The sequence below is a fragment of the Pipistrellus kuhlii genome, unplaced genomic scaffold (assembly GCF_014108245.1).
Source record: "Pipistrellus kuhlii isolate mPipKuh1 unplaced genomic scaffold, mPipKuh1.p scaffold_m20_p_16, whole genome shotgun sequence".
Classification (NCBI taxonomy): domain Eukaryota; kingdom Metazoa; phylum Chordata; class Mammalia; order Chiroptera; family Vespertilionidae; genus Pipistrellus; species Pipistrellus kuhlii.
The window spans coordinates 28189747-28442861 of record NW_023425471.1 but is presented as its reverse complement, the minus strand read 5'-3'; the positions used below and the strand labels follow the sequence as shown (position 1 = coordinate 28442861).

Here is a 253115-nt window from a genome sequence, read left to right as displayed (position 1 = left end):
CCTCTCCTGTTCCTCCCCTTAAAAAGACCCCCAGACCAGCCATGTGCTGCTGGTCCTCCATGTCCAGGTGGCAGCCCAGCCGGGTTCCTCTCCCTTTCCCCTCCCCCCTCCTTCAGTTCTGATTTCTCTATCTCCATAATGAGTTCTGCTCATTACTGAGGAATAAACTTTAAAATACCTTGGCGGTCAGTTTCCTGCGCCTCAAACCTTACAGTTACCAGAGAGAAAGGGAGGAGGAGAATGAAAAGGGACAAGTATATGGTTTGCAGGCCAGCCTGAAAATCACCCCCAAATGGCCCTTAGCCCCTGGCCCAGGCCCACCCTGCCCCCAGCAGGGACCCTCACCCTGATAGGGGCGTGGCCAGCCTGCAAAGGGCCATCAGCCCCTTGCCCAGGTTTCCACGCCTCCCCAGATACCCCTAACCCTGAAGGAGGTAAGGCCAGCCTGAAAACTGCCCTCAGCACCTCACCCAGGACAGCCATATCCCCCAGCGGGACCCCCACCCCAAAGTGTGTGTGGCCAGCCTGAATATGTCCCCCAGCCCCTTGCTCAGGTTGGCAATGCCCCCCAGCAGGGACCCCCACCCCATGGGTGCCTGGCCAGCCTGCAAACTGCCCTAACCCTTGCTCAGGCTGGCACCACCCTCAGTAGGAACCCCAACCCCAATGGGGGCGTGAAGACCTGCTAACCACTCCAGTCCAATCACCCAGGCCCACCACATCCCCTAAGGGGACTCCCCACCCTTATCTGGGGTCTCCTTCAGTGCAGACCAGCCAGCCCCCACCTGTGCACCTGGCCTCTATCTATACTAATAAAAGGGTAATAAGCTAATAAGATTGGAAGACCTTCCTGGACATCCTTCAGGACAAAGCCAGGGTGGTGGGGCCAAGGAGAGGCAGTTAGGGGCAATCAGGCCAGGAGGGTAAGGCAGTGGGGGCACCATTGGAGGCAAGCAGGCCGGCAGGGGGGATAATTGGGGAGAACAGGCTGGCAGAGAGGGAAGTTTGGGACAATCAGGTTGGCAGGGGGCCAGTTGGGGGTGGTCAGGCCAGCAGGGTGGGTAGTTGGTGGCAAGCAGGCTGATAGAAGAGGCAGTTGGGGATGAGCAGGCCAGTAGGCAGAGTGGTTAGGGGCAATCAAGCAGGCAGACAGGCAAGTGGTTAGCAGTCAGCTGTCCCACATTTTGAGAGGATGTTCTGACTGGGCCTAAATCAGCAGTCTGACATCCTGTAAGGGGTCCCAGATTGAAGAGAGTGCAGGCCGGGCTGAGGGACACTCCCCACCCCCATGCATGAATTTGCACACCAGGCCACTATTTTTTCATAATCGTTTGTATTTCTGTAAGATTGGTTGCTATTTCACCTCTTTCATTTCTGATTTTGTTTATTTGGGTCCACTTTGCTTCTTGGTGAGCCTGGCTAGAGGTTCATCAATCTTATTTATCCTTTGTATTTTTTGTTTTGTTTTGTTTCTATTTCGTTTATTTCCGCTCTGATCTTTATTATCTCCTTCCTTTTGCTTAAGCTGGGCATTTCTTATTGATCTCTTTAAAATTCTTTGCATTGTAAGGTTAGATAATTTATTACCATTTTTCTTGTTTTTGTGCTAGGCTTGTAGAGCTATGAACTTCCCTGTCAAGAGTGCTTTCACTGTGTCCCATAGATTTTGGATTGTTGTGTCTTCATTGTCATTTGTTGCAATGATGTTTTTTATTTTCTCTTTGATCTCTTTGGTAACCGAATCATTATTTAATAACATGCTATGTAGTGTCCATGTGCTTGATTTTTAAAATTGTTTTTATTTATTGTAGTTGATTTTCAGTTTTATGACACTGTGGTCTGAGAAGATGCTTGATATGATTTCTATCTTCTTGAATTTGAAGAAACTTTGCCTGTGACCCAATATATGGTCTATCTTTGAAAATGACCCATATGCACTTGAGGAGAATGTATATTCTGTTGTTTTTTTTGTTAAAATCAATCTTTATTGTTCATATTATTATAAAGGTTCTTCATTTTTCCCCCCCTCCACCAGGTTCCCACCAAACCCTCTGCCCTTTCCATAGGTGCACAGTTTATGTTCAGTCTCTACCCGCATCCACCACTCCCCTTTTCTCGAGAATTGCCAGTCCACTCCCCTCCCGTATTTCTGATTCTATTATAATCAAAAGTTAATATTGTTCATCAGGTTTTTAAATTTCCTTGTTTTTTTTTAATTAATAAACTTTTATATTTTTAAGAATAAATTTTAAAATCTAATAATTTTAAACCTTGTTTTTTCTGACCTGGGAACTGAGAAGCAAACTTGTTTACATGTAAACTTGCCCTTAGGCTATCAAAAAGCATAGCCATTCAAATGTAAATGAACACATTGTTTAAAGATAGCTGCTGGCTTGAATTGGATAACCTGTTCTGGGTGGGAAGGGTTTGTCCTCTCCTTTCTCCATTAAAATTAAGGTGTTAGCTTTAAAACCTCTTTTTGGTAAGAGACCTTAGACTTTCAGAACTTTAAATTTTTCGGGTAGTAAATCAATTACTTAGCATTTTCTCAAATCAATAATACCTCCCCATGCCCAAGGATACATTTCACACAAAAGACACTTCCAAATAGATCAACCAACCTCATCCAGACCCCACACAAGGCACTCACAGATCAACACCCCAGCGCTATAATATCTCAACACATCCAGATCTAAGCCTTCATCACTTGATTCAGCAGACCCTCAAGTTCCCCAAAAGTTTCCAGCCCTGTCTGAGAAGCAGCCCTGGGGCATGGGCAGGTGAGGAGCTTGCTGTTCTGGGCCTGGTAGCTCCCAGTCTGGCTGCTCCGGGCCTGGCTGCTGCTGCTCTGGGCCTGGCTACTCCCAACCCAGCCGCTCTGGGCCTGGATGCTCCGGGTCTGGCCGCTCCTGGCCTGGCTGCTGCTGCTCTGGGCCTGGCTGCTCCTAACCCAGCTGCTCTGGGACAGCTGCTCCAGGCCCAGCCGCTCTGGACCTGGCTGCTCCCGGCCTGGATGCTCTGGGCTTGGCTGCTGCTGCTCCAGGCCTGGCTGCTCCTGACCCTGATGCTCTGGGCCCAGCTGCTCCGGGTCTGGATGCTCCAGGCCTGGCCGCCCTAGGCTTGGCTGCCTCCACCCCAGGCCTGGCTGCCATTGCCCCAGGCCTGGCTGCTGTGGTTCTGGCTGCTGCTGCTCCGGGCCTGGCTGCCACTGCCCTGGGCCTGGCCACTCTGGGCCTGGCCGCTGCCGCTCCAACATTGTCTTTTTTTTTTTTTTTTTTTTTTTTTTTTTTTTTTTTTTTTTTTTTTTTTTTTAATGGATTTATGTTGCAGTGTTGGCTGCTGAGTTGAGTTCTGTCTTAATCTTTGATTTTTCAAGATTTTCTTTGTATTCTTTCTTAAGTAATTTTACTATCTTTTGCTATAACTTGATTTCTTCACATTGAAAACTTCTTAGGTTTCTTCCTCCTCGTCCTGGAAGCTCAGCAGGCTGGCCTGTGGCACCCCTTTGTTCTCCGCGGCCTCCTGCGCTGCTTTAGCCTATTGTCAGGGGTCGGCGCCACCCAGGAAGCCACCTCCGGCCTCGGCTCCATGGCCCATGATCAGAGGTAGAGGGCCCAGTGGCACCTCCTCCCTGGGCCGGCTCCTTGCCGGCGCCCGGCTTGCTTGTGCCAGGCATCAGCTCCCGCTCCTCATTGTGTTCTTCCCAGACTGGAGCTTTTGTCTCCTTCCCACCAGGGCAGTCTAGCATCAAAGTCAACAGACAGTCCTCTGTGCACAATGTGCGCGACTCTGGGGGCTCTACTTTTCGCAGCTCCCCTGGAATTCCGCCTCTCAGCCCCATCTCCCTCTGTTTGAGGCTGGGTCCCCAGGGACTGGCCTAGAACTGGGGTTCAGAGCAGTCGGAACTGGGGCTCAGCACATCCGGAGCTTTTGTTTCCTTCCCGCTAGAGAACACCAGCCAGGCACGCAGCCTCCGCCTCCTCTCTGGCTCCGTCCTCTCCGCGTGTGCAACGTGTCTCCATACCTTAGGCTTTTACAGCTCTGATTTTCCTTCTGGTTTTCTCTTTCCTTCTTGTAGAATTTTCAGTCAGTCGACTTCCTGTAGCTCTGGGCAATGTCCATTTTATATTTTAGTTGAATTTTATTGAAATTGTTGTGTGCGGCTGCAGTTAGGTATTTACCTGTGCAGCCATCTTTCTTGAGCCTTTTATTGATATGTTTGGGGCAGCCGCAGCTTGCTTGAAAGATTTTAGCAACATCTGAGAATGTATTGTATATTATGTGGCTTTGGGGTGAAATGTCCTGAAGATGTCAATTAATTCCATCTGATCTAGTGAGTCATTTAAGATTGATGTTTCACTGAAACTGGTTTGGCTCAATGGATAGAGCATCGGTCTGTGGACTGAAAGGTCCTAGGTTCAATTCCGGTCAAGGGCATGTACATTGGTTGCAGGCACATCTCCAGTAGGGGGTGTGCAGGAGGCAGCTGGTCGATGTTTCTCTCTCATCGATGTTTCTAGCTCTCTATACCTCTCCCTTCCTCTCTGTAAAAAAAAAAAAAAAAAAAAAAAAAAAAAAAAAAAAAAAAAAAATTGATGTTTCTTTGCGGATTTTTTTGTTTAGAGGATTTGTCCAATGGTGATAGTGGGGTATTAAAATCCCAAACTATAACTATATTGCTGTCAATCTCTCCCTTGATATTCTCCAGAAGTTTTTATTATGTATTTGTGTGCTCCTGTATTGGGTGTATATATATTTACCAGAGTTATTACTTCTTTTTGGGTTGCTCCCTTTAGTATTATGAAGTGTCCTTCCTTATCTCTTGTGATGTCCTTCACTTTGAGATCTAATTTGTCAGATATAAGTATTGCTACCCCAGATCTTTTTTCATTTCCATTCGACTGGAAAACCTTTCTGTATCCCTTCACCTTCAGTCTGTGTGCATCTTTTTTTCTGAGATGGGTTTCCTGTAGATAGCAGTTATATCAGTCATGTTTTACTATCCACTCAGCACCTTATGTCTTTTGATTGGGGCATTTAATCCATTTACATTTAAAGTTATTCTTGATAGGTACTTGTTTGTCACTATTTTTATTCTTCACACCTCTGTACCTTCTTCACTTTTCATTACTTACTTTTACAGTAAACCCTTTAGCATTTCTTGCATTGCTGGTTTGATGTTAATAAACTCTCTTAGTCCTTTTTTGTCTGTGAAGCTCCTGATTTCACCCTCATTTTTTTCACCCTCATTTTTGATTGTTATCTTTGCTATGTACAGTATTATTGGATTCAGACCCTTCCTTTGCATCATTTTTTATATTTCATTCCATTCCCTTCTGGCCTGATGTGTTTCTGTTGAGAAATCAGTCGCTAGTCTGATGTAGATAAAGTTAGCTTTGTAGGTAACTTTCTGTCTCTCTGGCCACTTTTAAGATTCTTACAGTCATTATTATTTGTTAATTTAATTATAATGTGCCTTGGCGTCAGTCTTTTGGGGATCATTTTATTTGGGACTCTGTGAGCTGCTTGAATTTCTGTTAGTTTTTCTTCCCTACATCAGGGAAGTTTTCTGTCATTATTTCCTCAAACAAGTTTTCTATTCCTTGCTCAGTTCCCTCTACTTCTGGCACCCATATTATGCAGATGCTGTTTCATTTTGTGTTTCCCAAAGTTCCCTTAGGCTCTCCTCCTATTTAAAAAAAAACATTTTTTCCCCCCTAGATGCTGCTCTGCTTGGGTATTTTTTCCTACCTTGTCTTCCAGCTCACTGATGTGGCACTCTGCTTCTAGTCTACTGTTGATGCTTTCTATTGAATTCTTCATAGCAGCAATGTCATTTTTCATTTCTTCTTGATTCTTCTTCATTTCCTCTTGGTTCTTACATATATTGTTGAATTTGTCTTCCATTCTTTTCAGCGACCTTATGACTCTTTCTCTTAATTCCTTCTCTGACATGTTGCTTGCCTCCATTTTGTGTACTTTCTTTTCTGGTGATGCCTCCTTTTCTTTCTTTCTTTTTTTTTTTTTTTTTAAATATGTATTTTATTTTTTTTTACAGAGAGGAAGAGAGAGGGATAGAGAGTTAGAAACATCGATGAGAGAGAATCATCGATCAACTGCCTCTTGCACATCCCCTACTGGGGATGTGCTCACAACCAAGGTACATGCCCTTGACCAGAATCGAACTCAGGACCTTTCAATCTGCAGGTCGAAGCTCTATCCACTGAGCCAAATCGGTCCCGGTGATGCCTCCTTTTCTTTCATATGTGGCTGTTTCTTTGTCTCCCCATGATTTCTTCTCTGGGTTTCTGGTTACTTAGTGATCTCTCTCCTTTCCCTACGTGAAATCTGACTTTTGGTGAGAATGTGCAGAGGTCATCTGAGTCCAGGCATTTGCACTGCTTGAGATTTGGTGTTCCTGTTTCACAGCTGGCCCCTGGCTGTTGTGGTTATAAAGTCCCAGGATGTATAGTCTTCTGATAACAGCCACTTTCCTTTCAAGATGGTGCGGTCTCCGTGGCAGAGTAAGTTGCTCAGTAGAGATTTCAGCAGCCGTGGAGGCTTCCTGGTCCTTCAGTCCCCAATAGTCCCTTTGATTATAGCTGTCTCTCACTCACAAATATACACTCCCCATATATCTGCACACTCCCCTTTCATTCTCTCACTTGCACACTATCTTGCAATCTGCCTTCCCATTGGCAGCCATCTCCCAATTCTCCTTTTTTTTTTTTTTAGTTTTTCCTCCTTTGACTTGACATCATTGAGAACTAAAACTGCTCTTTTTACTAAGGCCATGTAAGCTAAAGTGGGACAAATGATTAACCAAAGAACTTGCATGCATGCATAAACCAGGGATAGCCCAGGAATGCAGGCAATAGTGGCATGAAGGCCTTGTGGAGATAGGGGTGAAAGGGGGTGTGGGCTAGAAGGGATTAAATGGGGAAAAAGAGAACATCTGTAATACTTTCAAAAATGAAGATAAATTTTTTAAAAAGTGTGGCAAGTTGATGGAGGACATTAGAGAAATCATCACAAGGGTCACCTATGGACAGTAGTCATGCCTGTTACAGAAAGGTTGCCAGAGTCATTATTTGACTCTCTTCCACGCCCCACGTAGGGCGCCAGATATTGGAGTCTCTTTCACGACCGGCGTAGAAAGAGTTCCAATTCAGGGTTCAGCTTCTGGAGAAGGGCCGCACACAAATGAAGAGACTTAAAGAAATTTAATTTGGCGATTTGGGGGGCCAGGCGGTAGTCCAACTCTAGTGGGAGAACTACGACTGCTCTGGCCCTGCCATCCCCTTTTATTGAGGCTTAACAGCTGCTTCAACTTAACATAATCTCAACTAAAGGTTTAAAGCAATTGAGGTTGTTGACCAGCCTTCCTGGCTTCCTGTCAACATCTCTTTCCCAGCTGAATAAGATTTGGTTTCCAGCAGTCATTCATGGGGCAAGCAGAAGAACCTATCAGACTCTCTCTACCTACCTTAATTCCATGTGAAGTTGAATTAAGGAGGACTTCTACAGACTGTTAAGTGCCTGCTTTCAGGAACTCAGAAACTGGAATTTTAATCTCCTCTGCTCATTAATCTTTTTTTTTCCTTTTGTTCCATAGAGGAGATGCCTCTTTTTATATACCTGATTGCTTGCATCAGAGGCTTAACTTTGTATCACCACCTTCCAAGATGAGACACAAATTTAACTGAACTGAAGAACTTTTCTCAGGAGTGAGACTTTTATGTTTAATGATTGCATGATCTATCAGTCCAGCTTCTGGAGTGTGAAACTTCTAGGAAAGGTTCAGAGGATGGAACTGTGGGGACTCAAGACAAGTCACCTTAGGATGTGTGTCTGATATATGGATTGTTTTGAGCTAAAGGAAACTTTGGCCTTGGGTTCCAGAGAAACTTCTGTTCCTCCCTTTTACTACCTAGAAGAACTTGAATACGGGGGCCTGGCTCCTAAGAAGACACCATCAGTCACAATGTCTTTTTGACTCACTTATATGGCAGGCCAATTGTTTATGTACTAAATGTCTCTTCTTATCCTGCAATGACTCTTTCAAGATCCCAAAAGTGCATAACCTCATCTTCTCTAGCTCAGGATGTCTTATATACCTGGGTCCCTCTATCCATCTCTGGACCTCTTGTGCATGTGGGGTCTGTGAGACTTTCATGTATGCAGGTTCCCATACATATGTGTGTATTAAATTTGGTTAAGTTCTCTTGCTGATCTGTCTCATGTCATTTTGATGATTGGGACCTTGAGTGTAGAGGAAAGTTTCTTTGTCCCCCACAACATTAACTAGACTCATTGTTGTGGTCATTTTGCAATGTATGCAAATATTAAATCATGATGTTGTACACCTGAAATTGATGAGATATTTTATTTCAATTATATCTCAATGAGTAAATGATCTTTGAGAGAAAAAAAAAAAGGAATCAGCTAGACATTCATTTGATGAACAAAACAAAATTAAGTAGCTCCCCTACCTCTCCTCCCCCCATCCGCCCCTTCTCTCGAGACTTGACACCATGGTCTAAGTTAAAAAAAACCCACAAAGAAACAAACAAACAAACAATAGAGAGGGGGAAAATTGTCTGCCAAAAAGTATATAACCAGGCTGCTAATGAAAAACATTTAAGGAAAGGAGTGGGCGCTAAGCTGACTCCTAACACAGACCAGCCTCACCCTATCGGTGATTTGCGTTTTGATTCTGAGGGCCGCTTTTTTTTCTGAGCGCGGAGGGCGGGGGAGAGAAGGAAGCCGGGCATCGATGGAGTGTTGCTGCCATCCAGCGGCCACAAGTTCTCCGAGCCGCGAGCAGCCTCCGAGAGGCCTGTTCCTGCGGCCCAGCCAGTCCACGCGGGCGGGCGCCTGAGGAGACAGTGGAAAGGGAAGCTTTGGGGCTGGAGCTGGCAGCCCAGCCCGCGGGTAGTGCGGCTCGGAGGGAGCCGGGGGACGGGGTGCCCGGGGTTTCGGTTTGCAACTGAGACTCCGAGGGGCCTCCTCCTGAAGGCCAGTCTCTCCCGCCCTTAACCCCCCGCCCCCATATAGACCCCCCACACACACCCGGAAGCCACAGCCAGAGCAGCAGGAAGTTCCCGCCATCCAGCCAGGCTCTTCCGGGAGGCCACCGCCGTGGCTGATGGGAAGTGTGGCCATTTGTCTCGGGGCTGTGAGGCGCCAGGCCCCCTCCAGAGTCCCCAGGGCCTTAGTGTATCCTGTGGACAGTTTCTTAAGTCCTCGTGGTGGAGACACAGACTAAAGAAGGATGGTTACCAGAGAGAAAGGGAGGAGGGGAATGAAAAGGGTCAAATATATGATGTCAGAGGGAGACTAGATTTTGGGGTGGTGAGTGCATAGAATTGTTCTCTGGAAACTTATGTAATGTTATTAAGCCAATGTCAACTCAATAAATTAGAAAGAAAGCAAGAATGAATGAGTACTGGTGTGACAGACAGTTCACTACTGCTCATTTGTTTTCACTAGAAATTTAATCTTTTAAACGTTAAGAATTTTAATATGTGTAATTAAGACAATAGAAATGAAAAGTAATAGGAAAAACACCTGGGTATACAATAAAAGTAGAATATGTTTTGGTTAAGAACAACAACCACCAAAGTGGTATGAGAAATGGAGATGTATTTTTGAGGGAAATGAAATTAATTTTGTCCTTAAGTGAGGCTGGTTGTTTCAGAATGGGAAGGAGAAACAGGACAGAAATCCCTCTGTAGCCAGGACTGGTTTGGCTCAGTGGTAGAGCGTCGGCCTGCAGACTGAAAGGTCCCGGGTTCGATTCCAGTCAAGGGCATGTACTTTGGCTGCGGGCACATCCCCAGTGGAGGGTGTGCAGGAGGCGGCTGATTGTGTTTCTCTCTCATCAACGTTTCTAACTCTCTCTCCCTCTCAGTTCCTCTCTGGGTAAAATCAATAAAATATATTAAAAAAATTTTTAAAATGGCAACAATGCAGTCATGTTCATACAAGGGTCATTGTTGAAGACCTCACAGAAAGAAAAAAAATTTTTCAAACACAAATAGAGTAGTTTACTTAATTGTTAGCAACACAGTTCTTAGTATTGAGGAGATTCAGTGTGTTTGTTGTTGTTTTTAAGCAATGGAGGATCTGATTAAGACAGCGTGAATCACAGAAACTTATTTTGATAAAACAGAGAGTCTTTTCTTTCTAGGCAGAAAACCCTTACTAAGCATCAGTGACAGACCAATCTTTCTTAATAGCAGAGAGGGGGAAAAAAATCTATTTTGGGGCCAGTTTACTTTTGATATTTAAATACTCTTACTCAAATGAATTGATTTTATTCTTCCTCAGTTTGACCACATATAGAATTCCTTTTCTCAGGATCTCCTTTTCAAAACCTTCCATAACCATATTTTCTACAGACCGATGCTCTACCACTGAGCCAAACCGATTCCGGCTGTGTTTGAAATTTTTTTATCATCACTCTGGTTATGTGGATAATTAAGTATTGCTTCATAATTACTCATGATTCAGTTTAGTCAAATGTCTACACCTTTAGCGTATTTGATACGAGTTCCTGGAACACCTCAAATAGCTTTGTTTTCTCTCCGTTTTTAAAAATATATACTTTATTTATTTATTTTTATTTTTATTTTATTTTTTATTTACTTATTTTTTTTTTACAGAGAGGAAAGGAGAGGGAATAGAGAGAAACATTGATGAGAGAGAAATATTGCCGAAACCGGTTTGGCTCCATGGTAGAGCGTCGGTCTGCGGACTGAAGGGTCCTGGGTTTGATTCCGGTCAGGGCCATGTACATTGGTTGCAGGCACATCCCTGGTAGGGGGTGTGCAAGAGGCAGCTGGTCGATGTTTCTCTCTCATCGATGTTTCTAGCTCTCTATCTCTCTCCCTTCCTCTCTGTAAAAAAAAAAAATCAATAAAATATATTTTAAAAAAGTTAAAAAAAAATAAAGAAACATTGATCAGCTGCCTCCTGCACACTCCCTACTTGGTATGTGCCCGCAACCAAGGTACATGCCCTTGACCGGAATCAAACCTGGGACACTTGAAACTGCAGGTTGATGCTCTATCCATTGAGCCAAGCCAGTTAGGGCTGTTTTCTCTCTTTACATGAGACAAATATTAAACTAGTTAAGTTTATACCCATAATTTAACAAAGAAGTCCCCCTGTTCAACACAGATGCAGGCCTGAGAGACCTGCAAAAAAATATCTAAGGTGGGATTCCTGGAATAAGTGGGGAGATGAGAAGGAAGGGGAGCAGGGACAGGGATACAAGGCAGATAGTTCCTTCAGCTGCCAGGGAGAAACAGAGAGCTGGGGGGTATAGGCGGTGGGGCAATCTACAAGTGGTTAGCAGCAAATCCTGAAATGCCAGAGACAGTTAAAGACATTGAGTTGCATGGTGGTGCACACAAGGCGTGAGAGAGGGTAGTGTGCCCCGCCAGCACTGCCAAGGGTGAACCTGAGGAGGGGCGGTGAAGAATTGAAGAGAAGACAGACAAGAGAACACAGTTGGGGCTCATGCTTTGTTGTATAGTCTGATTAAAACAAGTGTAGATTAACATGTATACAAATGTTCTTGTTTTGGAAACACTTGCTGTACCTCCCACAGCTCATGAGCTACTTAGGAAGGAATTAGGGAGGGCTACAAGGCCAGGCTTGATTATGCTAGGAGCGCTCTGCCTTCCAGACTGGGACTTGTTTGTGGCCCTGCCACAGGTCAGCCCAAGGCTTGACTTTAGAGCTAGTCCCTACAGGGCAGTGTCTGAATTGCAGGCCCTCTGTGAATAGGGTCTGAGTCACTTGCATGAGCAGCAGAAGTGAAATTGCCAGCAATTGCCAGTCCTATAGAGCTGCTCCTCACTACTGAGCCTGGAGGTGGTCTTTCAGACAAATAAAGTAAATTACAGAGCCCTGCCACTGATTAGATTCCCAAAACTTGCCTCTCTTTGCCCTTGGAGTTGGCTCCAGAAATGTATTATCTGTAAACCAAGAGGTGTTGTAGTAGAATCACAGTTTCCTTCCATGACTGAACCCCTGGAGGGGTTCTTCTGCCGGACCTGTGGAGGTCAGAGGTCTCCATTAAAGAAAGGGAAAAACAAACCTCACCCCCAGGTAGCAGAAGGGGTACAATCCTGTGGAAGCCTCAGAGGCTCAAAACTGTGAGGCCACAGATGGTAAAAGTCTTGCAATTCAACCCCATCTACTGAAACAGAGTAGAAAGACCTCCTCAGAATTAAATGGGAAAGCAAAGGAGAATAGGAAACATCATAAACAACCATGGTAAAGACAATGACCAGAAAGAAAATGAAAAATCCCCAGAGAGGAGGCTGGAACATATGGAATTATGTGATATAAATGACAGAGATTTTAAGATTGCAGTTCTGAAAATACTCAATGAGATGTGAGAACATACTGACAGACAATTCAGTGCACTGAAAAAAACAAATCAATGAACAAAATGAGTATTTCTCCAAGGAAATTGAAAATTTAACAAAGAATCAATCAAAAATCCTGGAAAAGAAGCATTCAAGTAAGGAGATTAAGAGTGAGCCTGGCCCTAACTGGTTTGGACAAGTGGATAGAGCGTCCTTTCCTTTCTGTAAAAAATCAATAAAATATATATTAAAAAAAAAAAGAATGAGCCTGTTGAGCATAGAAAACAGAACCAACCAATTAGAGAAAGTAACAAGTGATAATGATATAGAAATCAAGAAGTGATGCAGAGGGAAGAAGATAGAGACCTAAAAATAAAAAAATATGAAAAAACTCTAGAAGACCTCTCTGATTCCATCAAAAAAAGTAACATCAGGCCCCAAGACGGTGACTAGCAAAAAGGCAGGGAGAGAGAGTGTGTGAGTGATAGGAAGTGTGTGGACTTGTGTGTGTGTGTGTGTGTGTGTGTGTGTGTGTGTGTGAGGGAGAGAGAGAGAGAGAGAGAGAGAGAGAGAGAGAGAGAGAGAGAGAGAGAGAGAGAGTTAGGGACAGTTAGATCCTGCAGGTGTTTCGGGGGCTGCCAGACTGGGCAGTCTTAGACTGCGAAACACTGCTGCCATCACAAACACTCTGGGTCTGCCAGCCCTGGCACGGAAACCACAGCATCCAGAAGAGCAGAACTGCTTGTGACTAGGATCCTAGCCTCACCACCACCCAATCTGGTCTCAGATACAAACCAGGACCCTACAGTCACTCAGGGCAAAAATCTGCTACCACATCTATAGATCCACAGACACAGAGACTTCAGACATCCTGACCACATATTTCTGTGTGTCACAGAGTCCATCCCCCTCCCCATTGGCCCACTGCAGTGGCAAAGGACCGGTTAGACCTGCTCCCCAAGAGCAGGCCTCCTGCTGGCACAGGGTGGCTGTGCAACCTGATTTGACTCTGGAAGTGCACACACTCAGAGTCTATTTCCTGTGGCACTTGACCAGCCTCCTGCCCTGTGTCAGCTGTGCTACCCGACTTTGATTCTGGGTGCATGCACACAGGAGTCTGTTTCCTGTGGCACAAGAGTGGGCCTCCAATTCACAGGGTGTCTGTGCTAACTGACTTTGTCTCTGGGTGCATGGACATGGAAAGTCTGTTTCCTGTGGTACAGTGGACCCTGATTCTCCACACGAGATGCCACACTGAGCACTAGTGACTTGATTCTTGGCATGCACACGTGGGGAATATGTTTTTCATTGCATACAAACAGGAACCATGATTCTCATGTGTGCACACTGAGCACCAGTGACTCTAATTCTTGGTGCATGTCCACACAGGGACACTGATTCTGGGCACAAGGTTCTGATACTTGATTCTCAGTTTGTGCACACAGGGACTCTGACTCCTGGCACATGCTAGGGGACTTTGATTTTCTGTGAATGCCTGCAGGGACTTTTTCTCAATGCAGCGCATGCAGGGACCATGATTCTAGGTGCTCTCACAAGGCCACACTGAGCACCAGTGACTCTGATTCTTGGCATGTGTGGCTCCCACTGACCCATGGAAACCACGTGTCTCAGTTTCAGAGCTCTTCAGTGACACTTGGGTGGCACAACAATCCCACTGCACATAGCTCAGACTCCTGCAACTCCGTGTTTGGACCTTCTGGTGATAGCTAGAATGGGGAGACAATGAAACAATCCCCAGAGGAAAGAAAAAGAGGAATCAACAACAACAGAAATAAGACATGCAATATGACAGAAAAAGAATACAGAGTAATGGCCATACCATTCATAAACTGGATGGGTGAGAAAATCAACAACCTATGCAAAATTCAGGAAGAAATCAAAAGTGAGATAGCTTCAATAAAAAATGCTATGAAAGGTTTCAACAATAGACCAGAAGAAGCAGAGGACTGAATTAGTGAGTTAGAAGATAAGGTAGAGAAACAAGCTCAATCTGAACAGCAAATGAAAACAAATTAAAAAGTAAGAGGAGAGCTTCAGGGAGCTTTGGGACAACTCAAAACGAAATAACATGCATATAATAGGAGTGCCAGAAGGACAAAAAGAGCAGCAAGAATTACAGAATCTATTTCAAGAAATAATTAGAAGGGGGTGGGCAATGGTAAAATATGTACACAGATAATAATTTAATAAAAAAGAAAAGAAAAGAAAAGAAATAATTACAGGAAACTTCCCTGATATAGGGGAGAAAAAAGTCACACAAGTACCGAGTTCCAAGTAAGATGAATCACAAAAGACCCACACCAAGACACATCATAATTACAATAGCAAATGTTAATGACAAAGAGAGAATCTTAAAGACTGCAAGAGAGAGACAGAGAATTACCTCAAAGGATCTCCCATCAGATTATCAAATGATTTCTCAACGGAAAAACATTAAGCTAAAAGTGAATGGAATGAAGTATACAAAGTGATGCAAAGCAAAGGACTGAATCCAAGAATAATCAGCAAGACTATCAATCATAATTGAAGGGAAAATCAGGAGCTATGCAGAAAAAAAAAAAAAAGGCGGCTAGGGAAGTTTATCACTACCAAGCCAGCAATGCAAGAAATGCTAAAGGGAATGCTATAGAAATAGAAAGGAAAGAAGGAACACAGGCATAAAGTACAGAAATTGCTACAAACAAGTACCTATCAATAATAACATGAAATGTAAATGGATTAAGTGCTCCAATCAAAAGACATCAAGTGACTTAATGGATAAGAAAACACGAGCTTGCCAAAACTGGTTTGGCTCAGTGGATAGAGCGTCGGCTTGCAGACTGAAAGGTCCCACGTTAGATTCCGGTCAAGGGCATGTACCTTGGTTGCGGCACATCCCCAGTAGGGAGTGTGCAAGAGGCATCTGGTCAATGTTTCTCTCTCATCGACATTTCTAACTCTCTATCTTTCTCCCTTCCTCTCTGTAAAAAATCAATAAAATATATTAAAAAAAAAAAAGAATACTGGAAGAAATAGTGAAAGAGAAAAGCAGGTAGATCTACCTGTAAGGAACACCCATATGATTGTCAGCTGATTTCTCAACAGAAACCATGCAGGCCAGACAGGAATGGCAAGAAATATTCAAGGTGATGAATAGCAAGAACCTACAGCCAAAAATACTCTACCCAGCAAAGCTATCACTCAGAATCGAAGGCCAGATAAAGAGCTTCACAAATAAAAAAAAAGCTAAAGGAGTTCACCGCCAAACCAGAGTTATATGAATTGCTGAAAGGGGTTCTTTAGGAAGAGGAAGAAGATATAGGTAAATATTATGATCAACAAACATGTAACTATCAACAAGAGAAACTAAAAGCCAAGGGAATTAAAAAAAAAACATGATTAGAGTCTTTCGGGGATCCAAAATGGCTGCGCCCAGGTAAACACCTAGCCGCAGCCGCACACAACAATTTCAATAAAATACAACTAAAATATAAAATGGACATTATCCAGAACTACAGGAAAGTCGACTGACTGGAAATTCTACAACGAGAAGCAAGGAGAAAACGAGAAGGAAGAGCGGAGGAGCTGCAAAAGCCCAAGGTAGGGAGACACGTGGCGCGCGGCGAGGACGGAGAGGACGGAGAGGACGGAGCGGACGGAGCCTGAGAGGAGGGAGGCCGAGTGCCTGGCTGGCGTTCCCTAGTGGGAAGGAGATAAAACTCCGACTGTGTTGGGCCCCATTTTGGTCATTTTATGATCAAAGCATGGTTCAGATAGATTATTTGTTGTCAGTAGCAATCAGTATTAATGGTTTCACCAGGTTTTAGAAGTTTATAATACACCATACCTTCCTGATTCCACCAAACACAGAACATTGTCTTCTTTCTGAAGCAATTTGGCTTTGCAGTTGATGTTGATGGTTGACCTGGATCAACCCATGATTTTGTGTATTGGGGATTCTCAAAAGAAATCCACTTTTCATTGCCAGTCACAATTTGATGCAAAAAAGACTTTCTTTTATGCCATTCAAGCAACATTTTACTGATGATTTTTTCGGTTTTCCATTTGTCTTTCATTCAGTTGATGTGGCACCCATTTTCATTCCTTTAAAATCATTTCCATTGCTTGTAAATGATCTAAAATTGTTTGCTGATCAAGGTTTGATCTTTCTGCAAGTTTGTGAGTTTGACATACATCTTCATCCAATAATGCTTGTAATTGTTAGTATTCAAACTTTTTTCAGTTGACCTGGACATTCTTTGTCTTTCTCATAAAAATTATCACTTTTAAAGCATTTAAACCAGCGTTCACAAGTATCTTGAGATGGATTATGCTCACTATAAGCTTCCCGAAGTATATGATAATTTTCAGCAGCACTTTTCTTCAAAATAATAAATTAAAACTTCCCGCAAAGCTCTTTTTTTGGCACAAAATTCAACATCTTTAATTGTAAAAATATCTAGGATGTTAACACCTTCAGAAAATTTGACATATGAAGTTTTGAAGCCTTCTGTCAATACAACAAAATAGCATACATATCAAATCACATATACTGTATATTAACATATGTGTAACTCCATCTATTGAAAAAAATCTGCATTATTAACTTGTACACCTGATAAATTCATGTGATCTAGTGAATCATTTAAGATTGCTGTTTTTTCACCTATTGTTTGTCTAGAGGATTTATCCAGTGATGTCAATGGGGTATTAAATTGTCCTACTTTGATTGTATTGCTGTCAATCTCTCCTTTGTTATCTTACAGAAGTTTTTTATGTATTTGGGTGCTTCTTAATTTGGTGCGTATATGTTTACCAGAGCTATTTTCTCTTGTTATATCTATCTTTTTAGTATCATGAAGTGGCCTCCTTATCTCTTGTTATTGCCTTCACTTTGAAGTTTATTTTGTCAGATATAAGTGTTGGTACCCAAGGTTTTTTTTTTTTCATTTCCATTTGCTTGAAAAATATTTTCCCATCCCTTCACTTTCAGTCTGTGTGAGTCCCTTGTCTGGGGTGTGTCTATTGTAGATAGCATATATATGGTTCATTTATTATTATCCATTTAGCCACTTTATGGGTTTTGCTTGGAGCATTTAGTCCATTCATGTTTAAGGTTATTATTGATAGGTACTTGTTTGTAGTCATTTCTGCTCTTCATGCCTGTGTTCCTTATTACCTTTTTTATTTTTTCTTTTCACAACATTCCCGTTAACATTTCTTGCATTGCTAGCTTGGTGGTAATAAACTCCCTTAGACCTTTTTTTTTGTCTGTGAAGCTCTTGATTTCCCTTTCAATTTTGAATGATAGCCTGACTGGATAGAATATTCTTGGAGTCACTTTGTATACCGTATTTTCTGGCGTATAAGACGACCCCCTAATTTTACAGTTAAAACATAGGTTTAGACCTATATTCGCTGTATAAGACTACCCCCCCACTTCCGAGGCAACACCAATTCTTTTTTTAATAGACCGCCTCTCTGACTCTGGCCAATCTGAGCAGGCTTTTTACTAGAACACAGTGTAGCTTCCGGTACAGAACATGTATAATTTGCATGCATAAAAAGCCTGCTTGGATTGGCTGAGTTAGAGAGGAGTTTCCTAAAAAAACTGAAAATGGAACTCCCATTTGACTCAGTAATCCCACTCCTAGGAATATATCCCAAGAAACTAGAAACACCAATTAGAAAGGATATATGCACCCCTATGTTCATAGCATCACAATCTATAATAGCTAGAATTTGGAAACAGCCTAGGTGCCCGTCAGCAGATGATTGGATCAAAAAACTATGGTACATCTATACAATGGAATACTATGCTGCCATAAAAAGAAGGAATTCTCATGATTTGCAGCAACCTGGATGGAATTGGAGAACATCATGCTGAGTGAAATAAGCCAGTCAATGAAAGAGAAACACCACATGACCTCACTCATTTATGGATAATAAAGAACATTATAAACTGATGAACCAAAAGATAGATATAGAGACAGTAAAGCAACAAGCAGACTGTCAAATTACAGTGGGGAGGGGAGGGAGATCTGGGGGAGATAATAGATCAACCGAAGGACTTGTATACATGCATATAAGTACAACTAATGAACATAAAACTCTGGGGAGGGAGGGTATGTGTGTGAGGGAGGGAGGGGGGGGCAAAAAAATCAATTAAAAAAAAAAAGAACTGGTGTTGCCTCGGAAGTGGGGGGGAGGTAGTCTTATACAGCGAATATAGGCCTAAACCTATCTTTTAACTGTAAAATTAGGGGGTCGTCTTATACGCCGGAAAATACGGTACTTCATTTCATTCTTTTCTGGCCTATCATGTTTCTGTTGAGATATAATTTGATAATCTAATGGGAGATCCTTTGTAGGTAACTCTATGTTTCTCTCTTTAACCTTTGAGGTTTTCTCTCTCTCTCTCTCTCTCTCTCTCTCTCTCTCTCTCTCTCTTTTAATTAATGTTTGCCATTGTAATTACAACATGTCTTGGTGTTTTTTTGTTTTTTTTTGTTTTTTTTGTTGTTGTTGTTGTTCACATTGTTTGGGACTCTCTGTGCTTGTATATCGTTTTTCTTCCCAAACCAGGGAAGTTTCCTGTCATTATTTCTTCAAAAAAGTTTTCTAATCCTTGCTCCTCTTCTTGTCCTTCTGGAACCCCTATTATATGTATACTAGATGCCCAATGCATGAAAATTCATGCAATAGAAGGGGGGTCCCTCATCCTTGCCTGTCCCCTTTCACAGTCTGGGAGCACTCAGGGGCAGGAGGTGACACAATGATCAGGAGAAGGTGATGCCCCCATCACACCTCTGTTGCTGCCACTGCCAGCAGTGCAAGCTTTGGCTGGCTCTGGTTATTTGAGTCTCGGGTGGCTCTTGGCAGCTGGGAAGTCACCATCTGAGGCTTGCCTGTGCCTTGAGCATCATCTGGGCAACCACCAACTGAGGCTTGACTGTGCCTTGTGCTGGCCCTGGGTGGCTGGAGGGCTGAGGGAACTGGGGAACTTCAGAAGCAGGTGTGTGGAGTGGCCAGGCCAGCCTGGGGCAGGCCCAGCCTTGCTGTGTGCCTGTAACCTTGGAATGGATAAGGGGACTAGGTGAAGCCATCTTGTAGCTGTGGGTACCACCATCTTTGAGGGCATGGAAGTCAATTAGCATATCCCCTCCTTATTGGCTTGATTGCCACCATCTTTGCAACAACATGAGGGTCAATTATCATATTTCCTTTTTATTAGATATTATTACTTCAGTTCATGTTGTACCAAAGCTCTGTTAGCCTCTCCTCCTGCCTTCTAATTTTTTTTCTCTCCAATTGCTGTGGAGGTTGGGTGTGTTTTTCTGCCCTATATTCTAACTCACTAATTTGGTCCTCTGCTTTCTCCTAATATACTGTTGGAACCTTCCATTGTGTTTTTTTATTGTAGCACTATCACTTTTGATTTCCTTTTGATTCTTACATAAGTTGATTTTCTCATCTAGCTGGTTTAAGAATGATATGACCCTTACTCTGAATTATTTTTCTGACTTATGACTTGCCTCTGTTTAATTTAGTTTCTTTTCTGACAATTCTTCCTTTCCTTTCTTTTGGGGTTTGTTTATTTTTCTTCCCATTTTTGCTCTTTCTTCTAGCCCCGGGCACACTGCTTATGGTTTGAGAGGTTGAATATCTCTCAGGGCAATGGTCCAGAAATCATTGGCCTATAGGCTGCATCTGCCTTGAATCTCACACCTCTATAGTCTCTTCTGCATTTTATTCCCTTTTCCCATACATCTGGTCCCTCAGTTGTCTACTTCAGATGCTCAGGGTGGTGGAAACAGATGCACAGTTCCTTTGATGTGTGACTCCCTGTGAGGTTCCAGAGCCCTCCGGCATGCATTTTGCTGTGCAGTCATGGCACCTGAGGCAGGGTGGTACCCCATGTCCCTCTGACAACACACTTGTGACAGGGTGCTGTGGCCCCTGCCTGGGCACACTAGCTTACTTGGGGTCATCCTGGCAATACTTTCCTATGGCCCGGAGTGTGGCATGTGCTAGATTTCTTTGGGTAGCCCCTACAGGACTCTCCCTGGTCCAGGGAGAAGCAGGTGCATGTTGCTCTGGGTCACACAGTCCTGGCTTTCTTGTAGCATGGTGTGAGACCTGTGCTAGTTGCTTCAATTCACCCCTCCTCAGCATAGAGCCTCTGTTGGTTGCCCTGTGTCACTCAAATCGTGCTCCCCTGTCATCCGGAGTGAGGTGAGCATTGGGTTGTTCTGAATGGCCCTGGCAGGACTGTCCCAGGTGCTTTGGTGGAGTGGGCATGGGTTGTTCTGGGTTGTACAGTCAGAGTTCCCCTGTGGTGTGTTCTGGGTTGCTCCGGGTAGCCTCAACAGCAGGTCCTCATGCTGGGGGTGGAGCAGGTGCAGGTGGCTCTGGGTCAGGCTAGCAGCATGGTTCTTGGGTCTGGGGTGGTGGTGAGGAACAGGATGCCTCCTGGCTTGCACTCACTGTGGGATCTTGGAGCCAGATCCCAGGATGCTATGTCTCAGAGGGCTGGTGAGGAGGCCTGGTGCAGGAGCTCACTCTTGCAGCACACACCCTGTAAATCTCTGGGAACTTACTGGGAGTTACTGCACCACTGACTGTGAGGGCACAGTGGTATTTCCATGAAGGTTATGGCTGGCATGCAGGGTTCTCTAGGAGTCTTCTGCCCTTCCTTGACAAAAACTGTCTCTTCAGCTATGTTTAACTTATTAATTCAGGGTGGATGTTCTCTGATTCAGTTGCTTTTCTGGCCTGGCCCTAAGTGGAGGTGCACGGCACTGCTGCCTATTTTGCTGCCATTTTCTATCCTTTTGTTCTTTATTTTAGTTTTAATTTTTACATGATTGTGGGAGGTTATAAGTACAGGTGTTTACCTATACTGTTATCTTGGTTATGCAATCAAAGTAATTTAAAAATCGTATAAAGTTTGGCTACATAAACAAACCTTGAATAAGATTGTGAAATATTTAAGACAAACTCAAGAGATTAAAAAACCATATTTGACAAAATTCAACACCCCTTCATGATAAGAACACTCTACAAATTTGGGATAGAAAATAACTTTCTCACCTGGTAGAGTATGTATATTTAAAAAACCATGGCTAGCATTATATTAATGATCTTAAAGCCTGAAAGCTTTTCTCCTAAGACCAGTAACAAGACAAGCATGCCTACTCTTATCACTTCTATTCAACATTTTATAGAACTTCTAGTGAGGGCAAGGGAATGAAATAAAATAAACCCAGAATGTCAAGGATGAATTTAAACTATCCCTACTTTCAGATGATATAGTCTTAAATACAGAAATTTCTAATCCTAAGGAATCCTCTAAAAAAACTATTGGGACTATTAAATCAGTTCAGGTTAGCAAGGCTGTAGGATTAAAGATCAACATATAACATTAATTATCTTTCTATATGCTAAAAATAACCCAAAAATGAAATCCGGAAAATAATTTTTATTTAAAACAGCATAAAAAAGATTGAAATCCTTAAAAAAAAATTTATAACAAAAGAGTCCAATCAGTTGGCTCAGTGAATAGAGCATCAGCCAGGCAGACTGAAGTGTTCCAGAATCAGTGATTCTGGTCAAGGGCTCATACCTCAGTTGAAGGATCAATTCCTGCCCCTAGTTGGAGCACTGGCTGGAGGCAACCAATTGATGTTTTTTTCACATCAATTTCTCTCTCTCTGTCTTTCCCTCTCCCTTCCACTGTGGAAAAAAATAATCAGTGGAAAATATTCTCGAGTGAACATTAACAACAAAAACTAACAAAAGATGTGTGAAACTTATACACTAAACACTTCATAGTGTTTTATAACATAGTAGAGGCCTGATGCATGAAATTCGTGCAAGGGGATCTGTAACTGCGAAATGCGACAACAAAATAGATCACAAACGAAAGAAATGGAGGACAAAAAGCGTCTGGATATAGAGTTCAAATCTACGCTTATAAGGTTTTTCAAGAATTTCCAAGAAAAGATGGATAAGGCCTATGAGGATATGAAAAGAGATCAACTAGAATTAATAAGGAGTCAACAAGAAATGATAAGAGATCAACAAGAAATAAAGAATACATTGTCTGAAATAAAAAATATCTTACAGAGTCCTAAAAACAGAAGGGAAGATCGCAAGAATCAAGTCAAAGATTTGGAACATAAAGAGCCAGAAGACACTCCTCCACAGAAGCTAGAAGGCAAGAGAATCCAGAAAATTGAAGATAATGTAAGAAACCTCTGGGACAACTTCAAGCGAACCAACATCAGAATTATGGGGGTCCCAGAAGATGAGAGAGAGCAAGATATCAAAAACATACTGAAAGAAATAGTGACAGAAAACTTCCCCCATCTGGTGAAAGAGTTAGACTTACAAGCCCAGGAAGCACACAGAACTCCAAACAAAAGGAATCCAAAGAGGACCACACCGAGACACATCATTATTAAAATTCCAAGAGCAAAAGACAAAGAGAGAATATTAAAAGAAGCAAGAGCAAAGAAGGTAGTAACCTATAAAGGAGCACCTATACGATTGTCAGCTGACTTCTCAACAGAAACCATGCAAGCCAGAAGGGAATGGCAAGAAATATTCAAGGTGATGAATAGCAAGAACCTACAGCCAAAAATAATCTACCCAGCAAAGCTATCACTCAGAATCGAAGGCCAGATAAAGAGCTTCACTAATAAAAAAAAGCTAAAGGAGTTCATCACCACTAAATCAGAATTATATGAATTGCTGAAGGGGGTTCTTTCAGAAGAGAAAGTAAACAAAGATAAAAATTATGAACAACAAATACGTAACTATCAACAAGTGAATCTAAAAACCAAGGAAATTAAAAAAATCTGATGAACAATATTAACTGTTGAACATAATAGAATCAGAGGTATGGAAGGGGAGTGAACTGACGATTCTTGGGGAAAAGGGAAGGGGGGCGTGGGAAGAGACTGAACATAAACTGTGCACCTATGGATGAGGACAATTGGGAGAGGGGAAAGGGCAGAGGGCGGGGTGGGAACCTGGGGGAGGAGAGCAATGGTGGGGGGGAACATTTGTAATAATATGAACAATAAAAACTTATTAAAAAAAATAAAAAAAAAAAAAAAAAAAAAAGGAAAAAAAAAAAAAAAAAAAAAAAAAAAAAAAAAAAAAAAAAAAAAAAAAAAAAAGAAATTCGTGCAAGGGGCTTGGCCCTTGTGGCCCTCGTCAGAAGGATGTCTGGAAGGTCATTTGGCTGTCTAGTCTAATTAGCATATTATGCTTTTACAATTATAGATTAAATGAAAATAAATAGAACAATATCCTGTGCTCATGTACTGGATGACTTAATATTGTTGGGGTAATATTCCCCAAATTGTTCTGCAGCTTCCATAATATACTAGTATATCAAAGGGGAAGAGAGAATGGATTTCTTACTTCATGTCTCAATTAAAACTGCTTGAAAGAGCAATGCTTTATATACTAATGACATGTATTACTTTAATAAAAATATAAACTTAAAGGAAGATTTAAACATTATAATTAATAAGGTTAATTATAAGCATATATCAAATTTTTAGCCACAGAATTTTTACCTCTTGAAATAATTCATGCAACAGCATTTAATAGTTTAGTAATAAGACTTATTTCATTACTCTATGTTGGGACTACTCATGCTCTTTGGCTATAAACTTTGATTTTTGAAAATGTTTTTCTTTATCATTGCATTTATGGAATCAGTTGCATATCGCAATCAAGTCATATTGAAAATAAAGATCAACTACTACATTCATTATTCTTTTGCCTGTGTTTTACCAAATATATTTGTACTGGCTATCTAAAAAAATTCATATACAAATCATATAGCTAAGTAGTAACTTAAAGAAAAAATATTTATTGTGAATTTAAAAAATTACACAACTCAAAATAATTTAAAAATTGTAAAGTACAAAGAAGAAAAATAAGGAGAAAAAAAAGTCATATTCAATAATATAACCCTCAAATAGCTTTTCTTGATTTTTTAGTGTCTAGTTCTCCATATTTATTTATCTATAAAAATGGAAAACACATTCACAAATCTTTATGACATTTGTATAAGATATAAACAATTTGGAAAACAGAAAGGAAATCTGTCCAATATGTAAATTATAGTTTTATATTTTATTTTCCCAGTAATAATGCATTCTTTATACTGAATGCTCCAATCATGTTATGTTTGATAACTTAAATGGTGGTGATTAGGTTGAAAATTAAGATTACTGCAATAAAACTGTATAAATTATGAGTAAATGTTCTCACTGCAGCATTTTACAGATTTTTTCCCCCCTATCTAATGTATCTCATCTTTATGGATACTTGTATTTTATTTTAAAATACATTTTATTGGTTTTTCTACAGAGAGAAAGGGACAGGGATAGAGAGCTAGAAATACCGGTCAGCTGCCTCCTGCACACTCCCCACTAGGGATGTGTCTGCAATCAAGGCACATGCCCTTGATAGGAATTGAACCTGAAACCCCTCAGTCCACAGGCCAACACTCTTTCCACTGAGCCAAACCAGCCAGGGCTGTATTTTATTTTTTAAAACAAAAATGTTGGGTTACTCTAATTGGTTACAATTTCTCTCTTTCATTTACTGATTAGATACATCTCACACATAGTTTCCTAAGTCCTTAGCACATACATAAAAACAAAGAAGGCTTAAGTCTTAATTATAAGAAGTCTTAATACTGAGCACATTTTCTAAACAGGGAAAGAATCAAACTTAAACTTAATGACCCAAGCTTTTATTTAAAAAAATAAAAAATGGAAAACAGTACTATGTTTTTGGCTTCAAAGACGAAGAAAATCAGGAGGGTATGGCAGTTGGAACTCCCGTGACACAAGAATGGGGCTGTGCGCAAGCCTTGTGTGACGTCATGGAAGCTCCTAGAGAAAATCAGCCTCCGCTTTCTAAGCCACACTAAGGGGCGCTGTGTGGGAACCTCTAGGGCAGTGGTACACCGGATCACTGGAAAATCCTCCTATAGCCATGAGCGGCAAGGAATATTTCAAGTATGTACGCTCTGGCCAATGGGTCCGGGGATGCCCTAGAGAAGGACAAACTCCAAGGCAAAGAACTGGAGGCCGTGGCAGAGGTTGTCAGTACAGTTCCGCCACTCCATCTGACATCTGTTACCGCTGCGGTGAATCTGGTCATTACGCTAAGAACTGTGAGCTAAATGAGGACATCTGTTACAACTGTGGGAGAAGTGGCCACATCGCCAAAGACTGTGTTGACAAGCCTAAGCGCTCAAGAGAGCAGTGCTGTTACATTTGTGGCAGATCAGGCCATCTGGCTCGTGATTGTGACCGTCAGGAAGAACAGAAGTGCTACTCTTGTGGTGAATATGGTCACATTCAGAAAGACTGCACCCAAATCAAGTGCTATCGTTGTGGCAAGACTGGCCATATAGCCATCAACTGTACCAAGAAAATGGAAGTCAACTGCTACAGCTGTGGAAAGTCCGGGCATTTAGCCCGGGATTGCCCCGTTGAAGATACCGCTTAAAATTCTCCTCTGTGCCCGCCCCCCTCCATTTTGCTGATAATTGTAGTATTTTCTCTGAAAACTCTTCATTAACCAAAAGTTGATAAATGGAGACTACTTCTAGGCCAGTTAACTTTAATCATCATCTCAAAGGAAGAAATGGCTTGTAGATATCTTATAATGAACGTTTCTGCACCACTAGTGAATCCGCCTATTGAACAGTTATTCTGAGCCTAAGGTAATTTCTAGGTCCTTTCGATGTATTATTTAAGCTTTAATTAAGGCCTACTGTGTGCCAGCTACTATTGGAGGAGTTTGGGATACATCAGTACATAAATCAGACTAAGTTTGAGAACACAGACCTAGAATCTATGAAGCAAAATATGTAGTGTCTCAGATGAAGATAAATAGCTACAGAGAAAAAGAACACCAGGTAAAAGGATAGAAATTATGTGTGTTGGCGGGGGGGGCCACATATGATTCTGTTTTAGATACAAAGGCACCCTGAGGAGGCGACATTTCCTCAGAGATTCATTGTACAAATAAAGCTGATTCTAGAAATGTCTGTGATCTTGACAAAGTAACTCTAATTTATTATGTATTTATTGCTTTTAATTATCTGACTTCATTACTTTTTGAGTAACATTAAAAGACACCTTTATCTGATCTTACCTAGTTTAATGAAACCAGAAAAATATGCAAAATGTGTATAAAGAGTTTACAGAGAGAGAGAGAGAGAGCAATGAAAAAAAAAAAAAAAACCCAATTAAAAAAAAAAAACCTAAGCAGAAAATTGTGGACATAAATATTTTGACTGCAAAATTTGAATTTCTATACTTTAAAAATCTAAGACCATAAAAATTAAGTAATTTCAAAATACTCATATTTATAGATACAATATTATATTTATATTTAGGAGTTTCTGGAAAAAATGTGTTTTAACAGATATGAAAATGTTCAGTTTCATATGCTGAAATCTATTTTAAAAAATAATATCTGAGCCGAGACCGGTTTGGCTCAGTGGATAGAGCGTCAGCCTGCGGACTGAAAGGTCCCGGGTTTGATTCCGGGCAAGGGCATGTACCTTGGTTGCGGGCACATCCCCAGTAGGGGGTGTGCAAGAGGCAGCTGATCGATGATTCTCTCTCATCGATGTTTCTAACTCTCTAATTCTCTCTTCCTCTCTGTGAAAATCAATAAAATATATTTAAAAAAATAATATCTGAAAAACAACTGAATTTCTATAAAATATAACAGGCACTATTTAAAAAAATATATTTTATTGATATTTTACAGAGAGGAAGGGAGAGAGAGAGCTAGAAACGTCGACGAGAGAGAAACATTGACCAGCTGCGTCCCACACCCCCCCCACCAGGGATGTGCCCGAAACCAATTCTGCCCTTGACCAGAATCGAACCCGGGACCCCTCAGTCCGCAGACTGATGCTCTACCACTGAGCCAAACCGGTTTCGGCATAACAGGCACTTTTAAACAGCAAATAAAACCTGGGATAGGAAGATGAAACTATTGTGCCAAGGAAGAATTGAAATTGTAATAAAAATAATTTAGAAAATAACAATAATGACAATACTACACATTAAACCTAGAATGAAATATAATTTTTAGCGGGAAGAATATTATAGAGGGTAAAATTTTTGGTCCATAAACTTAAGTGGTACAAGAAATGTAACTGAAGTCACATAAACATTTAAACCTGTAGATAATTTTTTTAAAAGTTTATTTGAACTAAACAATTACTGGGAAGCAAAATCTCAATGGATTGAGATTATACTTTAGGGAATGGCAGTTTTTTTTTTTTAAATATATACTTTTTATTAAATTATTATTTTTGTACATATACCAATGCCCCCCCTCCCATACATACCCACCCTCCCCAAAGTGTTGTGTCCATTAGTTGTACTTAGATGCATGCATACAAGTCCTTCAGTTGATCTCTTATCTCCTCCAGATCTCCCCAACCTCCCTGCTGTAACTTGACAGTCTGCTTGTTGCTTTACTGTCTCTATATCTATCTTTTGGATCTTCAGTTTATAATGTTCTTTATCATCCATATATAAGTGAGGTCATGTGGTGTCTCTCTTTCATTGACTGGCTTGTTTCACTCAGCATGATGTTCTCCAATTCCATCCAGGTTGCTGTAAACGATGAAAATTTTTTCTTTTTATGGCAGCATAATATTCCATTGTGTAAATGTACCATGGTTTTTGGATCCATTCATCTGCTGATGGGTATCTAGGCTGTTTCCAAATCCTAACTATTATAAATTGTGCTGCTATGAACAGAGGGGTGCATATATCCTTTCTGATTGATGTTTCTAGCTTCTTGGGATATATCCCTAGGAGTAGGATTACTGGGTCAAATGGGAGTTCCATTTTCAGTTTTTTGAGGAAGCTACATACTGTTCTCCACAGTGGTTGCACCAGTCTGCATTCCCACCAGCAGTGCACGAGGGTTCCATTTTCTCTACAACCTTGCCAACACTTGTCGTTTGTTGATTTGTTGATGTTGACCATTCTGACAGGTGTGAGATGGTACCGCATTGTTGTTTTGATTTGCATTTCTCCGATAATTAGCGACTTTTAGCATGTTTTCATGTGCCTCTTGGCCTTCCTTCTGTCTTCTTTTGAGAAGATTCTATTTAGATCCATTGCCCATTTTTTAATTGGGTCATTTAATTTCCTCTTATTAAGTTGAATAAGCTGTCTGTAGATGTTGGAGATTAAACCTTTATCAGTGATATCATTTGCAAATATGTTCTCCCATACAGAGGGATTTCTTGTTGTTTTGTTGATGGTTTCCTTTGCTGTAAAAAAGCTTTTTATTTTGATGTAGTCCCATTTGTTTATTTTCTCTTTAGCTTCCATTGCCCTAGGGGCAGTATCACTGAAGAAGTTCTTTTGGCATATGTCTGAGATTTTGCTGCTTGTGGATGCCTCTAGTATTTTTATTGTTTCCGGTCTTATGTTTAAGTCTTGTATCCATTTTGAGTTTATTTTTGTTTATGGTGTAAGTTGGTGATCCAGTTTCATTCTTTTGCATGTATCAGTCCAATTTTCCCAACACCATTTATTGAAGAGACTGTCTTGACTCCATTGTATATTTGTGCCTCCTTTGTCAAATATTAACTGAGCATAGTGATTTGGGTTGATATCTGGGTTCTCAATTCTATTCCATTGATCTATATGTCTGTTCTTCTGCCAGTAACAGGCTGTTTTGAGAACAGTGGCTTTGTAATAAAGCTTGAAATCTGGAATTGAGATCCCTCCTACTGTACTCTTCTTTCTCAGGATTGCTGTAGCTATTGGGGTCTTTTGTTGTTCCAAATGAACTTTTGAAGATTTTTTTCTAGGTCAGTGAAATATGCCGTTGGTATTTTAATTGGGAGTGCATTGAACTTATAGATTGCTTTGGGAAGTATGGACATTTTGATGATGTTGATTCTACCAATCCATGAACATGGTATGTTCTTCCATCTGTTTACATCTTCCTCTATCTCTTTTTTTCAAGTGTCGTGTAGTTTTCCGTGTATAGGTCTTTTACCTCCTTAGTTAAGTTTATTCCAAGGTAGCTTAGTTTTTTTGGTGCGATGGTAAATGGAATTGCTTTTAGTCTGTTTCTGTAGTTTCACTGTTGGTGTATAGAAATGCCATGAATTTCTTGGCATTAATTTTGTATCCTGCTACATTGCCAAATTCATTTATTAAGTCAATTAGTTTTTTAATGGAGTCTTTTGGGTTTTTTATGTACAATATCATGTCATCTGAAAATAAGGATAACTTTACTTCTTCTTTTTCAATTTGGATGCCTTTTATTTCCTCCTCTTGTCTAATTGAAATGGCTAGTACTTCCAGTACTATGTCAAACAGGAGTGGCGAGAGTGGGCATCCCTGTCTTGTTCCTGTTCTTAGAGGGAAAGGTTTTAGTTTTTGCCCATTGAGTATAATGTTGGCTGTGGGTTTATCATATATAGCTTTTATTATGTTGAGGTATGATCCTTGTACTCCCACCTTGTTAAGAGTTTTTATCAGGAAAGGGTGTTGGATTTTATCAAATGCTTTTTCTGCATCAATTGATATGACTATATGATTTTTATCTTTCAATTTGTTAATGTGATGTGTCCCGTTTATAGATTTGCGGATATTGTACCATCCTTGCATTCCTGGAATAAATCCTAGTTGGTCATGGTGTATGATCTTTGTGATGTTCTTCTTGAGTCGATTTGCTAGAATTTTGTTGAGGATTTTGGCATCTATGTTCATGAGAGATATTGGCCTGTAATTCTCTTTCATTGAGTTATCTTTATCTGCTTTTGGTATTAGGGTGATGCTGGCTTCATAGAAGGAGCTTGGAAGTGTTCCTTCCTCTTGAATTTTTTGGAATAGTCTGAGGAGGATAGGTTTTAGTTCTTCCTTGAATGTTTGCTAAAACTCTCCTTTGAAGCCATCTGGCACTGGGCTTTTGTTTGCTGGACGCTTTTTGATGACTGTTTCAATTTCTTACCAAGTCACTGGTCTATTGAGATTTTTAGATTCTTCCTGATTGAGTTTTGGAAGTTTGTATTTTTCTAGGAATATGTCCATTTCCTCCAGGTTATGTTGGAATAAATAGTTTGTAGTATTTAGGAACAATCTGTTGTATTTCGGTGGGATCTGTTGTTATTTCACCTCTTTTGTTTCTGATTTTGTTTATTTGGGTCCTCTCTCTTTGTTTCTTCATTAGCCTGGCTGGAGGTCCATCTATCTTGTTTATCCTTTCAAAGAACCAGCTCTTGGTTTTGTTGATCTTATGTATTGTTTCTTTGGTCTCTATGTCGTTTATCTGTGCTCTGATTTTTGTTATTTCCTTCCTTCTGCTTACACTGGGCTTTTCTTGTTGCTCTTTTTCTAACTCTTTGAGTTGTAGAGTTAGATCATCTGTTACCATTTTTTCTAGTTTTTTTGCAACAGGCTTGTAAGGATATGAACTTCCCTCTCAAAACTGCTTTTGCTGTGTCCCATAGATTTTGGATTGTTGTGTTTTCATTGTTATTTGTTTCCAGGATGTTTTTAATTTCTTCCTTGATTTCTCTGGTAACCCAGTCCTTGTTTAATAGCATGCTGTTTAGTTTCCATGTGTTTGATTTCTTTGGATTATTTTTATTGTAGTTAATTTCCAGTTTTATGCCATTATGATCTGAGAACATGCTTGATATGATTTCTATCTTCTTGAATTTGAAGAGACTTTGCCTATGTCCCAAAATGTGGTCTATCTTTGAGAATGTCCCATGTGCACTTGAGAAGAATGTATATTCTGTGGCTTTGGGGTGGAATGTTCTGAAAATGTCGACTAATTCCATCTGGTGTAGTGAGTCATTTAGGATTGATATTTCTTTGCTTATTTTTTGTTTAGATGATTTTTCGAAGAGTGACAGTGGGGTATTAAAATCTCCTACTATGATTGTATTGCTATTAATCTCTCCCTTAATGTCCTCCAGCAGTTTTTTTTATGTATTTGGGTGCTCCTGTATTTGGTTCATATATATTTACCAGGGATATTTCTTCTTGTTGGATTGTTCCCTTTAGTATTATGAAGTGGCCTTCATTATCTCTTGTTATGTCCTTCACTCTGAGATCTAATTTGTCAGATATAAGTATTGCTACCCCAGCTTTTTTTTCATTTCCATTTGCCTGGAAAACTTTTTCCATCCCTTCACCCTCAGTCTGTGTGCATCTTTTTTCTGAGGTGGGTTTCTTGTAGACAACAGATGTATGGGTCTTGTTTTCTTATCCAATATGACACCCTATGTCTTTTGATTGGAGCATTTAATCCATTTACATTTAAGGTTATTATTGATAGGTACTCACTTGACGCCATTTTTATTCTATACCCATGTTCCTTCTTCACCTCCTATTTCTTTATTTTTACAGTAGACCGTTTAGCATTTCTTGCATTGCCGGTTTGGTGGAGAAAAATTCCTTCAGTCTTTTTTTGTTTGTGAAACTCCTGATTTCCCCTTCAATTTTGATTGATAGCCTTGCTGGGTACAGTATTCTTGGATTCAGACCCTTCTTTTGCATGACTTTGTATATTTCATCCCATTCCCTTCTGGCCTGATATGTTTCGGTTGAGAAATCAGTTGCTAGTCTGATGGGGGTTCCTCTGTATGTAACTTTCTGTGTCTCTCTGGCTGCTTTTAAGATTCTTACCTTGTCGTTGTTGTTTGCCACTTTAATTATAATGTGCCTTAGCATCTGTCTTCTGGGATTCATTTTGCTTGGGACTCTGAGAGCATCTTGGATTTGTGTGGGTTTTTTCTTCTCTATCTCAGGAAAGTTTTATGTCATTATTTCTTGAAATACTTTTTCCATGTCTACCTCAGTTTCCTTTTCTTCTGGAACCCCTATTATTCGAATATTATTTTGTTTTGTATTGTCTCAAAGCTCCCGTAGGCTCTGCTCCTGCTTTTTAATCTTTTTTTTCTAGAAGCTGCTCTACTTGGGTATTTTTTTCCAACTTGTCTTCTAGCTCACTGATGCAGTCCTCTGCTTCATCTAGTCTACTCTTGATGCTTTCTATTGAGTTCTTCATGGTAGCGATGTAATTTTTCATTTCTTCTTGGTTCTTCTTCAATTCCTCATGGCTCTTATTCAATTCCTCATGGTTCTTCCTCATTTCTTCTTGGGTATTGTCAAATTTCTCTTCCATTCTTTTTAGCCATCCTATGATCATTATTCTGAACTCTTGCTCTGGTAGGCTGCTTGCCTCTGACTCATTTACTTCCTTTTCGGGTGATGCCTGCTTTTCTTTCATATGCGGGGTATTTTTTTGTCTTCCCATGGTATCTCTTTTCAGGATGTCTGGTTATGTGGTGTTCCTTGTCTTGCCTTGATTTAAAGGTACAAAATACAACACTATCAGGTACAACACAAGAGGCACTTAACAGGAATGTATTTACAATATTAATAACCTCTAATAAAGCTGACCAATAGAGAAATGCAAATTAGTGGATAGGAGAGAAGGAAGAAAGGTAAAAATAAAATAAAATAAGTAAATAAAAAAATAGGGATAAAGAGATAGAAAAAGAAGAAAAAAGTAATGACAAAATGAAGTTGGAAAAAAGGGAAAAAAGGAAAAGAGAGAGAGAGAGAGAAGAGAGAGAGAAGAGAGAGAGAGAAAGACAGAGAGAGAAGAAGCAAACTAAAAGAGAAATGGGAAACAAACTATATATATGTGGAGAAAATTGCCATAGAACAACCACTGATCCCAGCCAAAGCCCATAACAATACTTGGACATTAATACAAACTACAATATCCACTATTATTAAGTAAGGCTATGATATACAGAAGCAAAAGAAACAAACAAAAACATAGGATTTTTAAAAAAAAAAATACAAAGGAACAATAACAACACAGGAACAACCATAACAATTTCACTAAAAAGCATAAAAATTCACAATTATCAACCTTCACACAAACAATGAGAAAAGGATAGAGAGGAGAACAGTTTTTTTTTAAACTAGTTAATATAGTGCAGAGAGTGGTATTTATACACTTGGATCAGGGGTTGGAACTGAAGTCTATAAGTATAGTGAGAGCTTTAGCAGGGGATATACAGAAAGAATAGAGGAAAAACTAAAGCCAGAAAGGGATAGGATAAACCGGAGACTAAAAGGGTAAAGTTTAGTTAGAGAGTGATGGTGTAAAGGTCGAGTTGAGATAGGGTTGAATGATGCTATAGTAGAGATTAAAATAGAATGAAGGTTCCTCCCCATGTAAAATAAAGAAAAAAATAAAATAGTACTGGAGAGGAAAAAAAAAAGGAACAAAAATTGCAAAATAGCAGTAGTAATAGATAGTGGTGATAGAGATTGAAAAATGTAATAATTGAAAAGGTAAAATCAAGTAAGGAAAAAAGAAAAAAATTCGTTTCTTAAGTAAAAGATGTAAAAAATGAAAATTAAATAAAAGATGTAAAAAATGAAAATAAAATAAAGAATAGTAAAATTAGTGGTCATTCACTTCCTTTGTTATTGTATATGGCATGCCTGAATCTCGGACCAGAGAGTCTTGCAGTTCCCAGCATTCCACTGCACCTCAATTTTGTAAGGTAATCCTTAATTTTAAGTAGGCTATATCTTAGTTATTTGTGTCCATTTATTTTTGATTAATTAAAAGAAAAAGAAAAAGAAAAAGAAAAGGCAATTTGTAATTCAGCCCTTAGGTGTCAGTGTTACTGGTTTGACCTCCCAATCTTTTTGGTTGCTCTGGCCTTCTTTCTCTATGGCTCTATCTGGCAGAGTGCCAACTGGCTCCCAGACTATCTCTTCTGGCTCTGATCCCTCGTTTCCAGGAAGGCAATTTCCCCCTGCAATTTCCCCGGATATGCCCAACTGGGCAGTCTTTCCCTAGTATTCAGGAGCAAGGGGGTGAAGGGGATCAGGCGCCGAGGTGTCCAGATGTTCCGCCCTTGTCGGGACAGCCGCTATTCTTAACAATCTGTCCCGTGTCCCCTGGCATTCTAAAAAAGTCCCGCTTCTGGGGAAGATTACGCCAAACCCAGCCCTGGCTGTTGCGGGGCAGAATTCTCGCTGCAGCCTTCTTTGGGCGCAGCTCAGCGCATGCGGCAGCAAGGCGCTCCCGGCTACCATGGGGGCGGGGCCTCGCCAGAACTCCGTGGCTACCGTAGCTGCCTGCTCCACGGGACCCAGATCCCTCAAGCTATCTCGCAAACTCTGACCTTTCCGTGGGTGGTTGAAGAACTCCCTTGAATCCACGTGTTTGCGCCGATTGGGGTGTCACAGCTGCTCGATGGACTCCGCCGCTGTGGGTTTCCCAGGCCTCAGAGAAGATCCTCCTTTCCTGGTAGGATGGCGCAGCCTTCCCTTTGAGCCCGTAGCCCATAGCTCGCCGCTGCAGCAGCAGTGCTGGCCGCTTGGTGAGGAAATCCTGTCTAGCGACCCTTCCTTACATTCCTTGAGAGTTCCGCTGCCCCTTAGCTGCTAATCAATATTCCCTGAGCGACTCAGAGGCTGCTTTTATCTGTTCTGGGAATGGAGTCAGAACAAGTCCGTCTGTTTGGTTGCCATCTTCAAGCTCCGCCTTGGATCAATTTTTTTTAAAAAATCAATATTTATTGTTCATATTATTACAAAGGTTCCTCATTTCTTCCCCCCTCCACCAGGTTCCCACCCCACCCTTCGCCCCCTCCCCACCCCCCATTGTCCTCATCCATAGGTGCACAGTTTATTTTCAGTCTCTTCCCACATCCACCACTTCCCCTTTCCCGGAGAACTCAGTCCACTCCCCTCCCATATCGCCGACTCTACTACAATCAACAGCTAATATTGTTCATCAGGTTTTTCAATCTCCTTTTTTTTTGTTGTTGTTGTTTTTAATTAATAAACTTTTAAACTTCCATGAACAAATTTTAAAATCTAATAATTTTAAAACCTTGATTTTTCCTGCCCTGGGAATTGAGAAGCAAACTTGTTTACATGTAAACTTGCCCTTAGGCTATCAAAAGGCATAGCCGTTCAAGTGTAAATGAACACATTGTTTAAAGATAGCTGCTGGTTGGAATTGGATTAACTGTTCTGGGTGGAAAGGGCTTGTCCTCCCCTTTCTCCATTAAAATTAAGGTGTTAGCTTTAAAACCTCTTTTTGGCAAGAGACCTTAAATTTTCAGAACTTTAAATTTTTCTTATAGTAAATCAGTTATTTAGCATTTTCTCAAATCAATAATACCTCCATATGCCCAAGGATACACTTCACACAAAAGACATTTCCAAATAGATCAACCAACCTCATCCAGACCCCACATAAGGCACTCACAGATCAACACCCCAGCGCTATACTAACTCAACACATCCAGATCTAAGCCTACATCACTTGATTCAGCAGACCCTCAAGTTCCCCCAAAGTTTCCAGCCATGTCTGAGAGGCAGCCCTGGGGTGGGGGCAGGCGAGGAGCGAGCTGTTCTGGGCCTGGTTGCTCAGGGCCTGGCCACTCCCGACCTGGTTGCTCTGGTCCGCTCCACAACCAGCTTCTCCGGGCCTGGCCACTCCCGACCTGGCTGCTCTGGGCTTGGTTGTTGCTGCTCTGGGCCTGGCTGTTCCCGACCCGGCTAATCTGGGCCCAGCTGCTCCGGGCCTGGCCACTCACGGCCTGGCTTCTGCTGCTCCGGGACTGGCTGATCAGGGCCTGGCCGCTCCTGACCTGGCTGCTCTGGGTTTGGTTGCTGCTGCTCTGGGCCTGGCTGCTCCTGACCTGGATGCTCCAGGCCCGGCTACTCCGGGCCTGGGTGCTCCTGGCCTGGCCACCCTGGGCTTGGCCACCTCTGCCCCAGGCCTGGCTGCCACTGCCCCAGGTCTGGCTGCTCCAGGCCTGGCTGCTGCTGCTCTAGTTCTGGCTGCTGCTGCTCTGGGGCCTGGCTTCTGCTGCTCTGGGCCCGGCTGCCACTGCCTTGTGCCTGGCTACTCTGGGCCTGGCTGCTGCCATTCCAACATTCTGTCCTTTTTTTAAAAACACATTTATGTTGCAATGTTGGCTGGTGAGTTGAGTTCTGACTTAGTGTTTGATTTTTCAAGATCTTCTTTGTATTCTTTCTTAAGTACTTTTACTATCTTTTGCTATAACTTGATTTCTTCACATTGAAAACGTTCAGTTTCTTCCTCCTTGTCCTGGAAGCTCAGCAGGCTGGCCTGCGGCACCCCTTTGTTATCAGCAGCCTCCTGCATGGCTACAGCCTGTTGCCGGGGTTGGCGCCACCCAGGAAGCAGCCCCCAGCCTTGGCTCTAGCGGCACCCCATCCCTGGGGGCCCCGTCGCCTGGTTCCTTGCCGGCACCCGGCTGGCCGGTGTCCGGCAGCGGCTCCCGCTCCTCATCACGTTCTTCCCAGTCTGGAGGTTTTGTCTCCTTTCCGCTAGGGGAGTCTAGCATCAGAGTCAACAGACTGTCCTCTATGCGCAATGTGCGCGACTCTGGAGGCTCTGCCCCTCGCCGTTCCCCTGGGACTCCGCCTCACAGCCCCATCTCCCTCTGTTTGAGGCTGGGTTCCCAGGGACTGGCCTAGAACTGGGGTTCAGAGCAGTTGGAACTGGGGCTCAGCACATCCGGAGCTCTTGCATCCTTCCTGCCAGGGCAATCTAGCATCAGAGTCAACATTCCTTCCTTTGCGCGCAATGTGCGTGACTCAGGGGGCTCCGCCTTTCACCGCTCCCCTGGGATTCCGCCTCACAGCCCCGTCTCCCCCTGCCTGAGCCTGGGTCCCCAGGGTCTGACCCAGAACAAGAAAGTTTTGCAATTTCTTTTTATCAGTGAACTCTAATTTTATGTTCTAACATAAAACATCAGTTTAATGTTGTTCATTATATTCCACAAATGAGTGAGATCATGTTATATTTATCTTTCTCTGACTGATTTATTTCACTTAGCATAATGCTCTCCAGTTCCATCCATGCTGTTGCAAATGGTAAGAACTTTTTTTTTTTTTAATAGTAGCACAGTATACCATTGTGCAGATGTACCATTATATTCTAATTAACTCATCTGCTGATGGTCACTTAGGTTGTTTCCAAATCCTAGCTATGGTAAATTGTGCTGTTGTGAACATAGGGGTGCATCCTTTCTAATTGGTGTTTCTAGTTTCTTGGGATATATTCTTAGAATTGGGACCACTGGGTCAAATGGGAGTTTCATTTTTATTCTTTTGAGGAAACTCCATACTGATCTCCACAATGGCTGCAACAGCTTGCATTCACACCAGCAATGCACCAGGGTTTCTTTTTATCCACATCCTCACCAGCACTTGGCATTTGTTGATGACAGCCATTCTGACAGGTGTGAGATGTTACCTTATTATCATTTTGATTTGCATCATTCCCATCACTGTATCTACACAGCATTATTCTTTATGAAATTAAAGCTAATTAAAAAAACCCCACAAAACTAAGGAGCTGTCTGGATAAAAAAACATTTAACAGATTTAAATGTTTTATGTTAGAACATAAAATTAGAGTTCACTGATAAAAAGAAATTGCAAAACTTTCTTGTGATTTTGCTAATGTCAATATGTTCTATACATTCTGATTCTGTTTAAAATTCAAAGTGCTTTTGTAAAAACAGAATATTGTCAGTTTTTATTGTGTTGTCATGCCTTGTTTTAGAAGTAAGTCCTAAAGTTTGTTTTTATCCAGGTGTGTTTTTAAAAAAACGTATTTTATTGATTTTTTACACAGGCCAATGTCCTATCCAGTGAGCCAAACTGGTTAGGGCTATCCAGGTATGTTTTAACAAAAAAATACTGTGTTATTATAATAAACTAGAGGCCTGGTGCACAAAATTTGTGCATGGTGGTTGAATGTCCCTCAGCCCAGCCTGCACCCTCTCCAACCTGGAACCCCTTGAGGGATGTCTGACTGCCTGCTTAGGCACCATCCCACTGGTATCGGGCCTAAATGGGCAGTTCGGGCATCCCTCTCACAATCCAGGATGCTGGCTCCCAACTGTTCACCTGCATGCCTTCCTGATTGCCCCTAACTGCTTCTGCCTGCCAGCCTGATCACCTCCTAACCAATCTCCTGCCAGCCTGATTGATGCCGAACTGCTCCCCTTCAGTCCTGGTCACTCTAATTGCCCTACCCTGCAGGCCTGGTCACCCATAACTTACCTCCCCTGATGGTCTGATCCCCACAACTCCCCTCCTCTTCAGGCCTGGTCCTTCCAACTCTCCTCCCCTGACGACCCAGTCACCCCTAACTGCTATCCCCTGCTGGCTTGGTGATCTCCCCCCCCCCCCAACTGACCTCCCCTGCAGGTCTGGTCCCGTCAACTGTCCTCCTCTGCCAACCTCAATACCCCTAACTGCTCTCCCATGTTGGTCTGGTCTCCCCCTCAACTGCCTTCCCCTACAGCACTGGTACCTCCCAACTTCCTTCTGATACAGGCCTGGTCCCCACAAACTACTCTCCCCTGCAGGCCTGGGTTTCCCCCGACTGCCCTTCCTAGCAGGCTATGTCACCCCCAACTTCCCTCCTCTGCCAGCCTGGTCACCCCTAACTGCCCTCCCCTGCATGTTTGATCACCCCCAACTTCCCTCCCTTATAGGCCTGGTCCCCCCCCCCCAATTGCTCTCCCCTGCAGGCCTGGGTCCCCCCCCCCCCCCGTTGCCCTTGCCTGCATGCCCCGTTGCCCCCAACTGCCTTCCTCTGCCAGCCTGGTCATCCCTAACTGCCCTCCCCTGCAAGACTGATGGCCCCCAACCGCCCTCCCTTGCAGGCCTGATCCTTCTCAACTGCCCTCCCCTGCTGGCCATCTTGTGGTGGCCATCTTGTGTCCACATGGGGGCAGCCATCTTTGACCATATGGGGGCAGCCATCTTGTGTCTTGGAGTGACAGTCAATTTGCATATTACTATTTTATTAGATAGGATGTATGTATCTTTGAATAGTAAAATAGTAAAGAAACTTTTGATGCATATGACATTGTGGGGGGACTTATAGTGGGGCAATGCTTATATGTTTGTTCAGGAGGGTGCTCTTATATAGGAGGTTTTACCATGATAACCTTCAAGCAAAGACAAGTCAGAGGCTTGGAAATTGGGAACTTAGGTAAAGTAAGGAGAATCTGTTTTAGACCTCTCTCTCTCTCTCTCTCTCTCTCTCTCTCTCTCTCTCTCTCTCACACACACACACACACACACACACACACACACACACACACACACAAGTTAGGGTAGTAGCTGGAAACTATGGGATCTGAGATTGGGAATTTGTTAACATGTATTTATGCTTTTTTAGTTCATGTGTATTTCCCAATTGTTCTCCTTTAGCATATCCGATGGAAGCTTATAGTTTTCCAAAAGACTATCGAGGTTTTTTTTTTTAATTATTATTGTTTAAAGTATTACAAATAGTAGTACATATGTCTTCTTTTTCCCCCCCATTTGACCTTCCTTCAGCCTTCCCTACCCTCCCAGTACATGCCCTCACTCCCCTTTTAGTGTCTTGTGTCCATTGGTTATGCTTATATGCATGCATACAAGACCTTTGGTTGATCTCTTACCTGCCCCCTCAACCCTCCCCAGCCTTTCCACTGTAGTTTGAAAGTCTGTTTGATGCATTTCTGCCTCTGTATCTATTTTTGTTCATCAATTTATAATTTTTTTATTATTCATAAATGAGTAAAATCATGTGGTATTTTTCTTTCACTGACTGGCTTATTTAACTTAGCATAATGCTCTCCAGTTCCGTCCATGCTGTTGCAAATGGTAAGAATTCATTCGTTTTTATAGCAGCATAGTATTCCATTGAGTACATGTACAACAGTTTTCTAATCCACTCATTGGCTGATGGGCACTTAGGCTATTTCCAAATCTTAGCTATTGTAAATTATGGTGTTATGAACATAGGAGTGCACATATCCTTTCTGATTAGTGTTTCTGTTTTCTTCTGATATATTCCTAGAAGTGGGATCACTGGGTCAAATAGGAGTACTATTTTTACTTTTCTGAGAAAATGCCATACTGTTTTTCACAGTGGCTGCACCAGTCTGCATTCCCATCAGCAATGAAGGACAGTTCCTTTTTCTCCGCATCCTCCACAGCACTTGTCATTTGTTGATTTTTTAAAAAAAATTTAAATTGATTTTTTACAGAGAGGAAGGGAGAGAGCTAGAGAGCTAGAAACGTTGATGAGAGAGAAACACCGACCAGCTGCCTCTTGCACACCCCCCACCGGGGATGTGCCTACAACCAACGTACATGCCCCTGACCGGAATCGAACCTGGGACTTTTCAGTCCACAGACCAATGCTCTACCACTGAGCCAAACCGATTTTGGCCATTTGTTGATTTTTAAAAAAAATCAATCTTTATTGTTCATATTATTACAAAGGTTCCTCATTTCTTCCCCCCTCCACCAGGTTCCCACCCCACCCTCCGCCCCCTCCCCATCCCCCATTGTCCTCATCCATAGGTGCACAGTTTATGTTCAGTCTCTTCCTCCCTCCCTTTCCCTGATAGTAAATCCCTTTTCAGATAGTAAATCAGTTTCTTAGCATTTTTTCATATCAATAATACCTCCACATGCCCAATGATACACTTCACACAAAAGACATTTCCAAATAGGTCAACCAGCCTCATCCAGGCCCCACCCAAGGCACTCACAGATCAACACCCCAGCGCTATACTAACTCAACACATCCAGATCTAAGCCCTTATCACTTGATTCAGCAGACCCTCAAGATCCCGCAAAAGTTTCCAGCCATGTCTGAGAGGCAGCCATGGGGCAGGGGCAGGCAAGGAGCGAGCTGTTCTGGGCCTGGCTGCTCCGGGCCTGGCCTCTGTTGCTCTGGCTCATTCCACAACCAGCTGCTCCAGGTCTGGTCACTGCCGCTCCCGACCTAGTTGCTCTGGACTTGGCTGCTGCTGCTCCGGGCCTGGCCGCACCCGACCTGGCTGCTCTGGGCCCGGTTGCTCTGGGCCCGGCCGCTCTGGGCCTGGCTGCTCCCCGCCTGGCAGCTGTTGCTCCAGGCCTGGCCGCACCAGACTTGGCTGCTCCGGGCCTGGCCGCTCCCAGCCTGGCAGCTGCTGCTCCGGGCCTGGCTGCACCCGACCCGGCTGCTCCAGGCCTGGCCGCTCCCAGTCTGGCAGCTGCTTCTCTGGGCCTGGCCGCACCCGACCCGGCCTCTCCAGACCTGGCTGCTCCCAGCTTGGATGCTCTGGGCTTGGCTACTTCTGTTCTGGGCCTGGCCATACCAGACCCGGCTGCTCTGGGCCCGGCTTCTCCGGGCCTGGCCACTCCGGGTCTGGGTGTTCCTGGACTGGCCACCCTGGGCTTGGCCGCTTCCGCCTCAGGCCTGGCTGCCACTGCCCCAGATCTGGCTGCTCCAGTGCTGGCTGTTGATGCTCTGGTTCTGGCTGCTGCTGCTCTGGGGCCTGGCCGTTGCTGCTCTGGGCCCGGCTGCCACTGCCTTGTGCCTGGCCACTCTAGGCCTGGCCGCCACTGTTCCAACATTCTGTCCTTTTTTTTTTTTTTTTTTAAACGCATGTATGTTGCAATGTTGGCTGGTGAGTTGAGTTCTGACTTAGTCTTTGATTTTTCAAGATCTTCTTTGTATTCTTTCTTAAGTAATTTTACTATCTTTTGCTCTCACTTGATTTCTTCACATTGAGAACTTCTTTGGTTTCTTCCTCCTTGTCTTGGGAGCTCAGCAGGTTGGCCTGTGGCACCCCTTTGTTCTCCGTGGGCTCCTGCGCTGCTTCAGCCTGTTGCCGGGGTCGGCGCCGCCCAGGAAGCAGCCCCCGGCCTTGGCTCTGTTGCCCGTGCTCAGTGGTCGAAGGCTCAGGGGCACCCCCCCCCCCCGGGACCCCATCGCCCGGCTCCTTGCTGGTGCCCAACTGGCTGGTGTCCTGCAGGGGCTCCTGCTCCTCGTCGCGTTCCTCCAGTCTGGAGTTTTTTTTTCTTCTTCCCGCTAGGGTTGTCTAGGATCAGAGTCAACAGACTGTCCTCTGCGCGCAGTGTGCATGACCCCTGGGGCTCCGCTTTTCGCAGCTCCCCAAGGACTCCACCTCACAGCCCCGTCTCCCTCTGCTTGAGCCTGGGTCCCCAGGGATTGACCTAGAACTGGAGTTCAGGGCAGTCGGGTGTGGGGCTCAGCACCGCCGGAGATTTTGTTTCTTCCCGTCAGGGCTATACAGCATCAGAGTCAACATTCTGTCCTCTGCATGCATTGTGTGCGTCTGCGCGCAATGTGCGCGACTCTGGGGGCTCCACTTTACGTCACTCCCCAGGGATTCCACCTCACAGCCCTGTCTCCCCCTGCCTGAGCCTGAGTCCCCAGGGTCTGGCCTAGGACTGGGGTTCAGAGCAGTCGAAACTGGGGCCCAACACTGCCGGGGCTCCTGTTTCCTTCCCTCCAGGGCAATCCTGCATCAGAGTCAACATTCTTTCCCTTGCAAGCAATGTGCGCGACTCCGGGGGTTCGGCCTTTCGCCGCGCTCCCAGGACTCCACCTCATAGCCCCGTCTCCCTCTGCTTGAGCTTGGGTCCCCAGGGATTGGCCTAGAACTGGGGTTCAGAGCAGTCTGGACCGAGGCTCAGTGCCGCCGGAGGCTTTGTTTCTTCCGGCTAGGGTAATCCAGCATCAGAGTCAACATTCAGTCCTCTGCATGCAATGTGCGCGCCACTCCGGGGGCCCTGCTTTTTGCTGCTCCCCTGGGATTCCACCTCACAGCCCTGTCTCCCCCTGCAGGAGCCTGGGTACCCAGGGTCTGGTCCATAACTGGGGCTCAGCGCTGCCGTTTCGGGGGTTCAGCCCAGGCTGGGGGTTTTATTTCCTTCCTGCTAGGGAACTCCAGGCAGCACCCAGCCCTCTCCTCCTCTCTGGCTGTGACCTTTCCGCGCGCGTGTGCGTGCGGGCGCACAGCATGTCTCCGTACCTCAGGCTTTTTTTCAGCTCCTCTGATTTTCCTTCTGGTTTTCTCTTTCCTTCTTGTTGTAGAGTTTTCAGTCAGTCGACTACCTGTAGCTCTGGGCAATGTCCACTCTACATTTTAGTTGTATTCCATTGAAATTGTTGTGTGCTGCTGCGGTTAGATGTCTACCCGAGCAGCCATCTTGGATCCTCTCCATTTGTTGATTTTTTGATGATAGCCATTCTGACAGGTGTAAGGTGGTACCTCATTATTGTTTTGATTTGCTTCTCTCAGATGATTAGCGACTTGGAGCATGTTTTCATATGTCTGTTGGCTTTCTGAATGTCCTCTTTCAGAAACTGTCTATTTAGCTCATTTGCCCATTTTTTGGGGGGTTGTTTATCTTCCTTTTGTCTGCAAGCTGATGCTCTATCCACTGAGCCAATCTGGTTTCGTTAAGTTGTATGAGTTCCATGTAAATGTTGGAGATTAAACCCCTATTGGAGATAACATTGGCAAATATGTCCTCCCATGCAGTGGGCTTTCTTGTTGTTTAGTTGATGGTTTATTTTGCTGTGCAGAAGCTTTTTATTTTTATGTATTCCCATTTGTTTATTTTCTCCTTAGTTTCCATTGTCCTAGGAGCTGTATCATTAGTTTTAAAGAATCAGAACATACAAAGGGCATGGAGCACGTTTGTGGTTTAGGGATGATTATTGCAGTGATAATTCAAGCAAAAGATGCTTAAGGAATGGTACATTCAGGATGTTAAGCTCAATCCACTTGTTTAATACTCATCCCCATCTAGAAATTCTCTTACTGTGTTTAAATATTGGAATTCTGAGTTTTGATTTTATTGATGAGGCATCTTCATTGCTTTAGGCATTCTTGACTTGACCCCACCCATTTTTGGAGCCTGTTACTTTCCTACTGAAGTCCCAACATGCTTTTCTGGTTACTGTCCAGCAGGTAGAGATTTGACTCCTTAGTGTTTTCATGGGCAAACTGTCTCCTTTGCTAACCATGTAACTTTTCCAAAGAATAGTCCAAAGGGTTTGCTTCTACATGATATCTCTACTCCCACCCACTTCCACGTCAATATCCATATGGCTAGCACATAGAAAGTTTTCAATAGATGATAACTTATACCTTAAGGACTGAGAAGGGTTCCTAGTGGCTAAAACAAACAAACAAACAAACACCCCCCACAAAAAAACAAGAAGAACAAGAACAACAACAAAAAACAAACCCAGAGCCTAATGGTCATTTCCACACAGGAGCCACTCATGCAAACTATATTTCAGGGAGAAGCCTGCACTACCGGTGTGCCTGTGAACTGAACTTCCTGCCTGCACTGTGTTTCTGCCTTATGAGCCAGCCTTTATAATGTAGTTCCTGGAGTCCTAGTCCAACCAATAGGACTGGGATTTTCCATTCAATCAGAGCTGTGCAGCTCCGGCCAATCCGAGTGGCTGTACTCTGTCCAGTCAGGATGTGCCTTTAGGATCTATTGAACTTTGAGGATTTGGTGTCCTCATTTGCATGAGGATGAACCAATCTGGAACCAGGGACAGGGACTTCCCTTCATATAAGCCATCTCCCTTCTGGCTCTGAGAGCACACTTTCCACCGAAGACTGCATTTCCTCAGCTGAAACTGAAACATTGAAAATGGCTCACCAGAGTAGAGCAGACCAGTGTGGAGTAGACAGAGTGGAGCAGAGCTGCTTAGCTGGCCCCAGGTTCACCACACAGCCTGTTTTCACAGCTGTGCTGTAGCACTATTGAGCTGTTCCATAGTGGTGCTGTTTTCACAGCCATTCTTTATCAATATTTGCACTGAGTAAAGTTTTCTTCTTCACCATATCCCAAACTGGGGATTCCTGTTGATGTTGAACTGGCACCAGCAATAATCAATTGAAACTTATGGTAGGTACTGTGAATCATAAATACCCATTGATGTAAGCAGCACCTCAACCTGTGCCAACTAGATCTATTCATATGAGAAGAGCTTAGGGCCCTTGCTGGATAGTTCACTTGGTTAAAGTATCCTCCTAACATGCCAAGGTTGTAGATTTGATCCCCAATAAGTGCACATGTAGGAGTCAACCAATTAATGCATAAATAAGTGGAACAAAACATTCAATGTTTCTCTCTCTCTCTCTCTCTCTCTCTCTCTCTCTTTTTCTCTCTCTCTGTCTCTCTCTCTCAATAAAAAATAAAAACAAAAAGAAGAGCTTGGAAGTATTTTAAACAAGTATTTTTATTTACTATGTGAATACATATATATTCTAATCTACTCCCACTTCCCATGCTCCCACCCACTACACTACCCCTTACCCAAGGTGCCCTCCCCAACCCAACCCAGAATCCAAATTTAAACATTAAATGAGGGTACAGAGGAATAGGGACATTAGTAGAGCATATTTAAAGCACAGTAACAAGAAAATTAGTAACACAGATATCCCTGTTGGAATCACAAAATAATGTCCATTCTTCTATTGAACAAGGTGAGACTTCTCTCATTCTCCTTTGTCATGATGTCCCATTGCAATTTGTCAATATCTCTGCAGGGAGAATTATTTTCTGTGCCATTTAAACATTGCTATTGCAGCTTGCATACAGAAAATATGGCAAATCCACAGTATTCTTCCCTGGGAGTCTTCAGTCCCGCAGCCCACACTACAACTACATACACACCCTGCATCTAGTGTGAGATATAACTGTGCACATAGGATGTTTCCATCATTCCATAGATCTTGTGAGAAAGGACAGAGCAGTGCAAAAGGCTGAAATGCTGAAAGTCAGAAGTATCAAGTTCATTTTCATTTCATGGAAAGTCCAGTAAACACTGCTTAGGCAGGTGCTGGAGTAGACAATAAATTTCACTATCTAAAAGATAATTTTCTTTCCTTCTTTCTCTATGGGTTATTTAATATTTTTTATTTGTATTTAAATTTTTATTTTATTGAAGGATTTCTTAATACTAAACTTTCCTGTTTGAGTTCCAAGTTACAGGTACAAAGGTCTTCACAAACACAACCTCTTGGTTAAAGCAACAAAAAGAGTATTCAGTGTTTTCCAAATATTAATGAAGGCTTTACACTACCTTGAAATCAGTATTTTGAGTGGGGAAATCCTCTACAGCAAAGGCCTTGTCAGTCAGCTTGATCTGTGTATCTCTCCTGGATGTCATTTAGATCATTCCATAAAAATAAACCAATGATACCTTTATTTCTAGTAGGACCGAATCCCAAAATAATAGCTAGATTTATTTCTTAATTTTAAATTCTGCTATAACATTTTAACTTGTTTAGTTAACATATACCTATTTACATAAATCTAAATATGGGCACTTCCTTCAGAATCTGCATCTATTATGCCAAGAAATGCACTTCAAGCTAAAATCTATGCTTTTTCCTCAGTACCCACCTTGGGCATCCAGATCATGCTGTTTTTTTCAGCATCAAGCTTTCCATATGATATAAAAGGGCTCCTTTCCAGTGTTTTTCTGTTTTCAGAGTATCTACTCATTCACCAGCATATTTACAAATGAAACCTGCAGTCTTATCCAGACCCCCTAACAGTTTCTAGTTTTTCAATGTGGGGACGAACATTGACAACAAACACATTGAAAAACACCAAAAGGTCTTACTTTGATAATTACAAAGTTATCATCACATATAAAATAGTTCTATTGGCAAGAAGGTTGAACTAGACACAGAAAACTCTGAACAAGAGATATCAGAATAAACAACTTCATCCACACTCTCAAACTGTCCAGACTGGCTCCATCTCATTTCCTTCCTCACATGGCCTGAAGGATGACAGTGTCCCTCAATGAGGCTTTGTCTCATAATCTAGAGATGTTGACAGCCTTCAGCAATGACAAAGAATGAAGCAGATGGTCCAAATTTGTAATTATGATTCTTGGTAGTCACTTGATGATATTAAGGCATGTAAATTTCCTGAAGCATAGGTAACACCCAAGCTTAAAACGTTTCTCACAAATTAGGCAAAGGAATTTTAGCCTTCTGTTCTTCCTACGTTATATATGCTAACAAGGGTCTGAGTCCACAGATTTCAATGTCTTTATGAATTCCTCATTATTTTAGAAAATTACAATTTAGACATTTAACATTTTCTTTCCTGGCATGAATCAGAAAGATTCTTTTATGATAATGGTTTCTTAAGCTTCGTGTGTATCTTTCTGTGTCTGTGTATAGTGTATATTCTGTGAACATTTTTTCCATTTTTTTCTTTATTGATTAGTGCATAAATTGTTTATGCTCATGTGTATTCAAGTTCCTACTCCCAATTTAAAGTTTTGCTTTTATGTGTGTTTAAGAATAAAATTAAGTATATTTTCTTTTGAATAATAAATATCCAATTGGTATTATTATATGCTTTTGCTAGTAGGACACTTACCATGATATAAGGCTAGAAGTGTGAATGCTACACAGATTTTAATAACATAGTATCAGCATCTACAACAATGTACAAAATAGTAATCTGATCACCTAGAAAAATAATGATGGTTTTGAAAAGATTCCGGAGTTCATTTATTCAAACAGATAATTGACTAAGTGACTAAAAATTAAAATTTAGATTTGGAATATGCATTATGAAAAGACTTGGTCATATTTATTTTAAAATATAATAAATCTTTGTGTACATTTTTCTGTATGTATAAGCATGTATGTATTCTTATATATGTGGGAGTATATGTACATTCACATATGTGCATCTGTGTAGATATGTATAGGTGTATGTGTGTGTTTATGTATATGCGTGAATACATACATATGTGTGAGTGAATGTATGTGTGATAGCACACAAAGGTAAGTACAGGATGAGAGGGAATTTTCAATGAAAGAGGCCTTCAGTTGAGAACACCTAAAAGTGAATCTATGTTATACATTTATAAATTAATAATACTTAAAACTGACTACCAGCATCTCAGATATATGTGTCAGGAGATAAATTCCTCTAGTCCAAACATATCCAGTAAGGTGTGGTATTGGACCAGCTTCATATAGCTCTTAGTTTCATCAAAGCATTTCTTTAAATGTACTGGATTAGACCAATGTACAGTTTCATGGCATTGGACAAAGGCTTGTATATGCATTTGGATGTGTGAAAAAGGATAATTCGGCAACTTCTCCCATCTGCCATTGCTGTAATTCTCTCTGTTCAGCTATACATTTAAAAAATGGTATCCTTCTGACAAGAAGGTGACACTGTTAAAACACTATCAGTATTTAATATACTTTAAACTATTTCTCAGAAGTGAAAATGAATTTTTCAGGGCTATTCAAAGAATAGTTTTGTTGGGTCTTCCAGATGGCTGATAACCCATGTTCAGAAAAAGGCTGGCCAGGGTGAGTGGTGCAGTCTGTAAACAGACACAAATGGGGTTTTGAAACCACAATCCCATAGTTCTTTAGCACCATGCTGAAACCCACAAAGCTAAATGGCTGCACATGGGTTAGAGCCTACGACCTAGCACTCATTAGCACCATATTCCAATTAAATAAGTCCTCAGTCAGAAACTACTTATAATGGTAGCACCCCCAGACTTGGCTGGGTGTTGAGTTCAGATTAGTTGCTGCTGAAAAGAATCTAAGCAAACCCCACAAAAAATTCAAACTACCACGGGGCTCAATTCTTCAAGCATCCTGTCCATCACCAAAGCTGCAGCAAACACTGAAACTGGATCATCTGTCAAGCATGTAACATCCCAGATATTCAGCTTTACTGAGGTGTGTGTGGGGGCTGTCTGATTCTTTGGAGGATGAAAGTGGGAATAGGGAAGAGTGTTTCTAGGAAGAGGAACACTAAGTGAACATACAATAGCACAGTAGTCATTTAAATTACAATGACATCTCTTTCATCTGAACTTCTCTTAAGTCTAAGTAGGTAAAGGAACTTTATATCAGAGCAAGGTATAATTCCTTCAGGAAGCACTGGCTACCTCAGGACATTTTCACTCTGCTCTCTCCTCATGAGGAAGCAGTGTCTTAGACAATCAGCCTGATTGTCCTGGGATGTATCCATCCTGCCAAAAGGAGAATGAGAAAGACAAGTCTGTTCTTAGAAGAATGAGGATACATAATGAGAAAGAAAAAAATATCAGCAGAGCTCACCACTCACAAAGACTACCAATTTCAAAAATAGCTGAAGCTGAAAGGTGAATGTGCAATTACAATGATGCCACTAGCAGATGTGGTTATCTATTTAGTCCAGGACTTCTCTAAATATTTAGTCCTGTACTTAGTAAATATAGTTATTTTTAATATTTATAGTGTTTTGTTATTTTGGTGGTGAGAGTAGGAAGGAAAAAGAGATAAAAGGTTCATTCATGAAAATGAAAATAGAAAGAAGCAGAGATTAAACTACCCTTTCCCCCCTCAAATTGTTCTTGATCTAAAAAAGGGATGCAACACTTTAGCAAGTATGGAAAATTTACATAGATTCCTGGAGTTCTGACTTCAAATTAGCCAATTTCTGCTTTCACCAGGTAGGATGACTAGCTAGAATCTAAACTCCAGTTAATCTGTTTTGTGCCTCTGGCTTGACACTTTCCAGAGAAAACTGAAGAATTAAAAGGACTTTGAGTAACATGTCCTTGGTAAAAAGACAATGATTAAGATGAGAAGAAAGGGAAGATGATTGAAGATAATGAGATTGAAGCAGAAACACACATACACTCTAAAAAGATGATGATAACCTGTTCTCAGTACTGCTAAAACCAATGGGTTTGGCCAGTTACTATGAAGTTCACAGCAAATGGAGCAATAAAACTCTGAAGCCAGCCAGGTGGGCCTGGAACATCTAACAATCTCCAGGGTTATTTTGTGGTGATAAAAGTCTATTCTTATTGTTGTTATTGTTAGTAGCTATTTTATATTTTTAAAAAGTTATTTTGATTCTTTGCGGGTGGTGGTGAAATATAAAAAGGAGGTGGAGGAGGAAATGAACAAAGCTAAAATGCTGTACAGATCCCAAGACTTCCATTAAGGGTTAGAGAAGTCTGAATTCCGAAGATAAGAGAAGAGAGAAATATTGGAGAGAATTGATGAACAATAATTAAAATGCAAGGAGAAACCAGTAGTTTAAACTGTGCATCAGAGTTCAAAGAAGTGAATGATGAATAGATAGATAATAAAGGAGGGATGAAGAAAGAACAAATTAGAAAAGGGGTACCAAAGAAGGAAGAGACTAAGGAGGAATGAGGAAGCTGGAGATGGAGGAGGAGGGGCAATAAGAGGAGTAAGGAGAGAAGAAAATGAAAGATAATTAAGGGAAGAGGAAAGAACTGAAGAAGAGGGGAAAAGATGGGCAGAAGTAGGGAGAAGAGGGGAAAGAGGAGGAGAGGGGAACAAAGGAGACACGGAAAGAGGGTGAGAGGAAGGAAGGAAGGAATTTGTAGGAGGTGGAGGAGGAACAGAAGGAAAAGGAGAAGGGTGGAACAGAGAAAGTAGAAGAGGAGAAGGTGCCAGGGAGAGAAGATAGAGGGGGAGAAAAGGAAATGAAAAGGGGCAGACAAGGATATGAGTAGGGAGGGAATCGGGGGGAGGAGGAGAAAAAACACATCCTCATCATGGCATTTTCCTGACACACACAGTTATACCTTTCAAAGAGCCTTAATAACAATGTCTCCACATGAAAGGCGATGGCAGATAGTTACTTCCTCCTCATCTCTCTGGAGTTGAAATCCTCATAGGCTAGAGGGATGGAAACAAATCAACAGTGAACACATTACACTTTCTTTTTTTCCAGAAAAAGAGATGTATAAATTTACATTAGATAAGGTATGTTAAATGTGGAGTCAAGGAACAGGGAGAAGTTTTGGATTTTGCAGTGCTAACTTGAGCACTTGAATAGTCAATGGATTTAAAAGAAAGCTATCATCAAATTATTGTATTTGCATTCTGGAGAAATAACCCAGGTGATGTAGAGTGAACCATTTAACTGCCTTATCTTTTCCTGTAAAGTTTCTCATTCTCATTCTTCCATGAGGAGATAAGACTATTTGCACTTATAGGGAGCTCTAAGATCTTAAAGAACCCAATTAAAATTTAGAAACTGGATTTCTCTTCCATTACTTCTCTGGGAAAATTTTAGACACAATATGGACATTGACCTCTTGTTCATCTAAATAAATGTAAGTAATCTTTGGGGGCTCTGAGACAATGTCTAAGATGTCAGAACACAAGAGCCATGGCCAGGTGGGCACACAAAAATGGAGAAGGGAACAATCTCTAAATCAGAGATGAAATATAGGAGACCCAAGTCATAGTGTAACTTTCCTTTGAGTTATGTAAAAACATCTCTGATGAGTCTGAAGATCTAATATCTTCAGTTTACTTACGGTTGGGGGAAAGAAAATGTTGGAAAGGAAACAGGAGAGAAGACAGAAGAAAATGAAAAAGCAAGTAAGACACATATGGTGGCTCACATAGCTCCCATCCCTCAAATTCCAACCCCTCCCTCCATTCCCCCAAAATGTAAAATGAATGAAACTTATTATTTTGGTCCCACCCTATCTGAGTTTTTGAGGATGGATAATCTATCGCGGTCTGGGCAGCTTAAACTCTAGGCACTGTGGGGTGGAGAAAGGAGGTTTCCACCTCTGGGGATGAAGGAGGACTGGGTAGCTCATCAAAATCTTTGAATCGTGGGAATTTGGGCACCCCAGGATTGGGATCCATTCTAGGAGGGGGATGAGTGGGTGAGGTGGAGCTCAGTTGGCGGTGCTCCCCTCTCAGGCGGCTGATTCCATTTAGTAGCATCTTCTGTATATCCATGAAGACCTTCTGAACTTCAATATGGAAGCTATCACTGAGCCAGCAATAGATGTAAGGGTTGTAGCACGAGCTGCTAACTGCAAGCCAGCGGAGGAAGAAGTAGAGACCATTGTGGCTTGAGATGGATTCACTAGAGAGCAGCACCAGATAGATGTTGAGGGGAAGCCAACAGATAGTGTAGACAAGCACTACCATCATTAGCATCTTCAGACTTTGCTTCTTCTTCCCACGCTGGCAAATGTAGGTGTGGATATTGATGTCATCAACAGCATTATGGATCCACAATTTCTTGGCCACATGACCATAGACAACCATCAGCACCATCAATGGCAAGAGGAAGAAGAGCAAAAAGGTACTCAGGTCAAGATATTTCCAAGTGGATTTTGAAGTATAGGAGAAACTGGGGAGGCATACAGTTTCTTCAGTTTTGTTTCTAGGTTATAAGACAGAGAAAGAGAAACATTAACTTACAAAGCAGGGAGTTTTAGTGTTCATCAATTCCAGACATCTCATATGATATATACAGAAACAATGGACCCCAAACAGAAAGTGGTTTGCCTAACAACCCATTGTCATGAGAGTTCTTGAGTACTCTTAGTAAATTCCAGTTTAGAGAAATTTATTTTTGTATCCATGTTTTGAAATGTGCTATTCCAGCCCCTATCCCATTCCCCTTATTTCATGAGGCTTTCAAGGTCACAGGTTGCTCAAATCCAGACACTTGCCATTCTGTGTTCCTCTTACCCAATTTCCACTTGGTAAAGCTTTTGGTGAATGGCATGTGGCAAAGCAGCACAGGTGCTCACAATCCAGATGATAATGATGCAAACATTGCCTTGCATTGGAGTAATTCTGGATTTCAGGGGATATAGCATGACCTGGAAGAAAAGACCCCAGCCCAATTAAACAATCTATATTAAGGTTACTTACTAGTCACAATTCAACTGACCTTCTTTTGCAAAAGTGCAAAGACTTGGTAGGTGGGTGAGTAATGTGCTTTGGGTACTAGTTCTGTTGAGCAGTGAGTGGTATTTTGTTTTATGAAAGAACAAAGTTGGTTAGTGTAAGAGAGAATGTCAATGGGAAGACAGCAATCCAAGTGGACTGATTTCAAAGTTTCTATCTCCCAGTTAGTTCAGTGGAGAAGAGGGATGGATGTCCAAAAGTGTAATGTATTTTTTTTTAATCATATATCGATAGGTGAGTACCTCACATCCCTTTATTCTTTATCTCACTTGGTTCCCTTTATGTCTCTTTCCCTTATTCCCCCTTCCCCTCCCATCTTTATCCTTCATTGGTCAATTTTTCCTTCCTCCTTTTCCCTCTAGTCTCTTCCTCCATGCCTTCTCCCATCTTCCTTAATCTCCTATGACCTAGATTTCTCTATGGCTCCCTCCATCTGGTTCCAGCCACAACACCTTCAATTTTCCTCTGTGTTCTTCCCACTGCACTTGTTTCCTGGCTCCCTCTCAAATGATGAACAATATCTCATCCCTGGCCCTACCTCCTTCCTTTTAAGTCACTTCAATCCCTCCTCTTAACTATGTCTTCCTCAATCTCTCAATTTATTTCTATTTCATTTGCTCAGCTCTCACTGGAAGATTTCAAGCCCACCTCTCAGACTCAACCCATCACCAGCCCTGATGCCACATCCTGCTCTGACTCATTCTTCCCCTCTTTCTTCCCTTAGCCAGTCCTGCAATGCAGCAAATAAAAATGTTTTCCTTAACAGCAACAGAAAAAAAATGTTTTCCAAAGGAGAAGGAGGCCACTTAAAAAAAAATCATTTTATTGCTCCATCACCGTTTCCATAGCACCATATAAAAGATGATGGTATTTTTGTTACATAAGATTTGATATGGCAAAAGTCTAATTCACATATTGCAATCCTCCTAATATGTGTGTGTGTGTGTGTATGTGTGTGTGTGTGTGTGTGTTTTCTCTCTCTCTCTCTCTCTCTCTCTCTCTCTCTCTCTTTCTATATATATATTCACATAGATTGTCTCAATGAACTCAAACATTTTAAATTATTTATGTTCTTAGCTGCTTCTATTTAGAAGAAAAACCTACTCTTTGATAAGACCTGAAAAATCCTGGGAAAACCTACCCGATGTCGGTCCAGGGAAATAGCAGCCATGGTCATCACTGTTACATAGGCACAAGAGTACTGAGCAAAATGACTGAGGTGGCATGTCATCTTCCCAAACACCAAGGAATTACACAGATAGCGCACCTGTGGGAGAAAGGACATGGTGAGGCACCAGGACTCAGCGTTGCGTAATTCCCCTCTTACAAGCTCAAAATAGAAGTAGAAAAAGCTTCCTTGCTTTACAAATTGCTGGCATTATTGTCTCAGGAAGGAAATATTTTCACATTGTATCTGTCATACCCTCATCTATTTCCACAGAAACAGCCAGTTTGAAGACACAGACCTCATATTAACAAAAATTGTTAGCCATCTTCAATTCCAAGCACTGCATAAAAATAAATAAATAAATAAATAAATAAATAAATAAATAAATAATGAGGAAACGGAAGCTACGTCTTTGTGACAAAGCTCACCCAAAACAGATCTGCACCCCTCCCTTAAGCCACACACGTCACTCAATCTCTGACAAGGCAGGAGATTAATTCAGCAACGCAATCACAATCATGGCTGTAGCTCCCCTCCCCTCAAGTTCCAAACCGTTTACAACATCTCAGCCATTCCTGTCTCTACGCACTTTCTTAATTAACTGTACCCGCTTCAGTGCTCCTTCCCACTACGCAGCTCTCTCTGCTGCAAATGCAAAGCTGTGATTCTGCTCTCATGGCCTGAGCCCCGGGTTCCCTCTTCAGCACACAGCTTACCATGGTGAAGGGAGAGCTGAGAAAAGCCAGCATCATGTTGGTCACGGAGATATTGACGACAAAGAGGCCGGTGGCAGTGTGCATCTTCTTGTACTTCATAATCACATGATTTAAGACCCAGTTGCCTAGTATAGCAGCGAATACCACTATGGTGTACCCTATTACTAGCCAGAACTGTACCCGCTCATCCTGGGACACCATCTCTGAAGCTATAGTACCTGCTGTGTCATCCAGGATGCCGATGTTTGAGATATGGCCAGGTAACTTATGGATCATGGAGAGCACGCTATCCCGGCCTGAGCTAGTAACCGCGGATGCTGCATTAGAAATAGACTGCAGCACCTGGGAAGCGGTGGAGGTGATGAGATCATCAAACCCACTTGGCACACTCAGAGCTTCGGGGGTGAGCTCGTCCCCATAGCTCATAATGCTGGGGTTTGGGAAAGCCCCTTGGGGTGATTCTGTGGTCGGGGCGTCCAGCTTGACGCCTTTGGAAAATCTCAAAATCCTTAAACTACTGGGTCAGGGAGAGCCAAGGGAAGAGAGATGGAGGGGTAAGGGGTCTCCACAGAGCGCTGGGCAAGCGCTGCTCAGCGTGGCCCGGAGAGCTCTGAGTGGAAATGCACTCTCCAAGGTGTGGGAGGGGGTGGGTGGGTGGATAGCACGGAGGGGACCCGAAAGAAGGAAAAAAACAACCGCTGGACCTGACTCGGAGTGGGCTGAGCTGAGCTGGACAGTGGATCGCAGGGCTGGCGAATGCGGCTGGCTCCAAATGTTTCTCAGCTTGGGGTGCGCAGGCAGTGCAGGCTTCCGGACAGCAGCGCTAGGCTTCCACGAGCGCCCTTCCTCCTTCCCGCAGTTGGGGGTCGTTCAGACTAAATTTCTGTCCCCTTGAATCAGTCTGTCTTAGGCCTGCAGTCGCTGTGCTCTGAGCCAGTGAAGTCAGAGCCTTCTGCAACGCATTTTATAGAAAATCTAAGGGACTTGCGAGAGAGCCAATGGGAAGCCGCGGTTGAAGCTCCGCCCTGTCCATCCCCGCTGGGGAGCTAAAGGGATTGGCAAAGCCTTTGCTGCTCCAGTCTCAGGCCCCCTCCTCTCGCAGCTCTTCCCTGGCACCCCCTCCCTCTTCTTGCTGCAGCTGGAAGCCCAGACTTAGGGGATCGTTTCTGGGCAACCCCCATGATCAGCCTTCTTCACCTTCCTTTGCCCTTACTCTCTTATCTTCTGCAACAGTGCCCAAAATACCAGCTAGGAGCTGTGGCACAGGGGGGAATTGAGAGGGGCTGCGGTGTCCATGGTGACTACTGACAAACTGGAGACCTTATCGGTACCTGTCACCAGGAAGTGTCTGCACAAATTTTGGGGTCGTGCAGGATGAATGAGGCAGGGGACAGTTAGAGAATTGGGAGGGGGACATTGTAGAGTCTCTGGAACCGTGTGAACCCAGCATAATGCTGATGCTATGCTTTCTCCAACGTAAAGCCACCAGCTTCAGATTGATTGCATGCAATGTTCACCGGGTTTTGCGTCTAGCCGCCTAGGGGGACAGCACTTTTGTCCAACACTCAGGAAATACCAATTTGGGAAGTGGATGTGGCATGTTAGTGGGGAGACTGAAACAGTGTGCAAAGAGGGTTTAGGATTTGGGGAATTTTTGCAAATAGATTGATTTTCCCAGAGTCTGATGCTGCAGGGAGTGGGAGATGGAGTTCAGTCTTCAGAGTTGCAGTGGAAAAGAGACTGGGGTTGGGGGTTTCAAAACTGCTTTTTGTCTTTAGAGTTTCAAGTTGCCTCCTGGAGAAGGAATCTAGAGACATTTAAATAACAACTAGAGGGGAGAGTAGGGAGATCTGGGGAGATAAGAGATCAACCGAAGGACTTGTATACATGCATATAAGTACAACCAATGGACACAAAACTCTGGGGAGGGGGGTTACCTATGGGAGGGGGGGTAATGCTAAAATATGTACACAGATAATAATTTAATAAAGCCTTACCACAATTAAAAAAATAAATAACAACTAGAGTAGCTGAACTGCTTCCCTAGAAGTAGGGAACACAACAGTGCCCTGAGCCTTTCAGAGTTCAAGAGTATTTTTTATCTTTCAACTCCCCTCCCTCCACCACTAATTTACAAGTAGAAAAATGGAGGCTTGGGATAGAAGGAGCTTAAGGAAGTACATACAGATAATTATCTAAAGAACCAGGACTAGAAATAAGAAGTGTGGAACCTGACAGTCCAGGACATTTTGCTCTGTAGTAAGCTGTCACTGAGAAATCCTGGTGTTTCAACCATAGTGTCAAGGCTTCCTATCCATCACTTCCATCTCCCTGTCCTACTATTTAGAAGGGGCTGTGAAAAAAGCAAGTAAATGTACCCTTCTTTTCCTAAAGGAGTCATAAGGGAAAACCACATGTTATCAATAACTACTTATTGACATAAGCAGAAAGTCATGATCACTATCATCATCATCATCATCATCATCATCATCAACATCCAGGAGTCAGATTATAAATCAGCCACAAAGGAGGCTAGCAAACTTCTGCCGTGTGTGTGTGTGTGTGTGTGTGTGTGTGTGTGTGTGCGCGCGCGCGCGCGCGCGTGCGCGCACACGCGCGTGTGTCTGCCTTGGCCACATCCGGCTATTTATGGGTTAAAGCGCAGTTAAGGAAGAAATTAGAGAGTTTTTGCAATCTTTCTGGGGTATCCCCACTTGTGGGGAGAGGGTGGTTGACAGATTAACACAGAATGACTAATCATAAAATCTAACTAAAGCTAAGTTTTATGAATGGGAGCTAAGTCTTCTGAATATAGACCTAGAATTGGAAAAATTATATGGTTATCAGGCAACTTCTTAAAAAAACAAAATAAAGGAAGAAAAAGACCAAAAAAAAGAGGAAATGATAAAAAATAAGCTTTCTTATTTGGGATGGCCCTCAGAACAGAGACACACAAACAAACACATTTAAAGAAGTTTATGAATGTTGACTCTACCACATAGATCCACAGAAGAGTTGGGGATCATTGATCTCTAGTTTGATCTCTCTGCAGCAGTTGCTGAAGGAAGACCACCAAGAGACAGGAGCTGCACATTCAGGAGGCATTTTCTCTGTATCTGGCCCTAGGAGGAGTTCCCAAGGGCCCCAAAGGACTCCAGATTTGGTAAGTAATGAGGGACATGTTGACATGTAGTCAAACATAAGACTTTTCTATATTGGAGGAGTGCAAAGGTTCTGTGGCAGGGACCAGAGTGGGAGGATCACATAGGCAAAGGCAGAACCCAATAGCTGAGATACTAAGACAGTCTGGCCTCCACCAGCCTCTTAGTCATGGTCCTTACCATCTTTGGCCTCTTTGACTCAGAGTTCCTGTATCTCTCAAAAGGGGTAGGCAATACCTAACTCCCAAAGAAGTGGGGGTTCCATGCAAATACATTCCTAGATTGGATTTAACAAATAGAAAAAAGATGCAGATTATATTATACATCTTCAAACTGTTGACAGTACTGCTGTCTTTCTGCATCCCAAGCATTGATGCACATGTGAACTAAAGCCCACAAGCAAACTGAAACCTTGCATGGCATCTTTATTTAGTTAGGGGACAGAGGGATGACTGAGGCTAATAGCCCATCCATCTACCCACTACATCAGGTAGAGGAGCCTGCCTTTGGGCTAGGTGCTATGGAGGATTAGAAGAAGAAAACTCAGCATAGTCTCTTTTCTTGAGCACCTTACAATTACACTAAGGAAAAAAATAATCCACCCTTGGGAAATAACTAATTACAGGCAGGTGAAAAATATGCAGACAGTCAATGTTAGAAGAGCAAGCATGGCGATTGAAAAAAAGTTTTGCAGAAGAATTAGCATTTGAGCTTGGGTTTGAACTATCAGCTGGCCAGAAATGAGCAGAGAGAAGGAAGAGAGGGTGGTGAAACTTGGGCCTTTAAAAAGCAGGAGCAAAGCCAGAAAGAGGGGACATTGCTCCTGTCTCATTCCAGGGACAGGAAGAGAAAAGGTTTTGAGTGGAGAGTTTAATAACTGCAGTTCTTATGTATTTCTCTAGCACTGTAGGCTTTTCTAGGTATTTTATATAAGATAGAGAGTTGAAGAAACTAGTTTTACTGTGACCATTGGGAGAAGGCAAGCTCTCTGGTATAGCAAGTGCCAGAACAGACATATTAATTCATGTGATCTTTTCAAATTATCTGTCCATCTATCTTCTAGCTTTGCTCAGGCAAAACAACTCTCAGGTTTTACAATGGTACCCTCTGGAGTTGGTTAGTCTTAGCCACTGGAGACCATTCACTTAATATACAGTTACATTTCACATGGAGTTCCCTCTCTTCTCTAAAATCAACACCACTTTTCCCTTATAACTTCCAAGTTATAAAAATACAAAAACATGCATCTAATCACACAAAAACCAAACAAATATAAGGCATAAAGTATCTATCTTTCACAAGACTTCCAGTGACAGAGCTAACCTTGGTTTCCTAGCTCTCAGTATAGTCCTCAGTTGTCACCAGTGAATCCTTGAATGTTCAGTCCCTGCTCAAATCCTGACAAAGATACAAAAATGTCACAGCTTCTTCAGTCAGTCTCAACATTCAGTGAAGACTTAATAAAGTTTTCCTTTAAAATTCAAGGTCCAGGGATCCAGGAAAGACTGCAGTGGTCCTCCTTAGTCCCAACATTTGCTTAACCTCACTCAGGTAAACCCTGGTGCAAGCATAATCTCTGATACTTATCTTTCCCCTTACCATGTTTTTACTCTATTAGTATAACCTTCATTTCAACTCCTTGTTTTATATGGGCTACTCTGTTTTTGCCTCATTTTCTATTCAGGCCTAGTGCCTGCTTGGAGCCCTTACTTAATGTCTAAGTTCTTGCTGCTTATCTATAGGGTTGCTTGTGATGGTCAGTCCCTTCTTGCTTCTATTAAATGAATTCCACCAGATTGCTCCCTCTGGTGCTGACAGATTGTGATGGATTTATGACAAAAAAGCATCTATGGCCTTTGGTTTTGTGCCAGGCTCACCAGGCTGTGCTACCATAGATAGCAACTTCTTTTGGGGATATAGTACTTTCAGCTGCTTGACCCACTCTCAGGCAGGATTCTCAAGTCAGGTACTAATTTTATTCCAATATCAGATCCTCCCTCTTGTAGCAACAAGCAATCCATGATGCTTCACATCTAATTTCACAAGTTTCAAAGTTCAAAGGCTGTCTTCACAACAAAATTACCTAATTGAAAACAATAGCCAAATATTCTACTGTCCAGGAGGTCACAGATGACTATGCCAAGTTGTAGTCAATGTTGTTGTGGTTACAGGCAGCTATAGAAGGTTATCCCTGTTAGAGTGCATGAAGTAACATACCAGGTCTGGCTGAAAAAACTCTCTAGACAGGAGCTTCTAGCTCCAGAGAAGGAACAGAAACTCCAGTACCAGGAAGAGGTAAACAATAGAAGGGAAAGCCTATGGTAACACAATTTTAAATGAGGACAGAGATTACCCTGTTGTTGCCAACTGCTAGGGGCTGTGGGTAGTGGACCTAATGGGACAATCAAAGGTGAATTCCTGAATTTAGGAGTACCTTTGCTTTCAACTATGACATCTGCCAACCCAGTGAAAGTGTTCAATTTTCCAAGAAGTTTCCAAGCCTCAGCTTTCAGCCGTCCAAGGAGAGGAGTTGGTATACTAAGCCTGCCTGTTATACTGCAAACATGAGATAGTTCAGCTCTTCATTGAGCTAAAACTTGATTTCCAGTGACTTCATTCCTGTGGCCTTACTTCAGTTCTCCAGGGCCACACACTATTTGTGTAATCACTCATCCTTATGCCAACTTTTCAGATATCTCAAGACAATGTTCATGTTTCCCCTGAGTCTCTTTTAGTTGAAGTTGTGAGATGGATGGAGCCTTATAACTTAGAGGAAAATATGAAAAACAAAACAACAACAAAAAAAGCAGTCCTTGAGAACAAAAAGGAAACAGCAAAGTAGATAGAAAGCAAGTTAAGCAGCATCACAGTGTCTATTTGGAAAAGAAATATCATTTGGAGGCCTCCTAGACTGCCTTTTCCTCATAGCAATTTCACTAAAATTCTAATAAGAAAGGTTAGAAGGAGAAAGATAAAAGACATCAACTCATTTATTTTATTTTCTATTTGAAAATTACAGTTGACATAAAATATTATATTAGTTTCAAGTTTACAAACCCATGATTAGAAATTTATTAGTATATCATTTATGAAGTGATCAACTCAATGAAATCTGGTACCCACCTTCCACTATATAGAGTCAAGCCTTGGTTCTCATATGTCTCCCATCTCGAACAATTTGATTCTCAACCAAGTTGTTCACAGAAAAAATGTCTAGGTTGTCGCACAAAACTTGTTTCCACCTGACAGCCTTTTCATGCTGATACCTGTAATCGTGTCTCAGGCATCAAACAGCAAGAATGCGTGAGTATGAGTCAGTTTACCACTAAACTCCACATTTTTCTTTTCAATCAATATTTTATTGTTTTCAGGGAGGAAGTGAGAGGGAAAGAGAGATGGAAAATCAATAATGAGAGAGAAACATTGATTGGTTGCCTCCTGCCTGTCTCCTACTGGTGATCGAGCATGCAACCCAGGCAGGGAAATCTAACCATGACCTACTGGTTCATAGGTTGATGCTCAACCATCGAGTCACATCAGCCAGGCCAAACCTCACATTTTTAGCATCTCAGGAAATTGTACAGTATTTTTGTGTTTTTTGTTTGTTTGTTTGCTTGCTTGCTTTTGTTGCTGCTTATTATTATTAAATGTGTACAGTAAATTATCATGGATCCTAAGAATGTTAGCGATAGCAGTAAAGTGAAAAGGAAACTTGTGAGAACAATAATAAATCTTTAAAAATAAATAATTGCAAAGTATGATAGAGGTGTTTGTGTGCCTGATATTGCTCCTGAGTATGGCATGGTGAAATAGATGGTTAGCATACTTTTAAAACATAAAGAGGCCATCAAGAGTGCTGATGTTGCTAAGGGTGTAAAAGTGCCCATAAGGAGGAGGAGGTAAAGAGGAACACCTATAATAATCTGAACAATGAAGATTTATTATTTAAAAATTATAAAATAAAAGTGTCCATGAAACAACGATCACAGGCAATTGAGAAAGGTTAAATGGAATCATTTGGGGGTCTGGAACATAATAATTCAATTTACTTTATTTATAATGAAAAAAAAAAGATTTTTTTAAAACATATCTCTTCTCAAACAGCCTTCCAGAATGAATTAAGTTATTATAATATTATTGAATATATTCCTTATGCTGTACATTACATCCAATGACTATTCTCTAACAAACAATTTGTACTTCTAAATCTCTTTACCTTTTCCACTCATCCCAAGACCCAAGTATGGCAGAGTGGTCTCACCAATAGTTGAGGATCCAGCAGTGCAATCTCCAGTCTGGTGCTGTAAAAATAGTAGTGCATGTCCCTGGGAAAGGTGCATCTGGGTCTCCTAGGCAGTCTGAATCACTACTAATTTTCACCACCATATGCAATATGGGATCCTCTTCCCATCTCTGTTCATCTGCGTTGGGGATCCCTGTGTGGGGTTGAGACCCCATGCTCCTAGGGAGAGGGAATTTTGTAGTTGCCTTTGGTTTCTCAGCCACCACACCTGGTGGCTAGCCCTTTTCTGCATCTGTGCTCTTCTTACCACTTTCTATGTGGTTTCTTTTTTTTAAATCCTTGATTTCAATTCAGCTAGCCTTCAATTGGTTATTCAGGTTAATTGCTCTATAATTTAGTTGTATATCCGGTTTTGGGTTGAGAGCAGGTGAGTGTGGCTTCCGCTTATTCTATTGCCATCTTGGAATATCCAAAACAATTTATTTTAGGAGGCAGTCACCTTAAGTTTAGCACACAGATTTTGGCATAATTTTGCATGATAATGTAATTGTCAGTGATTTTATTGACCTTTTTTTTTTCTTTGCTTGGTATCTCTGGTGTCATATCTCCTGTTGATCCCTGCCAGAGCCACTTATTTCTGGGTAAGAAAAATATGTTATAGCTTGCAGGCCTGAAAAATGTGTTCTGGGTTGAGCAGCTTACTATGTTGAAATTTCCCATGAAGTAGAGGAATCTGTAGCCTGTAGAGATAAAGAGCACCTTTTCTGGCCACTTGGTGTCAGAAGAGTTCCTCTTCAATCCCTGTTTCTATTGCTTCCAGACCATTCTGGGGTTATCTAGGACTTCTGTTTGACCTTTGGCTGCATTCCGCTTGAATAATTGTTGGAAAGATACCTAATTGCTCTGTTGCTTAGTGTTTCTCCAGGATGCTTACCTCTTTTTATCTTTTTGTGTCCTTATATTGTTTCCTCTTTCATTATTTCATTGTTTAATCTGGAGTGTCTTTATCTTCAGGGAGAGATAAGTCTATGGAATCTTATCTAAATTGGAAGCCTAATTTATATTTTAACAACATCACTTGTCTTCATGGAGAATCCATGATATGGGTCTAGAGTGAATGTGAGTAAAGTAAGCAGGAGGCTATAACACTGGTCTAGGTAACAGATGGCTGTGTTTTAGACTGGGGTTGTAGCGATGAATATAGAAACAAATGAATCAGTTAATATATTTTTAAGTAAAACAAATAAGAATCACTAAAGTGTTGACTTTGGAGGTTTCTGGCTTTAGCAATTAAATGGATAGAAGTGTCACTTAATTGTCAAAAATGTCTCCTATATCCTCATTGGAAGCAAACCCTCCACAAAAAAATACATCTCTTTCTGAAATGCATGCATGGGTTTGAGCTTACATTCCCCTATCTGGAGCAGTATTACATACTCAGAAGAAGTGTATCCCTATTCCACGTGCCTGTCCTTATCTCAGATTCATTATCAAGCTAACAACCTTCCAAATGAATGAAAATTATAATTATCATTGACTGGAATCCTCAGAATGTACTGGATTTTCAAAAATCTCCATATCAATAGTGAGTCTAAAGAGTTCTGGTGTTGAGTGCATTGATTATGCAATGGCTTAAAAAGTTTAACAATTGATTTCATAACTAGCAATCCAACTCTTCCCTCACCGCTTTCTGCTATATTCCTGATTTCCAGGAAAGCTCCCCAGGAAGCCACTATATATTTCCAGTAGGACATGATCTCACTCATCTAGGGGAAATGGTGAACAACTTTGATGAACGAGAACAGACCCAGAGATAAGGAGCCATGGGTCAGACTGTTGGACCTCAAAGGGAGGGTGGGGATAAAAGGGAGAAATCAACCAAAGGACTTATGTGCACACATATAAGCCTAACCAGTGGTCAAGGACAATAGGGGTTGGGGTGGGGGATTGGAATGGGGGATTGAGGACAAATATGTGATGCCTTAATCAACAAAGAAATTAATTTAAAAAAAATAAACTCTGTTCTTAATTTTTCTCTTAAAACTTCAATATTATATAGCAACTGAACACCAGCCTTGTGTGGGTTTCTACATTTGATGTGCAAGGGGGGTTGGCTCTGAATATAGAGAAATTGGAGTCAATGTGTGCATAAAGGATGGAGATAGAAGAGGTTTCCATGATATGGGAGGATGGAACAGGTATTTGGAGTCTAATAGATGAAGGCTTGTATCCCTGCTCAACTTCTAGCTGAATGTCCTTAGGTAAAGTTACTTATTCTCTCTAATCCTTAGTTTACTCAAGTGTAAAACATAACAGCACTCTTATAAAACTCAAGGAAGTCAAATGCAATCAGGTATTAGATGCTTTCTAAAGTATAAAGCACCATGTATTTCATACATATCATATTTACTGTCCCTGATGCCGCCTCTGTTCTCTACTTGCCATATAAAATGTTAATATGGATATTATAGTGAGGGTGGGGCATCCTAAACCATCCCTACTCTCTTGTCTGTGGTCTCTCACCAACGTTTTGAATAGGTTTGAACTTGCAGGTGACAAAAGAATATTGTTTTAAGGTGCCAAAGGGAAGGACTTTGTGTTTCAAAGAGGACCCCAAAATTTCAAGTAGACCTCTTATATCCTCAACTATCAAAAGAGCCCATGGGATCTGCGTCATCCTTTCCTTGCCAAGTGGACAGGTTTTATCCTTACTGCAGTCCTCTATTTTCCTTTGGCAACTTTTCTTGGCATTAAGATTACTTTTGACACCGAAACCGGTTTAGCTCAATGGATAGAGCGACGGCTTGGGGACTGAAGGGACCTGGGTTCGATTCTGGTCAAGGGCATGTACCTTGATTGCAGGCATATCCCCAGTAGGGGGTGTGCAAGAGGCAGCTGATCGATGACTCTCTCTCATCGATGTTTCTAACTCTCTATCTCTCTCCCTTCCTCTCTGTACAAAATCAATAAAATATATTTTTTAAAAAAAGATTACTTTTGACACCTACGGGGAAAAAGATGGTAGCCACCATTCTGATTTTGAGGCTTCCTTTGGGACAATGTTTTCATGTCCAAAAAACAAGCTTGCAGGCATTCTATACCCACTCCCCCTCTCCCCCCCACCATAGAGTGTTTCAATCGTAGTCACAGCTTTCCAGAGCCAAGAGGAAACATCAAAATCATCAAGTTCATTCTTACAGTGTCTTAACAAGTACTTTAATGTATAGGAATTTATGTCTAAAATATGAACAAGACACTTAACATTCCCTTCTGTATGATTGTACTAGTAAATTGAAGGACTGGCTTTCTGCGGAGATTCTGGATTTAGAAGTTAAAGGTACTCATGACAACCACTACCTACCTACTTTTCCAAAATAGTTTCCTTCGCACAATTAAAACACAATTTGGATCTCCAAATCTAACCCCACTAATTCCCCATCATGCCTATTTGCTTAGTACTTAGTTTAGATGTAGATTATATTCACAACTCCCTTTGTCTTGGTTCAAAGTTAATTAGGCTAGGTCCTAAAAAAAGTAAAAACCTATTCAATGTGTTTTATTCTTGGTATGTTCTTTGTGAGAAGGATCAGTTTTTAGGAATTTCCAGATCTTCCAAGTGTCATTGACTGATAGAATTTGCCATTAAAATTTGTGATATATAATTTTAGATGACTCACCTAGCCCAGCTCCCAAGTGGAGCAGAAAAACTTAAATAAAAAAAGTGAATATAGCATTTTTAGGTAAATAAATAAGTGGGGAAAAACCCCAGACAAGATTTATTCCCTCTTATGTCTGTCTACCACCCATGCTCCTTTTACAGTGAGGTCATCTTCTAGTACATGCACTCCTGAGGGAGCATTCCAGAGGGAGCATTCCAGATGTGTAGTGCCAAGATTCAGCTGTTAGTTCTTGAGGGACAGAAGCTGAAAATTATCATCTAGGATCGACCTCCTGTTGCGCCGTAATTTTTTTTGACGATGTTGGTGCCAGACCACACCACCAAGAGCCAGGGCAATGAGCAGAAGAATGACACCCATGGCAATCATGACAGAAACAAGTATCTCAATATCCTTTATAGGGATCTTCATGCCCAGCATCCTCACATTGTCTTCACTAAAGTCTCTGGAGATTGCTGCTGAAATTGAACAAGAGAAAAATGGGAACCCTGGGCTGGAGTATACATTAAAGGTCACTTGCAATCTACCACTAAAAGAGAAAAAAAAATTCTATCCAAATAAAACAGAGGAGCTGTCCCCATCCCTAAAAATACCAGCTGGTGAAAACAGGCTCAGAGGTTACAGTGACTTCATATAATAACATGCTATAGCTAAGAAAGTTCTTAGGAATCACTGAGGCTCTAATCCACCTATGGAAAGAGCTAAGACTCAAAGTAGGAAGAGCATTGATAGAAATATATCAAGGCTTAGGATGTAAAAACAATTGGATTTTGTTTGTATGGTTCTAAAAGGAAGAATTAAAAATAATAAGTAGAAACTCTAAGGAAGAAGTTTGACTCAATGATCTAACTGATAAGATCATTGGGCCTGTCATGCCACTGTGCTGTCACCTCTTTGAGTCATGATAACACTGATGTCACATTAATCTTTTTAGGTGAAATATTTTATTGTCTGAGTTCCTGGAATGCAAACTTTTAATGATCTCTAATTAACCCATGGAGTAAAGCTCATATCCAAGTCACTCTTAGACCTCCAAGACATTTTCATACTCCTATTTTTGCTTGAATACCCTTTCTTCCTATTCACTTTTCTACCCCCAATTTAAATGTTACAGTTCTCTGTAAAGCTTTAATTAATTCACCTGGACAGTTAAAACTCCTTTTTTGTGTGTTTTCAAAGTATCTGTACTGTTTAAACTCTCACAATTTACTTGCTTGGGATAAGTTATCTAATCCTCCCTCATTTCTGCACTTCAATCACCTATTTTTTTTAGGGGTTAATAACTGTACTTAACTCAGAGGTTTATTGTGAAGTTTAAGTGAGTTCATATTTATAAATATTTAGCATAGCACCTGGAAGATAGTATATGCACAATAATTGATAGATGTTATTACTGGTTGCCTTTTTAAAACAACACATAGCATCTAACATTGCAATTATTATTTTTCTGTCTCATTCCACTTTTAGACACAAATCTCTTGAAATATAGTATGTATGTTTTTTTGCTTTGATGTCCCTGACTCTCAGAATCTGTTCAATGAATATTTAACTGAATGAACGTACGTTCTTACAGAAGTTCTTACAGAAGTGAAACAAGATAAAATACATGCATATGTATGTATGGTGATCCACTTTGAGCCTCATCTTGCCTCTTCACAACCCCTCCAGGATACATCCTAGTTCCATGGTTGTCAGTTTATAAAATACCTAATATTCTTTCTAGTTCTCATAACTTTTGAATTTTTCTGAATCTTAGTTCAGGTACAAATGGGGTGGGAAATGAAATCACTATTTGGACCTATGCTAGATAGAACAAGAATCTGTATTTTCTTATAGGAAAGAAATGACTGGTTCTAAAGAGTAAACTGTTTGGTATTCTACAGATGCAAGAATAAAAATACCTGGTACATACTCTATGGTATTTGTTCTAGTTTCACACTGTCTCTATGGGCAATTCATGACTGTGCTACAGTATATTCATGTCCAACCAAGCAAGACCTCAAACTTTCTTCAGCCTTCAACTCAGGAGGTTGGGGTAGAGACCAGAGAGAATAAACCTACTGAGGGAAGGTGAACCTGAAATTCCTGGCTTCTGAAGTTTTGCAGAAATATTAGAACGCTTTCTCCTAGTACTTCTATCCATCTTTCAGTCATGTGAATCCCATATATTAGAGATATATACCTTCCCACAAATGCACATTGGATATAACTACCCAGTTTGTGGATCACTCTTCCTACCTTTTCCAATGTCATTGGTAATGGTGGTGATAATGCTTAAGTGTTCTAGAGAGAGAGAAAAAAAAAGACAAGAAGTTAGTCCTGTTATTCTTCATATCAATATATAGGCTCACTGTGGGAGGTTGGCACTAGTTGGGGAAAACTCTAGGGTAAGATAAAAAATGAAGGTACTTGGGCTTAACTAACTTATGGTCAAAGTCAATGTTGATATGTAAATTTGATTTAGAGTAGTGACACAAAATTTGAGCAAGTGCATAAACTTAGGAGAAAGTTAAGCTATCCCTATGCATTATTTACATATTTATTGGCACTTCCTCTATTACCATTATTACTCTTTTTGTCACCCTTTCCACCCTCCCTTCAGGAATCCCCTACATATTCAATTTCTTCATCCTCTTCTTGCTTTAATGAGGCTGAGTTCTTCTCTAAGGGCTATGCTTCCTTTACATCCTCTCAGTGCTTTCAGATTATTGCTCCTCTCCTTTTTGTAAAGACTTATCTCTTTTGAAGTTCATATTATTTATCTAGAATAACCATACCACTTCTTATCAATGTTGCTAGCAGTTCTTTTCATTCATGAAAATCTTAATACCTGGCTCAGTCTTCCTCTCTTCAGTTCTCACTATGGGTATTGATCCATCATCCAACACTCAAGCCTCACCACTTCTGAACTTCTTAACTCCAATAACTTTCCCACAACTACTACTGTGATCACATTGGGCTTTTAATGAAATACTTCTCCATATAAAAAATCTAAATGTAGCAACAGCGTTCTATCCTTTTTGTACTCCAACATTATTTCATTTCACCTGTTATTTCCCTCTCATGAAGACCTCTAGCTCCTGGACCCTTCAGGCTTTTTCCTAACATGCCAGCTTTATCCTGTCTTTTCTTTCCTTCTTGATCCATGTTCTGTCAACTCACAAGGAGTGTTATAATAATCTACAAAAAATGCAGTAATTATAACTTCCCTGTATTTTGTCTGGTATACTAAATGCTGGTGGAGAAAAAAAAATCACACAAGTACAATATAAAGATCATTATTCTTTGTGTCCAACTTTAAATAAGCCCTCAAAGTTTCCAGGCAATAATTAATTTCCCAATACTCAGAGTAAACTTCCCACAGTGGTTATTTCAAACATTTGGCCACTCTCCTCAAGCCCCTTACCTGACCACCTATCCTTTACTCTCAACATTTTTTGACACATCAGTTCAGCACTTGACTTTGGTTCTAAGGACTGACAGCACAACAAAGAATTGTGTGCTTATCTGGGTGGTAGGAAATAGTACTAGAGTAGTATGTGAAAGCCACATTCTAGGAGTATGATTTACTGGAGGACAATACTTTTCAAACACATGGGAAATCATAGTGTACAATTATTTGTCTACCCCTAGAGGATAAGCAGCAGCAGAATTGTAATTCCTACCCTGGTTTGCTAGTCTTTTTGAATGCCTGAAGGCTTTCTTCCACTTTCTATTTTTGATAGAGTGCCAATTTTTGGCAGTCCTAGAATATCTACCTTAATACTACTATTTTTTAAAAACCATATGGCACTTTAAAACAAAGCACAGGAGCCCTAACTGGTTTGGCTCAGTGGTTAGAGCCCTGGCCTGTGGACTGAAGGGTCCCAGGTTTGATTCTGGTCAAGGGCATGTACCTTGGTTGGGGGCACATTCCCAGTGTGGGGTGTGCAGGAGGCAGCTGAATCGATTTTTCTCTCTCAGCGATGTTTCTAACCATCTACCCCTCTCCTTCTCCCTTCCTCTCTATAAAAAAAATCAATAAAATATATTAAAAAATATTAAAACAGAGGGAGAAAACGGTGGAAGAATAGACAGACGTGTTCTGAGCCTTGTCCCAAAACAGAAAGAAAGGACAGCTTAGGGTTGCACTGGGAGTGTTTGTTAGCAAGCTAAGGGACAGGTGAACTCCAGGAGAAGGAGGTGGACTGCTGGACGGGGTTCCCCTGACAGGGAAGCACCCACAGCAGCTGGGTCCCCTCCCAGAGCTATGGGCTCAGTTGGGGAAATCTCGCCATCTTGAAAGGAAAAGTGGATCGTGTCAGAGGCCTGAATATCCACAGCTGTGGCAACTGCCGAGCAGCTGTGAGCCCCAGAACACCAGTCCCAGGTGGCGCGAGTGCTTGGACTCAAAGGGGCTCTCCACTGCACTATGGAAAGGAGAGAGAGAACTACATAAGCAGACATCCTGAGAAGAGAGACCAAGGGGAGACAAAGAAACAGCACACATATGAAAGAAAAGCAGGCATTGCCAGAAAAGGAAGTAAATGAATTAGAGGCAAGCAACCTATCAGAGAAAGAATTCAGAGAAATGGTCATAAGGTGGCTGAAAAGAATGGAAGACAAATTTGACAATATGACTAAGAACCAAGAGGAAATGGGGAAGAACCAAGAAGAAATGAAAAATGACATCACTGCTATAAAGAACTCAATAGAAAGAATCAAGAGTAGACTAGAAGAAGCAGAGGATTGCATCAGTGAGCTAGAAGACAAAATGGAAAAAGATACCCAAGTAGAGCAGCTTCTAGAGAAATTAAAAAGCAGGAGGAGAGCCTAAGTAAACTTTGGGACAACACAAAACAAAACAATATCTGCATAATAGGGGTTCCAGAAGGAAAGGAAACTGATGAAGGCATAGTAAATCTGTTGCAAGAAATAATGACAGAAAACTTTCTTGATATAGGGAAGAAAAACCCCACACAAATCCAAGAAGCTCACAGAGTCCCAAGCAAAACGAACCCCAAAAGACCAACGCTAATGTACATTATAAAAATAAGAATCTTAAAAGCAACCAGAGAGAGACAGAAAGATACATACAAAGGAACCCCCATCAGACTAGCTACTGATTTCTCAATAGAAACTCATCAGGCCAGAAGGAAATGGAATGAAATATACAAAGTCATGCAAAGGAAGGGTCTGAATCCAAGAATACTGTACCCAGCAAGTATATCAATCAAAATTGAAGGTGAAATCAGGAGTTTCCCAGACAAAAAGGGACTAAGAGAATTTATCACCACCAAACCAGCAATGAAAGAAATGCTAAAGGGTCTGCTGTAAATAAAAAGAAAAGAAAAGAAAAGAGAATCCAAGATGGCTGCACAGGTAAACACCTAGCCGCAGCCGCACACAATTTCAATAAAATACAACTAAAATATAAAATGGACATTACCCAGAACTACAGGAAAGTTGACTGACTGGAAATTCTACAATGAGAAGCAAGGAGAAAACCAGAAGGAAGAGCGGAGGAGCTGTAAAAGCTTAAGGTACGGAGACATGCGGTGTGCGCGGAGAGGACGGAGCCGGAGAGGAGGGGCGGCTGAATGCCTGGCTGGCGTTCCCTAGCGAGAAGGAGATAAAAGCTCTGACTGTGCTGGGCCCCAGTTCTGACTGCTCTGAACCCCAGTTCTAGGCCAGACCCCGGGGACCCAGGCTCATCCATAGGAAGCTGGGCTGTAAGGTGGAACCCAGGGGGAGTGGCGAAAGGAGGTCCTGGAGGCACGCACATTGAGCGCAGAGAAGGGACAGTTGGCTGTGCCACGGGATTGCCCTGGCGGGAAGGAGACAAAAGCTCCGGACTGCTCTGAATGCCACCTCCAACTCCACTTCCAACTGAACTGAACCCCAGTTCTGGGCTCATTGGGAGAGAGCCTAGACTGTTTGGTAGCAGGCGAAAATTGAGGGCGCCTTTCTCTCAGAGGTGCTTACTGAAGGACCCTAAGGAACACTGAGACTCAGGAACTGCATAGGGCGGGGCTGACGGAAGCCAAGGCTGTAGGCTACACCCTGAAACCCCACCCCATCAGGGAAGCTGCGAAAATGCCAAGACAAGGAAATAGATCACAAACGAAAGAAATGGAGGACAAAAAGTGACTGGATATAGAGTTTAAATCTATGCTTATAAGGTTTTTCAAGAATTTCCTAGAAAAGGTCAATAAGACCTATGAGGATATGAAAAGGGATCAACTAGAATTAATAAGGAATCAACAAGAAATGATAAGGGATCAACAAGAAATAAAGAATACATTGTCTGAAAAAAAAATATTATACAGAGTCCTAAAAACAGAATGGAAGATCGCAAGAATCAAGTCAAAGATTTGGAACATAAAGAGCCAGAAGACACTCCTCTGCAGAAGCTAGAAGGCAAGAGAATCCAGAAAATTGAAGATGATGTAAGAAATCTCTGGGACAAGTTCAAGCGAACCAACATCAGAATTATGGGGGTCCCAGAAGATGAGAGAGAGCAAGATATTGAAAACACACTGAAAGAAATAGTGACAGAAAACTTCCCCCACCTGGTGAAAGAATTAGACTTACAAGTCCAGGAAGCGCACAGAACTTCAAATAAAAGGAATCCAAAGAGGACCACACCAAGACAAATCATAATTAAAATTCCAAGAGCAAAAGACAAAGAGAGAATATTAAAAGCAGCAAGAGCAAAGCAGGTAGTGACCTATAAAGGAGCACCTATACAATTATCAGCTGATTTCTCAACAGAAACCATGCAGGCCAGACGGGAATGGCAAGAAATATTCAAGGTGATAAATAGCTAGAACCTACAGCCAAAGATAATCTACCCAGCAAAGCTATCACTCAGAATCGAAGGCCAGATAAAGAGCTTCACTAATAAAAAAAAGCTAAAGGAGTTCATCACCACCAAACCAGAATTATATGAATTGCTGAAGGGTGTTCTTTAGGATGAGAAAGTAAATAAAGATAAAAATTATGAACAACAAATACGTAACTATCAACAAGTGAATCTAAAAACCAAGGAAATTAAAAAAAAATCTGATGAACAATATTAACTGTTGAATATAATAGAATCAGAGGTATGGAAGGGGAGTGAACTGACGATTCTTGGGGAGAAGGAGAGAGAGGGATTTGGGAAGAGACTGAACATAAACTGTGCACCTACAGATGAGGACAATGGGAGGTGGGGAAAGGGCAGGAGGTGGGGTGGGAACCTGGTGGAGGAGAGCAATGAGGGGGGGGAAGGAACATTAGTAATAATATGAACAAAAAAATTTATTTTAAAAAATGTATGCCATATCAATAAAATCTTTCAGAAAAAAAAAGAAAAAGAAATAGGAAGTTAGGAAGAAACACAAGGGTATAGAGTAAAAATGGTGACAAATAAGTACCTATCAATAATAACTTTAAATGTAAATGGATTAAATGCCCCAATCAAAAAGGGTAATGGATTGGGGGGGCGGAGCTTGAAGATGGCGACCGAACAGTCGGACTTGTTCTGACTCTGGTCCCAGAACAGATAGAAACAGCATCTGAGTCGCTCAGGGAATGTTGATTGGCAGCTAAGGGGCTTCGGAATTCTCTAGGAAGGTAAGGAAAGGTCCGCTGGACAAGATTTCCTGACCAAGAGGCCAGCACTGCCGCGGCTGCGGCGGCTCTCCCAGCGAGCTCTCGCGGAGAGAAGGCAGCGCCATCTTACCAGGAAAGGAGGAGCATCCCTGAGGCCTGGAAAAACACGCAGCGGGGAGGTCCATCAAGCAGCTGAGAAGCCCGAATCGGCACGGGCGCGTGGAATCCGGGGAGTTCTTCCGTCACCCACGGAAAGGTCAGAGTTTGCGGGGACAGCCTAGGGGACCAGGGTCCCGCGGCCCAGGCAGCTACGGTAGCCGGGGAGCTCCAACCCCTCCCTCAGGGTAGCCGGGAGCGCGCACTACCGGCCGCCGAGCAGCACCCAAAGAAGGCTGCAGCGACACCTAGTGCTGGGTTTGACGTTATCCTCCCCAGAAGCGGGACTTTTTTAAAACGCCACAGGTCACTGGTCAGAGCGTTAAGAATCTCGGCTGTTTCGCCAAGGGCGGAACATCTGGACACCTTGGTGCCTGATCCCCTTCACCCCCTTGCTTCTGAATACTAGGGAAGGACTGCCCAGTTGGGCATATCCGGGGAAATTGCAGGGGGAAATTGCCTTCCTGGAAACAAGGGATCTGTACCAGAAGAGATAGTCTGGGAGCCAGCTGGCACCCTGCCAGCTAGAGCCATAGAGAAAGAAGGCCAGAGCAACCAAAAGACTGGGAGGTCAAACCAGTAACACTGACACCTAAGAGCTGAATTACAAACTGCCTTTTTTTTTTTTTTTTTTTTTTTTTTTTTTTTCCTTCTCTTTTCTTTTCTTTTATCTTTTAATTAATCAAAAATAAATGGACACAAATAACTAAGATATAGTCTACTTAAAACTAAGGATTACCTTACAAATCTGAGGTGCAGTGGAATGCTGGGAACTGCAAGACTTTCTGGGCCGAGAATCAGGAGTGCCAAATACATTAACAGAGGAAGTGAATGACCACTACTGGACATTTTTATGCTAATTTTACTATTATTTTTTTTTCATTTTTTACCTCTTTTATTTAATCTTCATTTTTTATATCTTTTACTTAAGAAACGATTTTTTTTTCTTACTTGATTTTACCTTTTTAATTATTACATTTTTCAATCTCTATCATCACTATTACTACTGCTATTTTGTAAATTTTTTTTTTTTTTCTTTCCCTCTTCAGTACCATTTTATTATTTTTCTTTATTTTACCTTGGGAGTAACCTTCATTCTATTTTAATCTCTACTATAGCATCATTCAACCCTATCTCAACTCGATCTTTACACCATCACTCTCTTGCTAAACTTTACCCTTTTAGTCTACAGTTTATCCTATCCCTTTCTGGCTTTAGTTTTTCCTCTATTCTTTCTGTATACCCCCTGCTAAAACTCTCACTATACGTATAGACCTATGTTCCAACCCCTGATCCAAGTGTATAAATACCAATCTCTGCACTATATTAACTAGTTAAAAAAAAAAAAAAAAAAAAAAAAAAAAAAAAAAAAAAAAAAAAAAGAAAGAAAAATTGTTCTCCCCTCTATCCTTTTCGCATTGTTTGTGTGAAGGTTGATTATTGTGAATTTTTAGGCTTGTTAGTGAAATTGTTATGCTTATTACTGTGTTGTTATTGTTGCTTTGTATTTTTTTTTTAAATACTCTGTTTTTGTTTGTATCTTTTACTTCTGTATATCATAGCCTTACTTAATAATAGGGGATATTGTAGTTTGTATTAATCTCCAAGTATTGTTACTGGCATTGGCTGGGTTCAGTGGTTGTTCTATGGCAGTTTTCTCCACATATATATAGTTTGTTTCCCATTTCTCTTTTAGTTTGCTTCTTCTCTCTCTTTCTCTCTCTCTCTCCTTTCTTTTTTTTCCCTGTTTTCCAACTTTATTTTGTCATTACTTTTTTTCCTCTTTTTCTATCTCTTTATCCCTCTTTTTTTATTTTATTTACTTAAATTTTTTTAATTTTAATTTTTACTTTTTTAAATTTTTCTTTATTTTATTTTTACCTTTCTTCCTTCTCTCCTATCCCCTAAGTTGCCTTTCTCTAGTGGTCACCTTTACTAAAGGTTATTAATATTGTAAGTACATTCCTGTTAAGTGCCTCTTGTGTTGTACCAGGTAGTGTTTGTATTTTGAAATTTTAAATCAACGCAGGAGAAGGAACACCACATAACCAGACATCCTGAGAAGAGAGGCCATGGGGAGACAAAAACATAGTCCGCACATGAAAGAAAAGCAGGCATCACCAGAAAAGGAAGTAAACGAGCCCGAGGTAAGCAGCCTACCAGAGCAAGAATTCAGAATAATGATCATAGGATGGCTAAAAAGAATGGAAGAGAAATTTGACAATAACCAAGAAGAAATGAGGAAGAACCATGAGGAACTGAAGAAGAACCATGAGGAATTGAAGAAGAACCAAGAAGAAATGAAAAATGACATCGCTACCATGAAGAACTCAATAGAAAGCATCAAGAGTAGACTAGAGGAAGCAGAGGACCGCATCAGTGAGCTAGAAGATAAGATGGAAAAAAATACCCAAGTAGAGCAGCTTCTAGAAAAAAAGATTAAAAAGCAGGAGGAGAGCCTACGGGAGCTTTGGGACATTACAAAACAAAATAATATTCGAATAATAGGGGTTCCAGAAGGAAAGGAAACTGAGGTAGACATGGAAAAAGTATTTCAAGAAATAATGACAGAAAACTTTCCTGAAATAGAGAAGAAAAAACCCACACAAATCCAAGATGCTCGCAGAGTCCCAAGCAAAATGAATCCCAGAAGACAGACTCCGAGGCACATTATAATCAAATTGGCAAACAACAATGACAAAGTAAGAATCTTAAAAGCAGCCAGAGAGAGACAGGAAGTTACATACAAAGGAACCCCCATCAGACTAGCAACTGGTTTCTCAACAGAAACTTACCAGGCCAGAAGGGAATGGGATGAAATATACAAAGTCATGCAAAGGAAGGGTCTGAATCCAAGAATACTGTACCCAGCAAGGCTATCAATCAAAATTGAAGGGGAAATCAGGAGCTTCACAGACAAAAAAAGACTGAAGGAATTTATCTCCACCAAACCAGCAATGCAAGAAATGCTAAAGGGTCTACTGTAAAAATAAAGAAATAGGAAGTGAAGAAGGAACACGGGTATAGAATAAAAATGGCATCAAATGTGTACCTATCAATAATAACCTTAAACATAAATGGATTAAATGCTCCAATCAAAAGACATAGGGTAACAGATTGGATAAGAAAACAAGACCCATACATCTGTTGTCTACAAGAAACCCACCTCAGAAAAAAAGATGCACACAGACTGAGGGTGAAGGGATGGAAAAAAGTTTTCCAGGCAAATGGAAATGAAAAAAAAGCTGGGGTAGCAATACTTATATCTGACAAATTAGATCTCAGAGTGAAGGACATAATAAGAGATAATGAAGGCCACTTCATAATACTAAAGGGAACAATCCAACAAGAAGAAATAACCCTGGTAAATATATATGCACCCAATACAGGAGCAACCAAATACATTAAAAAACTGCTGGAGGACATTAAGAGAGAGATTAATAGCAATACAATCATAGTAGGAGATTTTAATACCCCACTGTCACCCTTCGACAAATCATCTAAACAAAAAATCAGCAAAGAAATATCAATCCTAAGGGACTCACTAGACCAGATGGAATTAATTGACATCTTCAGAACACTCCACCCCAAAGCCACAGAATATACATTCTTCTCAAGTGCACATGGGACATTCTCAAAGATAGACCACATTTTGGGTCATAGGCAAAGTCTCTTCAAATTCAAGAAGATAGAAATCATATCAAGTATCTTCTCAGACCATAATGGCATAAAACTGGAAATTAACTACAATAAAAATAATCCAAAGAAATCAAACACATGGAGACTAAACAGCACGCTATTAAACAAGGACTGGGTTACCAGAGAAATCAAGGAAGAAATTAAAAACATCCTGGAAACAAATGACAATGAAAACACAACAATCCAAAATCTATGGGACACAGCAAAAGCAGTCTTAAGAGGGAAGTTCATATCCTTACAAGCCTATTGCAAAAAACTAGAAAAAAGGGTAACAGATGATCTAACTCTACAACTCAAAGAGTTAGAAAAGGAGCAACAAGAAAAGCCCAGTGTAAGCAGAAGGAAGGAAATAACAAAAATCAGAGCACAGATAAACGACATAGAGACCAAAAAAACAATACATAAGATCAACAAAACCAAGAGCTGGTTCTTTGAAAGAATAAACAAGATAGATGAACCTCTAGCCAGGCTAACTAAGAAACAAAGAGAGAGGACCCAAATAAACAAAATCAGAAATGAAAGAGGTGAAATAACAACAGACCCCAACGAAATACAACGGATTGTTACAAAATACTACGAACAACTCTATTCCAACAAACTGAACAACCTGGAGGAAATGGACATATTCCTAGAAAAATACAAACTTCCAAAACTCGATCAGGAAGAATCTAAAAATCTCAATAGACCAGTGACTTGGGAAGAAATTGAAACAGTCATCAGAAAGCTTCCAGCAAACAAAAGCCCAGGGCCAGATGGCTTCACAGGAGAGTTTTACCAAATATTCAAGGAAGAACTAAAACCTATCCTCCTCAGACTTTTCCAAAAAATTCAAGAGGAAGGAACACTTCCAAACTCCTTCTATGAAGCCAGCATCACCCTAATACCAAAACCAGATAAAGACAACTCAATGAAAGAGAATTACAGGCCAATATCCCTCATGAACATAGATGCCAAAATCCTCAACAAAATCCTAGCAAATCGGCTCCAGCAGAGCATCACAAAGATCATACACCATGACCAAGTAGGATTTATTCCAGGAATGCAAGGATGGTACAATATCCGCAAATCAATAAACGTGATACATCACATAAACAAATTGAAAGATAAAAATCATATAGTCATATCAATTGATGCAGAAAAAGCATTCGATAAAATCCAACACCCTTTCCTGATAAAAACTCTTAACAAGGTGGGAGTACAAGGATCATACCTCAACATAATAAAAGCTATATATGATAAACCCACAGCCAACATTATACTCAATGGGCAAAAACTAAAACCATTCCCTCTAAGAACAGGAACAAGACAGGGATGCCCACTTTCGCCACTCCTGTTTGACATAGTACTGGAAGTACTAGCCATTGCAATTAGACAAGAGGAGGAAATAAAAGGCATCCAAATTGGAAAAGAAGAAGTAAAGTTATCCTTATTTGCAGATGACATGATATTGTACATAAAGAACCCAAAAGACTCCATTAAGAAACTAATTGACTTAATAAATGAATTTGGCAATGTAGCAGGATACAAAATTAACGCCAAGAAATCCATGGCATTTCTATACACCAACAGTGAAACTACAGAAACAGAGACTAAAAAAGCAATTCCATTTACCATCGCACCAAAAAAATTAAGATACCTAGGAATAAATTTAACTAAGGAAGTAAAGGATCTATATGCAGAAAATTACACGACATTGAAAAAAGAGATAGAGGATGATGTAAGGAGATGGAAGAACATACCATGTTCATGGATTGGTAGAATCAACATCATCAAAATGTCCATACTTCCTAAAGCAATCTATAGGTTCAATGCACTCCCCATTAAAATACCAAGGGCATATTTCACTGACCTAGAAAGAACTCTCCAACAGTTCATTTGGAACAATAAAAGACCCCGAATAGCCACAGCAATCCTGAGAAAGAAGGGTAAAGTAGGAGGGATCTCAATACCGGACTTCAAACTGTATTACAAAGCCACTGTTCTCAAAACAGCCTGGTACTGGCACAAGAACAGACATATAGATCAATGGAATAGAATCGAGAACCCAGATATCAACCCAAATCAATATGCTCAATTAATATTTGACAAAGGAGGCACGAATATACAATGGAGTCAAGACAGTTTCTTCAATAAATGGTGTTGGGAAAATTGGGTAGACACATGCAAAAGAATGAAACTAGATCACCAACTTACACCATACACAAAAATAAACTCAAAATGGATACAGGACTTAAACATCAGACGGGAAACCATAAAAATACTAGAAGCATCCTCAGGCAGCAAAATCTCAGACGTATGCCAAAAGAACTTCTTCACTGATACTGCCCCCAGGGCAATGGAAGCTAAAGAGAAAATAAACAAATGGGACTACATCAAAATAAAAAGCTTTTTTACAGCAAAAGAAACCATCAACAAAACAACAAGAAAGCCCACTGTGTGGGAGAACATATTTGCAAATAACACCACTGATAAAGGTTTAATCTCTAACATCTACAGACAGCTGATACAACTAAATAAAAGGAAGATGAATGATCCAATTAAGAAATGGGCAAGGGACCTAAATAGAATATTTTCAAAAGAAGACAGAAGGAAGGCCAAAAGGCACATGAAAACATGCTCAAAGTCACTAATTATACGAGAGATGCAAATCAAAACAACAATGCGGTACCATCTCACACCTGTCAGAATGGCCAACATCAAGTCAACAAACGACAAGTGTTGGCGAGGTTGCGGAGAAAAAGGAACCCTCGTGCACTGCTGGTGGGAATGCAGACTGGTGCAACCACTGTGGAGAACAGTGTGGAGTTTCCTCAAAAAACTGAAAATGGAACTCCCATTTGATCCAGTAATCCCACTCCTAGGAATATATCCCAAGAAACTAGAAACACCAATCAGAAAGGATATATGCACCCCTATGTTCATAGCAGCACAATCTACAATAGCCAGAATTTGGAAACAGCCTAGGTGCCCGTCAGCAGATGATTGGATAAAAAAACTTTGGTACATCTACACAATGGAATACTATGCTGCCATAAAAAAGAAGGAATTCTCATCATTTGCAGCAACCTGGATGGAATTGGAGAACATCATGCTGAGTGAAATAAGCCAATCAATGAAAGAGAAACACCACATGACCTCACTCATTTGTGGATAATAAAGAGCATTATAAACTGATGAACCAAAAGATAGATATAGAGACAGTAAAGCAACAAGCAGATTGTCAAATTACAGCGGGGAGGGGAGGAGGATCTGGGGGAGATAACAGATCAACCGAAGGACTTGTATACATGCATATAAGTACAACCAATGGACATAAAACTATGGGGAGGGAGGGGATATGGGGGAGGGAGGGAGGGGGCAAAAAAAAATCATTAAAATATGTAAAAATAAATAAATAAATTAATAATAAAAAAAAAAAAGGGTAATGGATTGGATAAGAAAACAAGACCCTTATATATGCTGTCTACAAGAAACCCACCTCAGAAAAAAAGATGCACACAGACTGAGGGTGAAGGGATGGGTAAAGCTTTTCCAGGTGAATGGAAATGAAAAACAAAAACAAAAACAAAAACAAAAACAAAAACAAAAACAAAAACTGGGGTAGCAATACTTATATCTGACAAATTAGATCTCAAAGTGAAGGACATAACAAGAGATAAGAAAGGCCACTTCATAATACTGAAGGGAGCAATCCAACAAGAAGAAATATCTCTGGTAAACATATACGCATCCAATACAGGAGAATCCAAATACATAAAAGAACTTCTGGGGGCTATCAAGGGAGAGATTGACAGCAATACAATCATAGTAGGGGACTTTAATACCCCACTATCATCATTGGACAAATCCTCTAAACAAAAAATCAGCAAAGAAACATCAATATTAAATGACTCACTAGATCATATTGTATTAATTGACATCTTCAGAATATTTCACCCCAAAGCAACAGAATATACATTCTTCTCAAGTGCACATGGGTCATTTTCAAAGATAGACCATATATTGGGACATAGACAAAGTCTCTCCAAATTCAAGAAGATAGAAATCATATCAAGCATCTTTTCAGATCACAGTGGCATAAAACTGGAAATCAACTACAATAAAAACAATCCAAAGAAGTCAAACACATTGAGACTAAACAGCATGCTATTAAACAATAACTGGTTTACCAGAGAGATCAAGGAAGAAACAACAAACATCCTGGAAACAAATGACAATGAAAACAAAACAATCCAAAATCTATGGGACACAGTAAATGCAGTCTCGAGAGGGAATTTCATAGCTCTACAAGCCTACTTCAAAAAACAAGAAACAATGCCAATAAATTACCTAACCCTACAACTCAAAGAGTTAGAAAGAGAGCAAAAAGAAAAGCCCAGTGTAAAAAGAAGAAAGGAAATAATTAAGATCAGAACAGAGATGAATGTCAGAGACCAAAGAAACAATATAAAAGATCAACAAAGCCAAGAGCTGGTTCTTTGAAAGGATAAATAAGATTGATGAACTTCTAGCCAGGCTCACCAAAAAGCAAAGAGAGAGGACCCAATTAAACAAAATCAGAAATGAAAGAGGTAAAATAACAACAGACCCTACAGAAATACAAAGGATTGTTACAAAATACTACAAACAACTCTATTCCAACAAACTAGACAACCTGGAGGAAATGGACAGATTCCTGGAAAAACATAACCTTCCAATACTCAATCAGGAAGAATCCAAACAGCTCAATAGCCCAGTAACTATGGAAGAAATTGAAGCAGTCATCAAAAAGACTCCAGCAAACAAAAGCCTGGGGCCAGATGGCTTCAAAGGAGAGAACATTCAAGGATGAACTAAAACCTATCCTCCTCAGACTATTCCAAAAAAATTCAAGAAGAAGGAACACTTTCAAGCTCCTTCTATGAAGCCAGCATCACCGTAATACCAAAACTAGATAAAGACAACTCCATGAAAGAGAATTACAGGCCAATATCCCTCATGAACATAGATGCCAAAATCCTCAACAAAATTCTAGCAAATCAGATCCAGCAGTACATCAGAAAGATCATGACCAAGTAGGATTTATCCCAGGAATGCAAGGATTGTACAATATCTGCAAATCAATAAACATGATACACCACATAAACAAACTGAGAGATAAAAAATTACAGTCATATCAATTGATGCAGAAAAAGCATTTGATGAAATCCAACACCCCTTCTTGATAAAAGCTCTCAACAAGTTGGGAATAGAAGGAGCATACCTCAACATAATAAAAGCTGTATATGATCAACCCACAGCCAACATCATACTCAATGGGCAAAAACTAAAACCATTCCCCCTAAAAACAGTAACAAGACAGGGATGCCCACTCTCACCACTCTTGTTTGACATAGTACTGGAAGTATTAGCCCTTGCAATTAGACAAGAAGAAGAAATAAAAGGCATCCAAATTGGAAAAGAAGTAAAGTTGTCCTTATTGGCAGATGACATGATATTGTACATAAAAAAACCAAAAGACTCCATCAAAAAACTAATATACTTAATAAATGAATTCGGCAATGTAGCAGGATACAAAATTAACACCAAGTAATCTATGGCCTTTCTATACACAAATTGTGAACTTACAGAAAGAGAGACTAAAAAGATGTACTATGGTACATCTTCACAATGGAATACTATGTTGCCATAAAAAAGAGGGAATTCTCACCATTTGCAATAATCTGGATGGAATTGGAGAACATCATGCTAAGTGAAATAAGCCAGTCAATGAAATAAAAATACCAAATGATCTCAATCATTTATGGATAATAAAGAAAATTATAAACTTGAACAAAATGATAGGTACAGAGATAGCAAAATATCAAATGGAATGTCAAATTACAGCGGGAAAGTTAGGACGATATGGGGGAGATAAGAGATCAACCGAAAGACTTGTGTGCATGCATGTAAGCATAATCAATTCACACAAAACTCTGGGGGGTGAGGACATGTATGTGAGTGGGGTGGGGCAATTGTAAGATATGTACACATATAATATTTTAATAAAAAATGAAAAAAATTAAAACAAAGCACATGAGAAAAAATTTCCTGGATTCATGTGGGCCCCAGGAGATTTTATATGGCCTCTTATAAAGGGCATAATGTTAAGAACTGAACTCAAATTGAAAGGCTTAAGAAGTAAGAGACTTGACCCTTTAATGACTCAAAGGCATATAATCCAACACAGCCTACCTTTCGACATTCTTGGTAACTAACAAAGATTTATTGGTAAAGAAACTACCCCAATTATTCTCTTTCCACATTAAAAAATCATAAGAAAACTTTTTTCCTCTTGGTAGGAACTCTGTCTGAGATAAACTGTAATCAAAGGCTATTATTTCTTTGCAGCCTTAGACAGAGTTGTTATAAGACATAAAGAACTACCTTTCATAATCCACACAAGAAAAATCAACTAAGAGATGATTATTAGAATTATTTTTCTTATTTTTATAATTTGGAGTCTTTAACAAAATTTATTGAAATATTGACTTTAATGAATTTTAAGTAATAAATTTATATACAAAATAAATATATTTCAAAGTAAGAAAGTCTGCATTAAGCATAAATGACTAAAACCCAAGTAGTTTCAGGCAGTTTCAATTGATTTGAGCTCAATGTGTATCAAATAAATTAGAGGCAAGAGCAAGGGGGCAACGGAGAATAAAAAATATTGGATGAGAAAACACTTATGCTGCCTTAACTTCTGGATCTCCTGGGATTAGAAGAACAGGTAAAACTTTTTAGGATTATCTGTTTTCAACAGGCTAGACAAGTGCCATAAGATGGCACAACTTGGGTAGTTAGTTCTTACCTCTTTGGGATAAAACAGTAAAGAGAGTTTCCATGCCAGCATGGACATGGTCAGTAACATGGCAGTGAATAAGCCATGTCCCAGGGTTGCTGGCCACCATCTCCACAACCTCAAAGGTCCCTGGGAATAAATCCACCACATCTGCCCGGTAGCTCTTTCCATTCTGCAAGAGATGTTGGAGGTGAAGAGGAAGTGGGTAGATAGTATAGAGATCACCTCACAGGTTATAAAAATCAGTAGGCTTGGAAGTACACATTAGGTAAATGGGACTCCAATTTTTAGACCAGAGAGTAGCTTAAATAGTTTACCTTATTTATCTTCCCAATGAACCTGCCCACACAAACTAAATCAATAGAAGGGACTTTTTCCTCTTCCTACTTATCCTTCAAGTATTCCAAAATAAAAGATAGTGAAGCTATCTCTGAGGAACTAAACTGGGAATAAAATCTGGGGAATCTGGCTTAAGTCTTGAACTCTGGGAAGGAGTCACATATTTTCTTTAGCAATGAAAATCAAAATAGTTTATTCTTCATATCATCACTTTTCTCAGCACTTCTAGATCTTTACATTTATATCAATGCCTCCAACTCTGTCCCTTTTCTTAAGACTAAATCTTCTTCAAAACCTACATGTTTTGTTATAAACTCCTCAATTGAAATTCTTATATGAAGTATTTTTAGATTCTAAGACAAGACTGAAATTCATAGATCTTGCAATAACAGCTCATTGTGTCTTTAGTCCTTGACTGAGAACCAATTATATTTATTCCTTCAATCCCACTACTCCATAAATGAGCAACTTATTTCAGATAGAAGGATGCTGGGATATACAAGTCAAAGTAGAATTTCCAGCCCAATGTTCCATGTACAAGATTTCTCCTCTTTTAACTGATTATTTTGTTCTTTGCTATTCCCTTCTTCCTCAGTGGCTCTTAAGGCACTCCACTAATCACCCTTGAGGGACTCAGCCCTCTTTCTAGCTCACCCGATAGAGGAAGCTCTCTGCATGGAAGTGGACAGTGTGCAGGTCAATATCTTGGCCCATGGCTAGCATGTACCAGGCCACTCGTTCTCCTTTGTACATGGTAAGACCCTTGAGGTTGGCATAGAGCTTTCCATTAATGGCTGTAAAAGAATACAAAGTTTTATATTTCTCATTTTGACTTTCCATTGCCACTGCCCTAGGGCTAGTCCCTATTATCTCTGATGATAGCAATAGCCTCCTAACTGCTCTCATCTCTATTCCATTTGTTCCCCTCTAGTTTATCTTCCACATTGGTGTTATAAGAGTGGGCTTCTAAATAACTAATATGACAATGCTATTCTGTTGTTTAAAATACTTTAATACCTCCCTCCTTCCCAAAAGATCAAGCCCATGGCTTCTTAACTCAGCCAATATGGTCATTTAAAGTATGGCTTCAGCCGAAACCGGTTTGACTCAGTGGATAGAGCATCGGCCTGTGGACTCAAGGGTCCCAGGTTCGATTTCTACCTTGGTTGCGGGCACATCCCGGTAGGGCGTGTGCAAGAGGCAGCTGATCAATGTTTCTTCCTCATGGATGTTTCTGACTTTCTATCCCTCTCCCTTCCTCTGTGTAAAAAATCAATAAAATCTATTAAAAAAAGTATGGTCTCAAAATATTTTTCCAGATTCATCTCCCATTATCCAACAAACTTATTTCAAGTAGGGTAATTTATTCACCATCCCCCATATGTCCCAATTTGCATATTCTTTGTGTCCCTTCTCATGTTTTGGAACTTCCCTCCCCCAAACCCTGTCTCTTTCTATCCATCTGTTCAAAGCCCAATCAAACCTTCACCTTCTCCACAACACTTCTTTGATTAGCTCCTTTCGGTACCTCTCACTTTCTGCACCCTCTCAACCTCTGAACTTCTCTAGTACTGTCTGTTTTGCTTTTTGGAACTCATCAGAAATTGTGTCTTATTTACTTATCTTTAATTTGTGGAAGATTGTATCCCCGACTAGTCTCTAGGTTCCTAGTAAGCAGGAAATGATAATAATATAGTACTATTGTTCCTTTATACTCCCCAGAACACTCAGCAGACGTATTAGCTTACAATAAATATTTTTAAAAGATGTCACATTTAAAAAAATTAATAATGATATCAATTCATGGGCTTCATCATCTGCCTCTTCCTAGACTACATCCTATGCTCTAAAGACAATGAACTACTCAGTGTCATGTTAATGAACATTGCCAGGATTATGCCCAAGACATTCCTCAACTTCTTATATTCTCAGAGAAGGAAGGTAATTCCCATTCTACATCTCAAGATGGAAAAGAATGAAAGGGACGTTTATAGCCACCTCTGGTTTTATCCCCACCAAACTGAATTTGAGAAAAAACAACAACAACAACAACACTAAATGTACTCAATTCAGCCTTTTCTGAATCTCTCTCTTGAATCTATCTGATCATACAAAGGGATGCAAACATATTGACTATTACATTGTGGAAAAGATTCTGTCCCTGAAAAAAAAATGATGGCTAATGTTTGCCATATATGTTAATGACAGGATAGAAAACCTATATATTACAAACCTATATATTAGGAAGCCCACTTAATTGAAGAACCAAATTCGGTTTTCCAATTAACCTTTTCAATAAGTTCACATTTGACCTCAAACATCTCTTTCTCTTTTTGAATTGGTTCATGAATCTGAAAGGAAAGGGAATAATATTATCTATTTTCCCTCAGACCTCTACATTATTTTACTTTATCTCCAATGCCAGCACTCAAAAAGTTCTCAACCAATACCTGCTGGACAGATAGGTAGATTGATTGATATATGAAGACTTTGGATGAATGAACATTTAAACAAGCATATGGAAATGGGCATTAGCCCAATTCCTGCACTAATATGATCTAACTGTGATTACTTCCTTTTTGTCCTCGGCAATTTATTTTTTTGATTTGACAGGAGATAAAGTTCACTTTATAGTTTGTGAAACATCTGTTCCAATGTGAATTGTTCATATATCCATAAAGGAGAAATAAATAGAATTCATGTGACAATGAAATACTACTTTTGAATTTCATTAGAGTCACCAACAAGGCTAAACATTATGCTCAGGTCAAAGGAATATTACATTAGAAGGGATAGTAAGAAATGACTTAATATATTTCATTGCTCTTAAATTCTCCCGCTTGTCTGATATTTCCCATTGTTTTTGAAGAGATACACATATTTCTAGAACAATGGAGGGCTTGAGTGCACAATGTCCCTAAAAAATCCACTCAAGCATAAAAAACCTGCCATCTCTTTCTTGTATGTAATATAATCCAAGTATGTTACTATTTTAGGCTCTCTTCACCAATTCTTCAATCTGTAAATTGAAGTTTGTTTTTAAAAATAGACTAAAAAAATAAGCTGTCCATCTGTGTATATTGTAAAACCATATATCAGATCCAGAGTAGTAAAGAAATAAGATTATATTGAGAAACTAAATTCAGGATTTTGAAGCAGAGAAACTCTCAGCAGCCAGCTCACCAAATATATTGAAGGTCATAAATGTCCATATTGCCTCTGTAATATGTTCAAATATGCTGATGTCACCACAGAAACTTTACAGAGTCAGCACTCCTGCTTTTTTGGCACCTGATCTAATATAGACTATATATCTGCTTTGTGTATATAAATAAAATAGTAGGAGACATTTCTTCCATTTGTTTCTATTCCACCTTCCTACCTTCCCATTTTTTCCCAGGAATTATGTACCCTTGGATAGTAATGGGTCTATAAGATACTCCTATATAAAGAATGGGGGCTTCTACAAACCATGCATTTTATTACTCTCCAAGAAATTTTTATCCTGTAGGTTAATATGGTCTGGCTTCTGGGCCCCATGGGTTGCCACGTTCTCATCCAGATACCAAGACTTGTTCTCATCAAAAATCAAGAATAATAAGGCAAATTCTCGGTCCATGTCATTTCTTAATCCATTGGGTTCCAGGATGCCCTTTCTGCAGATGACCAAGGGCCCCACCAAGCCACTGTACATGTCCTGAAAATGGGAGGAAGAGAGAGTAGGAAATATGAGGTTGTTCCTGAGTGGCAGTGCTGTACAGAAAGCCAAGCTGACATTCAAGCCCACTCTGTCCTCAGAACTTCTTCATAATGCCTTACATTTATAATCATCTTCAGTATATTATCTGAATTTAGCCTCATAAATATCTTGGGACACAGGTAAGGTGTGCTACATAAGCTTTGTTTTAGCTAGGCTAGACTACTCAATGATCTGCAAGCCCACCAGAACTTTCAAAACCCAGTGCTTTTTCTCATACTGTCTCTTTTTTTTGAAATGTCCTCCCCTCCGCCATATCACCTATCATATGGCATATTATTATGTATCTTTCAAGACTCAAAGTACATGCAACTTCCATTAATTGTGTAGCCTTCTCCAGCTTTCCTCTCATTCATCCCCACCTCCAAGCAGAAGTAATCACTATCTGGTGAACCCACATATAACTATTATATGGTTTTAAAGAGCGGCATATATATATATATATATATATATATATATATATATATATATATATATATATAGCATTATAGCTTATATTAATCTGTCTCCCAAAATGGATAATACTCTTTGAATATGGGAACTCTATCTTACATTTATATCATTTAAAGCACCAAGTAAAATGTTAAAAATGTAATAGTCTCTCAATAAATGATTGCTGAGATCTGGTTGTAGATTGGTGGCTAGATTCATTAACCCATTTTCCAGATGAGGACACAAAAGCAGAATGACTTTTCTAAAGTCACTCCAAAGGAAGGATTAAACAAAATTTGAGGCTATAGCCCCACTTTTTTTTTTTTTTTTAACAAGTAATCATAGGCTTTTTAAATGAGAGCTTATAAAATCCAAGAAGAAGAATCAAGAAAGAAAATGTTCATGGCAAACATGTGATGTTATCTATTTCCTTAATTCCTTCCCCTGTCTATTAAAATAAGCCAAGTATTTAAGGAACTTTCCCCAAAACCCCAGACCTTAGTATTTCAGTGATGGGCTTTTTTATTATACCCATTAATAGCTTCTTTTTGTCAGTCAGTTTGCCCATTTGTGAGACTCACCTTTAGGAAGCCAACATTGTATTTACCTTGATAGGATCTACTGCAGAATAATAAATCCAGGAAACACAAGCAGAATCATTGGGTCCTGGGCCTGATCTTTCTGGTATGTTCCATTTGTAAGTGAGAACCTCACCTAGGAAAGTTAATATGGACCTTTAGTTGGACCAGGTCAGAAATTTCTCACAACTCCCTAAGTGACTAAGTCACAAAACCTTTAAGATTATTCTCTGTCATTTTTATACCATCCTCCATTTTATTTTGTGTGACTTTGGTCTTCTCCTTCATGGAACAACCTCAGCCTCTCTTCTACTAATCCTGTCCTTAAGGGCCTAGGTCCAATCATCTAGTAAAGCAGCTCTGCTATTGTTCTCTCTGCTTATAATGTCCTCTCTTCTTTGGCTCTGCTTTGTTCTTTTCTTGCTGCCTCCTCGAAGGCTCTGTCTCCAGTCTTCGTCTATTTTTTCATAGTCTCTCCATGGAAATTCTTATCTGCCTTTCTGATATCAATTATTATCTATGTATTCATAATTCTTAAATACTTAGACTTCTCTTGCCATTAAGCTTCAATCTGACATTTTCAATTAGATTCCCGGGCATCTTTTGAAGATTATCCTGACAGTACACGAAAAACTAAAATTTGTTATAAACTCATCTTCTTTTGAAAAAATGCTGTTAGTCATTCTGTGCTCCCAGTGTCTAGAAAAGATACAAAAAGCATCCTAGCTACACAGATTCAAAACTTCAGTCTTCTTTGTATCCCTACTTTCATGCATGAATCATTCAACCAAATGGTAAATCCTATCAATTATACCTCTACAATATATTTTATAGCCATAACCCCCTCTTTCTAATTCTTAATATCCATACTCTAATGTAGGCCCTTGTTTTTCTCAATTGGACTATTAGAAAACCTCCCAATATGTTTCTCTGCGTTCAAGTCTTCCCCTCTGACTGATGGACTATTACTTTTGAAAACAGATTTATCAAGATACTAGAGGCCTGGCGCACAAAATTTGTGCACGGGGATGGGGGAGGGTCCCCTCAGCCCAGCCTGCACCCTCTTTAATTTGGGACCCCTTGAAAGATGTCTGACTAATGGTTTAGGCCCAATCCGCGATCCCGGATATAGGGCCTAAACTGACAGTCAGACATCCTTCTCACAATCTGGGACCACTGGCTCCTAACTGCTCACCTGCCTGTCTGCCTGATTGCCCCTAACTGCCCCCCCCCCCCCGCCAGCCTGATCACCCATAACTGCCTCTGCCTGCTAGCCTGGTTGCCCCTAACTACCCCGCACCAGCCTGGTCATCACTCACTGCCCCCCCTGCTAGCCTGGTCATGCCCATTTGCATCCCTGCTGGCCTGGTCACCTCCAACTGCCCCTCCTGCCAGACTGGTCGCCCCTAACTGCTTCCCCTGCTGGCTTGGTCATCCCACACAGCCTGCTGTTCAGTCATTTGGTCATCCCTCACTAACACCCCTGCTGGCCTGGTTGCCCCATGCAGTCTGCTGTTGCATCGTTTGGTCATCCCTCACTAACCCCCTGCCGACCTGGTCACCCTCTGGCTTTCTTCCTCTCTTTAAAGTCAATAAAAATAACAACATATCCTTGTGTAAGGATTAAAAAAAATCACCAATTTGTATGGAACCACAAAAGACCTCAAATATCCAAAGTAATCTTGAGAAAAAAGAACAAAGCCAGATGTATCGTGCTTCCTGACTTGAAATTATACTATAAAGCGACAATAATAAAAACAACATGATATCGACAGAAAAAAAGACCTAACTAAACACCAATAAAACAGAATTTAGATCCCATGTATATGGGCAAATATTTTTCAACAAAAGAGTAAAAGAGTTACAAAGTTTTTTAAAAAAAACCTCTTCAGTAAATGGTGTTGGGAAAATTGGAAAGCCACCTGAAAAGAATGAAACTAGACTACATTTTGTCCCCATATACAAAACTTAACTAAAATATGAAACAACTAAATAAATATAAGACCTGAAAAAAAGCTACATAGAAAAAAACACACATAGATACTAAACTTATGGACCTCGGTCTTATAGTGGATTTTATGAATTTAACTCCAAAGGCAAGGGAAATAAATGCAGAAATAAATGCAAAAATAAATGAATGAGACTATATCAAACTAAAAAGATCTGTACAGCAAAGGAAACTGCCAACAAAACAAAAAGGCAACTAATAAAATGGGAGGAGATATATGCAAACAATGGCTCTCATAAGGAGTTTAAATCCAAAATATATAAAGAACACATACCACTCAACACTAAACAAATCAATAAACAACCCAATTAAAAACTGGGCAGAGTACCTGAAAAGTCACTTCTCTCAAGAAGACATACAAATGGCCAACAGATATATTAAATGATACTCAACTTCATTAGCTATTAAGAGAATATAAATCAAAACTACAATGAGATACCACCTCACACCTGTAAGAATGGCTACTATCAACAAGACAATAACAAATGTTGGAGAGGTTGTGGAATGAAAGGAACACTCATTTACTTACTGCTGGTGGAAATGTAAACTGGTATAGCCACTATGGAAAACAGTAGTTAGGTTCCTCAAAAAATTTAAAATAGAGGTACTACATGACAAAGCCACCCATCTTCTGGGTATCTACATGAAAAATTTGAAAACATTTATTTGCAAAATATATGCACTTTTATGTTCATTGTAGCATTATTCACAGTGGCCAAAACATGGAAACAACTTAAGTATCCTTCCATAGATGATTGGATAAAGAAGATGTGTAATTATATAAAATGGATACAACTCAGCCATAAGAAAATATTAAATATTGTCATTTGCAACAACATGGATGAATCTTGAAAATATCATACTAAGCATAATAAGTCAGAAAAAATTCAGAACCATGTGATTTTGCTCATATGTGAGATATAAAACTGAAAGAAACACATGGACAAACAAGAAAAAAAAACAAAACCTCCTACAGATCTTTTACCTTGGTTAAGTTTATTTCTAAGAATCTTAATTTTTTTGTTGCAATGGTAACTGGGATTTTGTTGTTTGGTTGCTTTTTTAGTTTCTCTTTCTGAAAATTCATTATTGGTGTGTAAAAATGCCATCAATTTCTGGGTGTTAATTTTATATCTTGCTATGTTGCTGAATTCATTTATTACATCTAGTAGTTTTTTTGGTGAAGTCTTTAGGATTTTCTATGTACAGTACCATGTTATCTGTGAATAATTATGCCTTTTATGTTTTCTTTTTGTCTGATTGCTGTGGCTAGGACTTCCAGTACTATCCTATCTAATAAAAGAATAATATGCAGATTGACCAGCATTCCAACACACAAGATGGCTGCCCCCATGTGGTCAAAGATCCTGCCCCTATGTGGACACAAGATGGCCAGCAGGAGAGGGAGAAACCAAGATGGCAACATAGGTAAAGGCCTAACTGCAGCCTTGCACAATTACTTTTGTTGCTGTTAATCCTCACCTGAGGCTATTTCTTCCATTTATTTTTAGAGAGAGTGGAAGGATGGGAGGGGCAGAGAGAGAAACATTAATTGGTTGTCTCCAGCAGGATTGAATCTGCAACCCAGATATGTGCCCTTGACCAGGAATTAAACTGAGACCCTTTGGTGCGTGGGCCAATGCTCTAACTACTGAGCAACTGGTCAGGGATCAGGCTTACTTATTTATTTATTTGCTTGTTTGTTTTAAATATTTATTGTTGAAAACATTGCAAATGTCTCCCTTTCCCCCTCCTCCTCATTAACCTCTTCTATCCCACCTACTCACCCCCAGTCCCAGGCCTTCACCACCCTATTGTTTGTGTGGAAGGGTTATGCTTATATATGCATACAAGTTCTTTGATTAATCTCTTCCCATCCCTCACCCCACCCCTGGCCTTCCCTCTGAGATTCTGTTCCATGCTTCTATGTCTCTGGATCTATTTTCTTTATCGGTTTATTTTGCTCATTATATTCCACATATGAGTGAGATCATGTGGTTTTTAAAAAATTAGTACATTAAATATTAGTCTTCCTCAGGGTGTTACTCTAAGATTCTTAATATACTCTTCCAGGGTCACTGTGTTCATTTCCTTGCCTTCATTTACTACTTAAATATTGATGCCTGTCACCTCATCACTTCAGATCATACCTTTTTTCTTGAGCTCCAGAGCTTTATGTCTTTTAGATATCTATATCGGTTGCTTTGCAGACATCTCAAATTCAACACATGCCAAAGTAAACTCATGATCATCCAATCTCCTATATCTTCACTCATATTCCCTACCTACCCCCATGTACTCTATCTTGGTGAATGGTATCACTATTTACGCGGTTGCCAAGCCAAAACCCTGGATACCACTTCAGAATTTTCTTCCAAAGCCATGAATTTTTAAAAAAAAATATATTTTATTGATTTTTCACAGAGAGGAAGAGAGAGATAGAGAGTTAGAAACATCGATGAGAGAGAATCATCGATCAGCTGCCTCTTGCACATCCCTTATTGGGGATGTGCCCACAACCAAGGTACATGCCCTTGCCCGGAATCGAACCCGGGACCTTTCAATCCGCAGGCCGACGCTCTATCCACTGAGCCAAACCAGTCCCGGCCAAAGCCATGAATTTTATTCAAGAATCCTCTTTCTCATTTTCAATATCCAATTAATCACCAGACTTTGCTTATTTTACCTCATTGATCTTTTTAGAGTCTATCCCCTTTCCTCAACTCAAACCTCCATCTTTCTTACTACTGGCTATTCCCTACATCTGAAACTTATTACAATTTTGCCTGCTTTTCTCATACACCATTCCTTGAATTGTAGGCTTCTTACTTAACCTTCCAATCAGTGGTTCTCAAAGTATAAGTTCCTAATTCAGATACATCAAAATCACTTCGAAATTTGAAATAGCAAAATTTTGAGCCCCATCCCAAACCTACTGAATAAGAGCCTCTGGTATTGATTCTAGAAATCTGTTGTTTAACAAGCCTTCCAGGTGATTCTGATGCATGGTAAAATTTGAGAACTAATAATTTAGATCTCAGCTGAGATCTCACCTATTATATTTGGGAAGCCATCTTTGACAATCCAAGCATTATATCAGGTAAACTATTTTACACTTCCCTACAACACTTAAAAAATCCTTAGTTAATACTTAAAACACTGAATTATAATTACCAGTTTACTTACCTCTCTGTGATAATAGCCCAAAGTACTATTTCCTACCGCAGTCACCCCTTCTAGAGTTCTTCCTGCGCCCAGTAGCCCAATAAGTATTTATTAAATGAATGAATGGAAGGAAGAAAATGTGCTCAAGATTATGGTTTCCCTACATTTAATATCAGGAGCTTAGTATGTTACTGGGGTTAAGATTCAGTCTTTATTAATGGGACAAGAACTTTGTCTTATGGCTTGGGTTAAGGATCAATTTGAGGTCTGAGACAGGTAACCCTCTACCCATGATTAGAAGCTCATACTATATCCAAGGTTAAGTTCAGATTTAGAGAGGATTAGAAGCTCCATCTGCATTCATAGTTAAGGCTAGTATAAGGTTCCATGTATAACCAGTGTTGAGAGTAACTGATGAAAAAAACAAAAAACAAAAACAAAGTAGTCTGTTCTAAGACTGAGGGAATGAGTATTTTAAAGAGACAACCTCAGGGTGCGGTTAGTCCTGGATAATATTTCTGTTTCAGTTCTCTAGGAGCATAATTTAAAGGAGCAAGACAGAGGGCTGAAGAAGTGCTGCACATTCTCTTTTCCTTCACATATCATCCCAGGTAAATAGGTAATGTTCCCACTCACCAGGCTCAGCAGCCAGGGGCCAGTCCGTACTAGATTCTAGCACTCCATGGGCATGTATAGAATAGGGGCGGCTGGCATTATTTTTGAATACCACAGTTAGGATATCACCAATCTCTCCTCTGAGAAGTGGACCTATTATATGTAAAAGAAGGAAGTCTCATTAGTGGAGTAGTGGAACAGGGACATTAAAGGCATTTAAAGAAAGGGATATATAGTAAATAGGAGCTCCCTAGAATTAAGGGTTTGCCCTATAAAAGGGTCTTTCTGAGATTGAAAGTAATGAATAGCTTAATTTTTAAATTCAAAAGCCCTTAAACTGATACTGCTACCCATAGGATGAAAGCACTTCATCAACAGAGCTGTGCCTCCAATTTTCCCTTCCCAGCTCTCTCTAAATAATACTGCAAGTTTCTAGAGAATCATGGCTCTGTATAATTGTTAATTAGGAGTGAGAGTTTGCTGGGATCTCTTAAAAAGCCAGTGGATCCCTTCTGTGAAAGGACAAGAATGAGGAAACTCATTGGCTCCCACAAAAGTGAAGAAACTGTGGCAATAATTAAACTGGGGAACAAGGCTAATACTGGTTTCCTACACCATTTCCCTCCGTACTATTTGATGTCCTACATTCCTCCTCCTTTAGCATGGGAAAAAAATCTATCACCTTAAAAGATCTCTAGATTAGATATCTGAGAAAACCTGGTTCATGTTGCAGCAGAAATTCATGAATTCCCCCCTTTGATTGCCTATTTTCATGGTTGATTTATAAAATATGACTATAGGTGTAGAACATCATAAAGAAAAACTTATAATGGGGATTGGGAGTCCTTCCCAATGAGACTTAACCCCTCTAGGAATAGCACAGTATTGTAGACACTAGGAGGAAAGTGGAATTCCATTACCTAAGATTCCCAAGTGCTCCTCCGGTCCAGTCCTTGGCCGAGGGATCCTGAATGTACCATCAGTATATTCCCTGAATACGGCTTTCTTGTATCTGGAACCCAGTAGCCCATCCTCATTGCTCAGAAAGATGTGACCATAACTAGAAGATTCCAAAGAATAGTGTCAGCACCTGGTTTTCAGTTCCTCAAGACCATAGGGGAGTGATATCAGATCCAAGTTCATGTCACAGATAGTAGAAGGAGGGGGCCTATTTCTTCTAATATCAGATTCCCACCACATTGGCTGCATACATGCAATTACAGATGGTAGATTTCAATATCTATTTATGTTCTCTTATTTGCCATCATCCAGATATGAATATGTAGTAAAATATATATGACAAGAACACTGGGATAACAATCAGAAGCCTTGGTCTCCAGCTCTAGACTTGATGATGCCTTAGACGAAATTAATTTAACAAAAGAACAAGGTACATGTGGTAGGAAAGTACTAACTGCTTCTGCTGCTAGAGGGATAGGAAGAAGTAGGAATCTGACAGATTTCTCCTTATAGAATGCTTTCATGTTTACAAAGATATTTATCATTATTTTATCATTTGGTGTTACCAATAGGCTGGTGAGGTAGGTATGTTCCAGAGGTGGATTCTGTGATCCAGACTTGACAGAATGAATCTTAATTGATACTGTCAGCCAGAAAGGGAGCCAGAATTTGGATTCAAGTCTGTTGCTCCTTCCCTACCTCCTTCCAGTCAAGTTATTTCAAATATATCACATCACTTTAAAGATAAGTAAACCAAGGCTCAGAAAATGCAGTCACTTTTTTCTAGGCTGCAGAACAAGGTAGCAAATAAACTTCAACCTTTAATAATCAACATACAGAGCAAGACTTGGCAAAGGGTAGTGAGAGTACAAAAAATAAACTGTATTGGAAATTGTGAAACTATACCTCAGTTTCTATTCTCCATCTAGGTTTTAGCTGAGCACATGGCTGTCAAACCAGAGATCACATTTCCCTAACTTTCTTGCAGCTGGGTATAGCCATATAAGTAAGTTTACGATAATGGGGTATGAGAGAAAGTGATATACACAACTTCCAGGTAATTGCCTTACAGAAAATACTGCTTCCCTTGGACTTCCATCCCCTTACTTGATATATGGGAATTATTATAATGGGAAGAGGCATCTTAATTCCAGAGATGAAAGCAAGTTTTATATGTGACTAATTCATCTATAGGCCCTGAACTGCTCATGATTATACTATTATGTGAGCAAGAAATAAAATTCTAACTTATTTAAGCTACTCTATTTTTTCTTGCTATACAGCTGAGCCTGTACCATAATGACATTTTGTCAAGGAACAGCTGACCTTGAGATATTCAGTTCCTTGAGTAAATTTTCTATAAAATTTAAGTCCCAGTAGGGGTGCTAACAAGAGGAAAGGAGGCAAAGATTAAGAACACGAGGCTTTGGGTAATATTTTTTACTTCAGCCCTGAAGTATAGCAATATAGAAAAAGTAATGAGTTCTACTTTACCTGCATTTTAGTCCCTGCACCAGATTTGCTAGTATCTTATCAGGTGGCTTTAGGTAAGTTTCCTTCTTTTAGAATTTCAGTATCCTCCTCTGTAAAATTGTCTAGAATCTCTGTTTTCTGAAGACTTACCTGTCCTTCTCAGTCTGGTTGTGCCATTCCAGTTCCCAGCTCCTGTCAGGGCAGTAGTCCCACTCCACCTCTTCTGCCATGATGTAGTAGATTCTTGCAGCTTCATAGTGTTGGTGAGAGCTGGCTTGGCCGGGACACTGGGAGACATTATAGATTGCCCTCATCCCTGCTTCTCTATGGCTGCCTGCCTGGCAGTAAATCTCAAATATCCCTGAGAAAGGAAGAAAGAGCAAATCCTGAATCAGAATACCCTTGTGAAGTGCAGGGGATTCCCTGCCTCTCTCTAGGCATACTGCAGAGAATGAGTAGATTCAGATAAGATTAATTTATGCATTACATAAAAATTATTACAGTGTAATGAGAGCAATGAGCACAGAGATTAAAAGTTCTAGGTCTAAATCTATACTGTCTGGATTTAAAGCTCTGGTTGGTGTTACTTAGTGGTTAGAGCATTGGCCTACACAATGGAGGGTTGTGGGTTTGATTCAGGTCAAGGGCATATACCTAGGTTTAAGGTTTGATCCCTGCACTCAGACTGGTTGAGTGTGGGAGGCAACCAATCATTGTGTCTCTTTCTGTCCTCTTTCTCTCCCATCTCCCCTCTCCCCTCTCTTCCATTCTCTAAAAATCAATGGGAAAATATCCTCACTCATCCATTGAGGATAAAAACAGCATCAACAACAACAGCAACAAAAAAACTAAACTGCCACAAGAATAACCAGCTCCGCCCCATTTATTCAGGGCTTTGCTAGTTTTAGCTCTAAAAGCCTCATATCCCTGGAAACCCCTCAGTTCTTAGCAAACTAGGATGTTTGGTCACCTTATCTGACACATTAGCTATATAACCTTGAAGCATTTTTTAAGCTTCTTTAAAAAAAATATATTCTATTGATTTTTTACAGAGAGGAAGGGAGAGTTAGAAACATCGATGAGAGAGTCATAGATCAGCTGCCTCTTGCACACCCCCTCCTGGGGATATGCCCACAACCAAGGTACATGCCCTTGACCGGAATCGAACCCTGGACCTTTCAGTCCGCAGACCGACACTCTACCACTGAGCCAAACCAGTTTCAGCAATTTTTAAGCTTCTGTAAGTATGTTTAAGTTCCCTTATGGTAAAATGGGTATAATTTTAGTGACTTCATTGGGTTGTTATAGAATTAAACACAAATAGTATGTATACATTGCTTAGCACGGAATATGGTAAACATTCAATCAGTGAAGCTGTAAATAAGTAAATAAAGCTATAATTATTATTATTCCAAGGAAGGCATTGACCAATTACTTGTATACCTTTTCTACAAAGTAGCAAATAAATAAAGATGAGCTTGAATTGATATATAAAAATGAACTTCTTGCTTAGTGAAATAAATCAGATGGAAATGACAAGAACTATTTTATTATATGTTAGATATAAAAACAAAAAGCAACTAACACTCTCACAGGCACAGACAACATTATGGTGGTTATTAGAGGGAAAAGGAGATATAAGATGAAGAGGGTAAAGGGGGTCAAATACATGGTGACAGAGGGAGACTAGACTATGGGTGATGAGCACACAATGGAGTATGCAGATGTATTATAAGTACACCTGAAACTTATGTAATGTAATTAACCATGTTACTTACACCCATAAATATAATTAAAATAAAAAGAACTTCTTAATCACAAGGATATTTACACCAACGATTTGAAATGGCCTTACCTAGGTATTTACAATGAAATATTTGATGTAAGTCTTTTTTTTAAATTTTTTTAAAATTAAATTATTATCTGTGTACATATCTTACCATTGCGTCCCCCCTTGCCCCCCGATGTAAGTCTTATGTGTCTAAGTTGTGGAGATGCCTAAACCTGATTTCAAGTTCCAGGTTTCTATGTCAAGGACACAGAATGTTAAGCAGAAAAAGCTAACTTTCTGCTGAAACTGGTTTGGCTCAGTGGATAGAGCATCTGCCTGCGGACTGAAAGGTCCCGGGTTCAATTCCGATCAGGGGCATGTACCTTGGTTGCGGGCACATCCCCAGTAGGGGGTGTGCAGGAGGCAGCTGATCGATGATTCTCTCTCATCGATGTTTCTAACTCTCTATACCTCTCTCTTCCTCTCTGTAAAAATCAATAAAATATATTTAAAAAAAGAAGCTAACTTTCTTATAATGTTTTTTCATTATTTCCTTGTTGCCCATTGCCTATCTTATCACTACAAACTCTTCTTCTTGACTTGTAAAGGCCTCTATGAGCTGGCTTCAAACTATAAACCCAATCCTACTTCCCATTTTATTCCAAATTCAACCAGGAATCCAACTAAATCTTCCCTGACTTCCCCTCTCACATATCTTGTTACTTCGTTGGAATTTTCACTTATGTTGTTACTCCCTTTCTAGAATTTACTTCTTAAACTACTAATAAATATCTCTGAGAGCTCATTCGTTCTCTAAAACTAAATTCATTGTTCATCTCTTCCAAGGAAGCCCTCCATGGCTATTCTGGCCCACGTTGACCTTGGTATCACTGGCCTTTCTACTCCTGACATTTTTTTCATCTAAACCACATGATTGAGCACTGAGTGCTGCTTTATATTTTTTTCTTTAAGTGTAGTTTATATATAATATATTAATTATATTAGTTTTAGGTGTATAAGAATGATTTGCCATTTTTTTTACTTTATAATTCTATTAATCTATTATATCTATTAATCTATCACCATACAGATTTATAATATTACTAGAGGCTCAGTGCATGAAATACGTGCATGGGGGGTGTCCCTCAGCCCAGCTTGCACCCTCTCCAATATGGGACATCCCTCTCACAATTCAGGACTGCTGGCTCCCAACTGCTCGCCTGCCTGCCTTCCTGTTTGCCCCTAACTGCTTCTGCCTGCCAGCTTGATCACCCCCTAACCATTCCCCTGCCAGCCTGGTTGATGCCTAACTGCTCACATGCAGGCCTGGTAACCCCTAACTGCCCTCCCCTGCAGCTTGATCCCCTCCCAACTGCTCTCCCCTGCAGGCCTGGGTTCCCCCAAATTGCCCTTCCCTCCAGGCTTGATTGCCCCCAACTGCCCTCCCTTTCAGGCCTGGTCCCTCCCAACTTCCCTCCCCTGCTGGCCATCTTGTGTCCACATGGGGGCAGCCATCTTGTGTGTTGGAGGGATGATCAACTTCATATTACTCTTTTATTAGATAGGATAGAGGCCTGGTGTATGGGTGGGAGCCAGCTGGTTTGCCCTGAAGGGTGTCCCAGGTCACGGTAGGGGTTCTCCTGAGGGGCAGCCTGGGCAAGGGGCCTGTGTTGGTTTGCAGGCTGGCCACACCCCCTGGTGATCCAAGTGGAGGTCCTGGTATCTGGGGTTTATTTATCTTCTATAATTGAAACTTTGTAGCCTTAAGTGGAGCCAAGTCTTCAGCTCGCTCCAGGGCCGCAGCCATTTTTGTTGGGATTTATTTATCTTCTAGAATTGAAACTTTGTATCCTTGAGGGGAGGCCAAGGCAGGCCAGGGCTGCAGAAGCTTGGCTTCCTCCATCTCCAGGGGTAACTCAAGCCTCCTGCTCTCTCCAGCTCCATGGCTGCCCCCATGTTTGTTGAGATTTATCTTCTATAATTCAAACTTTGTAGCCTTGAATGGAGTCCAGGGCCAGCCAGGGTGTTCAGGAAACCTGGCTTCTTTTTTGGGGAAACCCAAGCCTCCTGCTCACTCCATGGCCACAGCCATCTTGGTTGGGTTAATGTGACTACGCGCTCCTGATTTGCTGGTGGGCGTGGCTTATGGGTGCAGCAGAGATACAGTCAATTTGCATATTACTCTTTTATTAGATAGGACGAGAGGCCCAGTGCACATTGAAAGGAAATTAATTAGTAGGTGGCAGGTGGGGCAGGACTGGAAGAGATGGGATGGACACACCTTGGAGCCAACCTCCCTGGCCAGCCACATCTGGGGTGGTGCTCAGGCTCAAAGGGTATCTGTGGAGTGAGTGGGGTCCCTCCAACAGGTGGGGTCCCTCAGCCTGGCCTGCGGGGATCCGGCCAAAGCCAGTAGTCCAACATTCCCAAGGGATGTAGTAGTGCACGAAGCGGCAGGCATCCAGAAAGGAGCCTGGGCTGGGCCCTGCTCCTGCTCATCCCAGCTCTGCTGCACCTGCCACCACCACCAGTCTGCTCTCGCCAGCATCTGGCGCCTGTCAGTCAGTTGAGCAGTGCACCCTTTGTGGAAATGCACTGATCACCAGGGGGCAGCTCCTGTGTTGACTGACTGCCCCCTGGTGGTCAGTGCATGTCATAGCAACCAGTCAAACTATTATTCAGCCGTTCAGTCACTTAGGCTTTTTTATATATATAGACTAGAGGCCCAATTCACAAAATTCATGCAAAGGGCTTGGCCTTCACATCCCCAGCTGCCTCAACTGGCCCTTGAAGTCCCTCTCAGCCTCAGCCAGCCCTTACAGCCCCAGCTTCATCCAGAAGGTTGTCCAGAAGGTCGTTTGGCTGTTCAATCTAATTAGCATATTATCTCTTTATTATATAGGATTGACTATATTTCCTTTCATTTTTTTCACCCATCCTCTGCCATCAGGCATCCATACCTTTGGTTTCTATTTCTGCAAGTGCGTTTTGTCGTTATTGTTTTAGATTCCACATAAACAGTTATTTCCACTAGTTTATTTAAAATACTATTTTTCTTTCCATATATACACCCAACTCTTCTATTTCCTTTACTTCCAAATCTACACATCTAGTCAATCAGTAAACCTTATCAGCTCTTCACAATAATCTTTTCATGTTCAATCTCACTTCCCTAGTCAAAGCCACCATCACCTCTCACCTGAAACATGAATAGTCTCCCAATTGTCTGCTCTGCTTCTTTTCCTTCCCTCTTTAATAATTCTCCACATAGGATTCAGTATCATCTTTAACTAATGTAATCCAGAGCACATTGCTCCCTTGCTTTAAATGTTCCATTCATACTCAGAATATAATCCAAACTCCTTAAAATAGTCTACAAGGCCCTACAACCCTTTGTAAAATCTCTTGCCAATCTCTATGACCTCATGTCATAGCAGTCTTCTCCTAGATCACTACATTCCAAACATATGGGCCTTCTTTCTGACCCTTTAACAAGCCATGCTTTTCCCCACTTTTGAGCATTTGTATTTGCTGATCTCTCTGGAATGTTCTGCTCAGATATCTTCATATAGCTCCATTTCCTCATAATTTAGGTCTCAGGGTAAGTGTTACATTTTCAAAGAGGTCTTCCCTGAACATACTCTCTAAGGTAATCATATTATCATATTATTGTATTTTATTTCCTTCATGACATAGATCATGATATGAAATTGTCTTATTATTTTTTTATTTAAAAAATATATATATATATTTATTGATTTTGTACAGAGAGGAAAGGAGAGAGATAGAGAGCTAGAAACATCGATGAGAGAGAGTCATCGATCAGCTGCCTCCTGCACACCCCCCACCGGGGATATGCCCGCAACCAAGGTACATGCCCTTGACCGGAATCGAACCCGGGTCCCTTCAGTCCCCAAGCCGACGCTCTATTCATTGAGCCAAACCGGTCTTAGCAGAAATTGTCTTATTATTTTATGCATGGATTTTATGTGTTTATTTCAGATATCCTCTCATAGTAAAGATTATGTCTATTTTTCACACCTCTGCCCTATACTTAACACATGAATGGTATGAAATAAATATGTTGAGTGAATAAATGTTTTGCAAAAGAATGTGTCTGTATACACTGTCCAAAAGTCATACCTCAGGGGTTGGTGTGGAGAAGAAACTCTGATTATCAATGGAGGAGATGGGAGCAAATAGAAGGCATTTTGGGAAAGACACATGTGACCTTGGACTAACACATCATCTGAGGTTTTTTTTCCATATGAACATTGTTGTCCAAGCCACTTCTTTTATAACACCCTTCTGCCTTGGTTTCTGAGTCTCCTACCCCTTTGACCTATTATTTTATGTCTCCTTACCCTGGCTTCTCTTTTCCTCTTACTTCTTAAATGTATATTATGTCTTAAGTTTTCATTCTTATCACTTTAAATATGTGTGTAATTGAACTATGAGAGTACCTACATTGCTCTTTGTAGCCTGGACTTGTCCTTTAAGCTTTACATTTTTACTCACAACTACCTACTGTGAAACCTACACCACCTGAATTTCACCAGAAACTTAAAACTCAGCATACCCCTAGTGAGTATTTCCCACCAAAATCTTACTACCCTGCTCACACTTTTCTGTATTTGTTCACTTGGCTAATGATATTACATCTAGTGCACAAGCTAGAAACCTCAGACATCCTTTCTGTGCAGCACCTCAGCAAATCCTGTCACCTCTCTCAAACATCCCTTAACGCTGCCTCTGCTTATCATCCCTATTGCTTCCACCCATCAGCAGGGTTCTCATCTCCTCTTGTAAGAACTTCTTGTTCTGTATCCCTTTAAACCTTACTTCTTGGTATTCCTCAACAGAGCAGCTGTTACAATTTTGCATGAGATTATTTTTCATTGCTTAAAGCTATCTTATCTCTGACTCCTGCCCTCTAAATGACAGTATAACCATTTCCATATTCCCTGTTATGTAACAATGGAAAGTACCTCCATACAATTCCAAACAACTTTTAGCATACTTCCTTCAATTGAGAAACATTGAATCAGCCCTAACCGGTTTGGCTCACTGGATAGAGCACTGGTCTGTGGACTGAAGGGTCTCAGGTTTGATTCCGGTCAAGGGCATGTACCTTGGTTGTGGGCACAAACCCAGCAGGGAGTGTGCAGGAGGCAGTTGATTGATATTTCTTTTGCATCAATGTTTCTAACTCTCTATCCTTCTCCCTACCTCTCTGTAAAAAAATCAAAATATATTTAAAAAGAGAGAGAGAGAGAGAGAGAGAGAGAGAGAGAGAGAGAGAGAGAGAGAGACAGTGAATCAAACCAGGCTATACAATATTCTCCAGGTAGATGCTGTTTCTAAGCCGCTGCCTGTATGATTCATACTTCCTTTATTTGCCTGGTGACATTTTACTCATTCTTAAAAGGTCAGTTTGAATGTCTGCTTTCCCAGGAAAGCTTTATTTCAAAAGTCACACAGAATTTGTTATAGCTTCCTGTGTGTTACCATAGCTCTTGACATATACCATAATCATAGCCTTATGAATATTGCTTACATACCTAACTCCCTTTTATACTAACTGTTAGCTGCCTTATTCATTCTCACATCTCTAGCACCCAGACCAATACATGTTTTGGGGAAATGCAATTGTAATAAAAAAGGAAAATTTAAATAAGTTAGGCAGAAAAATGAAAAGACAAAGAAAAAGAAAAGACAGATTGAAGAAAAAGGAAAAAACAAACAAACAAAAGGAAACAGGAGGAAGGGAAAGAGAAAGAAATAAAGATAAAAATAAATCTTGGCTGGTGTTGCTCAGTGGTTGAGCATCAACCCATACACAGAGAGGTCACATGCCTGATCAGGGCAGATGCTCGGGTTGTGGTTTCAATCCCTAGTAGGGGATGTGCATGAGGCAGCTGATCAATGATTCTCTCTCATCATTGATTTTTCTGTCCCTCTGTCCCTCTCCCTTCCCCTCTCTCTGAAATAAATAAAAATATATTTTAAAAAAATTTAAAAATAAAGAAAGAAAATGAAAAAAGAAGAAAAGACAAATGTCAAGCTGGGATAAAATGGATGAAAGAAAATGAAAGGGGGAAAGCATAGATGAGTAAAAAGAACAAAGGCATAAAAAAAAAAGAACGGATAAAAGAGGAAAAAGAAAAATGAGAGACCAGAGGAAAAAGGAGAAAACACATTACTCTACCCTTTTTATTTGCCACATTTCCTGGATATTAAAGCTTTATTATCAGTAGTTTATTGGAAGAGTTGCTAAATATTATGTAGTATGATATTTTTAAATACAACATGTCATTTCTATTAAATAAAATATTGGCTTATTAAAATTTAAAGCACAGCAAGATGAGTATACAAAACTACCAACAGACCCACACAACTGAAACATTTTTTTTTTTAGAACATCATGCTAAGCAAAATAAGCCAATTAGAGAAAGACAAGTACCATATGATTTCACTCATATTTGAAAATTAATAAAACACGTTTTTGCTTATTTTTCCCCCTGGATATTTGTTTCTCTATTTTGTTAAATATAATTGTGAACCCCCCTTGTGATGTTTTAAAACTGCTCAATTACATATGTATATTTACCAATCTCTATCACTACTCCTTTCTCTAGAATCCCCATGCCAGTTTCTGGTCCTAGCTTTTCCATTACCTTGATGCTTTTGACCTGTCTGTGGAGAGCTACTGACGGTGATCTCTCTCAGTTTTAATCAGAAATCAAGCCCCTAGGGGGCAGAATAAAGGAGACTTCAGGTTCAATATTTCATCTAGGAGGAGGAATTAATAGGAGTTGATGGAAAATAGGCAAGAGGAAAGAGAAGAAAGATAGAACCAACATGTCTAACCTGAACAAAGCATTTTCCTCTTTCAGGTGTCTGTCTCTTCCTCCTATCCTATCTAATAATAGATTAATATACAAATTAACCATCACTCTGCTACACCCACAAGCCATGCCCACCAGCAGCCAATCAGAGCAGGTATGCAAATTAACCCAACAAAGATGGTGGTTAATTTGCATACAAGGAGGTAGGGAGGAGTGAAGACTGAAGACAGCATAGAAGGAAGAGGGAGGGAAAGTGGAAAGCAAGGCGCTGCAGCTGTTGGAGAGAAAGCACATTTTAGCACTTGCAGGATGGGGCAGGGTGAGGCACATGGCCGGCCGAGGAGGCGGCTGTGGTGAGAGGCAGTGGAGGCAGAGGCAGCAGCAGGCAAGCATGCAGCAGTGGTGGTGGAGGTGACCCTGGTTGGCGGTGGGGGTGGCGGGAGAGGTGGCGGTGACGGGAGGGAAGCCAGCTGGAAGTCTTGCAGGAATATTTCTGCAATAGGTCACTAGTTAGTAAGATAAGTGGATTGAGATTATCTCAAAGGAGCTCTATAATTTCCAACATTCTATGACTTAAGAACTCTTCAGAAAGAATAAAAAGTTTGGCCCTAACTGGTTTGGCTCAGTGGATAGAGCGTTGGTCTGTGGACTAGGTCCCAGGTTCCATTCCAATCAAGGGCATGTATCTTGGTGCATGCACATCCCAAGTAGGAGGTGTGCAGGAGGCAGCTGATCGATGTTTCTCTCTCATCAATGTTTCTAAATCTCTACCCCTCTCCCTTCCTCTCTGTAAAAAATCAATAAAAATATATTTTAAAAAATATTAAAAAGTTTGAAAGGTCTGGAAAATGCAAAGATGAATTTTGTTTTTTTGCTGGTAAGGAAACTCAGGAATCTTGTAAAAGAGTAACTTTTAAAGCCTTTACTCTTATAAATCCATTCACATCTTCTCTATCCCATAATAGATCAGAATGTTTTTGAGCCATATAATTCCATCATCCTTGGGCCTCAGTGTGGCACAAAAATAATTTAATTTGTCCAAGGTAAGCATAAGTCCTGGGGCAGCACATAGACATGACTAGAGAGCCTGACTAATTTTGCAGGAAGGAAATTAAGCCTAGCATCTGGCTTTGGAACCAAGGATAGAGAAAAAAGTGTTCCTTATTCAGAAGTTCCCCACTTTAGTCCTCACTAAAAGCACTTGTTTCTGTTGTTTCTATCAGTTCTATTAACTATTGTTTCTAATTTGCTAACAGTTCTCCTGGGCCAAAAAAGTATCTTAGATAGATGGACAAAAATGAGGATCCAGACTTCTTGGAGACCAGTTTTATATCAAATGCTTGTTAAAACCAGTGCCAGGATGAAATTACTAAATTGTCAAGGATACTTGTTTTGCTTACAGATTTATTTTCCAAATATGAATGGAATTCACAGAACTAAATTAAAGTTTAATGGTAAATGAATGGAATTGACAGATTTTCGTTACAAACACTATTGCCATCTACTGCCTAGAAAAAGTATGCATCCTGGAAATTGCTGCTGTATATGAACTATTAGACATATATGGAACCAGAAGAAACATTCTAGTCAAATCCTATATAATAATGAGGCAATATGCAAATTGACCCTCACACCCTTGCATCACAAGATGGCTGCCCCCATGTCATCACAAGATGGCTGCCTGCAGATCATCACAAGATGGCCATCCCATGTCAGCACAAGATGGCTGCCCCCAGGTTGTCACAAGATGGCTGCCACAAGATGGCCACCCTACATCATTACAAGATGGCCACTGCTACATTGTCATAAGATGGCTGGCAGAGAAGGGCAGATGGGGGCAACCAGGTCTGAAGGGGAGGACAGTTGGGGGTGACCAGGCCTGCAGGGGAGAGTAGTTGGGGGCGATGGGCCAGCAGGTGAGCAGTTAGGTGTCAATCATGCCAGCATGGGAGTGGTTAGCGGGCAATCAGGCTGGCAGGCAGAGTGGTTAGGGCCTATCAGGCAGGCAGGTAGATGAGTGGTTAGGAGCCAGTAGTCCCAGATTGTGAGAGGGATTGGGCCTAAACCAGCAATCAGACATACCCCCAGGGGTCCCAGATTGAAGAGGGTGCAGGCTGGGCTTAGGGACACTACCCCCCCCCCCCATGCATGCATTTTGTGCACCAGGCCTCTAGTTTCTTAATGAAAGAAAGACAGAGAGAAGGAGAGGGAGATGAAGAAAAAGAAGTCAGGGAGAAAAGGGGAAAAGAAAAGGGAAGGAGGGAGGGAGAGGGACAGATAGAGAATGAAAATAAGGAATCCAGTTTCAGAGAGAGGGAGTGATTAGACCAAATTTAAACAGCAAATTTCTGAAAGAGCCTGGACTAGAAGTTCCTGTGTTCCAATTCTTGGGCTAAAACTGTTACAGCACCTCCCCCCCACCCCACCTCCTTCACACACATACCTCACTACCACTGGAGTTTGCAGGAATCCTCACAAATTATCAGAGGTGGAAAGTGCTTATTTGTACATTTCATGGACCTCTCACACTCCCCAAAAGCAAGGACCATATCTATAGAATCTCTATGTGTCCAAGGGGCTACATGGACAAATCCACCCTCTACCGATATAAAAATTGTGCTGTACCTTGGCAGCATCCTTACTTCTCTCCTGTTGTTCCATAAAGAACTTCCTCGGCTTTTTGCTCTAATTTGCCTTTAGCTGAGACAAAAATTCAAATAACCACAACATGGAATGCACATTGAAGGAGAAGACAAATGTGTGTTGAAAATTTCCCAAGTACCCTCCACATGACTTTTTTTCTCTTCATCAGCCGCCCCCCCCCACCCTTTACCCCTCAGCCTCTTGCCCAACAAAGCCTTTGAACCTAGGACTAGATGCTAAGGCACTTACCAGGGTTGTCGGGCTGCATGATGGCCATGGCAAAGGTGTGAGGAAAGAGCATGGCTGCACCCTTTCTCATGCCATGAAGCTCCACAGTGTTGCCCTGGAACATGACCCCATGCACATCAGTCTCTGTGCCCAGGCCAAGCAGATGCCAGGCCACTGTGTCACCCTTGCACATGTCCAGTCTGGGCAGGTTAGAGAATAGAAACCCATTAATGGCTGGAAAACAGAAACACAAGACAGGATGGGGAGATGAAACCAGATTGCTCAAGCACTGGCCAGCAGCATGGCATCAGCTCTGTACTATGGTCTTCCATAACTTAAAACTTCTGAGTCATCCTCAACTCCTCTACCTTCTTCCCTAAGCCACTTTCATTCTACTTATTAAGATCTGCCCCTTTAAGATGAGGACCCAAGCAGCCTTTCTAGCCTCACCTATTGCCTCTCCTCTACCATATTTCACATCCTTGCAAAACAACTTTTCACATATACACCAAAGTACCAACCTCTCCTACTCTCACACTCCTGAAACTGTTCTCTCTTGCCTTTAGTAGCACCACATTCTCTTACAACCTCTTTGATTGTTCGCCCTCCATCTTTTCCTCATTCTCCATTCTTCTGTAAAGTTGTGCAGTTCCATACTCAGTTTTCAAACTGTCTCATCCTCTTCATATTTACTGCCACCTCTGGCCTGAACTTCTACAAAAGCCTCCTTCCTGATATCCCTACCCGCAGTCTATCCCCCCATTATTCCATTTGCCTCTTCATGTCCAAAGCATTAAACATGGTAGGAGCTTATAATACACTTGTTGAATTTATATGCTGTCACCTCTGCCTGTAATATACTTTCCCTCTGGTCTTTCTCTACAGCAAACTGCTACTCATCCACCCACCATGCTCCATCTCAAATGTCACCTTCCCAGTGAAGCAGAATTATTACTCTATCTCTGGTTTCCATGAAACTATCCCCACAAAATTCTGCCATATTACTTACCACAGAATCCAGTTATTTGCTTATATTAATAGATCTAGCTCCAACACTAGAGTGAGCTAAGCGGAAACATATTATTTTTTCTGCATCTTTGTGGCTGCCTAAGCACATGATTGATCACTATAATACTAATCAGGTGCTCCATAAGTTCAAACTAAAATCAACTTTGTTTTCAGGACTGTCTTATTTTTTCCAGCTGATAACTAACCAGTAATGAGAACCAAGAAATGGAGCCAAAAGACAATACACTTGTTCTTGACTCTCTTGCACTCTCTACACTCCTCTGAAAAAATACAAGGAGGCTTACTTGAAGCCAACCCTTTCCAATGTCCCCATATTCACTGGAACTAGCTCAAGTACTCCTTTCTTTCAGAAATATTTTAATTGGATTGTTCCTCACTAATATTCTCCTCCTTTGAACTCTGTGTCACTTAAAATCTGTTTCACACAATTTAGCATTGGATTATAACATGTCTTGGATTGTTCTATAATTGATTAATGAGTGTTATTAGTCTCATCTCATTACAAAATGTTGGGAGCTTCTTACAAACTGGGACCATGTCTTTCCATTCAATCACTCACCTTCCCACCTAGTCATTAATTGATTATTTACTGGTTTGTAAACATTTACTGTGTATTGGTGTAGAGGATACAGAGATACGCAGCAAATAAATACTCACCATTTTGGGACAGCCTGAATTGACCTGGAGATTATTATGCTAAGTGAAACAAGCCAGTTCAAAAAATACAAATATCATATGATCTCACTATTATATGAAATTTAATGAACAAAATAAACCGATGAAGAAAATAGAAACAGACACATGGATACATGGAACAGACTGACAAATGTCAGTGGGAAAGGATGTGGGGTGACTGATAAGGAAAGTTGATGGGATTCATTAAAGATACATACAATAATGTGGCTAAGGGAGTAGGTATGGGAGCTGGGTGGAGGTGGGAAAAGTGGGGGAAGGAGGAGGACATCTGCAATAGTGTCAACAATAAAAAATTAAATAAATAAATCAATTACACAAGTATATGTAGCCATTGTATAATAAATACTTTATGAAATATATTTAATGACAAAAGTACTCACACTTTAGCAGAAGTCAAAAGCAAGATAACAATTAAAATATTCGGGAGTGTATGAAACTTCTTATTAAAACAGTCTAATAAAATGCAATAGTAGTAGTCCAGAAGAGGGTGTTATAATCTTGGGCTTGGGTGATTAAAAATGTTATATGGAGGCATTACATTTCGAGTAGGGCCTTAAAGAATAAGAAAAAAATTCCCCAGGAGAAAGACAAAGATGTAAGGAGGGAGATTTTAAGTGTATGGCAAAGCATTGCAAAAACATGAAGTTAGAAAATCACAAGGTTATGTCCACATAGAGAAAAATTTCCCTGCTGTGGGACAAGGGTAGTGGGTGATAACCAAGAGAAAATAAGCCTGGAAAGGTGTCATCCCAGCTTACTCTTTTCAGCCTATAGTGGATTCCTTGTGTGCAATCCTAATTTCACCATACCTTTATCCAGTGCTCCTGATACTGTTTAACGTAGGAAACAGCACAAGAAGGTGTTCAGTAGAAGATCTGTTGTCAAGTTTAGTCCCTCAATCTAGCTCATCCCTTGGGCATAGCTGACCAGTGGAATCAGTATTTTCAGGGAGGTGTCATAATTAAGTTATAGATTTTACTTATAACCTCTCAGTTGTAGCTCAAGATAAAAGCACTCACTCCCCATACCATGCATCCGATTGGAGTCTTGGAAACCTATGACATCCTGTGAGAGAAGTCGGGAATCCAACATAGCAGCTGCTTGATTGGAATCGCTGTACCAGCTCTTGTTTTCATCCAGCACAGTAAAAAGAAGAAAGAATTCTTTATCCACTCCTTTCTGTAGGCCCAGTGGGAGAGAAGAGAGGGAGAAATGACAACAGTTATAGACTATGATGCTCCAGACCCAATAATCTCTGATTCTTTCCTATTTTCTTTTCCAGACACACAGCCAAAATCATATTGTTTCCCTAGAACTACAGTTGTTGTTAGACAACTTTTCTCAGGTAACTTCAAATCATAGATAGGTGAAGGAGGTCAGAATAAAGTGACAAAACTGAAGGAAAGGATTGTAGGAAAGGGAGCAGGAAAGAGCACAAGATATAGATTATGGATAAAAGATACAAAGTGTGATAGAAGAGAATCTAGAGTCTCCTGGGGAAGAATGGGAAAAGGTGGCTAGGAGATCAGGGAAGGAAACTGGGGGTGGGAGGTAGAAAATAATAAAAATAATTGTAATAATTAGTAATATGTCATCAATTATTACTATTAATGCTTACATTTACTAAAGGTTTATTATGTATTAGACACTGTGTTAAGTGCTTTAGATGGACTATTTTAATTAATTCTTACAGAAACCCAAGCTACCTTCTTTCATTGCTAACCCTTTACTATAGATGAGGAAATTGAAGTGAAGAAAGGTTAAGTAACTTATCCAAGATCACATAGCTAGAAATGGAGGGCTGGATATAAAAGAAGACAAGTAAAGATTAGGGGCTACTGAGACTAAAAAATAAATTATGGTCAAAGACTAAGAATGATGCGTGTTTATGAGTGAAAAAATAACATGAAAGAGAGCATGAAGTCACCAAATATTAATGTCTGATTCAATAGCTTGGATATTTTTTTTTCTATTTTCTCTCCTATAGAACCCAGTTCCATGTTTAATTTCTGTTCAGCCACCCAGCCTCATCCTCCTGCCAGCAGATTTTCAAGTCAGAAACACTGGCAATACCTGTTTGCTATCTGCACTCAAGGCACCAGCCTTGCATACCAGCAGGGGGCCTACCAGACCAGAATTTGTATCTCTTATAGGATCCACAGCAGAAAAGTACATCCAAGTGAGGCAGGCAGGATCCTGAGCAGTGGGGCCTGCGTGGGGGGGTACTGTCCAGCGATATGTTACTTTCTCAAAGGGCTTGGCCACCAAGCCAGAGTGGGATGAGCCTGCAGGGAAAACATGGGACCCATTAGTCACATTGGGTAGAGTAAAGATGATCAGCTCCAAACAGTGGGGTAAATATAATGAACTGCAAAAGCATTTTGGAGCAGCAGCAGGAACAATAGGAACATGGAATTTTGAATATTTAAAAGAATCTGGGTAGGAGTCAAGACACTAGAGTTTGGTTCCTAGTTCTGCCACACCTTGTTATACGAACAGGAGAAATTTAAACTTCCCTAATCTTTCCCAACCTCATTAGACCTAAGAAATAAAAGGGCATTTAAAACTTATATGGAATACCCATCACCTATAAAACATATATTTATCTGCTCTGATATTCCTATCTCTGCTTAAAAATATCAAGAGTTAGGAGATTCACTACCTGCCATCATAGCCTGTTTCATCTTTGAACGGTTCTGATTGTTTAACACTTTTTCCTTTCTATATGTATACATCAACATGTGGATGTATATGTGTTATGTATGTCTACACACACACACAGTATGGAAATTCCTCATGAAATAAAAATTAGAACTATCTTATGACTTAGCAATTATACTTTTATACATTTATACAAGAAATCTGAAAAGATAATTTTAAAAGATATGTGAACCACTATGTTCATTGCAGCATTATTTAAAATAAGCAAGCTATGGAAGCAACCTAGGTGCCCATCAATAGATGATTAAATAAAGAAGCTGTGGTACAGATATACAGTGGAATATTACTTAGCCATAAAAAATGAAATCTTACCATTTGTGACAAGATGGATGGTCAGACAGAGAAAAACAAATACCATATGATTGCACTTATATGAAGAATATGAAGAAAAAAATAAACAAAACTGTAATATACTCATAGATACAGAGAACAGACTATTGGTTGCAAGGGAAAGGGTTGGGGGACTGAATGAAAAAAGAGAAGGGATTAAGATGGGAAGGGGTTGGGGGACTGAGTAAAAACCGTGAAGGGATTAAGAAATACAAATTGGTAGTTACAAAATAGTCCTGAGAATGGTAAGTAGAGCATAGGAAATATAACCAATAATCCTATCTAATTGACTGCCATGCCCTCAAAGATGGTGGTGCCCACAGCCAATAAGGAGGAAATATGCGAATTTACTGTCATGTCCTCAAAAATGGTGTTGCTCACAGCCACAAGATGGTGGTACCCCTCAGCCCCACCAGGGTGGCAGGTGCCTGCCTCTGGAGTCCCCCAGTCCTTTCAGCCCCTCAGCTGCCCAGGGCCACCCAAGGCTCAGGTAACCAGGGCCATCTTCCCCTAATCACCAGATTGCCTCCCACCCCTGAGGGTTCCTGGACTGTGAGAGGGGGCAGGCTGGGCTGAAGGACCCCTCCCCCCTCCAGTGAATGAATTTTCATGCACTGGGCTTCTAGTATTTAATAACTATGTATGGTGCCAGGTAGGTACTTGATGTATTGGGGGATTACATAATAAATTTATCGAAACGTCTAATCATTATTCTGTACACCTGAAACTAATATCAAATAGTACTTAAGGTCAACTGTAATTAAAAGGCTACACTAAGACTGTAATTCCTTATATGGACATGTGTAATGACAAGAAATGAGCAGAAATTTTATTTTAAAAATTTGAAACTATTAGTAATCAAGGAAGTACAAAAAATAGCTAGATAAATTTTTGCCTGTCATATTAGCAAGGTTTTTACAAATTAAAATAATCAGTTCATCCCTGGTCAGATGGCTTAGGTGGGTGGCACGTCATCCCATGCACCAAAAGGTTGCTAGTTTGATTCCCAGTCAGGGGACATACCTAGATTATGGGTTTGATCTCCTTTTGGGGTGTGTAGGAAGGCAACTGAATGAATAATGTTTCTCTCTCACACTGATGCTTCTCTCTCTCTTTCTCTCTCTGTCTCTGTCTCTCTCTGTCTCTCCCTTCAATTAAAACATATCCTTGGGTGAGGAATGATGATGATGATGATGATGATGATGAGAAAGTTCAGATAGCTCTTACCCCTCTCTCTCACTTATAAAAAAGGTAAATGATAATTGCCCTTTTGGGGATAAAAGTTAGTAAAATATCAAAAGCCTTAAAAAAGATTCAATTCGGAGATTAGAGGGAGGAGGGACAAGATGGCGATCGGACAGATGGACTTGTTCTGACCCTGGCCCCAGAACAGATAAAAGCAGCATCTGAGTCGCTCAGGTAATATTGATTGGCAGCTAAGGGGCAGCGGAACTCTAAAGGAAGGTAAGGAAGGGTCCGCTGGACAGGATTTCCTGACCAAGCAGGCAGCACTGCCGCGGTGGTGACCTCTCCTGGAGCTATGGGCTCTGAGGAAAGGCTGCACCATCTTACCAGGAAAGGAGGATCTTCTCTGAGGCCTGGAAAACCCACAGCAGAGGAGACCATCGAGCAGCTGTGATGCCCCAATCGGCGCAAACACGTGGATTCAAGGGAGTTCTTCAATCACCCACGGACAGGTCAGAGTTTGTGGGGATAGTGTGAGGGTTCTGGGTCCCTGCTGCACCAGCAGCGACTGTAGCCATGGAGGTCCCGAGAGGCCCTGCCTCCACTGTAGCTGCGGAGCGCCCAAGCGGCCGCCCGCGCCGAACTGCGCCCAAAGAAGGCTGCAGCGAGAATCCTGCCCAGAGACACCCAGTGCTGGGTTTGGCATAATCTTCCCCAGAAGCGAGACTTTTTAAAAACGCCAAGGGACACGGGACAGATTGTTAATTATTGGGGCTGTCCCGCCAAGGGCGGAACATCTGGACACCTTGGTGCCTGATCCCCTTCACCCCTTTGCTTCTGAATACTAGGGAAAGACTGCCCAGTTGGGCATATCCGGGGAAATTGCAAGGAGAAATTGCCTTCCTGGAAACAAGGGATCGGAGCCAGAAGAGATAGTCTGGGAGCCAGTAGGCACTCTGCCAGCTAGAGCCATAGAGAAAGAAGGCCAGAGCAACCAAAAAGATTGGGAGGTCAAACCAGAAACACTGCCACGTAGGGGCTGAATTACAAACTGCACCTTTTTTTTTTTTTTTTTTTTTTTAACTTTTAACTAATCAAAAATAAATGGACACAAATAATTGAGGTGCAGTGGAACGCTGGGAACTGCAAGACTGTCTGGTCCGAGAATCAGGAGTGCCAAATACAATAACAGAGGAAGTGAATGACCACTACTGGACAATTTTATGCTAATTTTACTATTCTTTATTTTATTTCCATTTTTTACATCTTTTATTTAATTTTCATTTTTTACTTCTTTTACTTAAGAAACAAATTTATTTCTTTTTTCCTTACTTGATTTTATCTTTTCAATTATTACATCTTTCATTCTCAATCATCACTATTACTACTGCTATTTTGCATTTTTTGTTCCCATTTTCTTCTTTTTTTCTCTCTCCAGTACTATTTTATTTTCTCTTTATTTTACATTGGGATTAGTCTTCATTCTATTTTAATCTCTACTACAGCATCGTTCAACCTTATCTTTCTCTCTCTCTCTTTTTTTTAATATTTTATTGATTTTTTACAGAGAGGAAGTGAGAGAGATAGAGAGCCAGAAACATCGATGAGAGAGAAACATCGACCAGCTGCCTCCTGCACATTCCCTACAGAAGATGTGCCCACAGCCAACGTACATGCCCTTGACCGGAATTGAACAGGAGACCTTTCAGTCCGCAGACTGACACTCTACCACTGAGCCAAACTGGTTTCGGCTCAACCCTATCTCAACTCGACTTTTACACCATCATTCTCTTACTAATCTTTACCCTTATTGTCTCCTGTTTATCCTATCCCTTTCCAGCTTCAGTTTTTCCTCTATTTTTTCTGTATACCCCCTGCTAAAGCTCCCACCATACCTATAGATCTAATTTCCAACCCCTGATCCAAATGTATAAATACCACTCTCTTCACTATATTAACTAGTTAAAAACAAAACTAAACAAAACAAAACAAAAAACCTGTTCTCTCTATCCTTTTGTCATTGTTTGCGTGAATGTTGATTATAGTGAATTTTTATGCTTTTTAGTAAAATTGTTACGCTTATTCTTGTGCTGTTATTGTTGTTTTGCATTTTTAAAAAATCCTTTGTTTTTGTTTGTATTTTACTTCTATACACCATAGCCTTACTTAATAATAGTGGATATTGTATTGATAGTTTGTATTAATCTCCAAGTATTGTTGCTGGCATTGGCTGGGATTAGTGGTTGTTCTATGGGAATTTTCTCCACATATATATAGTTTTTTCCCCCTTTCTCTCTTAGTCTGCTTCTTCTTCTTCTTCTTCTTCTTCTTCTTCTTCTTCTTCTTCTCTCTCTCTCTTTCTCTCTCTCTCTCTCTCGCTCTCTCTCTCTCTCTTTCTCTCTCTCTCTCTTTTCCTTTTCCCCCCTGTTTTCCAATGTCATTTCGTCATTACTTTTTTGTCTTCTTTTTCTATCTCTTAATATATCTCTCTTTTTGATTTTTTTATTTTCTATTTTATTTTTACCTTTCTTCCTTCTCTCCTATGCCATAATTTGCCTTTTTCTAGTGGTCACCTTTATCAGAGGTTATTAATATTGTAAATATATCCCTGTTAAGTGCCTTTTGTGTTGAACCTGGTAGTGTTGTATTTTGTGCCTTTAAATCAGCGTAGGAGAAGGAACACCACATAACCAGACATCCTGAAAAGAGAGACCATGGGGAGACAAAGAAATAGCCCACACATGAAAGAAAAGCAGGCATCACCAGAAAAGGAAGTAAACGAGTTAGAGGCAAGTAACCTACCAGAGCAAGAATTCAGAGTAATGATCATAGGATGGCTAAAAAGAATGGAAGAGAAATTTGATGATATGAATAAGAAACAAGAGTAAATGAAGAAGAACCAAGAGGAATTGAAGAAGAACCAAGAGGAAATGAAGATGAACCAAGAAGAAATGAAAAATGACATCGATATTATGAAGAACTCAATAGAAAGCATCAAGAGTAGACTAGAAGAAGCAGAGGACCGCATCAGTGAGCTAGAAGACAAAATGGAAAAAAAATACCCAATTAGAGCAGCTTCTGGAAAAAAAAATTAAAAAGCAGGAGGAGAGCTTAAGGAAACTTTGGGAAAATGCAAAACAAAATAATATTAGAATAATAGGAATTCCAGAAGGAAAGGAAACTGAGGAAGAAATGGAAAAAGTATTTAAAGAAATAATGACAGAGAACTTTCCTGACATAGAGAAGAAAAAACCCACACAAATCCAAGATGCTCTCAGAGTCCCAAGCAAAAGGAATCAGAGAAGACTGAGGCCAAGGCATATTATAATTAAATTGGCAAACACCAATGACAAAGTAAGAATCTTAAAAGCAGTCAGAGAGAGACAGAAAGTTATATATAAAGGAACCCCCATCAGACTAGCAACTGATTTCTCAATAGAAACTCATCAGGCCAGAAGGGAATGGGATGAAATATACAAAGTCATGCAAAGGAAGGGTCTGAATCCAAAAATACTGTACCCAGCAACGCTATCAATCAAAATTGAAGGTGTAATCAGGAGCTTCACAGACAACAACAAAAAAGACTAAAGGAATTTATTTCCACCAAACCAGCAATGCAATAAATGCTAAAGGGTCTACTGTACAATAAAAATAAAGAAATAGGAAGCAAAGAAGGAACACAGGGGTATAGAATAAAAATGTCATCAAATAAATACCTATAAATAATAACTGTAAATGTAAATGGTTTAAATGCTCCAATCAAAAGATATAGGGTAACAGATTGGATAAGAAAACAAGACCCATATATCAGTTGTCTACAAGAAACCCACTTAAGAAAAAAAGACGCACTCAGACTGAGGGTGAAGGGATGGAAAAAGGTTTTCCAGGAGAATAGAAATGAAAAAAAAAAAGCTGGGGTAGCAATACTTATATCTGACAAATTAGATCTCAGAGTGAAGGACATAACAAGAGATAATGAAGGCCACTTCATAATACTAAAGGGAGTAATCAAACAAGAAGAAATAACCCTGGTTAATATGTATGCACCCAATATGGGAGCACCCAAATACATTAAAAAAAAAAAACACAAAACTGCTGGAGGACATTAAGGGAGAGATTAATAGCAATACAATCATAGTAGGAGATTTTAATACCCCACTGTCACCCTTGGACAAATCATATAAACAGAAAATCAGCAAAGAAATATCAATCCTATAATAAATGACTCATTAGACCAGATGGAATTAATTGACATCTTCAGAATATTTCACCCCAAAGCCACAGAATACACATTCTTCTCAAGTGCACATGGGACATTCTCAAAGATAGACCACATTTTGGGACATAGGCAAAGTCTCTTCAAGTTCAAGAAGATAGAAATCATTTAGCATCTTCTCAGATCATATGGCATAAAACTGGAAATTAACTACAATAAAAATAAACCTAAGAAATCAAACACATGGAGATTAAACAGCATGTTATTAAACAAAGACTGAGTTACCAGAGAAATCAAGGAAGAAATTAAAAACATCCTGGAAACAAATGACAATGAAAACACAACAATACAAAATCTGTGGGACACAGCAAAAGCAGCTTTGAGAGGGAAGTTCATATCCCTACAAGCCTATTGCAAAAAACATGAAAAAATGGTAACAAATTATCTAACTCTACAACTCAAAGCTTTAGAAAAAGAGCAACAAGAAAAGCCCAGTGTAAGCAGAAGGAAGGAAATAACAAAAATCAGAGCACAGATAAACGAAATAGAGACCAAAGAAACAACACATAAGATCAACAAAACCTATAGCTGGTTCTTTGAAAGGATAAACAAGATAGATGAACCTCTAGCCAGGCTAACCAAGAAACAAAGAGAGAGGACTCAAATAAACAAAATCAGAAATGAAAGAGTGAAATAACAACAGTCCCCACCGAAATACAACAGATTGTTACTAAATAGTACGAACAACTCTATTCCAACAAACTGAACAACCTGGAGGAAATGGACATATTCCTAGAAAAATACAAACTTCCAAAACTCAATTAGGAAGAATCTAAAAATCTCAATAGACCAGTGACTAAAGAAATTGAAACAGTCATCAAAAAGCTTCCAGTAAACAAAAGCCCAGGGCCAGATGGCTTCACAGGAGAGTTTTACCAAACATTCAAGGAAGAACTAAAACCTATCCTCCTCAGACTATTCCTAAAAATTCAAGAGGAAGGAACACTTCCAAACTCCTTCTATGAAGCCAGCGTCACCCTAATACCAAAACCAGATAAAGACAACTCAATGAAAGAGAATTACAGGCCAATATCCCTCATGAACATAGATGCCAAAATCCTCAACAAAATTCTAGCAAATCGGCTCCAGCAGAACATCACAAAGATCATATACCATGACCAAGTAGGATTTATTCCAGGAATGCAAGGATGGTACAATATCCGCAAATCAATAAACATGATACATCACATAAAATAATTGAAAGATAGAGAATCCAAGATGGCTGCTCGGGTAGGCAACTAGCCGCAGCTGCACACAACAATTTCAATAAAATACAACTAAAATATAAAATGGACATTACCCAGAACTACAGAAATGTTGACTGACTGGAAATTCTACAACAAGAAGCAAGGAGAAAACCAGAAGGAAGCGCGGAGGAGCTGTAAAAGTCCAAGGTACGGAGACACGCGGCGCGCGGAGAGGACAGAGCCGGAGAGGCGGGAGGCCGAGTGCCTGGCTGGCGGTCCCAAGCGGGAAGGAGAGAAAAGCTCCGACTGTGCTGGGCCCAGCTCCAACTGCTCAGAACCCCAATTCTAGGCCAGACCCCGGGGACCCAGGCTCATCCATAGGGAGCCGGGCTGTAAGGCGGGACTCCGGGGAAGCAGTGAAAGGAGGTCCCGGTGGTGCGCACACTGCGCGCAGAGAAGGGCCGGCCAGCTGTGCCGCGGGATTGCCCTGACGGGAAGGAGACAGGGGCTCCAGACTGCTCTGAACACCACCTCCAATTCCACTACCAACTGAACTGAACCCCAATACTGGACTCATTGGGGGAAAGCATAGACAGTTTGGCAGTAGGCGAAAATCGAGGGCACCTTTCTCACAGAGGCGCTTGCAACAAGTACTGAAGGACCCTGAGTCTCAGGAGTCACATAGGGCGGGGGCTGACGGAAGCCAAGGCTGTAGGCTCCACCCTGAAACCCCGCCCCATCAGGAAAGCTGCCTGCGAAAATGCCTAAACCAAATAGATCACAAACAAAAGAAATGGAGGACAAAAAGCGACTGGATATAGAGTTCAAAACCACACTTATAAGGTTTTTCAAGAGTTTCCTAGAAAGGGCCGATAAAATAAATGAGACCTATGAGGATATGAAAAGGGATCAACAAGAAATAAAGAATACATTGTCTGAAATAAAAAATATTATACAGAGTCCTAAAAACAGAATGGAAGATCACAAGAATCAAGTCAAAGATTTGGAACATAAAGAGCCAGAAGACACTCCTCTGCAGAAGCTAGAAGGCAAGAGAATCTAGAAAATTGAAGATGATGTAAGAAACCTCTGGGACAACTTCAAACGATCCAACATCAGAATTATGGGGGTTCCAGAAGATCAGAGAGAGCAAGATATCGAAAACATACTGAAAGAAATAGTGACAAAAAACTTCCCCCACCTGGTGAAAGAATTGGACTTACAAGTCCAGGAAGCACACAGAACTCCAAATAAAAGGAATCCAAAGAGGACCACACCAAGACAAATCATAATTAAGATTCCAAGAGCAAAAGACAAAGAGAGAATATTAAAAGAAGCAAGAGCAAAGAAGGTAGTTACTTATAAAGGAGCACCTATACGATTGTCAGCTGATTTCTCAACAGAAACCATGCAGGCCAGAAAGGAATGGCAAGAAATATTCAAGGTGATGAACAGCAAGAACCTACAGCCAAAGATAATCTATCCAGCAAAGCTATCACTCAGATTCGAAGGTCAGACAAAGAGCTTCACTAATAAAAAAAAGCTAAAGGAGTTCATCACCACCAAACCAGAATTATATGAATTGCTGAAGGGGTTTCTTTCAGAAGAGAAAGTAAATAAAGATAAAAATTATGAACAACAAATACGTAACTATCAACAAGTGAATCTAAAAACCAAGGAAACTAAAAAAAAAATCTGAGGAACAATAATAACTGTTGAATATAATAGAATCAGAGGTATGAAAGGGGAGTGAACTGTTTATTCTTGGGGAAAAGGGGAGAGGGGGATGTGGGAAAAGACTGAACATAAACTGTGCACCTATGGATGAGGACAATGGGGGGTGGGGAAAGGGCAGAGGGTGGGGTGAGAAGGGGGGGGAAGGAACATTTGTAATAATATGAACAATAAAAATTTATTTTTTAAAAATTGAAAGATAAAATCATATAGTCATATCAATTGATGCAGAAAAAGCATTTGATAAAATCCAACACCCTTTCCTGATAGAAACTCTCAACAATGTGGGAGTACAAGGATCATACCTCAACATAATAAAAGCTATATATGACAAACCCACAGCCAACATCATACTCAATGGGCAAAAACTAAAGCCATTCCCTCTAAGAACAAGAACAAGACAGGGATGCCCACTTTCACCACTCCTGTTTGACATAGTACTGGAAGTACTAGCCATTGCAATTAGACAAGAAGAGGAAATAAAAGGCATCCAAATTGGAAAAGAAAAAGTAAAGTTATCCTTATTTTCAGTTGACATGATATTGTACATAAAAAACCCAAAAGACTCCATTCATTAAAAAACTACTTGACTTAATAGATGAATTTGGCAATGTAGCAGGATACAAAATTAATGCCAAGAAATCCATAGTATTTCTATACACCAACAGTGAAATTACAGAAACAGAGACTAAAAAAGCAATTCCATTTACCATCGCAACAAAAAAATTAAGATACCTAGGAATAAATTTAACTAAGGAAGTAAAAGACCTATTTTCGGAAAACTACACGACACTGAGGAGTGAAAAATTACTGACCTTGCCTGGAGGGTAGAAAGTTACTACTCCCTCCCCCTCCTGGACCTGAAGACCAAATCAACAGTCTGGGTTAGTCAAGGCTGAAGGCCAAATCAGCAGTCTGGGATAGTCAAGGCTAAGATAGCAGAACAAACCAAGGAGGGAGATTAGGCCATCTGGCTGATGCATGCAATCACAAGGTTAAGACCACCCTCCCCCTCTTGTTTGGAATGTGCTTGTTTGAAGAATGCTTAAAAAGAGAGAGACCGCTTTGTAACCGCTGCTGCTTCTGGCCGCGCCATTGCCACGGCGGCAGCCCAGATTCGAATCTGCAATAAATTTGTAATTAGACTCCGCAATTGGCTAGTTGGAGTTATTTCCCGGGTAGGGGTCTCTGCCTCTTAGGTGGTCTCATCTCCATTCAACAGACACTGAAAAAAGAGATAGAGGAAGATGTAAACAGATGGAAGAACATACCATGTTCATGGATTGGTAGAATCAACATCATCAAAATGTCCATACTTCCTAAAGCAATCTATAGGTTCAATTAAAATACCAATGGCATATTTCACTGACCTAGAAAAAACTCTCAAAAAGTTCATTTGGAACAATAAAAGACTCCAAATAGCCACAGCAATCCTGAGAAAGAAGAGTAAAGTTGGAAGGATCTCAATAGCAGACTTCAAGCTGTATTATAAAGCCACTGTTCTCAAAACAGCCTGGTACTGGCACAAGAACAGACATGTAGATCAATGGAATAGAATCGAGAACCCAGATATCAACCCAAATCACTATGCTCAATTAATATTTGACAAAGGAGGCACGAATATACAATGGAGTCAAGACAGTCTCTTCAATAAATAGTGTTGGGAAAATTGGACTGATACATGCAAAAGAATGAAACTGGATCACCAACTTACACCATACACAAAAATAAACTCAAAATGGATGCAGGACTTAAACATCAGACGGGAAACCATAAAAATACTAGAAGCATCCACAGGCAGCAAAATCTCAGACATATGCCAAAAGAACTTCTTCACTGATACTGCCCCTAGGGCAATGGAAGCTAAAGAGAAAATAAACAAATGGGACTACATAAAAATAAAAAGCTTTTTTACAGCAAAAGAAACCATCAACAAAACAACAAGAAAGCCCACTGTGTGGGAGAACATATTTTCAAATGTTACCACTGATAAAGGTTTAATCTCTAACATCTACAAACAACTTATACAACTAAATAAAAGGGAAAATGAATGATCCAATTAAAAAATGGGCAATGGACCTAAATAGATTATTTTCAAAAGAAGACAGAAGGAAGGCCAAAAGGCACATGAAAACATGCTCAAAGTCACTAATTATCCGAGAGATATAAATCAAAACAACAATGCGGTACCATCTCACACCTGTCAGAATGGCCAACATCAACAAATCAACAAACGACAAGTGTTGGCAAGGTTGAGAAAAAGGAACCCTCGTGCACTGCTGGTGGCAATGCAGACTGGTGCAACCACTGGAGAACAGTGTGGAGTTTCCTCAAAAAACTGAAAATGGAACTCCCATTTGACCCAGTAATCCCACTCCTAGGAATATATCCCAAGAAACTAGAAACACCAGTTAAAATGGATATATGCACACCTATGTTCATAGCAGCACAATCTACAATAGCTAGAATTTGGAAACAGCCTAGGTGCCCGTCAGCAGATGATTGGATCAAAAAACTATTGTACATCTACACAATGGAATACTATGCTGCCATAACAAAGAAGGAATTCTCATCATTGGCAGCAACCTGGATGGAATTGGAGAACGTCATGCTGAGTGAAATAAGCCAGTCAGTGAAAGAGAAACACCACATGACCTCACTCATTTATGGATAATAAAGAACATTATAAACTGATGAACGAAAAGATAGATATAGAGACAGTAAAGCAACAAGCAGACTGTCAAATTACAGCAGGGAGGCTGGGGAGATCTGGGGGAGATAAGAGATCAACTGAAGGACTTGTGTACATGCATATAATTACAAGCAATAGACACAAAACTCTGGGGGTGGGGGTATGTATGGGAAGGGGGGGCAATGTTAAATTATGTGCACAGATAATAAATGAAAAAAAAAAAGGTTCAAGGCCATGAGAGAGAAACATTGACCAGCTGCCTCCCACAGACCCACCACCGGGGGATCTGCCCGCAGCCAAGGTACATGCCCTTGACCAGAATCGAACCCAGGACCTTTCAGTCTGCAGGCCGACGCTCTATCCATTGAGCCAAACCGGTTTCGGCAACTTATCTTTTATTTATTTATTTATTTATTTATTTATTTATTTTTATTTTTTAAATATATTTTATTGATTTTTTTACAGAGAGGAGGAGAGAAGGATAGAGAGCTAGAAATGTTGATGAGAGAGAAATATCGACCTGCTGCCACTTGCACATCCCCTACCAGGGATGTGCCTGCAACCAAGGTACAGGCCCTTTACCGGAATCAAACCTGGGACCTTTCAGTTGGCAGACTGACGCTCTACCACTGGGCCAAACCGGTTTCGGCAACTTATCTTTTCTTATTCACTCATTGTTCCCAACACTTTAAATTTTCAAATGTATAGAAAAATGTAAAGGTTAGTACAATAATCACCCTACCATCTGGAGTTGATTGTTGTTAACATTTTACATTCTTTAATTTATCTACATTTATGTGTATATATATCTACACAGAGAGACATACATGCACATAGTTTTTGTTTGCTTTTATTAAATTATTTGGAAGTAAAATGCAAACAAGATGTCATTTTATTTCTAAATAATCAGTAAACATATCCTGTATTACCACAATAACATTACTACATCTAAAAATACCATAATATCATAAATATCATCTAATATCCAATCTACAACAAAAATTTTATAATTTTCTCCAAAATATCCCTTAAGATACTTTTTTTTATAAATAGGATCAGAGAAGTTGCATAGTGCCCTTGGTGTGGTCTCTAATTTTTTTCCCTATGAAATTGACTTCCTAAATGGACTAGACCAGTTGCCCTGTAGGATGTTCTTTCAATCTAGATTTTTAAGAAAATGGGTTCTTTCTGTCAGTTACTGTTATGGGAGTCAAAATTGACTAAAAAATTTTTCAGAAAGCAATTTGGATATAGGTACCAAAAATTTTAATGTGTGCATCATCAGACTCAGGAATAGCACATCATATAAATACACTAGTATCTTTAAAAAAATAATATGAGTGTGCAAAGAAGCATACACAAGGGTATTTGTAGAATAACCCATAACAGGATGGTATAAACTTTGCCCTTTATGATTTACTAGGGTCCTGATGCATGAAGATTCATGCAAGAATGCTCCTTCCTTCCCCTGGCTGCCAGCACTGCCTTCACTCTGGCTGAAGTGACCTTTCCACTCTGGCCCGGAGCCGCCTTTTCACCTCCCCAGGCTGCCCAGAGGCCTAGAGCGGCTGGGATGGTGCCTAATGCCTGCATCATTGCCATGATGCCTGTGTATGCAAATTAACTCATCATCTTTGTTGGGTTAATTTGTATACCCACTCCTGATTGGCCGGCGGTTGTTTCAAAGGCATGGTCAATTAGTATGTTACTCTTTTATTAGTGTAGATTAGTTTTGGCCAGGAATTAGAATGTGTTAATATTATTTTCAGAGAAAACAAGAAATTAATTACCAAATAATCTCACTTGGATTCCCTCCTGAAATAGTAAACCAAACCATATATATATATGTATTCATTTAATGCATTAAATGATTTACAATATTTTAAAATAAAAAAATACATGTACAAACAATAGAGGATAATGTAATAGAGGCAAATCCATGTGATAATTATATAGCTATTAAGATATAACATTATTATGGAATGAGAAGATGGACAAACTATAATGGTCAGTGAAAATAATATGATACAAAACTGTTCAAACCATATGATCACAAATAAATAAATATATACATATTTTATAAGCACAAAAGTATATTTAAAAGTATATCAAAATGCAATGGCAATTTATCTATGAATGATTTGATTTATTTAAAATTTTTTTACAGTTTTCAAAATTATATAATACATATGCTATTTTTGTAATCAGAAAAAATTGAAAACATGTCTCCTATTAATTCCAGCTCTGCCTTACTATAATATAATACATTCATTCAACAATATCCACACATGGTTATTAATTTTGGCGATTTCTTCCTCCTTCAATCCCCATTTACTTTCCTTACAGATCTACCTGTTATTACCTGCAACCCACATTAGTTGGAGACCCTGCCAGCTTACCATCATTGTACACAGTTCCCTCGTAGTCTTTCTCATAAAAGACCCCATGAGGCTGTATGCTGAATGGCTTGGAGGCACGGTTGTAGAAGATCACCTGGATGGTGTCACCTACCTCAGCCCGGATCACTGGCCCTGTTAAATAGAAAGGAGAGACAATGGAAATGAAAACAGGCATGACAAAGGAGGATGAAAGTAAACAACAAGAAAAAATTATAGGGAAAGAAAAAGAATATAAAAAATATAGAGAGCTCCTCTCTGCAATAATAAGAATGAATGCTTCCAGGTATATTGAAATTTATACGTACAAAAAGCACATCAATTTTGACTTATTGATTTCTTTTAAAAATATATTTTATTGATTTTTTTTACAGAGAGGAAGGGAGAGAGATAGACAGTAACATCGACCAGCTGTCTTTTGCACACCCCCTACCGGGGATGTGCCCACAACCAATGTACATGCCCTTGACTGGAATCGAACCTGGGACCTTTCAGTCCACAGACCTATGCTCTACCACTGAGCCAAACCGGTTTCGGCTTGATTTTTAAATGTCAGTCATATTGGGTTTATCAGACATGGTTGCAGAGGAAGCTGAACAAGGTGTGCAAATGAGAGGAGGCCGATCTAGTCAAAATGAAGAGGACAGAAATACAAAAAAAAAAAATCCACTACCTTCAAAAGAAATGATTGAATTGGAGAAGCAAGCAGGCGAATCATAATGAGACATGCACCACCAATATGCACTGTAAATTCCACAAGCATTGCCTTCTTATTTTACTTCTTTTAGCTATTTAACTTTGTAAGATGAAAAGAGCTTAGATCAGTTTAATCGCCTGTGCTGCCATTTTTCACATCAGAGAACTATTGGCAAGGTAGGCCACACCTGCATCTCCCATCTATCTTCAAATATCATTCTAAGTTATACAGGGCAAGGGATATCTTAATTTTACAGATGAGGAAAATGCAGCTCAAATTGACCTCAAATTTAAATGCCTAATTAGGAATAGAAACTATATCTAAAGTTAGGAATATCTGAGATTAAAAATGGTGGCAGAGTAAGTGGATGCTGCATGGACATGCTCCCAGGTCAAAACTGGAATTACAATTAAAATACAGAAAAACTTCCCAAATAATCAATGGAAGACTCACTGGAGAGAACCCTGATACCTGAGGATGGAAAATGGAAACTACATAGAAACTGGTAGGAGGGGCGGAGGCACAAAAGGGCTGGACAGGCTTCCACAGACAGAGACTGAAGTTCCAGAGAGATATCTCAGCTGTGGGGGATTGCCAATGAGAACTCTGGGGTCTAATAGCCAAGCAGGGACACCCAGAAGAGAGCACCAGAACTGAGAAGGGTACCCACATAACATCTAGTTGTGAAAAGCAGTGGGGTTACTGTCTGCCAGGGAGACAAGGCTGGAAATTCAGGTACCCTCTTAAAGGGTCAACACATAAAATTCTCTGTGGAGCCACTCACCTTGTGCTCCAGAAGACACCCCAGTTTCCTGTACTGAGTCATTCCCTCATGCAGTGGAAGTCATCTTCCTCATGCAGACAATTGCTATACAGATGGATTTGCTTTGAGGGAAGACAGCTGACCCACCCTACTAGAAAATACCTTGCCCCACGGTAAAGAGTTTCTGAGACCCATTAAGAGACTGAGACTAACAATTAGCCACTAGGAAGAAGCAATTGCCTCACCCTGTTAGAAAACAAACAAACAAACAAACAAACAAACAACAACAAAAAATGCTTCCTACACTGTGGACATTTGCCTGAGGACAATTCAAGATGGAATACTCTCTGTAGGCAGAGGTGATCTCTGGAGGATTTGAGTTTCTGCCTGATCTAATTAGTCAGAAATAGTGTTTGATTCTGTACTGCACCAGAGATGGAGAGGCAGAGCAGATTTACCTAATACATCTTCACATACATAAACAGGCAATCAAAATGAGAAGACAAGGAAAAAACTCCACAAATGAAAGAACAAGAGATTTCTCCAGAAGAAGAGATACAATAAATAAAATAGAGATAGAAATTTATCTAATATAGAATTCAAAATGTCACACAATTTAAGAGGCACAGAGAACCCCAAGCAATATGAAACCAAACAGCACCACTTCCAGACACATCATAATTAAAATGCCAAAAATTAAAGACAAAGAGAGAATATTAAAGGCAGGAAGAGAAAAGCATACTGTTTTTGCAAAGGAGCTTCCGTAAGGCTGACCTCTGATTTCTCATCAGAATCTCTACAGGCCAGAAGTACTCAAGATAATGGGAAGTAAGGATCTGAAACCAAGATTACTATATCCAACAAGGCTATCATTCAAAATAGACAGTGAAATAAAGAGCTTTCTGGACCAAAACAAACAAACAAACAAACAAACAAACAAAGCCTAAGGGAGTACAATACCACCAAGTCCCATTACAAGAAATGCTAAAGGGGATGCTGTAATGAGAAGAAGAAAGAGAACAAGAAACCTAAGCGTACAGAACTAAAATGGTAATTAAGTACTGGAAGATGGTGGTTGGCAGGATTGAGGTGAGGGAGAGGGTGTGAATGTATGAGGGGGTGAAAGGAGAGTGTGTGGATGTTTGTGGTGTATGTATGAGTGAGTGAGGAACAGTTAAATCTGACAGGAGTAGCAGGGCCTGGCAGACCAGGCTCTCCTGGACAGGGAGCACCTAGCACTGCTGCAGGCACTCCCCAGGCTGTGGGGTTCGAGTACGGAGCTCAAGACATCTTGAAGGAGAGAGCAACCTTTTCAAGGAACTCATCAGCACAACCAACCAGACTGGTCTTGGACACTGCCCATGACACTTCAGCCACTCCAGCCAAAATACTGAGTCTTGCTCTTCCAGAGCTGCCAACTGCCAGACACTGCAGTTATGCCTTTCCAGTTCACAGGCCTTCTGAGACCCACCACCCAGACAGGCAGCTCCTGGGTACCTCTGTGAGTCCCCACTGGGCATGCACAATTTCAACCAAGGGTACAAGGCAGCAAAAATTGGCACTACCCACCCCCCACCGGCTGCTGACCTCCAGACTCCACAGTTGCGCCTTTCCAGGATGCAGGCCTTCTGAGCCATCTGCCCTTATAGGCAGCTCTTAGGTGTCTCCTTGAGCCCCCAATGGGTGTGCTCATATCCCAACAAAGGTGCACGGCCCCCAGCAGTAGAAATTCGAATTTCCCCCTTCCTGGCTGCCTACCTACAGACACTGTGATTGTGTGGTTTTGGTATGCAGGCCCCCTGAGGCCACTGCCCCAGCAGGTGACTCCCAAGTGCCTCTGTGAGCTGCCATTAGGTGCACTCTTATCCAACCAAGGGTGCAAGGCTCCAGCATCAGAAAAAGAATTCCTCAGATGCTGAACTCCAGTCACTGCAGTTGCACCAGTGTGCAAGACCTCTGAGTTCACTGTCCCAGCAGGAGGCCCATGGGTGTTTTTCTGAGTCACTGCAAGGCAAAAACGCACTGCTGGCATCTAGTCCCCACAGTAGTGCCACTCCAGCACACGAGGCCTTTGAGCTCACTGCCCCAGCAGACAGCTCCTGGGCTCCTCTATAAGAAGTCACTGAATGTGTGTATCCAAACAAGGTCACACATCCTCTGAAGCAGACATTGGGATGTCTCCCTCCATGGAGCCAGTGGCACATCACAATCACTCTGATCCAGCCTGTGGGACCCACGAGCACACACTCCTTGCAGAGGGCTCCTGGGCCCCTCTGTGAGCTTCCACTTGATATGTGCCTCTTCAACCAAGGGTGTACGGTTCCCTTAGCAGGATCCACAACATCCCCCTCCCTATTACCTATCCCTGGACAGCTGGATGAGTTGCTGAGGGCTTGCCTCCATGGACAAGGTCACATTGTTTCAGCCACAGACTCTGAGGTTCCCATATCCCCAGTTGCTGGATTCTGAACCCCATTGTGATTCATAGAGGGAAATCACTTTGGCCAGAGTCCCTCTGCCTCAACCACAGACTATGAGACACTGGGCCCCCACTATCAGAGGCTCTAGGCCCCTCATAGTGAGGTACAGATTGATGCTAATCCAGCAAGAGTCACACCACACTGGCCAACGACACAGTACCTGAGCCTCAGGCCCTGAGACTCATTCCTCCAAGGCCATGGACTCTGGGAACCCACAGTGAGCACATACCAGTGATATCTCAGACAACCTTTCCCACAAGAGCCTGAACCACGATCACATCCAAAACAGCTTACACAATGAAGCCGAGAATGAGTCACATTGCCAATCTGTGATGAGACTTCATCCACTAATAATAAAATAGCATTCAAGATCCATCTACATCAAGAGAACCCAAATAGCTCAAGTAGGAAGTGCCACTAGATCACCATGCTCAGGAGACCTGAGAGATCACACCACTAGCACCTCCCTCAAAAGAACCTGGGTAGCAAAGTAGTTGGACCTAAGTCACAGAAACAATTAAAACGTAACAGCAAAAATGGGGAGACAACAACAACAACAACAAAAACCAGAAATCAATCTGCAAAGAAAAAGGAGGAATCACCAGAAAAAGAATTAAATAAAATGGAGGCAAGTAACATGTCAGAGAAAAAATTCAGAGTAATGGTTATAAGGATGCTCAAACAGCTGGATGAAAAATAAACACAACTCAATGAGAATTGTAAGGAGCTGAATAAGAATGTCACCAATATGAAAAGGAACCAAGAGGAAATGAAGAATGACTGATCTGCAATAAATAACACAATGGAATGCTTAAACAGTAGGCTAGAAGAGCGTGAGGACCACATCAGCAAATTAGAAGACAAGGTAGGAAAAACACACAAATACAGCAGTAAATGGAAAAAAACAACAACTGAAAAAGCCAGAGGAGAGCCTAAGGGAGCTTTGGAACAACACAAAATGAAACAACATCTGTATAATAAGGGTGCCAGGATGAGAGGAAGCAGAGCAAGGAATAGAAAAGCAGTTTGAAGAAATAATGGCAGAAAACTTCCCTGATGCTGATAAGAATAATAGCACACAGGTTCAAGAGAGTCCCAAACAAGATGAACCCTAAAAGACTAACATTAGGACACATCATAAATTGGCAAACCTCGATGACAAAGTCAGAATCTCAAAGGCTGCCAGAGAGAGACAGAAAGTTACCTATAATGGATCTCCCATTAGAATATCTACTGCTTTCTCAGCAGAAACACACCAGGCCAGAAGGGACTGGAATGCAATATACAAAGAGATGCAAAACAAGGGACTGAATTTAACAATATTATACTCAGCAAGGTTATAATTCAAAATTGAAGGTGGAATCAGGAACTTCACAGACAAAAAAGGGCTAAGGGAGTTTATTACCACCAAGTCAGCAATGCAAGAAATGCTAAAGGGAATGTTGTAAAAAGAAGAAATAGAAATGAAATAAGGAAAACAAACATAAAGAATAAAAATGGTGACAAGTACTTATCAATAATAACATTAAATGCAAATGGATTAAATGTTCCAATCAAAAGACATAAAAGTACCTGAATGGATAAGAAAACATGGCCCATACATTTGCTGTCTGCATAAGACGCAGCTCAGAACAAAAGATTCACACAGAGTGATAGTATAGGGATGGAAATTTTTTTCACACAAATGGAAATTAGAAAAAAGCAAGGGTTGCAATACTTACATCTGACAAAATAGATCTAAAGGTAAAAGCCTTAACAAGAGATGAGGAGGACCACTTCATAACACTGAAGGGAACAATTCAACACAAGTTTATGACTCTGGTAAACATATATACACCCAATACAGAGCACCCAAATACATAAAACAACTTCTGGAAGATATTAAGGGAAAGATTGACAGCAATACAATCATAATAGGGGACTTTAATGCCCCACCAACATCACTGGATAAATCCTCTAAACAAAAAATCAGGAAAGAAACAGCAATCCTAAATGACTCCTAAAAGGGACTTAATTGATATCTTCATAACATTTCACCCAAAAGATACAGAATATACATTCTTCTCAAGTACACATGGGACATTTTCAAAGATAGAGCACATATTAGGACACAGGAAAAGTCACTTCAAATTCAAGAAGATAGAAATCATATCAAGAATCTTCTCAGGCCACCATATTATAAAATTAGAAATCAACTATAATAAATATAATGAAAAAAATCAAACACTTGGAGGCTAAATCATATGCTATGATATTAAATAATGATTGGGTTATAAAAGAGATCAAAGAAGAATTAAAAGCATCCTGAAAACAAATGACAACGAAAACACAATTAAATATGTATGGAACACAATGAAAACAGTCCCAAAAGGGAAATTCATATCTCTAGAGGCCTACCTAAGAATGAAATGAAAGAAAGAGAAAGAAAGAAAATGGGAATAAATAAGAAATTAGTGCCGAAACTGGTTTGGCTCATTGGATAGAGTATGGGCCTGTGGACTGAAAGGTCCCAGGTTTGATTCTGGTCAAGGGCATGTACTCTGGTTGCAGGCATATCCCCAGTAGGGGATGTGCAAGAGGCAGCTGATCGATGATTCTCTCTCATTGATGTGTCTAACTCTCCATCACTCTCTCTTCCTCTCTGTAAAAAAATCAATAAAATATATTTTAAAAAAGAAATAAATTAGCTAACATAGCAACTTAAAGAATTAGAAAGGGAGAAACAAGAAAAGCCCATAGTAACCAGAAGGAAGTAAATAATAAAGATCAGAGCAGAAATAAATGACATTGAGACAAAAAAAAAATTTACAAAAGATCAATGGAACAGAGAGCTGGTTCTTTGAAAGCATAAAGAAGATTGATGAACCTCTAACCAGGCTCACCAAGAAACAAAGATAGAGGACCCAAATAAACAAAATCAGAAATGAAAGAGGTGAAGTAACAACTGAACCCACAGATATACAAAGGATTGTAAAAAAAAACAAAAACAAAAACAAAAAACGAACAATTCTACTCTAACAAAATAGACAACCTTGAGGAAATGGACATATTCCTAGAAAAATACAAGCTTCCAAAAGTCAATCAGGAAGAACTAAAAAACCTGAACTGGTTTATAATTACTGAAGAAATTGAAACAGTAATAAAAACTTCCAGCAAACAAAAGCCCTGGAATGAATGACTTCACAGGGCAGTTTTACCGAACATTCAAAGTAGAACTAAAAGAATCCTTCTCAGATTATTCCGAAAATTCAAGAGGAAAGCACACTTTCTAGATTTTTCTGTGACACCATCATCAGTCTAATCCCAAAACCAGATAAAAACTCCACAAAAATTCAGGGCAATATCCTTGATGAACAGAGATGCCAAAATCCTCAACAAAATTCTAGCAAACCAGATCCAGCATTATATTAGAAAGATCATACACCATGACCAAGTGGGATTTATTCCAGGGATGCAAGGCTGGTACAATATCTGCAAATCAATAAATGTTATACATCACAAACAAATTGAGAGACAAGAATCACATAATCATATCAATTGATGCAGAAAAGACATTTGAGAAAGTCCAATATACTTTTCTGATAGAAATGCTAAGCAAAGTGGGAATATAGGGATCATACCTCAACATAATAAAAGCCTTATATGACAAACCTATAGCCAACATTATACTCAATGATCAAAAACTAAAACCATTTCCCTTAAGAACACAAACAGCACATGGATGCCCATTTTCACCACTTTTGTTCGATATAGTACTGGAAGTGCTAGCCAAGGCGATCAGACAAGAGGAAATGAAAGGCATCAAAATTGGAAAAGAAGAAGTAAAGCTGTCATTATTCACAGATGACTTGATATTGTACATAGAAAACTCAAAAGACTCCATCAAAAATTATTAGACTTAATAAATGTATTTGACAATGTAGTGGGATATAAAATTAATGCCAAGAAATCTATGGCATTTTTATACACTGATAGTGAACTGACAGGAAGAAAGACTAAAAGAACAATCCCATTTACCACTGCACACACACAAAAAATCAAGCTAACTAGGAATAAACATAACTTAGGAGGTAAAACCTGTACTCAGAAAAATACAGGATGATGAAAAAAAGAGATAGAAGAAGTCTAAACAGATGGAAGAATATACCTTGTTCGTGGATTGGTATAATCAACATTATTAAAATGTGCACACTATCCAAAGCATTCTATAGATTCAATGCAATTTCCATTAAAATACCAAAGGCATATTTCACAGACCTAGAACAAACTCTCCAAAAATTCATCTGGAATTTAAAAAGACCCAGAGTAGCTGCAGCAATCATGAGAAAGAAGAACAAAGTAGGAGGGAATCTCAATACCAGATATCAAGCTGTATTACAAAGCCATTGTTCTCAAAACTGCCTGGTATTGGAACAAGAACATATAGACCAATGGAATAGAATAGAGAACCCAGAAATTGACCCAAACCACTATGCTTAATTAATATTTGACAAGGGAGGCATGAACATACAATAGAATCAAGACAGTCTCCTCAATAAATGGTCTTGGGAAAATTGGACAGATACATGCAAAAGAATGAAACTAGACCACTAACTTACACCATACACAAAAATAAACTCAAAATGGATAAAGGTGCCAAAACCGGTTTGGCTCAGTGGATAGAGCGTCGGTCTGCGGACTGAAAGGTCCCAGGTTCGATTCCGGTCAAGGGCATGTACATTGGTTGCAGGCACATCCCCGATGGGGGATGTGCAGGAGGCAGCTGGTCTATGTTTCTCTCTCATCGATGCTTCTAGCTTTCTATCCCTCTCCCTTCCTTTCTGTAAAAATTCAATAAAAATATTTTTTAAAAAATGGATAAAGAACTTAAACGTAAGACGGGAAACCATAAAAATCATAGAGGAATCCACAGGCAGCAAAATTTCAAACATATGCTGAGGCAATATCTTCACTGATACAGCAATGGAAACAAAAAAGAAAAAAACAAACAAATAGGACGACATCAAAATGAAAAGCTTCCACACAGAAAATGAAAGTGTCAGCAAAACAACAAGAAAGCCCACTGCATGGGAGAAGATATTTGCCAATACTATCTTCAATATGGGTTTAATCTTCAGCATTTACAGGGAACTCAAACAACTTAACAAAAGGAAGATAACCCAATCAAAAAATGGGCAAAGGACCTAAATAGATGCTTTTTGAAAGAGGATATAAGGAAGGCCAAGAGATTTGTGAAAATATGCATAAAGTCACTAGTCATCTGAGAGATGCAAACCAAAATGACAATGAGGTACCATCTCTCACCTGTCAGAATGGCTATCATCAATAAATCAACAAATGACAAATGTTGGAGAGGATTCGAAGAACCCTTGTGCACTGCTGGTGGGAATGCAGACTGGTGCAGCCATAATATAAAGTTTCCTCAAAAAACTAAAAATGGAGCTCCCATTTGACCCACTGATCCCACTCTGAGAATATATCCTAAGAAACTAGAAACACTAATCAGAAAGGATATATTCACTCCTATGTTCATAGCAGCACAATTTACAATAGCTAAGATTAGGCAAGAGCCTCAGTGCCCATCAGCAGATGAGTAGATAGCAGAACTATGGTGCTTCTACACAATGGGATACTATGCTGCTGTAAAAAGGAAGGAATTGCTACCATTTGCAACAGCATGGATGGAACTGGAGAGCATTATGCTAAGCGAAATAAATCAGTCAGAGAAACATAAATGTTATATGATCTTACTCATTTATGGATTATAATGAACAAATTAAAATGATGAACAATGATCCAGAGAAAGAGAAGCATCAATCAGATGCTCAAATCTCAGAGGGAATGTAGGGGAGGGTTGGGGTAAGGAGGAGAGATCAACCAAAAGACTTATATGTTTGCATGTAAGCATAACCAATGGACACAGACACTAGGGGGGTGAGGGCATGAATGGCAGGTGGGGAAAAATAGGGGGGGGGATAAGGACAAATATGGAATACCTTAATCAATAAAAAAGTTTTAAAATAAATAAATACCTATAAATAATAACCTTAAATGTAAATGTATTAATTGCTCCCATCAAAATACAAAGGGCAGATGAATGCATCAGAAAAAATTACCCAACTATATGCTGTCTATAAGAGATCCACTTCAGAACAAAAGACACACAGGCTGAAACTAAAGGGATGGGGAATCTCCCCCCCCCCACCCCAATTCCAAATGGGAAAGAAAAAGAAGCTGGAATAGCAATACTAATATCCAACAAAATAGAGTTCAAAATGAAGGCCATCAAAAGATAACAAATCACATGACACTAAAGGGATTTATCCCAATAAGAGGATATAACCCTTGTAGACATATATGCACTAAATACAGGAGCACCTCAATATATATGAGTTTAACAGAGATATCAATCACAATAGTAGAGGGGCATTCATACCCCACTGATTTCATTAGATAGATCTTCCAGACAAAAAGGAAATAGTGTTTCTAAAGCACACATTGAATTAGATGGATTTAATTGACATTTAGAAAATATATTACCCCAAAGCCAAAGAGTACACATTCTTCAAGTGCACATGGATCATTCACAAAGATTAGCCTACATGTTAGGACATAAAACAATTCTCTACAAGTTCAAAATTTAAATCATATCAAGCATTTTCTCAGATCACAGTAGAATGAAATTACAAATCATCCACAGTAAAACCACCCAAAATATTAAAACACTTGTAGGCTAACTAGTATGTTCCTAAACAATGAATGGGTTACCAATGAGATCAAGAAAAAAAAACAAAAAACAAAAAAAAGAACTTCATGAAAAAGAGCACACAACAACCCAAAATTTCTGGGGACACAGCAAAAGAAGTCCTGAGACGGAAGTTCATAGCACAACAGGCCTTTCTTTAAAACAAACAACCAACCCACAAAAAAAAAAACACACACAAGAAAAATTAACAAATGATTTAACCATGCAACTTAAAGAACTAGAAAGAGAACAATAATCAAATCCCAGAGTAAGGAGAAGGAAGGAAATAATAAAGATTAGAGCAGAAATAAATGACAGAGAGACTAAAACAAAAACAAAAAACAAAAATTAATGAAACCAAGTACTGGTTCTTTGAAAGGATAAATAAGATTGATGAATCATTAGCCAAACTTATCAAGAAACAAAGAGGATGAACCCAAATTAATAAAATCAGAAACAGAGAAAGCATCTCCTTGACAAGGAGAGACTATCACTGCTGTGGGCTCTCCCCAGACGGTGGGATTCCAGCACGGAGCCCATGCCATCTTGAAGGGGAGAAGGGCCTTTTTTAGAAACCCATCAACACCACCAGCAAGACAGGCCTTGGAACTGCCCCGCGACCCAGCACCAATTCCATCCATTATCCTGCTACCCGAGCTGCAGATTCGTGGGCCTCCACATCAAAAGATAAGCTGATTGTGGCAGCTATAAGTGCACTCCCCCTCCCCAACCACAAAACCTGGGTTCACGTGTCTGCCCGCCCCCCAACCCATTGCACCCCTCCTCACCTCCAATAGCGCTGGATAGCAAAACCCTGGATGGCCGGCATTTGTGGGTTGGAGCCTGATCCAGACCCCGGTTCATGCGCATTTGTCGGCTCCCGCCTGCCCCTCCCTTCACCGCCCCCCTCTCCTCCGCTCACGCTCAGATTTGCGCATTCCCCGCCCCTTGCGCTTGATCTCCCCAGGCAGCAAGACCCTGGTTGGAGCACTGTCTGTGGGCTTGTGCCTGTTCCCCCCTTTAAACCCTCCCCCTCGCCTCCGCTTGCCCAGATTCGCGCGTTTGTGGGTTCGTGCCTGATCCGCCCATTCGTGCCCCCTTGCATCCCTTCTCGCACTGGAAAGCAAAACCCTGGATCCACCCGTTAGCAGGTTTGCAGTTTGCGCAGGCTCTGCCCACTTGCAACCCAACTCCATAGACAAGCAAGAACCCCCCACCCCAGGGTTGCGCGTCTATCCTGGGGCACTCCTTACTTCAACCCCATAGACAATAGGACATCCCAATCCAGGGTTGCATGTCTCTCCTGGGGCAGTGTGCGGGAGATACCAAGAGCACCCAAGAGTGGATTCTGTACAGACGAAGGCTCAAGGCCCTGCAGTGGAAATTCTGAACTCCCTTTTCTTGGAGGCTAGCCCAGCTGCTCAACCGAGTGCCGGGACCCCTAGGTGTACATCTGAGCTCAGAGTCCTGAGAGTGCGTATCCGAGGATAGGTCACTGCAGAGGTGAGGTTCTGGCAGACCTCTGTAAGCCACTAGTGGGAGCCACAGTGAGCTTGCCTTGGATGCGATCTTGAACAAGCAGGAGGTGCACACCCATCCAGCAGTAGAAGCTTTGAATTCACTTTGCATAGATACTGACACACAGGCAACTGCGCGACTACACTGCTAGGGCCCTTCAGAGTCATTTAGTGCTCCGCATTGGCAATCTAACGTGGGTGTTCCACTGAACCACCACTGGGAGTAAGGACCTATTCACCACAGGTACAATGGCAAAAGCTGGGTCTGCCCATCCCATGACTGCATATCTCTGGGCACCTCAGCCACACCTTTCCAATTAACAGGTCTCCTGCACCACAGCACCCCAACAGATGGTTCCTGGGGACCACTGTGAGTCTCTGCAGGGCACGTGTGATTATAATTAAGGGTGCAAGACAGCAAAAATTAAGAAACTCCCCTCTACATCAGCTGACTTGTAGACACCACAGTTGTACCTTCCAAGTTTACAGACCTACATCAAGAGAACCCAAATAGCTTGAGAAGGGAGCTACACTAGATTAACAAGCCCAGGGGAACCTGGGAAGCAAGGCAATTGGATCTACAATTAAAACACTACAGGAGGAGAAACCAAGATGGCGGCATAGGATAGACACCTGAATGCAGCCTACCACAACAAATTTGAATTTAGAACTGGAAAACAGGGGAAACATCGCCCTGAAGCACTGAACTGGCTGAGAGGAGGTTCTACCATCTGGGAAGGAGAGAGAAGGCACGCTGCACCTCAGGAACTGTGAAGGTGCGGAGAACTGTGTGCGCAAAAAGGCGGCCGCCTGATTTCGCTGCTGGCTTGCTTGCGGAGCGCGGAGAGGGCGGGCCAAGTTCGTTACTGGCTTACTCCCTGCACGCGGGGAGGGTGAACAGCTAATGCGCTGCTAGCTTTCTTGTTTGGGAGGAAAACAGAACCACCCTATTGCGCTGATAGACAGCCCCAGACAGGGAAAGGCCAGACTGTCAGGCAGTGGGCAGAGATCTCTCAGAGGTGGGTGAAGCCAGCGGCCATTACTGCAGGACTCAGAAACCAGACCCTTGTAGGGAGGGGCTGACCAAAGTTTGTCTGCACCACTCCCAGACTCCACCCCATCCAAGCAGAGCACAGAAGCCCTTCCAGTGGCTAGCTTTCTTGTTTGCCGTGAACAGGACTGTCATAGGAAGGGACAGACAGGAATCCAAAGCTTGTCTGTGCCTATATCAAAGAGGTGTGCACCTGTAACCAATCTTGTGGGATTCACCAAGCTTGTCTGTGCCACCCTGAGACTCCACCCCATCCAAGTGGAATACAGAAACCTTCCTAGCTGAGACACTTCTGATCCTCATAGTCAATTGGCTTGGAGATCAACACTTCCCAGTAATACCAACAACAAGCAAGGCTTAACAATAAGACTGCACACACAGCCCACAAAGGGCTACACCAAGACTGTCCAACTCAGGTAACTGGGAGGCTGACCCACTGAACCATATAGGACACCTTAGCACACAAAGCCACCCTACCAACTCAGGGAAGCTGTGAAAATGCCGAGACAAGGAAACAGATCACAAACAAAAGACATGGAGGACAAGAAGCGAATAGATATAGAGTTCAAAACCACGCTTATAAGGTTTTTCAAGAATTTCCTAGAAAAGGCTGATAAAATAAATGAGACCTATGAGGATATGAAAAGGGATCAACTAGAAATAATAAGGGATCAACTAGAAAAAAGAATACATTGCCTGAAATAAAAAATATTATACAGAGTCCTAAAAACAGAATGGAAGATCTCAAGAATCAAGTCAAAGATTTGGAACAAAAAGAGCTAGAGGACACTCCTCCACAGAAGCAAGAAGGCAAGAGAATCCAGAAAGTTGAAGATAGTGTAAGAAACCTCTGGGACAATTTCAAATGAACCAACATCAGAATTATGGGGGTCCCAGAAGAAGAGAGAGAGCAAGATACCAAAAGAATACAGGAAGAAATAGTGACAGAAAACTTCCCCCACTTGGGGAAAGAAATAGACTTATAAGTCCAGGAAGTGCACAGAACCCCAAACAAAAGGAATACAAAGAGAACCACACCAAGACACATTATAATTAAAATTCCAAGAGCAAAAGACAAAGAGAATATTAAAAGCAGCAAGAGAAAAGCAGGTAGTTACCTATAAAGGAGCACCCATACGATTGTCAGCTGATTTCTCAACAGAACATGCAGGCCAGACGGGAATGGTAAGAAATATTCAAGGTGATGAATAGCAAGAACCTACAGCCAAAAATAATATACACAGCAAAGCTATCACTCAGAATCGAAGGCCAGATAAAGAGCTTCACAAATAAAAAAAGCTAAAGGAGTTCATCACCGCCAAACCAGAATTATATGAATTGCTGAAGGGGGTTCTTTAGGAAGAGGAAGAAGATGAAGATAAAAATTATGATAAACAAATACGTAACTATCAACAAGTGAAACTAAAGCCAAGGCAATTAAAAAACCTGATGAACAATATATTTTTAAAAATATATTTTATTGATATTTTACAGAGAGGAAGAGAGAGGGATAGAGAGTTAGAAACATCAATGAGAGAGAATCATCCATCAGCTGCCTCTTGCACACCCCCCACTGGGGATGTGACAGCAACCAAGGTACATGCCCTTGACCAGAATCGAACCCGGGACCTTTCAGTCCACAGGCCGACACTCTATCCACTGAGCCAAACCAGTTTCAGCATGATGAACAATATTAACTGGTGATTATAATAGAATCAGAGGTATGGAAGGGGAGTGGACTGACGATTCTCGGGGAAAAGGGAGCAGGGGGGTATGGGAAAAGCCTGAACAAAAACTGTGCACCTATGGATCAGGACAATGGAGGGTGGGGAAAGGTCAGAGGGTGGTGTGGGAACATGGTGGAGGGGAGCCAGGGCAGGGGGAGGGAAAGTGGAACATTTGTAATAATCTGAACAATAAAGATTTATTAAAAACAAAACAAAAAACAGTACAGGAAAACATGGGAAGATAAAAAAGCAAGCCACAAGGGAAAGGGAAAAAGGTCTCACCAGAAAGGGAGTTAAATGAATTAGAAGTTAGCAGCTTATCAGAGACAGAATTCAGTGTAATGGTTATAAGGATGTTTAAATGGCTAGAGGATAAATGCACACAACTCAATGACAATTACAAGGAGCTGAATGAGAATGTCACCAACATGAAAAAATACCAAGAGGAGATGAAGAACGACATAGCTGCAATAAAAAGCACAGTGGAAGGCTTAAAAAGTAGGTTAGAAGAGACCGAGGACGGCATTAGTGAAGTAGAAGACAAGGTAGGAAAAAACACACAAACACAGCAGCAACTGGAAAGAAGATTTAAAAAGCAAGAGGAAAGCCTAAAAAACAAAACAACATTAGAATAATAGGGATACAAGAAGGAGAAGAAGAAAAGCAAGAAAACCTCTTGGAAGAAATAATGACAGAAAACTTCCCTGATATTGGCAAGAAAAATATATCCAAGTCCAAGAAGTACAGAGTCCCAGACAAATTGAACCCCAAAAGACCGACACCAAGACACAACATAAATTGACAAACACCAATGACAAAGCAAGAATCTTAAAGGCTGCAAGAGACAGAAAGTTACATACAAGGGATCTCCTATTAGAATAGCAACTGATTTCTCAACAGAAACACACCAGGACAGTAGGGAATGGAATGAAATATACAAAGTGATCCAAAACAAGGGACTGAATCCAAGAATACTATACCCAGCAAGGCTATCATTCAAAATTGATCATGGGATCAGAATCTTCACAGACAAAAAAGAGCTAAGGGAATTCATCACTACTAAGCCAGCAATGCAAGAAATGCTAAAGGGACTGCTGTAAAAAGAAGAAAGAGAAAGGCAAGAAGAAACACAAACTCTTAGGAAAAATATGACAACAAACAGGCACTTATCAATAGTAACATTAAACATAAATGGATTAGATGCACCAGTAAAAAGACATAGGGTAGCTGAATGAATAAGAAAACATGACCCATGTATCTGCTGTCTACAAGAAACCCACCTTAGAGCAAAGGATTCACACAGACTGAGAGTGAAGGGATGAGAAAACATTTTTCAGGCAAACAGAAATGAGAAAAAAAGCTGGGGTTTCAATACTTATATCAGATAAAATAGACCTCAAAGTAAAGGCCATAACAAGAGATAAGGCAGGCCACTACATAATACTAAAGGGAGCAATTCAGCAAGAAAATGTAACTCTGGTAAACATATATGCACCCAATGCAGGAGCACCAAAATACATAAAAAAAATCTTCTGGAAGATATCAAGGGAGAGATAGACATCAATACAATCATAGTAGTAGACTTTAATACACCACTGACATCAATGGATAAATCCTCTGGACAAAAAATCAGCAAAGAAACAGCAATCCTAAATGACACACTAGACCAGATGGACCTAATTGACATCTTCAGAGAATTTCACCCCAAAGCCAAAAAATATACGTTCTTCTCAAGTGCTCATGGAACATTCTAAAAAATAGACCACATATTGGGTAACAAGCAAAGTCTCCCCAAATTAAAAAAGATTGAAATCATATCAAGCATTTTCTCAGATCACAAAAACATTCCAAAAAATCCAAACACCTGGAAGCTGAATAGCATACTACTAAACAATTATTGGGTTAGCAATGAGATCAAAGAAGAAATTAAAAACATCCTGGAGACTAATGACAATAAAAACACAACAGTGCAAATACTATGGGACACAATGAAAGCAGTCCTAAGAGGAAAGTGTATACTACAGGCCTACCTCAAAAAACAACAAAAAGTGTTAATAAATAATCTAACTCAACAACTCAAAGAATTAGAAAGAGAGAAACAAGAAAAGCCCATAGTGAGATGAAGGAAGGAAATAATAAAGATCAGAGCAGAAATGAATGACATAGAGACCAAAGAAACAATACAAAAGATCAATGAAACCAAGAGCTGGTTCTTTGAAAGAATAAACAAGATTGATGAACCTCTAGCCAGGCTCACCAAAAAGCAAAGAGAGAGGACCCAAATAACAAAATCAGAAATGAAAGAGGTGAAATAACAACAGACCCCACAGAAATACAAAGGATTGTTACAAAATACTATGAACAACTCTATTCTAATAAACTAGACAACCTGGAGGAAATGGACACACTCCTAGAAAAATACAACCTTCCAAAACTTAATCAAGAAGATACTAAAAATCTCAATAGGCAGATAACTATGGATGAAATTGAAGCAGTCATCAAAAAGCTTCCAAGAAAAAAAAGCCCAGGGCCAGATGGCTTCACAGGGGAGTTTTACCAAACATTCAAGGAAGAATTAAAACCTATCCTCCATTGACTATTCCAGAAAATTCAAGAGGAAGGAACACTTCCAAACTCCTTCTATGAAGCCAGCATCACCCTAATACCAAAACCAAATAAAGATAACACAATGAAAGAGAATTACAGGCCAATATCACTCATGAACATAAATGCCAAAATCCTCAACAAAATTCTAGCAAATCAAGTCCAGAAGAACATCACAAAGATCATACACCATAACCAAGTAGGATTTATCCCGGTGATGCAAGGATGGTACAATATCTGCAAATCAATAAACATGATACATCACATAAACAAATTGAGAGATAAAAAATCACATAATCATATCAATTGATGCAGAAAAAGCATTTGACAAAATCCGACACAATTTCTTGATAAAAACTCTCAAGAAGATAGGAATAGAAGGATCATACCACAACATAATAAAAGCCATATATGACAAACCAACAGTCAACATCATACTCAATGGGCAAAAACTAAAACCATTCCATCTAAGAACAGGAACAAGACAGGCATGCCCACTCTCACCACTCCTGTTCAACATAGTGCTGGAAGTACAAGCCATAGTGATCAGACAAGAAGAAGAAATAAAAGGCATCCAAATAGGAAAAGAAGAAGTAAAACTGTCCTTATTTGCAGATGACATGATACTGTACATAGAAAACCCTAAAGACTCCATCAAAAAATTATTAGACTTAATAAATGAATTTGGCAAGGTAGCAGGATACAAAATCAACGGCAAAAAAATCTATGGCATTTCTATACACCAATGATGAATTTACAGAAAGAGAGACTAAAAAAGTAATCCCATTTACCAAAAATATTAAGATCCTTAGGAATAAAGTTAACCAATGATGCAAAAGACCTGTATGCAGAAAACTACAGTATGTTGAAAAATATGATAGAGGAAAACATAAACAGATGGAAGAATATACCCTGTTCATGAATTGGTAGAAACAACATCATTAAAATGTCCATACTACTCAAGGTAATCTACAGATTCAATGAAACCCATAGTAAGATACCAATGACATATTTCACAGATCTAGAACAGATATTGCAAAAAATTAAATGGACTAAAAAAACCCCAAAAAACCCTGAATAGCTGCAGCAATCTTGAGAAAGAAAAACAAATAAGAGGAATCACAATACCAGATTTCAAATTATACTACAAAGCCACTGTAATCAAAACAGCCTGGTACTGGCACAAGAACAGGCATTCAAGATCAATAGAATACAACAAAGACCCCAGAAATTGAACCAAGCCATTACACTCAATATTTTACAAAGAAGGCAAGATCATACAATGGCATCAAGACAGCCTCTTCAATAAATGGTATTGGGAAAATTGGAAAGATACATTAAAAAAATGAAGCTAGACCACCAAATTACACATACACAAGAATAAGCTCAAAATGGAAAAAAGATTTAAATATAAGTCGGGAAACCATAATAATCCTAGAAGAAACCATAGGCAGCAATATCTCAGACATCTCTCATAGCAATATGTTTATGGATATGTATGGGGGCGTGTCCTGAGGTTCCTCAGCCTGGCACCAGGGTGGAGGGCACAGCCTGAGGTTCTCCATCAAGTCCTGCCAAGCAAGGTGTGCAGCCTGAGGTCTTCCAGCCCAGCACCAAGGCAGGGGGGCATGGCCTGCGGACTCCAGGACCAGCACCAGGGCAGGGGCATGGTCTGAGGTCTCCCATGAAGTCTTGCCAGGCTGCAGGCAGGGGTGTGGCCTGAAGTCCCCAGTCAAGCCCCGTGGGGTGGGAGACATGGCCTGAGGTCCTTCACCCTGGCCAGGCACCATGTAGCCTCAGGTCCCTGCTGTTCAGTTGTGATGTTATGGTGTCCCTGCTAATTTACATATTCCTCTATTATATAGGTAGATGTTTAACTTAGTATTTTGCAAGCACAGTCACAAAACACTCTTGCAGAAAACACTCATCTGTTGGTACTCACTTTGGGAAATGCTGTTCTAGAGAAGTCTCTGAATTTCCCCCAGGCTCCAGTTTCTAAATCCTCCCCAGTCTCATGGATCTAGTCAATTAATTTCATAAGTTAAGGATTCCTCACCCAGGATTCCAAGATGCTCATCTTCCTCCAGCTGTACCTTTTTCTGGAACGTTTCATCTTGGAAGGCTTCATATCGGACTTTCCAGTAAGTGCCCCCAATTCTGCTGGATCCCTTCTGGAAGAATATATCTGAGCCACTGGCATATAAGAAGACAAATGTCACATGATTAAATTATCTATCAAATAGACTCCCATATCACCCTTGGTCTCATCAAGTTATGGATCTTTATAATTAGGAAAGACCTCAGAGATCATCCATGTTAGCTTCTACCCAGTGAAGATGAAACCATTAATAAATAATATGCAGCTTCTGCTTCAGTATTTCCAAGGTTAGGGAGCTCATTTTCAGAGAAAACAATTCTTACTTTTGAATAGCTTTAATGATTATAGTTATTTTAAAAATAGTCTGAAATCTTCTTGCTTGTAAGTTCCCGACACTAGTACTAATCCTGCGTTCATAAATTCCATAGACATACATCTATCCTTAATTATCTTTAGGTATTCAAGATTGTTTCTTTCCTTAATAAAGAATATCCTTAATTCCAAAATGATAACCCACTAACTCAGCAAACCCAGTTAGAGATTCTAGAAGTTTTGCTTAGAACCAAGTGCCTACTTTCCTATGTTTTCTGAGCATTCATTCCATTAGCTTTTCTGCTGAAAAAATATTTATTTTTTTCTAGAAAATAAACATTTTTTTTCAGCAAAAAATTAAGCCTCAAGATATTATTCCCCCAAACTCTCCAAATCATCTACCAAGTGGCTCTTCTGTAAAAGACTTGGAATCACTGATAGGCCAGTGAATATGCATAATTTAAGGCCTTACAACTGAATAGGGAATTAACCTGCTCTATCTTGCTCAATCTGAGTCATGGATGAAAAAAGAGAATTTGAGTAAATTCCTCCAAAATGATGGTTATAAAATGGCTATAAGGTAGGTTGCTTCCCCTTCTTCCTACATTTCTGAGTGCTTTTTATACTCCTGTTTAATTAAATGCCTCCTTCAGACTATGAAAAAGAAAAGGAGGTAAATAATGAATAGAATAAAGAAGAGCTGGAGAAATGACATTTCAACTGATCTGGTCCCACTGGGCCTCATTTTCTGAATGTGGTTTGGTATTAGAGTAGGAACAACCTCAAACACTGCTAGTTCCCCAAAAGCAAGCTTTCCAAGGGTCAAAAGAATTTGGTTAACAGTTGTATCATTAACTCCAGTCAGACAATGATTATGACCCCCAAGTGAAAGAGAAATTTCTGACAGTGAGTAGTAGTGTTTGGGGCTAAAACCAGGAGTAGGGAGAAGAAGCCCACTACCTCTTACCTGCCTGGCTCCATCAAATTCTTCCCAGTACTCCCATCATAACCCGTTGGGCCATAGTCCCATCGAATCTCATGAGCCTGAATGAAGTACTGCCGGACATTTCCTGTTAGTAGGTTCACAGGAGGGGCCATGGAGCAAGACTTGACATTGTAAAGTGCTTGCATGCCATCTGGAAGAAGAGGAAGAACATCATGTCTGGTTCCATTTCAACTAACAAGTCTACCCACACAATCTACTTTTCTCCTTCTCCTAAAACCTCCTCTCCCACCTTCCAATAGGCTCTTTACCCCTACCTCCATATAAGCAATTTTCTATCACTCCTTAAGAGCCTGCTGGAAGAGAGTGAGCCCAAATAGAAATTCAAGTATCTCCAGCTGCTCACCACCACTACCTCATTTACCAGATGTTCATTCCTTTGAAAAAGGTTTACATTGTTCAAATACCTGAGAATGAGTCCAAGCCTTATTACTCTCTGTAGGACTCAGGCAAGTCAATTCCTAGATGGAAAATTAAACCCTGTTTTGTAAATGGGGAGAATAAGAAATCTGCCACACTGGGCTGGTGGGAGCATAAAAAAAGAGGAGTAAGTAGTTTGTAAAGAGGGGATCTCCCAAAACAATGGGAAATCTACACGCGGAGATTAAATTTCAGATTTAGGACTGTCATGAAAATGTAGATTCTAAGTAGTGTCTCCAAAACATGAAAAATGTTACATTGAGGTATAGTGATAATTGATGATATTGCCTTATATTTGTTTGGCATCTTATAGAGGTCATTCAGATCATTATCTCATTTGAGTCTCATAACATCCCAAGGAGATCTGAAATTATAAATTAGAAATCTGAGATATAAAAGAGGATGCAGAAATATATTCATTTTTAATTTTTCTTTATTGATTAAGGTCTTATATATGTGTCCCAGTACATAGGCCAGGACATGTGCTAGGTTCTTTAGATATGTTATTTCCTTCAATCCTCATAACCATCCTGTGAAACAGACTTTTTAAAATGTTTTTAAAATTGATTTCAGAGGGAAGATGGTGGGGGGGGGGGGGAGAGAGAGAGAGAGAGAGAGAGAGAGAGAGAGAGAGAGAGAGAGAGAGAGAGAGAGAGAGGGAGAGAGAGAGAGAGAAACACTGAGTAACACTGGTCAGGCTAAACAAACTTTTAATATTCCCTTTTGCACTTGAAAAAAATCTAAGGATCAAACAGGTTAAGTAACTTGTGTAAGATAATACAGCTAGTCAGTGATAGAGCTGAAACATAAGCTCTTATTTTTTAACTGCAAATTTAAGTGCTAATTTTTTTTCTTATATCCACTAGCTTGGTCTCAACATTCTCCTAGTCTTTAAGATTAAAAATTATATTATCTCTCTAATATCCCATTACAACTTCATAAGGTAGAAATCATTACTGCAATAATCATATAAGGAAACAGAGTCTTAGAGAAGTGACATTACATACCAAAGCTAACTAAGCAACCGGTGGAACAGGTTTTGAATCCAGGCCTGTCTGGATCTAAGGCCCCTACTATTGTGCTACATTCTTAACTTCAATCTGGATTCATACTCACTTAGGCACCTTTGGAACCAAGCCAAACCCTGAATGACAGAACATGGGTAACTGGTCCCTATTAGGAAAAAAAAATACTACCCCAGACTCATTATCTTACCAGTGTATAACTCTTCCCTTATTCAAATCCATTTTTTCACATACTCACATATCACTTACCTGACATCCATCTAATTTAGCATATATCAAATAATTCTAGAAAGTGAGAGCTGAAGAGGCATTTAGAGACTATTTAGAGACCAAATCACCCATTTTATAAATGTTGCAAATGAGACCTAGAAATGGAAAGGGACTTTCCCAAAGTTATTACAGTGAGTTTTTCATAGAGCTGAGACAACCACTGAAATCATCTAATCACTTATCTACTGCTCTTTCCATTGCATCATATGTTCCTCCTCTCTGATGATCCTCAATGCACTGTGCCATTACTTCTACCATCCTCCTTCTGAAAACCAAACCTTCTATCCCTATTTCTGCTGGGTTTCAATTAGGGTGTCATCACCTGCCCACAATACTCCATGGTTTCCTGCAGAAACCTTGTACATGTAAAACTAATCTTCCTTTTACTCTCTGTTCAATCATCTGCAAGACCTCCAGATATTAATTTCTTAGGACTTTGAGGGGAGAGGGTCGTGGAATGACCCTTAACAATTCCTTAACAGATTAAAAAGATGAAACCCAGAGAGATGTGCCTGAGGTCACTCTGCAAGTTAATGTCTGAGCCAGGAAAGAATGTGGGTCCCAGAATTCTAGTCTAGTGTTTCTTCCTTTATTCCTGACTCTCACCTTAAAAATATCTCTTATGGCTCCAGACTAGAAGCCCAGGCTTTTGATGACCATACTGCCCTGTTCATCCCATACTTCAAGGGTCAGAGATGCTGGATCTCACCTTGCAAGTGACTATTTACTTGACAGCTAATTAACCAGGTGCCAAGTTTCTGAGGCACCATCTCAGCAGTCACAAAGGTAGCTGGAAAGATGTGAGCCACATCAGTGCGGTGGCCCCGGATGGTTAGCATCTGTCCATGGAAGTAAGCTGTGTGGACATCTACTTCATTGCCCATGCCAAACAAATGCCAGGCCACACGCTTCTGTACACACATATTCATCTCTGGTAAGTTCCCAAATACAAAACCATTGATTGCTAAAAAAGAAAATCCAAAGAAAAATATCAGAGTTAGGAAACAACAGCCCAATAGGAAAAACCTTACCATCTGACAATAATATAAAGTAACATTTAGATGAGGTTTTATTTTTTTAATTGAATTTATTAGAGTGCCATTGGTTTCATATAGGTTCCAAGAGTACATTTCTAGGATACATGATATGAATATTGCATCATGTGCCCACTACCCAAAGTCAAATCATCTTCTGTCACCATATATTTGGTCCCCTTTACCCTTTACTATTCCTCAACCCTCTTCCCTCTGGTAACTACCATCGTGTTGTCTGTCTGGGTATCTTAGTTTCATTTTTGTATTCCACATAATGAATTAAATCATATGGTTCTTAGATTTTTATGATAGACTTATTTTGCTTAGTGTAATATTCTCAAGGTCTATCCATGTTGTCACAAATGGCAGTATTTCATCTCTTCTTATGGCTAAGTAGTATTCCATAGTATATATGGTACATATAGATGAGGTTTTAAAGAGCACACTGTGCTGATAATATGCATTATATCATTTAAATCTTACAAACAATCATAGGAAATAGGCAAGTATCAATGATATCATGAAAAAAATTTGAAAAAAACCAAGGCTCAGAGAGGTAAAGTTGCTCTCTCTCAAGGCAAGTGGTAGAGCCAAGGCTCCAACCCAGAAACTCAAGGAATGTGGTTTATTTTGTATGCTATTCTTTCCTTCTAGACCAATTTTCTTCTAAAAATTCCATAGGACAATTGTTAAGCTAGCTAACTTATTACCATGGTTATTATAAGCAATTGGTAAAACAACAAGAGAAATTTGAGCTAAGACATTTCTTACATCTTTCATCTGAGTTTTCACTTCCCCTTGGGACAGCCTGGCTTTGGTAAGTAAGCCACTCCCTTAATTAACCAAAAGCAAAAGTAACTTGTTTCTCTTCATAAAAATCATTTCTATGCCCATACCTCAGGGCTTTTGTATCTTTAGTTAATTTTATATTTAATTAAGGTGATGGATTCCCAATAGGCAACCATTTTTCTTCACAAAGTGGTTAATTATTATAGCTTGCATCCTTTTTAGAACAAAGAAATGTTAAATAATTATATCAGTAAACAACCCTCATGAAAGTGACTGAATATATAGCATATGAGTTTGGAATCGACACCATGGGCTATTCCACATTGAGGAGGCAAGGTACGTAATGGTAAGAGCACATTATGCAGTCAGAGAGATTAGGGTTGGAATATTAGCTGTGCCATTTATCTGTTGTGTAATCCTCAGTTTTCTCATAGGTAAAAGCATGGTAAAGCTACCTACCGCTCCTGGTCCTTCTAATGCTTAAAAATAATCAGGTATTTGAAATGACCTTTCATCACAGTCTACTGTCACAGTGTGGCCCACTGCTTCCCAGCTCACCATGCATCATATTACTTTCTTGAAAGGCCTCATCTTCTTTGTCCACTGAGGCAGGGTCTGAGCAGTAAGTGGCAATGTTCTCATCGATATGCCAGCTAAGATTCTCATCTACCACACTGAAGAGCAGGAAGAAAGAATTGTCCACGTCTTGCCGCCGAGGAGGGGAGTTCCTATCCAGGGTTCCTAAAACAAGTAAGAAAGGTATCATTGAGAACCTCCTATCCTAAGCAACAGTAAACTGCAAAGACTACTCATAAGAAAGAAATAAGAAGAGAGGAAGTCTTAAGTGTCTGTCAACGACAGAAAAGCAGATGGAGACTTCTTCAACCATGGCCTTAAAATGACCACACTCTTGCAACACCTAGGTCTTCAGGCCTGACTATAACATACAGTTTCCAACCACTTTCACAATCCTTCCCAAATCTTGATAAATACACTTCCAATCCTATCCAAACTTAAACTCTTACCACATGACCTAAGTCCCATAGTTACTAATTAAAGTTTTTTAAGTGATTAGAAAAAAAATTTAAAGTAGAAACGAGAAGAAAAAAAAGGTAAAGATAAAAATTATGAACAACAAAATGACATCAAATATATACCTATCAACAAGTGAATCTAAAAATCAAGTGAATAAAAAATCTGAAGAACAGAATGGACTGGTGAATATAATAAGATCGGAGACATAGAAAGGGAGTGGACTGACAATTCTCAGGGGGAAGGGGTCTAAGGGGTGCGGGAAGAGATTGGACAAAAATCTTACACCTATGGATGAAGACAGTGGCTCGGGGTAAGGGCATGTGGTGGGGTGGGGAATCAGGTGGAGGGGAGCTACGGGGGAGGAGGGGAAAGAGAAACACTTGTAATAATCTGAATAACAAATATTTATTAAAAAAAGAAAAAGAAGGTAATGAATAGTGAAAGGGAAGTTTGCTATTGTTTATTCCTGCTGATAAACATTGGTTCTGAATTATCACTCCTCAGGCTGCTGCTTAATATATAGGTAGTTCAACAATATCACTGTTTTCTATAGCTATCCCAAATTGCATCTCATAGCTCACTCTTGGGTCCTGTACCTCTTTTACAGGTGATAAGGGGTCCAATGAGGCCAGTTGCAATATCTCGTGGAGCATCTACATGAGAATGGTAAATCCAGGTGAGGCATGCTGGGTCAGCATCAGTGGGTGCATGGCTTTCTGGAATGGTCCAGTTGTAGATATGGTTGCCTCCCGGGGGAACAGAGTCATCAGCTTTCAAGTGACCAGAGGAGCCATCTGGATATAGGGAGCCTAGAAAATGCAATTGCACATCTCAGTTCCAGGTTGAGTGAGACAGAGCCTGGAAGATTTACGAGTGAAGAGAAGGCTGACATATGAGACATCTAAGTTCCTTTAGAACTTGTGGAAAAGGTAAAGTTCTAAGGTCCAGCACAGTGTTCCTCAAAAACTGAGTAGGGCACAGATTCAGGTGATATCTAGCCAAAGGGTTACGAAGGGTGTCCTGAATCAGGGTGGGGGTTCCCTTGGAATGTGGGGCAGCCTGAGTGAGGGGCCTGTGGTGGTTTGCAGGCCTGCCACGTCCCCTGGTGACCCAAGCGGAGGCCCTGGTATCTGGAATTTATTTACCTTCTACAATTGATACTTTGTAGCCTGGAGCAGAGCCAAGCCTCCTGCTCACTTCATGACCGGCAGCCATTTCTGTTGGAATTTATGTGTCTTCTATAATTAAAACTTTGTACCCTGAAGTGCAAGCCAGGGACAATCAGGGTGTGCGGAAAGCTTTGCTTCCTCCATTGCCAAGGGTAACCCTAGCTCCCACTCTTTTCAGCTCCATGGCTGCCGCCATTTCTGTTTGGATTTGTTTACCTTCTATAATTGAAACTTTGTAGCCTTGAATGGAGGCTTAGGTGGGCAAGGGCAGGCAGAAAGCTTGGCTTCCTCCTTTCCCTGGGAAACCCAAGCCTCCCTCCTGTTCTCTGTGGCCATAGCCATCTTGGTTGAGTTTTTTTGTATACTTGCTCTGATTGGCTGGTGGGCATGGCTGGTAGGCATGACTGGTGGGTGTAGTGGAGTGATGGTTAATTTGCATATCACTCTTTTATTAGATAGGATAGATTATTGACTATATTCCCTATACTGTACTTTACATCCTTGTGATTATTTTGTAATTTCCAATTTTTACATCTTAATCCCTTCAATCTTTTCACTCAGTTCCCCCAAACACCCTCCCATCTGGCAACCATCAGTTTGTTCTCTATATCTATCAAAAAAAAAAGAAAGAAAGAAAAGAAAAAAACTAATTGATAAAGGGCAGATTGAATCTCCACATTTCTAATGAAGACTCCAAGGCCAAAAGAGGGAAAATGACTTGCCCAAAGTCACACATATGAATAGCAGAACTGATAACAGTACCCACTCATGCTTACTCTGAGAAGAGTCCCTGCTTCCTCAGAATAATAAGGGAGAAAAGACTGTTCTTGTTTCCAACTCCTCTCTTTCATATGGCAAAGAAGGAAAAGTGATAGTTGTTATGGGCAGGAGAAAGGAAGGGTGGGCTGGTTTACCTTCTGAGTCCTTCTCATAGAAAACGCCATGGGGGTGGATGGTATAGGGACGAGTGGCAAAATTCTTCAGGTGAATAACGATGACATCTCCCACCTCAGCCTGCAGCACTGGCCCCAGGAAACCCATCCAAGTAGGCTGGGCCATTTCATGCATGTATGAGCTGTCACTGTATCTTTTGTAGATGGTCTTCTTGTAGCTGCTCCCTATCCGGTTCTTGTCAGACTTTAGGAAACTGGAAGCTACTCTGGGGGGAAAAAAGTCACAATTTTGCCACAATTTTCAAACCTCTGGAGGATTATTTTCCAGATGAGGCTGACAAAATAGTGTCCATCTTTGTTTAGGGCAAAACAAGAAAAAATGAGAAGTACTAATCAAAACATGAAAGCTTTAAGTTAGTTTAAATGTTTGACAATGGGAAGTATTAAGTGAAAGCATATGAAATTTCTGATATTTGAACACTTTTAACATGCCAAAAAAGGCAATTTCACATGTTTCAATCTAATATACTATATAATAAAAGGCTAATATGCAAATTGTTCATTCAATCAGGAGTTCGACAAGGGACAGGGCTGGTGGCCAACCGCCCGTGGCCCCTCCCCCAAGCCAGTCCTGCCCCCGATTGCCCCCTCCACCCTGATTAGGGGCAGGACTGGCTGGCCAACTGCCCACAGCCCCTCCCCCTGGCTGGCCCGGCCTCATCAGCCCCAGGCCTCTAGCATAGTAATAAGGAAGCAATCAAGAACTGGTTATTTTTAACTAATCAACTCCCTACCTCTGTTGTCTAATTTAGTATTGACCTGCTATGTATGAGAGGTTTTATAAAGTAGTGGTCAAGTGCTTAAACTCTGGAGCTGGAATGGTTCAATTAAATGCTGATATTGCCACTTCCAAATCTGTGGACTTTGGTCAAGTTACTTAACTTCTCTGTGTAGAATTTTTCCATCTGTAAAATGGAGATAATCACAGTACCAATCTTGGACAGGTGTTATTGGTGACTAAAATAATTAAAATACATAAAGAGCTTAGGAAAGTACTTGGAAAATAGTAAAAGCTTAATAGATATTAACTATTACTTCAAACTATTGGAGATGGGCGATAACAAAGTTATCCCTCAAGGATAATTTTAAAACAAAGACTGTGAGTTCAAAACTAGGTTGATAGAAAGATGGTTTGTCATAAAAGACAGCTGTTTTTCTTACTCTAATTCTTCTTAGAGAGCTCTGAGGTGTTACAGCTAACTTTGGAAAACTCTGAGGCTTTGGGGGGACAAAATGATTCATTATCAGAAAAGATTATTTGATACACTCATTCACTTTTAAAAATATATATTTGTGAAGCATTTGCAAGGCTCTAAAATCAAAAAAGTTTAATCCTGTGCTAACTGTGAGAGGCAAAATGGTGAGGAGAATATCATTTTTTTTTTGCACTCACATTATCCAGATTAAAATCCTAGCTCTTCCATTTACTAGCTGTGGGACTTTGAGCAACTTACTTGGTATCCCTGACCCTCAGCTTTCTTGTCTAAAAGATAAGGATATTCAGACTCACCTCCTAGAGCTTTTATAAAAATTAGGTGAGACTAAGTATGTAAATTTCTAGTATGATCTTACATAAGTGATAGCTATTATTGTTCTTTCTTTGATTCTGATACCTTATTTTTGTCATTTTTACATATCTGAAATTAGTACAGTTCTATTGAAATATGGGAGACTAGTTCCACATACACATCTTACAAACACTGTGTATATTTCATCTTTCTTTCTTTTTTTTTTAAAAAAGCTAAACAACTATTATTAAAACAGCATTGTGGATATCATCTTAACTAACATCAAGGGAATATGGAATTACTATCAGGACCTAAAAATGCTGAGGCACCTCAGTATGAAAAAGAAGACTCCATACAGAATGCTGGCTCTTGAGTCAACTAGCCTATTCTCAGCAAACATGCCACCAGGAATATGGTTCAAAGATATCAGGAACTGTTGCTACCACACCTGGGAAAAGGTCCTCAAGAGGTTACCTTCTGATCTCAAGGGTGTTCCCCCCACTCTAGCTCTAATTTCACAAGAGATTAAACCTACGTGTCATTGTCCAGAGGCTGGTTCATGATGACGTTCCTTCCCTTGGGAGCATAGTTCCACTGCACATCCCGGATGCCCAGGTAATAGACTCGAGTAGCCCCATCAGTCAGTTGGGGCCACAAGGGTTGGATGAACAGCAGAGCCCAGAGGAGATGGCCTGGCTCCGTGGCCCACATTACTCTGGGAAACAGGCAAGTGAATAGCTGCTGGTATGAAAGAAAGAGAACAAAGGGGCTTTGCATGTGTCAGGAAAACTAAAGAGGCAAGAGTCAGATGGAGCAACTGAGAAAGCAAGAATGAGTTCCCCAGAATCTATACCTTATCTGATTACTTTCAGTTCAACAAGTGTTCAATGATCTCTACACATTGAACTTTGGAGGACAAAGTTAAATAGTCACTTATATGGATAATTATGCATCACTTCCTTTAGAAGAGAAATCTGGATCGAGTTCTTTCAGCCATGCATAAGTAAGGATTATTCTGGCACAAGAATCAGGAACCAGGCACTAAAAGCCTGATTGTGCCACTGACTCACTCAGTACCTGAATCAAGTCACTAATTCTCCCTATGTCTTTGTTTTCATTGCTGCCACCTTCCATCCCCTATGAATTGTATTTAAAAACAAATGAGAATCCATCAAAAGACATTTACTAGAAAATTAATATACCCAAGAAGGAAACAACCAAAATGTATATGAACACTAGAATGGATGAGTAAATTGAATTTTATTTAGATTTTGGAATTTTACATAACAATGATAATGAACAAACTACAATTACACTTGAAAATGAAGATGCCTCTCATGAGCATAATGTTGCAGAACTAAATCAGACAAAGAATATTTACTCTATTATTTCATTTATATAAAGTACAAAATCAAGCAAAATTAATGTATGCTGCTGGAAACCAACATAGCGTTTGCCCTTGAGGTAGGGATCAGTGATTAAGTAATGTTCTGTTCCTTGATCTATATACTGGTTACATGAGTGTGTCCAGCTTGTGAAAATATATAGAGCTATAAACTTAGCATTCACATGCTTTGTGAATGAGAAAAAGTAAAAAATAAAACAAATGAGAATATGTAAGGGAAATATTAATTTATCAAAATGTTCTCTGCTGGTTCTCTGCTATGCATAAACTCATTTCATGGGTCCAATCATGAATCAGAGTCAGAATTAAGCCTCCAGCCTCTCATTCCAGTACATCAGCCAGGAGATTATACTTCTTGGGTCTGCAGTCAAACTTAGAAACACAGACAACATAACATAACTACACACATATATATACTTGCATACACATAGGCACATTTAACCTTATGTAAAAGCAGAGCTAGACACACTTACATCCACATATAGAAATACACTGTCACACAGAGCCTTTGTTATTTTCAGAATAACAATAATAATAAATCAATATTTATTGTACATGCATAGCATGCCAGATGCTTTTACAAATATTTTACATAGATTAAATAATTTAATCGTCACAACCACACTATGAAAAAGATGTAATTGTACTCCACATATTGCAGAAGGAAAAACTGCAGAACAGAAGTGTAAAGTAATTTTCCCAAGGTCACCTAGTTATCAGTAGATTTGGGTTCTGAGTCCAAGAAGTCTGGCTCTAGTATCTATGTTCTTAATCACCATACCATACTACCTTCCACAAAACATACTTGTAAAATCACATGAGTATACACAGAGAACATGTATTTGTCCATAACTATAAAGATATCGGGGAAAACCCCATTTACCCTAAAACATGCAATCACATGTAATTGTGATCACTTCTAGAAACAGACACATACTCATATAGGCAAATACTTATATTTAATCAATATCATTTACAATGATGATGATAATAATGATGGTAGTTACCATTCATTGGGTTCAATGAAATATTTAACATTTGCAACATGGACCTGCTTCAAACTTATTTCTCAGGGAAGTGTCAGTAAGGCTGTTGTACCTTAAACTTGCTTACCTAAGTAAAACACTATCCCAGGTAAGAATTTCACAATTGAAGATACACATGGTAAACTTGGAAATATTCCCAGAAGAGACTGGTACATTATCTTTAGCATACAATGAATAAGCATTCAAAGGTAGTGACTAATGACCAAAAGAGCTAGACAATAGAAACTGGAAAAAAAGTGCTACCTAGCATTTGTCTACTGCATTCCACTTTACAGTATGCTATATATATATATATATATATATATATATATATATATATATATATATATATCTGCCACCTTATTTAATCTCTAAACTTTTGAGAGATAAGGATTGTCTTCCCCATTTGGAATCCAGATTATAGGCTTTGGGATCAGACTTTAATCAAATCCTGACTCCACTTTCCCTAGCTGTGTGACTTGATAAACTGATTAACTTCTCTAGCTATAGTATTTTAATTTTTGAAATGGAATTAATTCTAGTAGTTACACCTCAAGTAGTGTGAGGATTAAGTATATTAAGATCTGTAGGTACATAGAACATAAATGTATATTCAAGTGTACAAGTAATTGACCAAAAAATACTAGTGGTTATTATTATTACAGATAAGGAAATAGGTTTAGAAATTAAATTTACCAGCATGTCAAAGCTTTAACATTTTATAGATAGCCACAACACATACACACTCAAAAATTCTCATGTGCATTAATACATACTAAGTATAGAGGCACATGTATATGGCTGAGATCAGTCTCTTTGGAAGAAATATAATCTAATGAAAGGAAACGGAATTTTTGAGTCATATTAACTTAATTTGGAGTATTGTTTTCAGTTGTGTTTGAAAGGGAGATTTAATAGGCACCTGATAAATGTAAGTAGACACCTGGTAAATACTAGCTTTCTTTCTTTCTAGTCACTGGCTTTTTTATTCCCAAACTGTATTTATTGTTGCTGTTTTTAAATTTTGGTTTTATCATATATTATTAAAACAGAAGAAAGAAAAAAACATAAAATTATTTTGTAATCACTTATATATTTCACGATAAATTGAAAGATTTCAGATCCTAGAAAAATATATTCTACTTTTGGATGCATCATTTATTAGTTGTATGGCATTGAGCAAATCACCTAATTTTCTGAGCCTTAGTTTCCTCATTTAGTTAATAAAGATAATCTCTGCTTTGATCTCCTCATTAGTTTACTATGAACATCAAATGAAATGAAGGATGAGAGAGTCCTATGTAAATTTTTCACTTGGGCAGGCTACTTTCTCTCAGATGAGCCCACAAGAGAAAGTGTTAGAGAAAGGCCAGACTGAGGAAAAAATAAAATAAAAAGAAAAGGTAAAAGGAAAAATGAAATAGGTAAAATGAGTGATAATCCTGTAACAAAGTAAAAACAGAGAAGGCAGAAGAAAGAGAGAGAGAGAGGACGGGAGGAAGGGAGGGAGGTAAGAAGACAGAGAAAGAGAGAGAGAGAGAGAGAGAGAGAGAGAGAGAGAGAGAGAGAGAGAGAGAGAGAATATGAATGAATTTCTGCTTTACTTGGAATTAGACATAGTATAGTTAATATAAACTGAGATTAGGAGATTAGCCCTGGAAAAGGTAAACTAACAACAATTCAAGTCTCCCCTACATTTACCTTACCTTCCTGTCATCCAAATATCACCTGGGCCTGGTCAGCATCATCCATGACAATTTGCATCACTGTTTTCCCTATAATTGTTATCCCTTTAGTGTGATAATGCTCTTTTCTCTCCTTTCATCTCCCTTTTTGAGTTGGGTTTGACTGAGATGGACAGGCTCATACTAAGCAAAGAGCCACTCAACTGAACACTGGAATGCTGAAGTGTCTTTTGGGTCCTGTCTCTAATCTCCATCTACTTTGGTCCTCTGCTCTCTTAGTGCTTTATGGCTCTTTCTTCACCTTGTGACTCAAAATACTTTCCAATTGGGGAGTTTCTCACCTTTGTTGGTTATAGGCCTTTCTTTACTAAGAGGAAAATTAGAATGTCAAAAGCCTCACATGGTTCCAGACAAGACAAGTATGTTATTCTTTAATCAGTATCACTGCATCCTAGTATGTAAGAGGTGATGAAATTGAGACCTAGAGAGGAAAGGACTCACCTGAAATTCTGGAAGCTAGTGCTGGAACCTAACACTTCTGACCCTCCATCCTAGGAATCATGTTCAGCATATTATAACCATATCATTCCTGGGACAATATGATTTCACCACTATTTTCCACTTGTATCAATGAGACTGCTTTATTTCTATAGACTTCGGTTGTGGTATCATAGAAAGCATACTAATTTGAAATCAGAAGACCTGAATTCAAATTCTATCTCTTGCCTGTAATGGTGACTTCTGAAAAAGTCACTTTCATCTATTTGAGTCTCACTTTTTTTAAAAATAAAAAATGGGATAATATTTATCTCGCAATATTTTGAGGCTCAAAAATTAGATATTTGAAACCCAAGCAAGGAGTTGAATGTGATAGATGTTCACTAAAAAATTGAAAGCATCATAGATTCATATACCCATAAAGAACTCTAGAAACTATATTTTTCAACTCCTTGATGTGACATACAGAAAAAACTGTGGTGAGAGTGGTAAAGGGGTTTACTCAAAGTCAAGCAGCCAGTTACTGACAAAGCCAGAATTTGAACCCATGTTTTCAAAAATATTTCTGCTAATTAGACCCTAAGTGTGTGAAACAATTTAGATTTTAAGCTAACAGCTTAGTTCACCTATCATTTATTTGCTTAATCTATGTGAATTTGGATCTAAAAATATGAAACTAAATTGATGGTTTTAAGTGTTTGAACCTCTTATTTATGTAGTCCTCAGATACATCACTTCAACAAACCACTCAGCCTGTAAAATGGGAGATCAGCACATCATTTCAATAGAAAAATTACTAGTAACTGCTTTCTACAACCCCAGGATTGTTTCTGAAGCAGTAAAACCAGTGTGATCCTATATGTACATTTTGGAGGGAGGAACAAAAGAAGCCTATTGTTCACTTTAACTTCCATGCACACTCAGCCAAACTTTCTCTAACTTTTCAGCAATTGAATTTCTCTCCCAATGGCCCAGGACTCCCCTAAACTCAGATAAATAAATGTTTTAACAAAGAAAGAAAGGTGAGATAGGGCTTGAAGAGAGGAAAGAAAGCTTACCTTTGTTAGAGAAAACCCTTCTGTATTCATGTCAGCAGTCTAGTGATGCTGCACCGCAGCCCCAGCATGAATCTGCCAGCTCTGCTCAGCCAGTATCCTGGGTTACAGGGCCTTTCTCATAAATTAAGTCCAGGGCTCAATCTGGCTAGCATTACTGGAGTGGGGTGAATGGAGGCGGGGGTAGAGCTGGGTATTGTCCTTTCCAGAAACTAAACTACTGGAATGTCTTATACCAGTCTGGTTTGGTACAAAACCCAGGATGGTTCTTTAACCATATTCGGGTGTTTTTTAAATCCTGGTGAGGATCTCAGAAGGAATTACAAAGGTGTGGGCTGCATTTCTGTTATCACAAATTACTAATTGGCCTTTGCTGAGAGAGGGAGGAGAATGCACTGCCAGTGTAGCCAAAGCTCACAGATTCCAACAACTCCATTTATTAAACAGGGTCCTTTGTAACTGTTATTGGTTAAGGAAGAGCCCTCTTCCACCACCAATTGTTTTCTTCTTGCTATGAAACAGTTATTAGCCCTGCCTGTTACCCTGAGGCCATGGTTGTTTAGTAAGAAAGAAATATAAAACTGGAAATAAAAAAAGAACTTTCTACATACCAGGCCCTATGTTAACCACTTTATATGCATCTTCTAATTTAAATATCCTAATACCCTGTGAAATGGACACTAATTACATTTACTTTACAACTAAAAAATATAGGCTCTAAGAGAGAAGGTAACTTGTTCAAAGTCACACAATTACGAAGTAAAAGAGGGAATTTTACTGGGTCCGTCTAGATTCTTAGCCACCACACTACAACACTGCTGCTTAGGGGGGAAACAGAAAGTCTTTTTGAGATGACTTCACAATTATTGAGTTCCTTCCACTGCTATATATATATTTATGAGTATTACCTCTGCTTCTGCCATTTCTAGCAGCTCCTAGAGTGAAACCCCAGGACTGTATTAAAAATAGGTTCCATAGAGGAGACTGGATACAACTAGAAGATACACTGAATTAATATATGTCAGCATCCTAAAAACAAAGAAGATCCAGAAGAATTGGAAATATTAAATTTGAAAAAATAGCAAAATGGGCCCTAAAATTTCCTTGTTTCTGATATCAAGTGACTTAGGTTCAAGCACCGCTTGCTCTGGCAGTAATCAGCTATGTTGGTTTGACCCAGATTCTTCTCTGGTCCCCAGTCATTCAATTTGTACGAGGGCCTTGAGCTAGCTACGGACCCTAAAGCTCTATAAATTTATATATCCAGCATTCCATCAAGAAGGCACATTCTTGATATTAAAAGTAGAAAAGAAAGAGGTTTTAAAGTTACAAAGTATAAGAAAATAATGAGTACAAAGTAAACAAAGAAAATATGAACTACATGTCCCTTTTGCAAGAGCGGCATCTACCCACCAGACCCACATATAGAAAGGAGATAGGTATAATGGCGGTTCTATCGCCTAGTATTCTTACTTTATGATGAGGAGGTCTTGGCTCAGAGCAGGTACTGTCCTCTAGGCAGGCTCAACACATTTTGTTTTCTGGATTTAAAATGTCAAGGGCAGGGTCCAGGGAGGAGGACTTTCAAAGAATGAGCTGGTGGGGCAAAGTCTGAGTCATAAACCATTAGCGGTGTTTAAAGGTTCTTAGACACAGGAACTGCCCCACAAACTGCAGCCCAGGTTAAACCAAGTAGAAGCATTGATAGAGAGAAGGGAGAAGCCACCAGCCTCGGATCTCTCAGAAATGTTCAATGATTGAGAGAAGGTGGATCAGGACACAGCAGTTGCTGAGGTTATTTGCCTCTTTCCCCACTTGGCACAGATGTGGACCTTGAAGCTAGAAGGGGTAGGAGGGGACCAAACCCATTAAGTTGGGATCCAAGTCCAGGCTCTAAAGAATTTATGATAGGGAGGGGAAATGATAAGGTCTCTGTTCTGACTCATGAAAGACAACAAGAAGCAGATCATATAGACACACTTGAGTCAACACAGTAAAAGCTGCAGGAAGCCAGCTTGACCAGGTCTCAGAGTTTGTATTATTCATTCAGCAATTCACTGAATGGACTCACAGTGAATTGTGTGCCTTCCTCTTTTTGTGCCTTCCTCTTTTGCAAATCCTGGATATATTTCTGGTGCCTTTCATTGAGTGTCACCTAAAGAGGGTTTAATTTGATACCTATAGATCAGGGATTGGTAAACTATTTTAGTAAAGGGCCAATTAGTAAATATTTTATTTGCAGAAGAGTCTATGCCATAACTACTATAATAGGCCAGTGTAGCATGTTGGACATATCTCTGTATCAATAAGAGTTAATTTACAAAAACAAGCAGCAGATCAGATTTAATCCATAAGCTGCAATTTGAAAACCACCATTATAGACTGTTTTGCAATATAGACATTTATAATATGAAACATTATTAAGAGCATGAAAACTACAATTAGACATCCTAGATTGAAATACCAACTCTGTCATTTTCTGTTTCTGTGACATTGGAAAATTCATTCCATCCTTCTAAACATATCAGTTTTGCCTCTGTAAAATGGTGATAACAATAGTACCTATTTCATAAGGCAGATATGAGAAATGAAATAAAAGTATTCATATGAACAGTTTATTACAGTGACTGGCACATAGTAAATGCCCTAAACTGAGTTATCATTTCTTAAATTTTCAATAGAAAGAAAGAAATATAAGTTCTTCTTTCTGCAGGTTAGAAAATAAGTTATACTAATTCATGATGAAACAGAAGAATATTTGTAGAATCCTGGTTTTAAGTTGTAATTATGCTGCTAAAGAAAAAAGACTGCCCTAGCTGGTGTTGCTCAGTTGGTTGAACATTATTCCATGCACTGAGAGGCCACTGGTTTGATTACTGGTAAGGGCACATGCCTACATTGTGGGCTCAATCTCCATTAGGGGTAGTGAAGGAGGCAGCCAACAGATGGTTCTCTCATCAATGTTTCCCCCTCTCTCCCTCTCCTTTATCCTTTCTCTAAAAATCAACTAAAAACATTTAAAAAAAGCAAACAGAATAATCCTGGACAAGTAAGTTGGCCTTTATGTGACTTTATTCTCTACCCATAAAATGGAGAAAATGTTTTAGATTTCTCTCTCACTCCCCCTCCCGCCCCAAAAAATTTTTTGGCAGCAAAATTACTTTCCCAAGTAAAATCTTTCAGTACACACACACTGTGTTTAGAAAATGAAAGTGGAGCTTTCCTGATAAGGCTAAGAGAGAAAGGAAATGAGCAGGGCTTAGGGGATCCAGGGACCTGTTCAATTGTATGGTTAACCCTGATGCACCAGTAAGAAACTTCAATGGCCCTGAAAGCACATTCATTTGAGAAGCACAGAAATAGAATGGGCTTAAGAGTCAAGATCAATTCTGTCACTAACCCATCTCTTATTCATTTACTCAATATTTTGAAGTTTAACTGTGTATGGACAATCACAAGGACATGGCTTTGGAATGGCTACAAAGATGAGAAAACGACTGGGATCTTCATATTAGGGGGCAACATTATCTAGTAGGAGAAGTGTGGGGTTTGGACTCAGAAAGACTAGGTTTGGATCCTGGCTGGCTCCTTCTCAACTGTATGACCTTGGGCAATTCACCTAAGCTTTCTGAACCTCTGGTTTCTCATCTTTAAAATTACAGCAATATTAATTTCATGAGTTCAATAACTGTGAGAATTAAATAAGCTGCCACTTCAATGAACACCTAGGGTACCTTCTATTAACGTTTCTTTCCTTCTCATATTTCTCACAGTAAAATTTAGTGACAGTGCCAAGTACCTGGTGAAAATAAAAATCCACAGCAGGGCCCTAGCATAACTAGTTTACTTGCTTTATCTCAAGACCTTCTAATGAGCTTGCCTTAGCTATTCTTACAAAGAAGGCCTCTGGCTGAAATATCATTGCTGACATGTACACTGTTTGACATTAAAATTGGGTCTCAAAAGAACTGGTGGCCCAGAAAGAAACTCACTACAGACTGATTCATATGCCTTTCAGCATAATGATTATTGCTTGTCTCATTTTTGATTCTTATAAGTATATTTCCAGTAGGACATGATCTCACTCATCTAGGGGAAATGGTGAACAACATAGACTGATGAATAAGAACAGACCCAGAGATAAGGAGCCATGGGTCAGACTGTTGGATCTCAAAGGGAGGGTGGGGATAAAAGGGAGAGATCAACCAAAGGAATTATGTGCATACATATGAGCCTAACCAGTGATCAAGGACAATAGGGAGGTGGGGGCATGATTGGGGGTGATTGGAATGGGTGATTGGAATGGGAGGCTGAGGACAAATATGTGATACCTTAATCAATATAGAAATTAAAAAAAATTTAAAAAATAAAAACTAAAAGAAGAAAAAAAGAAGGCCTCTGGGAAATAGTTGAGGTAGTGCAGGGAACAAGAGATTTTTGCCCATAGACCACACCTCTAAAGCTACTGGCCTCCCTTTTCATTCCCCACCACCTCTGACCAACAAGCTTCAGAAGGCTTTGAAAGGATTGATATACACTGCTGTGATGTGTGATTGTCCTGGGCTTGAACTTTGGTTCTTAATTCTACTTGCTGCTTTCTTCAGTCCTCCAAGGCAGTAGGTTTCATAACTTATGCATGCACCAGAATCCCTTGGAGGGTTTGTTAAGGCATAGAGTTTCTGCTTCAGTAAATCTGGGGTGAGGCCTTGTAATTCACATTTATAACAAGTTCCCAGGTGATACTGATGGCACTGGTCTGAGAGTCACACTTTGAAAACCACTGCTCAAGCCTAAGCGACTCACTAGTTTCTTCAGACTGGTCCTTGAGCTTTCACTATCCCTGGTCTTCAAGTATTCAGTCTGTGGCCCCAGGTCAAAAGTATTTTTATTTATTTCAGCCTCCTGGTACATCATTCATGTGGAGTCTCCCTGAGTATCTTCCCAACACCTACTTGCCCACTGCTTTGGCCCCAGACCCTTCCTGCCTTCCTGTATGAACACACACATCCCATTTCCCTCTCATGCTCAGTTAACATGTCTTGTTTTCTGGTGCCCTTCCTTGAACAACTCTATGACTGGCATCAGCTCCTCCTGCCATCTCTCCTCTGTATTCTCATGTAGCTTCCTGATTGTGGGCTCTGGGCATATCACAATTCTGGTTTGAATCTTGAGAAAGTCACTTGAGTTCTCCAAGACTCAGTTTTTCATCTGTAAAATCAGACTGAAAATAAAATGGAAGAGTGTCTGTAAAAAGGCTTGTGCAGCACCTGTTACATGGTAAGTGATCAGTAAATGCTACCTTACTTCCTCTACTTTCTTCACATCTACCTACCTTCACATTTACTACTAATGAGCTGGCAGCAAATAAAAATAATATCACAATGCAGAAATAAAGTTTTGCTCTACTATGAAAGGGCATGGTAAGTGAGAGAAAGTGATGTAACAATTAAGAGAAAGGAGAGCCACAAACTTTAATGTCCTCCAAGATCCTTGCCTTCTCTCTCACTCCCAAATTATGACATATTTATATTCTATAAATCTTTTTAATTCACCCACTTTTCTCCATCTTCACTGACATAGCCTTGGTCTCTTGACCAAGGATCACTGTAATAATCTCCTCACTGTTCTTTTGCCCTTATTCTTGACCCCAAAATCTGCTCTTCAAATAACAGCCTAAGCTATTTTTTTCTAAATCACAAAGGCGATTGCCAAAACCGGTTTGGCTCAGTGGATAGAGCGTTGGCCTATGGACTGCAGGGTTCCGGGTTTGATTCCGGTCAAGGGCATGTGCCTTGGTTGCGGGCATGTTCCCGGTGGGGGGTGTGCAGGAGGCAGCTGGTCGATGTCTGTCTCTCATCGATGTTTCTAACTCTCTGTCTCTCTCCCTTCCTGTCTGTAAAAAATATTTAAAAAGTAAATTAAACACAAAGGTGATTATATCTCCCCCTTACTTAAAACTCTCCAGATGTGGAGTTTTATTGACTGAAATTGGAGTAATACAGAGATTAGCAGGGCCCCTGTGGAGGAATGACATTCAAACTGGTCAAATGTTCCTTGTGTTTTGTGTTTGTGTGTGCGATGCACATATAGAAATATCTCCAAGATATATCATCATGTTAAAGGCAAAGTACAGAATAATGAGCATTTTATATTTGCTACACACATGTACACACTTATATGAGAGAATAATGAGCCCACAATCCAGGCACGTGCCCTTACCAGTAATCAAACCAATGTATACTTTTATATGAGAAAAATTTTTTTTCTTCTGAAAACAACAACAACAACAGCACACACACACACACACACACACACACACACACACACATATATATATATATACATACATATATATATATATATATATATATTTAAAATTTCTTTATTGATTAAGGTATCACATATTTGTCCTCAACCTCCCATTCCAATCTTCCCCACTCATGCCCCCACCCCCCTATTGTCCTTGACCACTGGTTAGGCTCATATGTATGCACATAAGTCCTTTGGTTGATCTCTCCCTTTTAAAAAAAATATATATTTTATTGATATTTCACAGAGAGGAAGAGAGAGGAATAGAGAGTTAGAAACATCGATGAGAGAGAAACATCGATCAGCTGCCTCTTGCACACCTCCCACTGGGGATGTGACCGCAACCAAGGTACATGCCCTTGACCCGAATCGAAGGTGGGACCTTTCAGTCCGCAGACCTACGCTCTACCACTGAGCCAAACCGGTTTCAGCTGATCTCTCCCTTTTATCCCCACCCTCCCTTTGAGCTCCAACAGTCTGACCCATGGCTCCTTATCTCTTGGTCTGTTCTTGTTCATCAGTCCATGTTGTTCACCATTTCCCCTAGATGAGTGAGATCATGTGCTACTAGAAATACTCTTATAAGAACATTTATAATCTTCATGTTTAGGAAGATTACTTTGGTGAGACTTTTCCAGTTTTAAGATTGACTTAGTCATACCTGATAATTTCACTGTTTAATCAACAAGTGTGTTCCAAAAGTCCTGTGTATATGTAACTGCCAACCCTCTGCTATTCTAATTTACCCATTATAACTGGCCCAGCCCTTTTACTCTAAGCATCTGACCTTCAAATCTTCAGAAGGCATGGAATATGTTTGCTTCCAGATTAAGTTGCCTCACAGGGCTCTAAAGAGTTGCATTTACCTGCTTTATATTATGGGTTAGCAACAATGTATACTTTCATTAGAAGAAAAGTTCTTGGCAAAATAAAAGTGAAAACTCCCAATACAGATTTCTTTACTAATGACTATACAAAGTATGCTTGGATGCCTCCAATAACTGAGAGCTCACAATCTCCCAAGGCAACTTTGGGTAACACTGTTTTATATTAAACAACCAAATACCAGCTTTCTCCTATCTAATGTTCCTTCTGCTACTGAATTCAGGACTCCTGAGCAAAAATTTTAGTCACCCATTTTAACAGGAAAAGAACCAACTCTCTTGTACAAAGTGTTTACTCCTCCTAGGCTTGTTCCCAAGATCGATCTATCTATCTATCTATCTATCTATCTATCTATCTATCTATCATCTATCTATCATCTATCTATCTATCTATCTATCTATCATCTATCTATCTATCTATCTATCTATCTATCATCTATCTATCATCTATCATCATCTCCTATCATCTATATATAATATCTATCCAGCTATCTCTATATCTATCAATAGGTAGATATAGAGATAGATATAGATATACAGATCTTTTTGTTCTTATATCAATACTTTTTTTTCATTATCAAGGAACTGTGGTAGAAAATGCCACAGTGGTTCCTGGCTTAATCACTGACTGGAAGAAGTGGTCATCTACATGATATGATTTAAGGGATTTAAAAAACAAAACCTTACCCTGCACCCAGAAATGACAGCTTACTTTGGTGAAATTAGATCCAGCAGTGAGTCCTATACTACAATTCTTCCCATATGTGACCTGGAATGGGCTATTTTATTTCTTTGGCCTCAGTGGTCTCACTTGTGAAATGAGAGCTTTGTATTAGCAGGTCTTTGATGTCCTTTTCAACTCTCACATCATATATTTCTGTGATTCAGGCTTTTGGATTAGATCACTTCAGCATCCAGAAAATATGTACAGATGTCTTTACACAACTACTCTGTGTTTGCATGAATGACTTTTTTTTTCTTTTTAAAAAATTTCTTTATTGATTAAGGTATCACATATTTGTATGACAAGTTCACCATTTGGGAAAATGGGTTGTGTGCAGTTTCAAACCCTGGATCTCTATTAACATGCAGAAAACATAGGCATTTTTTACAATACAATGAATCTTCCAGTAAATGAAAATATAATTAGAGCCCAGGGTATAACCCAGCTGTAATAGATAGGTCTCTTATCAGCCTTATTTTCTAAACTAGTTCATCTATTCCTTTGGCTACTTGTTATTCTGTTACAGTGGAAAGACAGTAGATTGGGAGGGGGGCTGAGGTAGGTAGAATAATGCTTCCCCCAAAGATGTTCATGTTTTATTTCTCATCACCTGTTATGATGTTACATTATATGACAAAAAAAGAATTAAGATTACAGATAAAATCAAAGTTGCTAATCAGCTGATTTTAAAATAATATTATTGTGAATCATTCAGTGGGCCCAATGTTATCATAATAATTGTTTCAGTTGGAGGAATTTGAAAGCAGAGAAGGTCAAAGTGATGAAGTATGAGAAGAGTGCTACTAGTTTTAAAGATGAAGGAAGGGAGCCAATGAGCCATGGAATTCAAGTCTCTAGAAATTGACTAAGACAAGTAAATGGATTGTCTTATACAGTCTCCAGAAGAAATGCAGCCCTGTTGACACCTTGATTTCATCCCAGTTAAACACATTTTAGATTTACCACCTATTATAATTATAAGATAATAAAGATGTATAAGTGTAAGGTACCATGTTTTTGCTAATTTGTTGCAACAGCAATAGGAAACTAATACAGTGGACAATATACTTAACTCTGAGTCCTGCTATTGCTACATACTGGCTATTGAGCAGAGTTCTTTAACTTTCTAAGAATTAGAGTCCACATCTGTAAAATGAGGAAAGCCACCTTTGTTGATAACATCACAAGTAGCCCTGAAGATTAAATGTAAGGTAAAATAGTTCTGTTCAACAAAAACATCATAAGAAAAGTGGAGCCGGGACCGGTTTGGCTCAGTGGATAGAGCGTCGGCCTGCGGACTGAAAGGTCCCGGGTTCGATTCCGGTCAAGGGCATGTACCTTGGTTGCGGGCACATCGCCAGTGGGGGGTGTGCAAGAGGCAGCTGGTCGATGTTTCTGTCTCATCGACGTTTCTAACTCTCTGTCCCTCTCAATTCCTCTCTGTGTAAAATCAATAAAAATATATTTAAAAAAAAAAAAAAAGGAAAGTGGAAAGAGCCCTAACCAGTTGGGCTCAGTGGATAGAGCATCATCCTGTGGACTAAAGGGTCCCAGGTTCGATTCTGGTCTAGGGCATGTACCTTGGTTGTGGGCATATCCCCAGTAGGAGTTGTGCAGGAGGCAGCTGATTGATGTTTCTCTCTCATTGATGTTTCTAACTTTCTCTCCCTCTCCCTTCCTCTCTGTAAAAAATCAATAAAATATATTTAAAAAAAAAAAGAAAAGTGGAAAGATGAGCAATAGAATAATAGCTGCCACATATGTGAGATAATGAATTACTATTCAGAATAGGCACTTAGTGGCCAGGTTATTATGACCACCCTATCAGTACTTCGTTGGGCCACCTTTCACCTTCAATACTGCAGCGATTCTTCTTGATATTGACTCCACAAGATGCTGAAAGGTGATGCGAGGAATCTGACACCATGCCTGATGAATAGCACTGTCCAGTTCTGTGAGATTTGATGGTTGTGGAACCAGCTGACTGATGGCTCTTTTAACTTCGTTCCACAAATGCTCAATTGGATTGAGATCTGGTGATTGTGGGGGCCACTTAAGCAAGGTAAAGTCTCCCTCGTGTTCTTGAAACCACTCCTACACAATACGAGCACCGTGGTATGGAAGAAGCCATTTCCGTTGGGATACACCATCAACATGATAAGATGAACTTGATCAGCAATGATACCTAGGTATGTTGTGCTATTCAGATGCTGTTCCACATGAGTTAAATCATGCCAGGAAAACATGCCCCAAACCATAACACTGCCCCTACCAACTTGAAGGGTTGTACTCATGCATATGGGTGCATGCTTTCATGCAGTTTCCACCAAATTCTTACTCTGCCATTTACATGATGCAACTGGAAACATGATTCATCAGACCACATGACTTTTTTCCAATGCTCGACTGTCCAATCCTTGTGTTCCTGTGCAAATTGGAGACATTTTATCTTGGTAATTGCAGACAGCACAGGTGTCCAAACAGGCCTTCGGCTTTTGTATTCCATATGCTATAGTGTATGGCTAATTTGCCTACAATGTCAGGTGGTCATAATAATCTGGCCACTTTGAATATATATATAAATTCAAAGTACATGCATAAAAAGGAATCCTAGATGTAAAATAATCATAAGAAGAGATGTTCAAACTCACCAGTAATCACAGAAATACAAATTGAAAATCAAAGCAACAAATGATACCATTTTCACCAGCTGTATGTATATTGGTTCACATTCTTAAAATATTTCAAAAATTGATAAAAGTGCATGCAAATGTGTGAGGAAACAAGCCTTTTAATTATTGGTGGAACCACCATGGAGAATAATTTGATATCTACTAATATTTCAAAACCTTATGCCACAGCAATTCTTGCTCTTCAATATTCACCAAAATTAACACAGATGGAGAAGGGTGTTCATTGCAGCATCATCTATTACAGCAATTACCTTAGACTAGTGGTCTGCAAACCGCTGCTTGAGAGCCACATCCGGCTCTTTGGCCCTTTAGTGTGGCTCTGTGTTAGAACCACTTCTTCAAAATAGACTTGCCCAGTCTGAAAACATAGGCCACGAAGTTTCAATTGCACTGTACATGAGCGCCCACATGTGGTATTTTGTGGAAGAGCCACCCTCAGGGGGCCAAAGAACCTCATGTGGCTCATGAGCTGTGGTTTGCCGACCACTGCCTTAGACAAAAAACTGTATTATTACTATAGATTATTATGCAGCAGTTTAAAATGAAGCAAAAATTAAGACAATTTCATTGAAGGATAGAAGACATGTAATGAAGCAAATATAGTAAAATGTTAATGGTAGAATCTAATTTGTGAGGATATGGATATTATCTGTAAAATTCATTCAATTTGCTGTATGTTTTATTTGTTCATAATAAAATAGTGGGGGAAACATGCTGATTAGATGAATAAAACACCAATAACAGAAAGTAATGAGTGACATTTGTGTTACAAACATAAATGTATATTTACAACAGATTAGGGGAGATGTAGAATAATATAATACCACTTCTGTTAAAAAATATGCTAATTTAACTATATGCATTTTCTTTAGGTAAAACATGTATGTATTTGCACAGCTATAAAACATTATATACAACTATATAAATGACATATACTGTCATATAAAATATTCCATTTATGTAGAACACACACACACACACACACACACACACACACACACATAAAATCTAGCAATAACCTAGAAGACAGTGCATGTATACATAATAGAGGTGATAGTCAAGGAGATATTTATTTAATCTGTAATGCTTTAATATTTTGCAAAATTTATGTTATCAAAAATAACTTTTAAAACTAAAAACAATATTTTAATATTTCTCATTTTATATTTCTCATTTTTCCCATTTAAGGCATAAGCTATCTGTGGCTGGCATAAACTTTACTTATTGCTTTTTACCAAAGAGCCTTTTCCAGAGAATCCCTTCTCTTCTTTGGGTTTAACACTGTGTCTCTAACCCTCAGAAAACTAAAGACCTCTCTTCATTTAACCCTTGCCAAACCTATGAAGTGAATACTTGGGAGAGAGCCAAACTGGGATTGGATCTTTCAATTTCACTTCAATTCTCAGCCACTTCCTAGGTGTGGACTTTAGGTAGATTAGTTAAAACTCACTATGCTTCAGTTCTATCATGTATAATAGTAAAATGGAGATAACAATACTTCACAGGATTGTTGTGAGGATTACATAAATAAAAATGTAGTAATTATGCAGAATAGTCCTATCACATAAAAGATTCTCAGTAAAATTTTACTAGTATTACCTGTGAAATCTGCATAATTTGACTAATAATCATGGTTGTTATATTTTAGTCAAAGAAAGTCACCATTCCTGTTCCTCTGAGTCATCTGAATTTTATAAGAAATTTAAAGAGACCTTTTTTCCTTAGGCAATGATTACATATAAAAGTAGTATAGGTAACAATGTTATAGATGGCACAAAGCAATGCCAGTTTATAACTAGAGCCTAGTTTAGGAGTATAAACATTTTTTACCCCTTACACCTCACCCAAAATGCTCTTTTTCTCACTACTGATTCAAATCATTCCTATCCTTTAACGACAAGTTGAAATCCCACTTGCCCAGAAAGCCTTCTCTGTCTGTAGCTTTCATGAATTTCTTCCTCCTCCAAATTCCTACAGCACTTTTAGTTGGTACCAAGCAGCATAGCTTTTAGCCCAATAATGTTTTGGATCACTCTCTAATAATTTAATATGGAAGTTTTGCCATAGGTGTGAGAGTAAGACATGTATCACCTCCCTTATAATCAGGACTGAACCATATGATCACCTTTCCTTTCTAACTAATCCTGGCCATGGAAAGAAATGCAGTGAGTATTGCAGACACATAGTGGTCTGATTGCCAAGTCATATGTAAATGAAACTGTGGGAGTTCTGTTTAAAATAAGATTTCTAGAGTTATTACTGGGATCTCTTAAAGTCTGCCTTAATTTTCCTCACATAAGAAATATCTGTTGAATGGCTGCATCATGGAACAATAATGATGGCACACACTACAAAAAGTATAAAGTGGAGACACTGTAATATGTTAATCTAATGAATACTGAGATTACAATGGCTATCCTGGCAAAAGGCATAGTTTAAAGGGGAATACTTCAATTTTTTTAGAAACAAAAATTTCTACTGGAAATATTTTGAGAAAGAGAGATTTTTGGTAGAATTCACTACCAAAAATGAATTTACTACCAAAAAGAAGCTACCTTGTCCTACACTTCTCTTTGGGGATTTTGGGATACAGATTCAATCACCTTGCTTGTTATTGATTGAGTCACATTTTCAATATTTCATAATTTATTGTATTCTGGTACAAATTTATCGATTTCTCTAAATTATTTAATTTTTTGCTCATAGTAGTAGTCTTATAATTAATTCTTTGTATTTCTGTGGTATTAGTAGTTGTAATGTCTCCTTTTTATTTATAATTTTATTAATTTAAATAATCTCTTTTATATCCTTAGTATATCTAAGGTTTGCCAATTTTGTATATCTTTTCATAAAACAAACTCTTAAATTTGTCAATATTCTCTATTGTCTTTCTAGTCTCTAATTCATTTATTTATGCTCTAATCTTTATAATTTTTTTCCTTCCACGAAGTGAAAAAGCCATACAGAGAAATAAAAAAAATATATATATATCACTTATATGTAGATTTTTTAAAGCTGATTTTGTAGAAACAGTGAATAGATGGTGGTTGCCAGGACCTGCAGGAAGAAATCTATTGTACAACATGGTGACTATATATAGTTAATATATGGTATTGTATACTTGAAAGTTGCTGAGGACAGATCTTAAGCATTCTTACCACTAAAAAATGTATTTAACTATGTTAATTACATAAGGAAATGGATGGATGGTTCAATTATCTTGATATTGGTAATGTTGAAATTCTGCAATGTATATCAAATAATCACCTTATAAACTTTAAATATACATAATTATATTTGTCCATTATTTATAAAAATGTTTATCTTTTTAAAATATGTTTTTATTGATTTTAGAGAGAGAGGAAGTGACATGGAGAGAGAAAAATCAAAGAGATAGAACCATCAATCATCTGCCTCCTGCATGCCACCTACTGGGGATTGAGCTCCCAACCAGGTCATGTGCCCTGATAGGGAATCAACCAGTGACCTCTCCGTGCATGAGTCAATGCTCAACCAACTTAGCCACATCGGCCATGGCATATTATCAATAATAAAAATGTTATAAAGACCATCTGTAAAACAAACAAAAATTTTTTTTTTATATCAATAGGAGGATATTTCTGAAAATAAAGCTAAGCCCTTGTTATGTGATAATTTGATCTACAGAGGAAATTTTCTGGAAAGGAGGAAACTGTTCTGTGGTCTAAAATAGGAAGAGTCACTGGTCAAACGGGAGCTCCATTTAATTTTTTTTTAATTTTTTATTGTTTAAAATATTACATAGGTCTCTTTATTGGCCAATTGACCCCCCACTCCTGCCCCCATTGTCCCAGTGTCTGTATCCATTGGTTATGTTAACATGCATGCATACAAGACCTTTGGTTGATCTTTTACCCTGCCCTCCCCTGCCTTCTCTCCGAGGTTGGACTGTCTGTTCAGTGTGTCTTTGTTTCTGGATCTATTTTTGTTAATCAGTTTATGCTTTTCATTTTATCCTACAAATGAGTGAGATCATGTGATATTTATCTTTCTCTGACTGGCTTATTTCACTTAGCATAATGTTCTCCATGGCCATTCATGCTGTTGCAAATGGTAGAAGTTCCTTCTTTTTCATAGCAGCATAGAATTCCATTGTGTAGATATACCACTGTTTTGTAACCCACTCATCTGTTGACTGGCACTTAGGCTGTTTCCAAATCTTAGCTATTGTGCTGCTATGAACATAGGGGTGTACATGTTCTTTTTGATTGGTGTTTCTAGCTTCTTGGGATATATTCCAAGAAGTGGGATTACTTGGTCTAATGAGAGTTCCATTTTTAATATTTTGAGGAATCTCCATACTGTTTTCCACAGTGGCTGCACCAGTCTGCATTCCCATCAGCAGTGAAGAGGGCTCCTTTTTCTCCACATCCTCTCCAGCACTTTACATTTGTTGATACGTTGATGATAGCCATTCTGACAGGTGTGAGATGGTACCTCATTGTTGTTTTGATTTGCATCTCTCAGATGATTAGGGACTTTAATAATGTTTTCATATGTCTCTTGATCTCTTTCAAAGGGTGTCTATTTAGGCTCTTCATCCATTTTTTTTTATTGTATTGTTCATATTCTTTTGTTAGGTTGTATGAGTTCCCTGTAAATTTTGAAGATTAAAGCCTTATCTCAAATAGCATTGGGAAATATGAACTCCCATGCAGTGACCTTTATTGTTGTTTTATTGATGGTTTCTTTTGTATATGGAAAAGCCTGAAGACTCCATCAAAAAACTACTAGACTTAATAAATTAACTTGGCAATGTAGCATGATACAAAATTAATACCCAGAAATCTATGGCTTTTTCTTTTAAATATACCAATAATGAACTCACAGAAAGAAAAAGTAAAAACAAACAGACAAACAATCCCATTTATCATTGCATCAAAAAATTAAGATACCCAGGAATAAATTTAACTAAGGAGGTAAAAGACCTGTACTTAGAAAACTACAAGACATTGAAAAAAGAGAGAGAGAACCATCAACAAAACAACAAGAAAGCCCACGGTGTGGGAGAACATATTTGCAAATAACACCACTGATAAAGGTTTAATCTCTAACATCTACAGACAGCTGATACAACTAAATAAAAGGAAGATGAATGATCCAATTAAGAAATGGGCAAGGGACCTAAATAGAATATTTTCAAAAGAAGACAGAAGGAAGGCCAAAAGGCACATGAAAACATGCTCAAAGTCACTAATTATACGAGAGATGCAAATCAAAACAACAATGCGGTACCATCTCACACCTGTCAGAATGGCCAACATCAACAAATCGACAAACGACAAGTGTTGGCGAGGTTGCGGAGAAAAAGGAACCCTCGTGCACTGCTGGTGGGAATGCAGACTGGTGCAACCACTGTGGAGAACAGTGTGGAGTTTCCTCAAAAAACTGAAAATGGAACTCCCATTTGACCCAGTAATCCCACTCCTAGGAATATATCCCAAGAAACTAGAAACACCAATCAGAAAGGATATATGCACCCCTATGTTCATAGCAGCACAATCTACAATAGCCAGAATTTGGAAACAGCCTAGGTGCCCGTCAGCAGATGATTGGATCCAAAAACTATGGTACATCTACACAATGGAATACTATGCTGCCATAAAGAAGAAGGAATTCTCATCATTTGCAGCAACCTGGATGGAATTGGAGAACATCATGCTGAGTGAAATAAGCCAATCAATGAAAGAGAAACACCACATGACCTCACTCATTTGTGGATAATAAAGAGCATTATAAACTGATGAACCAAAAGATAGATATAGAGACAGTAAAGCAACAAGCAGATTGTCAAATTACAGCGGGGAGGGGAGGAGGATCTGGGGGAGATAATAGATCAACCGAAGGACTTGTATACATGCATATAAGTACAACCAATGGACATAAAACTATGGGGAGGGAGGGGATATGGGGGAGAGAGGGAGGGGGGCAAAAAAAATCATTAAAATATGTAAAAAAAATAAATAAATTTAAAAAAAATTAAAAAAAAAAAAAAAAAGAGAGAGAGAAAGACATAAACAAATGGAAGAACATACCACTTTCAAGGATTGGTAAAATCAACATAATAAAAATGTCCATACTACTCAAAGAAATTTATAGATTCAATGTAATCTCCATTAAAATATCAATGGCATATTTCACAGATCTAGAACAAACTCTCCAAAAATTCTTTTGGAATAAAAAAAGACCCTGAATAGCCACCGCAAGCCTGAGAAAGAACAAAATTCTAGGGATCACAGTACAAGATATCAAGCTAAATTACAAAGCCAGTGTTCTCAAAACTGCCTGGTATTGGCACAAGAACAGACATACAAAGCAATGGAACAGAACAGAGAACGCTGAAATCCACCCAAGCCATTATGCTCAATGAATATTTGTCAAAGAAGGCAAGAGCACACAGTGGAGTCAAGACAGTGTCTTCAATAAATGGTGCTTGGAAAATTTGGCAGATACATGCAAAAAAATGAAACTAGACCATCAACTTACACCATACAAAAAATAAACTCAAAATGAATAAAGGACTTAACTGTAAGATCTTAACCATAAAAATCTTGGAATACTCAATAGGCAGCAAAATAACAGACATATATCCTGGCAATATCTTTACTGACAAAAAAATGAAACTAGACCATCAACTTACACCATACAAAAAATAAACTCAAAATGAATAAAGGACTTAACTGTAAGATCTTAACCATAAAAATCTTGGAATACTCAATAGGCAGCAAAATAACAGACATATATCCTGGCAATATCTTTACTAATACAGCTTCTAGGACAAAGAAAGCTAAGGAGAAAATAAACAAATGGGGCATCAAAATAAAGCTATTATTGATAGGCACTTGTTTGTAGTCATTTTTATTTTTTTGTGCCTGTGTTCCTTCTTCCTTTCCCCTTCTTTTTACAATAGTCCCTTTAGCATTTTGTGCATTGCTGGTGTGGTAGTGAAAAACTACCTTAATTTTTTTGTTTGTTTGTTTTTGTTAATTTTTGTTTTTGTTTTTGTCTGTGACTCTACTAATTTCCCCTTCAGTTTTTAATGACAGCCTTGCTGGATAGATTATTCTTGGATTCAGTAACTTGCTTTGCATTACTTTGTATACTTCATTCCATTTCCTTCTGGCCTGATGTGTTTCTTTCTTTTTTATTTTTTGAAATTTCTTATTTTCCCATTTTTATTAAGATATTACATGTGTGCATATCTTCCCATTACCCCCTCAACCCCACTCCCATACATGCCATCATCCCCCAATCTCTTGCATCCATTGGTTATGCTTATATGCATGCATAGAAGTCCTTCAGTTGATCTCTTATCTCCCCCACCTCTCCCTAACCTTTCCGCTGTAATTTGAAGGTCTGTTTCTTTGTCTCTCTATTTTACTCTCTCTTTCTGGCCCTGGGCACTGTTTGGGGTTTGAGAAGTTGAAGACCCTACCAGGGCAATAGTCCAGAAATTGTTAACCCAGAGGCTGAATCTGCCTTGAGTCTCACACCTTCGTTGTCTCTTCTCTGAGTTTTATTCCCTTGTCCCATGGATATGGTCCTTCAGTTGTCTACTTCAGATTCTCGGGGTGGTGGGAGTGCATGAACAGTTCCTCTGGTGTGGGACTCCCTGTGAGGACCTAGAGTCCTCTGCCATGCAATTTGCTGTGCAGGCCCAGTACCCACGGCAGGGTGGTACCCTAGGTGCCTCTGACAGCGCACTTGCAATACAGTCCTGTGGCCCCTGGATGGGCACACTGGCTTGCTCCAGGTCACCTCGATTGAACTCTGCTGTGGCCCAGAGTGGGGCATGTGCTGGGTTACTCCAGGTAGCCTCTGAAGGTCTGTCCCAGGGGCCAGGGTGAAGCAGGTGAGGGTTGCTCTGGTTTGCACAATCAGAGCTTTCCTGTGTCCAGAGTGGAGTGTGCACTGGGTTACTCCAGGTTGCCCTGGCAGCAAGACCTTGGTTTCAGGTGGAGTGGGCACAGGTTGATCTGGGCTGCATAATTCTCACTTTCTTGTACCCCAGTTTGGGTTGTGCACTGGGTTACTCAGTGTGGAGCAAGAGTGGATTTCCCTGGGTCACTCAGTCCAAGCTCTCTTGTAGTCCTGAGTGAGGTGCATGTTGGGTTTCTCTAGATGGCCCTATCAGGACTGCCCCAGGGACTGGGGTGGAGTGGCTTGGGTTTCTCTGGGTCACACAGTCAGAGCTCCCCTCTGGACCAGAGTGGGGTCATGCTCTGGGTTGCTCTGAGTCACCCCATCAGCATTCCTAGGGCTCAGGGTGGAGAAGGTGCCAGGTAGCTCCAGGTCAGGCTAGGGTGTCTGGGGTGGATGGGGCACAGGGTCCCCCCTGGCTTTCACTCACTGCAAGGACTCAGGCTTGCTGTGGCTATTCAGGGTCTTTTTTTATTCCAAAAGAATTTTTGGAGAGTTTGTTCTAGATCTGTGAAATATGCCATTGATATTTACAAAGTTTGTATCCTCTTGCTGGATTTATCCTTTATCATTATGTAGTACCCTTCTTTATCTCCAATTATAGTGTTTGTTTTAAAGTCTATTTTGTCTGATTTAAGTATTGTGCTATGCCAGCTTTTGTTCATTTACATTTCCATAAAATGACTTTATCCATCCCTTTACTTTCAGTGTGTCTTTCATTATGAGGTGGAGCTCTTGTATACAGAATATATATGGGACTTGATTCATTATCTACTTAGGTAGCCTAAAACTTTTGATTAGAGCATTTAATCAATTTATACATAAAGTGGTTATTGATAGGTACATATTTATTGCCATTTTATTCTTTATAAGTATTTTCTTTTTTCTTTTTGTTCTTCATAAAGAAGACCCATTAACATTGCTTGTAATACTAGGTTGGTGATAATGAACTCCTTTAGCTTTTTATTGTCTGGGGAAGTTCTTTATTTCTTCTATTTTATGTGATATCTTTGCAAGGTAGAGTAGTCTTAATTGTAGGTTCTTGTTTTTATCCCTTTGGATATTTAATGTCAATCCCTTCTGGCCTTAATTTTTTATTCTTTTTTATTGAATTTATTCAGGTGACACTGGTTAAGAAAATTATACAGATTAAGAAACACTGGTTAAGGAAATTAATCAGATGCATGATTCTACAACACAACACCTGTACACTGTTGTGTGTTCCATCTGGCTTTACTAGTAAATGTTTCTGTTGAGAAGTCATCTGAAAGTTTCATGGGAGCTTTTTGTATGTAACTAATTGTTTTTCTTTTCCTGCTTTATAATTTTCTCTTTCTCTTTAACTTTTGACTTTTAATTGTGATGTGTCTTTTTGTGGGCCTCTTTGGGTTCATCTTGTTTGATACTCTCAGCTTCCTAGATTTGGAGTTTTCTCTTCATCAGGTCAAGAAAGTTTTCAATCATTATTTCTTTAAGTAAATTTTCAATATCTTGGTCTATCTCATACATATGGTATGCCTATGATGTGCATGATTTTGTGCTTCATGTTGTCCCAGAGGTACCTTAAACTATTCTCATCTTTTAAAATTTCTGTTTTTCTTTTTTGCTATTCTAGTTGGATGTTTTTGTCTACCTTTTCTCCAAATCACTGATTCAATCCTTTGCTTCATCTAATCTGCTATTGATTTTTTAAAGTGTATTCTTCATTTGACTGTTTTTTTTTAATGATTTCTATGTCTTTTTATGCTTACTATCTATTTCTTTAAGTTCTCACTAAGTTATTTGAACATTATTATAACCATTGTTTTGAACTCTGTTTCTGGTAGATTGCTCGTCTCCATTTTATTTAATTCTTTCACTGGGCATTTCTTCTATCCTTTCATTTGCAGCATGTTTCTTTGTCTCACCATTTTGGCTGCTTATCCGTATTTGTTTCTGTGTATTAAGTAGATCTACTATGTCTCCCACTATTGGTGTGGTGGCTTTATGTATTAGGTGTGTCTTAGTGGCACAGTGGCACAGTCTGTCTACCTGAGCTAGGTACTTCAGAATGTCTCTTGTGTGGGTTATGTGATCCCTCCTGTTGTAGTTGAGTTATGATTGCTCTTGGGCCACCCATAGATGTGGTTGACCTTCAGGCTGGCTGGCTATGACAATAAACCTTGAGCACTGTATATAAACTTCTCTGTGAGGGCTGACCACATGAAGCAGAATTTTCTCTAGCAGAGTCTAGTGCCTGCCAATATATCTTTTTGGGTGATATTTATGGAATTTATCAGGTTGTTTTCTGAAGTAGTATGAAACTTGTCATTGTGTATGTTAGTTCTGGTGCCTCTTAAGAGGGACTCTGGTCCAGGTCAATGTCTGGTGTTGCCAAGGATTGTCCCTGAGCTACTGGTATATAGCTACAAAGTGATCAACAGTTTGTGACTGCCTCTGCTGGCCCTGGGTGCATGTATGAGAGCACCAGCTGTATACCAAGGCCATATTCTATCAGCACAAAGCCTTGGGGAAGATCAGCAAAGGCCCAAGATACCCCAAGATCTGCTTCTGCTTACTGGCTGCCTGTTAGGCTAATTCATTGAAAGAGCCCCTAGCTATATGCAAGTTTCATGAGGTAGGTTTTCAGTGAGTAACCAGGTAGTGGTGACTGATGTTCACCAGGTTGATACTAATTGAAACTCAGCACCAATGTTAGTTTTGAGGCCATTCAGTAAAACTTTCAGGATACACCAAGTCAGCTGCCTCCTGCTAGGGACCTATGGACATTTGTGTTGGATCATGGTCACAAGGAGTCATCTGTTTAAGGCCAGTGGAGTTCATCAGGCCAAAGCAAACTAAGATTAGGCCTTGTGGAGGGAGGGCTTTGCATAGGAATGGTGGCACCTATTGGATGTATGATGGAAAAAAATGGTCTCCAACCTAGAGTCACACAACTCATTCTCTCCACATTTTTTTCTGCTACCCATGAGTTTGCCTAAATGTCCTTGAGACCCTTCCAGAAAATCTCCATGGTGGACCCAAGATGGCCACAGCTAGCTGACTCCTCATATTAAGTAGAGTGGGGCCAAAGATGGGGTAAGGTGGGGCTGGTGCCTTTCCCAGGTTGATGCATTTTGGAAAGGCATGCTGGGCCCAGGAAAGATGGGGCTTGTAGAAAGTATGGGAAAGGGACATGGTTCAAGGACTTAGGTGGCTGTTCCTCTCTCCAGAGCCACACTATATAATATCTACCTATATGACTACAGTCAACTGAGAGCCACTATTCCTCTGCCAGAATCCAGGGTGAGTGGCCACAAATGAGACTTTGTGCATTGGCCCTTTAAGGGAGAACCTGTGTTTCTAGCAGACTCCCATCTCTCCCTGGCAGATAGAATCCCTAGTAATTTTTATATCCAAATGTTACGTGAGCTCTTCTTTCCAGCTCTGGTTCTTTGCAGCTGAGATATCCTTGCAGGTTGTCAGCTGCCACACGTGAGTACAGGCTGACCCTTTACATAAGGTCAGTCCCTTTTTTGTCTCCACTCTTCCTTCCAGTGTCAATGTGGCTACTTTTATAAATTCTTGGTTATAACACTGTGTTCAGTTAGTCTCCAACTGGTTATTCAGATTGGTTGTTCTTTAATTTAGTTTTAATTCTGGTTTGGTCCTGGGAGGATGTGAATGTGACTTCCACCTTCTCTGCTGCCATCTTGGATCTCTTTCTCTAGTATTATGTTCTTCTCATTACAGTGATCCAATTTTCATTAAAGACAAATCAGACACTCAATGCAACACTATGATGGACATGCAAACATAGGGGGCCCTCCTCTTGTTTTTAATTATATATATATATATTGTATATATATATTGTATATATATATATATTGTATATATATATATTTAAAAAATATATTTTATTGATTTTGTGCAGAGAGGAAGGGAGAGAGATAGCGAGTTAGAAACATTGACGAGAGAGAGTCATCGATCAGCTGCTTCTTGCACACCCCCTACTGGAGATGTGCCTGCAACCAAGGTACATGCCCTTGACCGGAATCGAACCCAGCACCCTTCAGTCCCCAAGCCGACACTCTATCCATTGAGCCAAACCGGTTTCGGTTTTAATTATATTTTTTCATTTTTTATAGTTTCAAAAGTACTTTGGATAGGATTGAAGAAAAAAATATTTCAACAATAGCTTGTAGAGTCATTAAGGATTAACTCTGTCTTTTATTTCCTCCTTTTCTTTCTGAGAAGCCCAGGAACGTCATTTAGAATATTGAAGGAGACTTGGTAATCCAAGTATATAGCTAATGACCTCCTGAATCTATCTGAAATGTAGCAAATTTTATGCTATACTTTGATTGTACACTAAATCTATACTAATTTTGAAACCTTTACCAATAAGACTTTTTTGGGGGGAGGGTACTGAATTATGGTCAATGCACATCAGGACTAATGGATGGTTTATGCTTCGAGGAAATCTGGATGTTGATTTTTAGACACACATTCTTCTAAGATTAGAAAATTACCTGTTAGCCCAAAAGGTAATATTATGGTTAGGGTAGTGAGACATGATTAAGAAAACATTTGCCTTGCATCTCCACTCTCAAATATCATCCATGTTTCCCATAATACCACATATTCACTCTTTGCTTCCCTCACCCTTTGTTTTCTTCTTAAAATGAGAGCCAAATATTGATAGTGCAAATTCCACCCTACATTTTATATCCGAAATTAGCTTTTTTAAGTATGGTGAAACTTCCTGTTTGGCACAGAACTGTAGTGGAAAAAATGTCTTCATTTCCTGAAATTAGGAGGTTGTGTGTACTTCAGCAGAAATACTACTAAGTTGGAGCCACAAAGACACTATCATCAGCAAATCTCTCCCCATGAAAACCTTGAGTGGTATGCGGAGGAGGAGTGGTCTGCCTAGAGTTTCACTTTCATCAGCAGTGCTTACTTACATTTCTCTGTTTGCATGCTTTACCACTTTATATTTATGATTTTCCATGCTACTGTCCAACCCCAAAAAGAAAAAGGTCAAATGTGGGCCTTGATATTTTTTTTCACAAAAATAGTTTGCTGAGATACACACCCAAAAACTGATCCTGTGATATTTTTCATCATTATTCCAAACTTCACTGTAGACCATACAATTTAGACCTGTAATAAATGGAACTCTAGACAATGAAATGCTCTTCATCCTTCAGGGCACTGGAGCTCATCAGAACCTTAACTGATCATAGCAGCTCTGTCAGTTGTTGATTAATCCTAATAGTTTTAACACTTACTGCCTGAGTTGTCCTCCAAAGCTGAGTTCAAGTTCTGCTAGATTGAGAATGTTATGAAAAAGATCAAACACTCCCTGTTTTAGTAAGATATAAACATCTAGCGGCATCTGGGCCTTCTGAAACCAAATCCTATATAATAAAGATATAATATGAAAATTGACCATCACTCCAACACACAAGATGGCTACCCCCATGTGAACACAAGATGATCATCACAAGATGGCTGGCAGGGGAGGACAGTTGTATTTGGTCAGGCCAGCAGGAGAGGGTAGTTAGGGGCAACCAGGGTGGTAGGGGAGGGCAGTTGGGGGTAAGCAGGCTGGTAAGGGAGGACAGGGGTGACTGGACCAGCAGGGGAGGACAGTTGGGGGCAATTAAGCTGACAGGGAGCATTTAGGAGTTGATCAGCCTGGCAAGGGAGTGGTTAGAGAGTGATCAGCCTGTCAGACAGAAGCAGTTAGGGGCAATCAGGAAGGCAGGCAGGCAGGTGAGTGGTTGGGAGCAGTCCTGAATTGTGAGAGGGAAGTCCGACTACCTGTTTAGGCCCAATTCCAGTAGACATCCCTTGAAGGGTCCCAGATTGGAGAGGGTATAGGCTGGGCTGAGGGACACACCCCCCCCCCCACCACATCACGAATTTCTCGCACCAGGCCTCTAGTTAAATTATAATGTTTGATAGAAATACCACTAATAGTATTAAGCATACCTGCTTTTTCTAGTGAATGTCACCATAATTGTTTCATATGGTAAAGTAAAAATATGCAACTTTTTTAATGCACTGGCAATTGATATGTTTCCCTCTATCCCAAGTCTGAGGATCTCATCTATTGATGGTATTCAGATTGAATGCTCTTCACTGGTAGGAATACAATCATCTCAAAGCCTAAATTGCATGTATAGAGAATCATAGTGAGGTATTTGAATTAGGCAGCTACATTGTTGCAGTACCTTGTACCTCTCTCTGTTCTGATTGGAGACTGTGAAGTAACTAATTATCTTTACCTGGCACCACATGAACAAAAATGCATTCCTTGGGTTAAGCACTTTCCTCAGTTGAAGAGTACTTCATTCTCTGGATTTCTAGGATCTAATATAATATAAATTATAAATATGACTACTTATTTTGTTCCCTCTTTCCTTTCTGGGCCTCTTCAGGTTACAAATTCTGGCATGTTATTTGGAAGATGTCTACTCTGGCTGAATTATAGCCAGTGAATAATGTACTGAAATCTTATAAATAACAGTATTGTCTGGAAGTGAAATATCTGTAACTGGAAATACCATATAGTTTGTGGTTTCTTGGTCTAAGACCTGCCACAATTTGTGAACGTTATTATGTTTGGATCTTTTTCTTAAAAATTGACTCTGGTATTAGTCTCATGGTTGTGTGTCTCTTGGCAATGACATTGCCATTTTTTCCATCCTTCTTGGCAGGAGAATTTATTAATTTCCCACCCATTCATTTGTCATTTTAGAGATGAGCTTCATATACAATGTTTGAAATCAAAGCTGGTGGAGCAAAAATTATTGCTATCCTATCTAATAAAAGAGTAATATGAAATTGACCATCACTCCAACACAAATGTGGCTGCCACTATGTGGTCAAATATGGGATCCCTTAACACGACAAGCATGGTTCAGGGCCCACTCAGGGTCCAGTTTCTGGAGAAGGTCGCACACTAAAATGAAGAGAGAGACTGGAAAAGAGTTAATTTGGGACAATGAGGGGGGGGGTCAGGCGGAAGTCCACCTCTAATGGGAAGACTACCACTAGGCTCTGGCCTTGCTATCCCTTTTATTGAGGCTATGGAATACACCCATTACCCTTAAGCAGCTTTGGGAAACACCCATAGCCCTTAGGCAGGTAATAAGCAGATTATCATATCGGTAAGGATTTACATGATTACAAGATGGGAAAGTTGCTTCAGTTACCATTGTCTCAATTAGATAGGGAGTGGTTGGCTGTGACCTTTCAGAGCTTCAAGGTTGACCAGCCTCTTTCTGTTAGTGAGACAATGATTGGTTTCCGGCAGTCAAAGATGGCTGCCCCCATGTGGACACAAGATGGCCAGCAGGGGAGGGTAGTTGTGGGCAATCAGGCCAGAAGAGGGCAGTTGGGGGTGACCAGGCAGGCAGAGGAGGACAGTTGGGGGAGACCAGGTCTACAGGAAGGTCATTTGTGGGGGAGGGACCAGGCCTGCAGGGGAGGACAGTTGGGGTGGACCAGGCCTGTAGGGGAGGGCAGTTGGGGGAACCTGGCCTGCAGGGAGGGCAATTAGGGGCAACCAGGCCTGCAGGGGAGGGAAGTTAGGGGTGACCAGGCCTGCAGGGTAAGACAGTTTGGAGTGACCAGGCCTTCAGTGGAGGGCAGTTGAGGGGGACCAGGCCTGCAGGGGAGGACAGTTAGGAGTGACCAGGTCTGCAAGGGATGGCAATTGGGGTTGACCAGCCTGGCAATGGGGGATAGTTAGGGGTTACTGGGCCAGCAGAGAAAGGCAGTTGGGGGCAACCAGGCCCGAGGAGAGGACAGTTAGGGGTGACTAAGCTGGCAGGGGAGGGCAGTTAGGAGCAATTGGATTGGCAGGGGAACAGTTAGGCATCAATCAGGATGGCAGGATGGCAGGGGAGTGGTTAGGTGGTGATCAGGCTGGCAGGCAGGAGTGGTTAGGAGCATTCAGGCAGGTAGGTAGGCAGTCCTGGATTGTGAGAGGGATGCCTGTCTTCCCGTTTCAGGCCTAAATGGGAAGTTGGACATCCCTCAAGGAGTCCCAGATGAAGAGGGTACAAGCTAGGCTGAAGGACACATCTCCCCTCGCCCCATGCACAAATCTCATGCACCATACCTCTAGTGTAGGAATAAAGTGAATTATTACAGTGATCATGTCAGTAAGTAAGTCTATTAATTTATTTTTGAGATTTTACTGAATTTATGGGGGTTGTTCAACAACAAAAAAGAGAATGATGTATGACAACTGACACTGAATATATTAGGCCTGGGAATTAAAAAATATTTTAATTATTATATTTACTTTTAAAAAAAAATCAATTTAGTGTAAATGTTGTTTTTGTCTTGGGTTTAGGAACTGAAATTAAGGAAGCTGTTATAGTTTCCCTGCCCCATAGTAACACCATGATTTATTTGTTATTATGTGGTGTGTTGTTTTTAATTGCTCTAACAACTTAAAATTAGTCTCCATTACAGAAGCTACTGTGTATAATTGTGATGCTTTAATAACAGTTTTCTGTGTTTCCAAAATTCCTCTTCTTTCCACATTATTTTATTTTACACAAAACTGTTGTGTCAGTTTTTCTCCATGGCAACTAAAAGTTTAGCATATAAGTAATTGAATTTTGTGTGTGTGCATTATTTATTTTCTTTAAAGTATTACAAATAGTAGTACATATGTTTCCTTTTTCCACCATTGACTTCCCCAGGACACCCCTAATCCCCCCATCACATGCCCACACCCCCATCCTCAGTGTCTGTGTCGATTTGTTATCCTTATAAGCATGCATATAAGACCTTTGGATGATCTCTTACCACCACCCTAACTGTTCCCTGCCTTCCCGCTGTAGTTTGACAATTACCGTGTTTCCCTGAAAATAAAACATCCTCCGAAAATAAGATCTACTTACAGGTTTCCTTCTGAGTGAAATATAAGGCATCCCCCTGAAAATAAGGCCCCCAGGCTCTGTCTCAGAATGAAAATTAATTTACCATAAACTGGTCAGTAGGGCCACCCTGAGTGGTGTCTAGCAACCAGTGATGTTACGCAGAGTCCTGATGTCACTGCTGTGTGGAGGCAAAGCGAAGGTTGGAGTGAGCGCGGGCAGGGGAGAAGAGGAGACTTTTGCAGATGCGTGTAGAAGAACAGGAGGATTAGAGCTGATGGGATGCAGCCAAGGTGGTGAGTGCTGGTCTGTCTCTGGTGACACTACTTGATGCTTGCGGCCACTCTCATGATGACTGAATGTTCTCAGTCATTGGCAGGCCCTGCTCCAGCCCAGATCCAGGCCCCAGCAAGCCCAGTGACAGTCCCCAGGCAGGCCCCAAGGGGTAAATGTCTGATAAAGGGAAAGGAGGGATGTCTGGTGAAGGTGTTCAGTGGCACAAGGGTGGGGGGAGGGGGGTCACTTAAAATGACACAGGAGGATCAGAGGGGGTTACTAAAATGGTAATCCCCCTCTGATTCTCCTGTGCCATTTTGATTTCCCCCTCGGATCCCCCCTGTGTCATTTTAAGTGATCCCCCTCCCCCCACCTTGACACCCCAATTTCCTTTTTTTACCCCTAGAAATGAGTGCAAAAAGAAAAAGCTACTCCATGGAGTACAAGAAAGGAACTGTGGAAGACTCTTGGGGCCAAAATCTTACTGCTTTCTGCAGAGAAGATGTTGAGTACCCAATTGGTCCGAAAATGGCAAGCAGAGTATGGTAACCTCATTGAACAAGTGGACAAGGGAAATGCTAAAAAGCGCAAGTGTGGATCAGATCGGCAACCATTATTTTTCGAGCTGGAAGACCTGATCTGTGAATGGGTTGTTGACAGGAGAGCAAAGGCTTTGGTTGTGAATAGGGCTCAGATTCAAGAATTTGCCCTTGCAATGGCACCACAGTTTGACATAGCCCCCGAAGACTTCAAAGCATCACAACACTGGCTGGATAATTTCCTTCAGAGAAGTGAACTGTCTTTAAGAAGATCTACAACATTGTTTAGGTTGGAAGATACTCAAGTTATTAAGCGAGCACTTGCATTCAAGTCTTTTATTTTTGATGCTGACTTCTCTAAATACAGTCTTTCCAACATGATTGCTATGGATGAAACTGCAGTGTTTATGGGCCAATCATCTCAAACAACAATTAAACAGCGGGGTGCTTCCTTAGTGTACGTTCCCTCCACTGCTTATGAAAGTGCACTTGTTTCCTGTATTTTGGCAATTCATCTGGATGGCACTAAAATCCCACCTTTAATCATTTTTAAGGGCAAGAAGGAAAAGATTGAACGTGTTTTGGGCATTTTTATTCTTGAAACTGAAAAAGCCTGGGCCACACAAGCAGTTATAAGGAAGTGGGTCGATTTAATGCTGCCACTTGTTATGCGAGGGAGCCAAAGAGGTATGCTAGTCTGGGATGCAGCCAGCACTCACCGCGCTAAAGACATGAAGACATTTCTTCACAAAAGAAAAATAGATCAGATAATAATTCCCGCAGGAATGACGGCCTATCTCCAGACTCTTGATATTGCAATAAACAAGCCATTCAAAGATAATTTATGCATGGAAATTAATGACTACATTGAAAATAGAATGGAGAGAGATCAGCGTGGAAACTTTGTGAAACCTAAAGTGCAAGAAGTTGTGACTTGGGTGAAGAATTCATGGAGAAAATCACTGACAGTTGCATTGCAAATGCACTGCGAGCAGGCTACCTTGACAAGAAGTACTCATTTAAAGACAGTGCTATTGCTAAACATGAGGGATTTGGTCCACTGATTCTGAAAGAAATGGAGTCACAAGAAATTCACCAGGAAATTCAGGAATTGGATTGTTATGATGATGTTCCAGAAGATGATGACATGATTGTCATTGAATAAATGAGTAAATTCTTGATACTGTAGGATTCACAGTTTGTCTGGTTTGTGTTGACAACCACCGTACTACCGTACCGTATACAGGTAATAAATTTTCTTTATTTTCATTTAACAATAAATGTGTAGCGTATTTTTCTTCATGGAAAAATAAGACATCCCCTGAAAATAAGACCTAGCGCATCTTTGGGATCAAAAATTAATATAAGACACTGTCTTATTTTTGGGGAAACAGGGATGCTTCTTTATCTCTGAATCACTTTTATTCATCAATTTATTTTGTTCATTATATACCACAAATGAGTGAGATCATATGATATTTATCTTTCTCTGACTGGCTTATTTCACTTACAATAATACTCTCCAGTTCCATCCATGCTGCTGCAAATGGTAAGAACTCCTTTTTTACAGCAGCGTAGTATTCCATTGTGTAGTTGTACCACAGTTTTCTAATCCACTCATCTGCTGATGGGCATTTATTATGGTAGTAGGCTATTTCCAAATTTTAGCTGTTGTAAATTGTGCTGCTATGGGCATAGGGGTATATATATCCTTTCTGATTGGTGTTTCTGATTTCTTGGGGTATATACCTAGAAGTGGTATTACTGGGTCAAATGGCAGTTTCATTTTAAATGTTTTGAGGAGACACCATACTGTTTTATATAGTGGCTGCACCAGTCTGCATTCACACTAGCAGTGCAAGAAGGTTCCTTTTTATCTTCATCCTATCCAGCACTTGTCATTTGCTGATTTGTTGATGGTAGCCATTCTGGCGGGTGTGAGATGCTATCTTGCTTTGATTTGATTTGCATGTCTCAGATGAATAGTGATTTTGAGCATGTTTTCATTTGTCTCTTGGCCTTCCTTATGTCTTCTTTTGAAAAGTGTCTATTTAGGTCCTTTGCCCATTTTTTATTAGATTGTTTATCTTTTTGTTAAATTGTATGAGTTCCCTATAAACATTGGAGATTAAACCCATATCAGAGACAATATTGGCAAACATGTCTTCCATGCAATGGGCTTTCTTTTTGTTTTGTTGATAGTATCTTCTGCTGTGCAGAAGCTTTTTATTTTGATGTAGTCCCATTTGTTTATTTTCTCCTTGTTAATCATTGCCCCAAGAGTTGTGTTGGTAAAGATATTTCTATGACAAATGTCTGAAATTTTGCTGCCTATGGCTTATTCTAAGATTTTTATGGTTTCCTGTCATATGTTTAAGTTCTTTATCCATTTAGAGTTTGTTTTTGTGTATGGTGTAAGATCATGGTCTAGTTTTATTTTTTTTGCAAGTATCTGTCCAATTTTCCAACACCATTTATTTTATTATTATTTTTAAATATATTTTATTGATTTTGTACAGAGAGGAAGGGAGAGAGATAGAGAGTTAGAAACATCGACGAGAGAGAGTCATCGATCAGCTGCCTCTTGCGCACCCCCTACTGGGGATATGCTCGCAACCAAGGTACATGCCCTTGACCGGAATCGAACCTGGGACCCTTAAGTCCCCAAGCTGACGCTCTATCCATTGAGCCAAACCGGTTTCGGCCCAACACCATTAATTGAAGAGACTGTCTTCACTTGATTGTATGCTTTTGCCTCCTTTGTCAAATATTAATTGAGCATAATGGCTTGTTTCAATCTCTGGGGTCTCTATTCTGTTCAATTGGTTTATATATCTGTTCTTCTGCCAGTACCCGGTAGTTTTGGAAAACAGTGGCTTTGTAGTATAGCTTGATATCTTGTATTGTGATCCCTTCAACTTTGTTCTTCTTTCTCAAGATTGCTGCAGTTATTCAGGGTGTTTTTAAAAAATTATTATTCCAGATGAATTTTTGGAGACTTTGTTCCAGGTCTTTGAAGTATGCTGCTGGTATTTTACTGGGGATTGAATTTAACTTATAGATTGCTTTAGATAGTATGGACATTTTAATGATGTTGATTCTACCAATTCGTTAATATGATATATTCTTTCATTTGTCTCTGTCTTCCCCTATCTCTTTTTTTCAGTGTCCTGTAATTTTCTGAGTACATGTCCTTTACCTCCTTTGTTAAATTTGTTCCTATGTATCTTAATTTATTTGTTTCAATGGTAAATGGGATTACTTTTTAGATTCTCTTTCTGTGATTTGATTATTGGTGTATAAAAAAGCCATACTCTTCTGAGTTTTAACTTTGTATCCTGCTATATTTATTAAGTCTAGTAGGTTTCTGATGGAGTCTTTAAGGTTTTCTATGTACAATATCATATAATCTGCAAATAATCAATTGATTCTAAAGAATAGTTAGTTCAGAAAACTAATGGAAATATTCTTTCTTCAGTTTTTTAATCTCTCAATAGATTAAATACTTTTACCCAAGTACTTTTATTCAGCTTTATCTCTAAAAGTTATTGACTTACAAAGATACTTTCTCTTTCTGTTTAGAATCTAAGTTTAATGAAAATTGATGGAGAGGTAAGTGCCCTTGAAGTCAATGAGGAAAAAAGGTATGAAAGAATACTTGAAAGAGGGATCAAAAAATGTATGTCCTAGTCCTAGCCCATCACTTACTACCTAAATGACTTTGGGTGAGTCATTTAACCTCTTTGAATCTGAGTTTATTCTTGTGTTAAGTACAATAATAACTGCTTTTTCTTTTGCTTAGTAAGTTTGTGTGAATATCAAATGAGATAATATATATTAAATGTTCCTAAAAACTACTATACAAACTTAAGAAAAATATATTATGGTGTTTCTGAATTTAAGGCAAATCACGATAAAAATTACCAAAGGAATATGCTGTAATGAGTTTCAGTTTTGCGCATGCCATCCAAAGAAGTTCTTTCTTAGAAAGTACCTCTTTTGTTCTTTACTAAATCTAATCCTCTACAGCCTGCCTTAGATTTTATGGGAAATGTAGATCCTGCAGAGATCTACATTTCAGTGGTTAGTGCTATTCTGAAACCACTGGATATTGAAAAAACTACATGAAAGATCTTCATTCTTCTCTTGTAGAAATATCAACAGGATTGAAATAATGCATACACTAGAGAAAGCTCATGTTAGCTTCTAAGATCGGAGATGAAAGTACATTATTGGTGGTTAATATGTTACTCCAATAGCCAGTTTAGAGACTATGACTCAGAAGAGTGAAAGAATAACCCTAATCTTGTGCTGTGATGCACTTGGCAGTATAAGACTTGTGAATTATATTTTGTTTTAATGCCATTTCTACTACATTATGTATAACAAAGCGTTGTCTTTCTACAGACAAGCAGGCGGCACAATACAATATGAAAAATCCCCTGCTTTCCCTGTTTGATGAGATGCCATTGGTGACTTTGGAGAAAGATTTCAAAATTTTAGTTGCCTCCTTTTGGATAATCTGTTCAATCTATGTAATGTCTTACCAAATTTACATGACCATGGTTATATATCCCTGAATGTGTCTTCTCCCTCGAATATGTTGTAAATCCATTTGAAATACTTAAACCCTAGATATAAGCAAAAAAACAGTGGTGAGCTCATACTATTTCTTTAGATGTTTCTCAACCCTGTTACCTATTTTATTGAAGAGTACACTAAAATTGAGCTTCCTACTTGAAGATATTTTGAGCGCCTTCTCTCAAATCTTTCTTCCTGATGGAAAATACAGAGGAATCAAATTACCTTTGGCTGTTCAGTGTATTTCTAGTGTACAGTGTTTCTTAAATGCTATAATTAAAAAATGTAGTTAAAGTTGTTATTACCTAGGCAAGATTTAATATCTAGGATGAAATTCAGACCACACAGAAAAGATGGGGAATACATCACAGTTGGGGGAGGGAATAAATTTTTTTTTTTAAAGTTCTGAATATTCTTCTAATACCTCATTAATATCTAGAACAGAAATTTGTGCTAAATATCCCAAAGCATGAAGCTTGATTCTACTCATAGCAAATGAGTTATATCATTCCAGGTTTTTCTGGGACAGTTAGATCTGTTTTTGAAAAGAATATGTTTTTTTTTAATATTTAAAAGATAGGACTAAAGTTTTTTTCTAAAATTATTAGTACATTTATTTTAGTTTTTATAATTAAACATAGTTTTATTATATATACAGTTTTCATTTCTTATGGGAAATTTAATTTTCAGTGGGGTGGGGGCTGGTTGGAAAGGGGAAAAGTGGGGGAAAATGGGGAACATCAGTAATACTTCAACAATTAAAAAAAAAGATAGTCAAAACAGCACTGATCCTGATGTAATCTATGATAGGCAGTAAAAGAATAAACAAATATTATTTAAAAAACAAGCTTAAAAACAAGCAATAGCATACTGAGTAAAGAAATTACCTTAAAGGAGCAAATATACTTAAACAATTTAATAATTTTAAAAAGCAAAAAAAATTAATTTCCAACATACATTTTTAATTTTATATATCAGTGACCATCTGTTGCTCTAGTCAAAGGGTTCTCTTTACTCAATGCCTTGAATTCCACTTAAAGCCTTGTGCAATATCTGCAAGTCATTTTATAACCAAGTTTTCCCATAAGCATTAGGAAATCGAAGAACAAGTAGCTTATTAGAAAGGAAAATGATACATTCACAGTCAATAATTTCTTCACTATGTCTCCCATCTCCACTATGTCTCCCATCTCCACAGTATCTAAAGTTCCTTCAAGTACACTCTGATATATATATATAATTATGCTTCAGTGATATTTTTCAACAACCTGGAACAATCTTCATATAAACTTACCCTATATCAGCATTCATATTTGTGAAACCAGAGGGGCCACCACACTTAGAATTTAGATGATCTATAGGTAAAGAGAACATTTAAAACATTTTAGTTGTTCAACATGAAATTAAAAATATTTTCATGGTGAAGGGACTGGAGTCCATATTGATCAAAACACCTTGGTGCTACAGTGGCTGGCAGTGGCTGCAGCAGTAGGATGATGGGGTTGGCGCCTTCCCCTGATCAGCCCAGTCGCCTCCCTCAGAGAAAGGCCAGACTGCAGCTTAGGCCTGCTCCACACGGGTCCCTAGTAATTAATAAATCATGTAGTATGCATTTATAATATCCTTTTCTTTGTGGGATACTGGACTCTATGGCAAAAAAAAAAATGGTACAGCTTCTAAACATTTGGGCACAGGTGTAAATTATTAGCATATATGAATTTCTATTTGAAGCATTTTATGCTTCAAAAAATGTAGAGTGCCCTTCAATTGTGTGGTTCTATGCAAGTTAAAAACATTCCAGAGTCATATAAATCACAAAGAAGCATGAACAAAAGTGAACTGGATTGATAGACACAGTATACTATGTTAACCAGATAAGTAGACTTGAGGCTTAATTCTTTCCTATAAGGTTTGTTTTTTTAAAGGCTGTTAAGACTTTTAAATAAATAACAAGAATTGGAAGTCAATATGGCATAGCTAGGTCAGAAATTACAAATAGGAACAAAGAGATAAATAAGTTAGGCAAAGTAAGGCGGTATTCCCAAGTCAATAGTTCAGGAGTTTATATTTTAAAATTATAAGCAACCAAGATGACCCAAGAAGATGAGAGGAAATTGACATGCTGGTTATACTTTAGGTAGCTTTAAGAATAAAACATTCAACCGAAGGACTTGTATGCATGCATATAAGCACAACCAACAGACTCAAGACACTGGGGCGGGGGGATGAGGGCAAGTGCTGGGGGGTAGGGGAGGCTGGGGGGAGGTCAGTGAGGAAAAAAAAGAGACATATGTACTACTATTTGTAATACCTTAAACAATAAAAATTTAAAAAGAATAAAACACTCATAAATCTATTAAATGTTTTCTGTTTTCCCAGTGTCCACTAATAGGTAATGAAATAGTCAACATACTTTACTGCTAGCCTCAAACAAAAGACCAAATAACTGAGCAGTTTTAATGTTTACGAAGTAAATGTTAAACTGGGGCTTTTTGTTTATTAGTAGATATTTTTTCTAAACCTATCACTGCATTGCTTTGGAAAGCCTATAGAATACAAAACAAACAAACAAATAAAAACCACTGTGCTGAATGTTAGGAACACCACAATATAATCTGGGAAAATTTTCCTGATACTAGATTACTAAGTGAAATTCAAGAATGTGCATATTGCTTCTCTTCTCCCTTAAACAGTCATGATACCTTTTCCAGGCCAGGCAAATACCCAATTCTTTCATGGACACTCCTATAAGGGCACATGTCTGAAAAAAGTTTAAATTTTGTAATTATATAAGATCTCAGTTATGTAAAAGGCTGAAACATCCCCCAAAATAGAATACCATGTGCCTTATGAAATGTATAAGGAAATATACTTGCTTAATGAAGACTTAGAAGCTAATAGCTGCCCTTGGGGTTGGAAAGCATGAAAAAAGTTTCTCTCAAACAATGAAAAGTTTTCTAGCTAGAGTCTTCACTTATTTTACTTTGTGCTGAGGGCATTGTCCTTCAGAAATGGGAACTGCTAGTTCTAATTTTAGAACAGTGGAATATCTCTGTTCCTTCTCCTCCAGGGCCTTATCAAGACATAAAATCTTTAGGCAAAGATAAGTCTTTTCTGACTGTTTGACTATTGACAAAGACAGAGTAAAATGAACAAAGTTGTAAAACTCATAAATTAAAAAGATGATAAACCACCACCTTCATTTCTATTGTTCTGAGTACTTTAATTTAACAAATATTATTAAATGCCTATTGTGTGCCAAGAACTGGAGATATAGTGGTGAATAAAACAGGGCTACAGAACTCATACAGTTTAGTCTATTGGCAGCATCATATTAATCACACAAATATGTAATTGTGTAAAGGCAAAGTAGAAAAGTGGAAAGTGAAATTTATTTTTATTTGTTTACAAAGTTGACTAGAAAATATATTTCTTTAAATAAAATTTTAAGTAACATCAATTTCCATGAAAGAAATCCTATATAATAAAAGCCCAATATGCAAATTGACCATCACTCCAACACACAAGATGGCTGCCCCCCATGTGGTCAAAGATATCCACCCCCATGTAGACACAAGATGGCTGCCACAAGATGGCCAACAGGGGAGGGCAGTTAGGAGGGACCAGGCCTGCAAGGGAAGGCAGTTGGGGGCTATTAGGTCTGCAAGGGGAGGAAAGTTGGGAGGGATCAGGCCTGCAGGGGAGATAAGTTAGGGGGAGGGCAAGGCCTACAGGGGAGAGAAGTTGGGGAGAAACAAACCAGCAGGAGAAGGCAGTTAGGGGTGACTGGGCTGGCAGGGTAGGGCAATTGGGAAGGACCAGGCCAGGGGAGGGCAGTTTGAGGCAACCAGACCTGCAGGGGAGAGCACTTGGGGGGACCAGGCCTGTAGGGGAGAGTAGTTAGGGGTGACCAGGCTGGCAGGGGTGGGGCAGTTGAGGGTTATCAGGCCTGCAGGAGAGGGCAGTTGGGGGTGATCAGGCTGGTAGGGGAGGGCAGTTAGGGGTGATCAGGCCAGCAGGGGAGGGCAGTTAGGGATAATCGGGCTGGCAGGGGAGTGAATAGGGGTTATCAGGCTGACAGGCAGAAGCGGTTAAGGGCAGTTAGGCAGGCAGGTAAGTGAGCAGTTGGGAGCCAGCAGTTCTGGATTGTGAGAGAAATGTTATCCCTTGAGGGGGTCCCAGATTGGAGAAGGTGCAGGCTGGGCTGAGGGAGACTCCCCACCCCCCATGCACGAATTTTGTGCACCGGGCCTCTAGTACATTATAAAAGGAAATCATAGAACAGTAAACTTACCAAATAACTGATTAATATCGTTGTATTCCTTTACATAGGACATAGTATTACATAGTAGTAATATGGGGTCTGTTTTGGTGGGGGGTATTTGGAATATGTTATCTAATTTCAGGATCCTTTTTTTACTATTTATTTACATGCTTTCCCAAATCATAAGACTCCCTTCCATGACTGGTGAGCCCCTGACTCTACATTTTTTATCACATGCCCCCCGAAGATAGTACTTAGTTTGATTTCACAGGATAATTTTTCTTATGTGTGCCCATACAAAAAAAAAAAGGGGGGGAGGGAAAGATGGTAATCCATGTAAATCTTGCTAGTTATATCTGTCATCATACTAACTCAAATAACATTTGTATTTACACAATAATTACTCCAATGCAGTGGTTCTTAAGCTTGGCTACACATTGGAATCAGTTGGGGAGCTTTACAAAATACTGATATCTAGGACCCACTCATAGAGATTTCAATTTTATTTGTCTAAGATAATATCTGGGAATTGGGAGTTTTTAAGTCCTCCATATGATTCTAAAGTATAATCAAGACTGATAAACACAGGTTTATCTATTTGATTAATTTGACACTATTTGATTGATAGTGAAATCATGGATCCATGAAGTTAAGAACTTACCTGGAAGAAATTAGAACCAAATCAACCCTTGAAGATCTTCAACCAGACACAGCATAGCTATACACTGAGTGGCCAGATTATTATGCATTCAGAGATCATAATAACCTAGCCACTCAGTGCACGTCCCATGATAGAGTAAAAAGTATACTTTTCTGCCTAGTACTTAAATATATATAAAATGTTTATTAAGCCTTTAGAGAAAGAATTTTGAAAATTCTCTCTCTCTCTTTTTATTTTATTTACATTTCTGTGATATAGAACACTCACTTTGAGAGATTACAACAATTAAATGGAGATGGTAGTTGGAAATATCATTAACTACATGGCTCTGGAACATTTTCTTGCAATGGCTTTCAAAGTGGAGATGGGAAACAACTGTGTTTGAGTTATGAGGTCCATGTATATTGAAGAAAGTAGCATCTACTGTTGTAAGCATTGTACCCCCTCACGTGATACAATACCAATACAGTTTCATTAAGCCAGTTTTGACACAGGTAGCTGGACATTTACATCTATCTATTCATGACTCATCTTCAGTAGTATGCCATGCAGGAACAGTAATACAAAGTAGAATAGTGATAAATTTAATATTACTATTTTTCACCTAGATGACAGTGACTAAAGCAATCAATGAAATGCATGTGGTAGTGACCTTTGCAACTTTGGGCATTCAGTGATTCATTTTAAGTTTGTCTTGGTTGTTTCTTTCACCTTCCCTGTCTGTCCTCCAGCTTCATTCTATTGCTACATCTTCCTCATTGTTCCATACTCTATGAGGGTGGAGGGCTGATTTCACTATTATGTCATCAAGGAAATTTCTCCATCTCAGTCAGCACACCCTCTAAAAATACTGTAATTTCCCAATCATGAAGTTGACTATCATGGCTTACTAAAATAGTCATTAGGAAGAAAATCTCATAAGGACTCTCAAAATGTGATCAAGGTTATGAGACAATGATCTTTGAAGCATGTTAATGGAACTGGAATTATAGGTTATACAGAACAAAAGTTTGGGAGGAATATTAGTGGAAGGGGGCATCCTTGCTAGCAGTCATAAAAGCTATGCTAAAAAAAAATTTGTGATAATACTTTAATGAGCTTAAGCTGCCATAGGGAAGATATATTATATTGATATTTAAAGGCCCTATTAAAGGTGACATTAAATGACAGAATTAAAGGCGATCTCTCATCTTTTCATGTCTGCACTATTTATTATAGATAACATGGTACTTATTATATGCAGCCTAGAAATCTAGTTAGTTGCTTTGTGTCTATGTTCCACTGTAGATTCTGGATTCACTTGCAAGCAATGATATTTTGTACTCACTTTTGTATTTCTGGCACCAGCTAAGAGTCAAATGCATAGTAGGCACTCAGCAACTGAATGAATGAGTACAGGAACAAAATAACAAATTTTAGCAGTGATCAGTTTTAGAAACTGGAAACATTTTTTTTAGAAAAAAAGTAGGGTCTTATTTCTAAAAATATATGACCTGCAAGCTTTAGGGGCAGGTTTGATTCTTATTTGAACACTAGAAAGAAAGAGAATGAACTACAAGTTCTTAGAATGTTCATTCATTCATTTAACAAATATTTACTGAACTCCCTATAGCTTCCAAGCAGTGTTCTAGGTGCTTGTGATATACAAAAAGTACATTATATACAAAATTCCTTTATCATGTTGTTCATATTCAAGTAGACAATAAAAACAAGTAAGTTGTATTTGCATTTCTCACTCTTACCTACCCTTTGCTAGAATATTTAAGTCCAACTTTATGAACTTGGATGATAAAGCTAGATAATGATGAAGAGTTGGAAGAGCTTTGGGAGCTGAGAAAAGATGGTCAACATAGACTATTTGGTATAAATATGTAAATTTAAAGATAAACCTGGGATAGCTAGGTCAAAGAGAAAATTTTTTTATTAGTCGAGCTATAAAGTACACAAAACCTCAACAAACAATTTGATTATGAGGATAAAGACAAGACACCCACACAATGAGTCACCTGAAAGAAGAGAGATAAAAGAAAGAACTACTATCTAGTATCTTTAAGTTAATGATAATATAGGTAAAAGTATAAGAGCAGAGTTAATTTTAGAACATTTACATTTGTCATGTTCATGAGGGAATATTATTTGCGTGCACTTTAGTATCCCTGTTCCAGAAGGGCTTTGTCAGCTTTTCCCACTTCTGCTTTCCTCCCAAACCAGTGAAATAGAACAATTTGGTTTGCTCAAGGGTCTTCAATCTCTGTGTCAGTGAAAATCTATGACTTAACAGGATACATATTTACTCTTGGCTCAATCTGAAAATGCCTCAGAACGGAACATAGGGTGGCCCCACTTCTGCATTCCAATCCCTAAAGAAATGATCTAGGTGTGTGAAAAGTGACAGTTAAACACAATACTTATGAAATGAACCAGGGAATGTTTGCTCACTCTCCACTTGATTTAATTTGGATGTTATTGTGCAATATGAAGGAGCACAAACTTAGAATCACACAAAACAGGATAAGATTCCTGGTTCCACTATGTGTGACCCTGAGAAAATTATTTAACTTCAGAGCCCTTATTTCACCTATAGAGTGATGTTAACAACTGACAGAGTTGGGATAATGCATGTAAAAATACTTCAGTTTCCAATAATCTCTAAGAATCCTATCTAATAAAGAGGGAATATACTAATTGGCCATCATTCCCTCACGGCCACCAGATGGTGGCACCCAGTCCCCTTAGCCCACCTCATCCAGCCTCAGTCCCCCAGTCCCCTAAGCCCCACCTCATCTAGCTAGAATCCCCCAACCCCTCAGCCCCACAGGAGAAGGCAGTTGGGAGCAATCATGCTGACAGGGGAGCAGTTAGGCATCAATCAGGCCAGGAGGGGAGCAGTTAGAAGGCTATCAGGCTGGCAGTAAGAGTGGGTAGGGGCAATCAGGCAGGCAAGGAGGTGAGTGGTTAGGAGCCAGCAGTCATGGATTGTGAGAGGGATGTCCACAGGGATCAGGTCTAAACCAGCAGTTGGACATCCCCCAAGGGGTCCTAGATTGGAGAGGGTGCAGCCTGGGCTGAAGGGCACCCACTCACTGTGCACAAATTTTGTGTATTGGGCCTCTAGTAGACATATAAAGTTTTCCCATCCAGGGAACTTCTTTACAGGTTACTAAATATTCTGCTCCCCATAGAAAGGTTTTATACAATATCTGCTGACCTTGCTTGTTACTATGACAAAGTCATCAAATCATTATCTAAATGTGATTTATCTATTTTTTTAAATTTAATAAATCTTTATTGTTCAAATTATTACAATAGTTTCTCCCCCTCCCCCCATAGCTCTCCTCCACCTGGTTCCCACCACACCCTCTGGTCTTACTTCCCCCACACTGTCCTCATCCATAGGTGTACAATTTTTGTCCAGTCTCTGCCTGCACCCCCCACACCCCTTTTCCCCCTGAGAATTATCAGTCCACTGCCGTTCTATGCCCCTGATTCTACTATATTCACCAGTTTATTCTGTTCCTCAGATTTATTTATTCACTTGATTTTTGGGTTCACTTGTTGATAGATATGTATTTGTTGTTCATAATTTTTATCTTTATTTTTTTCTTCCTGCTCTTCTTAAAGAATACCTTTTAGCATTTCATTTAATACTGGTTTGATGATGCTGAATTCCTTTAGCTTCTTATTATCTGTGAAACTCTTTTATCTGACTTCCATTCTGAATGATAACTTTGCTGGGTAGAGTAATCTTGGTTGTAGGTTTTTGCTATTCATCACTTTGAATATTTCTTGCCACTACCGTCTGGCCTGCATAGTTTCTGTTGAGAAATCAACTGACAATTGTATGGGTGCTCCCTTGTTGGTAAATAACTGTTTTTCTCTTGCTGCTTTTAATATTCTCTCTTTGACTTTTGCTTTTGGCATTTTAATTATGATGTGTCTTGGTGTGGTTCTCTTTGGATTTCTTTTGTTTGGGATTCTGTGTGCTTCCTGGACTTGTAAGTCTATTTCTTTCACCAGGTGGGGAAAGATTTCAAATAGGTTTTCAGTATCTTGCTCTCTCTCTTCTTCTGGAACCCCATTATTCTGATGTTGGTACTCTTGAAGTTGTCCCAGAGGTTTTTTATACCATCTTCAACATTTTTGGATTCTTTTTGCTTTTCCGATTGAGTGTTTGTTGCTTCTTTGTATTTCAAATCTTTGACTTAATTCTTTCGTTCCTCTAATCTGCTGTTGGGTCTCTGTATAATATTTTTATTTCAGTCAGTGTATGTTTAATTTCTAGTTGGTCGTTTTTCATATCCTCCAGGGTCTTATTAAATTTATCAGCCTTTTCTAAGAAATTCTTGGAAAAAACCCTATAACCATGGTTTTGAACTCTATATACAGTCATTTGTTTTCCTCCATTTCTTTCATTTGTAATCTGTTTCCTTGTCTCCTCATTTTCACTGCTTCCCTGAATTGGTAGGTTGGATTTGTGTGCTAGGTGTCCAATGGGTCAGCCTTCCCAGTTACCTGAGGTGGACACTCTTGGTGCACCTCTTTGTGGTCTGTGGGTACAGCCTTATTTATTTTTATTTATTTTTATCTGGTGGGATCGGGCCTAAACCGGCAGTCGGACATCTCTTACAATCCAGGACTGCTGGCTCCCAACTGCTCACCTGCTTGCCTTCCTGATTGCCCCTAACTGCTTCTGCCTGCCAGCTTGATAACCCCCTAACCACTCCCATGCCAGCCTGATTGATGTCTAACTTCTCCCCTGCCAGCCTGTTTGCCCCCAACTTCCCTCCTCTGCCAGCCTGGTCACCCATAACTGCCCTCCCCTGCAGGCTTGATCACCTCCAACTGCCTTTCCTTGCAGGCCTGATCCCTCTCAACTTCCCTCCCTTGCAGGCCTGATGCCTCCCAACTGCCCTCCCCTGCTAGCTATCTTGTCCACACAAGATGGGGCAGCCAAATTTTACCATATGGGTGCAGCTATTGTGTGTTGGAGTGATGGTCAATCTGCACATTATTCTTTTTTTTGGATAGGATAGAGGCCTAGTGCACGGGTGGGGGTAAGCTGGTTTGCCCTGAAGGGTGTCCCCAATGAGGGTGGGGGTTCCCTTGGGACATGGGGAGGCCTGAGCAAGGGGGCTGTGGTGATTTGCAGGCCAGCCACGCCCTTGGTGACCCAAGTGGAGGCCCTGGTATCTGGAATTTATTTACCTTCCACAATTGAAACTTTGTAGCCTGGAGTGGAGCCAAGCCTCCTGCTGGCTCTGTGACAGCAGCCATTTCTGTTTGGATTTCTTTACCTTCTTTAATTGAAACTTTGTAGCCTTGAGTGGAGGCCTAGGCCAGCAAGGGCAGGTGGAATGCTTGGTTTCCTCTGTTGCCTGGGAAACCCAAGCCTCCCTCCTGCTCTCTACGGCTGTAGCCACCTTGGTTGCACTTATTTGCATACTTGCTCTGATTGGCTAGTGGGTGTGGCTGGTGGGCATGGCTTGTGGGTGTAGCAAAGTGATGGGTAATTTGCATATTACTCTTTTATTAGGTAAGATTTTTGTTGCAATGTTAAGTGGGATCGTTTACTTACTTTCTCCCTCGATAGCTCACTATTGGTGTATAAAAATGCCACCCATCCTGGCCGGTTGTGGCTCAGTTAGTTGGGTGTCACCCCCTGCACCAAAAGTTTGCCCATTTGATTTCCAGTTAAAGCACCTGCACAGGTGTTGGGCTTGAACCCAGGTAAGGGGTGTGTAGGAGGCAGCCAATGGATGTTTCACTCAAACCTGGATGTTTCTCTCTCTACCTGTCTCTTCCTTTCTTTTTAAACATCAATTAAATTACTTTTTAAAATGCCACCAACTTCTCAATATTAATTTTGTATCCTGCTACTTTGCCAAATTCACTTATTATATCTAGCAGCTTTTGGGGGGGAGTCTTTAAAGTTTTCTACCAGTATATATAATATCATGTCACCTGCAAATAATGACAGTTTTACTTCCTCCTTTCCAATTTGAATGTTTTTTTTTTTTTCTCCTTGTCTGATTGCTGTGGCTAGGACTTCTAGTACTATGTTGAATAAGAGTGGTGAAAGTGAAAGTCTCTGTCTTTTTCCTGTTCTTAGGGGAAATGGTTTTAGTTTTTGCTTTGATGTTGGCTGTGGGTTTGTTGAGGTATGTTCTCTCTATCCACTTAGCTGAGAGTCCTTTTTCCCCCCATTGACTTTTCCCTGGACTCCCATAACCCCCATCTGGCACATGCCTTTGCACCCCCCACCCCCCACAGTGTCTTGTGTCCATTACTGTGCTTATATGCGTGCATACAAGTCCTTCGGGTGATCTCTTACATCCACCCCCAACACTCTTCATACTTCCCACTGTAATTTGACAATCTATTCAATGCCTCTGTATCTATCTTTTTGTTCATCAGGTTATGATGATCTTTATTATTCATAAATGAGTGAGATCATGTGGTATTTTTATTTCACTGCCTGGCTTATTTCACTTAGCATAATGCTCTTTAGTTTCACCAATGCTGCTGCAAATGGTAAGAATTTCTTCTTTTTTATAGCAGCATAGTATTCCATTGTGTAGTTGTACCATAGTTTTCTAATCCACTCATCTGCTGATGGGCATTTAGGCTGTTTCCAAATCTTAGCTATTGTAAATTGTGCTGCTATGAACATAGGGTTACATATATCCTTTCTGATCAGTGTTTCTAGCTTCTTGAGATATATTCCTAGAAGTGGGATTACTGGGTCAAATAGTAGTTCCATTTTAAAAAATATATTTTATTGATTTTTTACAGAGAGGAATTGAGAGGAATAGAGAGTTAGAAACATCAATGAGAGAGAAACATCGATCAGCTGCCCTGCACACCTGCCACTGGGGATGTGCCTGCAACCAAGGTACATGCCCTTGACCAGAATCAAAGCCGGGACCTCTCAGTCTGCAGGCCGATGCTCCATTGACTGAGCCAAATCAGTTTCAGCAGCAGTTCTATTTTTTTTCCTTTCTTTTTTTTTTAATTCTTTATTGATTAAAGTATTAAATATTTGTCCTCAACCCCACATTCCAATCTCTTACCCCCGCCCCCCACTCATGCCCTCACCCCCCCCCCCTATTGTCCTGGACCACTGGTTAGGCTCATATGTATGCACATAAGTCCTTTGATTGATCTCTCCCTTTTGTCCCCACCCTCTCTTTGAGGTCCAACAGTCTGACCCATGCCTCCTTGTCTCTGGGTCTGTTCTTGTTCATCAGTCTATGTTGATGAGTGAGATCATGTCCTACTGGAAATATAAGAATCAAAAATGAGACAAGCAATAATTGTTATGCTGAAAGGCATATGAATCAGTCTGTAGTGAGTTTCTTTCTGGGCCACCAGTTCTTTTGAGACCCAATTTCAATGTCAAACAGTTCCTTATGTGTACATGTCAGCAATGATATTTCAGTTCTGGATGGTGGGCAAATGGTTACAATGTAAGTCCAACCCTCTCTGGTTTGGTCCTGGGCAACCTGCAGTGATACAGAGCTGCTGACTGCTATTATGGCAAGGCGTCATCAGTGACTTCCATTAAATTTTTGAGGAAACGCCATAATGTTTTCCACAATGGCTACACAAGTCTGCATTCCCACCAGCAGTAAAGGAGGGTTCCTTTTCTCCGCATCCTCTCCAGCATTTATTTGCTGATTTGTTGATGATAGCCATTCTGGCAGGTGTGACGTGGTACCTCATTGTTGTTTTGATTTGCATCTTTTGGATGATTAGTAACTTTAAGCATGTTTTCATGAATCTCTTGGCTTTCTGAATGTCCTCTTGAAAAGTGTCTATTTAGGTCCTTTGCCCATTTTTTTTTTTTATTGGGTTGTTTGTCTTCCTTTTATTAAGTTGTATTAGCTCCCTGTAAATGTTGGAGATTAAACCCTTATCAGAGATAACATTGGAAAATATGTTCTCCCATGCAGTGGGCTTTCTTGTTTTTTTGTTGATGGTTTATTCTGCTGTGCAAAACCTTTTTATTTTGATGTAGTCCCATTTGTTTATTTTCTCCTTTGTCTCTCTTGTCATAGGATCTGTGTCTGTAAATATATTGCTATGACATATGTTTGCAATTTTGCTGCTTATGGAGTCATGTAGGATTTTTATGGTTTCCCATCTTACATTGGAGTCATTTAGTCATTTTTCAGTTTCTTTTTGTGTATGATGCAAGTTGTGTGACCTACTTTCATTTTTATTTATTTATTTATTTTTTTTTTTGCCTGTATCTGACCAAATTTCCCAGCACCATTTATTAAAGAGGCTGTTTGGTGCCATTATGTGCTTTTGCCTTCTTTGCCAAATATTAATTGAGTATAACGGCTTGGGTCAATTTCTGGGTCCTTCATTCTGTTTCATTGGTCTATGTGTCTGTTCTTGTGCCAGTACCAGGCAGTTTTGAGAACCGTGGCTTGGTAATATAGTTTGATGTCTGGTATTGTAATCCCTCCAACTTTGTTCTTCTTTCTCAGGATAGTTGTGGCAATTCAGGGTCTTTTTTTATTCCAGATGAATATTTTGGAGAGTTTGTTTTAGATCTTTTAAATATGCCATTGGTATTTTAATAGCTATTGCAATGAATCTATAGATTGCATTAGATAATATGGATATTTTAATGATGTTGATTCTATCATCCATGAACATTTGTTTATAACTTCCTCTCTTTTTTCAATGTCCTGTAGTTTTCTGAGTACAGGTCTTTTACATGCTTGGTTAAGTTTATTCCTAGGTATCTTAATTTTTTTGTTGGAATCATAACTGGGATTTTTTTCATTTCTTTTTTTGTGAGTTCATTATTGATGTATAAAAAGGCCATAGAACCCTAGCCAGTTTGGCTCAGTGGATAGAGTATTGGCCTGCTGACTAAAGGGTTCCAGGTTCAATACCAGTCAAGGGCACATGCCTGGATTGTGGGCTTGATCCCCAGCAGGGGCTGTGCTGTAGGCAGGTATTCAATGATTCTCATCATTGATGTTTCAATCTCTCTCTATCCTTTTCCCTCCCTCTCTAAATCAATAAAAATATATCTAAAAAATAAAAAAAAAATAAAAAGGCTATAGATTTCTGGGTGTTAACTTTATATCATTCTACATTGCCAAATTCATTTATTAGGTCTAGTAGTTTTTTTATGGAGTCTTTGGGATTTTCTATGTATAATATAATGTCATTTGCAAATAAGGATGGTTTTACTTCTTTGCCAATTTGGATGCCTTTTATTTCTTCTTCTTGTCTGCTTGCTATGGCTAGTACATCTAGAACTATGTTGAACAGAAGTGGTGAAAGTGGGCAAACTTGTCTTGTTTCTCTTCTTAGGAGAAATGGGTTTAATTTTTTCCCATTGAGTATGATGTTGGCTGTAGGTTTGTCATATAGGGTTTTTATTATGTTGATCCCTCTATTTATACATTGCTGAGAGTTTTTATCAAGGAAGGGTGTTGGATTTTGTCAAATGCTTTTTCTGCATCAATTGATATGATTGTGTGGGTTTGTCTCTCACTTTGATTATGTGATGCATCATATTTATTGATTTGCGGATATTGTACCATCCTTGCATCCCTGGAATTAATCACACTTGGTCATGGTGTATGATCTTTCTCTAATGTATTGATGATTCTGATTTGCTAGAATTCTGTTGAAGATTTTAGCATCTATGTTCATCAAGGATATTGGCCTATAATTCTCTCTCATTGTGTTATCTTTATCTTGTTTTGGTAATCTAAAGGATTGATTCCTTTTTCATAGAAAGAGCTTGGAATTGTGCCTTCCTCTTGAATTTTTTGGAGTAGTCTGTGGAGGGTAGGTTTAGTTCTTCTTTGAATGTTTGGTAGAACTTTACTGTAAGCTGTCCATAAGTTTTTTTGGGGAGATTTTTTAGTACTGTTTCAGTAGTTAATTGCCTATTCAGATTTTTTTTATTCTTCTTGGTTGAGTTTTGGGAGCTTGTATTTTTCTAGGAATATGTCCAGTTCACCCAGGTTGTTCATTTTGTTGGAATAGAGTTGTTCATAGAATTTTTTCATAATCTCTTGTATTTCTATGGGATAGGTTGTTATTTCACCTCTTTCAGTTCTGATTTTGTTTATTTGGGTCCTCTCTCTTTGCTTCTTGGTGAGCCTGGCTAGAGGTTCATCAATCTTGTTTATCCATTCAAAGAACCAGCTCTTGGTTTTGTTGACCTTTTGTACTATTTTTATTTTATTTTATTTTATTTTATTTTATTTTATTTTATTTTATTTTATTTTATTTTATTTTATTTTATCTCTGTTATTTACCTCTGCTCTGATCTTTATTATTTCCTTCCTTCTGCTTATGTTGTGCTTTTCTTGTTGCTCTCTTTCTCAGTTTTTTGAGTTGTAGAGTTAGATAATTTATCATCATTGTTTCTTGTTTTTGGGGTAGGCTTGTAGAGCTGTGAACATCCCTCTCAAGATGCTTTCACTGTGCCCCATAGATATTGGATTGTTGTGTTTTCATTGTCATTTTTGCCATGATTTTACTTATTTCTTCTTTGATCTCTGTGGTAATCCAGTCATTGTTTAATATCATCCTATTTAACCTTAGGTTGTTTGATTTTTTAAAATTGTTTTTATTGTAGTTGATTTCCAGTTTTATGCCATTGTTATCTGAGAATATGCTTGATATGACTTCTTTCTTCTTGAATTTGAAAAACTTTGCTGTGACCCAATATATGGTCTATCTTTGAAAATGTCCCATGTGCAATTGAGAATAATGTACATTCTGTGGCTTTGGGTGAAATGTTCTGAAGATGCCAATTAATTCCATCTGATCTAGTGAGTCATTTAGGATTGATGTTTCTTTGCTGATTTTTTGTTTAGAGGATTTGTCCAATGGTGATAGTGGGATACTAAATTTCCCTAATATGACTGTATTGTTATCAATATCTTCCTTAATATCCTCCAGAAGTTATTTTTATGTATTTGGGTGCTTCTGTATTGGGTACATATATGTTTACCAGAGTTATACCTTCTTTTTGGATTGATTCCTTTAGTATTATGAAGTGACCTTCCTTATCTCTTGTTATGTCCTTCACTTGGATATGCAAGTTGTCAGGCATAAGCATTTTATTGCCAGTTTTTTTTCTTTCCATTTCCATTTACCGGAAAAAGCTTTTTCCATCCCTTCACCATCAGTTTGTGTGGGTTATTTTTTCTGAGGTGGGTTTCCTGTATATGAGTCATGTTTTCTTATCCACTCAGCTACTATGTATCTTTTGATTGAGGCATTTAATCCATTTACAATTGAAAGTTTTATTGATAGGTACTTGTCATCATTTTTACTCTTTACACCTGTGTTCCTTCTTCCCTTCCTATTTCTTCTTTTTACAGCAGACCCTTTAGCATTTCTTGCATTTTTGGTTTTGTGGAAATACACTCTCTTAGTCCTTTTTTGTCTGTGAAACTACTGATTTCACCCTCAATTTTGTTTGAAAGCCTTGCTGGGTACAGTATTCTTGAATTCAGACCCTTCCTTTGAATGATTTTGTATATCTCATTCAATTCTCTTCTGACCTGATGTGTTTCTGTTGAAAAATCAGTAACTAGTCTGATGGGAGATCATTTGTAGATAACTTTTTGTCTCTCTCTCTGCTTTTAAGATTCTTACTTTGTCATTGATGTTTGCCACTTTAATTATAATGTGCCTTGGTGTCGGTCATTTGGGGTTCATTTTGTTTGGGACTCCGTGAGATCCTTGGATTTGTGTGATTTTTTTTCTTCCCTATATCAGGGAAGTTTTCTGTCATTATTTATTCAAGCAGGTTTTTTCTTCATTGCTCAGTTTTCTCTCCTTCTGGTACCCCAATTATGTGGATGTTATTTTGTTTCATGTTGTCTCAAAGTTCCCTTAGTTTCTCCTCCTGTTTTTTAAGTTTTTTTTCTTCTGTATATTGCTCTTCTTGGGTATTTTTTCCTACCTTGTCTTCTAGCTCACTGATGTGGTACTCTGCTTCTTCTAGTCTACTGTTGATGCTTTCTATTGAGTTCCTTACAGCAGTGATGCCATTTTTCATTTCTTCTTAGTTCTTCATATCCTCTTGGTTCTTACACATATTATTGAATTTGTCTTCCATTCTTTTCAGCCACCGTATGACTATTTCTCTGATTTCTTTCTCTGACATATTGCTTGCCTCCATTTAGTTTACTTCCTTTTCTGCTGATGCCTCCTTTTCTTTCATATACAAGCTGTTTCTTTGTCTCCCCATGATCTCTCTTCTCTGGGTGTCTGGTTATGTAGCTCTATCTCTCTTGCATTGATTTAAAGGCACAAAATACAACACAACAAGGTACAAGGCACAAGGCACTGAGCACAAATTTATTCATGATACTAATAACACCATCAGAGAAAACAGAATTTTGGGATAAGAAAAATAAGAGTGCAAAAAATGATATTAAGAAAAGGAAAAGCAGTAATAGAGAAAAGAAAGAAAATAAAAAGAAGGAGGGAAGACTATTTATATGGGTAGAAAACTCCAATAGGACAACTAATCTCAAATAATGAAAAGAACAAAAACCCAGAGATGAATGCATACTACAAACAACAACTAATAACAATCAAGGAGAGGAGAAACAGAATAAAAAAGTCAAAAGCTAAATAAAAACAAAAACAAAAAACAAAAAAAGGAAAAACAATCTCACAAACAAGGAGAAAAAAAAACTAATCAACAATTAAGCAAACAACAATAATAGGGCAGAGAGAAAGCAAGGCAAACAAACAAAACAAAACAAAACAATACAAAGAAACAATAACATCAACAACAAAACAAACAAAAAAAAGGGAAGAGAGAATTTAAAAATTTCTGGATAGTGAAGGAAGAGAAGATAGAGGTGTGTATGGACTTAGACCAGGGCATTTTAAATTAGTTATATAAGTAGGGTGAGATTTTAACAGGGGTTAAAAGAAGGAATAGGAAAAATCTAAAGCAAGAATAGTGTAAGAGAAACAAGACACAAAAGGGGGAAAGCAAGGAAGAGAGTGTTGGCATAAAGTTAAAGTTGAGATAGAGTAATATGATGCTAAATGAAAATAGAACACCAATCCCAAAATAAAATAAAATGACTTTTTTAAATAAAAAAAGGTAAAATAGTAGTAGTAATAATACTGATTAAAAATGAAAATATAATAATTAAAAATGTAATATCAAGTGAGGAAAAAAGAAAAAAAACTAGTTTCTTAAGTAAAAGGTGAAAAAATAAAAATGTGCAGTAGTGAAGGTCATTCACTTCCTCTACTGTTCTGTTTGGCACGCCTTTCCTGTCAGATAGTTAGGACAGTATTGAAGTTCCTTGCTTTCCACTGCTCCTCTGTGTTGTAAGCCACAGTCCTTATTTTCATCAGGCAGTATTTCTTTGTTTCTTAGACTGCTTTTATTTGTGTTTACACAAGAGTCAATTTGTGATTAAACCCCTGGGTGGCAGTGTTTCTGGAATGACCTCTGGGGCTATAACTCCTCTCTTGCCAGTATTTTGATTTTGTTTCCCCTGTCACACTTGATACTGGTTTGGGAGAATGGACTGCCCCAGAGCTGGTTCTCTGATCGTTACTCCCCACTCTGATCCCCAGATTCCACAAATACAGCTTTCCCTGCAGTCTCAGAGAGTATTTTTAATTGGGTGATCCTCTGTACTGGGCTTAGTAATCAAAATCAAGGATTTAAAGAGAAAAAAGAGCCATAGAAAGTGTGTGAACCAGGACTTTTACCCTCCAGCACTGAGCACACCACTGTGAACTTCTGTATGCATGTCTTTTATCCTCTGGCACTAAACAGCGGGCACTCTGGTAAAACTTCAAGCTGCCTTTTTCTGCCCAGTCCAGCTATGGATTGATTTTTAGAGTTCCTTTCTTCTAGTAGCACTGTGGATCCCCTACCACATTCACAGATCACACTGGCCCCAACACCCGAGGATTTTGTGGAGCGCAGACTTCCCCCTAAAGTCCTATTGCGAGTATTTCTCTCTCCAGCCTGAATTGCAGACCTCCCCTTTCCCTAGTCCGCATATTCACGCTGCTTGAGGTCCGGTGTTTCTGGGTTCACAGCTGGTTCTTGGTTGTTGTGACTGTAGAGTCACAGGATGTATAGTCTTCTTATCACAGCCACTCTCCCCTTCAAAATGGTGCACTCTCTGCAGCAGAGCCAGTTGCTCTGGGAGAGATATCAGCAGCAGTGGAGGCTGCCCAATCAGGAAAGCCTGGTTTGGAAGTCCCCAACAGTCCCTTGGAGTATAGCTGTCCCTCACCTACAAATATACACTTTCTATACATCCACACACTCTCCTTTCATTCTCTCACTCACACACTATTTTGCAGTCTACCTTGCCATTGGAAGTCATATTCAGTTCTCTGTGCTGCTTTTTCAATAAGGATGGAGATAGTCTCTGTGGAGGCTGCCTGGAGGGGCAAGGGGTTCCAGGCCCACACCAGGGTCTCTGAGCTAGAAAGAGAAGTTCCTGTAACTACAGGCTGTAAAAACCAGTATGGATTAGGGCTCAGTGACACACAGACTTTTGGAGACCCACTGTTCATCCTAAAAGGCCAGCACCATGAGCTGAACTTACAAGATCCAGCTTCCTCTGAGCTCCAGCACGAGGGTGAGTCTTTGGGGGACACAAACACATATGAGGAGGAACTGAATTGTCTGGCATCAGAGCAGGAACTCAGGGGAGGCTTTCTCCCAGATGGAGGTGCTCACAGGAATCATTGTTCCTATGCTGGGACCTCCCCAGTGCCAGGCTGACTGGCAGCCATTTCTGTTTGCTCTGCACTGGTGATTCCTTAACACCGTGTTTTATCCAATGTACAACCCCGCTCAAGCTTTTGCATATGAATGGCATGTCCTTGTTCAGGCTAAAATCTCTCAAACAAGCTGCAGCTGAGTCAGGGAGCCCCAAACCTATCAATAAAAAGCCCAACACCAAGCACCAACACCAGCCTGTCTTGCTTCATAGCTGGACCTCATCTGGACACTTCCAAACCCCATCCTAAGAGGAGAAATCTTCAGATTTCTCTATAGTTTCTTCAGGGTGGCCCTAGGCAGTGGCTGACTTTGCAACTCCCTGGAGACCCAAGGGCCAGTTTACCCAGTGGTCAGTGTCAGACCATACCAGATTACAAATCTACACATCTATAAGTGACACACTCAAGGGGCATATTCAGTGACCACCAAAGCACCACTGAAGCAAGTTATTCTCCATAAGAGTATCTCCTGCACAGTAGTTCGACCACTGTAGTCGTAGCTGGTCTCCACAGCCAGTTGGCCTGGAGTTCAATTCCTCCCAATGATACCAACAGCAATCAAGTCTCAATTATAGCAAGACTGTGCTCACAGCCCACAAAGGAGTTTACCTAGAGTTCTCAGCTCAGGTGACTGGGGAGACTGAGCCACTGTACCCTATAAGTCACCTACTACACAAGGCTACTCTACCAACTCAAGGAAACATAGCAGCTCTACCCAATACATATTAGCAAACAACAGGAAGCAGCCAAAATGCAGAGACAAAGAAACATGTCACAAATGAAAGAAATGGAAGAAAGTAAACTACTGTATATAGAGTTCAAAACCATGCTTATAAGGTTACTCAAGAATTTCTAGAAACTTCCAAGGGGTTTAATGAGACTTTTAAGGATCTTAGTGTGAATAAAAAAAGAAAAAGAAGAAGAATAAGAAGGAGGAGGAGGAGGAGGAGGAGGAAGAGGAGGAAGAGGAGGAAGAGGAGGAAAAGGAAAAGGAAAAGGACCAGTTAAAAATTAGGCATACACTGACTGAAATAAGGAATAATATGCAGGAATTCAATAATAGAGTACAGGATTCTGAGAATCAAATCAATTATTTGAAATATGAGGAAGTAAAAAACACCTAACCAGAAGAGTAAAAAGAAATAAGAATCCAAAAATATGAAGATAGTGTAAGGAGCCTCTGGGAAAACTTCAAGCATACCAACATTCACATTTTGGGGGTTCCAGAAGAAGAGAGAGAGCAAGATATTGAAAACCTATTTGAAAAAATAATGACAGAAAAGTTTCCTTACCTGGTATAAGAAATAGACTTACAAGTATAGAAGCACAGTGAGTCCCAAATAAGAGGAAGAATAGACCAAAAGGGACTAGACCAACACCCATTATACTCAAAATGTCAAGGGCTAAAGACAGAGAGAATCTTAAAAGCATCAAGACAAGAACATTTAGTTACCTATAAAGGAATGCCCATATGACTGTCAGCCAATTTCTCAACAGAAACTATGCAGGGCAGAAAGGAGTGGCAAGAAATATTCAAAGTGATGAATAACAAGGACCTACAAAATTACTCTTTCCAGAAAATCTATAATTTAGAATTGAAGGTCATATAAAGAGCTTTACTGAAAAGAAAAAGCTAAAAAAGTTCATCATCACCAAACCAGTATTATATGAGATGTTGAAGGGTATTCTTTAAGAAGAGGAAGAAGAAGACAAAGAAAGAAACAAAAAAATATAAACAACAAAATAACAACAAATACACCGAAACTGGTTTGGCTCAGTGGATAGAGCGTCAGTCTGTTGACTGAAAGGTCCCGGGTTGGATTCCAGTCAAGAGCATGTACCTTGGTTGTGGGCACATCCCCAGTAGGAGGTGTGCAAGAGGTCCCCAGTAGGAGGTGTGCAAGAGGCAGCTGATCGATGATTCTTTCTCATTGATGTTTCTAACTCTCTATCCCTCTCTCTTCCTCTCTAAAATAATCAATAAAATATATTTTAAAAATATAACAACAAATACATACCTATGGACAATTTAATCCAGAAATCAAAATTAATGAATAAGAAATCTAATGAACAGAAAGAATAAACTTGAGAATAAAATAGAATCAGACTGAAATAAAATAGAATCAGCATGAAAATGGAACAGACTGATGATTCCCAGAGGAAAAGGGGTGTGGGGGAGATTAAACAAAGTTCATGTATGCATATATGCATTACCTATGGACACAGACAATAGGGTGGTGAAGCCCTGGGACTGGGCAGGAACTTGGTGGAGGGGGGAAAGGGAAAAAAGAGGGAAATCTGTTATAATCTCAACAATAAAGATTATTTTTTAAAATTAGTGATGAGCACACAGTGCCAAATACAGATGATATGATAGAATTATACTCTTTTTTTTAAAGGACAGATTTTTAAAAAAATTTCTTTATTGATTAAGGTATCACATATTTGTCCTCAACTCCCCCCCCCCCATTCCAATCCCTCCCACTCATGCCACCACTCCCCTATTGTCCTTGACCACTGGTTAGGCTCATATGTATGCACATAAGTCCTTTGGTTGATCTCTCCCTTTTATCCTCACCCCCCCTCTGAGGTCCAACAGTCTGATCCATGGCTCCTTGTCACTGGGTCTGTTCTTGTTCATCAGTCTATGTTGTTCACCATTTCCCCTAGATGAGTGAGATCATGTCCTACTAAAAATATAAGAATAAAAAATGAGACAAGCAATAATCGTTATGCTGAAAGGCATATGAACCAGTCTGTAGTGAGCTTCTTTCTGGGCCACCAGTTCTTTTGAGACCCAATTTCAATGTCAGCAATCATAATGCAAAAAATTAGAATTATACTCTTGAAATTTATAGAATGTGCCTTTCAGCATGTCACCATAAATGTCACCCCAATAAATTTAGTTTAATTTATAAATGGGTGCTGGATTTTGTCCAATGATTTTTCTGCATCTATTAATATAGTCATGTGATTTTTATCCTTCATTTCTTTATGTGGTGTATCACATTTATTGATTTGTAAATATTTTACTAACCTTGCATCCTCAGGATAAATCCCACTAAATCATGGTGTCTGATCTTTTTAATGTATTGCTGGATTCATTTTGGTAATATTTTGTTGAGTATTTTAGCATTTATATTCATCAAAGATATTGGCCTATAATTTTCTTTCTTTGTAGTGTCTTTATCAGATTTTAAGATTACAATAATGCTGGCCTCATAAAATGACCTTGAGAGTTTTTCCTCTTTTTGAATTTTTAAAATATTTTGAGATTTATGGGTGTTAATTTTTTTTTAATGTTTGGTAAAATTCACCTGTGAACTCATTTCCTTTTATTTTTCTTGTGTGTGTGGGTTAAAAATTACTGTTTAAATTTAACTAGTTGTCAACTATTCATATTACTTGTTTGTTTCTAGGAATTTATTCATTTCTTATAAATTGTCCAATTTGTTGGCATATAATTGTTCATAATATTTTGTTATAATACCTTGGAATTTTTGGTGTATTTTGTGTCTTCTTTACTTTCATTTCTTTTTTTTATTTATTTGGGCCAGCTCTCTTTTCTTTTTAATGAGTCTGCTTAAATGTCTGTCAATCTTCTTTATGTTTTCAAAAAACCAGGTCTTCATTTCACTGATGTTTAGTATTGTGTTTTTAGACACTATTTTGTTTAATGCTCCTGTGATCTTTATTATTTCCTTTCTTTTACTCACTTTGGGCTGTGTGTGTGTGTGTGTGTGTGTGTGTGTGTGTATTTCTCCCCAGTTCCTTCAAATATAGATTGCTTATTTGACATTTTTTTGTTTTGTTTTAAGAGGTTGGTCTGTAATGCTATTAATTATCCTCTTGACTGCTTTCACCGTATACCATAGGTTTTGGGTTGTTGTGTTCTCACTTTCATTTGTTTCAAGGTAGGAAGCTTGTTACTTCTTCCTTGATCTCATTGTTAAGCCATTCATTATTTAGTAACACAATATTTAGCTTATTTTTCTACTTTTTTTCTGGTTTCAGGAACAATGCGTGAAAATTATTAAAAATTAGAAAAATACAAAGTAGAATAGCCAACATTAATTGAGAACAAACATGCATTTTCATTTTATTGTAAGAAAAACCCCATGAAATGTATACGACCTTTAGTTTTCTATTACATATGACAAGTGAGACTAGAGAGATAAAATAACTTATATGATGTTCCATGCCTTAATAAGTAGCCAATGTAGGATCGATGAAATCCTCCTTATTAGAAGAAAATGAAAATCCCCCATAAATTCACCCCATAAATTACAGTTAGTCATTTGCCCTACACAGAGTTGTACTATGCATATATTTACTTATTTGCTTAGTATTAAATGGACTCATATTATTCATTCTATTTAAAAACTAGAAGCCCAATGTATGGAGATTTATGCAAGAATAGGCCTTCTTTTCCCTGGCTGCTGGCACAAGGCAGGCTCACTCTGGCAGCCTGTGCAGCTGCAGTGGCAAGCCCTGTGCACTCTGGCACGGCTTCCTCCTCACTCTCCTTCTCCAAAGAATTCCTCTGTGCAGCTCTGGTGTTCCTGGGGAGATGTGGATGGGAAGATGTGGGGGGAGCGAGACAGGCGGGGAGGACTGGAGAGGTTGGGTGCACTAGTGTGTTTCACTCTCCCATTGTAAAAGTGGGATGCAACTGGCTCCCTTCCTCCTCCTCCTCCTCCTCCTCCTCCTCCTCCTCCTCCTCCTCCTCCCCCTCCTCCTCCTCCTCCTCCTTCTCCTCCCCCTCCTCCTCCTCCTCCTCCTTCTCCTCCTCCTCTTCTGCCCTCTGTCTCCTGCCCACCCGCCTTCCCTCCACACCCATCACCTCTTCCCTCTTGATTTGGCAAGATAGGGAGGAGGGAGATCTGATAATTTGGGTTACTGTGTAGGTGGCCTCTTTTATCTATTCAAAACAAAGCTGAGCCGCCTGATGCTGCCGCCATAGCTGCTACCATAGCTCCATACCTGACCTGGGGCTCCCGGGGAATGCTAACTGTGCACCGAGTGAGCTCCTGTGCATGACCCCACCCACAGGGCTTCTCCAATGCTAGAGTTTTGTTTCCCAGAGCAGCAGGGCAGTGGTGGGGTAGAGGAAGATGCCAGATACCTGGAGCTATGACCTCAGGCACCAGAGGGTTGCCTCTGTGGCCTGGGGCTAGACTATAGGGAAGCTGCAAGGATGGTTGACAGGTGTGGAGTGCAGCAGGGAGGCCCTGGGGAGGTGCACTGCCCAGAGACCCAGAGCAGCTGGGGGGTGGGGCTGCCACCATCTTTTCAGGTTAATTTGCATACTCATTCCTGATTGGCTGTGAGTGTTGCAAAGTGATGGTCAATTTAAATATTTATTTTATTAGTATAGATTTGCTTTCATAAAATAAGCATATTTTGTAGACATCTTTCTGTATCTGTACACATTATTTACCCCATTCTTTTTTTAATAAATATTTTATTGATTTTTTTACAGAGAGGAAGGGAGAGAGATAGAGAGTTAGAAACACTGATGAGAGAGAAACATATACCAGCTGCCTCTTGCACACCTTTTATTGGGGATGTGCCCGCAACCAAGGTACATGCCCTTGACTGGAATCAAACCTGGGACCTTTCAGTCTGCAAGCTGATGCTCTATCCACTGAGCCAAACCAGTTTCAGCTATTTACCCTATTCTTTTCAATAGCTATATAGTATGCTTTTTTTAAGGAAGTTTAAATATTCATTTTTTAAATTCTCAATGATATATTTTTTAATTTATCTTATTATTGAAAGTATTAAAGATGTTCCTTCTTGTATTCCTCATTGATCCCTTCTGCTCCTTTCCTGCTCTCCACCCTGCAGGCCTTCATTGCACTATTGTCTGTGTCCATGAATTAGTCATATATGCATTTGGTTAATCTCTTCCTATAGTTCTATTTATTACTAGAGGCCTGGTGCATGAAATTTGTGCAGGGGGGCTTCCTCAGCCCATTCTGTACCCTCTTGCAATCTGGGAACCCAAGGGGGATATCTGACTGCTGTTTTAAGCCCAATTCTGCAGGGATCCTTGTAGGATTGGGCCTAAATGGGCAGTTGGACATGCCTCTCACAATCCAGATCCGATGGCTCCTAACTGCTCACTTGCCTGCCTTCCTGATCACCCCTAATCACTTGCTTGCCTGCCTGATTGCCCCTAATTGATTACCTGCCTGCCTGATCTCCTCTAACCACCTCTGCCTGCCTGCCTGATCACCCCTAACTGCTCACATGCCTGCCTGATGACACCCAACCACCTATGCCTCCACCCCCACTACCATGGCTTTGTGCATAAAGGTGTCCAGAATGACATACAAAAGGTTGATTGGCTATCTGATCTAATTAGCATATTACACTTTTATTATTATAAATATTGATGAAGTATATTTAAATAATTCTAAATCATGGTTCAGATTGATGAATATATTCACTTTCATATTGATGGACATTTAAGTGGCTTCTATTTTTTTCTCTATTATAATCAACTAGAGGCCTGGTGCACAAAATTCATGCACAGGGTTTGGGGGTGTCCCTTAGGCCAGTCTGCACCCACTCCAATCTGGGACCCCTTGAGGTATGTCTGACTGCCCGTTTAGGCCCAATCTCAATAGGCAGTCAGACAACCCTCTCACAATCCAGGACAGCTGGCTTCCAACTGCTTGCCTGCCTGCCTTCCTGTTTGCCCCTAACCGCTTCTGCCTGCCAGGTTGATCACCCCCTAACCACTCCCCTGCCAGCCTGACTGATGCCTAACTGCTCCCCTGCCAGGCTGTTTTCCCCTAACTGCCCTCCTCTGCAGGCCTGGTCATCCCTAACTGCCTTCTCCTGCCGGTCTGGTCACCACTAACTGCCCTCTCTTGCAGGCCTGGTCCCTCCCAAATGCCCTTCCCTGCTGGACATCTTGTGGCAGCCATCTTGTATCCACATGGGGGCAGCCATCTGTGTGTTGGAGTGATGGTCAATCTGCATATTACTCTTTTATTAAATAGGATAGAGGCCTGGTACATGGGTGGGGGCCAGCTGGTTTGCCTTGAAGGGTGTCCTTGATCAGGGTGGGGGTTCTCTTGGGGCATGGGGTGGCCTTGGCCAGGATCCTGTGGTGGTTTGCTGGCTGGCCACGCCCCCCAGTGACCCAAGTAGAGGCCCTGATATCTGGGATTTATTTTTCTTCTATAATTGAAACTTTGTAGCCTTGAGGGGAAAAAAGCCACCTGCTTGTTCTGTGGCTGCAGCCATTTTTGTTGGGATTTATTTATCTTTTATAATTGAAACTTTGAATCCTTGAGTGGAGGCCTGGGCCATCCAGGGTTTGTGGAAAGCTTGTCTTCCTCCATTACTGGGGCAACCCAAGCCTTCTGCTTGCTCCATGGCTGCAGCCATCTTGGTTGGGTTAATTTGCATACATCGCTACTGATTTCTGATGGGTGTGGCTTGTGGGTGAAGTGGAGGTATGGTCAATTTGCCTATTACTCTTTTATTAGATAGGATGATGAGCTAAGCATCCTTTTTGTATTTCATTGTACACTTGTCTAAATGCTTCTGTAGAAAGAATGATATTCTAAAACTTTAATAGCACAGCAAATCTGTCTATCTTTATAGATATTGTGAAATTCCCTTCTAAAATATTGGCATGGGTCTTATACTCTGGCCATCCTCAAGAGAGAGTAACTCTCCTCCACTAACAATGGGAAGTATCCATTGTTTACATCTTTCTTCTATTATAAGCAAGGCTTTGTTTATTCCCATGTTTTACTAATCAAACATATTATTTATTATGCAGGTTGTTACCTAATTATTGCTCATTTTTATTGATTATTTTAAATTATTTTATTTTTTTGTAGATGCTATAATATACAATGAACATTTTATGGTATTTTTAATGCATTATTTTTTTCTGAATATTAAAATAACCAAACCAGTGTTATATGAAATGTTAAAGCATCTTCTTTATAAATATGAAAAAAGATGAACAATAAAATATCAATAAATACATGTCTATCAACAAGTGAATCTAAAAACAAAATAAATGAGTAAGCAGAACAGAAACAGACTCATAGATACAGAGAACATTTTTATAATTACCAGATGGGAGGGGGTTGGGAGACTGGGTGAAAAGGTGAAGGGATTAAGAAGTACAAATTGGTATTAATAGAATAGTCATGAGGATATAAAGTACAGCACAGAGACTCTAGTCAATAATCTATATAGATATAAAAGCCTAAGCGACTGGCTGGTAACTATGATGCACACTGACCACCAGGAGTAAGATGCTCAATGCAGGAGCTTCTGAGCAACAGAAAGTTTGAAGAGGGCCCTCTAACACTCTGGAAGCCCTCAGGGGATGTCAGACTGACTGTCGGTTTTGGCCCAATTCCTGCAGGCCATGCCGAAGGACCCCACCTGCCAGAGAGACCCTGCTCACTCTGCAGACACCCTTCAAGCCCTGGTGCTGCCCCAGGTGCAGCCGGCTAGGGAGGTGCAGCTCCCGGGCATTTCTGGCCCATCTCACCCAGCCCCACCCCACTGGCCACCTTCTAATTAATTTACTTTCAATGTGCATGAATCCATGCACGAGGCCTCTGAGTATAATAATATTTTCCAACTGTAATTGAAAATAAAAATTATTTAAAAATAAAAATTTACTCTTCAGAAAAGATAAAATAATGAATTTTAATCATAGAAAAACTTACTTGAAATTTATGGGGGGGAAAAACAAGTACAAAAGAAAAAATTTAAATTGTTTTTAACCAATTCAAAACAAGTATTAACATTTGATGTTTATTTTTCACATTTATAATTATAAAAAGAAAACGTGGTAGTTGAGATAAAGGGAAAATACAGAAAACTTAAAAGAAAAATATGAAACATAAGTTAATCATGTTTTTAATCTAATTGGGATTATGCATGTAGAGTTTCATATTCTTCTTTATTGCTTAGCATTATATTGTAAACTTTTCTCAGGCCATTGAAGATTCTCCAAAACTGTAATGAATTTTTAAACAGCTTTATTGAGATGTAATTTGCATGCAGACAAAAAAAAAATACACCTATTTAAAGTTTACAATATAAATATTTTAGTGAAACCACCACCATAATCAATTTTAAAATATTTTAATATCTCCAAAAGAAACCTTGTACCTATCAGCAGTCACTCCTCATTCCCCTTGTCTCTCCAGCCTATGCAACAGCTAATCTATTTCCTGATTCTATTAATTTATTTATTTTAAAATGAAGTTTTAATGCTGGCTTATTTGTTTCTACCTACCAAGATTATTACAGATGCCTTTTTAAAATTTCCAGATGGTATGTGCTCAGGAAATATAAACTTATGCTTAATACAGTAATCATTTTACTGGCATTATATGGTGTGCTGTTACATAGCTTTCAGTATACTATAGGTCAAATCCTATCTTGAGGCAAAACATCTGCTTATGTGTTGGGGTTTAAGTCTGGAATATGAGGCTATAAGTGTTGAAGACAAAGCCATCCATGTACACACAGGTGGTCCCACTTCACCCTGAACTTTAGCTTGAAGTAACCCCCTAAATTGTCCCCAATTAATCCTATATAAGACCTACCAAGTCTTCAAAGTCTACTTTAAATTCAGTCACCTCCTCCTCAATATCTTTCCTGACCTTTTGGGGATTTAATCCTTCATTCTCCAATTGTTTTATAGTACTTTAAACTCCTAGTTACATTGCCTTTCACATTCATTTTGTGGTAGGCAATATAACAAATACTAAACACATACCAGGCCTTGACCTAGGTACAGAATTACAGAGATGGACCTCGTAGTACAAGATGAGTCTTGGATAGTGGTAGCCAGAACAGAGACTCATTGATTCCATTCCTAGCTCCACATCAAACTAGCTATGGAGTCTAAGGAAAGTTATATACATTCCTTGAGCCTTACCCTTGTCATATGCAAAATGTGAGTAAAATTAGTGCCTTTCTCATATTCTTGTTATAAGGGTTAAGTAAAGGAGACAGATCCTATAAGTAACACTAACCTGACACAAGTCACTAATAAAACCTTTTGATGAAATGACTTGGAATTAAATTCAAGGTCCATTCAGGAGGTGGCATGGGGAAAGGCTGGCATCTCCAGCCTGCAAGAGATCTTCTTAGGCATTGGGATATCAGTGTCTTTCCAAATTAGTGGTGAGAGTGGGTGGGAGTGGGAAACTCATGAAATTTGGACAGTGTATATATCACATCCACCCACTCACAGTCACCACAACTGTCTAAATTCCTTTTCTTCAGTCACCTTAAGAACCAGAGCCTAATAAAGTTTTAGTAAAAAAGCTTATGGCATACTCTTGTTTCATTTTTTTGTTTGTTTCCCATTCTTTGTGCATGCATACAACCAGTGGATACAGTCTTGATTTTCAAGTGCATGCTTTGCCGTTAGGGTAATTGAGCAAAATCTATAGAATTAGGGGATGTACAACATTAAGTGGAAGTGTTATATATTTAAAATTAGTGTGAGTTCTAGCCCTTCCTCTGACATTGTATAACCTTGAATAAATTCCATTTTCTTTCAAGGATTCAGTTTTTCACACCTGTACAGTTGAGGCAAAGTGGGACCCATCGTAATCTCAAAGGGTCCTCTAGGCTTCAACTTTCTGTGATTCTAAGTCTGGGTCTGGAATTGGTGGCAAAGAAGGGATTATGGTTTCCTATAGGAACACATACTTCTACATTTTTGACTCTCTGCTTTTTCACCACTCTTCTCTCCTCACTGGTATGCCAAGCTTCCATGGCTTGATTGTCAAATATCTTCCTCTTGCAATAATCTCTTTACTGTGCTCTGGTCCCTATCATATTTCCCCTAGGAAGACATCTCAATGTGGAAGTCCCATCACTTCTATTTTCTAGCTGGTCCCAAATCTGCTAAAAATACCCTCTTCTGCCTGGACAGTGTGGCTAAGTGGTTGAGCATCGACTGATGTACCAAGAGGTTATTGGTTTGATTCCTGGTCAGGTCACATGTCCACATTCCAGGCTTCATCCTCAGCAGCAGGAGGCAGCTGATTGATGCTTCTTTCTCTCTCATCATTAATGTTTCTATCTCTCTCTCCTTCTCCCTCTCACTTCATCTCTCTGAAATCAATAATAGTGTTTTTTAATTGCCTCATCCATTCAGTGTTTCTTGAGTCTTATTTGTGGCCTTATTGTTGCCCAGGCCATCCAGCTCTACCAGTTGAACAGTATCTATGCTTTTTATCTAGCCATGTTTCACACTAACACATAGCCAAGTTCTAGTCACTTTTCTTTCCCCAATCTCTGGTATTTACTTCTTCTACTATGATCTAACTGCCACAATCCTATATTTCTTCATTTGTTGCTCTTCTAGAGTTTACCATAAATAAACCAGAAAAATATTTTTAAACACAAATCAAATCATGCCATTCTTATGCTAAAATTCCTCTAATCATTACTTATCTCTGAGTAAAAGCTAAAAATTCTTTAAATAATCCTACATGATATTCCTCCTCAACCATACCCTTTCCCATCACATACTTTACCAACCATACTCCTCCTCAGGACCTTTCCACTTGCAGACCTTCATTCCTGTAATTTTCTTTCCCCATATATCTCCCAAGTTTGCTTCTTCATTCAAGCCTCTATTCAAATATCACGTCCCCAGAGAGTGTACGCCACCTTAGTATTAATTTTATATCATTGCCATAACAGATTATCACAAGTTTAGTGGCTTAAAACAACACAAGCTTACTACCTCACAGTTCTAGAGTTTAGAAGTCTGCCATAGATCTTACTGAGTTAAAATCAATATTTCAGCAAGGTTAAATTTCTTTCTGGTGGCTCTAGGGGATAATCCAAACATTTTGCCCTTCTCAACTCCTAGAGGCAATAGCCAATCTTAAAAGCAGCAAGTTACCTTCAAAGCCAGCAATGTTCTGTCTCTCCATATTTTTTCCATAGTTAGCATTTTCTTCTTACTCTGACTCTTCTGCTTACCTCTTCTACTTTTAAGAATATTTGTTATTACATTGACACCATCTAAATATTATACACTAATATCTATGTTAAGGCCAATTGATTAGCAACTTTAATCCCATCTGTGAATTTAATTATTCTTTGTCATGTAAACTAGCATATTCATAAGGAATTGGCCTGTGAACATTTGGGAGAATCCAGTATTCTACTGACTACACTTTCTGATAAGTAATATGCATTTTTTCAGTACATACTATGTGCCTAGACTCATGCTGCACCCTTGTACCAGAACCTTGTGAAGTCAGACTTATCAAGGCCTTTAAGAATGAGCTAAGTTGCCGGGACCGGTTTAGCTCAATGGACAGAGCGTCGGCTTGGGGACTGAAGGGACCCGGGTTCGATTCCAGTCAAGGGCATGTACCTTGGTTGCGGGCATATCCCCAGTAGGGGGTGTGCAAGAGGCAACTGATCGATGACTCTCTCTCATTGATGTTTCTAACTCTCTATCTCTATCCCTTCCTCTCTGTACAAAATCAATAAAATATAAAAAAAAAAAAAAAAAAAAAAGAATGAGCTAAGTTGGGAGAGGAACCAAGATGGTAGCATAGGTAAATGAGGTACTCGGATCCTCCTACAACCACATCAAAATGACAACTAAAATACAGAAAAACCATCATTCAGAACTGCATAAAATCTGGCTAAATGGATGCCCTACAACTAAATAATTAAATAAGAAACTATATTGAGACTGGTGGGAGGAGAAAATATGCAGAATAAGCTGGTCCAACCACCACAAGTGACATGTTTTTAGTTGGGAGGGATATCTTGGCTGAGAAGGCCTCCTATAAAGATCAAGGAGTCTTACCACAACACCAGAACCATCATCCCAGGGTTCCAGGGCTTGAAAGTGAAGTTTCTGCAACTTTGTGCTGTAAAATTCATTGGGAATTGTGGCTGAGTCATATGGATGCACCTGGAGAGCCAGGCAGTCCCTCATAAAAGGACCATGAATAGACTCCCTTTGAGCTCCAGTTCTGGGGCAGCAACTTGAAGGGATCCTGGGACATGCGGGGAGGAACTAAATTGTCTATCATCAGGACAAGAACTGGGGGGGGGGGGGAATAGCTTTCTTCCAAACAAAAATGCTCGCAGAGGTCATTGTACTGCTGCTGAGACCTCCCACCCTACAGAGCTGACTGGCAAGTACCTTATCTGAGTCTCCATCAACTTGGTCCACAATGTTCACCCTGCCCTGGTGATTCCCTGAAATACTACCCCCCTAATTTGCAGCCCCACCCAATCTGTAGTGTATTTTCCATATGAGTGGCCTGCCCTGGTTCAGGCTTCAGACTTTCCTAAAATCTCTCAAACAAGTAGAAACTGGACTCAGCATGCCCCATACCACTTGATATGTGACCCCAGGCTCAGCACTAGTTGCAGCTTGCCAAGGTTCACAGTTTTGACTCTCCCAGGAACCTCCAATCCAACACAAATAGCAGCCATCTGCAAATCACTCTATAGCTCATTCTGGGTGGCCCCAGGCAGGGCGCAGACAGTGGCTAATTTTATACCTTTATGGAGGTTCCAGGATCATTGCATCCAGTGGACAGCTTCAGGCCATGCTAGACTACAATGCTACCATATCTACAAGTAACACCCTCAAGGGGCAGACTCCAATGAAGTAGATCCTGATCCATAAGGGTGTCCCCTGAAAAACAGCTTTTCCACTGGAGTCACAGCTGGTCCTTATAGTCACTTAGCCTAGAGTAGGGGTGTCGAACTCAATCAGAGAAGGGGCCAAAATCTAAAATCCAGCCTAAATCGCGGGCCGAATCGTTTACTGAACAGTCATAAACTGTCATTGTGATGGAAACGCAGCGGAGTGCAGTGATGACAGCGCGGTGCGGGCCACATTGCAAGGCCTGGCGGGACGGATTTGGCCCGAGGGCCTTGTGTTTGACACATGTGGCCTAGAGGATCAATTCCTCCTATTGATGCCAACAGCAATCAAGGCTCAACTATAACATGATTGTGCACATAGCCCACACGGGCAGACCTAGAGTGCCTAGCTCAGGTGACTAGGGAGGCTGATCCACTGAGCCCTACAGAACACTTAAAACACAAGGCCACTCTACCAATTCCAGGAGATATAGCAACTTTACCTAATACATAGAAACAAATATGGGAAAGCAGCTCAAATGCAGACACAAAGAAACATGCCACAGTTGAAAGAACAGAAGAAATCTCCAGAAAAAGAACTAAGTGAAATGGAAGCAAACCAACTACTAGATTCAGATTTCAAAAAAATGGTTATAAGTGCAGAATAATGGAAGCTTTCAAGGATCCTAATGAGGGCTTCAAGGGCTTAATGAAAACATTGAAGACATGAAATAGGACCAGTCAGAAATTAAGAATACACTAACTGTAATAAAGAATAATTTATAGGGTCTCTACAGTAGAGTAGAAGATGCCAAAAATCATATCAGTGATTTGGAATATGAAGAAGCAAAAAATTCCCAATCATAAGAGAAAAAAGAAAAAGGGATCCAAACATAAAAGGTGTAAGGCCTCTAGGATAACTTTAGGTGTACCAACATTTGCATAATGGACTTGCCAGAAGAAAAGAGAAAATCTTGAAATTCTATTTGAAGAAATAATGACAGAAAATTTACTACCTGATGAAATAGACTTACAAGTCCAGGAAGCACAGAGAGTCGAGAGTCCTAAACAAGAAAACCCCAAAGAGGCCCACACCAAGACATATAATAATTAAAATGCCAAGGGTTAAAGATAAAGAGCCAATCTTAAAAGCAGCAAGTTACCTACAAGGTTGAACCCATATGAATGTCAGCTGATTTATGAACAGAAATTTAGAAGGCCAGAAGGGAGTGGCAAGAAATATTCTAAGTGATGAAAATCAAGGACATACAACCATGATTATTCTACTCAGCAAAGCAATCACTTAGAATTGAAGTTCAGATAAAGAGTTTCATAGACAATAAAAGCTAAAGGAGTTCACCACCATATCAATATTATATGAAATGTTGAAGGGTTTTCTTTAGGAAGAAGAAGAAAAAAGAAAAAGAAAAAATATGAACAATAAAATGGTAATAAATACATATCTATCACAATTGAATTTAAAAATCAAAATAAAAGAACAAGGAATCTAATGAACAAAATAAATTGGTTAATAAAACAGAACCAGAGGCATAGAAACATATAACAGACTGATGAATCTCAGTGGGAAGATGGGAGAGGTTGGTGGAAAGAGATTAACCAAAGAACTTTTATGCATATATGCATTACCTATGGACACAGACAATAGGTTGTGAATACCTGGGGCAGAGCAGGATCCAAGTGTAGGAGGACAGTGGGGTAGGGAAGAGAATGGAGGAAGACATCTAATACTCTCAACAATAAATTAAAAAAAAAATTTAACCAAGTCTATGGTTTTCAAATTGTTCAAGTCATAGACCTTTTTTAGGAAAATTACATGTTAGAATCCCAATAGGTTTAGGAAGTAAATTAAGAGTTGTTCTGATTAATGTGAGTTTGGAGAGTTGAAACTAGTAGTATGTGGGTGAATATTTAAAAATAGAATAGTGTTGGGTAAGGAAAAAATGGCGGCCAAATAAGAAGATGTGTCATGCACCTTGTCCCTGGGGCCAGACTGGAAATACAACTAAATCAGAGAAAATCCACCCAGAATTAATAAATTAGACACAGTTCATGAGACAATTTATAACAAGGAAGGTCAAAGGACAGTTGGAGATCAGTAGGATCAGGAACATAGCCTTGAGAGGGGTGGCTGGCCAGCAGGCCAAGAGGGTGAGGAAGAAACTGAGTTGCACCAAAGTCGCATCCCTTGGTAACAGGAGTAACATCCAACTGTGAAAAGTAAAAGCCACAGGTATACTGGCTGCCAGGGAATCTGGACCAAGACCACAGCCCAAAAGGCTGCACTGCAAAGGACGGCCAGAGCAGCATAGTGCTCGAGGGGAGAAACCAGCAGTTTCCTTGTTACTTTTGTTTTTATTTTTCTTTGCTTTTGTTCACTAAACCCAGAGCACAGAACTTTTCAGTTGCAAACACTCACCTGAGAATTTGGTGCAGGGAGAAAATCAGAGACTTGAGAAGCCTGAGGAGAGGCTGGGGTGGGAAGCAGAGCAGGGAGACGTGGCCAGGAGTCCTGCATAAGGACATTCTTAAGCTTCCAAACCTAAGTGGGCATTTATCCCTAGAAGAGCTAACCCTTTCTAGTAGGCTCAAGGCAGGTGAATCAGCCTGCCACACCCTAAAATTTGAGCTTTACAGAAGAAACAAAGGCAGAGGCCAAGATTACAGTTTTCAATAGTCCCAATGAGCCTTTAGGGACTGAATTAGAATAGGGGCCAGTCCATGCCACTATTCTGGGAACCAGACTGATAAAAACTCCAGGTTTCCAGTCAACGCTATTGGTCTCCATACAAGATCTCTGACCAACCAAGGCCAGAGTAATATATTGGGTCACTCACAGAGGAGTAGCTCTGTGCAAGGAAAAAAAAAAAAAAAAAAAAGCAAAAACCCATCTTATTTCCTGAAAGTGAAACAGCACCAACCCCTGTCAGAAACAAATGTTTGAGTAATTAAGACTGACAGCTGACAGACAGGCAAAGAGGGCAGATTGGCCCCATCTGCTTGCAGCCAAGGCCTGTTGGAGACAGACAAAAACAGAGGATCTGTGGGTTGCTTGGAGCTTCAAGCAGGGTGCTAAAAGCCAAAAGACAGTGCCTGACAGTGGCCAGCACCAAAGTACCTAGCAGGAAGCCTAGAATTATCAGAGCACAGAAGAGTTAGGTACTAAACCAGTTCCCATAGGGCATCAAACTCAGCTGAAGTGAACGACACTTCACTTTTTATTTTTTATTGTTTATTATTTTAAATTTTTAATTAGTTTTTATTTTTATTTTATCTTATTTTTACTTTCTTGTAGCTTTTCTTCCTCACTTTTCTTTTATTCCTCCCATTTTTCTTCTTTCCCAGTTTTAGTTTTTCTCTTTTCTTTCCTTTCTCCCCTTTTCAAAAATCGTTCTTTATCTGCTTCTTTAATATGTTATTATTCTAGTCTGTGTTGGTTTATTCATATATCTAATTTCCTCTTCCATGCTCCTACTCCATTTCTGCTTCTTTTTCTTCACTACTCGATATTTTTCCTCTCTGCTTTTTGTCTTTTCTTCCCCTAATTTTTTTAACTTGTTCCACTTCCTAATTTAGGCCTATCTGCTCTCTCCTCTATCCTCCTTTAAAAATTTTTTTTTCTCTTCTTGTCTTCTGATTTCTTTTCTCCCTCCTCTATTCTAAAGCATGTTCCTTCCCTATTCATCCAATTCCTTAACAAAAAATTTCTCTATTTCAGCTTTGCATTTACAGATTCTGCCTTGCCTTTTTTTTTCTTTTCTTTTCTTTCTTTCTTTTTTTTGGGGGGGGTGCATTTTGATTTATTTGTTTGTTTTATTGTGTTTTATCCCCATATTCATTCTTTCTTTATCTTGCTATCATTCTTGTTGTCTTCTCTTTCCTAATTCTCTTTTATCTGTTGGGCACTTTTATTGGGCTTATAGATGTCTTGTGTATATTCGTGTTCTGTTCCTTCTGTGCCATGTCTTGCCATGTTTTATTTTATGCTGTTCAGTCAGTGCCTCCACGACAGTTGGCAGAACATGATAGTGAGTGAGCCACATAATCAATCACTCTGAGAAGAGACTCCATCCACAAATGAGACAATAATATTCAAGATCCAACAACATCAGAACACAAATATCTCATGTACGGTGCCTCCCTAGAACACCCAGGCCTGGAGATGTGAGAAATTGCACCACAGGGTCCTATAAAATATCTACTATATAAGACCAATAAAAAAAATGAGTCACATAAAAGTTCAATCTAATACATTGAAAGAATAACAAAAGAATAGCAAAAATAGGGAGACAAAGGAAAAAAAAAAGAAAGAAAAGGAGGAATCGCCAGAATAGGAACTAAATTCACTGAAGGAAAGCAATTTCTCATGAAAAGAATTCACAGTAATGGATATAAGAATGCACAAATGTTGGAATGAGAATTTCACCAACATGTGAAAGAATCAAGAGGAAATGAGGAATGACATAGCTGTAATAAAGAACACACTAGAAGGTTTCAACAGTAGATAAGAAGGAACTGAGTATCGAATCAGTGAGTTAGAAGACAAGGTAGAAAAAACATCCAAGTCAAGCAGCAACTGAAAAAAAAAATTAAAAAGCAGGAGGAAAGTTTAAGGGATATTTAGGACCTTAAATGAAACAACGTTCACATAATAAGGGTGCCAGAAGTAGAGGAAGCTGAGGAAAGAATAATATATCTTTTTGAAGGAATAATTACAGAAAACTTCCCTGACTTTGGGAAGAAAAAGTCACACAAGTCCAAGAAGCACAGAGAGTCCCAAACAAGATGAACCACAAAAGACCCACATCAAGACCATTAATAAATTAGAAAGTGTCAATGACAAAGTAAGAATCTTAAAGGCTGCCACAGAGAGACATAAAGTTACCTTCAAAAGATCTCCCATTAGACTATCAACTGATTTCTTAACAGAAACACATACAAAAAAAGTGATACAAAGCAAGGGACTGAATCCAATAATACTCTATCCAGCAAGGCTATCATTAAAAATAGAAGGTGAAATCAGGAACTTTGCAAACACACACACACAAAAAAGGCTAAGGGAGTTTATTACCACCAAGATAGCAATGCAAGAAACGCTAATGGGACTGTTGTAAAAAAAAAAAAAAAATAGAAAGAGAAGAAAGAATAAATAGAAAGAGAAGAAGGAACACAAACATAAAGATTAAAAATGGCATCAAATAAGTACCTATCAATAATAACCTTAAACATAAATGGATTCAGTGCTCCAATAAAAAGACATAAGGTAGCTAAAGTATTAGAAAACATGACCCATATATATGCTGTCTACAAGAGACACGTATTAGAACAAAGGACTCACACAGACTGAAAGTGAATGGATGGAACCAATTTTCAGGCAAATGGAAATGGGGAAAAAAAGCTAGGGTAGTAATACTTACATCTGACAAAATAGACCTCAAAGAGAAGGCCATAACAAGAGATAAATAAAGTCACTTCATACCGTGTTTCGCCGAAAATAAAGCATCCTCTGAAAATAAGATCTACTTACAGGTTTCCTTCTGAGTGAAATATAAGGCATTCCCCGAAAATAAGGCCCCCATAGGCTCTGTCTCAGAAACTTTGTAAAACCTAAACTGCAAGAAATTCTGACTTGGGTGACGAATTCATGGGAGAAAATCACTGTCAGTTGCATTGCAAATGCACTGCGAGCAGGCTACCTTGACAAGAAGTACTCATTTAAAGACAGTGCTATTGCTAAACATGAGAGATTTGGTCCACTGATTCTGAAAGAAATGGAGTCACAAGAAATTCACCAGGAAATTCAGAAATTGGATTGTTATGATGATGTTACTGAAGATGATATGATTGACATTGAATAAATGAGTAAATTCTTGATACTGTAGGATTCACAGTTTGTCTGGTTTGTGTTGACAACTACCATACTACCGTACCATATACAGGTAATAAATTTCCTTTATTTTCATTTAACAATAAATGTGTCCTGTATTCTTCTTCATGGAAAAATAAGACATCCCCTGAAAATAAGACCTAGGGCATCTTTGGGAGCAAAAATTAATATAAGACACTGTCTTATTTTCGGGGAAACAGGGTAGTACTATAGGGATTGATACAACAAGAGGTTATTACTCTGGTAAACATATATGCCCACAACCCAGACATGTGCCCTTGACCAGGAATTGAAATGACAACCTCCTGGTAATAAGGGATGATGCCCAACCAACTTAGTCATACTAGCCAGGGAAAATTGTATTATCTTTTATTATAAAATTTTATTGTACTAAAAAAAGAGAATAAGAAACAGAGTAACAGCAACTTGAACAATGAGAGCACATCGGAAACACATATACACAAAAATATATAAAGCCCTATTTCAAGATGACCTTAAATTCATTAAGAAAATATGACTCTTGAAAAAACATGGAATTGTAAACATTGAGAAATGAGGTGCCAATAAAGGAAAGATTTAGAAATATTTTAAAAACTAGGAGGAACACAAAAGTAAACAAACATAACAAATCATGCCTTAAAGCACATGTGTCAAACACAAGGCCCTCGGGCCAAATCCGTCCCGCCAGGCCTTGCAATGTGGCCCGCACCGCGCTGTCATCACTGCACTCCGCTGCGTTTCCATCACAATGACAGTTTATGACTGTTCAGTAAACGATTCGGCCCGCGATTTAGGCTGGATTTTAGATTTTGGCCCCTTCTCTGATTGAGTTCGACACCCCTACCTTAAAGGAACTACAAGATAAAAAGTGGAAAAGATTAAAAATAAATGAAGAGATAAAAAGGAATTTGAGGAACTTAACATCGAATTAGGCAGAGTCTATTTCAATACAGGAGCATCAAAATATATGAAAAACCTGCAGAATATCAAGGTAGAGTTCAACAGCAATACAATCATAGCAGGAGACTTTAATACCCCACTAAAATCACTGGATAAATGTTCTAGACAAAAACTCAATACAGAAACAGCAATTCTAAATGACACTCTAGAGCAGATGGAACTAAATGACATCTTCAGAACAGTACACCACAAACCTGCAGAATATACATTCTTCTCAAGTGCACATGGGTCATTTTTATTATTTTTTTATTAAATCATTATCTTTGTACATATACCCTTGCCCCACCCCCATACATGCTCTCCCTCCCCAGAGTTTTGTGTCCATTGGTTGTACATATATCCATGTTTATAAGTCCTTCCGTTGATCTCTTATCTCCCCCAGATTTCCCTAACCTCCCCACTGTAATTTGATAGTCTGTTTGTTGCTTTACTGTATCTATCTTTTGATTCTTCAGTTTATAATGTTCTTTATCATCCATGAATAAGTGAGGTCATGTGGTGTTCCTCTTTCATTGACTGGCTTTTTTCACTCAGCATGATGTTCTCCAATTCCATCCAGATTGTTGCAAATGATGAGAATTTCTTCTTTTTTATGGCTGCATAATATTCCATTGTGTAGATGTACAATAGTTTTTTGATCCAATCATCTGCTGACGGGCACCTAGGCTGTTTCCATATCCTAGCTATTGTAAATTGTGCTGCTATGAACATAGGGGTGCATATATCCTTTCTGATTGGTGTTTCTAGCTTCTTGGGATATATTCCTAGGAGTGGGATTACTGGGTCAAATGGGAGTTCCATTTTCAGTTTTTTGAGGAAGCTCCATACTGTTCTCCACAGTGGTTGCACCAGTCTACATTCCCACCAGCAGTGCACGAGGGTTCCTTTTTCTCCGCAACCTTGCCAACACTTGTCGTTTGTTGATTTGTTGATGAGGGCCATTCTGACAGGTGTGAGATGATACCGCATTGTTGTTTTGATTTGCATCTCTCAGACAATTAGTGACTTTGAGCATGTTTTCATGTGCCTCTTGGTATTCCTTCTGTCTTCTTTTGAGAAGGTTCTATTTAGGTCCATTGCCCATTTTGTAATTGAGTCATCTTCCTTTTATTAAGTTGTATAAGCTGTCTGTAGATGTTGGAGATTAAAACTTTATCAGTGATAACATTTGCAAATATGTTCTCCCATACAGTGGGCTTTCTTGATGTTTTGTTGATGGTTTCCTTTGCTGTAAAACAGTTTTTTATTTTGATGTAGTCCCATTTGTTTATTTTCTCTTTAGCTTCCATTGCCCTAGGGGCAGTATCAGTGAAAAAGTTCTTTTGGCATATGTCTGAGATTTTGCTGCCTGTGGATGCCTCTAGTACTTTTATGGTTTCCCATCCTATATTTAAGTCCTGTATCCATTTTGAGTTTATTTTTGTGTATGGTGTAAGTTGGTGATCTAGTTTCATTCTTTTGCATGTATCTGTCCAATTTTCCCAACACCATTTATTGAAGAGACTGTCTTGACTCCATTGTATATTCGTGCCTCCTTTGTCAAATATTAATTGAGCATAGTGATTTGGGTTGATATCTGGGTTCTCAATTCTATTCCATTGATCTATATGTCTGTTCTTCTGCCAGTACCAGGCTGTTTTGAGAAAAGTGGCTTTGTAATACAGCTTAAAATATGGTATTGAGATCCCTCCTACTTTACTCTTCTTTCTCATGATTGCTGTGGCTATTCAGGGTCTTTTGTTGTAAAAAATGAACTTTTGAAGAGTTTTATCTAGGTCAGTGAAATATGCCATTGGTATTTTAATGGGGAGTGCATTGAACCTATAGATTGCTTTGGGAAGTATGGACATTTTGATGATGTTGATTCTACCAATCCATGAACATGGTATGTTCTTTCATCTGTTTACATCTTCCTCTATCTCTTTTTTCAGTGCCGTGTAGTTTTCCGTGTATAGGTCTTTTACCTCCTTAGTTAAGTTTATTCCAAGGTATCTTAATTTATTTGGTGCGATGGTAAATGGCATTGCCTTTTTAGTCTCTGTTTCTGCAAGTTCACTATTGGTGTATAGAAATGCCATAGATTTCTTGGCATTAATTTTATATCCTGCTACATTGCCAAATTCATTTATTAAGCCAATTAGCTTTTTAATGGAGTCTTTTGGGTTTTTTATGAACAATATCATGTCATCTGCAAATAAGGATAACTTTACTTCTTTTCCAATTTGGATGCCTTTTATATCCTCTTCTTGTCTAATTGCAATGGCTAGTACTTCCAGTACTATGTCAAACAGGAGTGGTGAGAGTGGGCAACCGTGTCTTGTTCCTGTTTTTAGAGGGAATGGTTTTAGTTTTTGCCCATTGAGTATGATGTTGGCTGTGGGTTTGTCATATATAGCTTTTATTATGTTGAGGTATGATCCTTGTACTCCCACCTTGTTGAGAGTTTTTATCAGGAAAGGGTGTTGGATTTTATCAAATGCTTTTTCTGCATCAATTGATATGATTATGTGATTTTTATCTTTCAATTTGTTTATGTGATATATCACATTTATTGGTTTGCGGATATTGTACCATCCTTGCATTCCCGGAATAAATCCTACTTGGTCGTGGTGTATGATCTTTGTGATGCTCTGCTGGAGCCGATTTGCTAGAATTTTGTTGAGGATTTTGGCATCTATGTTCATGAGGGATATTGGCCTGTAATTCTCTTTCATTGAGTTGTCTTTATCTGGTTTTGGTATTAGGATGATGCTGGCTTCATAGAAGGAGTTTGAAAGTGTTCTTTCCTCTTGGATTTTTTGGAATAGTCTGAGGAAGATAGGTTTTAGTTCTTCCTTGAATGTTGGATAAAACTTTCCTGTGAAATCATCTGGCCCTGGGCTTTTATTTGCTGGAAGCTTTTTGATGACTGTTTCAATTTCTTCCCAAGTTACTGTTCTTTGAGATTTATAGATTCTTCCGGATTGAGTTTTGGAAGGTTTTATTTCTCTAGGAATATGGCCATTTCCTCCAGGTTGTTCAGTTTGTTGGAATAGAGTTGTTCGTAGTATTTTGTAACAATCCTTTGTATTTCAGTGGGGTCTGTTGTTATTTCACTCTTTTGTTTCTGATTTTGTTTATTTGAGTCCTCTCTCTTTGTTTCTTGGTTAGCCTGGGTAGAGGTTCATCTATCTTGTTTATCCTTTCAAAGAACCAGCTCTTGATTTTGTTTATCTTATGTATTGTTTCTTTTGTCTCTATGTCGTTTATCTCTGCTCTAATTTTTGTTATTTCCTTCCTTCTGCTTACACTGGGCTTTTCTTGTTGCTCTTTTTCTAACTCTTTGAGTTGTAGAGTTAGATCATTTGTTACCTTTTTTTTTTTTAGTTTTTTGCAATAGGCTTGTAGAGATATGAAGTTCCCTCTCAAAACTGCTTTTGCTGTGTCCCATAGATTTTGGGTTGTTGTGTTTTCATTGTCATTTGTTTCCAGGATGTTTTTAATTTCTTCCTTGATTTCTCTGGTAACTCAGTCCTTGTTTAATAGCATGCTGTTTAGTCTCCATGTGTTTGATTTCTTTGGATTATTTTTATTGTAGTTAATTTCCAGTTTTATGCCATATGATCTGAGAAGATGCTTTAAATGATTTCTATTTTCTTGAATTTGAAGAGACTTTGCCTATGTCCCAAAATGTGGTCTATCTTTGAGAATGTCCCATGTGCTCTTGAGAAGAATGTATATTCTGTGGCTTTGGGGTGGAATGTTCTGAAGATGTCGATTAATTCGATCTGGTCTAGTGAGTCATTTAGGATTGATATTTCTTTGCTGATTTTTTGTTTAGATTATTTTGTTGAAGAATGACAGTGGGGTATTAAGATCTCCGACTATGATTGTATTGCTATTAATCTCTCCCTTAATGTCCTCCAGCAGTTTTTTTTTTTTTTTAATGTATTTGGGTGCTCCCGTGTTGGGTGCATATATGTTTACCAGGGTTATTTCTTCTTGTTGGATTGCTCCCTTTAGTGTTATGAAGTGGCCTTCATTATCTCTTGTTATGTCCTTCACTTTGAGGTCTAATTTGTCAGATATAAGTATTGCTACCCCAGCTTTTTTTTTTTCATTTTCATTTGCCTGGAAAGTCTTTTTCCATCCCTTCACCTTCAGTCTGTGTGCATCTTTTTTTCTGAAGTCGGTTTCTTGTAGACAACAGATATATGGATCTTGTTTTCTTATCCAATCTGTTGCCCTATGTCTTTTGATTGGAGCATTTAATCCATTTACATTTACAGTTATTATTTATAAGTATTTATTTGACGACATTTTTATTCTATACCCCTGTGTTCCTTCTTTGCTTCCTATTTCTTTATTTTTACAGTAGACCCTTTAGCATTTCTTGCATTGCTGGTTTGGTGGAGATAAATTCCTTTAATCCTTTTTTTGTATGTGAAGCTCCTGATTACACCTTCAATTTTGATTGATAGCCTTGCTGGGTACAGTATTCTTGGATTCAGACCCTTGCTTTGCATGACTTTGCATATTTCATCCTATTTCCTTCTGGCCTGATAAGTTTCCTCGGAGAAATCAGTTGCTAGTCTGATGGGGGTTCCTTTATATGTAACTTTCTGTCTCTCTCTGGCGGCTTTTAAGATTCTTATTTTGTCGTTGGTGTTTTCCAGTTTAATTATAATGTGCCTTGGCATCGGTGTTCTGGGGTTCATTTTATTTGGGACTCTGAGAGCATCTTGGATTTGTGTGGGTTTTTTCTTCTCTATTTCAGGAAATTTTTCCGTCATTATTTCTTGAAATACATTTTCCACGTCTTCCTCGATTTCCTTTCCTTCTGGAACCCCTATTACTCTAATATTGTTTTGTTTTGTATTGTCCCAAAGTTCCCTTAGGCTCTCCTACTGCTTTTTAATTTTTTTCCTAGAAGCTGCTCTATTTGGGTATTTTTTTTTCCATCTTGTCTTCTAGCTCACTGATGCGGTCTTCTGCTTCTTCTAGTCTGCTCTTGATGCTTTCTATCGAGTTCTTCATAGTAGCTATGTCATTTTTTTTCATTTCTTCTTGAGTCATCTTCATTTCCTCTTGGTTCTTCTTCATTTCCTCTTGGGTCTTACTCATATTGTCAAATTTGTCTTCCATTCTTTTTAGCCATCTGATGATCATTACTCTGAATTCTTGCTCTGGTAGGTTGCTTGCCTCTAACTCGTTTACTTCCTTTTCTGGTGAAGTCTGCTTTTGTTTCATTTGTGGGCTGTTTCTTTGTCTCCCCATGGTCTCTCTTTTCAGGATGTCTGGTTATATAGATCTCTCTCTCCTGCGTTGATTTAAAGGCACAAAATACAACACAACCAAATACAACACACAAGTCACTGAACAGAAATGTATTTGCGATATTAATAACCTCCAATAAAGGTGACTATTAGGGAAAGGCAAATTAGGGGATAGGAGAGAAAGAGGAAGAGTAAAAAGACAAGAGTGAGGGAGTAAAAGAAAAAGATAGGAACAAGATATATATATATATATATGGAATGTCAAAATGAAATTGGGAAACAGGAAGATGAAGGAGAGAGAGAGAGAGAGAGAGAGAGAGAGAGAGAGAGAGAGAGAGAGAGAGAGAGAGAGAGAATAAGAGATAAAAGGGAATAAACTATATATATGGGGAGAGAATTTCAATTGAACAACCACTAACCCTAACAAATGCTGGCAGCAGTACCTGGAGAATAATACAATCTCAACACCCCCTAATTCCAGCAAAGGAAGGGAAAACAGAAGTAAAACAAACAAACAAACAAAAACCAATCAAATAAGAAAATACCAAGCAACAACAACAAAAGAATAAGCAAAATACTCTCACTAAAAAGCATAAAAATACAATATAATCAACATTTCCCCAAACAGCATCAAAAGGACAGTGAGGAAAACAATTTTTTTTGCTAGTTAATACATCTCAGAGAGGGGTGTGTATTCATTTGGCACAGGGGATTGGAAATTAGATATGTAAGTAGGGTAGAAATTTTAGCAGGGGGGATACGGAAAGAGTAAGGAAAATCTAAAGCAGGAAAAGGTTAAGATAAACAGGATAGCAAATGGGCAATGGTTAGAAAGAGAGTGTTGGTATAAAGGTCGTGTTGAGATAGGGTTAAACGATGTTAAAGGAGAAATGAAAGTAAAATGAATAACACTAATTCCAATATAAAATAAAAAAAATAAAATGGCACTTAAAAAAAATAGCAGTAGTAATAATGCTTATTGAACCTAAAAATGTAATAATTAAAAAGTTAAAGTCAAGTGAGGGAAAAAGGAGAAAAATTGTTTCTTAAGTAAAAGATGTAAAAAATGAAAATAAGATAAAAATAAAAGAATTTATCAATAGCAAAAAAAGTGTGCAGTTGTGAAGGCCATTCACTTCTTCTGTTATTCTGTTTGGCATGCCTGTTTCTCAGTCCAGACAGTAATGCAGTTCCCTGCGATCTGCTGCACCTCAGTGGGGATTCCTTAGTTTCTTGGTTTTTGATCAAATAAAACTAGTAATAAACACAGTCAGTTTGTACTCCAGACCCTAGGTGGCAGTGTTTCTGGATTTATGTCCCTGTCTTTTTGGCTGCTCTAGCCTTCTTTTTCTATGGCACTCAATACCGTTTTTTGGTGTTTTTTTTATTGTTTGTTTGTTTTTTTTGCTTCGGAGCTGAATCCTGGATGATTTCTCCCCGCTCTGCTTCTCAGCTTCCAGAAAAGCAGTTCCCCCCTGCTGTCTCTTAGGGCCAGCCAATCTGGGTGATCTCTCCTTTCTAATCAGAAGCAAAGTGTTGCAGGGGAACCAGCGCGATGGGCTAGTCTGTGTGCACTTAAGATCAGACTGCTTTCCAACACCTATGTTCTCTCTCTGTGTAAGATCAGAATGGGTTGCTCCCTAGAGAACCCCACTATTATCAACCTTGGGGACCCCTGTCCACTCTCTCGCATCATGCCAGACCCAACAGCGGGGGGAGGGGGGAGGCTTTTGTGGACACAGATTTCCGTGGTCCCAGCGTGCGCGTTTTTGTCTCTGCAGCCACAGCGGCAGCAGCTTCTGCGGCTGCTGCTTTTGCTGTTGGGACACAGACACCCCACGTTATCCCCGGCAAAATCTGACCTTTCTGTGGAATCCGCGTGTCTGCACCGGTCGGGGTCCCCACGGTTGTGGGTTTTTCAGGTCTCAGGTAAGATCCCCAGTTGCAGCACTGATGTGGTTGTGAGAGAGGCGGCATGTACAAGTGTTTACCTGGCTGCCATCTTCCCCACATGGGTCATTTTTAAGATAGACCACATGTTAGGATACAAGCTTAAGTCTCTACAAATTCAAGAAGATTGAAATCATATCAAGCATCTTCTCAGATCACAATCACATGAAATTAGAAATCAGTTATACTACAAAAGCTAAAATATAATTAAATATATGGAGGCTAAATAGCATGCTATTAAGCAGTTAATGGGTTACCAAAGAGATCAAAGAAGACATAAAAACATCCTGGAAACAAATGAAAAATGAACACACAACAATCCAAAATGTTTGTTTTTTTGTTTCTATGTGCATGTCTATGCGTATTTGTCTCTGTACTCTTTTGTATGTCTCTATGTTGTGTTCTCTATCTCTGCATGCATATTTTGTGTTTTGTGTGTCAATGGGTTAATACTAGTATTTCATGCCTATAGCCATTTTATGCACATATGTATATCTATATGTATATTTATAATGCCTATATGAACCTGTGCATCTTTATTTGTGGTGTTTCTGGGTTTGTTTGTATGAATGTTCTAGAAAATGACCTGTGTGGATTTTCTCTGTACTATTGCTTTCCTCTAGCTTAGTCAAGCACAAAGTACACATGCAAAAAGGAGGGTCTCAGCTAATATTTGCACACTAATGCATTGCTCCAATATGCCCTTTTTCTAGGAAGGTGGGTTATGGGGGTGGAAGTAGGCACAGAGTCAGTAACATCTGAATACTATCAGACCTCAAAATATAGGGGTCATTTTCTCTGCTGTTCACCCACAATTAGTAAGCTTTTATTACATGCATACCATCATCCCAGGAAGCATTGAGTTTGAAGATAAACAAAAGGTGAATTATCTGGATTAGAGCAGCTATACATCTTCATTTCTTCTATTCTACAGCCACCTCATCTTTCTTGGTGTAGCTCATGTGTAGCCTTAAGGAGTAGAGGAGAAAGGTTCAGGCTTTGGAAAAAAAAACAAAAAACTTGAACTGGAAATCTCCCTTCTGATACTTATCAGCTCTATGACTGTGAACAGGTCCCTTGGTGTCTCTAGACCTCAATTTTCCTCAACCAAAATAAAGAGAAGAAGGATTCATGATGTCTTCTGTGCAAGGTAAGGACTAAGGATAATGTGTCCAGCCCAAAGCAGGGGTTCTATAAATGTTAGTTTTCATTTACTTCCTCTAGGACAAGCATGTTAAACTCGTGGCCTGCAATGAATATTCTTGTGGTCCAGCCAATATAACAGTATGTAAGAAATATTTTAATAAAAATTCATAGCTTAATTTTTACAATATTCTGTTTTACATAATTATAAATAAAAAACTACAATATTCACTGATGACTGATTACTATAATCATGTTGCATTTATTTCCCTTACCCACCTTACACACATGTGCACCATTTCTCTCCACTAATACTAGCAGAGAATATTTTAGCAGTTGATTGCCACGCCGTTACTCTTGTACTGACTTGTTTGGTATGTGCAACAGGATATATTTCGCTTTCGGAGAACAAGAAAAATGGGTTTATTTGCATTATGTTTATTAATTTGTGCAGTTATTCAGTGTCTGGTAATTTAATGTTCAAGAAAATATTAATTTTTATTAAAATATTTTATTATTTTATGTTAACTATTACTCATTTATTTCAACTCTTTGTATTCAGCATGTATTTATCAAAATAAACCTATGTTTCTATAAAAATTGAAGCTTTTGTTTTTTTGCAGCCTACATAAACTTAAATCTTATTTATTTGGCTCATGTTAGCCTTTGAGTTTGACATGCTTGTTCTAGGAAGTATTTTCACATTGGAATGTTTAAAGTTCAATAATTCTCCTTGTATAAGTGTGTATATGTGTGTGTGTGTCCATTGGTGTGCCCATATATGTACATCTTAACTCCATATATACTAAAGTATCACTAAGCCAGGTATCATATTTAACATTTCTTCTCTCTCCTTTACAATATCCAGAGAAGGTTTGGAAATGCTTTGTAAGTGGTCATTAAAGATATACGGGAAGCAAAATAGTGTGGTACTTAACAGTATCATTTGTGGAAAGCACATGGATATGGGTTTAGATCTTGTCTTAACATCTTTTATATAGGTTAGTGATTCCACCATTCTATTTACCAGCCTCATTAGGCCTCATTCTCACTTGCAAAATGGTTATTTATTCAATTTATTCATTTTACAAATTATTGAGTGCCTATTATATGTCAGGCACTGTTTTAGGCATGGAGGATATAGCAATTAACATGAAATACAAAGTTTTCTGCTTGCATGGGATTACATTCTAGAGTGAAAGACAAACAACAAACAAGTAAACAAGTAAATCTATTCTATATCAAGTAGTGGTGAATTCTACAAAGAAAAAGTAAATCAGTGTAAGGGAGTAAAGAGTGACAGAAAAGACAAAACAGTAAATAAATGATAGCCACCTGAGGGGGTCATAAATATCAAATTAAATAATCTACACAAAGTGCTCAGTACAGTGCCTGGAAAACTAAAGGATTAAGAAATATTCTGGCTATTGTAGATTGTGCTGCTATGAACATAGGGGTGCAAATAACCTTTCTGATTGGTGTTTCTAGTTTCTTGGGATATATTCCTAGAAGTGGGATTACTGGGTCAAATGGGAGTTCCATTTTCAGTTTTTTGAGGAAACTCCACACTGTTCTCCACAGTGGTTGCACCAGTCTGCATTCCCACCAGCAGTGCAGAGGGTTCCTTTTTCTCCGCAACCTCGCCAACACTTGTCGTTTGTTGATTTGTTGATGTTGGCCATTCTGACAGGTGTGAGATGGTACCGCATTGTTGTTTTGATTTGCATCTCTCAGACAATTAGTGACTTTGAGCATGTTTTCATGTGCCTTTTGGCCTTCCTTCTGTCTTCTTTTGAAAATGTTCTATTTAGGTCCATTGCCCATTTTTTAATTGGATTATTCATCTTCCTTTTATATGGAAACAGCCTAGGTGCCCATCAGCAGATGATTAGATCCAAAAACTATGGTACATCTACACAATGGAGTACTATGCTGCCATAAAAAAGAAGGAATTCTCATCATTTGCAGCAACCTGGGTGGAATTGGAGAACATCATGCTGAGTGAAATAAGCCAATGAATGAAAAAGAAACACCACATGACCTCACTTATTTGTGGATAATAAAGAACATTATAAACTGATGAACCAAAGATAGATATAGAGACAGTATATCAACAAGCAGACTGTCAAATTACAGCAGGGAGGGGAGGAAGATCTGGGGAGATAATAGATAAACCAAAGGACTTTTATACATGCATATAAGTACAACCAATGGACATAAAACTCTGGGGAGGGAGGGGATGTGTGGGAGAAAGAGAGGGGGGCAAAAAAAATCAATAAAATATATTCAAAAAAGAAAAGAAAAGGGATATTCAATATTATATATGGGAATAAGAAATGTATAGAGCCTATATGGAAATAAAATACTCCCAATAAAAAAAAAAGAAATAGTAAAGCACTGCACATACAGGAAGATCATGGGAATGGTCTCTCCTGGAGGCTGTGTTATAACTCTCTGGGCTATGGTGCAATGGTGTGTTGGTCCATTGCCCTGACCAGCCAGGTGCACCTCTGAAAAGGCATTAGAGCCTAGTTATAGTTCATGTTTGGCTCTGGGAACCTGCGTGTTGGGGGTAGCATCTGACCCAACCAAGAGAAAGTGGGAGAGCTCATGGGTGTGAGGCCCAGGGGCTGCAGTTAGGTAGCATGAATCAGCAGCAGCTGTCTAGAAAACTGACCAGCCTGCTGATGGACCAGCAGAGGAGATGGTACACCACCAGTGCTGAGACCCCATCAATGTGGAGTGCCTACTGCCATAAAGAATAAGAATTAGCCAAAGCCTGTTTGGTTCAGTGGCTAGAGCGTCGGCCTGCGAACTGAAGGATCCAGGGTTCAATTCCAGACAGGGGCATGTACCTTGGTTGCAGGCACATCCTCAGTAGGGGTGTGCAGGAGGCAGCTGATCGATGTTTCTCATTGATGTTTCTAACTCTCTATCCCTCTCTCTTCCTCTCTGTGAAAAATCAATAAATCATATTTAAAAAAATAAGAATTAATTTTTAAGTTTTTTTAAAGGATTAATTTAGAAGATACTGTGCAATATGTCACCATGAATAAAGCTAAAAGTAAGAGACCTTGTTTTGATTTGTCACTGGTTTGTTTAACTCAAACATTTATGCTTCTTGTCAGAAATGTTTCTGGGGGTATTTTTTATGTAAATAAGGTTGCAACAAAATTGGGAGTATGAAAATGAAGAGTGTATGAAATCACCAATTTCTTAAGTGGAATTGGCCTGTTTTTTGTTTGTTTGTTTTTTATTTTTTTATTTTAATTTTAATTTTTTACTTATTTATTTTTTTTAATTGATTTTTTTACAGAGAGGAAGGGAGAGAGATAGAGAGCTAGAAACGTCGATGAGAGAGAAACACTGACCAGATGCCTTTTGCACACCCCCTACTGGGGATGTGCCCGCAACCAACGCACATGCCCCTGACCAGAATCGAACCCAGGACCTTTCAGTCCACAGACCGACGCTCTACCACTGAGCCAAACCAGCTTCAGCTGTTTGTTTGTTTTTTAATCTAAGAATTATATTTGATGGGATGGATAGGGTCTGATCTCAGCAATTCTGGAGCAGTGCTCCAACAGAAAAAAATTGCTGGAGGAACTTTCTGACTTATCAGCAATGGAAGATGCTCTGGATAAGTTAATTAAATATTGTGCTCCACAGTTTTGTGTTAACAGATGATAAAATAAAATACTAACATATATGACATATCAATATATTCATAGCATTAAAGCCTTCCATGAACATATTATTGCAGTTAAAATTCCATCAGAAATCAGAATGGACATTCCCATTGCCAGAGAACGCTCTATCACAGTATATATAGGGAGCACCAAGGGGTCCATCGCTGCCTATCTGTGTGAAGTAGATCCAGATTGCTCAAGTAATAAGGTGTATACAATGGATTATTATACAGCCATAAAAAAGAAAAAATTCTCATCGTTTGTAGCAACCTGGATGGAATTGGAGAACATCATGCTGAGTGAAACAAGCCAGTCAATGAAAGAGAGACACCACATGACCTCACTTATTTATGGATGATAAAGAACATTATAAACTGAAGAACCAAAAGATAGATATAGAGACAGTAAAGCAACAAGCAGACTGTCAAATTACAGCGGGGAGGCTGGGGAGATCTGGGGGAGATAAGAGATCACCTGAAGGACTTGTATACATGCATATAAGTACAACCAATGGACACAAAACTCAGGGGAGGGAGGGTATGTACTGGAGGGGGGGCATTGGTATATGTAAAAAAATAACTTAATAAAAAAAAGTAATAAGGTGTATAAAGGTGTAGGAAACTCTTCATCTAAAAAATCACACCCAGAATACCCTGATTAAAAAAAGAAAATACTGGTCTTGGCTGGTTTTCATCAGTGCTTAGAGCCTGGGCACACACTGTAGGGTTGCAGGTTCAATTTCTGGCCAAGGGCACACAAAAACTGGTTTGCAGGTTTAATTCCATTCCCAATTAGATGGGAAGCAATTAATTAATGTGTACGTGTCTCTCTCATCTCTCTCTCTCTCAAAAAAAAATCAATGGAAAAAATATCCTTGGGTGAGAATTAGCATAAAGAAAATCTTCCACAGCAAAGTGAAGAATTGCTTGAAGTGAGCAACTGATAAGATTTGAGAGTTTGTTTAGTCAGTATTTTTGGATCTTGTCAGAAATCCTTATCAATCACCTATACACCAAATTTGATTCTCAGAGCAATAAATGACCCATGAATTTCCCTGATTCTCAATAGCAGCATTAAGGCCAGTAGTTTTTTGAGCAATTTACTACTTACATTACTGGAGAATTATGGTTTTCACATTAGAAAACAACTCTTTTTATAATTATTCACTGCTTTTTGTCAGTGAAATAGACATCATGCCTACTTAAATAACCTCATCACAAAGGGTATCATTAAAACAAATTGTCGCAGGGACTGGTTTGGCTCAGTGGATAGAGTGTCGGCCTGCAGACTGGGGGGTCCCGGGTTCGATTCCGGTCAAGGGCATGTACCTTGGTTGCAGGCACATCCCCAGTGGGAGGTGTGCAGGAGGTAGCTGGTCGATGTTTCTCTCTCATCGACATTTCTAACTCTCTGTCTCTCTCAATTCCTCTCTGTGCAAAATCAATAAAATATATTAAAAACAAAACAAAACAAATTATCAATCAGTAGATGAATGGATAAAAAATATGTGGACATTTGCACAATGGAAAACTAGCAGCTAAAAAAATAGGGATATCTTACCCTTTGGGACAGCATGGATGGATCTGGAGAGTATCATGCTAAATGAAATAAGCCAATCTGAGAAAGACAAATATTACATGATCTCCCTTATTTGTGGAATCTAATGAACATAATGAATTGACTAACAAAATAAGACCTGAAGCATGGAAGCATGGCACAGACTGGCATACTTTTATATGGAGATGGGGGATGAGAAGAGATAAACCAAAGAACTTGTATACTTATATACATAGTCCATGGACATGGGTAATAGGGTGGTGAAGACCTGGGGCTGGAAATAGTGGGTTAAGAGGGGGGATGGGAGATATCTGTAATACTGTCATATCCTATATAATAAAAGCCTAGGTAGTGTCGCATGATGTTGTCACAAGATGGCCACCACAAGATGGCCACCACAAGATAGCCAGCAGGGGAGAGCAGTTGGAGGTGAACTGGCCAGCAGGGGAGGGCAGTTGGGGTCCATCAGGCTAGAAGGGGAGGGCCTGAACTGTTAGTTGGACATCCCCCAAAGGGTCCCAGATTGGAGAGGGTGCAGGCCAGGATGAGGGAAAACCTCCCTTCCGTGCAGTCTGGGATCCCTCAGGGGATGGCTGACTGATGGCTTAGGCATGCTCCCTATGGGCCTAAGCTGTCAGTTGGACATCCTTAGCACTGCCACAGAGGTGGAAGAGGCTCTCACCACCACTGCTGCACTCACCAGCAATGAGATTGGCTCAGGGCTTCTGGTGTTGAGCGCCTGCCCCCTGGTGGTCAGTGCAGATCATAGCAACCAGTCATTCTGCTGTTGGGTTGATTTGCATATTACCCTTTTATTATATAGGATATATATCAGGAACTAAAAACAAACCAAAAAATATTTAAAAACAATAACAGATGGTCAGAGCTGAAATGGACAGTTCTTCATAGACTATGCCCCTTCATTTAATGATCATGAAATAAATTGCCTTATCATGGTTCATGTCTGTAATTAGCTATTATACAGGGGATGGGAGTATACAGGAATCTAAATGTGATGTCTTTGTATATATCTGCATAACATTTAGATTACTTACAAAATATTTCTAAGGTAAATCTTCCCCATTGCATAATTCAAATAATGTATATATGGAAAGTAACAAATTCTCTAGTTTCTGTGATAACTATAACTTATTAGATTCCTCTAAATGAGGGTTAGAGGAGAATTATTTTCCAAACGTCTACATGTAGAAGTATCATAAATATGGTATACAATTAAAATTAATGGATTTAATTAAAGAATTTCAATATGATTCTGAATGCTAGACCTGAATTTCAGTCTACTTTCAGTTATTGTGTATCAGCAGACCAGTGACATTCCCCAAGCCTTTGGGGAAAGTGTAGAAATGCCATCAAGTAGTGACTTAATTGATTTCAAGACAGGAATTTAATCGTGGTAAAAATTGGAAACCATTTTAACCTTTTTAAAAAATGTCTTTATTGATTAGGTATTACATATGTCTCCATATCCCCCTATTTTAACCTTTTGCCAGCAGATATTATAATATATTTCTGTATGTAACCTTGCTCTTAAATTAGTTTACTTATGATGAGTTAGTTGTCCCCTGACCCCTCTCCAGCTCTAGTCCCCCATTTCCAAGTATCTAGCTAATCCTATTCCACTAGAAAAGTCATTTACCACTCTGAGCCTTTTAGTATTAGACAGTGAGCTCCGTGAAGGAGTTTGTCTTAATCATTGTTGTGTTCAGTGTCTTTGCCCCATGCCTGGCACATAAAAAATGTTCAATATATGTTTAAACAAATAATAAAAACTAGCTATCATTGCTATAGTTGTTATATGTATAGTTTGATTTTTAAAAGTTTGAAGCTATACAAAAATCAAGTCTAATAGTGCTCAGTTTAAAATTAGGGAAGCTGAGGTTCAGGAAGACTTTACTTGGCCAATGTCTCAGAATGAAGTAAATACAGAACCAGATCTGTCTCTGTGCTTCCTGACTTCCCCTTCAGTGTTCTTCTTGCTCAACAGGGAACACACTGCAGGACTGGATGTCTTTGTCAGAAGAATGCTATATATCTTCCCCTGTATACTTATTTATCTCCGGATCTCAGAGATTCTAAAAAGAAAGCAAGAGGGTAGTTTTAAACTTACAAATCCACCAGGCCAGTGGGAAACTGAGATCAAATTAATGGGGCATGGGCCTTCAGATCTTCATGATGTAGAGCAGGGATGTGTAACCTTTTTTATGCCAAGGGCCATTTAGGTATTTATAACATCATTCGTAGGCCATACAAAATTATCAACTTAAAAATTAGCCTGCCATATTTGGTCAAACATTTGATTAATTCATCTCAAATGCTTTTGCAGGGCCAGACCAAATAATTTTCTGGGCCTTATATGGCCCATGGGCCAGATGTTCCCTATCCCTGATGTAGAGGAAAAAGTGTGTCTCTGTGTGTGTAGATATATGGTGGTAATGGTGTAGGGTATTGGCTGGAAATTACTCCACCTTGTTGCAAAGCTCATCCATCCTCCAATCAAGATGTCTGTTATTCTTCTAATTAAAAAGAAAGGTAAAATTATATGTTATTCATAAGTCAGTATGAATTTGTTGAATGAATTTCTCCTTTATACATGTTTTACTTTCTAAGCTTAGTAGATTGTGGGCAGTGCCAAACATAGATGTAGAGTGCTGGTAGACTTACAATAACTATAGAGCCTATAGAGAAGCAATTAAGCTTCCTGGGAGGCTTACTGTCATTTTCTTGCAGTCAGGGATCTGTATCAATGGAAAGTCATTGAAAAATTCAACCTAATAGACTTAATTTTTCCTTAAAAATAAATAAAAGATCCCTTATGAGCACTAATATGAATCCTTCCCACCAAAGAGATGGAGCTGTAAGAAAAAGTGATTCATAAAGGTTATTGTGCTAAGTGAAATAATTCAGGGAAAGACAAATATAATTTCACTTATTTGTAGAATCTAAAGAACAAAATAATCAAACAAAATAAACTCATAAATATAGAGAACAAACTGATGGTTGCCAGAGAAGAGGAAGGTTGAGGGATTGGGTGAAAAAAGGGATTTAAAAGCATAAATTGGAGTTATAAAATAGTCACAGAGATGAAAAGTACACCAGAGGGAATATAGTCAATAATCCTATCTAATAAAGAGGGAATATGCTAATTAACCCTCATGCTGTTGCAAATATGGCGGCCCCCACAGCCAATAAGGAGGGAATATGTTAATTGACTGCCTTGCCCTCAAAGATGGCAGCACCCACAGCCAATAAGGAGGGGATATGCTAATTGACTTCCCCGCCTTCAAATATGGTGGCCCCCACAGCCACAAGATGGCAGTGCCCAGTCCCCTCAGCCCCTCCGGGGTAGCAGACACTCAGCAAAGCCGGGCCTGCTCCAGGTGGGCCTTGCTGCTCCACACACATGCCTCCAGAGTCCTCCCAAGGCACAAGCAAGCCTTGATGGTGGCTGCCCAACCACCCAGGGCCACCCAAGGCTCAGGTAACCAGGGTCAACGAGGCTTGTGCTGCCAGAAGTGGCAGCAGCAGAGGTGTGATGGGGCGTTGCCTTCTCTTGATTGCCAGATTGTCTCCCGCCCTTGAGGGCTCCTGGACTCTGAGAGGGGGCAGGCTAGGCTGAGTAACCCCCCTTCAATGCATGAATTTTCATGCACTGGGCCTCTAGTAATGTAATAACTACATATGATGTGAAGTGGGTACTGGGAATATTAGGAGAGCACTTTTAAAGCTTATGACAGTCTAACCATTATGCTGTACACCTGAAAATAATAGAAAATAATATTGAATGTAAACTGTACACTGAGTGGCCAGATTATTATGATCTCTAAACACATAATAATCTGGCCACCAGTGTATATCCTATATAATAAAAGGCTAATATGCAAATTGTCCCCTTGACCAGGAGTTCAACCAGTATGCAGGCCAGCCAACCGCCCATGTCCCCTCCCCCTGGCCAGGCTGGACAGACCCCACCCATGCACAAATTCATGCACCAGGCCTCTAATACACACACACATACACACACACACACACACACACACACACACACACACACACACTGAGTGGCCAAATTATTATGCATTCAGAGATCATAATAATCTGGCCACTCAGTGTATTAATGGGGGTATATTTCTCCATGATATTCTTATCTAGCTGAGCAAGCAGGAGTTAACAGCATGATGCTGAATATTACACTGGCCAGCAA

At 39.6% G+C, this 253115-nt stretch overlaps 3 protein-coding genes, 2 long non-coding RNA genes, 1 other non-coding gene and 1 pseudogene across 12 annotated transcripts in view; 4 read left to right on the top strand and 3 right to left on the bottom strand.

The window, feature by feature from the left end:
* LOC118719781 overlaps positions 1-1448 on the bottom strand; it is a 12549-nt gene extending 11101 nt beyond the window's left edge. Inside the window, exon 1 of the long non-coding RNA XR_004988271.2 lies at positions 1315-1448. This is a non-coding gene — a long non-coding RNA (uncharacterized LOC118719781). The remainder of the gene's footprint in view (positions 1-1314) is intronic.
* Positions 1449-25409: 23961 nt separating this feature from the next.
* Positions 25410-26097, top strand: LOC118719761 (CCHC-type zinc finger nucleic acid binding protein). Its single transcript, XM_036439508.1, has one exon. The coding sequence runs from the start codon at positions 25410-25412 to the stop codon at positions 25926-25928; it is 519 nt and encodes a 172-aa protein (XP_036295401.1). The 3' UTR covers positions 25929-26097.
* A 14688-nt stretch (positions 26098-40785) lies between these two features.
* LOC118719769 lies at positions 40786-47127 on the top strand. Its single transcript, XR_004988259.1, has 3 exons — positions 40786-40798; positions 45027-45031; positions 47024-47127. It is a non-coding gene; the product is annotated as an uncharacterized LOC118719769 (long non-coding RNA).
* A 3550-nt stretch (positions 47128-50677) lies between these two features.
* Positions 50678-55931, bottom strand: LOC118719998 (probable G-protein coupled receptor 83). Of its 2 annotated transcripts, XM_036439921.2 has the most exons (5): positions 54979-55931; positions 54236-54361; positions 52873-53006; positions 51952-52561; positions 50678-51045 (listed from the first exon to the last, which is right to left on the bottom strand). In XM_036439921.2, exons 1-5 carry the CDS (start codon positions 55402-55404, stop codon positions 51016-51018), a joined length of 1326 nt encoding a protein of 441 aa, XP_036295814.1. In that variant the 5' UTR covers positions 55405-55931; the 3' UTR covers positions 50678-51015. The 2 variants fall into 2 exon arrangements, with proteins under 2 accessions (XP_036295814.1, XP_036295813.1); XM_036439920.2 differs by having other exon boundaries at positions 50678-52561.
* Positions 55932-65514: 9583 nt separating this feature from the next.
* On the bottom strand, positions 65515-163957 carry HEPH (hephaestin). Of its 6 annotated transcripts, none has more exons than XM_036439885.2 (21): positions 163717-163957; positions 157111-157313; positions 155029-155273; positions 153542-153754; positions 152469-152651; positions 150797-151051; positions 148337-148505; positions 147016-147152; positions 127379-127510; positions 112928-113139; positions 111883-112033; positions 109151-109363; positions 97790-98000; positions 96127-96266; positions 95228-95359; positions 89448-89554; positions 88123-88348; positions 85306-85445; positions 84322-84484; positions 68298-68342; positions 65515-66517 (listed from the first exon to the last, which is right to left on the bottom strand). In XM_036439885.2, the coding sequence occupies exons 2-21, from the start codon at positions 157284-157286 to the stop codon at positions 66285-66287; spliced, it is 3483 nt and encodes a 1160-aa protein (XP_036295778.1). In that variant the 5' UTR covers positions 157287-157313; positions 163717-163957; the 3' UTR covers positions 65515-66284. The 6 variants fall into 6 exon arrangements, with proteins under 6 accessions (XP_036295778.1, XP_036295779.1, XP_036295777.1 ...); XM_036439886.2 differs by having other exon boundaries at positions 157111-157290; XM_036439884.2 differs by having other exon boundaries at positions 157111-157316; positions 163717-163956.
* Positions 163958-168196: 4239 nt separating this feature from the next.
* On the top strand, positions 168197-168305 carry LOC118720315. The gene has a single exon (XR_004988409.1). It is a non-coding gene; the product is annotated as a U6 spliceosomal RNA (small nuclear RNA).
* A 77987-nt stretch (positions 168306-246292) lies between these two features.
* Positions 246293-247997, top strand: LOC118719754 (annotated as a pseudogene).
* The last annotated feature ends 5118 nt before the right edge of the window (positions 247998-253115 follow it).

Coding starts and splice junctions, on each gene's coding strand:
- LOC118719998 (XM_036439920.2), bottom strand. CDS start 55,404: ATGAGCTATGGGGACGAGCTCACCCCCGAAGCTCTGAGTGTGCCAAGT. Junction 53,007..54,235: donor TTTCCCTGGACCGACATCGG/GTAGGTTTTCCC, acceptor CTTTTCTTCCAG/GTCATGCTATATCCCCTGAA. Junction 52,562..52,872: donor CTTTACCAAGTGGAAATTGG/GTAAGAGGAACA, acceptor CTTATAACCTAG/AAACAAAACTGAAGAAACTG.
- LOC118719761 (XM_036439508.1), top strand. CDS start 25,410: ATGAGCGGCAAGGAATATTTCAAGTATGTACGCTCTGGCCAATGGGTC.
- HEPH (XM_036439882.2), bottom strand. CDS start 162,276: ATGAATACAGAAGGGTTTTCTCTAACAAAG. Junction 152,652..153,541: donor CCTTATCACCTGTAAAAGAG/GTACAGGACCCA, acceptor TACTTGTTTTAG/GAACCCTGGATAGGAACTCC. Junction 148,506..150,796: donor AGTAAATAGTCACTTGCAAG/GTGAGATCCAGC, acceptor CTCTTCTTCCAG/ATGGCATGCAAGCACTTTAC.